Raw genomic sequence first — 288,358 nt, 5'->3', positions numbered from 1 at the left:
ACATGGATCAAATATCAAAATGTATTCATCTGAAGTATTGGCCATTTTTGCAAGTAAAACATTTAACATCTGATTGAACTTACTGTATATCTAAAATATAATTCAATGCATTCAGAGTATATTTCAGCTCTACTTCTCATAAGGATATGAAATCCCATCCAAGTACTGACCAGGTCTAGATTTTGTAGCTTTTAAGATTACAGAAGACAGTAGCATGGTAAGTGACTAGATTGCAAATGTGTTTTTTAATGGGATCATTCTAATTCTAAACATGGCAGTGAGTGGTGCTGCACCATAGGGTGTGAATGGATGCACTGAAACTGCATGGACAAGGACCTGAGGGGTGTATTTCCTCCATGGTCTGCTCTGCATGCCTCTTTGTGTTCACTACATCTGTTCAGGATTTGACATGCTGGAGGGACAATGAGCTCCCAAAGACTAGACTGCATTGGGTACCGCCATTAGAGTGTTCTTAGTCTAGACTATTTTTACTTATACATCACTTCCTGTCTAGTTTTGGTAAATTTGATTACATCTTAGTTATAACTATGATAAATGAAGCCAGTTGGACACATGTTTTGGTTAATGCCTTAAGTGGTGGTATGCCTTTGTTTCTAGAAAGTGGAGTTCTGTGCTACATTTTAATCAGCCAAGTAAAGCCTCAGAATACAGTTATTGCATGTAATTGTTGAACGTGCCTTTCCTTTGTGTAGCAAAACGGCTCTGATGAGTTGCCGCAGTTCTGTTTGTGTGTTAATTCTCAATGTAAAGGCTGACCCTGGCAACTCAGTCATCAATACTCTGTGTGGTATGGGGAATGTTCTTCTGTGCTTTTGGGGACAGCATTTTAACGATCTCATGTGGAGTATCTATGGTCTGGAGTTAAGAGGAGCACACTATAAATAAAAGGATGTCAACGCTGCGTCCACAGAGAGACACCAATCCAGACGTGTCTGTGTGACAGGGCTTGCGCTTGAGTGATCTTTCTTTTGAAGCTGCACATGTGTATTGCAGTCTGGGAGTATTTGCATGATCAGAGATTAGTCCCAAGATGTGAAGTGTTAAGAGCCGTGGGCTGCAGTGCAACAGGGTCAGGGTGAAGCCTGTGCCAGGACATCAGAAACTCAACCCCTCTGCACTTTGGGAACTTTGCCTATATATTGAACATGCTATAAAAACTAATAATTTCCACTGTGCAAATCATATGTTATTATTATTATTAGTATTATTATTATTAGTATTATTATTATTATTATTATTATTATTATTATTATTATTATTATTATTATTATTATTATTAATAATAATAATAATAATAATAATAATGTATTATTACAACATAATATTCAGACTAATCAATAACTTGCATACAAATGTTCACATTATGAACCAGATGTATTTCCTATTTATATACATTTCTATAAAGATAAGATACTAAGAGTTCTTTAATAACCAGGAATGTGAGACAAAGCACTATGAATCACCCTCAAGTCCAGATTAAGGCACAGGCTTTATCCCTGTGGATAGGTCAGGGTGAGGGATCTGTTAACAAAGAGATGATGATCCTGCCCCCTAAGCCTCAACTCCCAAGCAGCTCTGAATCACCTTACTTGAAGAGGCAGCACTGGAGTCTCTCCAGGGAGGGCCGGGCTGCGAGTGCTCAGAGGAGCCGTGCTTGGGTAATGTCAGCATATCCATGGGCAGTGTCCTGAGATTAACAGTGCAACGGGTTTACAACCACACTGACCTCTGACCGATGTGTCCTGTGTGATCAAAACAACAACCAGGGCAGTCTTATCACTGACCACTGACCTACTTAATCTCACATTTTTTGCATTATACAGTTTTTCAGCCATTCTTAACTAACAATGTAACCCTTCATTTTGTGTGGGTGAAGACCTCTGCCCAACCTAAACTCCTCCAATTAAACAAAGGGTTTGGCTTCCCTTATATACCATGTGGCTGGGCCTTGATTGATGATCCATTATTCAATCAAGACCCAGCCACATTCCACACATGGACAAACTTACTTTTAAAATAATACATCTTTATTTACATACAACATACAAACACACTACTGGTATTGACACAGCTTCACTTCTTTTTGCATGAAAAGAGAAAGTGCGCGATTCTACACCATTTTCTGGGGAAATCGGCTTTAACCATAATTTTAAAATGCGGTAGAACTCAGGCTTTACCTGGCTTAACTATAAAAGCAAATCATCCATCTATAACTGTTGAGATCTCCCTGCACTTCCAAAGACTTTTTAACACTAGGGAACGGAGCACACATCCTAAATGTACCAGTGCTGCCTCATCTAGGCTTTCTACCACCAATCTCCAGCTCCGAAATGTTAAGTGAGATAACACGAGTTGCTTACTCACTATTCCCAACCATGCAGCTTCCTGTGACTGTGATCATGTTTTAACCACTTCCTGTTTCCGCAAAGCATTGAAGAGTGAACCATACAGTCTGGAGTCAGAAGAAACTCACTGGAGGAATTCCCTAGTTCAAAGAAAAGAGGGGGTTCCTTATTTAGAATTTACAATCTGTACAGTTGTTGTTTACTAGTGGGCTGCTATGTAGTTCTTAAATGATAACCTGTCCATTCAATATAGATGCAATTATGGGCACTATAAAGAAAAGAAAAACATAAGTACATAAGCATAGATATTCCTAGATTGGTGTTCTAGATTGCTTTTTGTCCTGGTTGCTCAGACTCCTGCCTCATGAGCATTTAAATAATATCTGTAGCTGAGGGCAGCTCTGAGACCCAGGACTGGCTGCCAGGCTTGTGGGAGTTCCTGTCGTCCTTGTGAAACCTGAGGGTGATATATTTGAAAGCCTCTTAAGTGCAGTGAATATCCTTTTTCCCACGTCATGGGTCAATAAATGAAATAGGGGTTCTGATTAAATAAAAAACAGCGTTATTGTTGAAATAATGTTTGCATTATACTACAGTCTTGTACTGCACTTGTACGAACTGTACATGCAGGGTTAGAAACTTGCACTAGTGCTAACACAAAATCTGCTCTGAACTGATAGCACTTACAGTATCCAAGCATGACATCTCGCAAGGGCGGAATTGCTCAAACTCCTGGTCCTGGGTTTCTAACCCTGTCACTTTGTTACATAGCAAAACAACAATGCAAAATACTGTACAGCTAAATACTTTTAAAAGGACATTGTCCGTAGCCCAAAGCAGAGCTCTCCCTATTCACCAATGTTTTTGCTCCATGCACAAATTACACCTGACACCTTGTGCCAGAGGCTGTAAACCAGAAGAAAGTGAAGAATTTAACAAAGCAAAAGGAATTACAAAAGAAAAACAGCTTTAGAGATGAATTGTCATTTTCCCTTTTCCCTCTTGGTCAGGAAATGGCTCTGTGAACATGAGGAATTGGGTTAGGCGTCATGCTGAAAGAGATAAACTCTTCTGTCATTTTGCAGAGGCTTTGGCATTGTTTCAGCCTGATTGACAGAAATCTCCACTGCTTTTGCCATATATCTGCAGTAAACAAGAAAAGATTCAGAAATTGAAGGTGCAATCACCGTTCCTCTAATAATGGACCATGCTTACCATTTACCAGAACAATCTGCCACAAACCATTTTTCAGTCTGATACAAACAGGTTTAGCCCCCCCCCCCCCCTCCCTCCTCCCCCCTCCCCCCTCCCCCCTCCCCCCCTTGAGTAAGACAGGTACCAATCTGCACTTTGAATTATCTTTCTAAGCACTAAACCATGCCAGGCTTAGTTTAGTGTCTGTCAGTGATGGTGTGTTTATCAGCCTGGAAGATCAGCTATGCAGTCCATTTGAAGAGCTTTTCATAACAGCATGCTTTAATAAACATCCTCAATCTGTCACGTCCAACTGACTACAGAGCATTGGAGAGTATAAGCTGGTTTATACAAAAGCAGTTTTAAATACTGAGTACTTAAATACATTTGAATTGGAACACACCAAAATACATACTGTATTTTTAGGAAAAAAAATACAGAATTGTATCCATTATAGAAATTGTAATACTGTATGTAATATTGGGGGGTTAAAAAAAAAACATGTTAAATAAATGTTTTATACAATTGAATAATTGTTGCCATGACTTGTATTATTGAAGTCTACTCTGCCAAAAGGGAAGGTTTTTATTGAGTTCTGAAATAAGTAAAGATGTCTGCACGTTTGATTCACAGCATCACTGTGGAAAAGGAGGGCACTAGGTATAGCAACACAGTGCTTAAAAACATGTAACTAAAGCATTTATAAGGAACCTTAGAAGTATTTTATAACATGGTATGCTGCTTTACAATTGTAATCTGTCTTAGAAATGTTAATAAACTTGTATTCCTTATTCATAATCATTTATACAGTAAATGGATTGCTAACTTAGTGTGACCATTATGTGTGGTCCATTCTGTTGTCAATGGAACCCCCTCTTCCAGGTACAAGGATTGACTGTATATATAAGTCTGGGGGTGGTGCTTACTACACCAAGGCTCTTAAAGGGAGCTTACACTATTTCAGTGTATCTGTTACACACACATAAGCCTGTCCCACACCACAGCGCGCTTAGTGCCTTAGAACAGTTGTTTTTCACTGCAAGTTATTACCTGTGGGCACAGCTTTCCGGCAGCTTCTTCAACTATTTGTGTTCACTGCATTATTAAACCTGAATCAAACAGATGGAAAAAAATGTTTAGTTCTTTGTATGTTGTTGTTTGTTTGTTTTTTAATTATCGTAGTTGAGATTTAATAATAGCAATCCAATAGGAAAATATTTATCTAAACTAACTGGAAAACTAAAAATAAACATAACGCCACAAACTACAAAGGGCTATATTATGTAAATATGTTTTTTAAACGGCTTTTAAAATCAGTATTCAAATTGAAAACAGTTTTTGTTTTGGGTGCCCTTCGGCGACCTTTGGTTTGGCAAGGACATTATGGAGAACTACCGTTTGCATATCACAGCGCAGATATTTTTTAATTACCTTTAAGCTATTGCTTTTTATAGAAATATATACCGTATATGTTTTCTGTGGGATGTCTTGCTGTTAATGAATAGAAATAAAAATACCGTTCACTGCAATGTATCACTTACAGTTTTAAACCCCCACCCGTGTTTTATTATTCCATTTTTATGTAAACAACAAACTTTGCTGAATCACGCATGCCAGCAAGGAAAAGTAAAACGCTGACACACGCAGCACCATTCGCATTACAGCGAGGTGTCCCCCTAACACAGACCTCCGCTGTGTCGAGTGGAATTAGGCTGGGGGCAATTGCTCAGGCTGACAGCTGCGGTTCATTAGAGCAAACAAAAGAGACGCCTTTTAAAACAATCGGTAACATCTGGCAAGATACACACTGATGTTTGAAATGCCAGATGTTTTTACTGCTGGACAGGTATGCAAAAACAAAAAAACATATTGCCACTATTACAAAGTGCATGCACATAAGTATTGACACCCCCAGTTAATTCCAATAGTTAATTCTTGGTCAAGTCTCCAGTTCTGAATATTGCTTGGTCCAGTTAATGTTTTTTTTCAAAAACAAACACGTCATGAGGTTGCCTGTTGAGACGCTGAAACTGGTATAGAGCAGTGTTGAAATATACACCCCAGACTTGTATGCTATGACGAGCAGTACAGAAGAAAACTGGGTAAAGGCGGACAGACCATTGCTTGAAGAGCTGTAAGGCATGTCATATAAGCATTTCTAACCATTTGTATTCATTTTCTATTTGGAATAAATGGTATAAATATGTGTATATTGCCACTGAAAATCATTTAGAAATGAAATGACAGATGTATCAAATGCCTTCTAGCAAATAAGTTTGTCATTGAATTTATCAAGGTTGTTTTAGTATTTGTAAATGTAACACCGATTTCCCGTAGTTACACTATCCACTTGGTGCACAGATGTAATGTGACAATAAAACTCACCCATGTTACCGGCCCTTTCCTTTCCTCCCTGCTGTATTATATTGCTTTTATCCTGCTGTTGATGGCCAGCTAGCTGTGACTGCACGCTTATCACTCACTCGTTGTATGCAGTTTAACTGTTCTGTTGACTCATTTAATCATCAAAATTGTTGTATTTAAGGCACTATCATCATAGCTTTACCCCGTGAGCTATTTAAAGAATGTTTTTGTGAATAAATGTAAAAACTTGACAACAGTTTCATGAATAATAAGGTTTTTTGTGAATATCCCTTTCAGATTCATGAATAATAACGCTTTTGTGAATATCCCTTTCAGTCACCGAGTGCGTACCACATTAAAGTTTCTTGTTTATTTTTTAATGCATATACCGTATGTTTTTTTGTTTTTGTTTTTTTAGTTTTAAAATTTCGTCAGGGCAACTTCTCGAACTCCAAAGAGTTCACACAAACTGTTTTAAAAGTTCTAAAAATGTAAATAAAAAAGGGGTATAACATATAGGCTATCGTTTGAATTGTTTCAATGGCTTGCAGCAAATGTAAGAAATAGATTTGATTTTTTTACAAGCATTCCCTCAATCAAACATAATTTCCAAATGTGTAAAATGTAATCCCCTTTCATAGTGAAATGTGTTTCCACCAAGGAGTTTAAAACGCTGCTTTAGTGAATATATTCAAAATAAAAGACGACTGACAGATACTGTATTTGCTTTGTCAGTGTTATTACCTGTGTAAAGTCCAGGGCGGGTGTTTTTTGTCCTATAAATTCATGTGATATGTGTCTTGACTTGTAGGAGGAGAAGAGTGACTCATGATATATAAAGGGAAGTACACTAGACTAGTGCAGCGCAACTGCAACGTGCTACTTGCCGGTGTACAGTAAGCGAGCGTGTGAATAAAAACACCCCCACTCTTTAAACGGATACCTGCATTAACGCTAAAACAAAGGGGGAATTATAAATGCAATATATTATAAACAAGCTATTCATTCTGTACGCGACATTAAAACAAACAAACAAACTACTGGAACAGTAGTTACAAGACATTTAGGAATTATACGTTTTCAAGTTAACACACTGCGGTGATAGATTTCATATATTAGTAAATAAACAATGCAACGCTTTCCACGCTTTAACGAAGGGCTCCAGAGTGATATTCGGATTTCAAATTTAACAGGCTTGGAACACGACTGGACTGGGGTGAGTTATCTGTTTACTAAGAATGAAATGTACATACAGTCGTTATTATTTACAGCTATATCTGTGTAACTTCCAGAAGGATACGTATAGTTTTATTTTAACATTCTCGAGAATCTAGACGAGGTATATAGCTTGCAGGTTGTTCACCGGGTAGGTTTCAGTTTTGCTGCTACCCTTAAGAACTCGTACATGACAGTTATTATTTGTTTGTTTATTCATCCAGTAATAATAGATTTGAATATTTTGTATTGTTTATTTGATACTGTTTATTGGATGTATAGTACTAACTTTGCAGCAGTGCTGTTGGGGACCCATGTGAAGTATTTAGTTCTTCGAATAATCTCTTGTGGTAGGCTATACAAAACATCTTGTTACTAAGCTGCAGAAAGGGTAATGCTATATATAGCAGTCGAACGAAGCCTTCACACAATATGGTTATGTTGAGGACCATTCTGATATTGCGTTACAATACTTCATATGTTGATATCTGTACGTTTAACGTATTTATTTCTAATAGTTTTTTTTTTGTTCGAAAAAAACAACGCAAAAAAATAGTTTTTTTAATGTTCTAAATAAGAGCATGTTTATTCAAACTTACCGTATTGTTCCGCATTGCTGTTTCAGTATTAATGCATTATCTTGCCTTTTTATTTTATTGTATTATAATAATGCATACATATTGTAAACTTACAGTTCACAGGATCTGTGGTTTTACTGTGCGAGTATGCTGAAACTTCTGCATTACTTGTGTATATTGGAACTGTACAGGAGACGGTGTCTGCTAGTTTTAAAGCGGGATAGGGCTGTTTTTTGTTTGCGCAGTATATTGTGCCTTCATTGTCCTCATTTTTAGTGTTGCTGAGAAGTTGGGGGTTTGAACAGGAAGACTGTTAATGGAATCTGACAAAGTTCCCTAGAAAGCAGAGCTTCTAATTGGGAGCCTACAGTTAGCTTGTTGCTGAACCTGTTTTTTCCCCCCTCTATTTAAGGTCTATGATGCTGTACGATGGATCCAGTTTATCATGGCTATTTTAAGGTAAATGTCCAGTTTAACAGCCAAATAGTGTTCTGTATTTCACAATACAATTCCATTTATTTCTTCTTACAGTGAGGAATGATAAGTAACTGTTTGTTTCTTTAGTATCTTAGGTTCAGGCTCTATCATTACTTATGCGGCATTCCAGAATTTAATCAAGACTCCAGAGGTAAGTTAAAAATAATTTTAAAAACATAGTAGATGAAATGACGAGAGGGGCAGGGATGACAGGGATGGAAACAGCAAAGTTTTAAACAAAGTGAGCCTCTGAGGCGAGCAACACAATAACAGAATACAGCAAGCAGTGTAACAGGACATGGAAAGCATGCTAATCCATTTGTAATTATTGGACCCTGAAGGCTTTATTTACCGCACAAGTAAATGAACATCCAACTGGGCGACTGATGAAGTACATTGACCTCATTACTGTCAGTTGAACGTTGGCTAGTTCCCCCACCCCCCAAATTCAAACAAAGAATGGCCTTGCAGACAAGGTTCAGTCAGGGCATCAGGAGTAACAGATGTGCAGATCAACCTCACTTTCACTACTAGGGGTACCCAGGAGTGCACGTCCAAGTATAAGATTTTAAGTTTTGAAACCCATTACCTTGCACGAAAGCTTTGCAAAGTTGGCAATTTTAAGGGTTAACCCTAAATTTCAGTCACATTTCTACAAACTTTGGATATTTTTGTAAAGTTACGTCGTAACCTGCAGTAGAATTCAATGCAACTATGATGCAAATAACAAAAACGAAGATAACTGTGCAGTCATGATATGCAAACATTGCATAGAGTTATTTGTTTTGTAAAGTAGTCATTTTTTTGAATCCGCTGTAAGGATTGAGTCCAGAAGTCAGATGTGATCCCAGAGTTAGTGCTGAAAGAGTTCATTTTAGTTTTTCCAGTTTGAGCACTTTTCTAACCAGATGTTCATTGTTTTCATTTGTTCATATATATTTAGAAAAATGACTATAAGAACTTACTGTATTTTACCCCTATTGTCCTCAGGTATGGAAGTACAGAAAAGCAGTTAAACACTCACACTCACACACACACACACACACACACACACACACACACACACACACACACCGACCATGCCCATCAGGTGACTTTAGATAGATGGGCTCTAACCAATCAGCTGCGTTTGTCTAATCCAGAGGCAGATAGCTAAGTAGGCAAAGGTTTGCACACCTGACACTGAAAAACAGTTTCAGGCCACAATTCAAAACAGAAGCCTAGATTAAGGACAATAAATACAGGAAGACAGGCCATAACCACTAGCGCAGGACCGTGATTTGACATGATGAGTCTGCAAGGTGTTTACATTGATCTGAGAAGCGTAAGGAAATCTGCAGCAAAGACTGGCCCATAGAATCATCGCGTTGGTGATACATCAGGGATTTGTGCGGTCTTACATAGGGAAGCACCTACCAACTAAGAACTATTATCCCTTAAATCGAATTCTGTCACATCCGTGTCTTGCCCTTGGTGGCTGAAATGCGCTTGTAGCAGGGAGATGCAGCTTTTATATCTCACAGAATGCATGCCATGGATTCTATCAATAAATGGAACAGTCATGTGAGGCACAGCATATTTCAGGAGTTCATAAAAACAAGACGCAGAATTTGAGAAGAGTGATATTTTTATTGATGATTATGGCATATGACACGGATGATTCATTTGGCTTCGAACCCGCTTGGCTGGACAAGGCGAGCCCCCCGTGATTGGGGGAGGTGGAAGGATGAGTGTTTATTAAGAATCTGATTGGTTAGTAGATGGCGTGGGGGCAGGCCTTCTTCCTGAGCTAAAGTTCTACACCCTTTTATAGACAAGTGTGTGTTAAAGATGGCAGCTGTTTTTCAAGTTGGGCTCACATACCTGCCTGGCGCTGCAGTACACTAAGCAGCAATGCTCTGGTCCTCTGCAGATCCGGCCTCTCTTCTACCTCAGCTTCACTGACCTGCTGCTGGGGGTCAGCTGGCTGGTTGGAGCTGTGTTGTACAGAGAACCTCTGGGCAGTCAGAACATCGCCTGCTACAACCTGCAATCCACAGGACAGGTACGTAACCCTTCATCTGTGCTCAAGGCTATTTGGTTGAAGATGCATTTAAATGTTTAGGTGATTGAATTGATCAACATCAGCATTTTGATGTGACTTTACAAAAAGGAAATGCACTCTGTGGGGAAAAATGCTACAAAGACATGCATTAAACTCCAGTTACTGGTTAATAGCTTGTCAATGAACATGGGGAAATTGATCATGAAGGGAAACTAATTGGCCATTTGAGATTTTCATTATGCTCTTTTATGTTTTGCATAGTTCACAGGTGAGCTATTTATCTCAAGTAAGTTACATTTCATGTTTTGAATTGTGCCTAATGTAGGATCTTTAAAATAAATAGTTACAAGCCATACAATGGGGTTCATTCATGATTAACCCATTTTGGCCTCATCGTACGCTGTGGTATAGAACTCTTTCAATTCATGTTCAGCCGCTGTGACCCCTGAAATTACAAAGTCAAAACACATATCTAAACTCTGAACACAGAGATCAACGTTTAGATATGTAAAGCAATCATATGTTAAAAAAAAGACATTCGTTCTGCTAGTTAATGAGTGCATTATTGTGGAGAGAGTCTGCATCGTTTGTCTGCGTTTGGGTTTGTTTGCTCCACTCTAGTTTTTGGGAACATGGCCACAGTAAATCCATGGCAGTGCTACAAATGAAGTCAGGGGACCTTGCATTGTATTACTTTGTTGTTTCGTTCTGTCTTAAATTTAACAGGTTTTTCTACTTTAAAAAAGGGTGCATTGGGCTGAAATAAATACCCCTTTAGATTCTTACAGTTTCACCTCAAATTGTGAAACTGTCATTTTATGAGCAATGTAAGCCATGGGCTAGTTCAGCATTTCTGACCTTTACAATGAGTACTGAAAAATATTCTTGGACTTGGACTTCAGCATTCCATCAACATGCTTACTGTATAATTATTTCTAAACTGTGCAGGGAAACAAAAACAGCTGTCAGGACTTTGACAGTTAAAGAGCCCCAAGTTGAGTTTCACTCTACTTAAGAAGCACCTCGCTCTGAAATATGATACCAGATGAAGTCCTGTACGCTATGAGAATGGATTGCTGGCTGCTCTTGATAATCTGAAGTATGGAAAAGGCAGTTATATCGCTGGGGTTAATGATTGCTTGGAGTAGCCTAGAAGCAATGTTTAATGGCAGTTCAGTTAAAGCTAAAGTATTTTTAGATTGGCCCCAACTTTTATGGTTATGATGGTCTGTGACCATGGAGAGTTTGGAATTGTGAATGCGCTGTGTGTGTCAGTGTCAATAGCTGTGTTAGTTTGTGTGTGTGTGTGTATATACCTGTTGTTAAAAAAATAATGTCCTACAACTAAAGGAGTACTTTGATTAAATAAAACTAAAATACAAAAGGTTTTGATACCCCTTCTACTTTCACTATTAATTATACAATGTGGCTTGGATCTGGAAATTATTATTCCCAGTAAGAAGTAAAGTAAGCATGTGTGTGGGTGTCTGTCAACGTGTACTAGTTTTGTCACAAAAACAAAACAACAACTTTTGATTTATGAATTTCTTTTTACAAAGCCATCCCAAGGCACAACACAAAATGATGAGAAAGACAACTTAAAAAGATTTCATCAAGCACAGGCATAAACCGTTCAGACAGCTGGTCAGCATTGACGTCTTTGACTCAAGAGTAAGATCATTCGGCAGTGAATGTCCCAGGAAATGCTGACCAACCTCAGATTTATAAAAGAGAAACTAAAGGAAACTGTTATTCAAGCAAAGGCTCAGTCTCGCACAAGGCAGCTGTACACAAACGCGTCAGGCCCTCTCCATGAGGCGCTGAGGAGCTGGGATGAGGTCATCACTGGCCCACTGGAGCTGATGGGACTGAGAGGGACACCCTGTTCCCAGGGGAGCTCATGTGTGGGGGGCCAGCGCTGGCAGCACTCTGTGGTACCCACCGAGCATGAGGTGCCAGCTGACAGTGCTGCCTCAACATGCAGAACACGGTGATGGCATGCCAGCAAGCCAGAGGGGCAAGCGGTGAGACGGAAAGATCAGGCTGACAGTATCCTCCATTGAAAAGAGAGAGGAGATGCCCAAACCGCTGCACAGAAAGAGAGGCAGGCGAGTGGAATCAATCGGGAATGAATTGGGAGCAAGTTAGCAATGAGGACCAGAGCAGGGATTGTTCTTTCATTCTTCTAACTGTTCCAGCATTTACTTGGGGAAAGGAAACAGATATCAAAGCAGGCAACACCGCTGATCTTTGATCTTTAAGTTAAAGATTTGTTAAAAGTGCTCAAAGTTAAAGAACCAACCAGAAGAATCGTCTTTCTCGAAACATTTGTTTAGCTTTTTTTTTTTTTTTATGAATATGTATTCGTACCATAAGCATTTTGACTTGGCTACTTCCAATGTTTGTCTTTCATACCCATATATTTTTAAAGCCGTTGTTGTCTTCATTCTAGTCCTGCTCTTTCTTTCCTGCCAGATTAAGAGCAGTGTCTTACATCCACAAAGCAGTCTTGACCTTGGCATGGCATGGTATCTCGGGCCGTTCGCATGCACTCACCCGCTCACACACACACACACACACACTCACAGACACACATCACATCCTGTTTATACTGACAGGGTGGCACAGTAGCTCTTCTGAGGGTTACCCAGGACAGTTTCATAACCTGTGACTTGGTTTATAGTGTTCATGCAGGAAGCATTTTTATGCCCTATTGAACAAAACATTGCAAGTATGTTTTTTTTATTAATATACATTCTTTGTGTTTCAAACTGTATTGATGTGCGTGACAAACCAAGCCTATTCTTCCAGCTCTGTCAGAATTTACATGTAAGGTCATTCTGTCATTGTTAGGCTTGAACATTTTCAAGTCAAATCAGCTGTCCAAGAACCTCACTATTAATCAGTCCCTTAAGCAGTCTTCATGAACAGGTTTAGCTCTATTTGTTATTTCATTTGTTACATTTGCATTTCTCTCTGTCACATTCACAATTACTCATTACTGTTCTGGTGCCTTCTGCCATTCATTACCATCCGCTCCACTAGGAGTTGCTGTGGAAAAGTTCACCTATATTTCATGTGAATGTTGCTGTTAGTGTTTTCTTTATTAATGATGTGCTACACTTTTCTCCTCACTGTGGGTATTTTTTTTACCTCAGTTAATTTGTACCTGTTAGTTTTCCTATTGTATAGAGAGAGATTTGATGGGTGTTCTTCCGTAGGTCTGCAATGCTGTGGTGCTCATTGGTTTTATTGTTGGGATTCAACAGCAGTTAAAAGCTACTTTCTTATTCAGTGAACACAAAAAGCAACAGGAGTCTCCTTATCACCTCTGTGGAGATACCCAGTAGCATTGTGTAAATAAACACAGTGGTGTTACACAAGCCATTGCAGGTGAGGTCACACAATCCTGTTTACTTTAATTCCCATCCACTTAGAGCTAACCCCCACACTGGTCAAATTTACAAAGTCGAGGATACTTGACATGCGGTACAGCTCAGATATATTAAGAGAAAGGGAAAGTGTTCATCAATTGCAGTTTCACCTCCAAATACATTCCAGTTCTTTTGTTGCCCTGCCTTACCCACACTGCCTTCAGGGTTTCACAGACGGTATTTAGTGTTAATGACAGGTGTCGGCAAACAAGACTGTAATTAGGGATGTAGTTCTCTTTGTTTCTCTACTGCGTCCTCTTTGTATTCAATCTGTCTATTTCTGTTGAACCCTTAAGGACCAATCCAATGTACATCTAGCACTTTAGTACCTTTGTGCTTCTATAAAAAAATAGTTTTCGTGCTGGTGGTAGCTGGGGATTGTTATGGTTTTTTTAAAGACAAAATGCTAATGCTAGCCCTTATGTACTATACTGGTATTAAATAATTTCCCAACAGGAGAACCTAAAGCCTGATCCTTAATCTTCAGAACACTGAAGTTACTAAGAGCTGTATTTTGAGTCTGTTTTGTCCGTTTTCTTATCATGTGCTGTGGTTGTCGATCATTGTGACTTGTTCATGTTCTTGACATACCTGTAAGGAATGTGTTGTTCATAAACTTGCCCAGGAATGTAGCTGGAATCTTGGCCTTGTGTCTAGCAAGCCCAGACATACAGATGTCAAGCAGAACTTCAGAAATGTACATGTACGATGTTTACTTTACCACACTTTACTGTGGGTGGATGGATAACATCATGTAAATGTGTGTTCATTACAAAGCATGTTATAATATCAATGAGGCACGTCCACCTGGCAATGTTACAGCCCATTGTTGCAGATCAATATCCATAACAGTCATAAAGTCTGAATTGAACTAATAATGACACCTCCTGTTCCTGCTGTTAGTTTGAAGTCGTGTTCAGGTTGCTATAAGGAACTAAACTGTATAGTATGTTTCAGGATAATGATTGTTTAAACAGTCATGGTTTCACACTATGGCTACACTGCAGTCAATGCATTGTTTGTTTCTTAGTTCTGTTTATACAATGTGTGAGTGTGCCAGCAAAGCCCTGATGCAGTCAAGCAGGTTTTTTCCATTCAGGGCGTGTCAGAAACAAAGACAGAGCCAAAATAGGGGTGAAAACAGAACTAGTTGACCGACCTCAGCACAGGCTACACCATGTGAATAAAACGGTCTGTCTGAGGGGGGGGGGGGGGGGGCTGAAAGGGGACATCAAAGCTCCTGGATGTCCACTGATTAACTGTAGATTGTAAATACAATATGAATATGAAGTTTGTTTGTGTCGAATATGCAACTGTGTTGAAATATTACATCAGAGATCAACAGTTAAAGCAAACGTTTACAAAAGAAAAGGATGTTTGTATAATGAAAAAATATACAATGGGTCCTAATAACAAGTAGAAAATCAATAGTGTTGTGGATTACACCCAAATGTAAGGCTAGGAGTCTGTGATAATAGTTTTCAGACAGGCATGGCCAGTGAATAAGGACCCTAAAGAGTTATACAGGGGTGCTGACCCATATCTACTATACCTGTATTTACGGTTATTCATAGCCAGTGTTTGTGGTAGAATACAGTGTATTTGGCAAATCCCCAGGATTGTGTTCATATAGAACTATATTAAATTGACATACTCCTGAGTAATTCTTCTTTCCTTTCCAGATATTCTACGTATCTTCCTTCTTCTACACTATAAACTACACCTGGGTCCTGTACACAGATTTAAAGGAGAAGTACAACAGGACAGTGAATGGTTTCTCTCAAGTGGTGAGTACTGTACACACCGTCCTGTAATGAGCGGGGAGGGTCCTGGGACTGCATGTGATAAGCAGCTGTTGTTTTGTTTGTTTTTTTGTCCTGATGATTGGTGTCGTTGTGTTTCAGGGTTCAAATCATGCATACCGAGTCAGCAGGATCGTGACAATTTTATCAGGGTAAAATAAACATTTAAATTGTCTTTCTTTCTTTCTTTCTTTCTTTCTTTCTTTCTTTTTTTCTTTCTTTCTTTCTTTCTGATCTCTCTCACTCTCCTTTTCTCTTCACAACTGTCTCTTTTCCCTACATTCTCCATTCCCCTTTCTTCCTTCTCTCCCACTTCTAACTCCTGTTTTCTTCCTCCTATTCTCTCCCTCATCTCCTCACCCCTTCCCCTCCCCCCTCTCCTCTCCATCTCTCTCTCCCCTCCCTGTCCCAGTCCAGTTACAGACCCCCTCTCTGTCCCAGTCCAGTTACAGACCCCCTCTCTCTCTTGTCATTCCTGCAGTGTGATCCCTGTTCTCCTCATGGCTCCTGTGTTCTGGGGTGGAAATGTTGCAAAGTGCTACCAGAACTTCAGCCAGCCCTACAAGTACGTCTTCGTAGGACTTTCCCTCTATAGCCACTGATTTTGATAGTAATGCATGCGTGAGGATTAGGTGTGAGATTCTATTACATCGACTTTGAACCTCTAATTGCCAGCATGCCAAATCCAATGAAGCACAAAGGCTAAACAGTTTGCCTTTACCAATTCAGCAGCAGGCTGGCACCCGATTGTTTTAGCAACACATTCAAGGAAGCTGCAGAGTAACTCCAGCTTGGTAAGGCTAGGGATCAGGTCTCGAATGTTCATGCCCAAATAATGCACTGTGCTCTTCTTCCTGCTTGTGCAGATGTCTTCTGATGCACACTGGGACCCTGGAGCCGGACACAGGCTACAGTGAAGGTGACACCAAGGTCTGCCACGCCATGCATTACTACGGCATCGGTGTCTTCCTGCTGACTTTCTTCTGCACGTTCACAGGCATCGTGGTAAGAAGAGCTTGAGTGCTTTTCAGATCTACTGCTGGTTTCACTTCAGGGGCATCATCTCACTCTACATGCTGAGCACTATGGGAGCTTACCACACAGTGCACCTCAATAACCCAGAGTGACGTCTCCAGAGCAATGTGGCTGTTGTAAATTCAGAGACCCCCCCCCCCCCCCAGATGAATTTCTGTTTTAATATGAAACAGGTAGCAGGTGCATTCCTTTCCTATTTGACTCATAGAGTGACAATTTCAGCGGGACATGCTTGTGTCCCTATATGGGGAATGTTAACAAACTGGGCAGCCTACAAGGCCTTATTTCTGGTGATAGACAGTTAACAGATGGGCAAACAAGACAAACGCTTTAACAAGAAGTCTTCAAGGAGACAGGAGACACTATTATATGTTTTAGTGTGCTTGTGGGATACTGCAGCTTTTATCAGTGTGGGTCATTGAAATGGAGGAAACAACATGTTATAATAATGGTAACACCATTGGCTGAGATGTTGGCTCCATTTTGACCTATCGCCAAGCTGCCAAGCCTTTGACCCACTTCTGCTGGTGTTCAGAATGACAGCATTGTTCCTCCGCTTCACGTTGCAATGTAATGAAATGGTGCCCACAGCACGCACACACTTTGAGGAAACAAGGCTTGGCATCAGCAAGTCCAATAATCAACCCATCATCACTGACCTGAGGATGGAAGAGGGTCCTGTTTCTGTTATAACTTCATTGTTCACGTAACTGTAGTATTATTCCCAGTGCTTCCTTTTCACAGGTTGTAAATTAGTGCCAATAAGCTGGAAACCTCTACAGTCTGTTGTAACCCTAAAGTAATATACTTTATGAGTCACTCCCCTATAAATAAAATGGGATTTGTTTAGAGATGCAACTAAGGGGAATTTTATTTCCTGCTAATGTCCCCCAATCATTTTAAAGTTTCTTTTTATCTGCTCCCCATTGCTTGATAACCGTATAATTACTTTATAACATGACATAAAGCTTGCCGCGTGTGTCACTGAAATATTATTGTAATAAACTGGTTAATAATCGTGAGAAACCATTAATAAGACGTGTATATGTTTTATAAGTCCTTAAACTGAAGTGTGACCAGTTTTCTAAACACGCAACACCGTCTGTGCCAGCAATGTGGAAGCTGAACCATCTGTGCAGATAGCAAAGGCGCGTGAGGTTTCTGTGTATATCCCATCATAACTCTTCCATGGTTTAGATTCTATGCTGTGAGCCTGGTGGAGAGAATCTCTTTATTGTGCAAGTGGGATAGCACACTGTTAGAAAATACTCGTGAGCCACACAATCCTTTGATTTTTACTTCCAAGCTAGTTTATTTTTTCTGAAATATTTTTAACAATGCATTTTCTAATGCAGCAGAGAGTGTTGTATTAATGTAAAGTATGAAGTAGAAATTATAATAGAGGTACCATGATTACTACACAGGATTCATTCTACAGACGCCATGTTATTAACATATCTGTTTATATTGTCGTGGTTTAAGTGTTTGGAATGTTTTGTCATTGAAGTCTGGAGTGCGAGATCTACACTCTCAGTGAAGTTACAAGTTAGGTTTCAATGGTGATGTGACGACTCGCTGTTATTATGATGATGATGGTTATTATTTGAAATGGGAATATGCTTGTTCTCACCCAGGTTTTGCTGGTGAAAGCTCGCTCACTGTACAAGCGCTTTGTGAACTCCAGCGGGTTTCTGGGAGACCAGCAGTGGGGGAACATCAGAGTGATCGAGCGCAGGGTCATCCTCTACCCCACCGCCTTCTTCTGCTGCTGGGGTCCAGGTGAGCTGAGCACCAAGCACAGCCAGGGGCACGAGCTGGAGCAGCTCCAAAACACAACACTGCTGGAGTGCAGAGCCAACGCAACATTTCACATGCTGCTGGATCGCGGTCACACACTTTGTTTTGTGAAAAGATTCCCAAAGCCAGTATTTCAAAATGAATCCTGCGGAATAGCCTCTGATCATTTCAGCTACAGTATGATTCCTAGGTAGTTCAGTTAAAGAAGCTACAAAAAGATTGCTTTTCTCATGCATGTGAGCACTAAAGCGAGCGTCCCATTTTAAAATGTTGTTTCTTGTCTTTATTTAGCGATTGTTCTTGCGACAGTGAAGCTGTTTAACCCAACTGGCCAGGAGAAGTTCTATGTGGTCCTCTACATCCTGCAGGTAAGACCTTTGACTCACTCAGCTCTACCCCTCCCTCCTCTTTTGACTAATTCATGGTTGCAGGTTCTTTCTATGGCAGAACTACAGGATCTTTTTAAAAAGTCTGAAATAGGATAGCTGTTTTTATCTGGGGTAATAGTTTCTCTCCACGGCAGCACTTGTGCATTGTGGTCTGTGCTCATTTTAACAATACTGCAAGCATGTTCCTGTACGTTTCAAGTGTGATCTCTGTTCTGTGCAGGCGTTCACGTCGGCTTCACAGGGCATCCTGAACTGCTTTGTGTATGGCTTCACGCAGCACATGTTCCACTTCATGAAGAAAAAGACGTCCCGGGACGTCGACACCCAGACCCCGTTACTGCGGTCCCAGAAGAAATGCTACGCCTCTCGGCACTCCATCAGCACAGGCACCTCCCTGATGACAGGCTAGACAATGTGGCCCTCGTTTACCCAATGAGGGTCAGCAACGATCAGCGATGATGCGTAGATTCTGGAATCTTCAGCATCATTCCAACTAGATAAGTGCACAAAGGTGGACAGAATGTCCTGTTATAGGGTGGTTCTGTACCCCTGAAAGGTTCCCCTGCATTTTGGGTTAGATTAACTGAGCATTTACCCCAGTGCATAATTTGCACCAGTTTATTGTAAAATACAATGTTAACGTTGCTAAACCCAGAGTGCTATTTTACAAGCTGTCACATACACCTTATTTGTTTTGCTTGTATTATTTCATTACTGTGTTATTTTTTGAACAACGCAGTAAGGATGCGTGTTTTTTTGTTGTTACAAGAATTGTGCAGACTTTAGAGTGAAGTAAATGCTTAGTGGATTTGGTACTTTGTGTTTGATACCAGAAGAACTGAATGGGAAAGCAAGCTATTAAACATGTATGTAACTTGTTTCTGAAAATGATATTAAGACCACACCACCATCCCACCATAAAATGTCTTGAAGGACAGCTTGCTTTGTAAGTTACATCAATGGGATCATTCAGGAAAACACAGCAGTATCACATCCTAGTACTTCCTTTCACAGCCTTCTGCATTAGACAGCACTTCAGCTTCGTACCGCGGTGTCCTCAGTTATTATCAACATCAGTTCATGGGCGGTAAATCATTCTACGTTGGGGCTGTGGTGTCCCCAATACTCTGAACACTACACAGTACAGATGGTTCCGTTGAAGGAATCAGTTTTCTATGTACATTGCTTTGTATGCATTGACATTATTTCTTGTCTTTTTTAATGCAAAATAGTCCTCTTGCTGTTGTTGTTTTATTATTATTGTTAATAATATGTCATTATTATTATAACTGGAAAGGGTAACTGAGTTTGGATACAGAATGCAGGTACACTAACTACATTGCAGCTAGTCTTACTCTGTCTTTGCAATATGCAATTCAAGTACTTACAACAAAATTAAACTATCAAGAAAATAACTTAAATATATGTTAATCATGTGTTACATGCATGTACTAAATATTAATAACTACCGTCAAACTGTATGTAGTTTGTAACATGTATTTTGCAGTGTATCTGTGTTTTTTGAGTATTTCTTCTAAAGTAGGATTAAAAAGATTTGAGAATACTGTTCATGTGCTTGGATTTTATTTATCTATTTTGAGATATATTTGTTCCTCTTTTAATCCAGCACAGTGTTTAGGAGGGAACTATATATTTTTAACCCCCCCTTGTAAAAACAAATGCCTTCCCCATGTCTGTGTATCATTGTCAGTACTAGTTGGGGGAGGGGGGGAGTGAGTTACAGTTTGTGAATCCTTTAAAGGCTGATCTGTGTGGCCAAAACACTAGACAGGAAGTCAAAAGCACTCACACTATGTCTTCAGTTTCTCCTCCAACAAAAGTTTCTTCACAACACAGGATCTAAATGGCCTTGAAGAAAAAAAAATTGGTACTGAAGACAATAACAGGTGGATTTGTTTTTATTTATGTTAAGTTAAAAAAAACACAAAAAATGAAACAATCACTAGAATGATGGCTTGAACTATAACATAAGCATTGCATATCGAACAGAACAAAGGTTCTTATCAGCTCTGCACACAAGCAGATCATTTCTGTGTAAGGTTCCTTTATAATAGTTTACCACAGTAAAAAAAAAAAAAAAAAGTGTAAATATATTTAAAGCTGTTTCTCAATTGTAGATAATATTCCATCTTCATTTTGTGAATTTGGGTCAGTCTGGCTCTGGGAGTGAAGTACATCTGTTAATATTGTAAAACTGGACTCATAATAAACATGTACAAACTGTACAGACCAGAGGAGAGAGTTGTTTGTACTGTTAACTGCTATTCAGATAACATGCAACAATCTAAAATGGTTTAAAGTATGTAACTCTACTGTCAATTTGAACAACACATTCGCTTCAGATAACGTATTATTATATTATTGTGCATTGTGTTCCATGAGTATGTGAATGCTAATTCCCTACTGCACAATCTCTTCCAGAAATGCTTGACACTATTAGCAGAGCACCACATAACCAGCAATACATAAAAAAGAAGCAAGTGGATGATTTGTTATCATTAATTTACCATGACCTCATTGTCTGCCCTCAATGTATAGCCTTCACATTTTATAACCTAGATTCTGACTTCCTCAAGAATCTGTGTTAAGAAATGATCAAGTTTCATAACACTTCAAAACATCAATGTGTCATGCATACACAATGCCTTTGACCTACATTCACAGTGTGCAGTGTGTCTGTTGCTGGGGATCTGCATCCCTGCTTAGAGAAAATGGACAACAATATTTCCATTGCCTTAAAATATTTTCCAATGGCATGTTTTTAGATATACTGGAATACCGACCAGCTGGGAAATAAAACACAATTCTTACAAAATGAGAAACAAGAATCCTCTGTGAGCCCATGCCTTCCTGTTTTGAAACAGATGTATGGCTCTGGGACAGATCTGAATTGTCAGTTATTTTGCCAAGCATTTTATGGGCAGCCAGTAATAGATTAAAAGCAGAACCAGGGCTTTGGTCTTGAAAATGCCAGAAACAATTTCACTGAAGATGTTTCCCTAGTTGTTTTGGTATACTGTAGTGAAGGTACTAGAAGATCATAGTTGATTGAGCTGCCTTCTCACCTGGTGAACCGGTTACAACAGGTCCAAAATGCAGCTGCACGAATATTGACTGGTACAAAAAGGACTGAGTATATTCCACCTGTTTTGGAAAATTTGCACTGGCTGCCCGTCATGTTTCGTATTACATTTAAGTTGTCTCTGGTAAATGCAAAAAAAAACAACAAAAAAACCTTTAGCACAAAATACTGAAGCATTTTCTTAGTGTTTTGAAGCCTGCATGGTCATGCTTTCATGAATGGAGCTGGGTCTACTGGTATGCAATTTCCCTTTGAAAGACTTGAGCCTCAGCTCTAGCTTGAACTCTCCTGCTCTTGAACTTGAGCTGCCATTGTCTTACTCTGTGTATGTTTACCTCACCCCTATGATCACACCCAGCTAACTGCTAACTCTCTCAGTCAACAGCAGCCCTGACACTGAGCTCATACTTCCTGAACCCAGTGAACTCCCCAATGGCTCCAGCAACAGAAACAGACTGGCAGAGACCCTCAGGGGTCATGTGTCATTACAGTCAGCCCTGTTAAAGGTGAAGCAGCATTTACTGTGTTTCTCTTCCCTTAAAGCGGCAGTGACCTGACATCCTTGTTCAATTTTACGAACGCTTGTTATATTCTTCTGTAGTTTAGCCTCCTTGTTTAGTGGACTTTGTTGGCTTAATAGTTTGTTTTGTTGGATCCATAACTTCAAAACACTCAATCAGAAATATAAGGTAGACAAGTGTTTCTGCTTCATCTGTGTAAGATTAGAAATGTTTGGGAACGAGAAGAGGCTGTTCAGCCCATTAAGGCTCAGCCTAGTTGTCCTTCTCTGTATCTCCTCCCTCCTAGATGCTTTCTGCAATGTCTCTTGACACTAACTGCAGCAGCACGGTATGCTTGAGCTCATGGAAGCAAATCAAAAAAGTAACCAAAGAGCTATAACACTACAAACTATACTAGCAACAGTACATAAGATATTGAGAAATTCACTTTCAACCATCTCTGATGTGTAACTGATCTGTAAATCATTAGGCTTATATGAAAGGGGAGTTCCGTTTCTATTCTAGCCATATTCATGCAACAATGGAATTTGGAATTTCTATATGGAATCCACGTGCTTAGAATTCCCCCTGCCTTGATCTATATTGCTAAAGGAGGGACCTTTTTACTTTCACAATCATGCAACACCATTGTTTGAAAACCACAGATTTGTTTGCAGTGTGTTTAGCAGAACCATGGGTGAATCACTCCTATCCGCCCTGAAATGACCTCGCTCCGCTGGCACAGGGAGCCGTTTACTCTGTGGTCTGGATGGATGTGGCTATTGCTATTGAGTTATTCTCATGTTTACATACAGTATATATTGGTCTTTTTCTGTCTTTGAGCGGTTCTGAAGAGACGCTGTCACGAGATTTCAATGCAATGAGGATGACTGTTCAGTGTCATCACTTCAGGTTCTCCAAACAAGCTCAGTACCAGGTCAAGGCAGTTATAGAGAACAAATAACTTAATATGAGAGCATTTGTAGTGCTTGCAAACATCTTGAAATAGTTATGGAAATTTAAAAAGAGCAATTAACATGACTATTTAATACAAGGGTGTCTAGATCTACATTGAATATACCCTACTATGATTTGTTGGATGCAGGTATGATGTTTAGTACCCTTCTCCTCCCTGCTGCAGGAACCATTGTCTGCTACTGAGACTGCGTTGCACTGCTCCTTATTCCACATACTGCTGCCTGAGCTATTGATAGCTAAAACCAAACTGCTTTCCAAAGTCTGAATGATTGCTATGAGATTCTGTCCCATGTGCTGTGGGTGGAAGTCATGGTGACCTGTTTTTTCATGGTGCGGTACTGAAACCTGTCATTTGTTTTAGAGATTTAACTCAGTTGCTTTTAGCATGACTTTGTTGGTTTTATTCTCATACTGCTTATATATAGCACTGGAATAGAATAAGACCCACTGCATAGCAGTTTGATCCATTGCTAGTTTTACTAGGAGTTTAATAGAACAATCATGAGCTTGTTACTTATTCACTGGGGCTGATCAAGCTTGTAGTAAAACCTGGAATGGGTGAAACACTTACTGCAGCACATCAGAATGCGTCACATGAAACGCCCTCTCTTACAAATGAATATTGCACTGTAGTAACCTGTATGAAAGTTGTCACAGGAGGTTCATGCAGAAAGCTATGTAGATCCATGGGGTTTTATTGCTGTACTCTAGTATGGGTTTGACAATTGTTGTGTTTAAATCAGTTGGATAGTAATGGGTTAAGTGCTGTGTTTCTGCTCTCAAATCTGGTTTCGATTGACTTTCTTGTTCTACAGTTTCACAGCCTTGGTGGAGGAGAGACACAAGATGAACCAGCCTCTGCCATACTTATACATGCATACATACATACATACATACATACACATACACACTGAGGTTCTCATAGGCACTGGCCCCCTCACCATAACTAAATCATTATCCACAACATGTGTGAGCTAGATCATGCTACTGAGGATAAATACTGAGACCCACATTAACATTTCAATTGTGGTCCTTGGTAATCTTTACATGATTATACATTGTTTGTTTACCATGTTATTATTATGAGAAGGTTAAAAAAAAAAAGTGTGTCACTTTTTTAGACTTAGGCATTTGATGCCTACATAAAGGATCCCCATCTGGCTCCAATTTCTGAGTGCATTTAATAGTCTGGTTTATATGAAAAACACACTTAAACACCCTGAGGCACACATACCTTGTTATATAAGAGAAAAACAATGCATGACCAAGCCCAATCCCAGATGGGCTGCAGAAAGTCATCATTTTTGACAGCATTACAACACTTTTTTATATGGGCTGGCACTCAAAGCGTATCTGTACATGATTAAGAAATACCACAATAAACCACTGTAGGGTCACATTTACACTTCTGTTATACCAATTTAATGTCTTTATGATGTGTACCTGCTACTTAATAGAACAATATGGAAAATATTGAACAACATTTGAACAATTTAGATATTTTCAGTGGGAAACTGGTAAATTGTATTCAGTTTTGCTAAGAGATTCATACAGCCCTGTTTATCGCACTCAGTTCCTGTGACAATCAAATGGATGTTGGTATTTCTGTTCTGTCAGCACCTGTGGGTGGTTTCCATGGTAAAAATATTTCCCTTACCTGATCACATGAACTGAAATTCAGCAGCCAAATTTAGACCTGCTACAGTTGCAAGCCAACACTGCCATCTGGTGGTCACAGTAAAGTAAAACATCTTCACTGAATAGCCAGACACACAACTGGGGACTCAATTTGTATATTATTATTACTTGTCAGGTGTATATCTATGTATCAATAAAATCAACACACAGTTGAGTTTAAATATTCTAAAATGTTTTTATTAACAGGATTTTATTGCTAAATTTAACGAAGTGGTGCTTACAGATTCCTATTGAATAGAAAGCACAGAACTGCAATCCCTGAAAGAGTATGAATCTGTAAGCATTATCCCCTTAACGACAAACTTGGAACACACTGGGCTGTTCTGAATATGACTATACTCACAAAGGATTTACCATTGTGCCCACCCTAATGACAGCTTCCCCTAGTAAAAGCATAAGTACAATAAAGCATAGTGAAAACAAGACCAGAGAGGTACGGTAAAGTATACTAAAAAAAAAAACACAACAACAACATATTGTAATTGCATAGTATAAGTATGAGGAAAGCCTGTGGAAACTGCAAAAGTACCAGGCGAATTTAGTGTTAGTAAGCTTTTAGAATAGAAGTTTGCAGTATTTGTAGTGCTAATATTATAGAACTAGCATGATACAACCAACGGACATGCAGGAGCTCTTACATTATGAATCTGAAGCTTTTTAAACAGCAACATTTTCCTTGTTATAGAAAAAAAGCCTTGCAGTACCTGTGAGTCAATCTCCCTTATCACATCCTCAAAAACTACCAAAGGAGTAAAAAAAAAACGTTATAATTAGAGCACTGGTCAGAAGTTACAGTTTAAACAAACAGACTGGGTGTATGTACACAAAATAAGGTACGCTAGGTGAATTTATATTTGACTTTTGTATTTATTTCAAATGTTTATTTAATTTCCACATACAGTATTAAAGTACAGTGGTGTGCAATTGCTATACTGTACATTGTCATGACACTGAGAAAATGTAAAAATCAATGCAAGATCTTTAGCATACAGTACATACTTATTTAAATGTTAAATAATAATAATAATAATAATAATAATAATAATAATAATAATAATCCTCTCCTGCTGGGTAGTATTATTTATAAGAAGGTAAGTGGATTAGATCAGTAACATTTCAGCCAGTAACATTTCCCTAACCCTAGGTTTTATCTCTGAATTTAGGATTGAGTGTTTTCAGTGATGGAAGTTTTGTTACTAATATGCTATAGCAGTTCATTCCACACCCTGAAGAGGCACTAAGATACTTGCCAGGTAACAGGCATGAAGTACAGGGGGGGCTGGGTATTATTGTGAGGGGGTAGGGGGCTTTCATCAAAAACCTTTTATTTTTAAAGGATGATGAAAAACACCATGTATGAATAAAACGTTTAGTGTTGGTATTACACTGTGACAGGGGTTTATTCCAGTATATTTCAGTGTACTTGAAATAGTTTTTTTTTTTTGTGAAGGCAGTTGGTTTACAGCTAAAGAGACTTGGCTTGACTGCCCCCCTCTAAGCCAAAATAGATTGTGAACTTGCAATTGGAATTTACATCGTCTGATTCCAACAGGTATTCCCACTGTTGACCCAAAACAAAGGCGTTCACGTCATATCTGAGATTTCTACCCAACACCGGTTTCCCTTACCTGCGTTTTCTGGAGTCCAACATAAACAAGAGGATCATGTTTATTACTGCGATTTTCTTCAGAACAGCCCCCTCTCCCGCAGGAGGGAAGATAAGGGGGTTTCTGAGGCACGGGGAGGTCATGCCCTTCATTCAAACACCTTGCTCAGCTGGAAGCATTAACTGTACTACACTGGCTCAACATCATTAACTGTACTACACTGGCTCAACATCATTAACTGTACTACACTGGCTCAACATCATTAACTGTACTACACTGGCTCAACATCATTAACTGTACTACACTGGCTCAACATCATTAACTGTACTACACTGGCTCAACATCAGTGGGGGCTATCAAGGCTAGTTCAAATGGAGTGGACAGATGTTCCATGCATTTCTTGGTTCAATTTAGTGCAGGCTAACCAAACTACAGTTGAATATCACTTCTGTTAACGTAACCCTCCACTGTAACCAATCTAATGCTTTGCACTGTATACGGGCATATTGTATTGATATTGTGCCAGGTTATCAGAGAACCGATAGTCAACTCTGTTTGCCATACCCTTTCACGTGATATTAAAATGCTTTGACTGGATACATGTTTTGCTATTCTGCAAACTCTCCGTATGAAGTTCAAGAATATATAAAGTAATAGAAATGTTAAACACTATGACACACGCCTATGAACAAAGCTTGAACTACTGACTTTCTTAAAAGACTTTGAGCTATTTACTCAGCTTTTCCCATAGCGCATATTTTTCAATAAGGTGTGTTTTCCTTTCTGAAAATAAGTAGCTAATAAGCTATTTTCTTTTGAAGTTGATATTCACAAAACTGTCCACAGCACCACTGTTCAGAATATTGTTATGAAGCCTGTTGGCTATGTTTTCACTGCATGAAATACAATGTGCCCTTGAAATGAGACGTGACAAACTAAAGCAAACACTTACTTTAGTAATCCTGCATTTGGAAGTACATCAGTATCACTGCTGTGATGTATTTACATAGTACTGGCTGTGTATTAATATATGCATGATTTCTATGTATAATACAAAATCCTAGAAATACTCATTTAATACATTGCAGTTTGTCAGCTAAAGACGGATTTTGTTTTACAACTAGTGCATATGCTAATACACATCGAATGCGATCCGAGTACACAGCATCTGCATTTTAGTACAGTGTAATTACTGCTACTTAAAATAAAGTGCTGTCCACAATTGGAATACTGTAGCTTTTAAACATGACAACTGATGTCCATTGCATAATAAATAAATACAAAATCAAATCGACAGTGGAGTATTGCAATGCATCTGCAAAGCACATCTGCTTGGTTAAAAACGTGGGGATACAAGGCAAGTCCTCACTCTGTTCTGCTTAGGGAGATCCTCCACGCTGTCTAGGAGAGGAATCTACTTGTGCTGCACTCAGTCCTGTTTTATTGCAATGACCGGTATTGCTAAAATACGTTGCGAAGATGGCAGCAATCAAGCCCGTGCTAAATCTGCTTTGAGCAGTTTTTCCCTCCATGGTTGCCTCTTTCAGAAGGTAATTTCTTAAAGTCGTACTGAACGTACCAGACGAAAGTTCAATGCAAACTATAGTCCAACTAGTTTAATATCACCACATTGAAATGTCCAAGCAAGAATATAAAGGGAGTCACTACAGGTAATGAGCCTGATTTTCCAGATTGCTGGCACCAGGTAATTTCAGTAACACGATTGACGGGCAAAAGGGTTCCTCATCTCAGCTGCTATTATGTTTACAGTAAACCACATAATATTAGTAATATTTACACATGGGCAGAAAATCAAAATATTCAGCCAAATGATCCTCCCCTTTAAAGACTAAGTAGCAGGGTTCCAAAGAAATATAGCATTAAGTTCCCCGGTGTTGCTACAACTGTTTAAATAACGTACCTGTATTTTTTCTTTTCATTGTTAACATCCTGACAACTTTTTACACTTAGAACTTTAATGTCTGTTTCAAAGCTCTTTTCAAAATGGCTGCTCTAGTGCACTGTGGTTTGAGATCTGTCCTCTAAATCACTGCAGGAACAGCGATTAAAAAATAAAAAATAAACATAACAAGTGCTCTGGCTTTTCTGTTCCGTACCACATCATGGATCATTATTGCTGTGTTACCTGTTTGACAACGTGGGTAATAATCCTTACACTATCAGTGCACTAGAGCGGCCATTTTGAAAACAGCTTTGAAACTGACTAAAGTTATAAGTGTAAAACGTTGTCAGGATGTTAATGAACAGAATTACAGGTTTGTTATTTAAACAGTTGTAGCAACACGTGGATTTTTCGAAACCCCGCTACTTACTCTTTAAAGCATTTTGAAGAAAAAAAAAAATATATATATATATATATATTTTTTTTTACATTGTGTAGTCCAATCTTAAAGGGAATTGCGTTTCTCTGTTAAAGGGAAAGTGAAATACTTTTTGTTGTGCTCCCCTTACAGGCTTATTGAAAAGACTTTTGCAGCAGTGTGTTTTATTGAACTATTGCAGCAGTGTGTTTTGTTTCCTCTTTGAATTCAGCACCTGACAGTTTTAAAGAGGAAGCAAGATTGGTTCCAATGTTTGAAAAGATACCTGATTAGTGGAGTTCAAGCACCTAGCCCTTAATAAGAGTCCACACTTTCAAGATGAAATGCATTAGAACTGTTCCAGTTTAATGGTGAGAACAGGTCTCTGTTGTGTCTTTTAAACAGGCCGTTTTGACTTCAGGCCAATGTAATAGGCAGGCTCCTGCATCCTCTTTAGAGGAAGAGTGATGCTGACCCTAGCTCTTTTGCCTGGTCAGTTCATTTGATTCTTTACACTCACAATCACTTTGACAACCAGCCCCTACTGTATCAACACGATGTGAGAGGATTCTTAGTGGGGGAAAATGTAATATAACTGGTTACAGGCAGAACCATCATAGTTACCTGTGTTTTTAAAACTGAGCATCTCTGCAGCATAAAAACACATTTTGGCTTGTTTGTTTTTCAGCTCCCAATTCTCTCACAAACAAAACCATGTTTGACAGTCTGGAGGCAATTTAAGAACACCAAATGAATGTTAATGTATCCAGCCTAACATGCAATCTAAATATTAACTTGCTTTAATGACACTGACCATGAGGTGCTCAGAGGTCATTCTCATCACACCAACACTGATGCTAATAACGTGCTTATTAAATCTGTTTGTGCTTCCCAGGATCGTTCACTTCCCTTAAACTGCACGAGATGGACGGCTGTGACCCGTGTCAATATGCCACTGAAACAGGTGAACCCTTGCACAGCTAGGCTAGTTGTTTGTGACGAGATTGAACTGTGTGAGAAAACCATCAACACCAGCACACAGAAGAGAAATGTGCCTTTAGAGTCTGTCTGGAAAGAACAAAAACACATGACTCAAACAGCCCCAGAAGACTGGTATTAACAGCACACTCCTGTTTTGCTGGGTTTCACAGACAAGACTAATTCTACACTGGATGGTTTAAAAGGTGCAAAATGAAAACTTCCTGGAACAAGGAAAAGATATTCTGTCCAGTATTACCACACCTGGACTGAACTTCATTGTGGCTTCATCAGAAGCATTGGAAAGAGCAAATTAAAAAGTTTATTTCGTTGTTAAAGCTGTTCCTCGTATTTGTGTATTGGTTTTCCCCCACGGACACACATGCTTTCTAAAAAGGGTTTGCTTGCACAAAAGCCACCACTTTGAACCCTAACCGTTTTCATTGTTAAGGGTTTGCATGTGATCCTGAATCTAAACTACAGTACCATTGATTCTGGGATGAAATGTTCGGATTCATCTATAAATATTCAGCATTTCAATTTCAAAACTTCACATTGAAGTATGGGTGCCTTGGCATGGGCCCCCTGAAGATAATGCAGCATGTCCATATTTCTTTTAACATACTTTTTTGTATTGTTCTTTTTACACAATGCTTTAAACTTGAAGGAACTTGCAGGAAACGAGATATAATTCCTGTTCCTGTCTCAGCCTGCTGCTTGATGAGAGTTCCATATTCGCTCTCTGCACAGGAAGGGTGTAGTAGAATATAGAAGATCATAAATGTGGCCACAAAATGATGAATAACTAACACCAGCTATATGACATGAGACAACACCAACACGCCAGTATGTCAAACTTGTAGCTCTTAAAGGACCCATTCAAACTTTATAGTTCTTCATTCTTAGATCTGTTGTTTTTCTAGCAGTGTCATAACTACTACCCTGCCTAGTTAAACATGCAAAATAGACACACATGTATTGTCTCCACTGAGAAGAATATACAAAAGGTGCAGGTACACAGATCATAAAATAATCTCATACAAATTACAAATTATGGGAATATATTTAGAACCACTCGCCCAATTCTAATGGAACTTGGTGTGGGCATTCTAAGTCCTGGTGATTGGTTGAGCGCTTTAGTTTTGCTTTAGCACAAACATGTGTGTGAATTACAGGTGTTTTAGAAGTGATAAAAAAGAATACATTGAAGTTACGGTTTTCGCTTAATTCTGCACCCACCTGCTAATGCCCCTGTTACCAAATACAGTAAACCCTTGTGAACAGCTTGATACAAGCAGGATATTCAGGCCCATTGAATTTGGAGAGAAGATGACCTCTAGTAACACCAGATCTCTATTAAGACCATCACTCAGTCCAGTTGGTGGCCCGTGGAGGGGTTTCACTGTTCTGGGTGATTCGTTTTGCTTTGCCACAGAACTTAGAACGAAGGACCCAAAATGTAGAGGTGGGACAAAACCTGACTTCTTTTTATTAGGGGTACGGCTGGAAATGATATTCTCAAAAGTACTGAACCTTTTAAATAATAATCATTTTAAAAAACAGATCTCTTTTTTAACATAAAAAAGCAGCACTAGAGCAAACTGCTTCAACAAGAGTCTATAAGAAGGTACAACATCACTGCCAAAGGGTCTAGAATTGACTTTTCTTTTCTGCAAATGAAATCATATGCTTTCTTTTGCAATGTACTCAGCTGTATTTAAAAAATATTACAGTACCAACAAGTCTTTTTTATATCTACAGCTACACAGCAATTGCGTGCAAATCCATGAAAAATGCATTATTGTTAAGTCCTGTACTTAATTTACATAAAAATGACTCTTTACAGTTATTTAAGAACAGTTATCATAAACCATAAAAAATAAAAAAATAAAATAATATAATAAGTAAAGCACTTGCTACTGAGAGTCCTGCAAGTTCGTTTTTTCTTCTATGACTTGTTTAACTATTTCTGCCAGTTTCAAGCGATCCACTTTGTCTGAGAAGGCACGCCCTGCAACGACAATTCAAATGTTTCAACGGTAAATCTACAATGTGATGCAATTGAGATCTTTAAAGCGCCTTTCAAAACATTGATCCCAAAGTGCTTCACATGCAAAGTCAACTTTTTGCATGTGTGTGTTAAATGTATGTATACATTGTCTTTGCATTACACAATTACATGCACATAATTTGAAAACTTAATATAAAACACAGGGTTAGAAAGTCCCACTGGTCCTACACCCAGTCCTGGGTTTCAGAACCCCCTTGTTCAGGTATATTATTGAAATCAACAGGTGCCAAGAGTTTGAACAATCAGGCCACTCTTCAATAAAGTCTTGCATGCATCTGTGGGTTGACTAGAAGGAACAATATGTTTAACAGGGGTTAAATAATATACTTAATTGATGGTAGTTTGGAAACCCAGGACTGGGTGCAAGGCTAGATAGTTTCTAACCCTGAAAATGTGTGTTATTTAAACCTGTTTAAGGTATTTTTTTGGCTGTAGGGAGGCCCCTGCTTATGTTACAGAGTGATACTGCAGTGGTGTCCATACCATTCCAGCTGAGGCTCTGCAGTGCGTCTCTCAACAGCTTGCAGTCCTTGTTGTACCTCCACGCCTCGTGCACAACCTCGTTCAGCTTCTCATCCTCGTTCTCTCCTGCATCTCAAACAGACCGGAGGTCAGCACAGCATGGATGGGATGAACGTGGCAGGGCACACGTTCAAGCAATCGAGGTTCGATTTCAGTAAGCTTGGCTTGTTGATTTCAGTAAGCACAGTAAGCCTGGCTTGTTGATTTCAGTAAGCACAGTAAGCATGGCTTATTGGCTCACGAGTAGGTTAATGGTTTTATGGCTCAAAAAACATGAACCTACTTATCAAGCCTACTTAAACAAGTCAAATACACTTCTATTCATTTTAAAAACTGTAATAACAAATACACAGGTCTTGGCAATCTTAAACAAATAGACATACAAGGGAATAAGGGGTTCAGGCGCTGAGTGAGTGACCTGCTATATGTTACAAAGGGGGCACGAATGGGGATAAGCAAATGGAAACAATTAGAGCATACACCTTGCGGGCTTATCATGATAAATCAGTGTGGCGCTACCCCCTATTGACAGTGTTACAGCAGGTGTTTTCAGTAGACAATCATTTTGGCTAATGGATCATGACATTCACAAAGACATTCATTTGTTTTACTTTGAAATCTATGCGTGAATGTTTGAATAATGGATGGGTTATCCATTCATTCGTTCCATCATAACGGATTCATTCCTGCCACTATGTTAATGAGCTGCAGTCTTACCAGCCTGGGGCAGGATGCACTGTGCAATCACATCTCGCAGCTTCTCCAAAGCAACGTTCGAGTCTTCCGTCCCGTTCTCTGGATCGTGGAAGAAAAACCCACTCTTGGGTTTTGTGCTGCGATAGAAAACAAATAGAGGTTAACTTCTAAAAACAAGGAGCAACCAAGTAAACCATGTCAACAGCACCTCCCTGTTTATAATACCATCCTGTGCATTGTTGAGTTCTCATTGGTATATAAGCCTGTCTATACCTTGCTTTCAGCTTATCTGTGGCTCGCAGGATGAGGAAGGCTGTTCAGTCCCAGAGGATTCTCCAGACAATCTCAAAGCAGCTCATAGTCAATATAACTCAATATTAGAGAAACAGAATCCCCAACAACTCATAATAATGGCTAATGCCATTAAAAAAAGCAGTTCAAATGATATTTAAAGATACCCAATGTTTAGCAAAGATTTAAGTAACAGTCAGATTGTACAGATATAAATAACCTGTGAGGTATCAGTCCCTTGAAAACATTTATCAGCAAGACTTACAGCTGCAGCATATGGAACAGAATCACATAAGAAATGCTTAGAGACTAGAACTATACAGAAAATTACAGTAAGTTCTTAGAGCTAGGAAGGATACCAGACCACAAGCAGATGAACAGATCAGTAAAAAGGTGTGAACTCTATAGGGATGCTTATACTGCAGTCGCCTATGGTAATAAGATTTGCTAGCAGTCCTTTTTCTTGCTGACCCTTCTATGCTCACCCCAGCAGTTTTCGTTTCCTCAGAATGGGGTTATTGACAGAGTTGAGGGGCTTGAGGCTGACGTTCAGATCCTGGATCCTCATGTTAGCAAGCTGTTCTGCGTGGGCTTGCTGAATACCAGCAACTACTGCCTGCAACAAGAGAACAACTCGCTGATACTGACACAGGGACTTGGTAATTGCCCTTTTAAGATCAAGTCTAGGTAAGCTTTCAGTGATTCAGCTGGCTCAAACTGTGCAATAGAAGTCATAATGCACCCCAAGGACGGAAATAAGACTCCTGTTGCACAGCAGTTTCACCAATTCCAGGTTTTACTACAAGCTCGATTAGCCACAGTGTACAGGTAATAAGCTCAGGTGTCTTATTAAACTCGTAACAAAACCAGGAAGGGATCAATCTGCAGTGCTGGTACTACATGCACAATATTGAGAGCCACTGCACTTTTGGGATGTCTTGCTTATTAAAACTAATTTGCATTAATTTCAAAAGGGAACACAATGTCCCAGCACCCCCCGGGCACCACAATCCAGCAGGGGTGTTTGAATTCTTTTTTGTAAGTCGCTGTAGATTGCCATAAGTAGAGCTGACTCGCCTTGTCCATCATCATCTGTGCAGAAGGCAGCACGTTGTCCAGGGCCTCTGTGCAGTTCAGCCAGGGGTGATCCAGCACCCCCTCAATAGTGAGCCTCTCCTCTGGCTTCACCTTCAGCAGCCTAGGGAGACAATACAGCAACTACTTAGCCTGCGGATTACAGCATGCACTTATTCCAATGCCCCCCACAATCGAAGGTGTCATTATTAGTACATCTTTAAGCACTGGCGCGAGGTGGGCTGGGGGTCACTCACTTTCTCACAATGTCCTTGGCCATCTCAGAGATCTGGCTCCACTCATCCTCTGGGAACTCAAAGCTCCCAGTCATGATCTTCTTGCGCATGTCCTTGGGGATGGTGCGGCTGTGGTGCTTGGAGTAGAAAGGCGGGTACCCGCACAGCATCACGTAGATGATCACACCCAGCGACCACAAGTCACAGCTCTGACGAACAGACAATCAAACCAGGGAAATGAGAACAGGACTGAGCCACAGTGAGCAGCCACTAGATTCACAACCGGGCATATTCCTGTTTCATCACAATGCACTCCGACCATTTTATTAAGAGATCTTTCTACGATACACTGAATAAACAATGCAATTTGCCTTATGATGCACTTTCTAAAACGGAATAATCATCCATAATTTCAAGGAGGAATGCATACAAAGCCAGCAACACAACTTCTTGCTAAATCCTATCGAGTTTGTCGTTTTTGTCTTGTTCTACACTGTGCAGTTTGCTTACCTTGTTGTATGTGTAAGGAGTTGGTGAGGTAGGTATTATTCCAGATTTCTCTTTCTGGTGTCTCCTCTGAGCCTCCAGTACCTGCAGCAATGAGAGAACCAGTCACTCGTGAAGCCTCAATAGGAGTAAAGTCCTTTTTAGATACTACTGTGCAAGAGGCGACTGCAGTTCAAATTCAGCTCATAGTCAACATGTCTGAATGCCTCCCATTGCATTATCACTGGAGTACATAAACATTCTGGGCTAGATCCTCAAAACTCTATACACCATATCGTACTTAGCAATATTTATTCAGAAAGGAAAAACACATTCAATAAAAATAAACAGGCGTTTATCAGTTTAGTGTGTAGTCTTGCGTTGTTTCTTTTTAGTTTTAGAACTGAAAAAAAAACCAATTTGGAATAAATAACTGAGAATTTTGCCTGTGTCAATGTGTGAACAATGATGAAATCTCTCTCTTTGAGTAATTTTATATAGATTTCCTCAAGGGTCTGATCAACCTAAACATAGTTGCTGCTTCCCTCCCACTCAGCAGTGCAGGGACAGGGCTGGGTTCTTAGTGCTGCTGCTGCATTTACCTGAGGTGCTACATAATAAGGAGTGAACTGGGGGGTCATCAAGTCACCTTGGTCAATCTTGGCAAATCCAAAATCGCAGAGTTTAACAGGGGCATCCTGGAAAAGAGAAAAGACAGCTCTCAAACTATCCAGCACAGAGTTACTGGGATGAATTAAGTATATGAATCAAATTCATATAGCCCTGTTAACATCGCTTAAAAGGGTCTGATTTCAATACTGAGCAGCAACTTACTTAAAAATGTGCCATGTGCTTTTCTGTCCTAATGCGATATAAAAAGTGAGGTAGAAATATGAGGGATATTAACCAGTCTGATGATATCCGAAGCAATGTTTGTCCCCATTGACTCACATTACAATCTGGTCGGGATAAAAGTGGAAGGTGCCATTAAATGTTGAGGGTATTTGTGGACCAGGGTTGAAAAACACTGCTTTAAGACAAATACAAAAAGCAAACAGTCATCACAAGATTATTACACAGGGGTTGATTCTGGTGTGTGCGTATTCAAACTTATCCCTGTGCTTCAACGAGCTCTTGTGAAAACTACGGTTTGTCGAATGACAGCACAGAACACTTGGCAATCCCGCTGATGCTGAAAAGGATACTGCGGAAGCGTGTACATGAAGGAGACAGAAATGTTAAGTAGTGAATCAGTTCTAAACTCCACAGCAGGGGAACGATGGTGGACCGCCCTGCTATCTCCTGGTCAACTGGAAACTAGGTAGTTTGCAAACCCTTTAACCAGCCTTACAAAGCTAAAGAATAAGTGACCTACACGAAAGAAGCAGTTTGAGGCAACATTCAGGAACTTTTGTGATACGAATGTGAGAAAAACAGTTTTCTGAATATTGTATTGGCCTGTGGCAGCCAGCTATTTAGCAGTTACTAACATGGCCCTCACATTGATAGTGAGGATCACTGCTCTACACAGTGTGCAGCGTCACATTAACTGCTCCTACAGCGTTAACAGGGAAGGCTCTTGAGAACGGAAGGAAACAGAAGCGTGGCTGCCTGGGACTCACCAGTGAGTTGTCCTTGAAGAGCAGGTTCTCTGGCTTGAGATCTCTGTGAGCGATGTTCAGGGAGTGACAGTGCTGGAGAGCCTGAGCGATCTGCACACACAACACACAGCAGGTCGCAATCAACAACTCTCCGGCTATTTCAATCTGCACAGTCGCACCTTTACACATTATATAAAAAAAAAAGCATCAAATCAGGTGCCCACCTGCAGACAATCACATTAGTGCTCACTGTACGTCACTGTAAGCTGAAGGAGCACACTGGATACAAAGACGCTTTTAATAAACACACCCTCAAGTGTCTGGAATGAGGGACAAGATGTCCTGCTGATGCTCTGCTGTCAACAGTCATTAGGCTGATTGTTTGTAAGACAGTTTGGGACCCAATTTCTGCTGACAAAAGATTGTACTGAGATTGTCCTGATTTTAAACAATATAATGTTTAAATCAAAAGGGTCTAAAACACTCTACTGCACAGGATTTCTCTAATGTCAGCGTCAACATGTGCCATTATTATCCCAAAGTGTACAGATGGTCATTATTTATATTCCTTAGCATGCAGATGTTTGTGCAGACGCTCCCTTTGGGAAGATCTGGTGTGTGTGCGCGTCTGCCCGCAGCTTCCCCCACCTGCTTTGTTACTTGGCTGGCCATTTTCTCAGTGAAGTGCCGGTGCTGGCTGATTCTGTGAAAGAGCTCTCCTCCCTCCATCATCTCCATGACGATCAGCAGCCGGGCCCTGAGAGAGCACAGGAGAGCGGTCAGCAAGGATGGGGCTGGGCTTCGGATGGGGTCTTCAGCAGGACAGCATAACTTTGGTAGCACACAGGCGCCAGGCCAGCCACAGGGGTTGCTGGTGTGCGGTGAGCTAAAGACTCCCCAGCCGACCTAACCCCTACCCCGCCTGGGCAGCGCTTGGCCAATTGTACGCCACTCCCTGGGACTTCCCGTCCCCGGTCGGCAGTGGCATAGCTTGGATTCGAACCGGCGATCTCCAGGCTATAGGGCGCATCCTGCACTCCGGGCGGAGTGCCTCTACCAGAGCCCTGTACACACTGTTTTCTGAGGAAATCTTTGGGTTTTGTATATACTCCCACAACCCTGACTCTGTATAAGGACCTGAAGATAAGTGCACATTTAGGACACGTGAATGGATATGCTTATGCTTACAATAGTAACCTGGATAAATATCAAGTTTTATCCATTTCAGATTTTACTCTGAGCCTAATTACACTGATCAGACTCAAAGTAAAGCCTGGAATGGCTCAAACCGATACACAATTGTGTATATACCCGAAGGGTAGGCAACTATGTACCATTAAATGGTTAAGTGGTCAGGGATTGAACTGGTTCAAGTCAATATTTAAACACATCCTGGACTGGAAGTGCCAAGGTTACCTACCCCGGTATATAGACTGGGCATGTTGTTATCAACCCCCAATTTTGTTAATAGTAAAGTGACTTGTGTTTTACCTGGGACTGGACTCATGAGGGAACTGTACACTGTTAGCATAGACTTCTATAATCTGAACGATGTTGGGGTGACCTACACACATCATATGGAGTCGAACCTGCAGATGAGACAGGGAACAAATAACAACAGGGTTACTATCTTTACTAGATTTGAGTCAAACTCCTGTCTGCTGAGCACATTTGTAAAAGCAGTCGGTACAGGAACAGAGACCTGGCATTATGTTCTTTCAAAGGTTATTCATATGACACTATAGCACCGGGAGCTGTGTAGTACAGAACCTGTTATTATGTACAATGCCAATTTTGCAGTGTCCACCAAACTGTCATGTGAATTAAGTGATCTGTTGCCGACATGTGCAACATATTAGTAAGACATATTAGTCAATACTAAACTGTCAAGATTATGCTCCGATTACTGGAATGGCCCTCCAGAACTGAATATGGCCTCCCCTGACCCTAGCTGTCCCTGAGCGTGGCTGAGTAGCCAATGGTTACGCTTACCACAGAACATTCCTGACAAAACAGCCAACTCTCCTAAAGGGGTCCTACACAAGAGCAACACTATTCCCCGTTCCTTACTTACATTTCCAGACTTCATTAAAAAACCCTGCTTTAATAGTCAAGGATTATCTAAGGATATGTATGGCATCCTTGGTCTGTTCAGTTCAGAAATGTATGAATATATATTTCAATATTAATATCCGTGTAGCATTTTTATAGCGAGCACTAGCTGGTGGATGTTCTATCTGCGGGGCCCAAACCTAAACTCAAAGAAAGTAAGAGATGAGTGAATATTACTGTATAAACAAACACAACATGCTGCATTAAAAGATGCAGTATCCTGTTTTAAAAATGTTTACATAGTTATAAAGGCTGCAGAAAATATCAGCTGTCTGTATAGCAGTATCATGCCTGATTAGTTTGAGAGGCAAGAAGGCTTAGGGAAGCTTATGTGCTGACAATACCTTTAGGAAATGAACACAAACCAGACAGCCAACTAGGTCTGGTTTTGTCAGACACCAGATTTAAACTAAAAACTCAATAAAAAACATCAGATACCGTAAGCGATTCTCTTACAGTGTGACGGTTTACACATTTTAGAGACGTGGTACAGTCTAACCACACATGGCAATGGATTAATAAATCACACCTCATTCCGAGCTTTCGGACGGTCGATAAGGATCTTCAGTGCGAAGCGCTCTTGCGTCGATTTCTTCACACACACTCTGGAAAGAAAAAGCCAGTGTGAGTGCAGTGCAAATTCACGGCTTTGTTCCTTAAATCAGTGAGGTTCAGTGGCAAAGGATGTTCAGAATTCATTATAAAATGCACAGTATAGAAATGGAATACAGCAGATCCTGTCATATTTTATTGGTTCCAGGTGTCCAACGGATATGTAAAAATATTGTATTTCAGAGGGAGTCATTATACTACATTGTAGTTGCTTTATTAACATCAGGCCATTATAAATCAATGTCAGGTACATCAATGTGTCTGAAACACCAAAATGCAGTATTGCACGTAAACTATACAAACAAAATCAGTGAAAATTATTGCAAAACAAAGCACTGTTACAGTATGTGGCAATTTACAAAACAGCATTCCAAACACAGTTCTTACCATGCTTTCTCAGGCCATGCCAAAGTAACCCGACTGTTTTTTTTGCACTGTGCGTGTTAATTAGGAGACAGAAACAGCCACAAGAAAACGCACACACAAACTGGCTTTGGAGAGCGGCAAAAGAGCTCTCTCCAGCTTTTCAACAGTAATTATGTGAGTCCCTCGCTTTTCTTTAATTTCATATGATTAAACCAGGCAGTCATGTGAAGTGACAGCATGTACAAAGTGAAACTGAAGTCCCAAACTCACTCTTTTTAATTTGTATCTCCAGCTGAATCCATACTGTACTGCTGAGAGCTGCTACTGTTTTAGACCCATGATAAAATGTGCATTGATCAGTTTCCATCATTACCGTTCGGTTGGTAGCAGCATGTGTGAATGACACACGGTTAATAGGTCCATTGGTTAACTGAGGATATCGCAGTCAGGTATCTGCCAGTGATTCCTATGATCAGTTGACAGCTCTCAAACAGACAAATAACAAATGACTTAAAAATAATTACTTAACAGACAGTGAGTGAAAGCCGTGGAAGAGTGGTCACTGCAAAACACTTATGAAAAGTACATACCGCTCATCCTTGGGTTTCAATTCAATTTAAATAACTTTCACAAATCATAACACAGCATGTATTTAATCACTACAAAGTGACACAATTACCAGTACTTTACAGAACTAACTTCTCGTTCCAAAGCTCAGCTAGCACAGAACAAAACCCTTCTTGAATGACTATTCAGGCCTGACCAAAGTTCATTCCCAGGATTGCTGAGGGAAGCGATTTCACAGCCAGGGCTATTTTTAGCTAGCCTGTCACCTGAGAACAATATGGCAGATTCAGAGCAACTCAATAGAAAAACGAAAGCCCTACCTGACGGGACCACTGATTCCAGCACCCAGCTTCTGGGTCCAGTTGATATTGTATTCGTCTAAGATGGAAGTATCCTGTCACACGAAAAAAATGTAATAAAACAAGCTGGAAATATCTTTCTGGTTCAGACTGCGCTAGAACACAAACACACAAGACATTGCGTCAATATCTGTCTGTCTGTAAACAGTCCACTTCAGTTTTGGTGGTGATTGACAGGTTAACCAGCCTTACCTTGAAATGGACATGAATGCTTACCAGAACCCCAGCACTCTTCAGAGGAGTCTTTCAGTGTATATCAATGTACACTACAAACTGCACCTTCGCCTGTAGACTTAGCAGTAGTTGGAGTGCCAGCCCTATAGCCCATCTTACCCAATAACTGTGCATGAGTGAGGGGTTGATAGTTAAATCCCCCTGGTTCTCTCCTATCAAGGGCTGTGTGGCCCTCTGTGTATGTGAACTTTCACTGGCTACACATACAGTGCTCAGCAAAACATAGTACAAAATGTCTTAGAAATGCAGCAAACATCTTAACCCTCCTGTAGCTAAAGGTTAAAGGACCACAATACACGCCATTCATTCCAGGACAAGCCTTAGATCTCAAGAGGCTTCCCCGGAAACTGTTCTGTCACCTGGGGTCAACTAGTGCTTGGCATTGCAGTGCTAGAACCCACACTATCCACTATACAATGAGCCCCCAGCACTCCAAAGAGCACAAACCCACTCTTGCCTAAACTCAGTAGGCACTCATAATGTGCTTGTATGTGACAGCGCCCACAGTAAAATACAGTGTAGTGGAGTTAGAATAAGAGCAGCTCTACTTTTACTGTAGGCTACAAAGGCTTTGCTGTGATCTGCCAAATCATAATGACAAGTATCCGTGCAATTGCCCTTAGACATACTGGTATGAGGGGGTTGCTGTATTCATGCTGCATTAAGAAGTGTTATGATTCATACAGAACTGTTCATTAACATGTCTCTATTTTATGTTAGTGTCCACGCGGCAGCATCTGACTGATTCTTGCCCTGTAGGAAAGTGACATAATCCCTCTACTTCTATAACCCTATTACAAAGCAGGCAGCCTTTTTATATGAAACTCTTCAGCAATGGTTGCACTGTTAAGTTGTGTAGTTACAGTAAGTGTAGCCTCAATACAAAGCTCATGTGTGGAAGCTCAGGTAGTTGCAGTATGTGGATTGGTAATAGATAATATACAGCAAGCCCACTGATATAAAATTATAGTACCAATTTAAAAGTGGTGTACATATTGCAGCTTGGGGGATAGCTGTGAAATATCTGAGAGGCTGACAGAGGAAATACATTAACTGACACATATTATTAAAAAGAACAGGCTTTTAATCTTTAAACATAATTATGATGAGCATGTGAATACAACCCTCAAGGAAGGCAACGGATTCAGATCATACCATTCACACTCTAAAGTGTGTCTGTCAGTCATTCCTCATGTACTTTGCTAACTGGAGGCTATACTATCAGACAGTGATTTACTCCAGTTAAACTTCCTCCCAATACGTTTACAGCATAAGAGTATACTAAAACTAATACCACAACATAAAAATGAACACCTGTGTCAACAAACACATGTGGTCACTTTCGAGTTCCTGATCAGCCTGAGATTGATGACAGCAGGACGGCTAACTGGAGACGTCAGTTTTTGTATCAACAACACAGCGGTCATTCGTTAATTCTAGTTCAAAGATGACTCGGTCTACTATCACCTTTCTACTGGCCGGTATGCTCACGATCCTACAGTGTATATGAAAACTCAAACCCTACCTTTACTAACTTCTCCGCATTCTTGTCCTCCGACATTGTGCTGGCTGTGGTCCCGTGTGATGCACTTTCTGTTCGCACTGTCTGCACACATACGAAATGAAGGTTGGAGGAGGGTCAGTCACAAGAAAATGATTGTTTTTGTTAATATTCAACCCAAGGCTAGAGATGACATTCCATGGTCTCTTGTCAGTTGTGGATCCCGTCCTTTGCAGACGAGCTGCTGCTGCTGTTACCGCTGGCTTGACTTAACGCGACAAAGAACTGCAGCCTGTTAAGTAAGTGCTGTATCAACATGGAGAGCGACTAGGGCCCGACTGTGTTGGCCAATACTCAGGAATCGAGATGAGATCCGTCACTGCCAGGGAAAGGGAAGTGGAGAAGGGGAGGCTGGACAAGGAGAAAAGCCGGGGTTCGAGAGTGGATGGGGTGGGTGTGCAGGAGGTAAGCACTCGGGGAAGGGAGAGGCGGCAGACTCGGGGAGACCCTGAGGAAACCGGCAGGCTCACGTCGCCATAGATCAGTGAGGACAAGCAGCGGGCCCCGCTTCGTAAGGGAAAAAAAACGACTGCACTCAAAAGGAAACGCCCGAGCACCCGAGACTCATTTCGGATATGAAGGCCATACGAAGAGGGTAATTATCGGTTCGAAACCCGGCTTGCTGGTTCTTCTCCTGCGGCGCTGATTTCTGGGGATTTCTTTCGCAATAGATACCGGCCGGTGGACGAAACACGCCGAAGAAGCTCTCTTATTCGACGCCTGCCACACCACTGTACTCTATTGTACTGTAAAATACTTGTTTGATTACAGAATGTGACATTTGAATTCATATTGTGTTATAAACATTTACTTAAACTGCTGTGATTTTTTTTATTTATCATTTAGCTATTTTATTTTTTATTTTTCAGGCAGTGCCAAGTCAGCGTCGTAAATATTACTCTTAAGATAGGACCCCTTAGGTCCATTGTGTTCAGCGAACAAAAAAAATTAGGTTATTTTTTATTATTATTATTTTGGTTAAAACAATAAATCCGAAGCGAAAGGTTAGGTTAAACCATTATTATATTTGTAATCTGATAGGTACATAATAAGGAAGCTGGACAGATAGGGGACAAACAAAGCAGCTACACAGAAAACAAATGAGACGAGCATTCAAACTGGAAACAAACGTTCACCAAAAAAATTGATATTTGGTATGGATGTATTTGTACCACCTTAAACAAGTTGCTCTTGGCACTCGTGCCTAAAAATAAAATAAAATAATAATAATAATAATAAAAACATTTACATAAAAAACAGTACTATAACCATCAAGGTACCACAGTGGGCCAGTAGGTGGTTTATGTCCTGTTTGTGTTTATTGTCCATCTCTTCCAGCTGCGACCTTTAGCTACGTTTTTAGGTACAATACAAGCACACTGCTATCACATCAATGCACATGCCTACTGAATATCTTTAGCCTATTTTAAAGAAGCAAAACAAACATCACATCATGCACAATGTTCGTAGCATTTTAGTATGTCTTCATATACTGCCGCACATCAGTCTTAAGAAAGCACGTCTGGAATGTTCTGCTTGGGTCTATCTGAACTCATCCCAGGTGTGCTCAATGTGAAAAATCAAACGAGACTAAGCCTGATCCAATGTAATGACGAATGATGCACTTCTTCACATTGCAGTCGCGGATGCATGATTTGGAAATGTGTGTTTTGGTGGGAGCTTATCCCACCCCATACCACAAAGCTTCCACCAGCCCTGGGTTAGTCTGTCATCTACAGATCTGTTCAGCGATTAACAACTTTGGAACTTTAAGAGTTCTTGACAACATATTCAATTGATCAAATATCAAAACCTAGCCATTAATTAGTAACTTAAGCAAGCATGCATCAGTATAATGCGTGTTAAGAGTAGCACTGGCTTGGTAAATACAAAAGCCTCATCAATCTAGCATACAGTTGGGACTAGTATACAATTACAGACTTGGTACCCTGTACCTTATAAAAACATACAATCAATCTCCAGACAGCAATTTGAACAGATTGTACAAGGACAAAGTCCAAGGTTATGTGTAACCAGGTAGCTATTCTGCAAGATCTGTCAATGTGTTACAGTCTCAAAACTTGCTTGGAAATTGAAAATTTAGGCTGTTTGAGTGGATAATTGCATTAAAAGAACAGGATTGTTTTCACACGTCCCAATTATATATACTGTATATATATATATGTGTGTGTTTTCTACTATTATAACAACCTTGACTTGCATAAAGAAGGAAAAACATTGACTGAAACAGCTCGCATCACTCGAGTTTCAAGGTGTGGTATCCGAAGCATAATCAACAAGTACAGAGAAACATCATCTGTAATTGACAAAACCCAGGACTGGAAGACCCAAAAAACTGTTTAACAAGGATGAGCAATACTTGAAGATACTATCCTTAAGGAATAGAAAGAAGACAAGTGTTGAATTGACAACAGAACTGACAGAAGGCACATTTGTCATTGTCCATCCATCAACAGTCCAAAGCATCTGGCAATTTCTGAGTTCTTGTGCATATTTTAGCCTTTTAGTCTTGTTTCACTTTCTTAACACAGGTATTCTTACTGCAGCACATCCTTAAAGTCCTGATTTTAAGAGTGACCTTCGTACTGTTGATTTGATGGACAACGACACCTGTGCCTTCTGCTAGTTCTGTTGTCAATTCAATGCTTTCATCTTACATTTTGTTTTAAAAACTTTTTAACTATTTATTGATACAAAACAAGATACAAACACAATGTGTTTATACACATAATGTGTCTTCAGGTGTTACAGCGAGTATCAATTAAAAAACAGTTATACATATATAAAGGACATCAATCAATCAAATAGTTAATCATTAATTGGATAATAGCCAAAATGATTTTAGAATCAATTGTTAATCCATACATAGTGTGATTATACAATATGCAATGGCTTGATAGTGTCTCGCCATCGCATAATCCATATTGTGCATTCACTGAATAATTTAGGGCATTGCCAAAAAGAACAAAAATCTGGGGACTGTTTCTTGGGGAAGATTTTTAAAAATGGTTTTGAAAATCTAAATCTTAGTTGGTGCACTCTTTCGTTCACTAAGTAGGTCTCCCAGATGCAATTATGCTATAGCAAACATTCATTTTAATTTTAATAGGAGCCATCTGGTACCAAACTAGGTTAAAGAAAGCTCTGTTTACATGCTGATTACACGTAGTCTTGCAATTCCTTGGTCTTTTCTCCCTTCAAACTCAAGTGTTTGCAAACCCTATTGTGATTCCTGTCACTCATGAACTTCACACCCACACCATGCAGCTTAGTGCGTCCCAAAAACACCCGCTACTTGCCTATTAGGATCTTTTAATGCAATTAATTTTCAAGATACAGAGGCGATAACCCAAGATCAACATTTTCAGTCAGGCTTCAACACAGGGTATAGAAGAGTTGTGTTGTGTTTCTGTGTATAAAAACTCATTAGTCCTGGTCTTTGTTCCAACCCTGTTCTAAATGGTTTAATTTAACCAATTAATCCTGCATACTGAAGTAGATAATAATATAATAATTGTTAAACCTGGAGTGGAATGGCCCTCCAGGACTGTGATTGGACAGCCCTGCCTTAGGCATTCAGGAAGAGCACAAGGCCGTTAGGCTAGTATCTCTGTCACTGCTCAATATGAACATGTATTGATGGGGAGCTCTCAAGCACTTTCTTGGAGGCGCAGTCACAACTATAATGTATTGTGTTTTTCTATTTTTAAAAAAATGTAACGTCCAACATTTACAACAGTCCAATTATTTCACAGACAACTGACCTTCAAAGCTAGTGTGCATTGGTGTGCGTACCTTTTTTTTTGTTCTAAATGCTATTTTTGTCTCGTGTTAACACGCACTTGTGGACCGAGAAAGCATGGTAATAACTCTCAGATACTGTATTACAGTGCTTTGCAATCATTGTCAGATTTTCTTTGTATATTATACGTGCAGTACCGTACTTTAGTGCTTTAGACACACTGATGTACCTGACATTCATTTATAAAGACCTGACGTTAATAAAAACAACTACAATGTAGTAGTCCAACAAGTCCAATTAAATCTGACAGGTTCTACTGTACGTGTAAAGTTTAGTTGCTCTTCAACTTCAGTCTCGGTTCCTGACAGAATCCCTTTTCACCAGAGGAATATGGTGACAGCTGAATTGTGAATGTAATGAGCCTGGGTGTCAAGCAGAATACTCAGTTTCCCTGGCAACCGACTGAACCTGCTGCTGATTACCTCCCTGACAGCCACTTCCACACAAGAATGTCAATAACCACCTGCTTCACACCCTCGGCTGGGATCACTGGTGCCCCTTTAGTTTGCACTGAATACAGATACAGAGCTAGCTTTTCTTTTATTAAAATGTATTGCGATTGAACAGCTTTGCACAATAATGTGAAACACGTATTAGAACAGGAGGATTGTATATCACATCACCAGCCCAAAAGCCAGACTGACTCATTTCACAAAATGGTCAGATATGTAGATAAGGCCACAGGAGAGTTGGTTGAAATCGTTCATCAGTTGAGAAGACACACGTTGCATCAATCAGACTCTGTTCACACTGAATGCACTCGTCACTGATCCCTGTGCTGATCTGAAAATGATGCTGTGGAAAAGCTTCTTCAGTTGATCAGCTCATCTTCGGATTGATCCTTGCTACGTCCATTTGGGTTCTAATGTGTGGATTTTACTGGATTCCATTAGAGTTTCCTCACCTGCGAGTCCAGATATGGAAGTAGGATGAAAACAAAAGACATATTTTTCGATAAAAGACAATGGTAGGTATGTGATCATTGTCAATAGGGTTAGTTAAGCAAATCCCACTGTGTCATTTTAAGTAGATGGACCAAAATTGAATAAGTGTATTTTGTATAGAACAGCGATGGGCAAGCACAAAATGAGCATTGACAACATGGCTCTGTTTTGCTCTAGTCTCTCTTTTTGTATGTATAACAGAGTGTAGAGCCATCAAGGTCAGCCAGGACTCCAGTGATTCAACATTTCTGCAAGGTGTATAAATTCTGGTGGGATCTGTGCCCATTCCTCCAGGATCGCCTTCTCTAATTCCTCCAGGGAAACATGCAGCACAGTCAGTTCTGTGATATAGCGGTTCTGTCTCGCTCTGCCTGATGATCCCCATCAGCGCTCAGCCTTCCTGCTCTGCGATAGCTCTTCCTGGCTGGTGGCCTTCCTCCCTGCCCCTCTCCAGCCTGGGCTCTGACTGGAGGACAGGCAGACAGAGGACAGGCTGCCGTTCCTGTTGCCCCAGCTGCCCTCTGAGAATCGTTGCCTTCGCTCGCAGGGCACCCTGCCCCCCACCTCGCCCGCGTGGCTCAGCGCAGACTGGCAGCGGCCAGCCCTCCTGCGCTCGCTCACCTGCAGCGCCACACTTCGCAGGGCAGGGGGCGCTCTCACACAGCGGGGGGATGGGGGGGTGCCAGTCCGGGTTGTGGTGCTCACTGCTGTACTGGGCTCTATCACTGTAGAAGAAACAGACACACACAGGCTGAGGTCAGACTGCACAGAGCCTTCAGTGAATGCATGTAGAGGACTTAAACTTCCCCTGCCAAAAATCAAACTAAATAACACATTGATAACATTCGTAATATGCAATGTGGAATAATATCACCAGGCCTAGTTATTTCTTCTCTGTGGTTAGTTGAATGCATACATGTATTTATAGGTGACAGAATAGCCCTCGCCTCCACGCTGGTCTGCAGGAGATCCTCTGCATCCAAAAATCACTTACCCGCTTTACAAAACACAACCACTGTTACCCCATTGTGCGGTCGTTAGTGCTCAAACCAATGCAAAACTGTTCTGAAAAACCCTTACCGTTAATCTGGATATTGGGGTTCTGTCTGTGTATTTTCTCTGCGGCGGTGATGGATGACGTACAGCCCATTGGAGGAACGGATGAACTAAAAAAAAGAAGCCTATACTAGATAGACCCGTGAAAAGCACACTAATGAAAATGATGATCCTATCTGACTTTTGTAATGCTATATTCCGTACGTTAAATGCTGTACATATTATTAACCGTGATATTGTTCAGTCCTTTGAAGATCAGTCGAGGGGTTTATTTTTGTATATGAGGTAAGGCACATGCAGCAGCAAAGATCCTTCGCCCGGGGTAATATGTTGCTTTTATGTTGTCCCGTGTTGTGAATGCATTTGTCACGTTTTTCTTTTCCCTTTTTAACATGTATTCCCAACAATACAAGGAATGTAACGTAACATCTTACATTTTAATATATGGTACCCCTTACACAAAAACAATTTGATGCCCAACATTAACTCCACGTCTTTTGTCTCGATATTATTTGTAGTCCTTTGTGTTTGAAACCACTTCTTGCTCTTTTGCAATTATAATCGATCCTTATTTTTGCAGCCGCTGATGTGTAAGTTAAGACGTGCAGGTATACATCTGTTTCGACACGTCTGTCGCATCTTAAAAGAAATACAATCCATTTCAAATGAAATCCAACAGTACCGTGCAGTCCCTTGTCAGTTGAGATCGATTTTAATAACGGTACTTCTTTTTAATGATGATTAACACTCCTGTCGTGTGCGATTCTACACTTCTTGTATTATCTCCAACCAATGCAGATCAAAATAATATTAATAACACAAATCTTAATGCAATTAAATAATCACCGTTCCGTTCGAACCTAACTTAGTCAGTTTTAGCACTTGTTTCTTCTTTTAAACTCGTTTATTGCAGATGTGCAAACCATTTTTATACATTCCACCTTTACCGAGATTTGAAATAAAAATTCTCGATTCCATGGCAACTGAACAACATGTTTATGCTTCCCAGTTGTTTAGTTGTCATTAATTAAGTCGGCGCACAAGTTCCCACAGAACCTACAAAGCTTGACCAACCTTCCCTCATTGCGTCATTTTACCGGGAAAGAACCACGCCTCCTGATCCTCATATTTTTTTTTAAGAGGACTACCTTTCCTGGGAGAATACCGACCTGGGTGAATAGAGAACTTAGATACCGTTATATCGATTACACTTTGTTATACAGTACACGCTGTTACACAGCCATATCTCTGGGTGAAAAATGTAAAAGTCAATAAAACAGCTTAGACAACCCAATGTCAAACATATGAGGTGAAACAATAATTACTATGGATGTAGCATATTGGATTGCAAGACAGACACAAAATCTTATTGGTACACATTGCCCTGATTCATTTCTAGCTAATACGTTTCAGGTCTGCTTTTATCATCAGGGTTGTTTTATCCTGTGCCCAGTTTAGCATTACAAGATACTGAAATTCATTGAGGGAGGTTTAATGGCATTCAAACAGAACTAGACCCAGATGTGTCATGTGTGACCCTGCAGAGCTCTTGTAAAAGAGCAGGCATTAGTCAGCTGTACCAAGCACAGCAAGGACCTGCTCGCTGCTTCAAGTGATTCATTCATATCTACAGGACTAAGTCACACCTCCCTAGGAAAATAACACGAATGCATGAATAGAAACACAAAAAAGTACAAGGATGCTATGCATTCATTGATGTTGTGTCTATGTAGGATTTTTATTTTTAATGGTTTTACCATGCTTTTAGTAAGCACTTACCATGTTTTACTTGTATAGTTAACATGCTAAGGACTTCTCCAGAAATTGATAAGGATCCTTCACCACCAGCACTGGATACAACATATTCAAATGAATACCTTCACAGTAAAAAATATATATGTACACATAGGCATATAACAGAAATTAGTTTTATTTCAACATACACAAATGTCACCAAAATAAAATCTGCATAAAGCCCTCTGAAAGTTAATTCAACTGAAGACAGTATTCAAAATTACATCTTGCCAACATCTGAATGTGAATGATTTCTAAACTATTCAAATAAACAGGGGGCTTTCATATTGTAAGAATTGTGCAGGGAATTTAGAGATCAAGGCTATGCAGAGAATGCTTTTGGCTGCTGGTGCTCAGTACACTGCTATTATCCTTTCCACACTTCTAAGATAGAAATTTAAAATATAATGCATTCATTTTTTTAACAGAAGATCTAATTACTAAAAACACTGTTGTGCATAATAGTTGAACAAAGGCAAAACTATATTCAAATTAGCACACTTCCGATTCTAAAAAAAGAAATACAAAAATAAAAAGTATTGCCTTAATTTTTAAATCAATAAAACAATAAGCCTACTTCAGATGTGGATTGTCCACACAAATGTAGAGGCCTAAAGTGTGTATCCTAGCAACGCGCTAATCTACCGTACTAGCACTAAAAGAAGCGCACTCTCACACACTCAAGGTTTTAATGCAAACAGACAACAGGAGACTTCAAACGGGGTTCTAATTTGATGCATCGATTCACCAATATGTAATCGAAGCTCGGGAAACTTTAGGACAGATGCACCCCTAATATATATATCTATATATCAAAGTGGCCAAAAGCAAGATGTATTTCAGAGCTTTGATATATTTGATATCACTGTTTATATTGAAGAAACAAAATCTAGGAGAAATCCTCCCGAGGCTACAATTTGTTTAGAAATACGTAAAGCATGCAAGTGTTTGGGTTTTTTTTATATTAAAGTATATTCATATTTTGGAATCTGGTTAATATTATTAAAAGTTATTTAAGCAGCACAGAAAAGGTGTAGCGCTTACTAGATTTTTTAATTTTGAAAAAAAAAAAAAAATCTGCAGCGCCAAACATTATGCATTGAACAAAAAGCAACCTACAGTATCTGATGTGAACCACAAAGGTGTTCACGAGAACATTCTTCACGACCCTCCAACATTTGAAAACCCCTGAATAGAAAACTTAAAAGGATAAGGCAAAGCTGAAAGCACAGTTTCTTCACACAGAATCTTTTCTTTTAAGATCCAGCTGGTTAGGAGTTCTTCTGGGGGACTTTAATTGTCACCTGGAAAAAAAAAAAAAAAAATTTACATTTTATTAACTGCAGTATTCTTGTGACCCTGCTCATATTCACACAAAAATATAATCATCTGTTGCTGTCTTCTACAGTTTAGCTCAACTATCACAGCAAATATTGATTACAATCCCCAATTCCTGGGATTCAATGATGCTGTGAACATTTAAAAATGTACCAAACAACAATATCTATGTTTAATTATTTAATGCACACACTACAAAAAAAAAAAGGTCCATCGAATACTCACAGTTTTCACTTCAGTGTAGTTCTCCAGAGAATACTCTCCGAGCTCTCGTCCGTTCCCAGAAGCCTTATAGCCACCGAATGGAGCTTGGGCACCAAACACATCGTAACAATTTATCCTGCGTGAAGTAAAAAAAAAATAATAAAAGATCACATTAGTCACAAAAATGTGAAGGTAATCCACAAACTGATTCTGAAGCATCCTAACAGCGGTCCTCAATCTGTGCTGTGAGCTGTGTGACACTGGATCTCTTACCAGACAGTGCCGGCGCGCAGTGCTGCAGAGATGTAGTGTGCCTTGTCAATGTCTCTTGTGAACACGGCAGCAGCCAGCCCGTACTGTGTGTCGTTGCCTCGTTCAATCACCTCCTCCAGCGTCTTAAACTTCAGGATCTGCATCACCGGTCCGAAGATCTGCAAAGGGCCAAACGAAAACTTCACTTAGATCTTTTGAAAGTGCTGCAAGGAAAATCTTTTTCAATAGTCTATGCCTGGAGGTCAATTAAACAAAAATGCCTTCATCTGTGTAGTAAAGAGGACCATTGCCTAACTGTCTGTTAAATTGTCTTGAGTTGACTGGTAATAAAGCCAAGGCTCTCCTTCGGTCACTGGCAGTGCCAGCTCAGCCCCAGTATAGCTCAGATTGGTGACACTGGTTGCGTTGCCTGTACCTCCTCCCTGGCGATGGTCATGTTGTCTTTGACCTCTCCGAAGATGGTGGGCTGGATGAAGTATCCTCGATCTGCCGCCACTCCACCGCCACACATCAGCTTGGCCCCGTCGCGCTTCCCAGCATTGATGTAGCCCAGGACCTTCTTGAACTGGTCCTCATCCACCTGCATCAGAGAGCCAGGGATCAATCTGACTTCGGCAAATAGCCACATGTTAAAGAACTAGTACAGTGCTATGTATGCATTTGGAGGTTTATCAGAACGTGCAGGTTCTCTGCAGAGGATTTTCAGTTCCACTATCCATTTCAATGAAGGCTGGTATTTCATTACAATATCCTACAGTAGTTATTGTAATTTAAGGAACAAGAAAACGATCTTCGGATGATTCTTTTGGGTTTTGACCGATTGCAACATACGGGTAACTGGACCCTCACTGTCTAGCTGTACCTGCGGCCCCTGCTCTGTCTGCAGGCTGAACGGGTCCCCCACGACCCTCTTCTTGGCTCTCTCCACGCTGCGCTCTACAAACTCGTTGTAGACGTCCTCCTGCACGTAGGTGCGAGAGCCAGCACAGCAGCACTGGCCCTGGTTGAAGAAGAGAGCGAAGTGGGCCTGCTCCACAGCATCTTCCACTGTGGAGATAGGACACAGGGCTCAGCAACTCCTGGGATTATACTGTAAGGATATACGTTGTGTGTGGGGTGTCTCTTATTGTTTAAGAGATGTCATCTCATGCAGTTTGGGTTACAGGACCACAAAGACAAGATGAGCAGTTCTGGCTGTTAAAACTCAGTGGAATGACGTCTCATACAATACACACAACATATTAACTTATAATAAATCACACAAATTAAGATTGTACTCGGGAATAGCTTTAAAAACAAAAAGAAAATGTGTTTTTGTAAAACAAAACTTTTATCCTACCCAGGCCGTGACACGATTCAGTCCAAAATCAACTGCCACAGTCCCTGAATAATGTGTAGGCCTACAGGTGCTGTGTCGTGGTGAGACTATTTACTAAAAACAAGTGCGGCCAGATGAACTTGGGCTTTTAAAAGTTTGTAGAAAGAGTGGTTGATAGGGTGATGTATTTTACAAAGGGTATTAGGCACAGGACCTGCACACAGGATGCTGGAATTTTGGCAAATACTTCACTGTTATTGGTTGATTTCTGATATGAGATTTATAATGTGATGATGAAGGTGTCACTGCTACAATCAATGTGATCTACCACGCTGGGAATTGTGTTAGTGCTGGTTCTGTTCCCCAAATGTAAAGGCACAAGCTGTCACAGAAGGAAACATTCAAACAAGAAAACCCACAGTTTGCATCTGACAGGATGATGTTGGGGCTCTTCCCCCCCAGCTCCAGGGTCACCTTCTTCAGATTCCTGCTCGCTGCCTGCTGGATCAGCTGACCAACCTGCAGGGGATACAACACAATGTTACACTCTGCTGGTGGAGCCATCAGTATCAGAATAATTGCAGCCCCAAGATATTTTGTGGTTATGTGTTCTAGCCAACACAGGTGTTTAATTACTGAGAAGTTTGATTACTTAAATTAAAGACGTTACAGTTTCTGAAACATCAACTCCTCTGATGCAATCGTTAATTCTGCAGCCCGGATCTGCAGTGCGCACTGACCTCTGTGGACCCAGTGAAGGCCACCTTGTCGATGTCCATGTGGGAGGAAATGGCCGCGCCGGCTGTGTGGCCGTACCCCGGAACAATGTTCACAACCCCCTCAGGGAACCCCGCCTGAAGGACCAGGGAGACAGTTAGGAGAAGGTAGTCTAATAAAGTACCAATAAACCCACACACAGACAGCTTCTGACATCTCCAGCTCACTGCTGAATACTTAACACATTACACCCACCTGCTGGCCAGCTAAACCCTTTTTAATTGAATCTAAAACACAGTTGGCATCTATATCCCCACCTGCTGGCTGCGGCACTGTATAACAACCAATCCCATTAGACAACATTGGCCAAAGCGTTTTCCTACTGACAATTTAAAAATCAATATGCTATCTGGAGGAAGATCAGCAGACCTGAATAATGCTCTTTACTCTGGCTTGGGAAGTGCATCAAAATACTGAAAGCTCCATTTGCATGTTCAGAGTTGCACCTCCAAGCCTAACCCTGAGGCTGCACGCTACAGCATCGTCTGTGTCTGGGAAGACCAGGGACTCACCTCTTTGATGAGGCTGGCCACGTACAGAGCGGTCAGCGGCGTCTGTTCAGCCACCTTCATCACCACTGTGTTGCCTGTGGCCAGAGCCGGTCCAAGCTTCCATGCCTGCATCAGCAATGGGAAGTTCCACTGGCAAGGAGAGGCAAGCAGAGCGGCATTAGCAGCTGGATCACACACTCTCATTGGACAGCACTCAAAAGCTATTTCAGGCCTTGCTTTGAGATTCACTGCTTACACCTGAGCTTGTGTCCAATTTAGCCTGAACTGCTCCATTACCCTGACCTACATTCATTTATATACAGTACATGTTATTTCACAATTTGATCATTCATTTGTTTAATGCACGGCTCTACCATGTCCACACAAATGTTTACATTTCTAATACTTTACTGTATAAGGTTCCTTCACTAATTCCGTTTTCTAGATTTCCCTGATGTGAAATAACAAGGCAGGAATGTACATAAAGGGGGATTCATATTTCACACAGCATTGTCGGAGTATCGCAAAAACTGTAAGATGACATGTGACATTCTGTTTGCCAACCTCAGGGTTGCTCAATAAAGTCAACAGTTAAGTAGAACCAAAAACAGTGCAAAACATCAATGTTGCGCAAATTATGCATGACCCTGTATTTGTCTTTATTTGCATATAACCAGTTTATAATTACTAAACAAACGTTCCTGAAGATTTAATGTTGAACAGTTGAATCATATGAGTAATCATATGAGTATGCGAATGCCCCTTGAATATTTTTAAATGCTCAAATCTAAAAATGATGATTTTATTAATGATGGTGCCCGGAGATATTCAGTTATTAAACCATGCTGCTATTTTGTTGGATCACAAACATGCTAACAGGTCCTGGTAAGAGGCAGGGGAAGCTATATTCCTGACCGCACTGTATACACAGAGTCCCCCAGACACCTGGTCCCGCCCCTCTCACTTTACTCACTGGAATGATCTGGCCGCACACACCCACTGGCTCGTGGCGGGTGTAGCAAAAATAGTCTCCGTCGATGGGAATGGTCTTTCCATGATTCTTGTCAGCCCAGCCAGCGTAGTACCTGTGCCAAAGAAAAGAGGAACACATTCAATCACCAGATCTGTGAAAAACAGCCAAATAACATGCATTCAGTATTTCATCCACAACCTGAACTCTATATCAGTAACTAGAGAATCGCCTTAGTTTCACCCAGTTAAACATAACTGGGACCAAGAGATGCACAGAACTTCAAACTGACTAATATAGTTGTTCTAGAGTGGTAAAAAAAATTAAGATTTTTATTGTTATTCTTTTGTAAACTGCATTTCAAATATGTGGGTAAATACTGGGTAAATGTGATGGATTAGCTACTACAGCACCTCATATTAGCTGCTCATGTATAGTTTACTTTGAGTTGTGATCACAAGTTATTGAAGATTCTGATCAATGTGAATTAAAGATTGCTAAATGACAAGCTTGGTTTCTTCTCACCCAAACTAAGCTGTATTAATAACAGTCGAAGTTGTTATAATAGTGGAAAACACTAGTGGAGGTTTTGAGTAAATTGTTGATGCTCATAACATCGATATATTTTGTAACTCCTGAATGTTTTGAAGACTTTTGCACAGCAGTGTACATATATGGTCCTTGGTTCTTTTCAGGTTGCTTGGTTTGAAATTATTTTCCTGTTTACATGTGTTACTGTGCATGCTGGGCTTTTACCATGGTGTACCACCGTAAAATGATCAAGTTAAATCATGTTTTTCTATAGGATGGACTCAAATCTAGAGCTTTACTGTGCAAATTAACTAACCTTTTAGTCAATTAAACTTTTATAAAGAATACAGCAAGAACAATCTGTACCTTAAGCACTTCACAACCAACGGTAGGTCGACGCTGTAGGAAATTGTATACGGTTTGCCATTGTCCAGGGTCTCCAGAGTCTGAAGGAGCAGGAAGAAATAAATTTGGTTTTTTATGGTCTCTTTTTGCTCGTGTAAAAGCTGCTGAGCACGTTCCGGAATCCATCCTCTTATCCTCTCAAATGTTGAGTTCGCATTCCGGAATGAGAGGACAAGAGGATGGATTCCGCTCCCTTTTTTTTTAGAGTCTGGAAAGATTGCAGAAAATACCCAGCGGGCACTGCACGCTAACCAGCAACGTCATCACAGCGCTGCCTTTTCATTTAAGCACTGGAATTGAAAGCGGGAACACAAGCAAATTTAAACTCCAACTCTTAGCATCTAAAAAAGTAAGTGGAATGCATTTCTATATATTTAATATTAAGTATTGATAATATGTTTATGTCATCATTACAGCAGGGCGTCAGCGTTTTTTTTTTCTTTCCCCTTCAAAGTATGCATGCTCAGAGTCTGCTCCTGTGTAAAGGCACCGTTCCTGTACAGAATGTCCCATAATCTTATCGGAAAGATTTGGGAACGCTAGTGTAAATGCACCTACTGTGTCTGGCAATCCTGCTAGGCTTTACTTCAGCCAGTGATAATACAGTACAACCATCTGCTAAACTGAGTCGGTGGCCTTCGCCCTGTATGTACTCTGTGACTCAACAAAGAAAAAGATAAGCAGCGTCCAGGATGAAGTAGAATACCAGGAACTGTTATCTGCCACAAAACATTGTATTGAACTAACAGGGAGCACTAGTGGAACTATCTACCTTACAGTAGGTGTTTTCAATGAACATACTGAAGAGGTCCAGCACTGGGTGCCAGTGTTAAACACAGATGTGGGAATCAACAGGTTTTCAACCCAATGTAAAGGAGACTGGGTCGCAGAACCACTACCTCGTGCTTGTCAGCCCAGCTTCTTAACAACTGTACAGAGGAGCCAGGCTCACTTGAAGTCATTGACCTGCTGATAGGTCAAATATAGAGTGGCATGTCAGGTTTGTGATGGAGTTAATTCTTAGTGTAACCCTCCGAATACAGTACTGTGTGAATAATGAGGGTTTCATCAAAAGTAACGTGTAACTAGGTACTCACAGCCAGATAGGCGGAGTCTCTCTCGATCAGGTCAGCCAATCGGTTCAACAGGAGTCCCCGGTGGGAGGCGTCCATCCGTCTCCATGGCGATCCCAGTCTAAAGGCCTGCTTCGCAGCCTTTACTGCTTTATCCACATCCGCCTTGAGTGAAAGCAATCACAACTTGGATAAGGGTGCATGGAGAGACCTAGGCTCCCAGCTTTTCAAACTGTAATCTGGAAGGGTAAAACCCCTGGATGTTAAAAATGAATTAATAAAAAGATTACTTTTGACAACTGAAAAGTGGGGGCAGAGTCCAGTACATGGCAGTGAATACATGAACAAATACAGCAACTAGATAAGATAAAAACAGACAAGCTGCTCTCACATGAAAAATACACCCTTTTTTAAAATAAAGAAAAACAAGTTACAAAACAAAAAGTAAAGATGTTCTAGTAGATAAAGATGATTAGGTAAATAGGAATAAAGGCATTGGAGTGCAACAAGTCTTGAACCACATACTTTTTGTCCTTAAAAGGAAAAAAGTTGCCTTTTTACCCAGCAACAATACCTTGTGTAAAAAGGCACAGTGTCGCATGATTAGCCTTGGAATGCAATTCTGAACAAAGATCCAATGACTCTGCACTTTGAACAGACTTCCCATCCAGGGAATGAAATCATTTATTGAAAAATAAAAATAATGATTTGCATCACAGCACATGTTAGTTTTGATGTATTGTATAGAGTACATGAAACACTTAATACATTTCCAGCTGGTGTCACTGACCCCGATTTGCAACAATCATTATATACAGTTATAGAGACTGAACAAAACAATGCAAACACTGTGACATGCAACAGTTATGTAATCTGCTTTCCCTCACACGACTAACCAACTTTTTTTAGCAAATAAGATTCCATTCATGTGACATATAAAAAGCTGCTTCTCCATTTCTAGCCCCGTTTCAGTCAGTGCTGATTCATCCAAGAGATACCTTTCACTGATGATTTTATTGAGAACAGCCATGGCTTTACGTGCCATTCTGGGGAACAGAATTCACGTCAGATTTCCACATAGAAATGCCCTGAAGGAAACAGAGGTGGTACCATCGAGGAGTGCTCGTGTATCCCCCTCTAGAACACTATCAAACCCCTTGTTACGTTCAGTCAGTCCTGGCCGCCCCTGGTGACTCTGCGCCCCATTGACAGTGCTGTGGCAGGTGTTTCTATGTTTGTGATCACGTTGAATTCGACGAGTACAATGCCATTCCCTTACCTTGTCTCCCTCTGCCACCTGGCAGATCACCTCTGCCGTGGAGGGGTTGACGGTAGGGAAGGTTTTCTTGCTCACTGCATCGTGCCACTCGTTGTTGATGAAGATCTAAAACACACGAGGGAGTCAGTGTGCATTATTTAGGAAAGAAGGGGGTAGACACACAGCTAGCAGCTAACTGCTAACAGGAGCAAAACCCTTTTAAGACTCGATAAAACTAAGCTGGGATTTGATACCTCATCAGCACTGTAATCTGACATGCCTTAAACTCGGTGAGCTGTTTCGAGGTCTGCTGAGTTTACAGAGTAGTTCTGGTAAAGTAGGAGACAATAAATAAAGAAAAATGATAATGTGCATTATAATATGCAGTGGTATAAGACTAAGGCAGTGGTCCTCAAAGTGGTGCCCACGAAGCCAGGCCATCGTGCCTGCGGCAGCTTTTATTAAATTATGGGTAGTGAACACATTTCTGGCGGGTCGTAGCGTAGGAAAATAAATAAAGCTTTCAACACGTTTTCAACAAAAGCGTCACAGCAGTCTGTTAACAGTGCTCCTCGCTTATGCTGTGCTTGTACGTACTCGACATCGAGGAGGCTAGCTGGTCCAGTGGTTAAAGAAAAGGGCTTGTAACCAGGAGCCCAATCATAAGTTAGCGAGGTAGGACATAAACTGTGTGTATCGGTTGCAGGTACTGACAGTAAGTTTAACCAATAGGAGAGTCAAATATCTGCCAATTTACGGTATTCTGCAGGAAAATTGAAGGCGAGTGAATAGCCAATGGGAAAGTAAAATATCTGACAGCTGTCCAATCATTCGTGAGCAGAGGCGGGGTGTTAATATGCTGGGTAAACACTGAATTTCGACGATTGTTATTGAAGGAAATAACACATTTCAGTATGTAGAATTTAATTTTCTCTATATATTTTTTTTTAATTTCACCAGACAAGGGAAACGCCACTTTCTCTGAATAATTGTACTGGAGATGAGTGATCTTTAAAACAGAGTAGTGTTGATAAATTTGCCAAATTACTACAAAGCGAGACGCTATCTATACTCTTATTTTGGTTTACTCGTGGTTATCTGTGTAAACATGCTATTTAAAAATGTTTGCATTGCATATTTTATATAAATTATTGAAAGACTAAGCGCAGCACGGACAATTACTGCCTGAGACTTGGCCTTAGAGCCAAGAATAACTCCCACTAAAACTCTTAGTATATATATATATATATATATATATATATATATATATATATATATATATATATATTCTGTATATGTCGCGGGAACGCAGTGTTTAAGATAATAATCTATGCAATAGTCAGCGTGCCCGCAAACAGCCAAGTAAGATCAATTTTTGCCCGTGCCCAAATTACTGTGAGGACCACTGATCTATACCAAGGAAATACCACGGAGTTGAATACAAATAAATACAGAGGTAACATCTAGTAGTGACGTGCTGTTGGCTTCATTCACAATTACTATTTTATGTCCATAAGCTTGTGTACACATATTTTTAATATCTTTCTGCACAGTTACCAGTGCTGAAACATTTCCTCCCGTATCCCATAACAATTTAAAGAACTTGCAGATTTTTCATAACAGCGGCCCTGCATCTCAATGACAGTGTTATGGCACTGGCAGATGTTTCTATTTTTGTGTACAAGTTACAAGGCCGTCTGCTAAATTATTATACAACATAATGAATGTGATTCGAGGTTGGGATCATAGACAAAAAATATAAAAGTACCACTGTATAATTTCCATGATATATAAGTCCAGTACAGTATTGTGGGTTGCTTTCGACGTACAGTATGTACGGGTAATGTATTTTTAAAAACTTGTTTACGTCTTCCGAAAGTCAATGTCAGCTCCACGTCACTTGCTGTTTCTACGATGGCCTTCTTTCAACAGAGCTCCGTACATGCATGTGCAGTTGTTGCACAACTCTGGAATCTCATGCCTCTTTACATTATTTTATAACTTTATATTTTTCAAAATGCATTTGTAATATTCGGTGCATTGGTATTTTATTGCAAATTAGTAACATTCACGCTCCTTCGTCATTATGTAGTGTTAATATATTTACCTTGTTGAAGTGAACTTCAGGCTGAGTGTTGGGCGCTGGTATTGACGCTGCAGCCGAGTACTGGCTAGCTCGAAACCGGAGCGAGAGACGAGAGATCTGGGGAAGTTTACTGGAGACCACGGAGCGCAGCATCATTAATTCCCTTTAAAAAAACAATCAGTACACAGAATATTATTTTAAAGTGGGAACAATTCTGCGTCGGCACTCACACACACACAGACACATTCACTCACTCGCAATAGAGTGACGAGTGGGAGGTTGTTTGAACACAACTGTATAATATATCTGAAGAGGCGTACTGGGTCATGCAAAACTCTCGGCGCAGGCGCTAAAACTATAGGAACACGTTACTTGACAGAAGAGGAATTGTGCTATCAGTGTTATGTTAGAAGTGCAGGATAAATAACAAATCTATAGTGTTGCATTTGTAGGAAATAATCATTGTTAAGTTTCAGCATATTATAAACAAGGGCTCAAATACAATTGCCAACATCTTTATTGACACCCTATCTCAATACAGAAGTAGACTTATGGCAACAGGCTTACTATACAATGCCTTTTATCGGGAACGTTTGTTTTATGTCAACAGATATTAGACAGTTCAATTTTAAAATGTGACGGTGGCTCTATTCATAAGAATTTTTTATTAATTGCATTTATTTCCGAAAGATAAAATGGATATGAAAGCACGGCGTAAGATTTTTTTTATTACCAAGTTTATAGCATGTATTTATCGTGCTTCGCCATAGATTTACGATGCATACCTGTGTTTTACCATGATATCACTATGCTATACCACACTTTGCTATGCTTTTACCGCGGTTTTACCACAGTAAACTTATAAGTGCCCCCCCCATAATTGCTGTGTAATACATACCCCCCCCCCCCCCCCCAACTCAACACGACACGACCAACATGACATAATCAACCGTTCTTACCTTTGTATAAGTTAGTGATCAGCAGATGTCTCAGCCGCACGAAGAGCACAGCGTGTGGTTTTCACTAACTCTACTGTGCAGAATATAATATATAAGCTGGCTCTTTGAGCTATATATATATATATATATATATATATATATATATATATATATATATATATATATATATATATATATATATATATATTCTATGGGTAAATATCTGGACTTTCTTCCTCTGCATCCGGATGAGGGACATTTGCTAGGAAATCGGGACTGTCCTGACATAAAGGGACTGTTGGCATGTATGCACAGCTCGCCACACAAAAACTATGTCACAATTATTATTTTTGGATCGGTGTAAAAAGTGTATTGAATGGAAATTAAACTGAGCTATTTCACAGCTCTGTCAAGTCAACATGTTGCACATCATTAGAGGATCCAGAAATGGATGAAGCTCCTTCACCACAAGCACCTGACATATACAATTAAATAACTCCACAGAGCAAAATAGTTCTGAAATAAGTTTTATTTTGCAAGTATACAAATGTCTCTTTAAGAAAATCTGTTGAAGTAAGTTTAGTCAGCAATGCATTTCAAAGTACTATGTTTTTCTCCACCAACAACAAAACAAGCATGTCAAGCCCGATCTAAAAGATTCTAACATTGTACCCCCCTCCTGTTTTATGAAATAAAGCCATAACAGCCATTGTGAAAAAATAGAATGCATTTCACCTTGACGTATGTGAAATATGAGATATACAGACGTGCTCAAATTTGTTGGTACCCTTACAGCTCATTGAAATAATGCTTCATTCCTCCTGAAAAGTGATGAAATTAAAAGCTATTTTATCATGTATACTTGCATGCCTTTGGTATGTCATAGAATAAAGCAAAGAAGCTGTGAAAAGAGATGAATTATTGCTTATTCTACAAAGATATTCTAAAATGGCCTGGACACATTTGTTGGTACCCCTTAGAAAAGATAATAAATAATTGGATTATAGTGATATTTCAAACTAATTAGTTTCAAATAATTAGTTTCATTAGTTTCTCCAATCTTGTAATCAGTCATTCAGCCTATTTAAATGGAGAAAAGTAGTCACTGTGCTGTTTGGTATCATTGTGTGCACCACACTGAACATGGACCAGAGAAAGCAAAGGAGAGAGTTGTCTGAGGAGATCAGAAAGAACATAATAGACAAGCATGGTAAAGGTAAAGGCTACAAGACCATCTCCAAGCAGCTTGATGTTCCTGTGACAACTGTGAAGTTGCAAATATTATTAAGAAGTTTAAGGTCCATGGAACTGTAGACAACCTCCCTGGGCGCGGCCGCAAGAGGAAAATCGACCCCAGATTGAACAGAAGGATAGTGCGAATGGTAGAAAAAGAACCAAGGATAACTGCCAAAGAGATACAAGCTGAACTCCAAGGTGAAGGTACGTCAGTTTCTGATCGCACCATCCGTCGCTTTTTGAGCGAAAGACCCAGGAGGACTCCACTTTTGAAAGAAAAACATAAAAAAGCCAGACTGGAATTTGCTAAAATGCATATTGACAAGCCACAATCCTTCTGGGAGAATGTCCTTTCGACAGATGACTCAAAACTGGAGCTTTTTGGCAAGTCACATCAGCTCTATGTTCACAGACGAAAAAATGAAGCTTTCAAAGAAAAGAACACCATACCTACAGTGAAACATGGAGGAGGCTCGGTTATATTTTGGGGCTGCTTTGCTGCGCCTGGCACAGGGTGCCTTGAATCTGTGCAGGGCACAAAGAAATCTCAAGACTATCAAGGCATTCTGGAGCGAAACGTACTGCCCAGTGTCAGAAAGCTCTGTCTCAGTCGCAGGTCATGGGTCCTCCAACAGGATAATGACCCAAAACACACAGCTAAAAGCACCCAAGAATGGATAAGAACAAAACATTGGACTATTCTGAAGTGGCCTTCTATGAGTCCTGATCTGAATCCTATCGAACATCTATGGAAAGAGCTGAAACTTGCAGTCTGGAGAAGGCACCCATCAAACCTGAGACAGCTGGAGCAGTTTGCTCAGGAAGAGTGGGCCAAACTACCTGTTAACAGGTGGAGAAGTCTCATTGAGAGCTACAGAAAACGTTTGACTGCAGTGATTGCCTCTAAAGGTTGTGCAACAAAATATTAGGTTAGCGGTCCCATCATTTTTGTCCATGCCATTTTCATTTGTTTTATTATTTACAATATTATGTTGAATAAAAAATCAAAAGCAAAGTCTGATTTCTATTAAATATGGAATAAACAATGGTGGATGCCAATTACTTTTGTCAGTTTCAAGTTATTTCAGAGAAAATTATGCATTCTTCGTTTTTTGTGGTGGGGTACCAACAAATTTGAGCACGTCTGTATATATATATAAAATTGGAAATATATGTTCCTTCATGTATGCTGGGCTTTAGACAAACAGTAAAACATAAATGCAAAGCTGGAAGCACAGTTTCTTCTTTTCTTTTAAGATCCAGTCGGTTTAGCGGGGACTTTAATTGTCACCTGAAAAACAAAAAACACATTGATTTTATTAACTGCAGGATCCTTGTCACCCTACTCATATTTACACAGAATAATACATTGCTGCCTGTTAACTACATCTTTCCACATCTGAACTATCAAAAAGCAAACTGATTAAAATCCCCAACAATTCCTAGGATTACATTATAATTATAATGTAAACTAGATATTTTTTTAAAGTTGGCCTCACTCACAGTTTTCACTTCAGTGTAGGCCTCCAGGCCATACTCTCCGAACTCTCGTCCATTCCCAGAAGCCTTATAGCCACCGAATGGAGCTTGGACACCACACACATTGTAACAGTTTACCCTGCAGAACGAGAGGTTAAAAAAACATGTGATTCACTAAAATGTGAAGGTAATCCACCAACTGATTCTGAAGCATCCTAACAGCGGTCCTCAATCTGTGCTGTGAGCTGTGTGACACTGGATCTCTTACCAGACAGTGCCGGCCCGCAGTGCTGCAGAGATGTAGTGTGCCTTGTCAATGTCTCTCGTGAACACGGCAGCAGCCAGCCCGTACTGTGTGTCGTTGCCTCGTTCAATCACCTCCTCCAGCGTCTTAAACTTCAGGATCTGCATCACCGGTCCGAAGATCTGCAAAGGGCCAAACGAAAATCTTTTGCTGCAACCAGTTAAACTGTGTATGGAGATCAAGTACACAAGTGCTTCAACTAATGCTTAAACAGTGTAATGATGAAAGCCATTGCTTAAATGTCAGGTTACTGGGTTCTTACAGTTCTACCACTAAAAGTCAAAGTCTTGACTGGCAATAATGCCAAACATTAGTTATAGGGTTTTTTAGATTGGTAACACTGGTTGTGTTGCCTATACCTCCTCCCTGGCGATGGTCATGTTGTCTTTGACCTCTCCGAAGATGGTGGGCTGGATGAAGTAGCCTCGATCTGCCGCCACTCCACCGCCACACATCAGCTTGGCCCCGTCGCGCTTCCCAGCGCTGATGTAGCCCAGGACCTTCTTGAACTGGGCCTCATCGACCTGCATCAGGGAGCCTGGGGTCAATTGATGGACTAAGGCTTACAGTGAACAATTAGCCACATTTTAAAGTAATTCATTTGGGGATGCATTTAGAGAGCTTTTTGATAGACACCCATGTGTGTCAAGTTATGTATTAACAACCTATATAAATGTCTTCTGTCCAAGTATCAATTTGTAGGTTTGGAGGAATCAATGCTTCAGAACCTATACACTTCAATCTGATTAAACCTCAACCCGATTGCAGCTTGAAAGTGGTTTACATGAAGAATGCATAGGCTAGAGGATTTCTGAATCGATTCCTTGACAAGATCCGTTAAGACATTTTCTGTAAGGCTAAAAGGTACTGGTGCTGTACCTGCGGCCCCTGCTCTGTCTGCAGGCTGAACGGGTCCCCCACGACCCTCTTCTTGGCTCTCTCCACGCTGCGCTCCACAAACTCGTTGTAGATGTCCTCCTGCACGTAGGTGCGAGAGCCAGCACAGCACACCTGGCCCTGGTTGAAGAAAACAGCGGAGTGTGCCTGCTCCACAGCATCTTCCACTGTGCAGATAGGACACAGGGCTCAGCAACTCCAGGGATTATACTGTCATGATGAAGCCATCGCTGCTTTAATCAATGGGATCTACCACACTGGGAGTTGTGTTACAGGTAAATCACTCAGTTTTATAGAGAACTACTTGAATATCTCTCTTGCCTGGCAATCTGTAATGCTTTCAGTGTTTGTTATAACAATCTGCAAATGTGCCAGTTCTGTCCCCAACCATAATGGCACAAGCTGCCACAGAAGCAAACATTCAAACATCCAAACAAGAAAACTCATGAAAACCAAGCTGCTCACAGTTTGCGTCTGACAGGATGATGTTGGGGCTCTTCCCCCCCAGCTCCAGGGTCACCTTCTTCAGATTCCTGCTCGCTGCCTGCTGGATCAGCTGACCAACCTGTAACACAACAAATGTTACACGCTGCTGGTGGAGGGCCATTCAGCGTTTGTTACTCTGAAAAGTCATCAGTATCAGACTAATGGCAAGATTGAGATTTGTTAGGACCTTTAATTCTGTGCAGTCAAAGGGATAGAAACACATTGAATAATACTGCCAACATATAGGCTGAAACATCAACTCCTCTGATGCAATTGTTAATTCTGCAGCCCGGATCTGCAGTGCGCACTGACCTCTGTGGACCCGGTGAAGGCCACCTTGTCGATGTCCATGTGGGAGGAAATGGCCGCGCCGGCTGTGCGGCCGTACCCCGGAACAATGTTCACAACCCCCTCAGGGAACCCCGCCTGAAGGACCAGGGAGAAGGTTAGCCACGGGGTGGGGATAGAGAGGGGTTGTGGGGCCCAAAGACCCAGAAATGAAATCATCCTAAAAAACACCCACGTCATTATTTTTCTTAAAACCTTCTACAGAATTTTCTGAACCAAACTTATTTCAGTGCAATGAATACCAAACATTAAAAAAGCTCCTTACTGTGGCTTGGGAAATGCATCAATGAGATTTCCTATTGGCAATGTAAAAATCACTAGTGCTGTTATCTGGAGGAAGATCAGCAGACCTGAATAAAGCTCTTTACTCTGGCTTGGGATGTGCATCAAAATACTGAAAGCTCCATTTGCATGTTCAGAGTTGCACCTCCAAGCCTAACCCTAAGGCTGCACGCTACAGCATCGTCTATGTCTGGAAGACCAGGGACTCACCTCTTTGATGAGGCTGGCCACGTACAGAGCGGTCAGCGGCGTCTGTTCAGCCACCTTCATCACCACTGTGTTGCCTGTGGCCAGAGCCGGCCCAAGTTTACTGGCCTGCATAAATAACGGGAAGTTCCACTGGCAAGGAGAGGCAAGCAGAGAGGCATTAGCAGCTGGGTCACAAGCTCATCTACCTTCAGCTTCATTAGATACACAAGCTCTGTTGTCCAGTTAAGCTTGAACTGGGGCTACCTGCTATTACCTTGACTGCAATTCAAGGTTTGACCATGTTAATAGCAAAGTACCTATACCATGTACTATATTTTACTGTAGAAGGCCCTTTCACTTATTCACTGGTATTATTTATTTCTTTATTATTATTTATTTCTTAGCAGACGCCCTTATCCAGGGCGACTTACAATCGTAAGCAAATACATTTCAAGTGTTACAATACAAGTAATACAATAAGAGCAAGAAATACAATAACTTTTGTTCAAGTGTGACAAACCACAATTCAATAATACAGCAGATAATAGTGATAGTTACATCAGGATATGATTAAATAGTGATAGTTACATCAGGATGTGATTAAATACAAAGTACTACAGGTTAAACACTTGGCAGATTACAGTATTCTGAAGTACAGGATTAAATGCAGTAAAATAGGGGGCAGATAAGAGCAAAATAAAGCACATTTACATGAGGGGTGATAGTGTCCCAGGATACAAACAGAGGAGTTCTACAGGTGCTGTTTGAAGAGGTGAGTCTTAAGGAGGCGCCGGAAAGTGGTCAGGGACTGGGCGGTCCTGACCGCCCAGTCCCTGAGGCAGGTAAGAGGCAGGGGAAGCTATATTCCTGACCGCACTGTATACACAGAGTCCCCCAGACACCTGGTCCCACCCCTCTCACTTTACTCACTGGAATGATCTGGCCGCACACACCCACTGGCTCGTGGCGGGTGTAGCAAAAATAGTCTCCGTCGATGGGAATGGTCTTTCCATGATTCTTGTCAGCCCAGCCAGCGTAGTACCTGTGCCAAAGAAAAGTGGGAATGTTAGACTCCAATTGATTTCCTAAAAAGTTAATGATTGAACACATTTAAACAATTCAGCAAACACTTATGACAAAGCAAATCTTTATTAATCTGACTATTCTTGTTCTAAAATGTTGGTTGGAAGTGATTTAAAGGAAGTTTTCATGTGGTTATACTATGCTGTTTAAAGGAGCTGGACACCTCGAATTACTGTGCACTTAGCTGTGGTAAGCTTTTCATAATTTCAATTGAAATTCCTAAAAGGAAAAGCAAAGCAATCGAAAGCTGTACCTTAAGCACTTCACCACTACAGACAGGTCGACACTGTAAGACAATGCATATGGCTTGCCATTGTCCAGGGTCTCGAGAGCCTGAAGGAGCAAAAGCATGTTTTACTGGTGTAGTGGAGTGTGGTTGTGAACCCAGCATATTCTTTATACTGCCTTAATATTGTACAGCAATGTACTGCAGTCTCCTGCAGTAAGATACTCAGAACCAATTAAAACACACAGAAGAACTGCTTAACCTTTGACATCTTTCATGTTGTTTACACCCTCGGGAGGACTGTATAATTCAAAGTTGGTTTTCCAATGTGATGTTAAAAAAAGAAATGAATGAGCAAACTTGCAGAACAAATACAACAGGCTGGTCACATAAGCTGCTCTATTAAAATGCCTAGGTACGTTTAAATGTATCTCTGATGGAGCTGTTCACTTGCACAGTTCAATACAGAGCGGCACAGTATGCTGGTGGATACAAAGCATATAGGAGTGAGATCTGTTTCAGCAGGGGGTTCAATAAAGGGGGGTTTGTTTGTTATCTATGGGATAATGATGTTGCTCTGGGACAAGGTAATAATGAAATTATTTACCTTTGTCTGAAATAATTTTTGTAGTCCACTGAAAGAGTTCACTTTTTGAGACACTAACTGTACACTAACAAAAGTACACTAACTGGGTACTCACTGCCAGATAGGCGGAATCTCTCTCGATCAGGTCAGCCAATCGGTTCAACAGGAGTCCCCGATGGGAGGCGTCCATCCGTCTCCATGGCGATCCCAGTCTAAAGGCCTGCTTCGCAGCATTCACTGCTTTATCTACATCTGCCTTGAGTGAAAACAATCACAACTTGGGTAAGGGTACATGGAGACACCTGGGCCCTATTTTGCAAAGCTTTGAAACTTTCTGAAATGAGAAAACCTTTTATAACATCAAAAAAAAAAAAGACGAGAAAAAATCTGGCAATTGAAAAGTGGGTTCAGGAGTGTTAAAACATTTACAAATAGCAACATGACAAAAATCTTGTGTGAAACTCAAATCTAATTTACTTGCTTACCACAGGGAAAGTTCAATCAAGCAGCTAATACACAGAGTACATGATTATTTTAATAAATTGCATATGAAACGCATCTTAATACATCAACGGCTGGTTTCACAGCCCCTATTTGGACTGGGCCAACTACATAATGCTATCTGAAAAAAAGCAGAAAACACGTGACATAGTGTGTACTGTGCCTTTTTATGCAATCAGCTGTCTCTCAAGAAGACTGACCAACATTTTATGCACATAAGATACCAGACCTAATATATAAATATCTGCATTGCCCTGTTCCTAGCTCAGTTTCAGTCATGACTGGCAAGACAGATCTTACACACTGCTTACTTATTCAAGACTGCACAAATGTTTTTATTGAGAACAGCCATGGCTTTACGTGCCATTCTGGGGAACAGACTTCACTTCAGATTGCCACATAAAGATACCCTGAAGGAAACAGAGGTGGTACCATCGAGGAGTGCTCGTGTATCCCCCTCTAGAACGCTTGTCACGTTCAGTCAGTCTTGGCCGCCCCTGGTGACTCTGCGCCCCATTGACAGTGCTGTGGCAGGTGTTTCTATGTTTGTGATCACGTTGAATTCGACGAGTACAATGCCATTCCCTTACCTTGTCTCCCTCTGCCACCTGGCAGATCACCTCTGCCGTGGAGGGGTTGACGGTAGGGAAGGTTTTCTTGCTCACTGCATCGTGCCACTCGTTGTTGATGAAGATCTAAAACACACGAGGGAGTCAGTGTGCATTATTTAGGAAAGAAGGGGGTAGACACACTGCTGCTAATATGAAGTCTCATTTTCCCACAATACTAAACAGAGAAACGCCCCCTCCCTGGCTGGCTGACTTCCCTTGAACCCTGGAAAAGAACTGTCAGACCAGCCCATCCAGAGAACTGTTCTCGCGGACAGGTCGGGTGGGAGGTTTACAACCAAGAATCATTGCATTTCTGTCACAGCGTTTTATCAATAAGGGCGGTAAAGGTTTTTGATGGTATGAGTGAATTAATGAGTCAGCAGTATTCTTGCTCAAAGCAGAGGTTGAGTAGGGTACTGCGGGCTGCAGTGTATGCCTTTTTTGCAGAAGGCTACTTACTTAACAGACCTTTTGCTTCAGGCTATATGTTATGTCATTTTACAACATGCATTTACAGTTGGAAACAACATATTAACTACATTCTCGTTGATATGTAATAATAATAATAAAATGCAATACAGTACTATAAATATAGTCGAGTACGATAACTACCTTGTTGAAGTGAATTTCAGGCTGGGTGTTGGGCGCTGGTATTGCTGAAGCTGTAGCCGAGTACTGGCTCGCTGGAACCCGGAGCGAGAGACGAGAGATCGGCGGAAATTTACTGGCTAGCACGGAGCGTAACATCCTCACCTGTAATAGATTCCGCTTAGAATATGTATGGAAATTATTAGAAATCTGCGCTGTGACACACACACACACACACACACACACACACACGGAACATACAGCGCAGTGAAAAGCTATGCAATAAGAACCATGCAGAAAGTCTCATCTTAAACAATAGGCGACAATGCATCTCGTACTGGCGGCTGATAAATTAATATCTACATCAGCATAAACCCCGTTCTTACCATTAGATTAGAGAGCTTGTTAGTGTCTAGTTCAGTGTTATAAATCGCCTGTCTTTGAACCGTATAGTTTGTGGTTCGCCTCCAGCCCTCGCCTTCTAGTCAGTTCTGTTGGCTGAGCTGCAACACATTACAGTGTGACCTTTATATCCATAGGCTGGTTTTACGAGTAGCAATCCTGAAATCAAACGCGGAAGAAAATGGAATTCATTTCTCACACGGTGTAACAGTCACACCCCTTGTACTGGAATAGATGTGAATGAGTATTTATATCATGTACACGACCTTTTTTATTTGTTAAAAACATACTAAAATCACGTTTTTGTGGACAATAGTTAATGGAATAGCCCTCTGCCGGCCTGTCTTGTTTTAAGTGGTAGGTAATTTGCCTCCTTCGTCATGATTTCCATTACATGAGAGTAGATGTGCTTAAACAGACAGTAAGCAATCCTCACCATTATCCTGCGAACTCGTAATACGAGGGGTGACAGATACATGTCATACAGTATGCAGCATAACCCAATGACTGTTTGGGAGCAAACAGGAACTCACGTAATGACAATAAACTGCATATATTTTGTTTTCTAATTTACTTTCTTGTCAGACATCACATAGGGCTGTAATAATAATAATAATAATAATAATAATAATAATAATAATAACAACAACAAGAAAGAAAAACTACTACAGTGAAAACCCAATATATTCAACTTATATTTGCAATTCAGCATTGTATTTTGAAGATCTTTAGAAACCATTTTATATGTTTACTGTAAATCCAGACATTTGAGCTCTCCAATGAATTTAGCGATGGAATCAAACAAGCAAATGTTTGGTTGTAGCAGAAAAGCTAAATATTTTGGACACTACATTTTCAGCGTGCTCAAAGGAGGCTGTGTGGTCCAGTGGTTAAAGAAAAGGGCTTGTAACCAGAAGGTCCCCGGTTCAAATCCCGGCTCAGCCACTGACTCATTGTGTGACCCTGAGCAAGTCACTTAACCTCCTTGTGCTCCGTCTTTCGGGTGAGACGTAATTGTAAGTGACTCTGCAGCTGATGTATAGTTCACACACCCGAGTCTCTGTAAGTCGCCTTGGATAAATGCGTCTGCTAAATAAACAAATAATAATAAAGGCAAAATTCATTGTACAATAATAAGGGACCATTTCAAATTATTATTTATTTTCACTAAAGTGAACACCTGCTTTATAAAAATACACCTGGTGGAAATTCAATTAAAAAAAAAATGTTTACAATAAAATATGATTTGCTAGTGTTCCACCAACGACACCTGTCATCATCATCTAAACAGTGATTCAATATAAATGCAGACTCATTCACATGAATACAGTCCCGTTCAGCAGGCGTGGGGGCTCTTGTACACACGGTTCTGTTAATCAGTAACTCTCCCTGCTCTCTTCAGGAAGGCAAACCAATAATAATAATATTCTGTACCTGGATCTAATCGGCAGGTGTGTTTGATGGAGGCAAAAGGTTAAGGTCTCAACAGCTTTGAGAAATGAAGCTGAGTCACTGCAAGTGGTACACTGTAACCAGTATAAAAGTGTACCATGTTACACTATGCATATACCCTAGTTTACCTTGCTTTGCTATGTTTTTAATATGCTTTACCATAACTTGCTGGCTTTACACTGTTTCCAGTACCAATGCTTTATCATGATTGCACAAGGTTTTATTACACGCTATGCTTTTACTATGGGGATCTTTTATAGGGGATATGCCTCCAGCACATTCACAAACTGCTCATTCATATCATTATTACATCTTACATTACTTGATCATTATTTCTTGTATTATTTGCTAGTGGGCAGACTCACTTGTGGTCTAATGTTTTGAGACTTTCACACTGATAATAATATAATCTTACCTATATCCAATTAACCCTTTACCTTTCCCAACATTTAAAGTACAGTCTATTATAACAATATAACATTCCATGTAATAAACCTGAGGGAATTAGAGTATTATATACAGGTGTTTCTGTACTATTAGAACATTATAAAAAGGCATAATACATGGCACAAAATTCACCAAAATATGGTGCCTGACAATGGCTCTCACTTACACCGACTTATAAACTGGCTGCTCCAAACAGACCTCATTAGAAGTACTTAGGACACTTTAAAATCAGTAATTCATTAGCCTCTAATGATAAGGGTCCTGCCTCCAGAGTTCAGCAGTTTGGTGCAATTCATTCTCTATGTCTTCTGAGTGAAGAGAGACAGGGATAGAGGTGCCCGTTGATCTTCCTCATCGGGGAGCGGCTTGCAGCGGTGAGTCCACATTCAAATTAGGTAGAAAAACAGGGTTCAAATGATTGGAGATCTAGATGAATAATAGTAAAGATCATTTAAAAGTTCAGCGTCTCAGCTCCATTTTGCCCACAGCAGCCTGGTGGACCTCGTCCGGCCCGTCTGCCAGCCTCAGTGCCCGCGCCCAGCTGTAGAACAGCGCCAGGGGGTAGTCATTGCTAAGCCCAGCCGCCCCGAACGCCTGGAACACAAACAGGGAGGCATTGGGATGTGCAGAGCTGAACCGATCTCAGTCTGGTGTATATACTGTCCAGTGTCACTCGACCAAAAATTATTGGCATAAAAAAATGTATCTTAAAAGTCTGATTAGCTTTGGGCTATTGATTCTGAAGATGGCCACATATCAGCCGATAGAGAACCCCCCTTTCGTGTAATGAATTTACCTGGATGGCACGGTCGACGACCCTTAGAGCCATGCTTGGGGTCACTGCTTTAATCATGGAGATCTCTGGAGCAGCCACCTGCACACAGACACACAAGGACAGTGTTAAACATGTGCTCTATTGAAGACCATCCTCCTCAAATACAGAGCCCCCCTGTGTCAGGTACCTTGTTCCCCACTGTGTCCATGAGGTGAGCTGCCTTGAGCACCAGGAGGTGGGCCTGCTCGATCTCCATGTGGGACTCAGCAATGTCAGCCAGGATCGTTCCCTGCACCGCCAGAAGCTTCCCAAACGCCACTCTCGACTTCACCTGCAGGCAGAAAAACTCCTGTAGTAGCGTCCGTTTACCACTAACCTTCAATAGCAGTGCGGTAGTCACACTACACTGGACTGTACCTCGGGGTTATGGTAGCACAAGAACACCTGCCTGCTGTAATAGTACCCAAACCTGTCCCAGATACTACCCAGGTAAAACATTTTCTTAACCTTGTTCTTGGCTAAATCGATTCAGTTTCTTCTAAACGTTCAGTTCAGCCCCAGGTATGTTAGTATGTTCAGAAAGCCCTCACCCTCTCCTTCATGAGCTCCAGGGATCGCTCCGAGTGTCCGATCAGCCTCATGCAGTGGTGGATCCTGCCGGGCCCCAGCCTGTCCTGTGCAATCTCGAACCCTCGACCGGGCCCCAGCAGCAGGTTCTCTCGGGGGACACGCACCCTGTCAAACACCAGCTCCCCGTGACCGCCTGCCAAAACAAGCCAGGAAAACCAGTGTGGCAGTGAGCTACCAGCCCTGTCGGAGATAAACGCTTCGACTTACAATCCTCATCAAGATCACATTAAAAAGGAGCAGAAAGCTATATTTTTACAGGGAAGGCTTTGGTCAGATCCTTTAAATGTTTTTTTCCCCCCCCACATAGCATTTTAAAAGCTACCCAGTACACCCAGTAAAACAAAACCTTTCCAAGGTTAGAGCAAATACCAGTTTCAGTGTGCCAGCTAAACTGTCCACTGGAAGTGGCTGAATAATCTGCATGGAGTTATAACACATGTGGTGCGTGTGCCAGGGGTTACCCACCTGGAGCATCCTCTATGCCATAGACAGAGAGAGGCCTCAGGACTTTCACCGCTGCCGTTTCCATGGGAACCAGGACCATAGACTGCTGCGGGTGTCTAGGAGCGCTCGGGTCTGTTTTGCCCATAAACACACAGAGCTTACAACGAGGGTCCAGTGCACCTGGGAGACAAAGGGTAAACAAATCCGGATTTAGATAAAACCCAGTAATAAGTTTAAACTAGCCTTAAAAGCCAGGCCATGGCTTCAAACACAGTTATATTTGTGCTACCTGACAAACCTGGTGTCACTTCTTATTTAGTCCCAGCGATACTGTCCAGTTACATGTTACATTTCATTTTGTTCTCTAAGGAGACATAACATTGTGTATTACTACAGGACTGAAAAACAGAACTGGAAGTTCCCAACCTGACGTCCACCATTTATGGCCGTTGAGAATGTAAGAGTCTCCGTCTTCTGTGATTGAGGCTTCAATGTTTGTGGCGTCTGAGGAGGCCACCTGAGATTGAAGAAACACGTACAGTAAAGCTGATTCAGAGACCCTGAACAGCACCACTGGACTACAACGTTACCTTAGCTTAAACATTTCTGAAAGAGGGTTTTTTCATTTAAAATTTAAGTTGGTCTTCAAAAGAAAAAAAAAAAAAAAAAGAGAACCCCATATTGTAGGCGCTTTGGCTCATAACAATAATGCAAAACACTTTCTCTTTTTGAAATCTGTTTTTAAATGGCTTTTTAATAGTTTTGTTTTCCTTACATCTCCCTTGCTATTGTATGAAGTCATTCAGAGTTGTTCTGAGTTCTGTTACTCTAATATTCCGTTATTATCATTCTTCTCTAAAAGTTGCCTTTATCTGACTTTGAGTTTGTTTGGAGAATCAAAACTGGGTTGCCAACTGGCTCCATATTGCCTACACTGTGTTGGGCTGGACTCACCTGTGGCTCAGTCATGGCGAAGCAGGACCGCATTTCCCCCTCTAACAGCGGCCTGAGCCACTGCTCCCTCTGCTGGTTAGTCCCGTAGCGAATTAGCACCTCCATATTTCCAGTGTCAGGGGCAGAGCAGTTAAACACCTGCAAACCCCCATTGCAGCATTAACACAAAGACTCAACAGCTTGTGTTAAATTCATCACAACTGAATACAGGGATGGAAATAAGACTCTTATTGAACAGCAGTTTCACTCATTCCAGGTTTTACTACAAGCTTGATTAGCCACAGTGCATAGGTAAAAATCTCAGGTCTGTCTTATTAAACTCACAGTAAAACCAGGAATGGATCAAACTGCTACGTAATAGGAGTCTTATTTCCATCCCTGGAATAAGTGTTTCTTTAGACACCGGTACAGGAGTGACATACATACGGTTGGACAGATATATGATAGTCTCAATAACTTGTGGTAAGGAAAGTCCTTACCAAGTTTTATCACAATTGGATAAGCAGGTTTCTAAAATATTTCACGATACAGGAGTTGGTCTTTATTTCTGTAGCAGGCACGCAGGTGCAGTGAATCTGACCTCCGGAGCGTACAGCGAGCGGCCCATCGTCTCACACAGGTGTGCGTATTCCAGGTTGGTCAGCCCGGGCCCCAGCCTCCCCTCCGGATCCACCTCCAGAGGGATAAAGAGGTTCCACAGACCTGCAGACTTTGCCTTCTCCTTTAGACACACACACACACAGTACAGAGATGCTGAACACAAGCACAACCTGCACGGTTCTCAACGCAATCAGAGGTTCGGGGTTTTCAGGTTTTATTTCAAAGGGGAAGTGGCTTCAGATTATTATTTGTTTTTAATTTTCTCTTTTCCTTTTAGGATGTTAGGGAAGTCAATTGTTAAATCAGCACAATAAAAAGTCACTGCAGCTGCTCTAAAACAGAGTTTGTCATTTTTCGATCAAATCTAGTGAATTTTATCCAAATATAAGTGATAAGTTTCTTTTGATGCTCAAATATAAGTGATACGTTTCTTTTGCTGCTCAGTATATATATGGGCATCCCCCAGACAGGGGCCTGCTGTGTTGAGTTAATATTCCTAGATCTCTTTAGAGTTACTGGAAGAGCTAATCAGGCTCGATATCTGCACACACAGAGCAGGGTCACTATCTGAGGCAGGGTACCTTCAATTGCTCCATGGCAGGGTGTGGGCTCCACCTGTCCTCAGATACCTGGTGGTCTCGAAGCTGCTGCTCAAGGGGGTAGATGTGCTTCTTCATGAACTCCTGCAGGTGGCGGTATAGCTCCTGGACAGGGGGCCGCAGGCCGTCAGGGGAGATGACCAGGTGAACCTTTGAGGGAGGTTTTGCTGCTGGTGGACAGACCAGCAGCGCAGCGTTCAGGGGTGGCGGTCAATCTCTGCGGCCGCTGCTGCCCAGACCAGGCGCTGTAGCCCCTGGTAGGTCCAGCCCCAGGTTTGCCCACGGGAATGGATTTGAAGACCCGGAATCCCTCCTTGACTGCGAAATCCCAAGCCAGCTCGGCCATCCGCTCTGCCAGCTTCCCAGTAACCTCTGCGCTGGCAGAACTCGCCTGCCCTACAGCAGCAGGAAGGCTTTTATTTTTTTTAAACACAGATTTTTGCCTGCTTCACAGGTCTAGATCAGCACTAAGTGTGTACTACCTTACCTACTGTATATCCAACATTAGTGCTAATCTGGTAAAACCTAGAATTGTGTATTGTCTTTTAAGCAAGTATTAAAAGTACCCTAGAGCATACCTAATTAAATTGTTTCTTATATTGTCAAATAAAAAAATGGTAATAGATATGCATATTAGCATAGGTGTATAGTTGACTGGTTTGCTATTTTGAGTGGAGCTATCTTTCTTACCTCTATACAGTTCTGCAGTGTTGAAAGAGTTATATAATACATACAAAGTAAGCACAACTTTAGTACTTGTAGTTATCGTTTCTTGCAGAAGCCCCACCTCTCAGGGAGCGCTTGTAGACTCCCTGCAGGATGGCTGCGACTCTGAAGAACGAGAAGGCCATGTAATAATTCCAGTTGTCATTGGGCTCCGTCCCCATGCTGCTGCTGTACAGGGTGAAATACTCCTCTGCTGTGGGGATGCCCAGCTCCGGCAGGTCACACCCACTGAGACCTCCAGGAGAGAAGCAGATCTGTTACAATGATGTCAGCACCAGAACCGCTTTGAGCTCGTCACATGCTTTGATCCAGAAGACACTGCGGAGGTGAAAAGGCTTAGCAACTTCATTTCACCTAGTGTAGTATCAACTATCAAGATTTCAAATACAAATACAAACTGCACATTTGAAACCTAAGTAGCAAATGGAAGTTTTCCACAATCCATCAAGGTCACTTGCTTCACCTGCAGCAATGACCTCCATGACTGACTTCGATCACATACTGCGGCTCACTCTGCACGGCTGCAGATAAAATCAGCTGTTACAAAACCACAAATGAACAGCTCAGCATACAAGACTTCTGTGCACATTTCATAACAGGGAAATCATGAACATAATCCGATATTTTATTCCCAGTGGACTTCGCTGGAGCACAAACCTGGTTAATCTGTCACTGTGATTTGTATTCTTTTAAACCAGATGTGAAAATAGAAAGAAACAGAGCGGGTGTGTTTACCTTTGAGAACTGGGAAATCGGGGTGCAAGTAATGGGCGAGGCAGCTGTAAGCCAGGTCGGAAATGGGGTCCCCCAGCGTGGATAACTCCCAGTCCAGCACTGCCAGCACCTCTGGCTTCTCCGGGTGGAAAATCAGGTTATCCAGCCTGAGGGAAACGGGGAGGGATTACATTGAGCTCCTTTAAACTACCTGGAAGCTGCAGGAGATTCGGAGTTGGGTGTTACACCAGGAAATGGTATATAAAGATGATCCAAGCCCATATTGCCTCTACGCCAAGATAGACACACAGGCAGCTATTTAATCCAAGCCAGGACACTGCAAAATAAACTATTGTGCTGTCCATTAAAAAACAGATCTATTCGGGACATTACAGATTATAACTTTATCAACAGTGACTTCTCACTTTTTTTAAATATACAGTACTCCCAAACCTTCATCTGATTAAAGTGGATTTTAGAAACTGAATGTATTTAGAATGTTGTCACTACAGTTCCAAGGTCAAAGGGCAACATTCTGTTCTTATCCTCTATTCTTGACACCTGAAGTACCATTCAGAACAGTTCCACTACATTCGGATGGTGGCTCTGGTAAGAATCGCTGAAGGAATGATGTTAAGAGGAGCATGCCCTGGACAGCTTGTTACCTGAAGTCTCCGTGCACCACAGCAGTCCTCTTGTGCTTGGGGAGGTGCTGTGGGAGCCACTCCAGCACTCTCTCCATTGCTGGGATGCGCTGCGTCTCGCTGGCTCGGTACTGCTTGGTCCAGGTTTGCACCTGCCGCTCAATGTAGTTACCTGGCAGAACAGAGGTGTCAAGCAACAGACTGTACTGTGCTGATGTAAGCCGAGCACAAATACTTTAAGACTCCCATTGTATAGCAGGATGAGCCATTCCAGGTATTAGTAAGAAATAATCAGACACACCATGCATATTTATCAGTTTCCATGCAGCTCAGAATTTGAGTGTTTAAACCCATGTACAGGAATGGACTGCAGCAACTGGTCCATATGAATTGTGGTAATGACCAACACACTGCTTCAGGTCACAACAACCTTACATCTTCACATTACACAGCAGGTTTTGACAGACTTTGTACTTCGATTGACTCCCTGGTTAGAAGGAGACAGCTCTGTTTAATTTCCAGTATGTGTGTTACTAGTGCTCTCGGTGTGTTGTGGCTCTATGCATCACCCTCACCAGATTTCCCATAGTCCTGCAGCCCGACTGCACTGATATCAGCGCTGTGAATCTGACAGAGGACGCGGTTCATGGCCTGGTAAACCTCTCTCCTCTCGTCTGGGCACAGCCCCGGCAGAGACGGGTCCTTGAATATCCTCCCCGGACAGTACTCCATCAGGAAGAAGGGTGTGCCAATGACGCTGGAGGAGAAGCACAAAGGGGCTGGTTTAGCAAGGCCTTCCACAGGGCAGTCTGCACCATTTTCTTGATCAAAAGGAAAAATAACAACAACTACTTTGACCAAAAGCAACGACCGTGAACACAAACAGTACGGTCTTAATAGGGAGCTGGTTCTAATGAAGAGAGTCTCCAAACTGAAAGGGACTGACAGCAATCAGAATGTGTTGGTTTAGAGGGGGGTGGGTTGGTGTATTGTGTGGTTGGGGTTTCAGTAAAGGATGTCTTAGTGAAGGAGCACTGCAGTTCATACCTCCTATATACAGCTGATACGTGCCCCATCGTACACAGTACTGTGTGACATACCTGGGATCTTCACAAAGAGCAAGCACCTTCGGCACAGGAACTCCAGCATCCCCCAGAGCCTTCATCACTCTGCACAGAGCACAAAACACAGCACATATCGACTCCTTCTACTAATAACTGTCAACGGATTACATTTTCAGTTTGAATATTGGTAACTGGAATGGGAAATACATTCTGTTAGCCTACATCTGATATCCTCTGACTGGCAGGAATTTGAGAGCTTCTGCCTCATATAAAAAAATATACATTCTAAAAGTCAGGCTCAAGGTTTTCAGTAAAGGCACTGCAGCATAGGAGTGCAGAGAATACTGTATATGTGTTGCAAAGAAAGAAAGAAAGCAAGCCCACCTGAACTCCCTCTCGACAGCGTGTGCGGAGGGCAGCAGTGCTCCCGGTGGTTTCTTCCTCAGGACGAGATGGCGCTCCCCAGTGTTGAGGAGGTAAGTGGGGTTGGACTGGCCGTGACTAAACTGCCGCAGAGTCAGAGACTCTGAAACACATACATATACGGTTATCCAACTCGCATCCAAATAATGTTCATTGACTTGACCAGCTTGACACAACAACATGTGTCATACAACAATGAAAGAAAGCAGGTAGCCTCAGTAGACCAAGGGAAAGAGGATAGTACTGTACAGGAGGTATGGTTTGCATCACTGGGGGCGTTGCCATATCATGGCTATAGATGACCAAAACAGCACTCAGTGGCACCCATTTGCAGCAGCGTTTCTGTACCCTGTTTCTTGCCAGTGGTCTACTGCTGCTATTTTGCAGCAGGTGTTTAGTTGTCTAACCCCTGTGCAGGTGTAATATCAAGTATTACTTCATCTAACTGAAGGGTAATGGATGTGGAAGTGCAGGGAGTGGTGTGTACCTGCTGAGGAGAGAGGCAGGACACTCTGCAGGTATTGTCTGAGGGGATCCACTGGGATGTCCATCCCTCTCCTGACAGCCCGAGTGCCGGGGACAAACCCTCGCAGAGGGAACCCCAGCAAGCCCTCCAGCGCCTGCACTGCCACTGCGGGGTCTTCAACCTGAAACAGCAGACACCACATCACCTCTTACAGTCACACAGCAACACTGAGGGGTCTCAGCACATGCAGAAATCGGGACGTTTTGTGCCTGCCAGCTACAGGTTTAAATACAGAGTTAGAGATATGAAAAATGTTGCCTTTCGTTATGTTTCAAGATAAAAAAAAATCCAGCACTTTCTTTAAACACCTGAAATCAGTTTAAAAAGTAATAATACAATAACTCAAACAGTTTGTCCTGGCATTTTAAAAAAGAGCATTGATATTTCAGTACAAAAAGTGTGTGCAAAGGGCCTGCAGGTGTGTATTTATTCGGCACTGCTGTGACGGGAGTCACTCACTCGCCTTGATTGTGCGGAGGCCCAGCTGAGCCGCTGCCTTCACATTCTGACCAACATCGTCCAGGAAGACCGTCTCTTCTGGAAGGACCCCGAGGCGGTCGACACACAGCCTGTAAATACGGGGGTCTGGCTTGCAAAGCCCTTCGCGACACGACTCTACAATCTGAACAAGCATAACACGAGTACAGTCAAAACAGCATTGCAAAGAGACTGGGCAACAAAAGGGACAGTAATCCATCAGGAGTTCACCAATAACCTGGCAAAATAAGACTTAAACACAGAGGAAGTGTTGATTCAATAAATACACCTGTGAAAAAGGAAAGCTGGAAACATGCACGTGTGTTCGGTAGTTTACTGGTGAGCCGTTTTGAGTGGCGTTATCTTTCCGATACTACTATCTTTCTGGACCTATGTTAGTTCATATAGTTCAGAGTTTATGGAATACAAAATGAAACATGTTTCTGTGTATGATATAATCACATTGTATATGCGGTATGAACTAACAGCACCAGTCCCGCTTACCACATGGAACTGGGTCCTGTCCAGGGGCAGGTAGCTGTGCCCATGCTGCAGGTACTAGTTGTTGCTCAGCACAGCTGTCTTCAGCCCCTCTGCTCGGATACAGAGGATTGCCTTGGCATGGCTGGGTTCTGCTGAGCCATGGGGCCGGAGGTCAGATCAGACAGGAAGGAGTTCACTGGGACAGGACAGCCTGCCTGGATAGAGAGAGAGAGACAGGACAAGCACTATTATAGAGCACCTGTAACATAAGCCAAATCACTTTTTAAAAGTGAGATGTTAAAAGCACCCCTGTACATGGACTGCTGATGTACCAGCTGCACTCACAGAGGAGACGCCTTTGAGTTTTAAAACGTCACCAGGATGTGATGACTGAAACACCAAAGGACTTACAAAATGATTCGAAGCAACAAGAAGAAAGACAACTTTCAAACCCATACCAAGTTGCTCTTGATGTGTGGTTATGAGGTTTATTACTCGCTTTGCAACCTTGAGGTTAGAAGCTTTGACCCGAGCCCTGCTTTGTCTTAAGGGGTTAACATTAAAACAGCAGACGGCAGCATCTTCTCTTGACTAGGAGTAAATGTAGTGCTAAGATAAGTGTTCTTACTATAGCTGCACATTCCTTTCCGAAGGTGTGTGTGAATTGTGCAGCACTCAGCTCTCCTCTCATGTATCTCATCCAGGCATTGCTGTCTCCACCTGTTCGGATTGCTGCAACTCCCACTCTAGGAACAAAAACACACTCTCACAAACCTTACCAAGCCCTAAACAGCTTCATGGTTCCAAACATGAGGTATAGCTCTCAGTGTGCATGCCTCACTTTCAGGTAGTCTGTTACTCTTGCACTTCCCAGGTCATTTCACCTCCGAAGTGTCTTTGAGGTCAAAGCCTGTCGCTGGCTGCACTCCTTTGAGGAAGCAGCTGGCTGGTTAATGACTGCAAAGAAGGAGTTTAAAGGGTGGGGGCAGTTTAGGATTCGGAAGTGCATGACCCCCTGACGGTGAACATGTAAAGAAAGCTTTCTTTAAAACTAGTATGCTAAAAACAAGTGTTTCTTTCAAAATCTACACTACATACCATGTGCTCAATAGCTAAGATTTATGGAATTACCTGTGGCCTTCTGATAAGGCGATGGAAGAAGAACGCCTCCCATATCAAATACAACAGCTTTGTAAAGTGGAGAGGCGGAGTGCTTCCATCACGCTGCTCCCGAGACCTACTGGCTAGAAGGAAGCCAGGACCAAGGCAAACCCTGGCAGCACACATCATCGAGTGTCCTTCTGTTACAAAAACACATATATTAACGTTAATATCACTTAAAAAACGCTACTTTAGATTTTTTTTTAAGGGCATATAATGTGAAAAACAGTAATGCAACCCGTTGTTGCTGTGTAGTTAGCAACAACACTCTTATGTAAACCGTTTACAGATTCATTATTAATCACAATATGTGTGATGTACAATGGTGTTTGGCACATACATGCATTACTAATTATGGTAGCTGAGTCAATGTTACGAACTGATCCATTTTATTCTGCTGTGTAATAATAAGTGCAATTACGGTAGTTATTCTCAGTAAATCTCGAGCAAGACCAGTAGACAGGCGTGTAACCACATGACAAGTGAACAGGCATACAGCTACTTAATGATGCACGCAGTAAAATAATGCTTACTATGTATTTGACAGAGTTGGGGTCAATTCCACTAATTCAATTCAATTCACTTCCCTCTTCAAATCCAGCAATTCCATTACAATCTTGTTTTCCCAATTCAAATTAAATTCAAATTCTCTTATCGCAACTTCCAATTATTTTAAATCAATGTGGTCAAATTCCAAATAGAGGGCCGTATTAACCAAGCGATTTTAGAACAGGACTGGTTATGGACAGTTTATTTTTAAACTACTCACAAAACTCACAGAAGTGTGATTTACATACAGGTGTGTTGGCCATTGAGCCAGGCTCAATTAATCAACAGGTTTAGCTACCATGTGCTGGCAATGATTGACAGAACCAGTTGAACTAGTCAAAGTGCTTTGCGCTCCACAGTAAAGCACTTTGATTGGTTCAAATCAGTCATTGGTAACATGGTAGCTCCATTTTTGGTTCATGATTCCTCATACACTATGAATGCTATTCCACAATTTAAGCAAAGGTTTTGTGCAAAATACATGTTATTTAAGGATTGGATTTCAAATAGAATTGATAATTAATATGTCAAATCCAATTCAATTCCAATTATATAGCTTTCATTTTTTTTCAAACCCAATTCAATTCCAATTACCCACTTGATCACATTTTAATTTGAATTGATTTATGAATTTCAATTAAATTCTGAATTGACCCCAACTCTGGTATTTGACTAGTTTAAAAAACTTTTCCATGTACTTCTTAAATAACAATCCAAGCATTGTTTTAACTCACGGGATCAGAGCGTGAGACTGTTACCAACAAAGGCTGGTTATACTAATCAGGCTGTCAACACAGAAGACCCGGATTTATCTGCAAATCCACGAGTCCATCTACACCGCTATTGCTGTCAAACTCTCACTATCACCTCCAATTTATTATGTAGCGTTGGAGTATTCCTTGAGGTGATCAGGCGGTCAGGTTAGCATTATGGGATACCGGAGGAATGACTTCTTCTGTACTACAATTTACTGATCAGTTTCAAACTTGCGTGAACAGTGGGATTTTAAAAGATTCACTTGTAAGTTAAATAAATAGCGACCGTGAACGAATACAACAGAATGTAACTCTGACACTGATGGGCGACTTTAAGGGGTGTCAGGTGGGACCCTAATACTTGATGCACAGGAATTTAATATACAGTGTCGTGACTTTGGCACTCTCAATGTAATGTGAATTTAATCTCTGGAAAACTAAATATACAGCAAAATGCTAATTTTGACTTGCAAGGAAGTTTAAATAATGACAATAAACGGTCTTGGATATTACCACAAACACGAAAAGGAGCTATTCTCAAACTCTTTCTGGGAAAATGATGCTCTGCACCTTTAAGAAAGCTGACGCGTTGTCTCTGAAAAGAGGAAGGTGACCCGGACAGAGTTTAGACGCAGCTAGGTGGTTGGTTGTGGTAGAGACGTCGCAGCTGCATAGCATCGTCTTGTTTGGAATGGGAAGACATATTTTACCATTTGTCAAATAAAACTTTTAATATCGTGTAGTTGTATTTTTTTTTAAATTATTTACTTTATTTTTGTCAGACTTTTAGGGTCTTATCTTTTAACATATGAGTGTTTCACTGGTTGTAATCCGGCTGGAGCTTGCGGACGACTCTCGCTTTCCAGAAGGTTTCCAGTATTGTGGTGAGTCACACAAAGGCTTTTGATTCATTTATTATCTATTAAGTGCCATTTAAAAACAACAGACACACAACCACTTCACTTCCCTAAGGTTCGAGTTCCTAAAACATCAATTTCATCTGACAGTGTAATGAAATGGGCGTTAGTTAACGAGCAAGTCTTAGTGCCTCCTTTGTTGTTAACGGGGATTACATTTTCTGACTGACGTCACTGAACAGTTGTTATACTGCAGTTGGCGAAATGCCCTGATCAAGTTCAATGTTTTGAAATAAACCGTGTTCAATAAATGTAAACCGATCGCAATGAATTATTGTTTATTCACACATACAAACGCAGAAGGGAAAATGGTAGTGGTTTGCGAAAACAGTTTATACAATTGCTTTTGTTTGCAAAACCACTTTTTATAATATTAAACGAATAACAAATTATTCTAGGAATGTGAGCTATCGGGTATTGTAGATTCTTGAGTATAGGCATGTTTTGGAAAGTTATGGTATTAATTAAACGCAATAGTGTAGATCCTACATCCGAGGATACATTAGCCATTACAAAGTTTTCCCTATTCCAATAGAAAATAAAGTTGTATTTATCTTTAGTGTTGATCTTGCTGCTTCTCCAACATTACAAATGTATGTTTGCATTTCCAAATAACAGGTTCAAGCTCTTTAGTTTTAAATGACGAGTGAATCTGGTCCACTGTGTTTATCCTCTTCCCTGATAATAGGAATGCTCATATTGTTTTTTCTCTTAAATAGCCCCAAGTCACATGCTTTGAGTGCTTCTGGAGTTTGTGCATTGAAAACGTCCCTGTTCATTCCACACACACGCACGCACACAAAGCATTTGCTGTTAGCACAAAAGAAGTGTGTTTTTCTGTGTTCTACTCTCTTCCCACATTCAGAATGGGAGTGGCTTCGGTCTGTTTAAAACCATTACTGCAGTGCCATCATATTTTATTCATGTTCCCTCCGCACAGCCAGTGACATGTCGGGTGATGAAATCATAGAGAAGTCTCTCCGCTCTGCCAGTGCCAGCCTGGATGGCAAAACCTCCACAGAGAAAACTGTCATTTTACACCAACACATTGGGAGCAGGGCAATGATGGATATGGCCATTGAAACGATAAGCCCTAGCCAAGGTATGGTTGGAAGGAGGGACAGCACTATCTCTGTTTGTTACCACTGCCTGGTTAGTGCTGTTTGTGATGCATCGTTTGTTTCGCTCCTGTTTCAGAGAAAGTGGATTCTGAACATGCTCCTGATGCGGAGGACAGTAAGAGTGGAGTGTGCGAGGCACCGAGCACTTCTGATACAAATAGTAAAAGCACTAAGGAGGCTGTAGGAACAGTGCCGGACTCGCCATCCAAACAACTGCCTGATCAGATTTCCTTCTTCAGCGGGAACCCGTCTGTGGAAATTGTGCATGGAATCCTGCATCTCTACAAAACCAAGTGAGTTCAGTTACTACCAGCAATCTGAGCCACACGACATTTCTTTTATAGGGCTCTCAGTCTTGCACTCGGATTGCTTTAGCTTCAAGGACAAGACTTGCATATACACATTTAGGGAGATACTATGGTAGTAATAAAAACATCAAAACCAGAGCAGCATTTTCTGATCATGAAGTTTTGTGAACTGTAGCTACATTACTTCATAGAGCCACATCCAGTGCTCAGTTCAGATATACTGTTTCAGTTTTAGTGGGTGTGTATTTTAAGACTTTTGAATTGTAATCTCCTGCATTCCAGCATCCCAATGCAAAATTCATTGAGAAATTCCTCAGAATTCAGTGCTTTCCTAAAGTAGATAACAAATTAGAAAAAAACGCTTGCTTACTGAATACTGGTATCTAAAAAATATGTAGATGATTAAACTTGTTTATTTATCGTTCGTAGCAAAATGACGTCGCTGACAGAAGATGTGCGGCGCAGTGCCATGTTGTGCATTCTTACCGTTCCCGCGACCATGACGAGTCATGACCTCATGAAGTTTGTGGCACCCTATAATGATGTCATGGAGCACATGAAAATCATCCGAGACTCGACTCCCAATCAGTACATGGTGCTAGTCAAGTTCCGTTCTCAGGTATGAGGCATTGGGGCAGAGTGTGCTTTTGTTTTAGTTTTTTTGTTTTTTTCAGTAAGCCTTCTTCTAATCCTATTCTAAATCTAATGTTATTTAAAAAGATGGGGACCATTCTTCTCTGTGTACTATTGGCCTGGAAAAAAAAGTAGGTTTACTTGGATTAAGTGAATGCAAAATCTAGCTTTAAAAGCTATACTTTACTGTAAGTGCACTGAGAAGAAATGCTAGTGCAATCTCTTCAGGAAAGTGCTCCTTATTGATTTCTGGACTTCACATTAGCCTTTCATATATGGTGCCTCCGGTTGGCAGGTTACGTCCGCTATTCATTTTTAATTGTGCTTTTTCTTTTTAAAGACTGACGCAGACAGCTTTTACACGTCTTGCAATGGGCGTCAATTCAATTCTATCGAGGACGCTGTCTGCCAGTTGGTTTATGTGGAGAGAGCAGAAGTCATCAAATCTGAACAGGTTGGTATAGAGTAAATGTTACCCTTCACCTGCCCCAATACTTCTAGCAGGGAAGGGTATATCCTCTAGGTTGGTTAGATTCTGTGTTTAAAAAGCAGTAGAGTGAGCTGCTTAAAAATACTTTATCTGCATAGCACCCTAGAACTTTACAATCGTGCCGCATTTATTTGAGAAATGCAGCGTCCCCCCCAAGTAGCAATTAGGTATTCTTGGTAAGAAGCAAAAATTGTGAAACAGCCTGTACCAGTAATTGTATTTCTTTATAGCAAGCATCCCAACATGTATTTATTTTAAGTGAAGAGTTTTCAGGTTGATAAAACTTTGTGCGGTCTGATGTCTTCACCTTGTTTTGCTCTTTAGGGAGCCAGTCTTCCTGTGATGGATCTGACGGAGCTTCCTAAGTGCACTGTGTGTCTGGAGAGGATGGATGAATCGGTGAACGGTGTGTTAACGACCCTCTGTAACCACAGCTTCCACAGTCAGTGTCTGCAGCGCTGGGAAGACGCAACGTGAGTACACCGTGCAGAAGAACGCCCTGTAATATTTGAAATCGCTGTTAATGGTAACAGAAAATCAACCTGTTGCATTACGCAATCACCTCAGTGCCTCCTATCAGCAAAGCATATTTTAAAGTATTAATAGAAGAACTAGTTCACATGTGCAATAATGTAGTCATGTTAAGATATTAAGTTATTTATGGGTGTGGTTTAGAGTTGAAACATTGCAAAGTGTTTTATAGCTGAAGTTTTTATATTGGACACCTATTTCCTCTTTGTGAATTGGAGAAAATTGATATATTTCTTAGTTTTCAAAATTCATCATGTTTTTTTCCCCCTAGATGCCCTGTTTGCAGATACTGCCAGACTCCAGAGCCAGTGGAAGAGAATAAGTGTTTTGAGTGCGGTGTTCAGGAGGTACAGGAACTAAATGAATTGAATTCCCAGCCTGGGGATGCTGAAACCGTTAAGAGCTGTTGTGTGTAAAGGATGTTTTAAGTGCCATTTAAAATATTGGTTTACCCCTCCCATGACTTTTTATGATGATTGCATTCAGTCAGTATAGTTCTTATAGCTATGATGATTTTTTTTTTGTACCTGTTAAGCTGGATCTTGGTTGCTGGCCCAAGTGGAATGTTGTTTTGCTTCCTGGTGTTGTGCAAACATCACATCGTTACTCAACACCAGAAGCAAAAGGAAAGACATCTAAAATCACACAGCCCTGAAAGCAAAGTAGGAACCACTGAGAGCAATCCATACCATTCAGAATGACCGCAAACATAAAAAAAGGAAGGCGTTGAAAGGAAAAAATTGGTTTTTGTGGGGTCCCCAGTGACTCCCCTAGTGAAGGCACTGCCACGTGGCGTTCAGGGGCAGTAATGTGACCGAGACCTTTCTTATTCATATTGGGGGCGTGTTGGTCTTGGCAGAACACCCATAGTGAGCTCTAAATTGGCCTTTGCATTTCCACAGGTTTGCCTCGCCAATCAACAGCGACCCCTTCTGGTTAGCTGGAGTCTAGTCAGGGTGAACTCTCATCTCTAGGCTTTAGTAGTGTGGCCACATGTGCTGCTTCGGGTTCGCTAGCTGAAAAAAGCAGATCGGCCAGACAAGAGAAATGGAGGTCATGGGTCGATCATCACATCTGTTGCAGCAGTTAGGTAGCATTAAAATGTCAGAGAAGAGAGGGGGGAAATGCATAGTAGAGAAGTCTTAAAACATACTGCATTATGAAAAGGCTTGGGTCAACAAACATACTTCAGCAGTGCGCTGGATGAACTGAAAGAAAGTTGATGCAAGGACTTTCACATTCACCTGTTATGGTATGTGTCAGGCACTGCACTCATTAGAAAAACTTAGATATGTCCCTCCTAGAATAATGTACTCAATTATAAACAGGCTCAGTTGGGTTTTGTTGATGGTTAGCAACCCTAAGTGCTGTTTGATAAAAGAACAGGGATATAAATGTTAGTCAGTTGCACTCGAGGCATCGTTACCCTAATATTAGATAGGGAGGGGGCTTCATTAAAACAATAGTGCATGTCTTTTGGGATATGTGAGTGGCTAGAGAAATACATTGACACATTTTGAAGGAACCTATTCTGGTGTTGCCTTGTAAACAGTGCCCATAGCATTCTCCTAGTCTAACCTGACCACTTACAAGTTATGAATTGTGAGTTCTGCAAAGCTTTAGCCGCAAGCAAGTGTTCTCTTCAAATAATTGTAAAAATCTGTCATTGGCACAGGATTTACTGATCTGTGCTCACCTTATGCCACCTCGCCCATTCATCCATACCAAGGACAAAAAAGTAGTCCCAGCTGGTAGTTAACCTTTTACAGTCTCTTCAAACAGGTGCCATTTTGACCCATTTTTGTTACCCAGAGACATTTCTGCGAACCTGATTTACTGGCCCGGATTACTCTTAGAATATTACAGCTCTAGTGACACACAATTCTGTTTAATTTTACACAGAAATTGAATTCCTTTGTGTCTGTTTACTGCCTTCTCCCAGCCTTCCAGGTACTCTGCTACATTAGAAAGCAGACTGTATTCTCAGTTAGTTTCTGTTCCCCACATATAGTTCTAGCTGTAGGGATACAAGCCTCCTCCTCCTCCTTCTCCTCGTCCTCCTCCTCCACTCCTGTTTGAAACCTGCTGTTCACTTGCAGTTCATTGCTGCTGATCTTGCTACTGATATCTTCAATTCTCTTAGCTGAGGAACCAGAACAGTAAAAAGGGGATCGCTTTTTTTTCTTCTTAAAAAGGATTTTTGTGAAACATTTTACAGGAAACGAATGTAGAGCAGAAGGGGGAACTGTACCTTTCTAGAACCAATCTGTGAAACACAAAGAAATTGAACAAAGCAAGTCATTACGATCAGCGTACTGTGGTGTTCATTTAGAATTAGTCTGGGTAACTGCACCTTCATAACCTCATTGATGTACCTCAAAGGTTCAAGCATCAAGGTCAATAGGCACCACTACCACAAAGTAAATGGTTAATCAGCCTTACATCATCAGATATGCAAAGGTCTAAAACTGGAAAGTAAGTTCTTTTTTTTTTATTGTATACTCTGCAGAACTTGTGGATCTGTTTAATATGTGGGCACATTGGATGTGGCCGTTACGTCAGCAGACATGCCTACAAGCATTTTGAGGAAACGCAGCACACCTACGCCATGCAGCTGACCAACCACAGAGTCTGGGACTATGCAGGAGGTAAGGGACACTGGTCGCTTTCCCATAGAACAAGTTTTAGCAATGATTTAGCAATGATTTACAAAATAGCCCCTTAATCAATGGGCCCAAGATTAAGTAACAATCAGTACTTCTTGCTGTATGTAAGTACGTCTGTCCATGTGCAGACCAAACCTTTTAGCACTCATATCTAGTGATATGTATAATGGTGGTGTTGCTGTTGCAAGCCCCCTATACCTGGCTACCTAACTTGCATCTCGCTGAATAATTTGTGAGCTACAGAGCCAGCCAGCTTGATTTGTTAATTGGTGATGTGCTGAATTTCAAAATCTGTTGGTTTGCATTGGATAAGATATTTGGAACAGTGTTATTTGCACAAAACGTACATCAGAGGATTTTAGTAGTAAGATTTCTTTTAAAGTGATACAGAACTACAACAGAGAAATATATATGCTCATTTCTTAGTTACTTCCTTGGAGAGCCTATTTTTATCTAGTTTAGTTTTAAAATAAAATATTTGGTGGATGTTAATCAGTAGTTGCAGAATTTGGTAATGATTTCTTCTGAATGTGGAGAGAATGCCTGGAGAACCACCTAATTTTCTAATGTTGGCAGATTCACATCACGGTACAACCATGGATCAGACATGGATCAGCACATTTTTTAAACTGTAATTTCATATGTACAGTGTATAGAAAAAGTGAACATCCCTGGCTTACTTTCACAAGCCTAAGAAATCCTCCTCAAAGTCTTTATTTGTTCTGGCCACAGTAAAAATCCCCCAAATGCAGTTCTTTTAAAAATAAACTACGAAGATTAAAGGGACCACGCAAGGAAGTAAACAAGTAATGGGGGAAACAAATACTCTGTATCCCTTTTAATGGGGGTCTCACTAAGAAAAGACTTTGCTTCTCTTCCCAGATAACTATGTCCACCGCCTGGTTGCTAGTAAAACTGATGGAAAGATTGTCCAGTATGAATGTGAGGGAGATTCATGCCAGGATGAAAAGATAGATGCACTTCAGCTGGAGGTACACTTGAGATTTCCAGTAACTTTAGATAAACACATGAGCACCTCTGCAACAGGGAGCCACAACTGGAACAGGTTGAGTGCATTGAAGTGAAGATGCTAGTGATGGGAACTGCAAGTTCCAGCTGTCTGCAGAAGCAGATTACTGCAGTGCTTGTTGAATCCTACAGATTATTCTTCTGAGCTGTTCTCCCGTTAGATATAAAGAATATGTAAATTCAGAATTGGGCTCTTGCATGTGGACTTTGCTTTGTTTTAGGTTTAATACAAGCCCAATGGCCCTTCTCATGAATAGTCTGTAAAGCTGGAGAATGTGAGGGTTGGCTTGCACTTCAACCCACTACATGAATTAAAAGCACACTTCAGAAATCTATTTTGCTTTTTGTATATATTAAAGAAGGCTTTTACCCATGAAGATCATGTTGAAAATAATGGCTAAATTTGTTTTGTTTTAAATAAATCTCAGTATAAAAATCACCTTCTGGGGGGGAAAAGACTCAAAAGGATAAATGATGTAAACATAGTTCAACAAGGAATTAAATATTGTAGATTACATGGTTTAAAATGTTATTTAAACATTTTTTAACTAAATAAACAAGTTGGCATTTGGAAATCTTATTGGGCATTTTAGAGTGTGAATTGTTGCCTTGCTGTGGTTTTTTTTTTTTTTTTTTTAATTTTTAAAATGCAACAAAAGAACTTTTTTGTTTCCTAGTATTCCTACCTTCTGACCAGTCAGCTAGACTCACAACGAATCTACTGGGAAAATAAAATTGTTCATCTGGAAAAAGACACTGCAGAGGAAGTAAGTGTATACGTGGTGAGGTGTTTGTTATGCATTTATAAGAGTGCTTGCATTTCATTGGCTGTTATTTAGAGTGTGTGTCTGAAATGACTGAAAATACAGGGTACTGTGCTGCAGCAGGGGCCCCTCAATTGCAATTTTAACAAAATACTTTAAACTGCTTTTGAAAGTTTTCACTTTCATTTGTTTTTATTTTCCTGCAGATCAAAAACATGAAGTCTAAGTTTAAGGAGACCATTGAGAAATGTGACAGCCTGGAACAGAAGCTGAATCAGTTAGTTAAAGAGAAGCAGTCTCTGGAGAAAAAGTAAGTATCATAATAACATGTGCATTTGTATCTATTTTAATCAAAGATATGAGATGTGTGGGTTTGCCTGTTGTAAGAAGGGTGGCGTATTTCATCACCTCTTGTACTGAACAAGGTTTACTGAGTATTGCACTTGTATTGGTTCAAAGTGTAGTGTTATGGTTTGCTCAACAGCGACTCCAGCTGGTGAAGGTGAGGGTTGAAGGCATCCCTGCCAATGGTTAATCTAGTCAATTAGCAGCAGACATTGTTCAGCAGTTTCATACAGAGCCCTTCGCTATGTCAACCGACTGCAATAGGTATTAGATTTTTCACTGATGGACATAACTGAAGCTAATGCAGATTCAGATTACAGTATAGATAGTTTCAGATGGTTGGAGTTTTCCTTATTTTTCATGGGATAGCTGTAAGCATGAGTAGCCTCTGCCTAATTTGGTAGTTAACCCATAACTGTACCTTATGCAGGACTGACCGAGTTAAACCAAGCATATAATTTGACTGTCAGGTTGGATTTAATTAGTTACAATTACAGGCAAGACTGAATCCCTGCATTAGGGTGATATTTAGAGAACCACTATAAAAATAGGGAAATAACTGGTAGCAAAATCCTTCTTTGTGTTTCATAGACCTTTGTGTTTTATACTGAAGTACAAATGTCTTTCTCGAGGTGCACTCAGGTAAACACAAGGCTGGCAAAGCTGAGCGTGGAGCTGCAGGAGGAGCAGGAGATGAACAAGTGCCTGCGGGCGAACCAGTCCCAGCTGCAGGCCCGGCTGAAGGAGGATGAGCGGCGGCTGCGCGAGACTTCGGAGCAGAAGGAGCGGCAGATCACTGAGCTGCAGGAGCAGCTGCGAGACGTAATGTTCTACCTGGAGACGCAGCAGCAGATCAACCAGATGCCAGCCGAGGCGCGCCAGGAGATCCAAGAGGGGCAGATCAACATCGCTGTCGCTGCCTCCTCAAACTCCCCCGCCCTGGGCAGCACCGGCAAGCTTTCCACCAGGAAGGGCCGGGGCAAGAGGGGCAAATAAAGAACGGACTGCCTGCAGAAATTGCTCCACAAAAAATTTTTAAAAATCGGTAACAATATAAAGACTATCTCGGATCACCCACCCCGTTTTTTGATTTTGTGTTATCCGAAACTATTTGGTCCCCTGTAATACAGCACTTTTATTCTGGTTATTGGATTTTCATACCACACTATCAAGACATTTGTATTGAAAATGGTCTCCAGGGCATCTAATGTTGTGTCATCCCTCTATATTGGAAACTACAACACTAGATGCCTTGGGAACCCTCTTTCAGTAGAGATTCCTCTTTACCATCACATCATCTGCTGCAGAGCTCTGTTTGTAAAGAAGCCCTCTCGGAGTCAAAGCATTCAGCATTTCTATCCTTTCTCTAAGGAATATGTACATCTGTCTGTGTATTATATGTGTGGCATATATAATTGTGTAAGGGGAATGGGAAAGTGAGTTAAAATGTCTGCAGACAATTCCCAATCTGAAGCATATTCATTCAAACAGCCACTTAACTAATTTAGCTTCCTCACAACAAGTTGGCACTGCTTTTCATTACATAATGAGGATATTTTAGAGTAAATGTACTAAATTAGGTGGCTTTCAGTTTGCACAACACATAGCAATTATGTAACATACATTTTACTATTCCAGTAAATTTAAACATTTAATTTACTGAAATATTGGGTGAACCCTAAAATGGGATATATCCATAGGTACATGAAGTCTCTAAATAGCTAATGGCTGTGATGTGTCAGTTTGGGTGCGATCGCCCAACTCCTAGCAGAATACAAGTTGGATGATATGTGTTAGACCATTTTGATTATTAATGATAATATATTATAAATATATTTTAAACGCGTTCTCATTAATCAGTGCTTTCAGCTTAGGGGTAAGGTTGCGCACATGTAAGATGAAGTATCAGTAGGGTTAATAACGCATGCACTTTACTTTGCTAGTTACCTTTTTCATCAGTATTTTTTTCAATCGCTATCCTTTAAACAATCTGGATAGATTTTCTTCCAGTTTGGTTTCCTGTAATATATATATATATATAATATATATATAATATATATATATATATATAATATATATATATATATATATATATATATATAATATATATATAATATAATATATATATATATATATAATATAATATATATATATAATATAATATATATATATATATATATATATATATATATAATGTGTGTGTTTGTGTATATATGTAATGTCTGAAAAGCACAACTAATTGTGCAGTTTATTCTGAACTGGGTACATATATATTCTGTATCGCCTTCAAAAACTGTCCGGAATTGATACAGGACACGTAATACAGTCGTTTGTAAGATTATGCTGTGCACTGTATATATTACGTAATGATCCTGAATGTTGTATATTAGACAATCCTCTATTTTTCCAATTATAATTTGTAGTAACAATTCTCAATTGCAAACGACAATTGAGCCAAACAAAAATCTGTATCAATTGTATTACAAATTAAAACATTGTGCGAATTCTTCTGTGCTTTGTGAATAGTGCTCCAAAATGTAAAATGGACTATGTATTTTGTTACCCTGCTGTAAAACAAGCTCTTCAGGTGCAGCAACTGCTAATGTCTCTTACCTGAAGAATGCAAATTGAACAAATGTCAGGGCATGACGTGTTTCAGTGATGATGACTGGATTAGGCAAGTTACAGACCTGTGATAAAGATTACCCAGAACTGTTGCTTTGTAAATGTGAATACCTCCCTGTTTCCTCTTCAGAAGTAAATCGCAAATTCCATTTTCAAACTTTATAATATTTGCAGTCATAATAAGCTGTTTATATTGCAATGCTCAAAGTATAGTCGAACACCTGTAGCCGGTTTCTCATGATTTGTTAAAGTAACTAGCTTCAAAGTATATTTCAAAGATTTAAAGAACATGTATATTATTGCCCACTTACCTTTGTATATGAATAGTTCAGAATACAATTCAAATATTGCATTTCTTTTAGCTTTTTAAACTTGAGACTGCTGTTCTGTTCTAGCTTCCTGCCACAGACATAAGTAAGAGCCAGCGCCATCTAGGGAACAGATACAAAGGACCAAGTTTATTTTTGTATTGCTGTGAACTACATGTCGTTGTTACTTCTATAAAGATACAAGCAAGGGCTTTATATAACAGGAAACGAGAACAGAAGAGCTCCTGAACTCAGCTTAAAGAAACTTAACACAGAAAACATTAAAAAGTAAAAAATATATATAAAAAAAATATATATATTTGATTGTTTAAAAAAAATGTAATTTGTAATTCTGTAACATCTTGGAATGAAATAGAACATTGGCAGCATCTGCATTCTAAAGACATGTTTGGGTTCTCTGTATGAGAGGAGTTGGTCCACTGATCAAAGATTTCTGTTTGATTTCTGCCTTATTGCAAATACATTAGCACTTCCAAGCAGCTTTCTTTAGCAAAACCTGCTGTAGCCTAAAGACATACTAGGCTGGAACACAAACAGCAAAGAGAGCTGTCTATGCTTTGTAGAATAGTCAGACAGCTCTTTACGTTTCAAAAGATGCTCTGGCTGCTACCCACTTGGCAATATCAGAAGATCTTAAAGATTGTGGTGGAAAAAAGTTATGACAGCGTGTTGTTTAACCCTTTCAGTCCCGGGAGGACCTGAAGGCCTTATCGATATGTTAACATATGCTATCGGAAATCACGCTGGAACCTCACGGGGCTCTTGGGTCTGAAAAATATGTTTTTGTCCTGTTCTCATATATACTCAGTGAAGGGGTTCCTTGTTCAGCTTGACAGAAATAATTCAGGACTGAAAGAGTTAAAGCATTATGCAGGATTGGGCTACAGGAACCCCCCCCCCCCCCCCCCCCCCCACCCCCCCCCCCCCCCTCTGCTTAGTGTTAATAGTGAACGTTCCATTCTATGAGGAGGGTAACTAATGGTCTTTTTAATCTCAGTAACGCAGGAACAAACTAGCAATATTGTGTTAAAGCAGAAACCCATTTCTCTTCAAAGCAGTGCCTAGTTCTGTGATTTAAATCACTTTGTATTTTGTGTTTGTGTGCTTATTAAACCTAAGAGAATAACAGAACCAGCTCTTGAATATGTATATATTTTGTTGTAGGTCTAGTTTCTAATAATTTGGCAAATATTGTTCTGCGCTATGCAGGTGTCCATATACTCTGTATTACAATTTACCACTACACTTACAAACAATGTTTTCTACAATGTAGCACAGCTGAATGGGGAGATGTGAAATCAGCTACCTTTCTATAGACCCACTAAATTGTAACATTTTCACACGTGGCTCTTGTGTGTGGTACTTAAGAGACCCATTTTCATTCAGTATAAATGTGCCTGTGGGTGCTGCCATGCTCCTGAAAGCATTACCTCACAATGCATGTTAGATGGTGGCATTCTCGTCTAGAAAGTGTACATGGAGTCATGTGATAGCCCTACAATCGGTACAAGTGCCGTAGTATTGGGTGGACTTGGATTACCTTCCAGAGTAATCAAGGACACAAGGGTATACCAGGAGAATACATAGACACTGCCTTCTCTGTAAATGAGAAGGAATAGTCCCCAGTTCTGACGTCAATAGTATGAAGATGAAGTGAGCATGCTCACATTTTACTTTTATTTAGCTTTATTTTTATTCAGCAGACCCTTTTATCCGAAGCGATTTACAGAGACTAGGGGTGAAGTATGCATCACAACTACTGCTGCAGAGTCACTTACAATAGGACCTCGGTTTGACGTCTCATCCGAAGGACAGAGCACAAGGAAGTTAAGTGACTTGCTCAGGGTCACACACCGTGAGTCAGTGGCTGAGCTCAGATCCAACATGACATATGCATGTAAATAAAATAAAAATGAAAGAAATCAATAAAGCTAGCATTAAGAATGCAGTTTATTCTGAACTGGGTACATATATTCTTTTTTAACAGCATTTCATTTGGGAAATGATACAGTAAAATATTGGTATAACAACACGGCATGGCTACATATATGCTTGTAACCGGGGGAGCTGATATTTTTTACTATAGAATACTATACTATGTTTTCTCTCATACAAAGAAAAATTAAACAAGAAAAATTGCTTTTGTTTTTTTTTTCTGTGACAGTCACTCACTGAACACTTCTACCGGCTCACGTGGTAGACACAGCACAACCAGAGTCCATAATATTCCGACTTCCTGTAAATAGTTCCCCTGGTCAGAACAATGTTCACACGGCAAAAAATAAACTGGCAACCGAAAGTAGCTTTAGGGAGAGTGGTTTTAATTTTAAAAAGTACTCAATTTCTTGTAATCTGTGCTCCCTGAGAACTGTCACTGCGCAGAACGGTGAATTAGTTGTATGTACGCAGCGCTGTGCCCTGATTATATCCATCCGCGGTTTTTTTTTGTCTCCTTTCAGACTGTTTTGGTCTCTTCGCTGATAGCAACCAAGAGAGAAACAGAGAGAGTTCAAAATCCTGTTTATTGCAATTAAATAAATTTAAGACACAATTAAAACAGGAATTAATATTAATATTAAGTAACCCAATGATTATTGGCATACTTTACATTTTAAGAAAACATAAATATAGATTTTTCTTTTAATTTGTATAATAATAAAATATATATATATATATACATTATATTGAACCATTTGTAATATTATTATTTTAAATATTTTTTGCTGTTCTTTTGAACACAAAACAATTAATAGGTTTTTGTTTATGGGATCATCATCATGTCAATGAAGCAGGCCGGCGGTAACCGAAAACCCGGCAACAGCAGCAGCGGCGGCCCGGCTGCGGCCTCTGGCGCCGGGGGAAGCGGGGGGAGCGGCGGACGGCAGAACATGGGCAGGTCGGTGCATTTCTGCTATCCATCTGACAGCTCACGAGGAACCTCCTTTAGCTTAGTTTTTTTTGACAAGTCTTTTTCTACACTGTGGTACAGTTAAGGGCGCGTCTGGGTGGCGATTAAAGATTTTTTTTATTATTGTCAATTGAATGTAAATAATTATAATAACGACATGGCCTACCCTAGCTCTCCAGGCCGCGCTCACTCTTTGGTTTCGCTTCGTGATATCGCTGCAGCAACGCACTTTGTATTTATGTACGATATTTTGTATTGTTTTATTTTTAAAGGGTGCGTGACATTCAGATGGCTTCTAACATTTCACACACACACACAAAAAAAAACTATTTTCAGCCGGTCTCTTTAGGGGCAGCTTGATTGCGACACACTGTCATTTAAAATATATTTTAATTATAAATGTAATTGATAATAAAACGTGCAATAACACCTCACAAAAGTGCTGTCATATTTATAATTTAAGCAATCTCTTAAAACAAATGTGACAGTATTTTGTGGTGATATGCATGTTTGTCTGTAGCAGAATAAGATACATTTCTTTATATAAAATGTATACTTCTGTACTGTATTTAGCTGTATATGTAAGTGTGAAACAAATACATCCATGGCATATAGACTGCACTTGTATTTTTGTCTGCAGAAATGCTGCAAGTTGCATCCTAGATTAATGAAAATACAACCGCACAGTATTTTTATTTATTGCCAATGTTATCATCATGGAAGTTTTCAGAATCCATTTAAAATAATACAACTGCGTGCTGTTTTGTGTTGTGTAATTACCCGCTTGTAATAGGGTGGAAAGGTTGTGTTAGACCTAAGTATTGCATTCCGGTGTCATGAATTGGAATCTCTGCAGAAAGAGGCAGGCCCGGCAGATCACGAGTGACAGGACTCACGTGGGCTGCGTTAGATGCAAGATGTTGGGCTATAAAGAAACGCTAGGGTTTAAATTACAGAATTGGCCATTCATCACGAATCGTACCAGATAATGTTTAAAAATGAATCGGATGCCACAGGTTAATGGCTTGTTGTCTGTCCTTAGTGTTGGGACTTTAAACTACGGAATGCTGAAATTGTAAGGTGCTTTTTTTTATTATTATTTAGATCTATATCGTCTAAAATTTCAAGTAAAATTAGATCAACTGTGTTTTGCAGGACTGCGGAGAGGTAATTTTAGGTTGCTTTCCACACGTGTGTTTTTTTTTTAATTCCATTATTTAATTGTATTAATGAGTATAAAATGTGTCTTCCATGATAGGCTGTGCTGTGGAACTAGTGGTATAGCAGAAAGATTGCACTGGCAATATTTCTATAGAAATATTCAAATGTATTCTATCCAAAACAATTCCCAATTTACTATGACTGCCTGCTGAGAGCAAATTGCTTGGAAAACCAGAGCAAAGTGTAATGTAATGTTATGGTAACAGCAGGGAGCTAATGCCTTGGGTTAGCCATACATAGTGATCTGATTTTAGCAGAATACTTTGTTACTGCCAGCCAGGAGCAATTTACCTGGATTAGTGGACCAAAGTGTTACATTCTTCTACTGCTGCTGGTGTAGGAAACGATGTGACTGGACATTGTACAGTGAAACTTAGATCTTAATGCTTGGAGTTTTAATGCCAAGCGTTGATAATTAATCACAGGGAAGATATTTCCATGCAACTATTGCCATGATTTGGAGTTTTGCACGTGCAACATAATTAAAAATAATCATTAATTTTCTCTTCCTTCTTATGTTAGTACAGAAATGACTGCATAAAATGGGAGCTACATAAATACAGTTGACAAGATTGTGTGCCTTATTGCATTTTATTTGATATTTTAGAGGGCGCAACAGCGGAAAAGGTCCTCCCTCAGCTACGGTAAGTACACATTGTAGTTTTTTTTTTTTTATTAACTTATTAAAATTCATTCTACACCGAACTGAAGAGTTGTAGTCTGATCTGTAAATTTTGGAGATGACAGCAAGGGTCACCAGATGGAAATCCAGTCAATTCTGTATTGGAAATGACCCGTTATTTGAAATTTTTGCTGAGCAAAATTGAATCAGTTGAGCAATTAAAAACTGCCATACAAAAAACAGTGTGTGTATAATATAAAACAAATGTGAGCTTTGTGCGTAATCCTCTGAAGAATCACACTGCTAACATGTGCTTGTTAAATCTTTGTTCAGGTACTGTTCTGCTTTCTGTATTGTCTCGTATTATGGCTGTCAAATTTTGAACCTCCTGTCAATTCTTTTTTTAAATAAATGAAAAATGACAAAGTGTATACATTTTTAATCTTACCTTTTTGGCAGTAAAGGTGATTAAGATGCTTCAGGCTGTGTTTAATATCTAGCCTATTTGACTACTGAAAGGCACAGATTGTTACTAATTCTGTAAGTGAAAAAACATGTCTTGAAACATTTAAACAAGTTTATAATGTACAATGCACTCCATGGCCTTCGCAGAGTTCTATGGTGTGTTTATTTCTGGTATGTATATCGCCATTCAGTATGCGTAGGACTTTGTTCTTCAAGGTCATAAGGTCATAGAGAATTTAACAGGCCATGCCCCCCCTACCATGTGAGTCACTCGGTCTTGATTTATACTGGGCATATGCCAAGAGGCGGCAACTTTTTCTTTTGCAATTAAAGAGAAGTAACATGTGCCTGTTGGCTTCACTGAAGGTAAATGTATTATATTTTTAGTAAAACCTTAACCTAGTAAAAGTTATTTTCAAAAAGTGCTGGGTAGATAAACAACTGAGGCTGTTACTGCGATTTTTGTATTTAGGAAAAGGTACAAATAATTGCCTATGGGATTATAAACAGTATCTTGTTCCTTCAACAAGAGGGTTTAGTACTGCTTGTGATGGTGTAGATTGGTTTACAAGTAAAGGTTGGTCCGTTTCAAATACTTACTTTTATTTATTTATTTATTTATTTATTTATTTATTTATTTTTTACACAAAACATACTATCTGGCTACTGTATTTTGCCAGTCAGCACATGTGCAGTGTATCTGAATTAAGATGCTCAATTCTGAATTTACCCCATTTCAAATGCACAATCTAATCAAATTAAAAATACCTATATGAGGAATAGAATTTATAAAGGAAATAAAGGCAAAAATATATAAACCACAACTACTGCGTAATGATTAACACATTTTTCTGCTTTATTAACCTTGTCAAATTTTCTGCAGAATCAGCATATTAAGTGGAAATCTGAACCTGCCTTGCAAATGGAAATAGTTTAGCTAGGGAAAAACAATTTCCAGTGGTTTTTTGTAGAAGTGTATTATTAAGGGTCGTGAACCTCATTTCTGATTTGATTTAGTAGCAAATCTCTTATTGATGTTTTCTATATATTTTATGTATCACATTTTTGTAATAGATTTTGCCAGCTGCTATAAAGTTGATTTACTGTACATTGTTTTGTCTGTGTTTTACTGTTGGAGATGGCTTAGGAGGTAATTGTGGTCAGTACTTAAAATAATACTGGCGTTTAAAATTCAGAGATGAGTGAATATCTGGAAGAAGCACAGAGTTGTGGAATTCCTGTTACATTTCAGATCTGAATTCCTTTTGTTTGTGTAATACCCTTTGATTACAATCACAGCAGTGTAAAAATTCAGTGTCCCATTATCATTGTAAGCCAGCACTTTAGTCATGTGGTGTACCCTTTAATGTCATTTTCCAGATTCCTTTTGATGGGGTTTATGCAAACATGAGGATGGTACATGTCCTAACATCAGTTGTAGTAAGTACCATATTTGTTAGGGGAGGTTACTTGGTGGTTCTAGAAGGTTAGCCAAATTATATTAAAAAAATATGATGACAGAAATATAATATTGGATGTTTTGTCACAAATGTCTTGCACAAGCAAATTTGAATTGTTAAACTGCTGTAGTAGCACTGTTTTTTGCAAAGTAGGAAACATGATGTTTGCATTACTTTTTTTTCTTTTCTAGGGAACGAAATGTGAATTAAAAGTAAAAAATGGAGTTATTTATGAAGGAGTTTTTAAAACCTACAGTCCCAAGGTAAGGATGGTTGTTGGGCTCTTCACATTTGATCTTGTTTTCTATAGACGGTGGAGTTTCAGCAGATAATTGTGCACTCTTGCATTTCAGTGTGACTTGGTGCTTGACGCTGCTCACCGCAAGAGTCCAGACGGTGGTCTGTGCCCAAAGCGTGAAGATATTCTGGAGAGTATCATTTTTAAGGCATCTGATGTCGTTGTGGTGCAGTTTAAAGATGTAGACTTGAATTATGCAAGAAAAGGTAAGCATATAAAATGAGGGCCAGTCTTACCATGTTCCAATTAGGGGTGTGCTGATGTTTTAAGTAATTGCCTTTAAGAAGTATTTGTCGGCAGGTATTAAATAAATCAAAACACACCTATATATGAATGTGTTGATTTCAAAACAAGACAGCTGCCCTTCTCCCACCTTTTTATAATTGAGTACCAATCAATGGCAGCTAACTTCTGCACTGAGTGTTTAAAAAGCCGTTTGGAAGCTAATTTTCCTCTTGTATCAAAAGGATAAAAGAAAGGTCGCTTATGAAATCTAAATTAGTTTTAGTTTGTTTGATCACGACAGGTTTTATAGAAGTAACGCTGTCAGATTGTTACTGATTGACTGTAAAGCAAATTATTGATTTCTGTCCGCTAACCCTGAATTGGAATGACCCTGGCTTATTTTTTGTATTGTTTAGTTCACTTACAGTGGACTCCCTTTTTTTAAATTATTATTATTACTTTTTTTTTTTTAATGATTTGATTTACGTTCTTAGAAAATAAAATGCATTCACGGCTGCAAAAAGATTATATCAAAATATATATAAATAAAAAGGGAGATAAATGATAAATATACAAAATTAGTAACACGATAATGATCAGAACTCTTGCAACCCTCTCTCTTGTCAGTTGAATTCCTCAGTTCTTGTCCTCATTAAAATGCATACAGAACAAGATAAAATGTTTGGCATAATTGGGTTTGGTAATAACAACATGCTAAAAGTCTTATCTTTGTAACCAGTCCCCCTTGTTGGCTGGTGAAGTAGAGTGGAGTCCACTGTTACATAAATTCATTATATATTTATAATGTGTTCAGTTCCTCCTACTTTAAATTATATTGTATTGCATTTTTATAAGTTTACCTAGTTTTTGATTTTATAATCACTGAGTGGGTTGTTATTGTTGTAAGCAGCAGGACCCCTTACACATCCTTATCATTCTCCACAACATTAGTGAACTGGGACTGAATGAACTAAAGTGCTGACTGTCCTTGTTATACGACAGCATTGAATGTGAAAGAAAAGTTAATTCTTCAACATTATTATCCTTCTTGCAACGGCTAAGTCAGCAAGTGTGAATATGAAGTTTTAACATGCAAGACTGATAAAGAAGTACAGATGCCAAGTTTGTTACAGTTTACACCAATATAGTTAGTGGGTTAATACATTGCTGTTTATTTCAAGTGCTCAATTCTCCACTGAATCTGTTTCTTAATTTCTTTCTCTTTGTAATCAATATAGTTTCTTCAGAAACAGGTAATATATGACTTTGTTTTACACTCTTTCACTTTTCCTTTTTCTAAACACTTTAATTAGAACCACCTAAATGTGCATTTAATACTATTTTGGGTATCGCGTAAATATGCCTTCCTAACTGCCTGACCTTCAATAAAGCACCAAAATATTTTTTTTAACCAAATGTAAATTAGGAAAGGTATACACTATATACATTCCTAATTAAATTAATTACAAGTCTAGTTGGAATTGTTTCCAATATTTAAACTATTGTACCATAGTATGCAGAAATCTAAAAATGTTGATTTAAAAAAAAGAAAAAAAAAAGGCAAAGTTAAATGATAGTACAATCTTTGGAATTCAAAAGGGGTTTAAGTAAACTATGCTTTTGTTTAGATTTGCACATTCACTTAGTGGTTGACTCTAGGCCTCTTTGTATAGATGCTTGAGGAACAAAAGCTCCCATTCACTGTGCTTGGCATGTTAAATAGGTATTCATGTTAGGAGGCTCTATTATTAACCCGTGTTTTGTGTGTCAAAAATCTGACTCTGCACAATTGATTTGCTTTTTTTTGTGGTTGTGCTTTGTGTGCAAATCAACTTTTGCTTCACTGAATGCTCATGAGACATCAAGTCAGTTAGTGATAGTTCTTGAATGAAATGGACATTGCTGTCTTTCTTCTGTGGGATATTTATAAATGTACTGAGACGTGATGATTTGAATATTAGTGAGCATTCGATGTGTAAATGTGGTGTGCTGTGTTGTGATAGCTGGTGTTTCTGTATGAAATTGACTGGAACACAAACTGAGCAGCACTGAGACTTAGAACAGGAGTATAGTGCATTTAAACCATAAAACCTTAGTAATGAGTTTAATAGAACCTACTGATGTGGGCTTTTAAGAAAGTAGCACGTACAAATCCATGATTGAACGGAGTCTACTATAGCGCTGTACTTGTGCTAGTGTAACATTTGAATAGAGCTTCTAGCAAGATTAAAACAACCCTCCACGGTTTTATTTTTTTTCTTATTTTCATAATAAGAATGTGGATCATTTTAAAATATCTAAATAGTGATAATTTTTCAATGGATAATCAGAGAATCCCCCATGTTATTGCCCTATACTTGGTTCATATTACGCAGACCAAGCCAACTACACCACTTCTTTTTTTACATTTTTTTTTTTTTTGTTTTACTAAAGCCTGCATGCTTCCTTTTTTTAATACAGTCGTCATGTTTCAAATATTGCAGATGAGAGAAACACTTGTTATAATCCAGTTATCTCTCGTTATAAGGTGGTCCTTTACACCAATGAAAACAGTTATAAGGTGGTATGGTCATGCCTCCTTTTTGCCCCATAAATGCCATTTCATGTGCACCTGCATTCTCGTTATACTATATGCTTATAGAGAGAGCTGTCAAGAATTAATTATTACCTGGAGTAATGAGCACAAAACAGACACATTACCAACATAGCAAAACACAAAGCAGACAGATTGCAGTTTAAAAGAATAAGAAACATGGATCTTGATTGATAGACATTGGAGTTTTGGCAGCATTGCAAGTGTATTTGAATGTGAAGGTACATTTCATTTCACTGTTTGTTGCTGGAAACTGCAGTTGTGTTTTTGTCTCAAGAACAGTAGTTTGCAAGGCATGATTTTTAAAAGGGGCAAAATAAGAATGCAAAATATTTTTGTGAAATCTGATCTAGGTTCCAAATTTTAACAATGATGGACAAAAAGTGCCACAGTTGCATTGCATACTGTACACTGCTCCACAATTAGCAACCAATTCAGGTAATGAAGCATTAAATATGTATTTGTTTTGACAGTATTTCAACAATTACATTTTGATTTTATTTACTTTGATACTGGGATACTGTACTAAAATGATCACGAATGGAATGCATCAAAGGATGTGCTTGTGGTCCTGTAATGGAAGTGGTTGCATGTTTTTGTCTTTCCAGTTTAATGTCATACAGCTGGTTTGTTAGGCTAACTATATACTGTTAGCCTAACAAATGTATATATTTTATTTTTTACAGATACATTCACAGAACCTACTGTCAATGCTAGAATAAATGGTGAGCACAAAGACAAAGATTTGGAACCATGGGACAGTGGTGAGAATGTCATTGAGGACCTAGAGGCCTTGGAGACTGATGTGGTGCGTGTTCTTGCTATATGCAATATTATATCAAAAAAGCAGGACTTCATGTTCATCTGTAATAATGTATTGGTTACACTATGTAACACAATTTTTGTTCCTGGGTAGTAAGTGTTATTTCCTAATTGCTTATGCCTCAAAAGTATAGAAAATGGCTATTATTCCCCACAAACTTTGCTTTTGTGACCAGGACAGTGATATTTTGAAATGTACCTATTTCCAATGAGAAAACGGGCGAATTTGTGTCTCTTCGTTCACATAAAGTCAGAAAAAAACAACATATGAATCCAAATTAACATGTATTTATACTAAAGTAATACAAAAATGACTACAAAAGATTTAGAAGTGAGTAGTTTTTCGAGATTAACGATTATACTGTAAATCACTTTCACGAATCAGCCCCCAAATGTAGTCTCCCATCATGTTCTCGTTATACTGTCCTTGGTAGCGGCGTTCAAAGTCCAGTATATCCTGGTGGAAGCGCTCGCCTTGCTCCTCCGAGTACACTCCCATGTTCTCCTTGAATTTATCAAGATGAGCATCAAGGATCTGGACTTTGAGGGACATCCTACAGCCCATTGTGCCGTAGTTCTTCACCAGAGTCTCAACCAGCTCCACATAGTTTTCGGACTTGTGATTGCCCAGGAAGCCCCGAATCACTGCGACAAAGCTGTTCCAAGCCGCTTTCTCCTTACTAGTGAGCTTCTTGGGGGAATTCATTGCACTCCAGGATCTTCTTTATCTGTGGTCTGACGAAGACACCGGCTTTGACCTTTGCCTCAGACAGCTTAGGGAAGAAGTCTTGAAGGTACTTGATGGCTGCCGACTCCTTATCTAGAGCTCTGACAAATTGTTTCATAAGGCCCAATTTGATGTGCAGTGGTGGCATCAGCACCTTCCGGGGGTCCACCAGTGGCTCCCACTTGACGTTGTTCCTCCCCACAGAGAACTCGGTCCGCTGTGGCCAGTCCCGCCTGTGGTAGTGCGCCTTGGTGTCCCTGCTGTCCCAAAGGCAAAGATAGCAGGGAAACTTGGTAAAACCGCCTTGGAGACCCATCAGGAATGCCACCATTTTGAAGTCTCCTATGACCTTGATGCCATCTCAGAAAAATGCAGATATGTATCCACTTAGGCAGCTGGAACTAAACTGAACTGGTGGGCTTAAGGCCCCTGTATTTATACTACTATTTATATTACTGGAAAGTTCTAGAAAGTTCTAGAAGTTACTCCAAGTTTACTCAGCACTGAATCTATCTGGAATGTTTGGGAAAATAGGTAAATTTCAAAATATCACTGTCCTGGTCACAAAAGCAAAGTTTGTGGGGAATAATAGCCATTTTCTATACTTTTGAGGCATAAGCAATTAGGAAATAACACTTACTACCCAGGAACCAAAAAAAATAAAAATTTGTTACACAGTGTTATTACCAGATAAGTTCTAACCCTAAGTTCTTAAATATTTTATCAGGAATCAAGAACTCCTTATAAAGTTAAGGTTTAACATCTAAAATATGAATGTGGCAAGCAAAATGCTTTTACTTGTTTGCTAGGTATTTTTTTCCAGACAGATTTAAAAGTATAAAAAAAAATACTTCAATTGAGATACACTAGTGCAAGTCTGTGTCTTTAGTTATTGTACATGTTCAATGCTGAATGCTTATCTGAATATATCTGTTACCTGGAAGGTTTATCGACGGTACGTAATGGCATGAAATAAATGTATATTTATTTCTCCCCTGACAGTCCAATGGCTGGGATCCAAATGACATGTTTAAATTTAATGAAGAAAACTATGGAGTAAAATCAACTTATGACAGCAGTCTCTCCTCATATACGTAAGTTGTGTAACACATTAACAATATTCAGTTTGTCATCATAATTGCATTTCTTGTTTATAATTGAAGGTTTAACCATATATTGCCACAACTGAACAACAGCTATTTAAAGCTACAGTGTCCCACAATAGTGTTTTACAGAAAACACGTAGAGCTCATATTTTCACAAGATAACACACTTTGAAATATTTTAGAAATAGTATGCAACACTGAATTTTTCCCTTACCAAAACTGTGTTCTGTGATTCTTTAGGGGAAGTTTGGCTGGTGGTATTGTGAAAGAAAGGAACCCTTTTGTAACAAATTTTACAAAGATTGTGTTTTTGTTATATTCTTGAAACCTGTTAACAGTGTGTTGAAAATATATTTATATAACTCATGAGTTAAAGGTTTGTGAATGTGGCTCATTGTCTTCCACATTTTGTGTCTTAATTTTTTTTTACCTTATACTAACTACTTCCACTACTGTTTAAACACTCATTAAATAAAAATAAAAAAAAGAAACTACTGTAAAATGCTTATCTGGTGCTGAGGACAAAAGGGCTTGTTAGACTGCCAAGTGACTGTGTTTCTGCTGATGTAGAGTGGCTTTAGAAAGGGACACTTCTGAAGAGTTTCTGAAGCGGGAAGCCAGAGCTGCGCAGCTCGCAGATGAGATCGAGTCAAGTGCCTCGTATAAAGCCAGAGTGGCTGTGGAGAACGATGATCGCACAGAAGAGGACAAATACACAGCTGTGGCAAGAAACTCTGAAAGAGAAGGACACAGCATGAACTCCAGGTGCGCACTGCACTGCACTCTTCCGTACCTCGATTGATAAACGGTGTAAAGTGTGTTTTTAGTTATTTGAAAGTGTAGCATGTACCATGTCTGCCAAATTTGTTGAAAAAAATGTAATAAAGTAATCGTGTGTGAGATAGTGAGTGTTCCAGGAATAAAGGTCCTCCAGTAACAAAAGTCACTTGTCTTTTTATAGTGGGACAGCACTTACACAGAACATGTATAGTATAGAGTACTGGTATGCAATGCAGATTTTACAAGAATTTCTCAACATTATTTTTTCCTGCTCCAGGGAAAATAAGTACATTCCACCAGGGCAGAGGAATAGGGATGGAATGTCCTGGGGCACTGGCAGACAGAATTCTCCAAGAATGGCCCAACCTGGCTCTGGACCCCCTCCTCCCCGCACTGGAGCTCACAACTCAGACTACAGTCCCAGCTCAGGAGCAGACCAAAGAGTGGTTAATGGAGGTAAGACCAGTGTTTAACTGCAGGGGTGAAATGGATTACTTTGATTTGTGGGCTCAACAAAAACGCATCTGAGCACCGCAACAATGAAATCATGGTGGGGTGGCCACCTTACCCAAGCAGCTTTTGTGTACATATCCAAAGCAGATGTGACGAGTGGTTGCGCAGAGACGTTGAAGCAGTTTAAATCTAAAGCGGAACACAGTCTTGCACTACATAATTTTCATGTTGTGCATGGACCATTCTGTGACTTGTTTGTTCAGTTGATGGTTAAAAAAAAAAGAATTTGTCAGCTAACATACAACAACAATCATAGTCATACATTCTAACATTTATGCCTTTGACACTAGCTGGTGGAGGTTCTCTTTCATAAAAAAAATGTAAAGGATTTTCCTAATGCTATATATGTTGATTTTGAAATATTTTAACATTTTAAAAAAGCTCAATAGACAGCCATGTTCTTTGTGATTTGTTCTCGAATGTTGGTTCCTCAGACTGTGTACAGTACAGAAAAAGGTTTACAGTATTTTTGTAAACTATGTGTGTGTTTTATGTAGCAGTCTTTCTTTCGATAATGGACTCCATTACTCCCGGTGCAATACACAGTTGTCGACCTGCAGAGCTCCCGGATATTTAAAATCTAACTTTGTGGAAATGCAATGAAGGTCCTTTGAGTTGTTGTTCAGTCCTGTCCAGTTATTGAATTTCATACTGATTTTAGCATGTTCACTATCTGTTATCATGGGTCGTTTATATCCCAGCAAACATTTAAGCAACTGTTAGCGTCTAACTTTAAAGGATACAACTTTTAAAATACAGTATAATGGGAAATATTGGCTGGTATTAAATTCGGTGGAATTGCTACCTTGGTAGATTTTGACAGTTTTTGAATTGGCGTTTTTCACTTAGCACGTTTACAAAGAAATGCCACAGTTTTTTGTATTTCTACTTTTAATTTCAAAAACATTCCAATACATGTTTACTTAATGAAATCTGTCTTCTAAAACAGTGTCTCATTTACAGTAACTCGTTGTAGCATCTAGAGTGTCACTGCAGCAACTTGGATAAGAACAAAGGCGGCCTTCTAAAAATTAATTACAACATTATCGGTATATAGTCCTTAATTAAGATACCAGTAACTGGAAAGGATTAGTGGCTGCAGTACACTTAAACGATAGGCCTTTGCTAACACTCTGTTTTAAATATTAGCTCTGGTTCACTTAACAACACAGTGGAATGATCACAATATCATTTAGTAATTGTAGGACAGTGTTGCCATGTGTGAAAACTTTAACAATAAAGTCAAAACAAAAATGCTTTAAATTTAGAACTAGTTAACAGACTTGCAAGCACTGGCAAAATCAACTTGGTTTTGTACAGTGCAGAACTAATTTATTTTAATGTATTGTTTAGGGATGTTGCGATACCTGCATGGTGGGTGTCCTAATATTAGTATCTACAATGAATTAACAATAACAATCCAAAGCAAATTTGCTTTTGTTACAGGCTTTCTAACAAGTCTGGAGTAAACTATTGTGGCTGTTACAGTACTTAATTAACCCCTTGTAAATAAATAAATAAATAAAGAAAGAACATAAAGAACATCCGTACAGGTACCACAGTAGCAGGTGCAGTTTACACTGCCTCGGAGTTCCTGAGCGCATCATAAATTCCAGATTTTCTAAATCCATTGATGTAAATGTCCGGTCTGCTTTTAATTTTTTCAAGCAAATTGGCTTCATCACACTGCCATTCTCATATTATCATATTCACTTTGACATCCGACACATTCTTTCCCTTGCCCAGCTCTTCTTTAACCTGTGCTGCATACCAGTCTGTCATAGGCCGGGATCACACACTGTATGCCACACACTGATTGGTGGAAGAATTATTGGCGAGCCAATCAAAACCGCCAATAAAGCCAAAATAAATTCCCCGCCAAAATGTTCCATTATATGGTAACAGGATTGTCATTTAAGTTAAATAAACTAGACATCTGCGAATGTTTCTGATTTCAAATGAGAATCGATAAGATGCCAAAGCACTGATGTCACTTCCTTCTTAAGAGACCTGTTGCCATCCATGTCTGATTCGTATCCGAAGATTATCATCATAGCGCCCTGAATAGATTGGTCCTTTTTTACTTTGCTGTCATTTTAACTTTAGTATAAAATAGCTGCACAGTTATCTCCTGTGGAGTGGATATACTGGATGTGACCGTAATGAGTTTAAAATAAACTGGGCTGGCATAGTTGTTTTTGGATTTATGCACACGTACCGTGGCTTATCTAGACGACATAGTGCTGGGAATTATACAAGATGATTAGAAAGGTGGTACTGTCCACAACGCATGGTGCGTTGATGTGGTAAACTTACTTTCTAATCATCCTGTATATCGTTGACATTTTGTGATTTAACTCTTGGGATGGAACAAAGCTATATCCCTACAATGGCCCTTTTTTTTGTGAAAAGCTCAAGCTGTGATTTTTTCATGTTTTTCTTTAGTAGCATAGCATTATCCCTCAGAGTACTTTTATTATAAAACTATTAATAATAAAAGAAAAAGCTTTTCGGAAAAACAAAACAAGATGAAATTAAAATCATAAAACGTTTATAAAAGTTCTCAAAACCATTTTTTTTTTTGTTTAGTTGTCTTCACGGTTTCATTTTTTAGTTTCCTTTCTGTTTTTACCTGTGTTTCTTCCCTACCCTCCTCACCCACCTACCTTTTATTATTTTCTTTTAGTTTTTATACTTTCCTTCATTTCATTTGTCCTGTCAGGTGTTCCCTGGCCATCGCCTTGCCCATCTCCTTCCTCTCGCCCACCTTCTCGTTACCAGTCAGCCCCCACCTCTCTTCCGCCTCGTGCAGCCACTCCCACCAGGCCGCCCTCCAGGCCCCCCTCCAGGCCCTCGCGGCCCCCGTCTCGCCCCTCTGCTCATGGCGCTCCAGCTCCTTTCTCTACTATGCCTAAACGCATGTCTACAGAAGGTACACTACCATAGTTTCTTCATGTTTTGGTTTGTTTTGTTTTTGTCTTGAAATTCCCCTGTTTTAAATGTTCTCCCTTTTTTTAAATTGTTGCTAATCCCTTCCAAGGAATGGTTTTAACTCTTTCGTTGCCTTACTGATAACTTTCTCTTTTCTAAACTGTTCAACTATTTCCTGCTAAACTTTTTTTTTTTTTTTTTCATGTGTTCTCTCAAATCTTAGACAAAACCCATTAAAACCATTATATACGTAAATGCATTTTCCAGTGCGTCTTCTAGATTATAGTATTTAAATGTTTTGGTTTTTTTTGGGGGGGGGGGTCTAATTTTACATAAAAACAAAATTGCTTTTATTGTCAAGTATACTTGCTCATAGTGGTTCTGTTTTTTTTGTACATTATTGTTAATGCACAGCCATTACAGAATCATTTTTGTATAAAATTAAAAAGACTGAAGGACACTTTTTTTTTTTCCTACCACTTTTAATAGTACATCGAAAAAGTAAGCTTTCGGTATTCATTGAAGGGAAGCTGCTTCATTGCAGTCTGCATAACTTGGGGCAGATTTTGATTTTCGTTTTTTTTTTCTTATTGTAATTTTTTTTTTTTTTTTTTTTTTTTTTTTAACCATCAGGTCCTCCGAGGATGTCTCCAAAGACCCAGCGCACCCCTCGGGGGCACAGAGGTTCCACTGGAAGGGTTGGCATGGGTGTGGAATTCATACCCCACAATGCACCTGCAGAGGTGTCTCCCCCCCCAGCGCCACGAAGCAGCCCCTCAGGTGGGACCTGGTCAGCGGTCGTTAGTGGAGGTGAGCAAACAAGAAACATTGCATAGCGTTACCTATTTCTTCTTACAAACATTGTGGCCATGTAGTAAAAAGGCATATATAAATTAGAAAAACAGCCTAATCAAATACCCGTAGGGGGTAAAATAAAATAAAAATATATTGGCTGAAAAGGAATCGTATGTGAATCCTAGGTTCAAGCTCCCGGTTATCTCCTAAAGTACACAGACCCAGGTCTCCAAGGCAGAACAGTATTGGAAGTGCTTCCAGTGGATCATCTCTTCCCTCTCCTCAAGCCGGTACTGTTCCTGTTGAGTCCGTAGCCATGCCGGTTTCCGCAGTGTCTCCCACGGCAGCCAGTCCTGCATCCAACAGAGCAGTCACCCCATCTGCAGAAGGTAGGTTGTTGCTGTATTTATGCAATTTCATACATTACATTTGGACTTAACTTTTGCGGTTAACAAAATGAAAACGTTTTTATCATAACAATACAGTTAGAGAATGGACAATGGCACTTGCTGGTTTAAAGCTTTTAGAACAGGGACCTCGCTAATTTATGCTGACTTAATTTGTGAAGGAATATGTTGCCACTAAGTCTTGGAGTTTTTTATTTGATTTGATAGCATTGCTTTTGTGTGTGTTCACTAATTGGGTGATTTCTGTGATTTGTAATCATGTTTTATATATAAAGCTAAAGAATCCAGACTTCAGGAACCAAGGCAAAATTCCCCTGCTGCAAGCAAAGAAAATATCAAACCGAGCGAAACCTCTCCAAGCTTCCCAAGACCTGCTAATAAAGGTACATGTCTATCAGAACCTCTTTTCAGACTTGCATGAAAGCAGTAGCAGTGTGTTGCATTACGATATGAGAAGTGAATCCAATCTTTCCCGTCAACCCTTTTTTTAAAGGAGGCTTAATTTTAATGTCATGCTAGGGAATTATTGGGCAACGCCATTTCTCTGTATCGGGTGACATCTCAAGAAATTTGTGTGCTTTGTTCCCTTCTTTAGTTTGCAACCAAATCTATAGCTCTGCTCTGTCTTAAAATTGTATTTAAAATTAGCAGCGATCCCTAGTAATTCCTGTGATGATGTTTATCAATTCTATACCCTCCTCCTTTAATCATGGTATGATGCTTTCATCTTTTACACAACCCTAGCAACTGCTTAGCTCTGCTGGTTGGAGGATCCCACCTGGCTAAATTAATTAAGCCCTTTTGTATGTATATAAATGTAGAAACTGTATGCACAGTATGCTTCTCAAGAATGTAGACTTTACCAAAGTCTGTCAATATACTACCATCCAATACAAATCTTGAAAATTGATTTAAGGGACATTTTTAATGATTTTGTTTTAGTTTTTTCTTTCATATCGCATCATGTGATAAATACAGCATCTGTGTTTAACTGTAATCTGCCTCTTCCTTCACTTCTAGGTGCTTCTTCTGTGGCTCCAGATCATAGACAACAAATAGATAATTTAAAGAAATTCAGTGAAGACTTTAGAGTAAGTATTTGTTTTTGTTGTAGTATTCAAAGAGTTAATTACTTGAAATCATTAAAAGTAGAATGCACTCTGTGCATATCTAGTTCAGTAGTATATTGTACACTTGGCACTCAGTTAAAGCATCTGTCAAATGCCAAGGGGGTGGGGGGGGTAAGGCCTTGACTGACTTTAACTGTGATGACTCATAGTTGCAGCTAATCCTTCTCTTTGGAGAACTTGCTATTTTGGAATTGTGTTTGCTTTGCAGTAAAGTTAAAAGAGAAATTTATAATTTTAGATTTTATGTATAATTTTGAAAGCGGTCCTTTTCCTATTAATGTATATGATCATGATTAGTTATGTATGTATTTTACTGGAACTGTGAGTAATCTGAACACAATGTACACAAACATGTAAAACAAGGTTAAAGAGGGATCTCTCTTTATCGTTGTCATTGCCTGTTTATACAGTGCTCCACCCCGTTATAATGTGGTTGTCGGGGTCCATAATTAGGAGACCGGGTTATTTGTGTTTCATCTTAAAATGAATATTGGCATTTTTGTTCCCGAAATGATTTACAATGCCCATCAGCCAAATTTAATGTAGCTTATGGTGGAAAATGAAGGAAGGAGACACACACACAATTTGCAGGTACTCGAATACACGGTTTATTGGAACTATTATTCCTGGGTCCTGTTAGCCTGGGCCACACCAAAAACAGCAGACAGTCTTGGACTCACAGCAGCACATTCACACAGCCACTTGGCTCTCTTTAGCAAAGTGCTTTTTTTTCTTACAGCAGCCCTCTTTGGAGGCATCTTTTAGCCATCCATGCAATGTAGATTCTGCAACATTTATATCTTTTGAAACAGCTGCTTGAGTTGAGTTCCACACTCTAACAGGTTGTGTTATAACGGGGTAGCAGTGTATTTTGTTCTGCTCTCAATCAATTAAAATAACGTAAAATCAATTTGAAGCCTATAGATAAACTGAGAGAACAATAGTAGTCATTCTAGCTATTTTTGTTTCATATCATGCTCTAATTTCAGTTACAGCCCAGTTCAAATCCTGATCCAATTTTCGACCAGATGATAAGCCAACCTCGAGACCCTGCAGAGAAGTCCAGGGAGTCCCACCTGGATAAGACTGCAGAGACGAGTAGTAAGGAGTCAGCCAGCGAGGACGGCTCTGCCCCCAACACCACCGGCAGCAGCAAGCCCAGCAGCCCCAGCACCTCCCCGTCAACCGAGTGCAGCTCGGAGCAAAAGAGAGGACCAGACGTCACCTCCCAGGGCGTCCAGACCTCCGGGCCAGGCAATAAGCTGGACAAGGACGACAACAAAGACACTACCCTAGAGTAAGTCACATTCAGGATTTCTGTATGTCCTGTTATAACATACGCGTCTGTGTAACTGATGGTAGTGTTAATGATTAACATATTTACTGTGATTTCGTGGAAGCTGCTGTCTTGAGAGCGGTCACTTGCAATAGCAACATTACTGCAGTTAGAGCTGGGCAAGCATGTGTATAATGTGCGTTTGTTTATAAGGCAATATTAATCTTAATAATACATCAAAATATAACATGTGAAGGAAACATGTACAGTGTGAAAGATGTCTACTACACAAAACGAAAGCAGGTACAAGTTCCTTCCTTATGGAAAATTAGACGGACCATGTTTGTCACACAGACTAGTCTGTTTCCACACGGAGGTAATATAGCTAATACAACCCTTCACTGGGCATGCGCCGATACGTTTCAGAGCACATGTGAGGGTACGTGCAGAAGTCCTGTTTTTTGGCTCAGACTGATACTCGAGAATAGCAATTTTGGACATGGCAGTGTGGCATTATGCAGATGTTTGGGCGCATACAGATTATTATACAATGAACAAATACATTCGGAACAGCAAGGTGGGATAGTTCATGTTTTATCTTTCATGCAGTGCTGATGTACCCTTTAAAATGACTTCAAGGAGGGATTCTATTTGTAGTTCAGGGATAGCAAAAAGAAAATCACATTGTGTTCAATTCTGTCTGCAGTGTTCTTAACATTTACTAAGACCATAAGAAGCAACAGATTTATTTTATTTACATAATTATGACTAGCTCTTCAAAAGTTTACAATATATAGTTCTACTGTATTATATTTTTGTTTCAGGCAAGTTAGAAAATCAACACTGAATCCTAATGCCAAGGAGTTCAACCCCAGGTCATTCTCTGCTCAAGTAAGTAATCTTTTGTAATATGTATTTTTTTTTTCTTCTTCTCCTAACTTAGTTCTTTGGAACTGTGGAACTAATTGAGAACAATTGCGCATATTAATATACATGATTTATTTGAAATCTGGGTTTTCAAAAAATGCTGACAGACATGCTTTCATGTGTTACAGCTTTCTTTATAGAAGTGTGGTAGTCTCCCTTAATCTTGCTGTAAAGGGTTTTGTTGCCTTTGTCTAAAACTGTCAAGCAATGCAGGACTTTCCAAAAGATGTCTCTTGAGCCATATGTGGCTCATTCTGTAGTTTTTGGTAGAAGCAAGTCAAAGTGCAAGAACAAGGGTTTAAACATGTAACCTATTTAATGAGCACAAAAATACAGAAGCAGTGTGTAGTCCACTTGTAATTTAAAATAAATATATGTTTTTGGTCTATGATGATGTTTTAAGAGCTATATGGTCATCAATGTGGCTCTTTCAGAAACATAGGTTGAACAGTGCTAAAGTGTGTTATGCTGTTCAGGCACAAATTAAAGCTATAAAAATAACTGAACAGCCGTTGTTTATCTTTGAAAACCTAGGTGCCTTTTTTGTATACTACAATAACAAAGTCTAGTCTTGAATGTAATACCCATCAGTAATATGCTTATTTTTATTTTGTTTATTATTAGCTAGTGTTTAATATATACTACTTCTTGTATGTTTCAGCCCAAACCTGCCACTACACCCACTCCCCCACGCCCTCAAGGCCAGCCTAGCCCTTCAATTGTGGTGCAGCAGCATCCCACGATGTATAGCCCAACAGTGTGCTTCCCACAAATGTACCCCCTTCCTGTTAGCCCAGGAGTGCAGGTAAGCTTTTCTTATTTTGTCAGCATTGTATAGACTACTTGGGGGGGGGGGGGGAATAATATAGTACCTGAGACCTGACAAGTGGTGGTGTTCCTGTAACTTTGCATGCTACAGGATGACAACCTCTTTTCTTCCTCTCATACTAAATCATAGTTAATGCATGTGCATGTGTAGTTTTGCTATATGCAGTTATTTTATCAATATAATACATACAAAAAGGTAAAGTGTATCTATAAAGTCAGTTGTCCACTTTTTGCTGCGGCTGTGGAAAAAACATTCACATGTCTGAAGGACAGTGCATGTCCAGAGGGGTTTAGTAGTGCCTCTTTGGAAATTCTATGCTTTTATTGCTTTTAGTGTGTTCCAAACAGCAAACAAACAAACAGCGTACAGACACGTTGGATAAGGCCCTGAAACGCCTTTCATAAATAATCCAAAGCTTCACGTAAAAACAAACAAAAACAAAATACCCGGCCTCCCTCCAGCCTCCGCATGTCTACGTCTTTTTAAAGATTGAAGAACTGAACTAATATTTTTTTCAGTTACTGTAAATCTGCCAGGTTTCACCGCATTGTGGTAAATAGGTTTTCCTCAGCAGCAATGTGATGGGAACGAGAAACTTTATTGTACTGTAGAAATTCCCACACATATGGTCCAAGTAGAGGTCAATGCTGTATTATGCTTTAACCCTGCAATATAACATGCAGCCAGTGAGCAACGTTAATTATTAATTGGTCTTGTGTAAGTTCAGCTCGTGATTTTTGGTTGCAGTAAGAAATAGTACGTAACCCAACATCAATCACTGTTGCAAGGAAAAAACTAAAATGTGGTTCTTTCTTTTCTTTTTTCTTTTCCTCCTTTCCTCTCTGTCCATTTTAGAAAAGCATTGTCTGGAAGGTATAGTGCAATTCTAACTTTTTTTTTTAATGAGGTTTATTTTATTTTTTTTAGTTTCCGTAGAATATTTTCCATCAGATGTTGGTTTGCCTATTTCATATTGCAATTTTTTTTGTTTTGTTTGTTTGTTTGTTTGTTTTGTTTGTTATAGAAATTATTTGCCCAGGATAGCCCAACTAAGATGCAGCATCTCTTTCCACTGGGGTCCTGCTGCTAGCCCATTTTACAGCTGGGAGGATTGAAGCACGAGGAGGTTAAGTGACCCATCCTAGGTCACAGTTAGTTAGTGGCTGAGGTGGGATTTGAACCCAGGATCTCCTGGCTCTTAGTCCTTTTCTCTCACCACACGACCTTACTACCTCCCTCCTGTCTTTACTTGACATCACTCTTGTTGTCTCCGGAGTATCCGTAGCTAATAGCAATGTGTATATTGTGTTTTATTGTGAAATGAAAGGGATTTAACCTTTGACAAAGCCTATTGGTTTAATGCAGCCTTCAGCCTTCAGCCTTCACTGCATGAACCACTTTTAACGACAGAATTCTATCAATCCTACTGTATGTATTATAAATGTGACAATAATTTTTGCTCATTGTCTGGGTACTACAACATACATGTACACTAGAGAAAATATACTGGTTTTACGGTAAACCGCGGTATAAACTGCCACTGTTTTGAAACCACCACCATTTTTCTGTACCATGATTACCAAGTTCACATGGTTTAAGGTGATGGGCGCGGTTTTTTTTATTCACTGTTTGTCCATCGGTGAGCCACTGTGTTCATTAGAACTAACTAATGAACACAGACATCACAAATTCTGAAAAATGCCATGCATGAGATTATCCAAGTAGGCTATTAACTAAGTAACATCATATTTAATATAAACCACCCTACTAAACAATGATCGCTAGCTAATGTGATTGTCGGTAAATGAAACACAAATACTCAAATATCAGCAAGAACAAGGCACTGGAACTTTTCATCACTGCCTTCCTATTAATTTACCAAACCAAAGAAGCAACAGTAGCTACTATCTATCGTGTCTACCGTATCTATAGATGCCGCTTAACTTTGCAACGGTGTCATACCCACCTTAACTTTTCTTCTTTCCTTTGTGTTCGTTGCTGTTAACATGCAGTCCAAATGAAAAAAAAAAAAAACAATTTGCAGGCACCGTCTTCTCATCATTAAGTTTTGCACTCTGCTGAGAGATCAGTGGGCGGGCACTGCATGTCTTAAAACACACTCGATTGGCTATTGCTAGGTAACACTTTGCTTCTCTTAACTAATAGGATGCCGTCCAAACTGATGAACGTAGTTTTCTTGTTAAATGACTTGAGTGTATTTCTTTAAATAGCCATTTAATAACGGATTACAAAAAAATTACATTATACCGCAGTATGACGATAACCGTGGTATATTTTTTGACTGTTATCATACCGTCAAAATTTGATACTGTGACATCCCTAATGTACACACCCTGTTGTGTGGTCATTGTTACAGTACCGGAGGTGTAGGAAGTGTGCCCATATAGATCCTCTTTACTGATCAATGCAAATTTGGTCACTAGAGAGAAAAAAAAGATTTAATAGGGGAATTTAGAACCAAGACAATCTGTCTTTCCTTTTTCATCACCACAAAACACAATATTACAAATGCATTAGTTTATTTTTTCTGGATTTTTGTCCCATTCAGTCTTTTGAATCCTCTCTGGTTTGCTGGGATAACAATACACATGCTACATAAGCTGTGTGTTAGTCCTCCATAGTAATACTCATGTGATAGCTCAACGTGTATAATATTTGCTGGGCCCCCTTCATGTCCAAGAGTCACAGTAGAGGACTCATGGAGAATGCAGCATTGTTTTGGGACTTTAACACTGGCTTAATCACCTGATGGCTCGAGAACTAAAATTGTGTATTTACATGATTAAGAAATAGTCAAAGTTGTGATTGCTTGAGCTGTTTCTCAAAATCATGCTAAATGCATGTAGACCCTCCTCATTGTGTTATAATGAAACTGTATAGTTTGGGTGTCCTCCAAAGGTTAAACTATTGCACATGGCTCTTCCACAAGCAGGGCTGGGCAGGCAGTGGCTGTGGGGGAGCCTGCAGTTGGACCTGTGCCAATCTCCCAGCTGGTAACAGGCAATAAAAGGGCATGTGATGAGTAATGTACTTGTATGTGTATATAAATATATATTTACTTCTATGTCAACCAAGCCTTTCTTGGTCTGTTTGTCAAAATGCACATACTTTTTGTATTTTGTGATGCATATTCTCTAACAGAAATCTGTGTAAACTTGTGTGTCCTTTTTGTTCTCTGTCCTCAGCCTACTGCTATGTACCATGTCCCAGTGACTCATATGCCAGTAAACCAGACGAAGCCCTATAGAGCAGGTAAAGGTGAGAGAATGCTGGATGCTTTTTGTTTGGTTTGAGGGTGCATGCTGTGCATGGGTTACTTTTATACAGTACATGTTTTTTTTTTTTTAATGAAGTTTTATTTAATAGCTGCAGACCAAAGAAAATGTTTTAAGTGTTAATTGTTGGACTGTTCCTTGTGAAACTTGGCTGTGAATCGGAGGTGTAGGAAGTGTGCCCCTATAGATCCACTTTGGTGACTGAAACGTCCCAGTGTGGTTTACATAGCTGATCAGTTAGGAATGCATGTGGAATGTGGGACACAAAGCAAGTGTTGCAACAGTGAGTTTATGTAGGGGAGATCAATCTTCAAATTATCTGATTTAACATGACATGAAAACCAAATTAATACCTGTTCAGTTTTTAAATTTGTCGCATTGCTACCTCGTTTTAAGTGAAGCATGCAAAAAAAAAAAAGATTTAGCTACTGTGAGTTGTTCATTGGAAACTTGTTTTTATCATACCTCAGTCTTACTTGTTACTTTGGATAGCTTGGATCTATGAGCCTGGTGTGTTTTAGCATAATCCATTAAAACAGTGGAAATCTTTCATTTACTTAAATTGAATGGTGAAACACATATTACAGCCTCAGATATTTTTTCCTTTATTGCAAAATTGAGATGAAATGCAGTGCTTGTGAGATGTTTCAGATTGACTGTGCTGGAGACTGAAGAGTTGCGATTTATCCTGCGTAAGTCAGGTTTTGGCAAGTTCTGTTGCAAAGAGAACCCCTGTTCAAAGATAGTTCAGATTCCATTACCTTCCATACCTTCTGGAAAGCAGGAGGCTAATTTAGTTCCAGTTCTGATGGTGATTCAGAAGATCTGTGTTTGTAATTTAAATCAGCATTATAAAGTTGACTGGATATATGCCCTTCTCTTACCACAGAAAAATGCTTCACATTTCAAAATAAAAAAATAAAAAAAGATTTTAAATTTTAGTATTTTGTGTCTCTGGTGTTCAAGTTTAGTGTTTGTTATTGTGCTGAATCTTCATAGCCTGTCCTTCTCTTTGCTTGTTTCCTAGTACCAAACATGCCCCAGCAGAGGCCAGACCAGCATCACCCTCAGGGCACCCCAACCATGATCCACCCCGCCACTGCAGCAGGGCCGCCTATCGTGGCTCCCAACCCAGCATACTCTGCACAGTATGTGACCTACAGCCCTCAGCAGTTTGCCAACCAACCCCTTGTGCAGCAAGTACCACACTATCAGTCACAGGTAACATGTTTTTATTGATTATTTTGTAGTTGAGTTAGTGTCATTTACTACATTGTTACAACCAGGCGGATCACAAAATCTGTGGGTATTTTTTTAATATGTTGTATGCTAACGTGAAGGATTGATCTTTTTGAGATTTTGGGGTCTTAAGTAAAGAGCAAAGGAGGGATTTTGATTTTAGCCACAGACTACCCATGTGACATCTGTACTGGACAAAAATATCTGGCTCCTCTTTCCTTTTGGATTTCCTCTTACCAAATCTCTTGTATATTGCCATCTAACAAGAGGGGGTACCATTTAAAACATAAGAATAAAGCAGGGTCTGATGGTCTGTTTGTCTTATGTACACATTGTTAGCACACTTGAGTGCAGATTAGATGTGGAGAGAAAACTTCCAAGCAGCAGAATTTTTTTATTACTTACTGCGTGAGAGAGCAGCTAGAAATCGAGCAACTTTATTGGCAGATTAAACAAACACCTATGAATATTTTAAATTATTATATTTATGGCCCATTTTGAAATCAGCGGTGTCAATGATGAGTTGATCAGAACTGCTGCTTAACAAAACTAAACGTCTTTTTCCCTCCAGCCTCCACATGTCTACAGCCCTGTGATGCAGAGCAATGGCAGGATGATGGCTCCTCCAACCCATGGGCAGCCTGGCCTGGTCTCCTCCTCAACAACACAGTACGGTGCTGCAGAACAAACTCACACTATGTATGGTAAGGGTACCTTTTCATTTACATGTAAACCATACCATACTTATTGGGTTAAAGGAATAATAAACTTGAGACTTTTTTATTTTTAATTTTTATATTCTGCCTTTTTGTTTTGCAGTGTCCCAGGGTCCTATCCCCCAGCAGTACACTCACCCCAATGCCACCCTACACCACCATCCCCAGCACCCACAGCCCTCTGCCACCCCGACTGGGCAGCAGCAAGGACAGCATGCAGGCAGCCACCCCGCACCCAGCCCCGTCCAGGTAAGGCTTTACTCCTTTTTAAAGCAGTGGACTCCTTTTTTTAAAAAAGTTTCTACATATTTAAGAAAGCTATTTATTACCTTCGAACAATGGAGGAATGTAGTAAACCCAACCCCATGTAGAATTAAACATGTTTTTGGGATTCAGCAGCTTGGAAATATATATAAATGCATCCCATTGGCCTAATTGCTTTGATACATTCATTGTTTAATGAAGGGTTTTACAGTACATAAAAGGTTTGTGTCTGTTGTATAGAGTTTATGATTTCTTCTATAGGCTTGCTCTCAAGCCCCTTAAACCTGTTCTTAATTTAATGTTGACCATTGTTCATGTCCTGTTTAGTGTATTTAAATGTCATTTTGAATTATTGCCTGTTCTTGGATTACCCAATGGTCATTTTTCTCTGCTGTTTTATTATTTGCAAGTTAAGCATGTGTTTGGACTGAACTTTCTCGTAGAGTTTTGTAACACTGAAGAAGTTTATGTATTTGTTAAAACAGCATGCCCAGCACCAGGCGGCTCAGGCTCTTCATTTGGGGAACCCACAGCAGCAGCCCATCTACTCCACGTTGACCCCCACCCCTCCCTCCATGACGCCTGGCCCCAACCCGCAGTCTCCACAGACCAGCTTCCCCTCGGCTCAGCAGGCAGTCTACATTCACCCCCAGCAAGTACAGCATGGATACAACCCCTCGCACATGGCACATGTACCTCAGGTGAGGAAACAGTACCAGTCCTGCCGGCTTGATGGGTCTCTCATGTCAGAGAGTTCAGCACACCTCTTCCCAGAAAAAGGGTACAATAAGACCCCCCTGGAAAAATGAGAGTTGTGCGTTAACTGCTTTCCAGTTTAGCTGGTGAGAAGGGTGTTCATAGAATCAACATTTTTATTGCATGTATTTATATAATGCCTTTTCCCAGCTAAAAGCTAATTGAAAGAGGTCATATGTAATTTGTAACACCACCATTTTGTAATGTCCCCCATAATGCATGGTAAGGGTCTAATTCTGGTTAACATGCTGTAAATGTATTTGAATGTTTATAACAGGATATCCTGTATTTTTACAAATTAAACAACATTTCTGCGCATGTGTTAAAGCTGGTCCTCCTTGCAGTTGTGGATCACAAAAGATTTATGGTAGACCTAAAAGATGTTTATTTTTTATTCCACATATGTTGCTTCTCTTAAAGCTGTTCTGCCTCCTATATATTTATTTTTTTAGTAAGTAATATTGCTATGTGCTTAAAGCTTTACAGGCCATTAAAATTCTTATTTGCAAGAAAACTATAAAATATTCACTCCAATTTTCTTTCCTGTGTATGCACAATTACCACCAAACGTCATGGTGTGAAACATGCTTGTAAACGCCTAATGTCGTGTATTTTAATGTTTTTAGGCCCATGTGCAGTCTGGAATGGTACCCCCTCACCATGCCACCCCAACACACCCACCTATGATGCTGATGGCAACTCAGCCTCCTGGTGGCCCACAGCCTCCCATTCCTCAGAATGCACTGCCTCCCATTCCAGTCTCCTCAACCACACACTTCTCTTACATGGCACACCCCACAGGTAAGGGCACTGTCTGGCACGCTTCCTTTATAGAGCTTCCCAACTCTGGCCCTTCTGGACATCTGACATCAAAGGTTTTTGTTTCAACCAGGACTTGAATAACTCTTAAATCTGCACTGCTTTTCAGTGCACATAAAACTGCACTCAAGTCTATATTGGTCTGCGATAACTATCCTGTTACCTTGTCAGACAATAATACCAGGTTGGAAGAACTAAAACTGGACTGTTAGCAGTCTGTGAGGGTAGGAATGTGAAACGCTGTAAGAGCAAGTGAACATACGTTCTACATGTTGAGGATCCAATTCAGGTGCTTCCTTATTTTTTTTATGAAATTCGGAAAGGAACTAATGAAGGTTGTGTTATTTATCATATAAGGAGGACTGTCAAGAGATTAAATGTTTTCTTTGTTTCCATCTGATCTGTCTGCACATGTTATTTAAATGTGTTAGATAATATCATACTGTGAACACAGAAGCTTAACCTCCATTAAAATGCTTAAAAGATCAAGCTGAGACTGGTTAAGAGACTGAATTGTAATACCCTTAATTGACTTATGGGAGGGTGTTAGAAGTATATTTCGGGTTGAGATTTGGAAAACAATTTGAGTTTGTTTGCTTATTTATTTTTTTAATCAAATGTCACCATTTTTAACCGCTTGCAACTTTAATGTACTCTACGTGTGTACTGTAGTACTGCATTTCTGTAGCTTATTTAATTTACCACTTTAAAGTAGGGTATTGATTTTCTATAATTATAGCCATACAGAACATTTGTGCCAAATGTAAAGCAACATTTGAGTACCCCTTCCATTTATAAACGTATTAATAAGGTATTTAATTGGTGGGGTGGTTTATGTATTTATAAATTTTATTCTCAATAAAGCTGCCCTTTGCTTATCCTGTTATTGTTGGATTTGAGTGAAGGGTTAAAGGAAATATTAAATATATCCATTTCATAAGACAAGATGTAAGAAAGGGAGTGAGTGAAGTATATAGTAAAGGTCGTATGCTGTTTTGAACAGACACAAAGGAAGATACTGCCCTGATGTTTCAGACTGTACATTTTTATATCTATCCATTATCTATTTCCTAATGCACTGTGTTTAATATGTAGCTGTGATAATTGCAGGCTACCGTCAGTTATGTCAGGTCAGTAGAAGATGAGATGGCCTATTAACCCTATCCTACCTATTGATGACTTGGCCACCCCACCAGGTACAGTAACTGCTGATATTTCTAAAAGGGAAGTGCTGTCTTGTTGCAGCAGGTTCTAAGCGGGAAAAGATTAACTTGTTTGTTACAAAGGCTGTAGATTGTTCACAGATATTAAAGGGTTAAGTGTTTATTTTAGATGCTGCATAGTCTTAAATTCAGAGTAAGAATGGGGGATTTAAAAGTGGGTAAGATAGTGACTCTTTTGAAATTAGTTTATTAAAGATCGTACATTCAAATGATTTCCTTTCTCTCGTTACCCAGTGCAAGCCCACCATCAGCAGCAGTTGTAGGAGAACCTCAAGGCTGGAGAAATCGACTCCCTCCCCTCCCCACCCAACCTGCTTCTACCGATCTGAAGAAAGACGGCTGCATTTTCTCATCATGCTAAACTTTTGCTTTCTTGTAAACTAATTAGGAATGCTAACCGGTCGACTTGCAGTGGACAGATTCTGGACTGACTAAAGAGTTTTAATAACTTAACAAACCCCCTCCCTCCCAGTTAGTGTATTGTATTCAATCAATTCTTGCAAATGCCTCCCACCTAACCCAGTTCAGCTTGCTAATAAGTGGAACTTTATTTCCCCTGACCCTTGCAAGTTATAAAACTCTTCAGCTAGTGAAAGATTTAACAAGATTGTCAAGACTTGGAGACCCTTCTCATTCTAACCAAACTTGAAATAAATTAAAAAAAAAAAAAAAAATCTTGTAACAAAATCTGGTTGGCAAAAACAGTTCGATTTATTTATGAATCATGATTGCTGAGGTGACCCATCGTCACCCGACAGTTATGTAACTTTTAAGTTAAAGAACTTTTTCTTTGTAGATAATATAAATAAATAAAAAAACTTAAAAAAAAACTTAAAAATAAAAAAAAGTTTTAAAACTGACAAAACATCTTCAGTCTCTTGATTTTTCTAAAAAAAAGGTGTCTTGCCTTTGCTTACAAGTTTAGCGACGAGGTAAGTAAATGATGACTGTATACAGTACATTGGGGTGCAATGCATAGTTTTATCACTACAGTTTTTAGTAAGTAATACAATAAATGGGTATTTACTTGGCTTGCTTTTAATAGGTTGAGATTCAGTTGTACTTTCTAGATTAAAACAGATCAAACTGGTTTGCTCTACAGATGGTCTGAACATCTTTGAGTGCAAGAACATAAAACACTCACTTTTTCAGTAAACAATAAGGTCAAACAGTCATACATGTTGACCCACATTAGGATTATTAATATTGATGTGTGTGAAATGCAATCAGACACTTTTAGTTATGAACAGATTATAATACTGACATTAGCATGTATTAATATTTAATTCCACTATAAAACAACATAATGGCAACATTTTGAAATAAGTTACAGTACAATGTTAAATTCAAATGTGAAATGCTTTGAGAAAGATAGGTGAAGTTTTTGTATGATTTTTCCAGCAGAAGCATGTTGCTTGGTCAGCATTGTGAAGTAGTTGGCTATTTTTGACAACTGCTCCTACAGTACATATAAGCAAATGTGGTTACTCTGACAGTAATAGGTCTAGTAGTATTTTGATATCTACCACTATGACATTTTTTGGCAAAGGTTGCTGTTTCATACTGTGGTCCATTGGTAAGTAGAAACGTACATTTCTTGAGTTTATTTTGTTTAGCTGATTGATCAATGGCATTAAGCATCTCTTCAGTTTATGCATTATTCAGTTGAAGGATGTTTGGTACTCAACAACCAGATGATGGCGGTAACGAGTTAGGTTGCATTTGTAAAGGCTTTTCATGATGTCCTATCTGTTTTCAGAAGGATCTTGGCCATTGGATTTTAGTCAGCTTTGCCCAAGATTTAAGGTGTACATATTCATGAAGTAGAAATGAAAGCAGTTGGGGTTCATTTAAATGACAATTGCATTCCTCCTGGTTTTATCCATAACTATTTATCCTGCAATAGTACTGAAATTAAATTAAATGCTGAATTCAATGACAGAATTCTAGTTTTATTTTAGTAGTTCCAGATCCATACAGAGCACCATTACTGTAATTGTGCAATATGAGGTGTTTTAGTTTAGTGTACTACCTGGAGAAGCCAATGGAGCAACAATTACCCAAGTGACATTTTCAAAAGCATTCCTATTTTATCCCTACTTTTTGAATGTTATTTTAATGGAAAGGATTTCAGAATAAAAACATACAAGGCAACTTATAATGCTTGTCATAAACCTGTTTTTATTAGCTATGTAAAAATAAGTAAAAATGTACAGTTTTATATATATATATATATATATATATATATAGTGCCTTGCAAAAGTATTCAGACCCCAGACCAATTCTCTCATATTACTGAATTACAAATGGTACACTGAAATTTCGTTCTGTTTGATATTTTATTTTAAAACACTGAAACTCAAAATCAATTATTGTAAGGTGACATTGGTTTTATGTTGGGAAATATTTTTAAGAAAAATAAAAAACTGAAATATCTTTCTTGGATAAGTAGTCAACCCCTGTGCTGTGGAAGCTCCCAGTTTACACCGATGAAAGAAATTGCCTAACGAGGACACAATTACCTTACCATTGGCCTCCACCTGTGAACCATTAAAGTTGCTGTCACATTTTCTGGAACTGTTGAAGGATCATTGGTCAGGCTGTGAATCTGAAGGAAAATGAAGACCAAAGAGCATTCTACAGAAGTTAGAGATAAAGTAATACAAATGCATAGATTGGGGAAAGGGTACAAAATAATATCCAAGTGTTTGGATATCCCAGTGAGGACAGTTAGATCAATAAATCAGGAAGTGGAAGCTGCATCACACCACCCAGGCACTGCCAAGAAAAGGCTGTCCCTCAAAACTCAGCGCTCAAACAAGAAGGATACTTGTGAGAGAAGCCACAGAGAGGCCAACAATCGCTTTGAAGGAGCTAGAGTTCAGTGGCTGGGAGTGGAGTAATGGTGCACCAGTCAACCATATCAAGAGCTCTGCATAACACTGGCCTGTATGGGAGGGTGGCAAGAAAGAAGCCGTTACTCAAAAAGTACCATCTGAAAGCACGTCTGGAGTTTGCCAGAAAGCATGAGAGTGACCCAGCTGCGATGTGGGAAAAGGTTTTGAGGTCAGATGAGACCAAGATAGAGCTTTTTGGCCAAAACTCAAAGCGCTATGTGTGGCGCAAACCTAACACTGGTGGTGGCAGCATCATGCTGTGGGGATGCTTCTCAACAGCAGGGACTGGGCCTCTTGTTAAAATTGAAGGAAGAATGGATGGAGCAAAATACAGAAATACTGCAAGAGAACCTGCTTCAGTCCGCTAAAAAACTGAAGCTTGGGAGGAAATTCACCTTTCAGCAGGACAATGATCCCAAGCACAAGGCCAAAGCAACATTGGAGTGGCTCAAGAACAAGAAGGTGAATGTCCTACAGTGGCCCAGTCAAAGTCCTGATCTCAATCCCATTGAGAATCTGTGAGGCTCTATTTGAAAATTGCTGTCCACAAGCGTCGTCCAACCAACCTGAACAACCTGGAGCAAATCTGCCAAGAAGAATGGGCCAAAATCACTCCAACACTGTGCAAAGCTGGTACATACTTACCCCAAAAGACTTAAAGCTGTTATTGCAGCGAAAGGTGGCTCTACCAAATATTAATGTGTGGGGGTTAAATACTTATGCAAGCAAGATATTTCAGTTTTTTTATTTTTCTTAAAAATATTTCCCAACATAAAACCAGTGTCTCCTTTCAATAATTGATTTTGAGTTTCAGTGTTTTAAAATAAAATATCAAACAGAACGAAATGTCAATGTACCATTTGTAATTCAGTAATATGAGAGAATTGGTCAGGGGTCTGAATACTTTTGCAAGGCACTGTATGTATAATTAGAACTGTGAAATGCATGGGCAGTGGAAATAGTTGCATTTACTGCTCATCTTTGCAGCAGGGTTTCTATTGCAGAAAGGTGGGCTACTTGGGGATAGGGTAGGAGCTACCTAACCTTAGATGTTCCTGAATAATAAAAATGAGTTTACATTTTACATAATGTACAGTGCTTGTAAATAATACATGTAAAATATTTAATGTCTTGGTTAAAACAAATATACATTCTATAGTATACATTATAGATATAGGCAACATTTAAAATGTTTACATTTTGTGCATTGTTTCTGTTAAATACAGTAGAGTGTAAGAGTTTCAAATGTCTAGTACTACAGGAAAATCAGGACTAGTTTGCCTTTGTCTGATTAGATGTGTCAATATATTATCTGTTGTAGCTGGAATAACTGGGTATAGATAAATACATTTATATATTAGTATAATTAACAAAGGTCTTACTGTAGTAGAACACTGTGTATGAGGCAGTATTTTTTAAATTCTTTTCATATATACCGAGAACGCCCCCCTTTCTTTTTCTTTTTTCTTCGATGTAATATTTCTGTGTTGGGAATTGCACCCACGTCAGGTTTCACTTCTCTTACTGCATCTTGCTGTGCTGAAACTCTATTTATTTAAGGTTATTATTTTGCATCTTACTTAGGTGCTATATAAATAAAAAATATATATTTGTATATTATTAGAATGTTATTTTACAGAGCTAAAATACAGACCAAGAGGCAGTGGGAGAACAGTATTACCTTCAACACAAAGTTCCACTATACTGATGTTGCTGTTGCACAACAGCTGTGCTTGGAAATATTCTCCCCTGGTATGCATACAATGTGGATAAATTACAAAAACATAAATACTGTCTAATTTACAGAAATGCAACCAATACAAAAGAGAAGCTCAAGTTAGACATCGCTTTTGATAAAGTGGTTTTCCTCTGAGATGAGATGAAATAAATATGGTGCTGCAGTTTTTTTGTTTGTTTGTTTTTTAGAAGAAACCCTGCTACAGAGAAGAGGAGGCTTCATTTTATACAGCTTGACATGAAAGTACAAAAAACGGATTGCTTACCATCTGAAAGCCATCTGGAAAAAGGAAGCAAGCTACAGTTACTGCCGTGCAGTAATACTGTCATTTTAAATCAAATCTGAGGTATTAATTGTTATGAAAAAAAGAAAATAAACCACCTGCGTTCTAGCAGACTTGTGTCTGAACTTCTATCTGTAAAAATATTCTTAACCCATTTATTTAAATTTTGGTGCTTTATTTGCACTGGGAAATCACTTGCCAAATCATGTTAGTGTTACTGCATTAATGTACAATATGTAAGGGCTAACAAAGATTACAAAATCAACTTTCAAAAAGCAAAAGTTAAGTAGAAGGTTGTTTTTGTTTTCTGTGCTTTATTTTGCAGAAGTTTGTAATGTACTGTGCAAAACTCCTGGAAAACAAAAGCAAACCTGACAAACATTTTTACAAACGCTAAAGCTTAATTAAAATCATTATTTAATGCTTTTTAGCCTGGGGCCTGCTGTGCTACAGTATGGGAGTGAAAAGATGTATATTACTTGCAGAGAACTGTTGTATCTCAAAGGAGACAGTGCTTTCTGCTGATTCTGGGTGCTTTGTAAATGTTAGTCTTGACAAGTGTTTCCAGCACTGATTTGGTAGGATTGCTGTTATTTGTTGTCTCAAAACATCCTACACCTTACAGGCAGTTTTGTTAGCAGTTACCATTTAGTTCAGACACAAGCCAAAAGCTGTGATTTTTAAGGCAGGCTTGTACACTCTAAATTAGGAACTAACAATATAAGTTTTTGAAAAGAACAGGGCCCTTTAACAGGAGGAAGGAATCTGCATGTGAGACAATGATTTTAACCTGAGAAGGACCAGGTTCTGCCTATAAGGTTTCAAGCAAACTTTACTCCCAAATCCAGTAGCGACACATGCCCAAATTAAAAAAAAAATTAAAAAAATACATTCAGTGAAGCTCTTCTCCCTGAAGAGTTGTAATGGTTGGCGAGACACGCTCTGCCTCCTCCTAGTTCACATGTCCGCTTGTGTCTCGAGATCCATGTCCCGTTAAAGGAACATGTAATTATTGTCAATGGCTCGCTTGCGCCCCCCTGAGGGTGGGTCTAGTTGGTAGTCAGAGCCATGTTGCTGCAGCTGGTGGGGCTGCACCCCAATGGAGTCACTGTGGCGGAGTGCCCCAGGAAGGTCTTCTCGTGGGGTCACTAGGTGGAAGATCTGCTCAGGCTCTGAGTGCTGGTGGAGGCTGTCCAGGGTGTGCACTCGTGGGCAGTTGGCTGCGCTGATATGGGCCAGGTTAGGCTCCGAGCTCCAGCGATGGCGAGAGAAGGGTGCCAGGACTGCGGTGGTGGAAGTGTTTGGACCTGCAAACAAACAACAAACTCCAGTTACAGCAAGTTAGGACGTTGTAAAAAAAAAAAAAAAAAAAAAGATTGTTACAGTAGGCAACAGGATCATCAATGATCAATGCTGTAGTTCTGGAACTGTATTTAAGGAAAAACACGTAGTACTCGCTTTGCTTCATTGCTATGATTTTTAAGAATCTGCACTTCAGAACCAGTAGAAAAAGTGCCTCCAGATGGAACCGGGATCAATAGAACTTTCTCAGACACATGTCTAAAGTGTGGTCTTGGTACTGTTTTTAGATTTTCTTTCCTGTGCTTCCGAACAAGCCCTTATCAGTAATGTACACCCTTAACATTATTAACTGCAACCCAATGTTTTGGATTTACATTTTTAAAAAAAATTTTTTTATTGAAACTAGAAAAGCACTTCTGGTGGGAGGTAAAGGTTATGGACATATTCTGAACTGACAAGTATATGAATGAATATTAAATATTACAGGGGCCAGGGAATGCATAACTGATAATAAGCTTGACAAAAAGCAGCAAATCTCAGAACAAAGTAAGTAATCAGAGCGGGTCATATTTGGGATATTGGAGCCACAACATTGTCAACAAAGGAAATGAAATCTGTCAAGAAGCCAAACTGATGATGTTTCAGTACTGCATATTAAAGGGGGTATATCTATAAGAATGAAAAACCCCACAAACCAGTTGTTGGAAAATGCTAACTAAGAGACCTTTGTTTGGGGAAAAACAAACATACAAAAACAATTACTGGAACATCTGAGTTTTACAGAAACTGTGACAGGTGAATGTTAAGGTTAGTTAAATATTTCCCCTGAAAGCAACACAGGGAGCAATGATGCATGCATGGCTGGTATTTTGTTTGATTCCTTTGTTTATCTTTTCAGAATGAATATTACAGTGTGTAAACAGTATATACGGCACAGTATAGTTAATAAACTTTTTACTTTTTGTTTTGTTTGTTTTTTGGAGGGGGGGGGGTGGTGTTGGCAGTTTTAAAATTTGGAAAGAGAACTAGAAAATGTGATTCAGATCTTGGGTGATTTTCTTTGCGGGCTTTTGTGTTTGTGTATGTATTTGTGGAACATCACTGGGTGGCAGGAAGTGTGTGTGTGTGTGCAGTAGAGAGCAGGTGACTCTGCTTTGGGTTTCTTGCTTCCTCTTTTCAGTTCAGTCAGCATGGTCTTAACAAGAACTTGCTATAACCACCGGCCGCAAGAAATGAGCTGTCCCTCGTTACCTGTCAAAATGAGGCTGGGCCCTTCTCTCACTCAACAGCGAAGTGGCTGCTTCTCAACTTCACAAATAGAACTTTCAAATTACTGTTTGGTATGAAAGAGGGTCTCCCACTATAGGTCTGTGAACGCTGATCAATTGAACATCATTTACTGTACCACAGGAGAAAAGCAGCACTTATATATGGTATTTATGTTCAGTCATCTCTCTCTCGCTCTAAACTGTGCAGTAACACCCACTGCACACCCAGGCTGTGCTAGGTGGCTCTAGTGCCCCTTCCTGGCTCTGACTGGCTGGCCCTGTCCTGGGGAGGTCAGGAGTTCGAATCCCAATGCTTCCTGTTATCCAGGACTGGGGAATTCTGCTGGAATAAGAGACTGGTGGAGTGGGGTAGGCGGAGGTTATGCATATTAACCACCAAGCATGTGCAACCAGGTTGGCAGGGACTGAGAGTATTCCCAATGGTAAGCAGGGCTTTATATCAAGCTGCTCCCTTGGAGGGAGTTTACTGTATAGTACAGTGTGTCTGAAAAACTAAAGGCTTTGTAGCATGGGAGTAATCCATTTTCATTCCTTTCTGTTTAAACAGCTTTGCTACCATGAAAAGCATATGAATATTCTTCTACCAACATGTACCCTTTCCTAGCACATCATAGGACAGTGGAGTATTGTGCCTGAACCCAATTTGGGGAGCAAATATGAGATGTGCAACTGCCCTGAAAGGATCTGAAGTTGTCTTTTGTGGGTCGTTCTGTTAAGTCATGAGGCTGGCAGCTCAGAGCCTAGGTGTTGGTGGTCTGTGAGGATTCGGGTTATCACTGCAGCCGGACTCCATGTGATACATGCACATCGGTACTGCAGAGAGCAGGGCTTTGATAAACAACCACCTTGAGGGTCAGGGGTTTCCCAGCCATTCAAACCACAACGGACTATGTCTGGAAAACGAGCCTTCAAGTCCGAGCTGGGATTCAGCTTTCTTGTAACTGGAAGCCGGGACAGTGTCTCCCACGCGTTGTCAGAACACAACCAAATATAGCAAAGAGGAAGAGAGGAAGAGAGAGAGAGAGAGAGAGAGCAGGGGGAGCAGCTCTGGCAGCAGGGCCTGGGCTGGGGGTTGGGCAGATGGGATCCACATGGGGAGTGGTTCAGGGTAGATTCTTCAAGTTTTCCATTACTGAACGGATCTGATGAACCATGAAACAGACAGAGGAAAATAGTTCTCGTAGAGAGAGATCTTTGCAAACATCTCAAATGAAAACCAAAAAACCACTGAGCTAATACATTTTCCAACTTCAACCCTATACCATGTCAGAAACTATTGTATCAAAAAATGAAACTAGACCGCGAATGATTTTTGGCAGTTTGGAGTTGTGAATTAATATTTGCTTTTATGTCTGCTGTATCTTTTCATCTGCCGTTTCGTATTTACATGTATTTTCTTTTAATATTTTTAAATATAACTGGGAGAATACTTATATATATTTTTTGTACAGTATATGGTCATTATAGAATTATTGAAGCGTAAGTGTTTCTGCTCCCAGATTGAATGTATGATGTGATTGTCTTGAGTGATGTTATTGTTATAGATGTGAAATTATTGCTGCCTGTTTCTGGTCATCTTGCCAGGACACTCTTGTAAAAGAGGCCTCTGTCTTCATGGGTTTTTTCCTGGTTAAAGAATTAATATATAAATAAATATGTACATTCCACAATAAAATGTCAAACTTTACTATCAAGCCTTTTGAAATAACAGTATCTTATACAGACATATAAACATACATGATACCAGCTTAGAATTACACATTACTTTAAAGTGTATCAGGTATTCCTTTCTGCGACATGTGAAGTACTTTTAATTTCTAATTGTTAAAAGATTTTTTTTTGGCAGAATCACAGTAAAAGTTTACTTGTAATTTCAGTTTTCACAGAAAGGCTTTGAAAAGTTGAAATATATATTGGAAGAAAAATACGAGCACAGTTGTATACAGCCTTCTTATCACCCAGATCAACCCAGAATCAAAATGATGTTTGCATTGAATGAGCATCTTTAGGGTTAAAACCACTGGTGTAAAAGGTCACTTATTTGCCAAGAACAGAACCGTACAGCAAAAGAAAAAAAAAAAAACCCCAAAAAAAAAACCCCTTTCTTAGAAATTAACAAAATATTTCCTGTTTAATGACTTCTGTGGCTTTAGCTACCAAACAGATGTGAGACTGTGTGAAGTATTGTCATGTGTAGAGCGTGGAGCCTCATGCAGCAAAAATAGGCAATTAATGCAATGTTGTTGTTTTTTTTTTTCTTAATGCTTACACCCCTCTTATTCTAAGAATTAAGGCGAGTGCTATTTTAAAATATATAGTAGATAGCCATTGTGCAGACGTTCTCCATACAAGAATGCCTTGTCAGTTCAGTGGAAATATGTACACTGTGAAACATCTCTGTGCAAGTGTAGGGCATCAGCCGAGTAGAACAGATGGAGGAGTGTGGTCTAGCAGGCCAGCAGCCCAACAGAGTCCAACACTACAAGGCCAAATAACGTTCCAGTATCTCCATGTGTCACACTGGTACTATATTTAGATAACAGAAATGTCATTTGGAGTAGAGTACTGTACTGTGCACAACAGAACACAGCAAATGTATTTAAGTAACCCTGAACAGTCCAGCAGTGTGAATATTTTGATCATCTATGATCAAACTGGGATGAATGTAGGTGTCTTCAGATGATTCACTATCCTGCCTGTACTTTTCCAAGGTAGACCATTCATTACCCAATCGTTTCTAAATATTGTTTGTCTTAGTTTGTGCATTAAAAACGGGTACTTCTGCAAAATAAAACAAATATTACAAATAAAATAGGCAAATGGCTTCCAATCTGTTTCATTAGCTTAACCAGTAACAAGCCAGAGCAAAAGTAGGTCACCCACCACAAGCTGTTCAGAATTCTGAGAAATGCAAGAATTTGTGGTAAAGAACGTGTCTATAAAGTTTGATTGTTTTGATGATTTACTTTACGTAAAAAAATAAGTACGACGTGAACAGATACACAAGCTTCAATAAACGAGGCGAGTAAAGCGAGATAAAGCCTTCCTTTATCCTGATCTTTTGTGACCTAGATTAGGGTTGCACGGGTGTAACTATACCTTTCTATACTGATCAGATAGCCCTACGGGATGGGAAGTAAGCTGCTGAATAGGACAATAAGCAGTATCGTAAATCTATGCGATGCCAAAAACCCAGAGAATAAAAACACGCCCCATTCTAACATGCAAGCTGAGCTGCCCTCAGCCTTCCCACCTAATAACACAGGCGGGGCAAATCCACTTACTATGTTAGGCCATCCTCACGTGTTCATAGTACCTACTGATGCATGCTTTACCTTTCTTAAACAAAATACAACAAATAATAAACATTCATTTCAGGTTTCGCAGGCCCCAAGATCAGTTCTAACTGTGGTGTATGAAACCGAAGCCCTCTCAATGTGTTTTTCATTTTGTAACATTAACCTGATTTCTATTTCTCCTTTAAAAAAAAAAACAAAACAAAAAAACATGAGTTAATTATAAAGAATGTAGGAAACGTTTTTTTTGTTTTATGTTATCTGGCATGTTAATTGTTATGTTGACAAAACTGTATAAACGTTCTTGTAATGGAGAATGAATGGTCTGGCAGAGGCTTAACGAGATGCAGCAGGACAGACACAGCTGGGGACGGGTACCTTGAGAACAGGCGCTGGCCACCACGTAGCTGGACAGTCTGACGTCGCAGGCTGCTCCGCTCTCCAGCGGGATGGGGGACAGCCGGAAGTGATTGAGCATGTCAATGACACGGGGGAACCGAAGGTGCTGGACTCGACACTGCCCTCTGTCTGTCAGCGAGAGACGCAAGTGCTGCAACAAACAGGAGGAACGTTAGGAAGTGAAAAGTACCACAATGGGTTGTCAGCAGTTACAGAGAGGGTTAAGTATTGGCTTCTCACTGTCCTAAACTGGTTTTTGGTATAACATTTTTTTGCAGAGGTATTAGTACACTACTAATGTAATAAATGTGTCTGAAATGAGTCAGAATTGGTCAGGGGTTACAATGAGAATGGGGACTTTGACATTGAAAGCAGAACTGTGTAGATATCCGAGTTATCTGTCAATAAACAACAATAGGGAACAAAGTCTTCAACACACTGATTCACCTACATGTTGCATTCATTGAGCGGCTGGGTAAGAGAAACCAAAAGTGCCATAATCAGTCACACATTTCCAAAGCATTGTGTTGGACTGGCACCCACAGTGGGAGAGTTTCCCAGCAATGTGACTCATTGGTACGGGAAAACCATTGCTAGATATTGTATTTAATGTTTATTATGCACAGCACAGCGCCAAATCAAATAAAATACAAAACTCAAAAGAATTCCATAAGCATCGGTTGCTAGCTAATAAACGCTACTGAATTTTGTTGTGCTACTGTGGTTTTAAGATAAACAAGCGAGAAAAAAGCAATCCAGCAATCTGCCACGTTCTGTGTGCGCTACACTGAAGAAGGAAGGATTCAGAAAAGTGAATCTGAAGCGCATCGTTACCTTGGCGTTGCCCTGGAAGTTGAAGGTGACAACGTGGTCTCCGCGGCGCGTCTCACTCTGACGCACCAAGAACACTCCGTGGCCCTGGAGACCTGCCATCTGCACCAGCTGGGCTGCCTTCACGCGCGAGATGGGCCCGTGGAACCAGGGGTACGAGGAGAGGAAGTGATCTGTTTTGTTGAAGATCTGCTCTGCTGGGGAAAAGTGAGTGGCTCCTTGGAAAAAGACAAACAAACAATTTGCTTCAATGTATTTTCAGATGGATGCAAGATTTCTTCAAGAAGCTAAAGCTGAAAACATCATCAATGAGAGTTTCCTCGAAAACAAAAACAAACCATTTTTGCTTTTTGCAAACAAATCACTTTTTTTAAATATGTTTCGCTTACCTAACTAAAGCGGTTAGAAAATCTCCTTTTATAATCGATGCTACTGCTATAAAATGTGCTCCGAGTGGCAAGCAGGTTTCAATGGAGCGTGCCCCAGCCTCACCAATAGATTAATTGGTGTATTCAGTCATTCAACTACATGTCACACGCTGCTACATCATGTTATAATGAAAAAAGACTTTTGAGGTTTATTAGAGTTCAGTGCTCCACTTAGAGGTGTAGCTTGCAGTGCATTTTCTCAGAATTCAGAAACATTTTGACAAAACTGATGTGAAAGCAGCAGAAAGATTGAAAGCTGGGTTTCTAAGATAAGTAACTGTTTCCCGTCAACAGCAGTAATCCTTGGTCAAGCCTGAACTTGTACACGCATTTCCACCTGGCAAGGCTGTGCACGGAACGAAAGCAAAAGGTACAAAGACTTGCGAATTCAAACAGGACCGGTATGTGGGTCTGTTTAGGTTTCAGATAACAAGGAGCATGGTAATTCCCTTGTGGAGGGTGTTTAACCCCTTACTGCATAAAGCACTCAAAAAAAAGGACGCTTCACTCTAGCCACCTGCTGTCATTGTTTTACACTTAATACAGTGTTGTGTTTCTGTTTTGATAATGGAATACCAACACCCCTCTAAAAATGAGCCAGTCTGTTTCCAGGACAACTCCCTCCACTTATTTTGCAAATAAATTATGTTCATAAGTTTACAAAGGGAATATTTTGATATTTAGAAAAAGTCATGCAGTAACCCAAGTCCTTACCTATTTGTCATGCATTGCATCGTGTGTGTGTGGGATTGTTTAAGCTCACATGTTACAAAAGTGAGCTGTACCCTTAACATATACACAAACAAAAAGGAAGTGTTCGAACACTCCTTATCACCTCCCCCTAACACCCCAGGTGAAGCTCACACAAATGATTTGTTCACGTAACAATAAGGCGGACTCATTTAAATCTGCTGTCCATCAAGTAAAAGACGTTATTTTTAAAAGAGACTGCTAGCAAATTCAGAGAACTGAAAATAGTGAAATGTTTCACTCTGAAACATCAAACCACACTGATTAACCACTTACAGTTCAGACAGTCTCTCTCTCTCTCTGAAGAGGAACTGGAGGGTGTTACTGGACATTGCAGAGCAACAATAAAGAGAAATGCAAGCAACAGGAAACCGTGCTGGCACATTAACAAAAAGCATGTGTCTTCTTTCTCATTCATTCATTCATTCAATAAACACCACAACCTGATTACATACAGGATTTCTGTATCAGGTGTGCACAGCCGTGGCACTGCAAAAACTGTCATCTCAAACTGTTTTTTTTCCCCCAGAATAAGCCAGGCTTCAGTGCTGTTTGTGTGAAGAAAATGCTAAATTCCTGTACTGAGCTACAGGAATGGAAATAAGACTCCTATTGCATGGCAGTTTCACCCATTCCAGGTTTTACTACAAGCTTGATTAGCCACTGTGTACAGGTAAAAAGCTTATTAAACTCCTAGTAAAACCAGGAATGGATCTGTGCTACGCAATGGCAGTGTTATTTCTTTGGTCCGTGTCCAGGGCTCACCTTGGTTAATGGAGTCCGAGCTGCCTCTCCCGCTACCAGGAGGAAACGAATCTGCCTGAGATGTAGTGAGCAGCTCCACGTCGGCTCCTTCCAGCCTGCTGCAACAACACCAACAAAACCATTTACTACATGCCTTGCATGTAAAACATGTTAAACAACACCTTTTCACTAATGCCTGTGCATAGAGTCATCTAAGTGTGCAAGCTGTTCCAAAGAAAGAAATGATAAAATCACACAATAAATGCACTACTCTGTTCAGAATCACTCATGTGCAGTCATACACTCCCATAGATGTGTGTGTGTGTGTGTGGCACGTGCACTGACACCTATTAAGTGTACAATAGGAGGAGGTAGGCTGTGTGGTCCAGTGCTTAAAGAAACGGGCATGTAACCAGGAGGTCCCCGGTTCAAATCCCACCTCAACCACTGACTCATTGTGTGACCCTGAGCAAGTCACTTAACCTCCTTGTGCTCCGTCTTTTGGGTGAGACGTAATTGTAAGTGACCCTGCAGCTGATGCAGTTCACATACCCTAGTCTCTGTAAGTCGCCTTGAATAAAAGCGTCTGCTAAATAAACAAATAATAATAATAATAACAATAGATTTACTGTCCCAGACTCCACAGGCATGGAAAATGAGATGCCTGCATCTCAGTAGATTAATCCTAAATAAATAACTTTTAATAATAATAATAACCATACTGTAAACTAAATACTGTACTCATTTTATAAAACTTTAAAATCACCACTTAACCTCTAAGCATTATTTATCCAGTTGTTTGCCTTTGTGTCTGCCCAGAACCGAGCAACAAAACTAAAAAAATATGGGGAAGGAGAGACAGCGTCAAAGAGAGAGAGAGGGAGAGAGAAAGCAAGAGAGCCTGCTCAGGAAGCATGTCTGTAATTCATGGAAATGTGAACAGTCATTGCGAGGAAGCTCCTGGCAGAGCCAAGCTGTGTAAATCACGCTGTGATTAATTGCGGACACTGTTCTCAGTGTTCCAATAACAGGAAGAGCTTCTCAGTGAGGCTTTCTCGAGGTCTTGAAATGCAGCTCCCCCTCCTCCCCCATAAACCGACACACTCCCCCGGGCTGCAGACAGCATTGCCACCGGGTAGAGCAGGGATGCACACGACTCCCTCTGCAGCAGCAGTTGTTTAAGCCAGTCCAGGCTTTATTATTGGCTGAAGTAGACGGAGCAAACACATCATCTGCTGTATGTCACAGGTTCTTAACTTAGATCCCAGAGCAAAACCCAGGAGATGCCTGAAATATCTAATGCAACTGCGTCTACCACACTCCCAAACCATTAACACAGCACATCAACCAACACGATCTGTGCTCCGGACACCATGCTAGGTGCTATCTGCCTATGAATTAGTCAATATTTTTCATTGCTAACACATAAGACCGCATCCTGCTATTTGCAATATTACAATGACGTTTGCACAAAAGGAAAAATGTTGTTAACGTTTTAAGAATGCCATATTTTTTTAATGCCTAATATACTTTGTAATGCAATACAGTTTGTAGTGCAAATCCATTTATTTTGGTCTGAACACGGCATACCAACACACCAAATATATGACGTGGGAAAATCTTTTCCGATTCCTGCATTCATGCGCCCTACGTATCAAAAATGAGATCGTGTTTACAGTCCGATCGGTGCACATTCACCAAAGGCAGTCTTCCCCTCCCCTCCTTGTCATTACATCACACTATGAGACAAACAGGCATGGCCTTGCAAATACAGTTACAGCTCTGGAAACAATGGTGTTTCTGTAGCAATGACGACATTTTACATGAAACGCTTGGTGCACAGGACCTGCCCCTACTGTTGAGACAATTCCAGGTGGACTTGTCCTCATGAGGACCTACAAGTGACCGGGGGAGGTTTCTGTCTTCTCGCCCTACTGGCAATGCAAGTCTCAGCTGCAGCGTACTTGGACTGGATGCTGATGACATTCTGCTTCCAGACCACAGTGCGCTGCGATACAGTGACGACTTCCAGCAGAACACTCCTCTGCTGTACGAGAGGGAGCAGGGAGCAGGAAGCAGGAAGCAGATGTTCCAGGGAGCCATGGTGGCTGAACTCAATCACACTGACTACTAATGCAATGAATACAGAAGCCAGTCCACTACTTCAGGTGACTCACGTCACTGAGACAAACGGTGGTGATGGAACTGGTCGCTTTGGTTATTTTAACTCTGGGAAAAGGTTCTGAGACACTGAGATGATAAGTCAGTGTGTGTTACAGTCAACAATGTCTCTGATGTCCGGGACAGCTGTCTTCCCCGCACAGGCGAGCCACAATCCCAGGCCAAGCGGACAGCCGAGGGATTTCACAAAAACCTCTCTGCACAGTACTATCCTGCCACAACTCAAGCCCGGCTACACATCTGCTAAAGTGAAGACGTGAAGGGGGCCCACAGATTACACCTCCATATGTTTCCTTTCCCAATGCAATGCAGTGGTCTGCTGCTAGAGCTCCATTTCCTTTATTATAGTTTTTTTTTTAAATGTATGTTAGACTATTTAGCCGTTGTCAACTGATTCACTCGATTTAAACACATGGTGTCCCTTTGATAACTGTAAAAATAGCTATGCTGTGGTTGTTGTATTAAACAGCCACAGAGGATGACTTCTGTATGCTGTGGGCGGGACTGTCTAGTATTAGAATGGACCGGCTGATTGCTGCTGACTCCATTATGTACAGAACAAAACTGAGGTGCAAGTTCTGTTCCTTTTTGCAGCTTTGAAACCGCTGTGAGTCACTTGCTTTCATACCCTGTTTTAAGGAACCACTGCTTTGGTTCCTGTTGTAAACATTTCAGGGATCTCAAACATTTTGATGACGTCAATCTGCAAGGTTTTGACAGTGGTTTCAAGGGCATTGCAAACATGTATTTCCTGTTTCAAGGGAACACGCTGGAGGTACTGGAAACAGCTCGCTCCAGAGGTACAGGGGTGCACTGATCTGCCGTGTCACTGGAAGGTCTGCAGGCATGTTCAAACTCCAGTGCTGCTCTGGCAGGAACTCCGATACGAGCCTGGTGTCAGCTGGGATCTGCAGCAATGCAGGGCTGTTCAGTCCTTGCTGCCAGGTTGCTATGGGATCTTTTTATATCCCTGTGCTATTTGTTTGGAGTGTCAAGTCACTGCTGTACATTGGTGTGTCTTTAAATATTCTAGGGTTGTTCCCTGACCATCACCAGCAGATGACGTAGGTCTACAGTGCTGCTATTTCTACATGTTTCACACTGATGTGTTCTGGTATGTTTCCAAATAGAAGTGTTTTTAGCTGTGGCAACTTACCCTGCGTTGATGCAATGCTTAATTTCTGTAGTCCAGGAACTCAGCTGCTGGTCGTTACCAGTCTCAAATATAACACTGCCTGGGAAGTGATTAACCTGGAAACCAGAAAGGGGAAAAAACAGAGAGATAGAGAAAAAGTGAGTGAGTGAGTGAACACTTTCATCAGCACTTTACAGAACAGGAACAAGAAATCCAGTCTCCATGGCCCGTTTCACAGCCTAGTTATTTCTGTAATGCATCACTGTGTGGAAATGCTGCCTGTCTTCTGTAAACCCCTTTATATCCGTGGCTTGAGATGCCATAATGTTAGCAATAAGGAACAAGCAGAACAACAGGGTTAGAAATAAGACTCCCATTGCACAGCAGTTTGACAACATGTCACTGTAGGGACAGTCAGAAATAGGCCGTAATATAAAATGTATCCATGTACAAACATTTAAAAAAATTAAATTTAAATTTTAGGGTCACTAAATGCATTTTAAATAGTTTACGGAGAGCAGAAGGTTAGTGAATCTGTACTTGTTTGAAAAATAGAAATAGAACATCAAACTAGCGAGAGAGTTTCTGGCAGAAAGAGGCACTCTTTCATGTGGCAAAGCTTTCTCTGTGCCGCTGCCTTTGATCAAGGCCTCTCCGACGAGGAGTAAAAATCAGTATCGCCGAACAATGATACAAAACTGTTAAAAACACATTTAAAACACGTTTCAGTGCAATATGGAGGATTGTAAAGTAACTTGCAGCATTACGACACTGAGATTCAGTCGCTGTGGCCGATATTAAAGTTATGCATGGGTTTTCAGAACACTGGGCTTCAGTTCACCGTGTGTGGTACTGGAATTAAAGAGCCCCGCTTAGTCTACTGTAGGGCTGTCGACACCGAACTTTAAAAGACTCATGTGGATAGGTCATCTTCACTGTATTGTTGTACCTTAAGAGTGATATTACAAGGCTTGTCTAATCATCCTCTGCTAAAGAACTGTAGGGACCTGCACCAAACAGCAGGTCAAATCCAGAGAAGCATTTACTCCAGTGAACTTTTCTTAGAATCAGAATGGATGAATGAAGGCGCTCTTCGATTAACGTTCTTCAGAGGAGGACATGTGGCAACGTTGACGTGGTCAGCAAATGATAACATCTGTGGGCACCAGGTGGTAGCCAATCTAGTGCAAAAATGAAGCGTGGATTCAGATGAATTTGTGATACATCTTGCAGCTTGATGATAAAGAACATCCAGGTTTAGGGGAAGACCTTGCAGCGGTTTGATACGTCATACATGACATCTGCATTATCAGGCTAACATCAAGACTTATTGACGGCTGTCCTTCGTCAGCTCTCTGCAACACACCAAACCTACTGTATCACTGCATGTGATCCTGCTCGTGGATATTTTTTTTTCTCTTTTTCATCTTAATTTCATAATGTCCAATTATGTTCCTTCACCGCAGCAAATTCTGTACAACAGCTCAAGAGAGCTGAAGGTCAGTGGGCGGCCTTGAACCCATGACCAAGCCAATTGCCTATTTAGAGCCCAGGCCTCCTACAGCAAATGTCCATGAGCGACCAGCCTCTAGAGGACAAAGGCCAGCCCTGCAGGTGTCTGCACCTGGTCACTGTAAAAACAGTCCCTGCTGGTCATGCCTTCCTAACCCGTGGGATCATCACAGCCAATGCAACACTCCCTGTGGAGGAAATCCAATTGTCTTTTATGCATGTGGCACAGCAACTGACTGTTCATTGTAAATTACTGAAGCAGTAAAAGCATTTACCATTTTAATCCCATCTGCTTTGGTTAATGTCTGTACATGGTATTTTTTCTTTTGTTATACATACAGTACCTAAATAAGAACATGAACAGAATGAGGAAATGGGCATGATGACTAATGCAGCACTGCAGACCCCGATGGGAGTGTGGCTTTAATGATTTCCATGGAATGTGTAGAATCATATCCTGGGTGTCCCATGCCTTTACCAGGGGAAGCAGCGAGTTAGGACTGTACATCAAAGACTCCCCGCCATCTGGAAGAGCAGTCTGCTCCAGATGTTACACTCCTGCGAAACCTCCACTCAGCAGAGCACTACCTGCTACATTTAGTAGAAAAGCGCTGTGAAAATCGCCCCTGAAATTTAAACAAATAAGGACGTGAATAATAGACGAGCACTTATTATAAATCGGAAGGAATAACGTGCAAGACAAACAACCATCCTGTCTTCTTCAATGCAGCAGAACAGAGGGAGAGCCACCGAGTTTGTGTTACTTGGCAAACTCAGTTTTATTGATTCAGACATGGGCTGGTGAATGAATCGAAAGTAAAGTGTATTTTGTATAAAGAAAATAGCGTTGTAGCTTGATTTGCCTGCCTTCAGGGTCTGAATGATGTCTTACTAATGAAAGTCTCCATTTGTCACGCATCAGAACGGATAATATTAGGATGAATAACTCCAACATTCGTGTTTCCACACCCCCTGTAGTAGCAGAACAGACGGTGACTTGCGTCCAGTGGCACAATAATAAGCCTTGCATTGTTTGGACAGAGCCTGGCTAGACTGCATTTCAGAAAGGAATTCCTCTTCCCTGCTTCAAGATTGGGGAAGTATCTGATTTCCTGTGTTTACAGACTAGTTTGGCTTGTTTGCTTGTTTTTTGATTGTTACGTTTTATACAACAATAGGATTCTTTGGTGAATGTTCTTACATTCTTCAATCAGTTTTTCCTTTCTCGTGCTTCATAAGAAAACACATTTCATTGGCTGGATCTCAGGTTTGTTAACTGCTCCTCAACACCACCCCCTGCTCCCAATATTACCTGCAGCAGCAGGTGCTTATGAAAGTTGTCTGACAGTTCAGCTGTAGCCCAGGAAAGCAAAACAAAAATGTAAAACTGATACTGATAATTGTATAAAAGCAAGTGCAGAAAAACATGACATAATTTTTGGATACTAACATACATATTATTTCCTACATTCACAAAAAAAAGTTAACCGCTTTGGAAATATAAGATTGCTCAGTTTTTTATAATAGAAATAGCACATGTTTTTTTGTAATAGAAATTAATAGTTTGCTCTCGCTGGAGACACTGCTTGGCTACTTTGACGCATGAAACTCTCAGTTCATATAGGCCACTTAGTTACAAGCCCAGATAGAACTTGCTATTGCAATGCTGCACATGCATGCACGCTGGGGTGACTCTGCTGCTGTGAAGAGACTCACCTTTAAAACAAACGTGTTCATGTTGTCTGGCATCTCCAGCCGGTTACACCTCCGTATCTCAGTTATATCAGAGCAGAGAGCCTTCAGCTGGGGTCTGGTGCACTGTGACAGGAGAGAAACCCATTGGAAGAGATTAGAGGAGCCTTCAATGCAACACATTGCCTGAATACTACAGTAACTGACAACTGGGCTAATCTGAAGAAAATGCTTGAATGCAGACCTGAATACCCAGGAGCAGACTGATTAAAATGACCGGTCTGTAGTTAAAGATGGGCACTAGTGAGCCACAGGCTGACCTACGGTACCTGTACTGAATAAATATAAATGGGCTTAGCAAACAAAAAACAAAAACGAAATAATAATTTAAGCCCAATTTAGATCCAGGATCACAATTTTGGAGGGAAACTGAAATGGTTTATCTACACAAAGTCCCCGTCCCCCGTCCCCCGTCCCCTTCACTCTCCAAACACAACAAGAAGTCCAAATGGCTGTCCAGCCTGCCAGCGAGCCCTGCCTGCTCTGGGAGAGCTGTTTAAACATTCCAACGCTAATCCCAGGAGCTCACACGCACGCATTCTAAACGACAGTCCTGCGAATTCCAAACCGCATGTTCAGAAAACGTTCCACTCACAGGACTCCTTGGGGAGAAGAATCATTTTGAGAACTCGGTCAATAAACTCTCACAGAAAGAAACCCCATTGTTTCTGTCCCTTGAGCGAAAAATAACCACCCCCTCAATGACCAAACTGCTGAAAACAATTAGCCAGCTCACAATTTGCAGTGTTCCACAATGACTAGCATTTCCTGTGCTGGGCGGGTTTGGAAAATCCTGCTGGATGCACACAAATGCGTTTGAATAGACTTTGGTTGTCAACACAGTTGTTACAACAAAATACAATGAAATGTAATTACAATGCAATTGCATTTAATGTCCTGATCTTTGAGAAACATAGTACAGTCACTAAATTGAGAGCCCAGCAATCAAATAAAAAGTAAAAAGGCTACTATTAATCCTCAGATCTTAGAATGCTTGTAGGTATCTCTTGTGTAGATTCCTAGAGCCACCAGTGTCTGTATCATGTTCTGAATCTTGTAGCATGAATCAATGATCACAGTGTTGCAGCATTCTGGGATCCAAGCTGTAAATTAACATGTTGATTAATTTGTTGCAATTATTTGAAATGAAAGGGTAAAAGCCCATTACAATCTATCTCAATGAATCCTCCACATCAGTTTCTATTAATCATTTTATTAATCTGCTTCACCAAGGCAGTAATGTAAATCTGCATCTGGGGTATTCCTTAAACAATGCACATTCTCAAAGACAGCACTGCCGTAGGATTTTACAAAAAGAATAATCAATTAGGGTAGGTTTGATCTGGTGAATACACTACCGTAAACGACTCATTTGAATCCTAAATGCATCCCGAGTCATATATGATCCACAAGCAGAATTTATAACCATATCCCAAAAGGACAAATGATTATATTATCCCAATATTTTAGTACATTATAGTGGAGACAGTAGCCTCTAAATTGCACCAAGCCTGCAACCTCACACCACAGCATTAAAACAAACAGAGGTCGCCAACGTTATTCGAGAGCATCCAGCTGGAGGCTGGGTTCCAAAACACTCAGTGAAGCCCTGCCTGTGCCCGAGCAGAGCTTCGACGTGAGCTCCTTTAACCATGTGCCAGGCTTCATGTGCTGCTGCCTCAGTCTTAATGCTGATTTACTGTCCCTGGCATTGCAATTCCGCTGTTACCCATTCCCTCATGACCTTTAAAAACCCTGACAGATTATGTGTGTTAGACACAAGCCTATTATGCACACACACCAATTTAGTTTATGCAGTCTACAGTCTGGGTGGCCATGGAAACCTATTTAGACCTGTTTAGAAGTGAAGGACTCCCTTGGGTCTCAGAGAACCAGTAAATATGTGGGAGCCACATGAGGGGCACGAGTTTACGGTGGACTGTAAATTCACCAGTCCAGCAGCCAAGCAACCCTGCAAGGAAGCACCATTGTGCACCAGCGATCAGTGGCCAGGACCACAGAAACCTAGCATGCTTATTGCATTGCATGAAAAGTATTAGAATGTATTGTACTGTAACTCTTTCAGACCATGTATCCACACCAAGCACACAGTGCAGAAAAGCTAAGATGAAAAGGATTAAGTGCTTGACGAAATGCCATTGCAGTTTTAATTCAATCCAGGCCTTTTTTGTGCACTATTTTTTTTTGTATTTGTATTTTTGTATTGTAAAACGTTGAGCAGATCGCAGTGAAGATAAAAAGAGCAAAATAATGATTAAACAAAAAGAGCTACTTTGAAGTAGTGGGCTCTCTTTTCCTGGAAAAGCTTTTGCTTTTATTCTTGTTACAGGAAGCGTGACGGTGTGCCTCTCAGCCCGATGATAACCCTGGGAGATGTAAAGTGCTGATACTGCCGTGTCACATGTCAGTGTGGTGGAAGAGCCAGGTTACAGGTTCTGGGTTCCTTGTCCTTTCGAAAATAACACCTTTTTTTCAGAGGCTACGTGAATGGATAAAGCCAGTGGCATCCATGGATATTACTTCATGTCCCCATTCTGATTTAGGCCAGCCTTCTCTGTAATCTCATTCTGTAATCACCTTTTGCATGTGGATATTCTGTTTGTATAGGGCTTTGGTGCTTACTATTCTGAGTGTCATTGAGTGCCACCACCATCACTATACTTGCCAATAGAAGGTATCAAAGGGAAGCAGTGGGAGGCATGTGGCCATGGTGCTCTCATTTGAGAAACTGCCCTAGACAGTCCCAGGGGACAGTTTTAAACAGGTTTCTGTTTCAACAAAATGTCTGACCACAAAAATATGGCTGAACTGGTTTTAGATACCTAATAGGAGGATAACGTGCCAGATTCAGAGACTACCCAAGCCAGTATTGCCCCATTGCCAGGCACGGATCAAAGAAAGCAAAGGGAAGCAAAAACCTAAACTACAGCTGCAGAGTTCTCAAAAGAATTCAAAAGACTGTCCCGGTCTGAGAAGTTTTGTCAATAAAAGTGTTGTTCCTGCTGCTGCTTGATAATGCATTTGGGTTTGGTAAGGTGCCAGCTATCCAAGGGAGGCTGTCTCTGTCTGTCTGAATCTTATGGAAATCTTACTGAATTAAACACTGGGGAGCAAAGGAACATTTGTCTAATTTTATAACCGAGTCTCTTTATGGTATTCCTGGGAGCAGAGTTAGCTGCTATTCGAATATCTCTCCTGCATGAAAAAGGAGAAGCTTGCAGGCTAAAACTGAGAACACATGTTGGCAAGGGAACAAAGTTGTCCCTAGCTGGCAATCAATTTAAAATAATAATCCTGTTTGATGAGAAGAACAGTGCTCTGCAAATAAAGGAAAAGAAAACAAAATCTGTCCAAATATATTTTCTTTATCATTTAAAAATGAGTGCTGGCTAGGGGGCTCCCGAGTGGCGCATCCAGTAAAGGTGCTCCGTGTGGAGTGCAGGATGCGCCCTATAGTCTGGAGATCGCAGGTTCGAATCCAGGCTATGTCACTGCCCGTGACTGGGGGTTCCTAGGGAGCGGCGCACAATTGGCCGAGCGCCGCCCAGGGAGGGAGGGCTTAGGTCGGCAGGGGAATCCATGGTGAACAGCGCACCAGCGACCCCTGTGGCCGATAGGGCGCTTGCGGTTCTGCAGTGGAGCCATCAGATCTGTGTTGTCCTCCGGCACTATAGATCTGGTGGCCTCACTGTGGATCCGCAGTGTGAAAAATGAAGGACTGGTAGGAACACGTTTTCTGAGGACGTGTGTTCCAGCCTCCGTTTCCCGAGTCGCCAGGGGGTTGCAGTGGTGAACCGGGATACAAATAAAAATTGGGCATTCCAAATTGGGGCGAAAAACCTGGGTAAAAAACCGTGATGACTAAAGTAAAAAAAAAAAAAAGAGTACTGGCTGACTGAGATCAAATGGAAGCTCCTGAGGACAGCCTGCTGCTCCATTCACACTAGTCCACATGGTCATGTGACCACAAGGCTTTCCTTAGAAAAACATGAGTCAGTTAATGCAGGAAAGAGGTCTCGTCTCACCAACCCCGGAACTGGGCTCCACTAAAAACCCTGGGGATTGGCACATGTGGTCGTGGGCGAGAGGTTGTTATAACTTCAAATATTTGAGTTGACATCTCCTTTAACAAAAGAGTAGCAAGCCAAGAAACACTTCCCATTTCAGCAGGATCGTCAAGCCTTTGTCAGCTTCTCTTTAAAGTATTAACATCTTGAATGAATTTCCTACGAAACAGCAAGCAACAGTCTGCAAGGCTGTTTATCGGGGCATGCCGGCACTGCAGCAGGATAGGAAGGAATACTTTTACTGTTTTATCATCAGGTGTTTACTCCTTGCGGGTAATGTGTTTGCATAGCGCAGAGCAGCATGTAAATTGTTTACACGCGCCAAGATTAAAAGCCCAGGATTTAAGAGGAGTACTATTTGAATTCCTACACATCGTCCCTCTCAAGAGCCCATTTCAGTGTCAAATCCCTTTCCTTGGGTCGGGGGCCTCTCTGTGCAGAGAAGGACAGCAGGTGTGGGTGGTCTAGCTTGGTCTAGGTCTCTTGACCACAAGAACCCACAATAAATGGCAAAAATCCCCCTAAAGCAGACTTGATTAGAAATGAAACCACAAGGTTTTGGTAAGGGGGTTGTCCATGTTATGCAGGGATGGAAATATGAATCCCATTGCTTAGTAGTTTCACCCTTTCCAGGTTTTAATACAAGCTTGATCAGCCCCAGTGTATAGGTAACAAGTGCATGTGTGTTTTATTAAACCCATAGTAAAACCAGGAATGGATCAAACTGCTATGCAATGGGAGTCTTATTTCCATCCCTGTTATGGAGGCAAGTATGACAAATCAGATGTTGATGCAAGTTGCATATTTCATAATTCAGCCTCAATGCATGCATGGTTCCATTGTGCTGTAAGAGATTGAGATGCCTGGGGTACTGGCAGAATCATCCTATGCCATCATGGCATTGTTAAACTGTGCCATGGTACTCCTGAAGAAGGTAAATTATTTAACACTACATTTTCAGCATATACAGTACAGTATATTATATGCACTTGCATGGGTTCAGCAAAAACCCCTGAAGATAATGCAGTTAGGAAACTGCAAAGTTGGGTAATATAGTCTGATAGCTTGGAAAATGTGCTGATTTTGTATAGAATGACCTTTCAGTGTCCTTGGCTTGCTCTTTATATTAGTTGTTTCGAGTTTACAGTAACACCTGGACTTCTGGAAAAAGTCTGCACAGACAACACTGCAGGTACTGTACTATTTGCCTCAAATTCTCAAGTTTCATCACACATACCCACATAAGCTCTTCATGTTAAAGCTGTAACAGCCTGACAATACCGTGAGAAACCTGGAACAATGCGGAACATGTAAACCATCGTCCCTGATAATTGACCACAGACAATCAGTCTTTTTTAGGGTCAAGACCACTTCAGATCACTGGGGAGTTCTGTTAATAGTGTGGAGAACGAAACAGCGAGGATGTTTCCTGCCTGGGTCACTTACCTCTAGGCTACTCTGCACCATCTCAAATGAAGCTCTGAATATCTCTGTCCCTGGGTCCCCAGCTTGACAAGCCACTCTGGTACCCAATCCATGAGAAAAACCCTGTTATCCCCAATCCATTACAAATCTGGATGTAAAAGATCCCCCGTAAGAAAAGACACTGTCCTAGAACTGTTTGATGCTGCTAGATAAATACATATTAAACCCTAAACGTAATATAATCATGCAAATACCATGTGTTTGCATTGGACAACGTTCGCCTTTGTACCGTTTCCAGTGCTGCTGGAAAGTGTCTGTAATGCAAAGCAATGCCAATTCTTTCTTGGCTAAGGGAGGTGGATCGGAATGATGGGCAATATGTATGTGAGCCCTTCTCTATCTCAATATCACAGATGTGTGTGTGTGTTCATCCCAACATTACTGTAAAGGGGAGACAGACTTTTTTTGCACCAGTGAGAGAATCGTTGGTTGAAATCAACATTGACCGATCAGACCTGAGCGATAATGCTTGATATATTTCTTTGCATAGGGTTTCAGTGTGAATGTATCTGCCTTTGTTTAGTGATGCCATGATAAAACGTCGTGCATTGACCTGTATTCATATATCACATGCAACAGCCACCAGATTAAATACTTGTTTTACTAACTTCAGCTCTGACCTGATTGCTTCCCAACAGCTGGTTTCTCCATCTGAACGCAATGGCAGGGGTGAGAAAAGGGCTAAGGTATCACAAGACACTCCTCAGTAGCAAGCTCGCTGACAAACTCTAGTCAGTCTCTATTCAGTCACCAAGGAATTGTTTCATTTATTTCTAATTTCATAGTTTCCGGAACAATGATGGGCTGCTATATTAAACAGGGGGTAACAAGCAGCTCATTGGTAAGACTGCTTGTATCAGATTTATTCATGCAAGATTTGAACAGCTTACTATTGTAAAATAGCCTACTTTATCCACAAAACAGTGCCCCACCTTAAAGAAATACTGAGTGTTGTAGAATACACTGCTTAAACAACAACCAAGACAATGAATGAGTTTCTTTTAAATGTTTAGTAGCAGAAATAAATTTAAATAAAAGGTGTAGACAGTAGACAGTTCACCTTCTCATTTACAAAGCTTTTCCTGGACTATGAAATAGACACTGAACCCCCTAGTGATAAAACTGTCTTTTAGAAGTTTGTTATCAGCTGTCCAGCTAAAGCGATGGTCAAAAGTTTCACCTAGAATATTATGATTGAGACATCATTTAAAAAAATTGATATATGAACATCATTTATTTATCTTTTATTAACATCATGTAATCAAGAAACTACAAAATTATATTGCAAAAGTCTACCAGAAGCCATAATAGTGGTACAGTATTTCATGTTAAATTTTGAAATGTCAAATCTTTCCATTTTTGTCAGTTTTTTGATACGTATATGGACAACTACAAAGAGGTATGCAATTCAATATGTTAACATTATTCATCAGGTTTCATTAGTTAATTCTACAGGGTGATGCAAAGCTTTTGGCCACAGCTGTAATTAAACAGCGTGATGTATAGCACATTGCTGCCATGTACAGCACACTACGTGTGAACTTGTCACAGATGCACTGCAGCACTTTGTCATGGGTTGACTTGGCAGACAGCCTCAGGTTAGCCTGGCTGGTTGTTCACTTCATAGTGTGAAGCACTAGGAGAGCTTGCTCCAGCACATGCTGTGAGTTTACATTGCCAAGGCTGGCTTTCACTATGACGCTCCCACGTCAGCCGTCGCTCTGTCAGAACCCTTTCGAGAAACACATGATAAAGAGCTGATCTCTCACTTCCACAGTGACTATTAATAACCGCTGCTACAGCAAGCCTCCGACTCTCACACAGGGCAATAAAACAGCCTTCTTGCGCAGCTATTACTTTATAAAACGTGTCAGCAACTGGGACGTAATTATGCACAGTTTTAGGTCATCTAAGTTCTCTACATAACGCTTTAACTTGTGAGTCAAGTCGGCTACCCCAACTAATTTGTTTTCAGTATCTTATATGGAAGCAAGTCATACAATAATTATACAGGGACACACCCAGTTAACAACTACTTACAGCACATTTGCTTATGTTTTCAGCATAATGTATTTCTGTGAATGAGGCCAGCGTCACACCGCTAGACCACCATCATCATTAATAAGTCAAATTAAAGGAAGCTGCAAAGAAACCAAAACTATACAACACACTGCTACAGTACGATACAGCAGCCCGTGCTATACCAATTATTAAAAAGTCATTCTTTTTTTGTTTGTTTGTTTGTTTGTTAAGATTCTGCTGATGGAACATGGAAACAGAGTTAGACTCTGCAACACATGCAAAGAATTAATAGAACCTCGTAATGTTTGCCAAACCAGCTGATGCAGTTGGTTCTAATGAGCTTCAGTTACGGTAAGCACTTCAATTTTAACATCTCAATTAATTTTGTTTCATGGATCCACGGTGACCAAAAAAAAAAAAAAGCATCAGCACACACACGCATACACACACACACACACGTACGCACGCACACACACGCACGCACGCACACACGCACGCACACACGCACACACACACACAACAAATGTAATGAAGTTCATGCTCTGTTGCAAAGGTATTCTGAAAATGGAAGCAGGAGATCTGTAAACTGATAAAGTAACCTAAAAAAAAAAAAAAAAGTGATGCTGAAACTGCAATAAAACCTGTGACCTTAGTATAATATCTATCCAAGGCATTATCCAGGAACACATGTTCACATTTCTGAGATCAAATACGCAGAAAATGAAAGTGGTTGCTTGTCGTTAGTGAGTTTATAAAAACATCATATTTCACTTCACAACTAAGTAAAGGGGAAAAACCTTGAGCACATCTACCAGTCAAGTGCAAACTGGCTGACCTATATAGGAACTAGAATTATTCTTCTGAACTTCCTGTGACTTCAAGGTGATACTAAACAAAATACAGAGTACAGCTCCTCTCTACTTGAAGGCAGGGGAGGGGGGCTGGGCTTCACCATATTGCCTTATGCAGAGTATTCTATTTTTCCTTTTTAATAATGATACTATAGATTAACCTCCATTTCCACAGTCCGTCATCTCTCTAAAGTCTCAAGTCTAAGCAATGAAATATCTGTAACAAAAAAGAAACATCATTATGGTAATAAAAATAGGAGTAATATACGGTGGACTCCTGCAGACACAGCAAACGACAGACTAGGCCACACGGACTGTTTCTGTGAAATTCAAATTTCCTCTACACTGTAATACATACATCAAATGTTCAGTCAAGTTAAGCGTTCCACACAAAAAAATAAGGCTTTCTCTGTCAGCACAGGGAATGCAGATGCTACCACGCCACAGGAACACGGCCTGGCTTCATCACGAGGGCCCGCTCGCTGAGGCCCTGGGGGGCCTGGAGGGCCAGGAAACCCCTTCCTACAGCATGCAGTGTGTGAGCTTGCAGCTGTGTCTGTCCTCGCTGAGTCACAGCTGCAGGCAGGCTCACGCACACACACACACACACACACACACACACAGTGTTGTCTTTGTCATTCCCTCTGCTCAGCATTAATATTCCAGGCCAGTCACACCTCATACAGGACTATCCTTCTCCACTCTCACGCCTCAGCCAGGCCCAGGATCAATAGCCTTTTTATTGCTTGTTTTGCACATGCAGCTCAGCCGACATCCTCTCAAACCACCCCTTGCCACTTAAACAATGAGCAGACTTATTCAAGTGAAAACTGAAAAAGACTCTCTGCGTTTTTAAACCTCGCTCTCCGCTGCCCTATTCTGAAGTGTCCCTAGCTCTGGTACTTCCATTACCTGGAGAACATTAACTGTTTTGCAGCTAGGAATGGGGTGGGAGGGGGGGAATTCAGGAAAACATATTCTTTTTAAATGAATTATTATAAACATCATGGATGGTCTCCATCATTCAGAGTCCACTCATGATGTCTTTAAACAATTTGGTTCTCAAAGGGAAAAAAAACACCAAATACAATTCTAACAACAATAAGAAGCCACATAGGACTACTCACTGTCAAAGGACTGGAAAGCACGTCCAGGTGAAACTGAGAAAACTTAAACACTGTAGTTAATTGTAGAACAGCACAGACAGACTGAAGAAACCTTGGGCAATGTGCTGTAATAAATGACAGTGAGAAATGCAACTGGAAATAGTGGACCCCTTTTACATTGGTTTAAATGACAAATGACAAATGACAGAAGTGTTTCATGATTATCAACATTGTGCTTTATTAATTTACCTTTTAAATAATGAATTAAAAAATCTGTGAACAGTCCTGTTTTTTCAGTTACATACAACAAGCATGTGCTGTACTGTACATTTTCGTGGTCTTGTAAGAAATGCATGCGGCAGATTTTCTTTAATGAGCCTTTTAAGTTTCTCTTTCTTCTTTTCTCAGTCCTCAGACGCTTACATGAGAAAAATGTCTTTCTCTGAACTTTAAAAAAAAGAGCGAGTCGCTGGTGGATTAGCTTGCTGCTATCTGTGACGAGCAAACGGTCTGATGAAGAGATAAGCTGACCTAAGTAGGGATGTGAAACAAGACTGCTTAGCCACAGGTTGCTCCACCGCCATCACCCCACCCAGTCCATTAAACCCTGTACCTGATCTCTCACATCTTCCAAATAAAACTGAAGACATACCAAGAAAGAAAATTCTCAGTACTGAACAAGACAAAAAAAAAAAAAAGTGCAGAGTCAACTGGTACAGAGAATTGTACCCGTACGGTTTTAAATCACCTTTTAAGAAACTTGTTACTTTATTTATGCCCATGATGAAAATATTGTCCCTAAAACGGTTTCACCCCAAAAAATTAAATCATCATCAATACATAACAAAATTAAAATTGCCCAATGTTGCTGCTGATGCCGTATCAAGAAGGACTGACATCTTGACACGGCATTTTTTTTGACTGCACTTTTTTAGGCATTAAATGTCATGTTGTTGTAACCCCTGAGCAACCAGTTCAGTTTAAAACCATTAGCCCATTAACAATGTGGTGCTGATTAAATGTTTTCTTTAGTAAAATTGACCACTTAAACGTGGTGATGATGTGTGTGTGTGTCTATATGTATGTATGTATATATATATATATATATATATATATATATATATATATATATATATATATATATATATATGCCATGGAGTTTGGCTGAACATGAGCCTGTAAAGTAGTTGTCTGCAGTTATGTGCAATACAAGGACAGTGTTTGAGACTCTACTTAAGGGTTGAATTATTAGTGGAAGTGGTTCACTACCATCTGAAGAGTGCTATGACTGTGACCCTTTTGTTAATCCTACATAGTAAGGGTTTTATGTCTTGTCCTGTCCCCCCAGGTTCCCAACACTGCACTCTTTACATGCAAAAAGTCAGTCCCTTGAATGCTGTTAAAACCAGATCAAGAGTCTACTTATTGATTAAAGACCAGGTTATGTTTTAGGTATCACATAGTTCAGTTCTGTTTGAACAGGGCAGGAAAAAACTATTAAAAAAACTAGAATAAACACAATCAAGCTGTTACGACTATAGATTTCTCCTCTGTGTGGTTGTGGCAATGTGCCCCGCCCCTGTGTGCATATTGTGTGTTGCGTGCGTGTGTAAATGTTGGTGTATAGATTGGTACACGGGATATAAACGGGTCTGTGTTTCACGTGTATTTAAAAAGTGTAGATTTGTATTTAGGCACGAGGAGGGCACAAATCACTTCACGTGCTGGTTAAATGTAATATGTGAGCACGGGGTTGCACAGAATTAATTCACGTGCTGGGATTCAAGTGAATAATTAATTAGTAATTGAATCCCAGCACAACAGTATAAATAGGCACATTTTTATTCACTCGTGGTTAGGTGTTCAGAGAGTGGAGAACGGGAGAGAGAGAGGAGAATTAAAATCAGCGTAATTATAAATATAATAAGTGTATTCTCACCGTGTTTGTTCGTCTCCGTTTCACCTGTGTGTTAGTGTCTAGTCGTTTTGTCTGTCTGTTTATTTTGGCGTCAAGTGCCGTGTCCTGTTTTGTGTACCGTTTAAAACCTTTTATTTGTTAATAAACGCTGAGTGCCACCATTGCACTCGGCTCATCACAACCACTGTCTGTGTCTGTGTATTCCTTTCTGGTCTGACGCCACCCACTCTGGCCGTCTTTGTGACACGTGGTGTCATCGTGGGATAGCCGCGCCTCCAAGCGTCAGACCAGGAGGGGTTTTGTTTAAAAAGAATATATATATATATATATAATGGCAGAAGACGCCACAAAATGGCGGGACTGGTTCCTGGAGAATGCTGGGCTGGAGGCCCAGTCTCTGCCCATAGTCGTCCGGGCCCTGTGGATGATGGACAGTGAGAGATGGGAGGCCTATCAGCAGGAACACACCCCAAACACCTTGGAGGAAGGTGTGGAGTTTCTCCTCAGCTACCTGGAGGCAACGATAAACGGAACAGCAGCCCAGGTAGCAGGACCACCAGCAGAGGAGTACCTGCTGTCCCCATCTCCACCAGCAGAGGGTGAATGCCTGCTGGTTTTGCCTCCACAGCCCAAGCAGGAGGCAGAGACAGATAAAGAGGTGAAGGACAGGGAGGAGGAGTGCCGCCTAAGGGCCAGGCATCCACGGCGATGTAACGAGCCATCGCCGGGGTGCCTCCTCTGCGACCAGGATCACCTGTTCGCCCACTGTCCCTTCCGCAGTTATGGGGAGGAGCCTGAGCGTCCACAGCCCAAGCGGGAGGAGCCTGAGCGTCCACAGCCCAAGCGGGAGGAGCCTGAGCGTCCACAGCCTGAGCGGGAGGAACCTGAGCGTCCACAGCCCGAGCGGGAGGAGCCTGAGCGTCCACAGCCCAAATGGGAGGAGCCTGAGCGTCCACAGCCCAAATGGGAGGAGCCTGAGCGTCCACAGCCCAAATGGGAGGAGCCTGAGCATCCACAGCCCAAACGGGAGGAGCCTGAGCGTCCACAGCCCAAGCGGAAGGAGCCTGAACGTCCTACGCCAGAGTGGAAGGAGCCCGAACAGCCTATGCCTGAGTGGGAGGAGCCCGAACGTCCTACGCCTGAGTGGGAGGAGCCCGTACGTCCTACGCCTGAGTGGGAGGAGCCCGAACGTCCTACGCCTGAGTGGGGGGAGCCCGAACGTCCACAGCCCAAGAGGGGGGAGTCGGTGCGTCCACAGCCCAAAAGGGAGGAGTCGGTGCGTCCACAGCCCAAAAGGGAGGAGTCGGTGCGTCCACAGCCCAAAGGGAGGCAAGTCGGGGCTTCCACAGCCCTGGGACCCAAGCCACCAGCAGAGGGAAAATGCCTGCTGGTTCAGCCCCAAGAGCCGGAAGGGAAGGAGTTACAGGCTCAACCCCCTGAAAATTTTTGGGGGGGAGAGGGGCAGGATGCTGGTGTTCCCCAGCAGCCTCTATTCATGCTGCTGAAGGCAGCACGGCGCGCACCAGCCGCGCCGCCAGGAGCAGAGGAGCTGCCTCTGCCTCCGCCACCTCCACCGGCAGGAACAGAGCAGCAGGAGCTGCCTCTGTCTCCGCCACCTCCACCGGAAGGAGCAGAGGAGCAGGAGCTGCCTCTGCCTCCGCCACCTCCACCGCTTCCTCCACTAGGAGCAGAGGAGCTGGAGCTGCCTCTGCTTCCGCCACCGCCCGGAGCAGAGGAGCAGGAGCTGCCTCTGCTGCCCGTACCTCCACAGGGAGTACGGTGGCCGGAGCCCCAGAAAGGGGAGCTGCCGGCCACGAAGAAGGGGGACGAGGTCTGGAGACCACTTTCCCCAGCAGCAGTTTCGCTGCAGGAGTTCTTGTGGCCGGAGCCCCACAGGAGGGAGCTGCCGGCTACGAAGAAGGGGGAGGTCGGGGGACCACCTGCCCCCGCAGCTTTTTCGCTGCAGGACGGGACCAGCATGCTGTCAGCCGTGCCACTACCGGCAGGGGAGCTGACAGCATTTCCAGCCATGGGCCCACTGAAGCCTCCCTTCCCAGCCCGAGACTTTGGCCTGGACTGCTGGGTATTTAAGGGGGGAGGTGGCCGTTGAGGCCATGTGTGCTTTGCACAGGGGGGGGTATATGTGGCAATGTGCCCCGCCCCTGTGTGCATATTGTGTGTTGCGTGCGTGTGTAAATGTTGGTGTATAGATTGGTACACGGGATATAAACGGGTCTGTGTTTCACGTGTATTTAAAAAGTGTAGATTTGTATTCAGGCACGAGGAGGGCACAAATCACTTCACGTGCTGGTTAAATGTAATATGTGAGCACGGGGTTGCACAGAATTAATTCACGTGCTGGGATTCAAGTGAATAATTAATTAGTAATTGAATCCCAGCACAACAGTATAAATAGGCACATTTTTAGTCACTCGTGGTTAGGTGTTCAGAGAGTGGAGAACGGGAGAGAGAGAGGAGAATTAAAATCAGCATAATTATAAATATAATAAGTGTATTCTCACCGTGTTTGTTCGTCTCCGTTTCACCTGTGTGTTAGTGTCTAGTCGTTTTGTCTGTCTGTTTATTTTGGCGTCAAGTGCCGTGTCCTGTTTTGTGTACCGTTTAAAACCTTTTATTTGTTAATAAACGCTGAGTGCCACCATTGCACTCGGCTCATCACAACAACCGTCTGTGTTTGAATTCCTTTCTGGTCTGACGCAACCCACTCTGGCCGTCTTTGTGACAGTGGTACTATAACAGAACCAACATAGACAGCAATCCTGATACACTACTGTATGTAATGCCATCTGCATATTTACAGTGAACACTATACACATCTGGAAAGAATACAGCCTAAAGGACCAACCACACACATGTAGCACATACTTTTGTACAAATGTGCTGCCCCTCACAGGACCGATTCACTTTTTTACCCAAGAGCTCACAAATTGCTGTGCTTCAAAACAACGCAGTGTGGCAGTTTAGCATCTCGCAATTACATACAGAACAAACCCTATAGTGCTGTTCCCAAGAACGGGTGGGCTTGTACTCATAATATGACCTGGGTCACAGGTTCAGTCAGGGGTCACTGTTTTAATTTCTAAGACATTTTTGTGACTCTTACACCACATCGTTCTTATTAGTATGTTCAGGGGAGCCTATCTGCTTTTGTATTTTAAAAGCATACAATTTCTACAGTAATACAATGCTTTTTATTCTGATACATAAAATGAACAACATTTGAACATTAAAAGTGTTCATCTCAATACTAGTATAAAAATAAGCTACTATGATTACACAGGAGCTCTAAAACAATCAGCCATGTTGTGGAAAGTGAATGATCGAAGCGCAGCCTTGTCTAAACTTCATTAAAGTGCTCTATTCATCCGGCTTCCAACCACCAAGCAGGTCAACTTTAACCTCTTCACCTCATGGGCAAACTAACTGCAGCCCCACAACTCAGCCATAAGCTGAGCCTGCGGGTGCCAGAACAGACTGCCCATACTAAAGAATAATGAGATCACTGGAAATGCAACACCAGTTACACCGTCTGCTAAGAAATAAATAATAATAATGAATACTCATTTAACGTGGGCGATGTCTTCCAGCAGTACGTTTCAGAGTTAATAAACTAGCGGAACTTCGTCCAGAAGACAGACATTGAACAAGACATTGTTTTAAATGTTTAACATACATTTGAAACCCTTTGTTTGTTTGGTTTCATTCAGAAGCACACAGTGCTGGACATTATGTGCACGAGAATCTACCACCTGGGACAGCACTGTTTGCAATGCAAAAAACAAATAAGAAAAATCATTAAATAAACACTGTTAATAGGGCATTAAATATTAATAACTGCTTACGCAACCCTGCTTTCATATATGATACTTTGACAGTTAATAATTGGAACAGGCTTTGCATGTGAATATGACATCAAATCTGATGCAAATGACCCCCTCTTAACTCCAAAGCAGTTACTCCTATGCGGTCCTAAAGGGGGCTGCTGGAACTCTACAATACTATCCGTTAACATGCAATCTGACAGTACAATTCTAGCCACAGGTACTGAAACGCTTATCTTATCAGCTCATATCCTGACATGGAAAACATTGCCGGAAATGGCACCTACTGTACGAGTTTACCGAGTAGCGACTCTTAAAGAAAAAGCAGCATCCCATTCTTTAGAAAATAAAAAGAAACAACAGTAACGATGTCCATTTACTGTATTAGCTACGTGATCCAGAAACATGTGTGCTGTGTGTTTGCCTGGTTTTGCAGTTTCAACACAAAAAAGGGTTAAAGTCATTCATTCGTGCTACTGAACAAAAGAACAAGGAACTTTTCTAAACGTGTGCTTTTTAACTGGTTCAAATGTATCCAAATTCTAAACAAATCCCCAACCTCACCCCTTTTACTGAAGGATATTTCTATTTAACTTCTATGTAATTCCCTCTAGCTCTGTGCAGAACAGTGCCGGCAGAGAGTGCCCATGACATCACAATGTAAGACCAGTGTCCTAATCCACAGATCATACAATAACCGAGCTTCTGTGTGCCAGCACTGTCTTTGACAGATACCTGCTGAGACAGTTCAAACCAGACAGTGCCTTCTGCTGGAAACATAACATCTGCATGGTAGTGTACTGTACTCAACTACAGGGACGAGAATAAGACTCCCATTGCATAGCACTTTCACCCATTCCAGGTTTTACTACGAGTTTGATTAGCCACAGTGTATAGGTTATAAAACTCACAGTAAAACCAGGAATGGATCAAACAGCTATGCACTAGGAGACTTATCTCCATCCTTGAAGTATTAATACAAAATTGAAGCTAGTATATCTGTGAAAGATTGACAGACAGCCTCCATAAAACCCCTGATTTTAATATAAGGTAAAACATATTATTTGCTAAAATACAATTAGAGAACTCAATGCACATTGCTTACCAAGTATAATGCAGCCACTCCCCTCATAATTCTTAAATAGACGAGTATTTACTTATTTATACATGTGTGTGTGTAATATATATATATATATATATATACACACACACACATACACTAACATACATACACACACACACACACTCTCTCACACAAAACATTTAACCACAGGATGTACAAACTGAAAGGCACACATAAGAGAGAAGGCTAGGTAAGAATGCAGTCACGCATTCTTATACTTATCAGTTTAAAAAAAAAAGCTGTATACTAGAAATCTAAGATTACTCCGCCCTTCTTAAAATAAAAGCACTGTTGTATATTTCCTAATCGATTCAAACTAGCCATCTCCTGGTCATTAATGTTTTGAATACTTTCACCCACTCGTTTTTCAAAGTTGACTGGTTATGTGAACCCTTGATACAATTCTGAACTCCCTATTAATTTGGAATGACAGCCTCTGAAATATCATCTCACTCAACATCACTTACATGTCAGAGCACACAATGGGGCTGCATTCCAGTACTGAATCAAGCTTAAAAACATGTTGTAGACTGTTTTTTGTTTTGGTTTTTTTACTCAGTTAAATTCATCTGCCTGCAGATAAAATACCTTAGTTGTCGATAAAAACAAAAAAGTAAAGCTTGTGTTATACGGGCTTGGCTAAGCAAGTTTTGTTAACAACTACAAAGACTGTAGCTGACAACACAAGCTAGCTATTAACATACTGTTAACTTACAGAATTCCAAAGTGAGCATTCCCTTAAAGCTGTAGTGCCCCTCAATCATTTTCAGTGTTACACTAAACATACACACATTGAAATCTTTATAATGAAGGAACACGAATGTTAGCAACATGCATCCTGCAAAACATTACAGGAGCGATCAGTATGATTTTTTCAAAGCAACACAGACGCATCGACATGTTGTCACTCCACAACGATATCGGCACAAATCTTATTGTTGCATTGAAGCGCCAAAGGCACCCAGTGTTTAGACACTTTCAGATTTAATTTTGCTAAACAAACAAATCAAACATGCAACTGGGGATTCCCCAGCATTGTGTAACACTTCCAGGATTTAGACAAAGTTTTGTTTTTAGTCATAAAAGGTTAATTGCATTGATTTGTAAGTGAGAAACAGACTCCCAATTTTTAAGCAACCCTTAGATTGTGACGGGAACCAACACCCTTGGTTTGAAGGAGCTACATGTAGAACCACACTGCACAGTACGCACAAGGGCAGTACTGCTGTCACTGGGAGATTAGGAAACCAAATAAATCACATTTCCTTGGGAATGTCTGTGACCTCCCTCCCTGCATTTCATCTAAAATAAAACTCTACTTTACATTTCAAAAGGGTAAAGTGCAAGAAGTTTGTCCAAGCAACATCGAACGAGTCTTGGAAAGCACCGCCCTTGCTTACAATATTTGATTCTAATACTAGCAATCCAAGTGCACACCTATAAGAATATACTGGGATTCGAATGAAGCCTGTTGTCAGTAGAGCCCTTACATGTTATTCATGTATTGTTCATATTTTTACTGCTGTACTGTTTATTATACAGGGTGATTCATAAGTGTGCAACATTGTTTTCAATTCCACTCTTTACTGAACAACCCAAATGGTGGACCACTGAGCCTCTCTCTGCCACATACATTCCTTCCCATGATCCTCCATGCACCCTGACATATAAAACAAAGTGTGCTGTAGCCCTTGAGGAATCTTCCCTACTTTTGTACACCGGCATTTACATTAATATGGATATTATTATTCACTCATCTTTTTCTTATTTTTTTTTTATTTAACAGAAGGAGAAGCGATAGCTTCCATGCCATCCAAACATAGCTGTCAACCTAATTTTAAAAGTTGGCCACCCGAGTTTCATTGTGCAGCTCTTCTTTCGTCTTTAATAGCTTGTGACTTCCCTAAATCACAGAGAGAGGCTCGGCCCTTCTTAAAACAACAGGGGCAGGTCAGGCCAGCTCTAAGCATTCGTCATGTCTCATAATCCGGGGGTTCAAAGGAAAGACGCACTGGTGACATTTGAACCAAGAGTCTCTGCGAAAGCAAAGCCAAACACTGGGCTCTGTGTGAGTGCTCCCTGCAGCGCTGAGATCTGCCCATCGTTTTGATGTCCCTCATGAGGTCACTCTTAAAAGCACAGAGCAATCCCAGAGCTGGGAGTCATTGGAATGATAGCGGGAAGTACCGGCGACCCGGTTCCCATCAGAAGGCGTAGTGTAAAGGGAATTCAGCTATGACAAAATGTGTACTAGCAATGGACGGAATCTAGTCAGCTTGAATAATGTCAGTGGGGCTTCCATGTCTACAAATATGTGTGCTGATTGCAGTGAACTCAATTCTACTCTTTAGACCTATTGATTGTGTCAGACTCCCAAAGAATCACAATCTAGGGACCAGCTCAATGCAACAGTACAACCAACACATTTCTAAACAGTGCAACACAAGAGGCAATGCAGAAGGTAATGACACTAGTAGGGTGTTTGCCCAACACTGCAAATCACGGCTTAATTCACTTTATTATAGCAACAACAAAGCACATGAATAATGTACTGAATGACTTCAGTATCTGAGCTCTCTAAGTTTAGATTAAATGTTGAGCATTTTTACCATCATCTGCTTCACAGTTCGTCGTTTTCAGTAGGTCAAGATCAGAAGCCACATCTCATGTTCCTTTGAAGCTTTTTTTTCTTTTTTTTTTTTTGCTGAATTTGAAACCGGCGATGGGTCTTGGGGTTAAAGGTGTTTTGAAAAGATGAAGAGGGTTATTCAGAGAAAGTGAAGTGTAAGGGTTGATCGGCAGATTCTGACTGTGCCGAGTTGGGTTGGCTAGTATTATCAAAGACTGTCAACCACAACAAAGTCTCAAACGGCAGCTGTTCTGTGCCACCGAACACACGTCCGTACGCACAAAACTATGCAGGGATGGTTTGACAAATCGTGGAAATTGGAAGGTTAGCCTATTGGTTTTTGGCAAGTGTATTGATTTCAGATTTACTTAAGATGACGTATTCTTTATCTATGACATTTTTGCCACTTTACAGCCCAAAAAATAATTACATTATGTATTATGTAAATATTATTAAAAATTACAGCATTGTTAATCGAAAATGATTCTAAAGTTGAATACACTCTTTTTTACTAGGCCAAGTTATTGCATCGCCATAACTTTACAATGGAGTACCAAAGAAATAAAAGTTTTATTTTTGTGTTTATATTTGTCTTGATGTCAAAACTGAATAAAATTGTATTGGCATGTTACACAACATTCATGATGAAATTGTCCCAAAAATGTCTTACTTCATTAAACATCACAGAGCTACTTAAATCCATATGTCATAACAAATAAGAATGGCTTTCATATCCAAGTCAATCCTATCAGTGGAAATAAACAACACTTAAAAGTGGACTCATAAAAGATCAGAGATCATGGGAAAAATGGGAAAAATTATCAGCTCTATAATTATATATATATATATATATATATATATATATATATATATATATATATATATTGCAAAAAATAAAATTCCATTTGTTGTCTATCTGGAGGCTTTATCAGTGGCTAGGGATGCAAGACGTTCATCTGAAAATGTGTGATTTCTAAGAAATCACTTTGGCTTGTCATAGTAACACGCTGTCCCGTGATAACATCAAGACCTCACATACACAATTGTGATAAAGCCTACGTAGGCACTCGTAATGCAGTCTCTTTACATCATTGACAGTGTTATATTACTGGAGCCCAGCCCCACTGTCTTCACAATGCCTATAATTCAAGACTGTGTGTACCTTCAACTGAATGAACAATAGTATTCATTAAAATAAATAAATGTAATGTTAAAAGATACGTATTTGAAAGACGTAGGCTTGACTGGTGGTTTTGTGATGTGGACTACTGCTCACCGGGGTTCGTTTTCAATTCAGTCCCGAGGTGAATTCAAACACAGGCCTCCAGGGACAAAATGCAAAAGTCCTCTTTAATACATGTGCTGCCTCCACAGGTAAAACAAGACTGTTTGGGGGTAACACATCCCGAATGCTGAAAGCACCCCAAAGGAAACCTGCAGCATGTATCTATGTACAGAAGAAACCTTCTATCGGTTAATATGAAAGCCACTCTTCCACAGAATTAGGCGACTCAAAGGCTGCAAGGCAGGCGTTTTAATCAGTGTGTGTCAGCAACCTTCAGAAACTGGGGCAGGGTGCAGGGCTGAGAAAGACACCTTATCTCTCCGCATCAAATACCGACACATTTGATTCAGCCATGAGAAGAGACAGCCCAGGTTTCAAAACATAGCAGAGTGATTAATACTGAAGAATTTACAAACACACACAACGGCAGACAAAGCACTGAGCCATGAGTGCATCGAGGCCAAGGACCTTCATTTGGCTGCGATTAAAACTGGTGTTTGTTAAGTGCATACACAGTATGATATTAGACTACGACTGTATGAGGTCCATTAAAGAAACAAAGCACAATTCCAGGGCTGCTCTCATTTCTTCAGATGTAAGTGGTGGTGGTGCTGGTGGTGTTTCGATTGGGCAGCGTTTAGATAATTTCAGTAGACCCTTGTATCTCTTGATCTTAAATTCCATCACTTTAGGGGATCAGAAACTAGTCTAGTTGTTTTTGTACATAAACAGGTCACTGAACTATCTTTCATGACTGCCTGCTGCATGTAACCTCATGGTTATACTTATGTGTTTTAAGCACCCATTCATTCCCAAACTGGGCATTCTCTTCAATAACAGCTCCAGTTTAAAACTTCATGTGATTTTTGTTCAAATTGTTCTGAATGAACACAGGCCATGAAGTAGAACACTGGCTGAAGATTTCCTATAGAATTGACTACAGTATGTGCTAGAGCAGTAAAACGTGTCTGAATGACAGTCAGATGCATGGAATGCAAACCCCCCGTGACAAGGGGATAAGAATTATGGGCTGCATTTCAAACTAATAATTTCAGTGAATGCCCATGGAATTAATTTGGTTTGTATCAGTATTTTTAACCTAAAGGTGCACACCTACATAATGGTTTACAGCCATTTACAATTCAATGGCATGAACGTATATATATATATATATATATATATATATATATATATATATATATATATATATATATATATATATATGTGTGTGTGTGTGTGTTACTGTTCATGTGTAAAATTGGTAAATCTATAGATTAACTAATAAATGTGTAGATTTACCAGCTCAGCGGTCAATGTATAAAATAACTAAGGAGATGGTGTAAACGTTCTCTTTTACTTACATCCATGATCACTGTCTGGCAACAATTCACAAAACAAAATAATGTTTTGGCTGCAAAATGACTGAAGAGATGTCATCATTATTACCATGCCTAATGGTTGCTCTATGGTAAATTGTGATTTAAAATAAATTCGGGAAAGTGCTTTTTTTTTTTTTTTTTTTTTACATAAAGTGAAAGACAAGGGGGATAAAATCATTAGAAATAAAACCAGAACTCTGTCTCTAATCATGTCTGTATACAGGACAAAACATTAATACAGGGTCTCTGCTAAATACATACCTACATTATTATTATTATTATTATTATTATTATTATTATTATTATTATTATTATTATTATTATTATTATTATTATTAATAATAATAATAATAATAATAATAATAATAATAATAATATTGCAAGAAGGGATGCAGTGACGTTTACAAACATTAATAAAATAATACAAAAAATCCTACGGCTGGAGTTTAAGAAAAATAAATAATAAATTAGTTGATGTACCCAAGTAAGAGCTTACAGAAACCTTTTTTTTTGGTAATTAAGCTCCTTGATTACTTTATTTCCGAATACACCTCAAATAGCATTAACTACCATCTCCTTAGATATTTTATACATTAACCGCTGAGCTGGTAAATCTACACATATACCGGTTAATCTATAGACTTACCGATTTTACACATTTCTGTACAATACTACACAGGTTTGACATTTTAAGGATTCTGTTCAATTTGCAAGTTAAATGGATGTAACACTGAAATGAAATAAAAAACAACACATTTTATATCTCCGTCTGTTCTAAAGCATTTTGTACAAAACGGAAATGCAAAGATGATTGGCCCTATCCTATACAGTCTGTGACTAGTACATAACATTCAGGGTTTACAATAAATAAATACCATTATATTTTAGTCACAAATACAGTAGTTTTAAAGTATTTCTATCTTGCATCCTGTACATCTGCCACAACCAACCTTGCCTTAAAAATAATCTTTTTACAAATAAATCAATCAATCAATAAATAAATAAATACATTCATCTTTACATCAAAAAGTGTGAGAGAACGGAAGTAGCCACACAACATGTTTTTTTTGCTTTTGTCACAACACAGGCTAGAGATCAAGTCAGCGTTTACCAATCAGAGTGAGGCTTTTCCTCTGACATTTCCATACAACCCAATCAAAAGACAGCTCGCTCCATCCCAGCAACAGAGTTTCCAAAATAAGAAACTCTTTTCAGCCCTGTAGCACCGGGGCTGTGGTAAAGTCACCGCTTCTACTTAATAGCTGCTTTTTTTTCTCTCTCTCATCTGACCCAGGACGGAAAAAGTTGTGGTTGCTAAATAACAAATACATAAACTTCCTTGCCTGATCACTCTTCTTTGTCACTGACTGAAATCGTAATAAAAAAAGCAGAGACCTGTGTCATATCAGCACCTTCGAAGAACAATGAATCAAACACAGTGCTGAAAATAACAGCAGGGAATGCACCCTAACCTCTCCCCTCCCTGGCGATGAAGTTTCAGAAAGACAGTGAAAGTACTGTATGAAATTACAAATATCTACCAAGCGGTCCGCATTGCTTCTGAAAGCACAGTGCGACTGATGGTTTTGCAGAACAGCAAACTTAAAAAGAAAAAAAAAACACCCACATGTTTCTGTGGTCTGCTGGTAATTCTGGATATGAGCAGCAAAGAAAGAAAAGAAACTGGAGGTGCTAAACATTTAAAATCTGCATTGTTTTCTAATGCACATTAAACGCAGTGCCAGGGTAACAGAGAGAGCTTCTGTTGCACAGCACCAATGTCAGAATAAGACTCCCTGTTTAAATCAGCCTGTGCCATTCCATACATTAACGATCAATTCCACCTGAGCCTTTCAACTCGTGGGTTTCTCTAAGTTAGCTCCTAGTAAAATCAGGAAATGCTCAAACTGCTATGCAATCCTATAGCGACCCTATACAACCAATTACCTGGACCATTAAATAACGAGAGCCTTATTGTATAGCTCATTCAAGCCCATATCACTCAGGAGCAATTTGTCAACAACTCTGTTAAGTTAATCAGCAGTGTGGTCAAATGTGCAAAAAAATAAAAAAAAGTATAACCCATATGAATTTGTGTGGGATATGAGTGGGCAGTATTAACGCCTGATAAAATGTGTAAATAAATATACAAAATAATCTCCTGCTGTGGTTTCAAGTGCGAGGGTGTTACAAATGTGTAAAAATAAGCTGAACCAAAATGTGTGTATCCAGAACCGCACGGTCCCACTTGGTGGCGCTTACAGTGGGGTGAGCTGTGGCTCACTTCACAAGGGCTGAAAAAGATTTAAAAAAGAAAACAACAAAAATCACGCGCAAAGATGAACCTCCGTTTCTGACATTTTAATTCTGCAGATGGGATTGTGAAATCCAGTTCTTTAGGTTCTCCTTACAGCAAATCAGTCGGATTCAGTACCTCTCCTGCAGCTCCTCAGTTCATTCACAGCAGCAGCAGGACTGGAGTTTGCGAAATAGGGACTTTCCAAACTGCTAAACAAGGTCAGGTAGACAAGTCTGTGGTTATGGCTTCTCGATGCAGATAACAGCAGTAACCCACCGAAACACTGTCCCCTCTTCATGTATTTTACATTCAGAGGAAAAAAGAAACAGCTTTACTTTTTTCAATTCCTGTCCCCTCCCCCGTCCAACCCAGTATTTTTTTTTTTTACAGAAGTAGGTACATTGGAATATTTCCAAGCAACTCATTCTATAATCTTTTCCTGGTTTAAGTATGAGTTTAAGAAGACAGAACTGAGCTAGTTATACACTCTAATCAAACTTGTAATAAACCCTGGAATGTAATGAAACTGTTATGCAATAGAAGTCTTATTTCCATCCCTGATATCAAATCAACCCCTATGGCTTTAAAATAGCCACCCATCTTAAAGGGTTACAGAACCCCCTGCAGTGTTCACAGGAAACACAATGCATTCCCTTTGCTGTACCCTGTATTGTCCGTCCATTAAGTGGCTTTGTGTTCCTTCAGCTTTACACTGCTCTTGGATCCTAGTCAGTTTTTGCTGCAAGTGGCACTTGAGCCCAATTTGGCAAACCACGGGGAGGAAAACTCTTATGAAGCTCACAGTAAAATCTGGAACGGCTCAAACAGCTATGCTATGTGCGTCCATCCCTGCCGCATGACAGCCATCCCAGCATCATGCAATCCCGGGAGGCTGAAGCAGTCTTCTCGTTTTGGTTTGAAATGCCCAGATTGTTTAAAAACAAAAACAAAACTAAAAATCAAATCAGGCAAGCAAACCGTATATATATATATATCACACTTCAGAATGTTCTCTCTAATCCACCACCTCCAGCTGCTGCTAAAGCAGCACAATGGAGTTTCATTGAATAGATGCCAACACACATTGCAAAACCTTTCCTTCCTTTTACAAGAAGCCCAATATATCTGGAGTTAGTGTGTGTACCCATTCAAAGCTGTAGACTCCCGACCCTCGAGTCGAATCGTGAACGACGTGCAGAAACCCAGAGACGTTCCAAGAATTCTGGGCAGCGCTAGTGGAAGGTTACGGAAGTCTAGAGATAAAAGCGACCTCTCTATATAAGACACTTTATGAGCAATTGAATTTTTTTTTATCTAAAACTAACATATGTCATTTTAATTTAAAAAAAAAAAAAGTCTATTTTCTGCTTGCGTGTATACTTCCTGGGTGATAGAATAGTTTGTAAAAGTAAGATAGAAACTGCATGTGGAAGAGAAACGGTTATCTTGTACTTTATAATAATAATAATAATAATACTAGTAATGAAGCTTAAAGAATAGTAGAAAATAGCTGTGGATAAACTGTAATGATAGTTTCTCATAGTGTGTGCCCCTCATCATTGTGGAACCAGAGTCCTTTTTCATTTTGGTGTTAATTATTTTGCTTTTTGCAGCTGTGATGCTTAATGACGGAATTAGGAGACAGGGTGACTAACCCACAGAGACATGTGGGTAAATGATGCAACAGTGGATTCAATTTTTTTTTCTATGAAACTTAAATCAGGACTGTGGCACACTGTTGCTTTAACAGAAGCAGCCTAGCTCTCAGGTTCACTGCTGGAACAGGATTTCAGGAAATTTATGACTGCCGGTCTAATTGCTCTGGGCAACTGCCCAGCCGGTTATTGTACCTCCGTAGGTGTCCCAATCTGGGCTTCCCAGAAAGTGCAAACGCCAGGCGCAACTGACTAAACATGAACCAGACTGGCACAATTGATGTGGTAAGCCCTCAGTAAAAGCAGGAAATTAGACTTTTCACCAAATCATCAAAAAACACATCAGCTTCACTCATGGGTATGGTTTACTAAAGAAATTGAGAGGAAATACTGTTGGGAACGGTAGGGTAACAGTTTGTACAACACTTTCATTTGCAACTTGCTGTTGTTTGCTCTTGCCGTTTTGCACATTACCATGTTTACACAGCCTGTTGCGTTTTGATTAGTCATACCTGCACATAATAACCATCCACAACTGGCCAGGACTGTCTGAGACATCCTTGGATATTAAGGGGTTATATACTGTACATTTTGTGCCCCCCAAAAGGATGTATTTAAAGTCATTTTGTAATTAGCTTTTGTGTTTTTTACTGACAAGTAGATATTCTGGTGTTTTGTTAATGAATGACGTATTTGCTCATTGTAGGAAATGGAGATCAAGCAATGCTATGGTCATGATTACACCTAAATCTCCTAGGGCTGGTTTCACAAACCGTAGTCGGAGTCTGTGAAACCAGTCGCTGGGGTTCTACATCGACCACAGGTATTCTTCACAGTGATCACTGCAGTGTGGAGTAGTGGTTAGGGCTCTAGACTCTTGACCGGAGGGTTGTGGGTTCAATCCCCGGTGGGGACACTGCTGCTGTACCCTTGAGCAAGGTACTTTACCTAGATTGCTCCAGTAAAAACCCAACTGTATAAATGGGTAATTGTATGTAAAAATAATGTGATATCTTGTAACAATTGTAAGTCGCCCTGGATAAGGGCGTCTGCTAAGAAATCAATAATAATAATAATAATATCAATGGTCTTTAACACAGCCTTGAATTATGATCTGCTACTTTTTTTTATTTAAAATGGACCCCAACACAAGTTTGATAGTAAGTCACTAAACCGACTAAACCAAACCAACACGAAAACTGAGGTCTTGCACAAATATTTTGTTATTCGTCAATGGAAATGCTGGTTATTCTACTAAAGGAAATTATTCTAACCACAGCTTTCTAAAAATGTACGCGGTGAACATGTTATTCACACACAAGACAAGACCAATAATTTCCTAGAAGGAGCACAACAATATGAATCTCCCAAACGGCCACCTAGCCCGTACCCAGCATCTTTTTCCACTCAAGACACAGAACAGCTAGAACTGTCATAAACAGGAAACTGATAAAAACAGAAGAAATAGACATTTCTGCAAACAGCATCTCATAGTCAGATCCACTCATTGCAGGCTTGCAAGCTGTTGCTTTGCAAGCAATAAATGTTGCATTGTAAATCCTACTTTCATAGTAGCTCAGCAAAGAGTAACAGTGCAATTTTGATTCATTGATGATATTAAAAGAGCTGTATAAAATCATTGTGTACCTGAATACTTCCCCGGGGCATGGACTCAGTTTCCATGCACCTGGCCAATAGTGTTTTTCGGTTTCAAACAAATCAATGAGTATGAGATACAATCCAACAACCAATTAGTGTGAGGAGCTGTACTGCCAGTCTAGCTTACACACATATGGCTACATTTTTAAATGAGAATATTTTAATATCGATACAGAACTCCCTCATAAGAATGGTGTCGAATCATTTTTTTAACGTTTGAAATCTGGAGGTCATTTTGATATTCTGGTTTTGCTTGCTGGATTGTTTCAGTGGTTCTGTGTTTACGAACAGGAGGCCCATGGAGCTTGATTTATGACGGTGGCCTCCATTTCCCCCTTTAATGCCATTTCATTCGCACTTGTATTCTCAATTGAAGGTGTAACCCACACAATACAGTGTGGACTCCAAACCAGAACTCCCATCTGCAGTGTAATAACAAGGAGGCACTTCATCATATAAGAACATAGAAACGTATTCAAATCCACGAGCGAGACAGCTAAGTGTGGAGACAAAAAACGGAGTGTCACGCCAGCATGTTACACATGTTTTCCTGTATTTCAATCAAACTGTGGTTTTATCTGGTTCCTCGATGCTGGCATGGCAGCTCCTCTGCATCCATCTGCCTTTAATATCAAACATGCCGAACATTTTTTCCCCCACATGCAGACATGCAATAAACCTTCATTCTTTACTCTGAGGAGGTACATTTCAACACACCCGCTGTTTAGCTGACAGCATCAAAAAAAGGCTCTCGCTGATGTAAGATAAGCTGTAGAGACAAGTTCTCATGTATCGCACAACCTCTATTTGCAAAAAGAGAGACACCCATGTTGCTGGGGGGGGGGGGGGGAATTGACATTGCAAAATTGCAGTAGAAGTAATAAGAAGGTTCATTTAATGCTACTCAACTGCAGATGATTTGTTTATTAGTTTTTCAATACAAACATTCCTCCCAAAGTTAAGCCAAATCTGTTAGCATTCGTTCTTAAAAAAAAAAATAGAAAATGTATCCATCTTTCATGATAGAGCCCTCCTCCAAGCTTCCGTTGCATGATAAAGGTTTGGGGCAGAACCAAGTTACTGTGTTTATCATGTAGAGTGTGATCATCAGACGGACGGACGTGATCAGTTCAGGAGGAACCCCCTTTTTTCATTTTTTTTTTTTTTAATGAGGACTCATTTCACCGTTTTCTTTTTTATCGTATGTAATAATGTTAATGCATGGGTCAATGAAGCCTCACTGTGAGGGATGCAGATTGATTGATTACCCAGCCCTCCCAACCTGCCAGGTGCATTATACTGTCTGTCCTTCATGAAAAAGCACAGAACAGGTGGTGCTCACCACAGGAGTAAAACAAATAATACAGAGGAAAAAAGAAATTCTGTAATAAAAATCGCAAACACTTTTCAGAACTACTGTATGCCTTTATCTAAGACTAGTTAAGAAAAGGACACAGGGGTTAATTGCAAATCTATTCCCAGATTTTAAACATGATCTGAACCTAACCTTGATCCTTCCTTATCTTTGATTTCTGCTTTTCCTGAAAGTGGAACAGACACCAGCCCAGTTCCCTTATCAACAGTTTTGTCTGCAGAAGTTCATGATTAAAGCATCATGCAGCACGAGACCAGTCTAATGTATTCACCAGTGAAATCTCAGAGGACATTATGTTGATGTTTCTTCCATTGGTCGATATCTGGATGAAAAGAGTCAAATATCAAATCAAACCTACTGCGTTATAAACAAGGCCCTGTTTATAAACTCCCTGCAAGGTTAACATTGGTATTTCCCCTTGTGCACCATAGAAAATAAACAACACCAAGAATTGAGACAACACAGGAAATAAGGAACAAATTAATTACACCGTGTAACAAATTATTATTTTTTTTTTGTTCCTGGGTAGTAAGTGTTATTTCCTAATTGCTTATGCCTCAAAAGTATAGAAAATGGCTATTATTCCCCACAAACTTTGCTTTTGTGACCAGGACAGTGATATTTTGAAATTTACCTATTTTCCAGAATATTCCAGATAGATTCAGTGCTGAGTAAACTTGGAGTAACTTCTAGAACTTTCTAGAACTTTCCAGTAATATAAATAGTAGTATAAATACAGGGGCCTTAAGCCCACCAGTTCAGTTTAGTTCCAGCTGCCTAAGTGGATACATATCTGCATTTTTCTGAGATGGCATCAAGGTCATAGGAGACTTCAAAATGGTGGCATTCCTGATGGGTCTCCAAGGCGGTTTTACCAAGTTTCCCTGCTATCTTTGCCTTTGGGACAGCAGGGACACCAAGGCGCACTACCACAGGCGGGACTGGCCACAGCAGACCGAGTTCTCTGTGGGGAGGAACAACGTCAAGTGGTAGCCACTGGTGGACCCCCGGAAGGTGCTGATGCCACCACTGCACATCAAATTGGGCCTTATGAAACAATTTGTCAGAGCTCTAGATAAGGAGTCGGCAGCCTTCAAGTACCTTCAAGACTTCTTCCCTAAGCTGTCTGAGGCAAAGGTCAAAGCAGGTGTCTTCGTCGGACCACAGATAAAGAAGATCCTGGAGTGCAATGAATTCCCCAAGAAGCTCACTAGTAAGGAGAAAGCGGCTTGGAACAGCTTTGTCGCAGTGGTTCGGGGCTTCCTGGGCAATCACAAGGTCGAAAACTATGTGGAGCTGGTTGAGACTCTGGTGAAGAACTACGGCACAATGGGCTGTAGGATGTCCCTCAAAGTCCATATCCTTGATGCTCATCTTGATAAATTCAAGGAGAACATGGGAGCATACTCGGAGGAGCAAGGCGAGCGCTTCCACCAGGATATACTGGACTTTGAACGCCGCTACCAAGGACAGTATAACGAGAACATGATGGGAGACTACATTTGGGGGCTGATTCGTGAAAGTGATTTACAGTATAATCGTAAATCTCGAAAAACTACTCACTTCTAAATCTTTTGTAGTCATTTTTGTATTACTTTAGTATAAATACATGTTAATTTGGATTCATATGTTGTTTTTTTCTGACTTTATGTGAACGAAAAGACACAAATTTGCCCGTTTTCTCATTGGAAATAGGTATATTTCAAAATATCACTGTCCTGGTCACAAAAGCAAAGTTTGTGGGGAATAATAGCCATTTTCTATACTTTTGAGGCATAAGCAATTAGGAAATAACACTTACTACCCAGGAACAAAAATTGTGTTACATAGTGTTATCAGCATATTATGATATATTATGTTTATCTGTGGTAAACAAGCAAGGGCTCAAGGAAAACACCCTGGTTTTGAAGGACCAGGGGATCAAAGCTCACAATCCAAAAGGTCAGGGTCTACAGTCTCTAGTCCCACAAGAACGGACTGACAAAATCGACAGCCAAGCCCGTCCACAATAAAAGCAGCAGGTCCTAATAATCTTGCTATTAGAAATGGAAATCAAACAGATTTTTATGATCCACCGTATATTACACCCAATCACAATGAAGATTCAAGACAGATGTCCTGTCACCATGACAGGACATCTTTCCTCTGTGACACGAACACTGTGGATAACTATGTTACAGCACCTTCTTCTTTCCTCTTTGCTCAGTTAGAAATGCTTTAGAGCTGTAGAAGTGGGAGTTTGGTTTCCGGCTTTGAGGTTCACATGCTGGACAATGAAAAGTAGAACACAATTAAAGCAAGATCTTGCTGTCTGTCCAAGCCGGGGGCGGGTATATCCTATCTGCCAAAAAGCAACGGCAGGGCTGAACCACGTGGCTGCGTCCTGTGCAATTACCCCCTTTACCTCCAACTAGCATTACTGAAAATGCTCTGTTCTGGCTAGCATTTAAGACTCAAAATGCACAGTATTGTAGTTTAGTAGTGTTTGCCCAACATGCACGTTACACATCACCTCCAGATTTGACAAACATGATATTTTCTGCAATCTGCAAGCCACTACACAGTACTTTATATTACCTTTTTTCAGACAATTATTATATATATATATATATATATATTGGTGGAGGTTTGTGAGGGAGCCAATCACAAAAACCTCCACTCATAGTTTCAAGTTAAGCAAAGGATCCACAGCTGTCAAAAACCACTGCCACAGAACTAAAGACGCAGCTCCACTAACTGAGCCTACAAGTTTGCAAGCAGAGTCGTTACACTGTTGGGGCACACATGATTGGTTAAAATACCAGCAGCATGTGAGTACAGTAAGTATAGTTTTGTGCTATAGGGTTGCTCTGCTACATGGAGTAGCTGATGAAGTGACAGCTGCTCCTCTTCAGAGAACAGAAAAAGCAAAAAAAAGAAATGAAAATGGTATTGAAACCTGACCGCAGTCAAAGAAACACATTTATCTGGTTCCTACAAGCCATCTTTGGGAGCAAGGACTTCCCTGCTATTAAGCCTTTCTCACGCATCACTTATCAGTACTCATACAGCTTCCTCATTCTGGGAACTCGGACCCAGCTGATGTCTCTATTATAGACCAGGACATTGTTCAGTGACAGATTTCAGAACATCTGATTTCGGAAGATGAAGGGCAGGCAAGGGTCTTGGTTAAAGAAAGAAGGAAACATTTTTTAAACGTGTGTCAGCAATTCAGGAATACTTCCTACGTGATGAACCGTTATTTTTTCTCGAGACACTGCAGGGTTTAGTTCTGCGTGGAAGCCGCTACTGAACAACAATGACAGTATTATTAGCTTTGCTACTTTTACATGTTGTCTCTATTCTTTTTATTCTTCACCACAGAGTAAATGCATGTATTGCGCACTGCAAATCTGGAATTCCAAGCTCTGCTCTTGTGGTTCATCATGTCCCCAGGACCCCTCAATAGATATCACATCTTTATCATGTACAGTGTACATTGCTTCTTATGTAATTCAGGAGCAGTACCAACTACTGCAACAGGTCACTTGCTACTGGTCTCACTGACATCTAATAACTTTACAGAAACACTACCCTGGATAAATCCAATGCTGGATAAGTTAGCTGGTATGGAGTTATTCTGTATAAAGGTCTGCAGCGTTGAAGAGTTTATTAAACATTGAATTTCCGTCATAAGCATTATTTGTAGGCACTATTTTAAAGTGTGACCATTAATCTCTCCAAAAGGGGGTCACTGCACTAGCCTGTTGCCTCTTGAAGCATGTGATCGAATCAGGCCTGCTGTTCTTTGTGGAAAATATTATCAAATAACACATATCTTATTTGATTACTTACTCTAAGATTACATTTTATTCATGGCTCCGCTTTCCTTTTTACAGCTTTTAAAAAGTACCAAACAACACAAACTCTCACAACTGTGCAATTATTTAAACGTTATCTGGAAGGTTATGGGGAAATCCTTGAATGAGGATGAGGTGTCCAAGGCTATCACTGAGCTCTGCTGCTTGTTCTGTTCTGAATTACCTTTCCTTTTAAGGCACCCTCCTGCTTTCAGTGCCAAAGGGCCGCGACTCACCACTGCCAAGATTCCAATCTTACAACAGGGGATGACAGCAGTAATTTGTGCACTTCTCTGTAATAACCGAGCCCAAAAAAATGGCAAAGAAATACTTATTACCTGTTGCTCTCACAACCTGTGCAGACGCAGTTTGTATTAAACTTTCAGCTGCAGCGCATAGTCTAAATTAAGATAACTGCTGATTTGAATGAATTATACATCACAGGACTAATGCTCAGAACTTCACTCAAAACTGCAGACTCCCTCAGTTGTCTAGGAAAGAGAACTCCTCTCCAAACACCAAGCCAGGAAGCTAATATAATATATGTTGATTTTTAGTTATTGCTCATATAGTATAAGAAACAGAAATGATTTAATTACTTCTCCAAGGGTTACTTAAAGTACTTAGTGCTGAAAGAGAATCAGATTAAAAACCCACACTTTACAAAAAAGGTTTTATGTGTAATTTCACGGGGTGTGAGCTGGGGTGCAGGAACTCAGCGAGGATTGTGTTTCAGAAAGAGAGAGCGAGATCGTGTGTGCGTGCAGGAACTCAGCGAGGATTGTGTTTCAGAAAGAGAGAGCGAGATCGAGTGTTCGCAGGAACTCAGCGAGGATTGTGTTTCAGAAAGAGAGAGCGAGATCAAGTGTGCGTGCAGAAACTCAGCGAGGATTGTGTTTCAGAAAGAGAGAGCGAGATCGAGTGTGCGTGCAGGAACTCAGCGAGGATTGTGTTTCAGAAAGAGAGAGCGAGATCAAGTGTGCGTGCAGGAACTCAGCGAGGATTGTGTTTCAGAAAGAGAGAGCGAGATCGAGTGTGCGCGCAGAAACTCAGCGAGGATTGTGTTTCAGAGAAAGAGAGAGCGAGATCGAGTGTGCATGCAGGAACTCAGCGAGGATTGTGTTTCAGAGAAAGAGAGAGCGAGATCGAATGTGCGTGCAGGAACTCAGCGAGGATTGTGTTTCAGAGAAAGAGAGAGCGAGATCGAGTGTGCGTGCAGGAACTCAGCGAGGATTGTGTTTCACAGAAAGAGAGAGCGAGATCGAGTGTGCATGCAGGAACTCAGCGAGGATTGTGTTTCAGAGAAAGAGAGAGCGAGATCGAGTGTGCGTGCAGGAACTCAGCGAGGATTGTGTTTCACAGAAAGAGAGAGCGAGATCGAGTGTGCATGCAGGAACTCAGCGAGGATTGTGTTTCAGAGAAAGAGAGAGCGAGATCGAGTGTGCGTGCAGGAACTCAGCGAGGATTGTGTTTCAGAGAAAGAGAGAGCAAGATCGAGTGTGCGTGCAGGAACTCAGCGAGGATTGTGTTTCAGAAAGAGAGAGCGAGATCGAGTGTGCGCGCAGAAACTCAACGAGGATTGTGTTTCAAAGAAAGAGAGAGCGAGATCGAGTGTTCACAGGAACTCAGCGAGGATTGTGTTTCAGAGAAAGAGAGAGCGCGATCGAGTGTTCGCAGGAACTCAGCGAGGATTGTGTTTCAGAGAAAGAGAGAGCGCGATCGAGTGTGCGTGCAGGAACTCAGCGAGGATTGTGTTTCAAAGAAAGAGAGAGCGCGATCGAGTGTTCGCAGGAACTCAGCGAGGATTGTGTTTCACAGAAAGAGAGCGCGAGATCGAGTGTGCGTGCAGGAACTCAGCGAGGATTGTGTTTCAGAAAGAGAGAGCGAGATCGAGTGTGCGTGCAGGAACTCAGCGAGGATTGTGTTTCAAAGAAAGAGAGAGCAAGATCGAGTGTGCGTGCAGGAACTCAGCGAGGATTGTGTTTCACAGAAAGAGAGAGCGAGATCGAGTGTGCGTGCAGAAACTCAGCGAGGATTGTGTTTCAGAGAAAGAGAGAGCGAGAGCGAGTGTGCGTGCAGGAACTCAGCAAGGATTGTGTTTCAAAGAAAGAGAGAGCGAGATCGAGTGTGCGTGCAGGAACTCAGCGAGGATTGTGTTTCACAGAAAGAGAGAGCGAGATCGAGTGTGCGTGCAGGAACTCAGCGAGGATTGTGTTTCACAGAAAGAGAGAGCAAGATCGAGTGTGTGTGCAGGAACTCAGCGAGGATTTTGTTTCTCGACCAGTCGAAAGAACAGGCAGGAAGCTGAGGGTTCTCGCGTCCAGCAGAGGACAGATAAGAGCCGTCGATGACAATGACTCGTCAGAGCAGAGTGAACAGCTTTCTGGAGCAGAACCTGGAGTAGTGGATTTAAGTTGGGTGGTTTTCTAAATGTCCATTTGCTTGGTGCCAGAGATTATGATAATGGTATTTAAACCTAAGAACCTAATAAAATGGATACCTACATAAATGGGAAGAACATGGGTTTTTGATGTCTGAATATTCAACTTTTAAAAAAAAAAATATATATACTGTATTTGAATATTCATCATTTTAATTAGCTGGAAAACTAAAAGTAAAATTAAAAAAATAAAATTACAACCTAAAAAAAAATAAATAAAAAAGATTTCCCCGGGGGTACTGTACAATACATCTGGTCCTTCCATAGACAGCCAGCCATCCTGCATGCTAGCATTCTCCCCTGGAAACAACTTCCTGGCAAAAAAGCCTACTCCAGTGCTCTGTTTAATTTCAAACATGAACATGCCTTCCACTCACACAGTCCTTTCTTTCAGCTCCCTGCTTGACGACCCACCTGCATGTCTTGGGTCTTGAGCAAAGTTCAAGTCAGTTCCTTGTGTGCAGTTCTCTGCATCGCTGCTCTCTGACATGAATACATCTGCTAGCTCGGCCACCAAAGCTGCTCCTCCAGTCTAAACAAGCAGCACTAAATTAAATGCATTTCTTGCACTGGGCAGCCTCACTCTATACCATATATGGCACTGTACAGCTATGGCCAAAAGTTTGGCATCACCTTATAGAATTAACAAATTTTGCTTCATAAAGTCGAATGAAACCAGCACCACAGCTGTACAAGAAGAAACTTTACTGGTCGTTGTTTCTCAGCACAGCAAAACAATTTTACTTAGAGGATACCATGCTTTTTAGGTTTAGTTATTTTTTTATTTGCTGCGCAGGTTGAGCTCAGTGTGTAATTTTCACACCTGGCTCAAATGGTAAAAGGGTATTTAAAGCCACACGTGTATATCAGGGTTCTTTTATTCTCTGCCCCACTGCTTGTCAAAAGTTCAACTTCCCCTGCGTGTCGGTGGTAAAGTCGGAGCTGAGTAAAGGAAGCCTGTTTCCCTGCATTGTGTAAGAGCACGCTGGCTTCTATTGGCTCCCTTTCCTCTGCCTCCTCTCCGCACTGCGCACATGCACACTGTTACAGCATGCTGATCAAGGGAGGCACGGGGGGGGGGGGGGGGGGCGTCCGAGAGGGTTTTATCTCCTTCGGAAAACACAGCGCTCCGCATCCCTCTGATAACAGTCTGCAGCACATGCCCAAATATAGGCCTGGGAAAGCTCTTACGATACAGAAATAAAAGCGAATCAGCCAACACTCGTCTGGTCAGCTCTGCATGCTACCCGTAAGCCAGGCTGTAATCGCCAGCTTTGTTTAAAAAGGGAGAGATGAAAGATACTTGCATCAGCCAACACCTTTTACTGATTCAGTGCAACCAGAGAGCTGCAAGTTCTAGGCTATCCGGCAACTGGGTCTGGTAATGGCTCCAAACAGGAGCAGAAACAAGAGCTTCGGGCAGGAGAAGATCCTGTGTAGTGTACAGTACGGTGCTGTACAGCAATCAATGACAACAATGAAATAGAATATCTGTGAAATGTTACACCACGATGCATGGGAGGAAGAATCAACACAGTACAGCAGCTGACCAGCTTCAAAGACAACATTTGGTCACAACCCAGGGAAATTTCCATGCATACAAAACTCCACGACGAATTGTTCTTTCCGTCATTATTATACAATAGCTTATTATCTTTGTGTTTGTATATTTTTGTATCTATTCACAAACGTCCATTGTTTCAATCACTCAATATTTGTTAGTTTTAGTTTCAAAACCACAATTGAATTGTACCTGCAGGGCGATGGAAGCTTTCCACAACATGTGATGTTTGGTCTTGTCAAATGAATGCTACTGAACAAAATGATACAAATTGTCCTGAAGCTTCCCACATAAAACACAGAAAGTTATCACTAGCGAGCAGTTTGGAGCTCTCTTGGCTTGCTGTTGTAAAGCGCCCTGGGATGTTTACACATGAAAGTCTCTATGTAAGTGAAATTGGTATGGTATGGTATAGTATTGATGCCAAAGTAAAGCCCCAACAAATCGCAAAAGACTTCCTGGGGGTGTAACCAGTTTGCTAAACATTGGCAACTACAGTACTGTGTGGTTTATGCATGTCTAAGTGAATAAGTCTGTGTTTGTGACAGTGTGATTGTGTGTGTGTGTGTGTGTATGTGTGCATGTTTCAATGAATCTAGCAGAGTCTACATTTAGCCTACATCTTTTCTTTCATGGTTATAAGAAATAGCTCGCAGGGTGAATAGGCTTTGTTGGTCATTAGCTTATCTCCAGAAAATCAGACAAAACGTACTGAAAAGATTAGAGAAAAGAAAGCAGCTTGACATACTTCAATTCACATTCATACTCCCCCATGAACCAGAAATATGGAAACCGTGGAAAACCTGGTTACAAATAATCCTGTAGCAGACATGCTAAAACGGAGCAGAGATATGACTATGGAGGAGACACATTGATATTTTACATAGGCACGTACCGTATGTGTCAGATTGCTTTCTAATTTGGGGGGGGGGGGGGGGGGTGTTGTGGCAGGCCCTGCACATGCATAAATGACCAAAAAAAAACTACTGTACAGAAGAATGTTTCTTTCCTTTCTTATTCAAGATGAGAGAATATCCAAATATTCATTTCAATTTGGAAAGAGTATCTGAACATAAATACCCATGTATGTTATACTGTACAGAGAAGAGAGCAAATGATTAAAATCCAAGATCCAAGAGCACTGCTCTACTTGATCCTCTATACCTAGATCATAGCCTTGTACTGTATTCCACACCCGGACCAGGGGAGAGTAAACAAGCTTCCACTGAGTCCAGGCATCTTTCTGAGGCCTGGTATGAACACTAGAACGGAATTTTGGAATTTTAAATTGGGGCATGTGTGTTTAAGATACAGAGCAGTGCTTTCCTGACTTTTCCTAAATATATGTACCAATTATCCTGACAAAGAAAGAATCGTGCAGCTGCAAAAATTAGGGAGATAAAATACTGTCCTACCTATTCAGACCAGGAGCTGTCAAAGTGACCGCTACATATAAAACATATTATAACAATGAAATGCTGCGGTATTATTTGTATTTATCAGTTGGGACTTGATTGAAGTTTGATTATATCAGTCTGCATTTCTCAAGTGAGAGGTCTTCTGACATGTCTATTGTTTTAATGAGCCTCCTGATAGCCTATCAAACAGCCTTGACAGCTCACGGTGCCCGGCTGTCTATATCAGTCTGCATTCCTCAAGTGTCGTGGAAGATGCATGACAGCAAAGCAGTGTTTTGAATTACTGCAAAGTTTACCAAAAAAACATTCTGATGCAGCAGCTGTGACAGTGTGGAGGATGCTAGCCAAGTGTCAGGACCAAATGCGCGAAGAGGGCGCAGGAGATCCCGTGGGATGCCAGCCACTTCACCTGCATCAGCCCCTGCATCTGATCCAGCTGCTACTTCACCTGAGGCAGCCACTTCTCCAGCGGAAGCGCCAGCACCACATGGCACTCAAGAGGCTGGTAATGATGGCACTGTTTGGAACACTATAAATCCTGGTGTTGAAGCTGCAGGTAGAAGGGGTGAACATAATATTTTGAGGGAAATTCCAGGGCCCACGGCATATGCAAAAAGTAACACTGATGAGAGCGCATTGAGTGCTTTTCACCTATTGATTGACATGCATACACTTCACCACATACAACGCTGCACTGAAGCAGATCCCACCGACAACTACAAGATGATCCCTGGTCAACGTCCTTGGAGGAATTAGAAGCTTTCATTGCACTTGTATATGCCCGTGGAGCATTTGGTGCCAGAAGCCTGGGTTACTGTTGATAGCTGTGACAAATGCACAAAGACAGTCTGTGGTAAGTGCACTGCGCATTTTGAAAAGCGCAGGATCTGTGTGATTTGTGTCACCACTTAGACTTTGTAAACGATTGTAAATGACGCCCATCTGTTTAAATGTTTATTTATTCATGTCATTTCGATTATAGTAGGTTTGTGTATAAACGCATAGATCGGTTGAATATAAGCGCTTTGTTATGTAGGCAATATAAACCCATTTATTTTATAAAACATTTTAAATCATTTCAGTTGTGCAGTTTTGTATGTACATGATATACCTGTATATACACAAACTGATTTTCAAATATTTGTTTATTTCACTTTTTTAGATTTTTTGGAGGTTGCACTTTATGTAATATGTCTGTATATAAACACATTTCTGTTCAAAGGTCCGTTTATTTACAATGTTTCGGTTGTGTAGATGCTTTATATGACGTTTCTGAATAAAACTACGACTTACATTCAATTGTTTGTCCTTTCATTGCAATATTTCTGTTGTTTTTAATACGCCGGTCAAATTGACTGGTCATGGTTGTTGTAGGTAGGCCTATAAACACGGTCGTTCTAGTGTTAAAGCAAAGCTAAAAAAGACCCTTTGTTTGCATAGCAACCATGATTATTATCAAAAACATCCTCAAAGAAATATACAAACAAAGGATCTTAATACCTCCAGATTATTTTACAAACACATTTCACAGCATCCCTTTAGACCAAACAAGCGAAGGGCTGTGTTTGAAATTGCGTAGAGATCCAGATAAAGCAATATCAGAGCAAAATGAACAGATCTGATTGCTTTGAGCGTTCACAGGACAGAGCTATCAGCCTCAATAGGAAGAACTAATTGGCATGCCACTGACTGCTAATGCTGGCTGGTATCCCAGTAAAAACATTCCATGGAACACCAGCACTCTGGACAGCTCTATGATAATGATCCTTTCAACACATTGCTTCAAGCTACAAATATATCAAGACGAGATCCATCAATTACGACTGCGGCCCAGTTCTACTGGATTCCCCACTTGGATAAACGTTTAAGATAAAAAAAAGACATCTGATCAAACTTTTCTTTTTCTTCCGTTAACCACTATCTGCCAAGCCAATGTCCCAACACAATGAGAATGCAGTAAGAATACAAGACCTCTGCTAGCTTACCTTTGGAGGGTCAAAGATCTCTAGCTGGTACCCCTCACTTTCCGTCCCGCCAGCCTTTCGCACAAGCAGCCTGCAGCACTTCCAGCGGGGCTGGGTATCCGAGCTGGCATCGTCCACCATGAGGTACTTTAGCTGGGCCTCCTTCACGCTCTCGCGGCTCTCCTCCCCTCTAGAAACAGTCTGTGGACGCCACTTATTGGCCCATCTGTCAAACCAGCGCTGCCCGACGGCAGTCGTGGCTGTAACCTGTTCCGTTGTGCCCGAGGCCCCCCTGTCTTTCACGTCGCTCGACCCAGTGGCTATAAGAGACTCGGTCGTTTTCCTTCGGAAGATTCCCCGCATGCTCCGTCGCAAACTGGTAATGGAAAAGTGTGTGGTGTTTGCGTCTGCGGAGGCAGAACTCGGGGCCCGGTCAGGCCCGGAAAAAGCAGCGTCAGAAACCTCCTCGGAGCTTTTAGTCAGCAGGAGGGAAGGGTGATTAGTGTCAGTAGAGGAGGAGGCCCTACTCTCCCGTTTATCCTGGTCCCGGGGAACAGCTGGCTGGTCCGGTTTGGGTGTCACCACCGCCATCAACAACTGCGGGCCATCGGAGAAGCGCCTGCCTGCTTCTCGGTAGTCCTGCGCCCCCGTGAAAGGCACGATTCTATAGCGCCCCGTCATGGCCAGGCCACCCTCTCCCATCTCATTGCGGAAATACTGCTGGAAGAGGTCAATGAACTGCAGCGAGAAGTTTTCAGCCGCCAGGGCATCTTGTTGCGGGTACTCGTTGACGAAGAGACGGTACTGCTTGGCCAGTTCCCGGGCCGTGGCGATGGCATGTAGCTCACAGAACTCCTTCCAGCCCCTGGGCTGACTGGCGGAAGTGGAAGTAGTCCCTTGGTGGCTAGTGTTGCCATTCATTGCAGTAACCAGCACAGCTGTGGAATACTAGATAGGAGGGGAGGGAAAAAAAGGGATCAGCTGTATTGGGTAGTCACATTGAGAGATGCTACTGATATCTTTCATTAGAACAATACTGAAGTCGGACACACTTTCAACACTGCACTGATCCTCTCATCGAGTGATAATGGAAACTATAATATTAATAACCTCTGTCTATGGGTTCCTGAACCACTGGACTGAACTACGCTGCAAATAACAATTCACAAGAGGCTTGCACTTGCCGGTAATGAACCTAAGTCTTCCTAAATGAAGTTGTGGCTTTACATTTAGAACTAAGAAGCTAACTCTAGCCCACATTTGTCAACATTTACCTATCACTGCTCTAAATAGCCATGATCCAAGCCACCAGTTTACTACCACCTATAAGATATGAGTCTTTGCTGAAGGTTTGCTGAATTTGCTTGAAATCTGAATGACACGATTGAAGGTACTGCACGATTTATCGAATAATTGCGACTTTAATACATTATTTTAATCAATGTTTTATAATGGCTTGATTGAAAAAAGTCCACCCCTGTAGTAAAATAAAAACGGACTGTAAATGACAACGAATTGTGTTCGTCTGCTGGTTCGATGTAACGGTGATGTTTATCTGGTTAAAGTAAGAAGCATGCATGTGGGGCTTGCAAACCAGCGATTGGGACAATATTGGTTTAAAAAAAAGAAAAGTTATGCTGAAATATGTTGAAATCACATGTGTCTTTGTTACTGGTACCAGTTCCACATTAGAGCAAAACAAAAAATGACTAAACTGACCTGACTTACAAAATAGCATGTCAATAATTCCACTCCAAAATTCACACTTCCTGAATTCTCAGACATGTTTAGAGAAGAAAGAGGCGCTTTCTATATTATTATAGAAATGAAATTAGCAAAATAAGCAAAATGGGTCTGAAGAAAAGGAAACAAATAAAATTGAGTAATACACCCCTCTCAGAAACAGCCTGTGACGGGAACCGAGCTAAAACACTTTAAAGGGCCATCAGCACCAATGTGTTGCAATGGTTTCATTTTCTTGTTTAAATGCACACTCATACCTTTGCTATATGGGTTTTGGGCACTTTGTTCCCATTTCTGCTTCTTTCACTGTTGCTACTGGAATTTCCCTGTGGTGAAAAAGAGTGGTTTGAGATCTCGAGAGCCATTGTAGGGATCCTTTGACTGACCAGACTGTATAGTTAGATGTTTGAAAGAACAATGTGGGACAGATTTTTTAACACAATACATTACCTAATCTAATGCACACAGAGGGTCTAACACTTAATCACCAAATGAAATAAAACCACAGTCAAACGGAGATCCAACCCACAAGTGGGTGGGTGTGTTCAAGCGTATTTCAGTCTCTTTGGTTCCATTTTGCTCCCTTTACTGCAGCACCCCATCAAAACTTCCAGTACTTCTTCTCAGACTCCCTTCTTTGTGCTCTGTTAGTGCTCTGGGGATTCATACCTAGAATACTGCGCTCCAACCCCTATTCATAAGCTGTCACTCTGCAACTGCTAATGAAAAAGCAGGAGCCTGACAGCCACTTATTTCATTATTATTGTTTAGACTTGCTGTCGCCACATTCGCAATGCTGTTCTTTGTGCTTCTTTTGCCTCTAACACTCCCAGTCCTGGAACCCTGAACAGATGGTTAAAGATGAAACTAAAAGAAATCAGAAAGCCACTGTGTGCAGTGTCGGGCTAAGGGCCATTTCATGCACTTAGCTCAGGATCCGTCTTTATACTATTCCTTCCTTACTGTCCACACAGAAGAGCAGCTGAATCGCTGGAATTATTTGTGTACAGTATACACAGTGTTATCCGCAATCTCTCCAAAGCTTTCGAAATCCAATTTGGGGGAGTGCTGGGGGTGGAAAAAAGAATCCACCGTACCCTATGTTAAGATTCTAGGATAAGTGGGGTTCAGCAGTTACAAAACTGAAAACCTCAAGAAAAATCAGAATTCCACAAAGCAGCAGTAATAGCCGGCAATGATTTTGTATCTGTGATGCAACAAACTAAAACACCTGTACATCTCCAGTTGGATTCAGCTAATAGAGAAAGTGGAGAAAAAACAGGCAGAAGCTATTTTTACATTTGAATAACTCCAAGTATTGCTTATTACAGTTGTACTCTTAGTATGTTACTTAAATTTACGAGCAAATGTGTTCCAAACTGCACTGAAAGGAGCATTTCCTTAAAGTATGTTATACATTTGTTGAGGTGAGGTGGGGTCACAAGGAACCTTTTGTGTATCTTGAAGAATTTAGTGAACCAGTCAAGCTACAAGGCCAGAGCCGCCCCTGTTAATCACTAATTGATTGATTGTGTTCACTGTTAAATAAAACCAAAATCCTACATGTTATATTCCACTTTTTTGTGTGTGTTTTGCTCAACAGGCAGGGGACAAGTAGATTTTTAAGAAGGACAAGTAGATGTTTCTAGAATTTTGTCCCTTGGACATCAAGTTTATTTCAAAAACTGCACACCCCTGACGGTACAAGCACCCTGTAATGACTTGAGCGGTGATGCAACAAAGTGCTGTTATTTAACAACACACAGCAGCAGCACCCATTTATCTCATAGGAGTTCAGTCACTAAAAGACAAGAATACTGCAGTCATCTCCGGCTAAGAGAACACCCCTCGAGATGCAAGCAAAGTGTTCTCTTAGCTAAAGTGTTCTCGAAGACGGAGTTCACCTCCAGACACAATAAATAAATAAATATGTATTACTTGTTATGATAAACTATAATAATAAAGTAACAGACAAACTAACGTTAATAAACTAACTGTCAAACTAAATTAACACAGCACCCCTACACATGTTAAAAAAATACAGCAGCAGCTCTAGATGAATTATGAATACATGTACAGGAGCAATATTCAAGACACGCACAAAATTATTTAACAGTGAAGTAATTCACCAGAACGGGAAATGCCAAATTGCTCAGCGACTTGGGTCTGATTCAGGATTTTTTCAAGAGCTCGAACAATTTCCAATTTTTTGTAGCAAGAGAAACAGCGGCACGTTTCACCGTTTGTTTACATGCCATTCTCTAGCGACGAGGTGCACTCGAGGAAATCAGAATACAAAACAAGACAATGATAAATAACGGAGGTTCAGGAAAGACTGAATAAACCAATCAGTGCTCCTCAAGACAGTCTCGCAATGACGTGTCCGTTTTGAAAAGTTTGGTTAAGGGCGTCTGCTAAGAAATAAATAATAATAATAAAAAGATTGAATAAACCATTTGAATTTAAGTTTGATAATCATGAGTTATCAGGTTACAAAACAGTCCTGTATCAGTTGTGAATAAATCGTTAGCAGTGCCGGTGTTCTTTAAAGTGAAGTTCCTGTTCCTTTAGGCGGAGCATTTACAATGGGAAAAATCAGTCTCACCACAAGGGTGTTCTCTTAGGTGCAGTGTGAACGTGCTCCTCCCACCCCCTCTCAGCTGCAGTGTGAACGTGCTCCTCCCACCCCCCTCTCAGCTGCAGTGTGAACGTGCTCCTCCCACTCCCCTCTCAGCTGCAGTGTGAACGGGCTCCTCCCACCCCCCTCTCAGCTGCAGTGTGAACGTGCTCCCCCCACTCCCCTCTAAGCTGCAGTGTGAACGGGCTCCTCCCACCCCCCTCTCAGCTGCAGTGTGAACGTGCTCCCCCCACTCCCCTCTCAGCTACAGTGTGAACGTGCTCCTCCCACTCCCCTCAGCTGCAGTGTGAACGTGCTCCTCCCACCCCCCTCTCAGCTGCAGTGTGAACGTGCTCCCCCCACTCCCCTCTCAGCTACAGTGTGAACGTGCTCCTCCCACTCCCCTCAGCTGCAGTGTGAACGTGCTCCTCCCACCCCTCTCAGCTGCAGTGTGAACGTGCTCCTCCCACTCCCCTCTCAGCTGCAGTGTGAACGGGCTCCTCCCACCCCCCTCTCAGCTGCAGTGTGAACGGGCTCCTCCCACCCCCCTCTCAGCTGCAGTGTGAACGTGCTCCCCCCACTCCCCTCTCAGCTACAGTGTGAACGTGCTCCTCCCACTCCCCTCAGCTGCAGTGTGAACGTGCTCCTCCCACTCCCCTCTCAGCTGCAGTGTGAACGTGCTCCTCCCACCCCCCTCTCAGGCCCCTGGGTTCATGCTTCTATCAGTGTTGCCAGCCTGTGGATGACTCAGCATCCTTGCGCACAGAGTTCACTTCCTGCCTCAGACAGCAGAGCCCTTGGGCTCAGGGAATCTCTCTCCGCATGGCGACGGCGTGGGATTACAGTGTCACATCAAGGCTGCCGGTGCACAGCACACTACTTACAGGTCCGTCCTTATCTCTACTTACAGGGCTGCCCTTATCTCTACTTACAGGGCTGCCCTTATCACTACTTGGCAGCGTGTGGGAAGGGAATGCTTTTTTTATTATTATTTTTTTAACATAGAAGTCAAAATCTCAAACTGGAAATCATTTCAATAAATACGACACAGAATGCACAGTATGTTTTACCATACATGCACACAGTCATGCCCGCAGTGGAAGTGAAATGTGTATATGTAGCACACACTTTTGCATAAATGGTCCCTCCCGTGCTTGCCCTGCATATCCCAGACCTATATTCTGTAATATATAAAAGCTGCACCTCCCTGTGGAAGTCAGTTCCTGACAGGATTCATAGCCAGATCTTTACTGACAGGCCCCATCCAAGACTAAGTTTTTGATGTTTCACAGGAAACAAAAATGGATGTCAGCTATTCTGGGGAACAGACATCCCTGCAGAATTCCTCCCCAACTTCCCCGACGCAGGACAGGAATCCCTGAGGAATGGCCATGTGTCATTCAAGAAAATGTTTAACATCTTGGCTTCTCACATCAAGCCAGCACCTTCCCAGCTACCCATGGTTGTGTTCGAAAAGTTTTTATATGTAGCACAGCCCATGTAAATATTGTAGTGGAGATACTGGGGCCTACACTATCTCTGTTGTAAAATGAGATGTTTGTCATTGAAGACGCTAATGTGTAGAGTCTAATATTACATCACCTGATGGGGTTGTATATTCTCCCCAGAGGATACAGTGCAGGCCTATACAATATTTCCTAAATTGTTAGCCACTTCAAAGTCATTGCAGTCATCATGTCTTCCTTAAATACAACGTGTTCGGCAGAGATCACTACAGGGACTGTGCAATGCAGAGCAGAGACGCGAATGAACTAGCTTCTACAGGATCACATCCATCCCTCCTCATCTGGTATCACAAATATTTATATATTGCTGCTATGCGGTCTCTGCCTGCGTTCTGAGCAATATAATGGCTTTCATTACTTTTTGAAAACGAACGAATATCCGAATGAATATTTAAATTATGAGTGAATATCTGAACATGAAAATCCTGTGTTCGTCCCAGCACTATCTATCTATCTATATATATATATATACACTGCTGAGCTGTTCATAATGAAGCAGCAACCCATTTTACACAATAAAATCTGAAAAATGAAAAATGAAAAACAAAACTTGGTGTGAAGCGTTGTAGGTAGCACTTACCCAAAAATAATTCAAAAATTAAAATAAACCATTAAAACAATGCACACCTAATTAACTGTCCTAATTAGATGAATCTCCTAATCTTCACTGAAACTGAATTAGAGCAGAATAATTACACCTTTGTGTAAAAAGTAAGAGCCCTGACAGATTTCTCATTAGAAGGACATCGTTTCAGTAGCGATGCAACTTCCAGTCAGCATGTATCAAAATCAAAAGCTGCCTATTGCTCCAGACTGAACCACAGTGTAACCACTGCAGCCAGGGGTAACTGGCATAGTATCTAGCAGTCACTTTAATCAAGTGGCCACGGCACAAAACAAAAGTCACTGCCTATAATCCCGAAAGCAAGACTTGTCTGTGGAGAGAAGGGAAATGATCTTTGTCCAATAAACTGTGCGTCATTCATTGTTGTCTGTACTGGATCCCAGTAGAGTTCCTTAAACACATTTCAACCACTCTGTATGACCTCCTCCCAATTCAGGTCGCTTTTTGTATACAGTCAGCGGTTTACTGCTATGGATGGCAATGCAATGTCACCCTCAATATTAAGGCCACTCCAGTGGTCAGTGTTAAAGCTACAATCTGAAGTCTGTTTTAAGACCAACTTTCTGTAAAACAGGTTTTTTTTTCTATTTTTTTTGGCAAACCATTTGAAAACTTGGATGGAACTTTTGATTTAGATACAAAAAGAGTTTTAGAAACTAAAACAGTTCGCTTACGAGAGAACTGCAATAAAGAGCATATAGAAATAGTTAAACTGTTCAATAAAGGGTTAAACAGGATGGATATCCTAAGGCATTCACTTGTTACATCAAGGCTTATTCATATTAACATGATATACATGTAAGCAACATAATACTAGGCATATTATGCTACCTCAGTCATTGTTGCTTTCATCTTACCCTACCATTAAATCTCATGCTTCCTGTTTCAGGTCAGCCAATACTTTGTGCAAAAAAAAAAAAAAAAAAAAGCCTTGTATTTTCCATGCAATTTGAAAGATAACTTCCATTTCGTATTTTACCTTAATAGTCTCAAGTGGAAATTAAAATTACAATCACCCAATCACGTTTTATTCCAAATTAAAATCGCCATTTTGAAAGGCAGGGTGCGCACCCAGTCATCTAAATTCATCATGCTTAGAAAAGGTGGCAGTTTTCAGAAACAATCACCTATAAATGAAAACGTGCTGCTTATAATTACAATAATTATTGTCCCAACCATATACAGTATACTTACACACGCAAAAAAATGCATAAGCCGCAAATGTCATGTTTATTTAAAAAAGTCATTCAAAATTGAACAAGAAAATACTGCGTGCTTTTGGAAATTACAGCAACTGCCATTAGTTTACAGATTGACCCAAAAATAAAACCCAAGTCAAACAGGCTATAACGAACTAGTCTAAATGTATAGTTATCTAACACACTAAATAACTGTCAATGAACCATGTTTCATTATCAAAATAAAAGGATTTCAAAAGTGCATGCTTTTGAAACACAGTGAATTAAAAAAAGCAGGCTCATGCTATTTCAGGACATGTGCACACCCTCAATACACTGAAATAGCATGGCATGATGCAATCATTTATTTCACACGCTAAACCATCTAGCAGGAGTCTCACTGTACTGGGTCTACTGTCCTTCCTCAAGTCGAAAGCCTCAACATCTATACTGCATTGTATATGACTCAATTGAAAACAGCTTGAAGATGTTATACATAAATATTAATTATTAGCATGTGGCACCTTCAATTAGAAAGCAAACAGGCATCGTAATTTTACAACTTTTTAATTAAGGGTTGTACAATGGTCACAAGTCGCAGGGTACATAACAGCAGTTTATTTGTACATCGATCAAAGTAACCAGAGATGAATTAATAACATTGAAGGAGACCACAGCAAGCAGGCTGATGATAAATGTACACGCACACCTATTTCTAATTCTAAGAAGTGTGCGCGGTTATATGTGACATTATTATGAAGTCATGTTTTGAAAACAAAACAGATGGAAACGCAGGAATATAAAATAGACGGTTCAGATCTATACCACTCACGTGTTTCTACAAAATGGATATTGATTCAGAATCAAACCAAGACACCTCGTCCTTACTTCCTGACTACCTTTGTCATTTCTTGTTTACTTTTTGTGCTCAGCACATTTCAGACAGACAGTAGACAACATAAACGTGTTTACAAGTTTATCCATTTAATAATGCAATGAATTTAAATTTTACAACATAAAAAAATATTGCGAATGCAGTGATTCATATATGTTATAAAACACGAAAGTTACTTAAGAAACAGATTTACCATGTGCATTAAATCTTTGCTAAATAAATATCGATAAAATGCGGCGCAAGGAATAGGACTTCAATGTATTATAGAGAACAGATATATAGCAGAGGCTTGATTTAATTTTATAATACAAAGAAGCTGTACACTGTAGTACTGCATACAGTAGCCTACATTAGTAAGGCCTTGCAACTGTAAGTGTAGGCAATGCAAAACATCAAGTATTACAACTAAAACAAAACTAAGAAACTTTAACACCCAAATCTATAAGGTCAACTTCGACTTTCCAATTCCACGCACAACACGAAACTTCAGAATAAAATGCTGTAAATCGCTCTAAACCTGTGTCGTTTATACATTTTAACACCATGACAGTGCCTTAAACCTGCGAAACTTACGAAATGTAGGTTTTTAAAAATCAGTGGTAATGGAAAATTCAAATCATTTCCCGTACAGTATGTAGCCCCCAACTTCATTAAAGGTGCTTTAAGTTCTGTGAATCACGCGGCAACAAATCGGGAACAAGTTAGTCAAATATAAACCCAAAGCTAAGCTGTGTCAAAATAAAATGCTGTAAACACGATCACTATAAAACATGATCCTAATAAAACAAATAATAATACAGCCGGTGAAATCTGTGTATGCTATTATTATTGATTATATATATATATATATATATATATATATATATATACACACACACACTCGCATCGTAAGGTAGTTTCATTACTCGTTTTTATTACCTAACAGTTATCAAAACGAACCTACCTGAACACAACATCTGTGAAGACAATTATCATATTTGAAGAGCCAGTTTAAAAAATAAACAGAGAAACGGATATAATGATAATTGTCACGAACTAACAATCAGTCCTTTCCATACAAGTACTGAAAGAGTACAGGATACCCCTCCCTCCCTACGCAGCGATTCAATTCTGACTGCAGGAGACGCAACTTTTACTTTCTAATTCGCTGCCCGGCTCCAAATCCTTGGACAGACCGGCTATGGTCTGGTGTCACATAATCGTCGGGGAACTGGAAGAACGCTCAGCCTACATGGAAAAATCTAGTTTTTAAACTTCATGTCATGTCAATAGTGTGTACAAAACATACATAATGCAGAGACAAACACCTCAAAAAGGAGGACCAAAGGAAAAGTCAAAAGCGGGCCGGGGAGGCTACGGTTAATTTAGTTTTATTCAGTGTCTTCAAACACGTCATACGTGAAAAATAACGGGTATGCTACTAACGTGCTGTATATATGTGCGCATCTAACATAACGTATTGACACACTAGACATACAACACAGCGTAAGGTTCACATATAATATGCGTCTGCTTAACATTTATGTTTTCAAATCCACATGATCAAGCCGTATGTTGTCTTATTTGATGAAAAGTGTACTTACTGTATAAAAAGCGGCATGTCGTGTAACAATACGTTATGCAACCAACACATGTTTAACGCTGCGCGCAGCACTGACACAGTGACAGCGAAGTGTGCTTGATGCGGCACTGTTTCCTTGATTACAAACACTTTTTTTTATTTTTTAGCAAATAGGAGTTGCTATGAGCATGCCACTGCACACCAGAACGTCGCTATTTTCCAAGTAACAGCTAATTAAGTCATGACGAAACCAAGTTACATTGCAAATACATCAATAATAATGACATTTACCTGCAAGAAAAGTCGCCTGTCTGTTTCAGTCCCATATTGGAGGCGTTTAAAAAAAAGTTTGCAAAAGTTCCAGGAAGGAAACTAAGGCGCGGAAAAAACGCTAATCTCGCATCATTTCCGCCTACAAAAAAAAGTTTGACAGCTCAAGGTAAACTGAGCCGTAAAAAATAAATAAAAATAAAGTACAAGAAGTATCCTCTTTTGTTTTGTTTTTCCAGGTGTACATATGGTGCTAACGAAGCCCTGCCTCTTTCTCAAAACGTCTAGAATTCTGCATTACTGAGACGTTTTTTCGACTTTAGGTACTTAACCCTCTGCACGCACACAGAAGACACGCTCTCTCACACGCACACAGCATGTTATGTAAATGTGGAAAACAAATGTTTGGAGAGTGTTAACGGAGGGAGGGTATTTATTTAATAAGAAAATAAACTGTCTCAAAGCGACCCCTGTCTGCAAGATGCTGAAGCAACAACAAGAAAACTGAAATAGTGCTCAATTTAATAGGTTTGTTGCTGAATACAATTGAAAAGACCAATTTTGTAATAAAGTATGTGCGTTCTTCATTACAGTAAGTTAGTCATTCATAAAGGAGACAAAGTCATTGACAACGTGTCAACTACCGTTGAATTCACTATGAGGCACTGTGAAAGTTTCTTACGTGATTTTCTTGTATTTCTTAGTCATTACAAGCTTTTTAAGTTTCACAGTGATGCTGATATATATGCAGATGATAAGTTACAGCTCATTTATATTACAGTACATTATTCAAGTGTATGATAAAATCCACGCATTTGAAAAATGTATTGTATTCAGATGCTTTGTAATAAAACTACTATAGCGATTAATAAAAAGCGGCGTTCTTAAAAAACCCCCAAAAAGTAAGCATACAGGACAGACAAAACCTGCCATCTATAGCACATACTTTTGTGCAAATGACCTGTCCCTCAAACGATAATTGATTTGTTATGCAAAGTGGCGCCTCTCTATGACAAATCTGATTCAATAACTATGGGTAAGACAGTACCTCTGCTAGACTTTGAAGCAGGGCTGATAGCAGGTGCTCAGTTGGCAGGTGCTTCCTTACCCAATACTTTATGCTTTTCAGGAACAGTCTGAAAATAGATGATTTTATTTCCATCTAGCTGCAGATTTCCATCTCAATTTCCACTGAAGGAACTAGAGGTGGTGATAATTGAAGAAAGCTCCCACATTACCTGGCTGTATTGGCGGGAACCCTATTGACAGTGTTATGACAGTAGTTTCTAGTATATACACCAGGGGTGTCCAATCACAGTCCTGGAGGGCCTTTCTACTTCAGGTTTAGCTAGTAAAATGATATAATTACCTTAATTCAGGGTCTGGATGGAGGTTTAGTTTAGTCCAAGAGTGGAAAGGCCACATTTGGCCACCGCTGTTATACACCTAACACCCTTTAGAAATACATCTTTAAGGAGTCTTTTCAGAAGCAGGTTGAAAAAGGACATTATTAGTAAGCCTGGTAAAGAATGTTCTCTGCAGAAACAGCAACAGAGAATTATTCAAATCCCACTCAGTATTTTATTAAACAGGTGCTTGTGCTTGCAGTATTATTATGCTTGTGTGTGGGGTGTGTGCACGTGCCTAACTGTGGTCATTGATTCATTCCGAGACATCAGAGAGAGGAGGAAGAGATAATTCAGCTTTCAAACTGTCTAAGTTCTCTACAGAGCTTACATCAGCAACATGTTTAACCACATCTGATACAGGCCTATGATACAATACAATTACTTGTGTACGTTTTCCTTTTGAATGCTGCGTCACACTGTATTCTGAACCCCTAACTGAGGAGGGGTTGAAATAGAAAGCATCCAGTTCTACTGTCGAACCCCTAATGGCTCTTAATTAGAATACTTTGATTTATAGAATGAACCCTCTGTTTTTATAACAAAATAAGGGTTCCATATAAAACACACAGGACGCCTGATCTACTGGATCAGGGGGTGTGGAAACAGTGTAAACTCTCCCTTGTGACCAGCTCATTTTATTTTTTTTAATAAAGTGGACACAATTATTTTACCCCTGAGTAAAGACCAAATCACCATTAAGTTGTTGCAGCTAAGAAAAGACTCAATATAGCTGCCATATGTGCAGTTTCAAAAGAAACATGATAGCCCAGACATGTATTATATTCATTTTAAAACATGACTAGTACTACACTACAGCAAAGGAAGTTCTCAGTTTGCTTGCCTCTCCTTCCTGGAAATCTGTCACACTTCCACTTCCTGGGTTATTTCACCTCAGCAGTGTCTTCTGGGTCAAAGATTGTTACTGGCTCCAGCTAATATCAAACACATTTCTCAGTCACACAACTGCATTCCCCCTGCACTAAAACCCCTTTGGTATGATTAGAAAGTGTATATATAAGTAAGTTGCTGTGCAGTATGGAAACGGTCTGGCATTTAAAGTAGCACATTGTGTATGTTCCTTATCATTTGCATGTATGTGGTGATTGAACTACATTTTAATAATGGACACTATTGTTAACAATGGCTATTACCACGGGCCTGTTTGCTGTATCAACACTTGTTCTGTATTTTGCTAGGTTACAAGGTTGCCAGGTTGACATATCTCATGCAATAGTGAAACAACGTAATCAGCAAACTGAAACTGTCTAACACCTACAAGTTAAACTTCAATAACCCGACACGCGCACAACATTGTAAGACTGACTGACTTGGAATAGGAGCTGCAGTTTGAGTCATCGTTTCTAAAACGTTGACTGAGTAACCGCAATTATCATGCGTGCTGTAATTACCTTTGAATTCAAACCGTGCATAGCATTTCTACTTCCTGTTGCTTTTCAAGGATTTAGTTAATACAAACATTTTTACAGGGATGCCATCTACGTTATATTCCCCTTGGTATTATTTACCAGGCTTGCTAACTAATGTTAGCGACCTTTGAAAAAGCTGAATTTCTGAAGCGAGGTGGTGTTAGAAATGACCACTAGGGGCGTGCAACTGTAATTGACGTCTCCTCTGCACCTGTGGCAACTGGGAGTAAATATCGCTGCACAAAGTCATGGTTTCAGTGGGGGCAGTAAGTGTCACAGTGCCCCTATTGGATATTTTTCAAACCAACTGACTTCAGGAATTTAACTTTTTGCTGCTGCAGGTTTATGAGGAAGGTGGCTGTTTAGTTCAGACTGACTGGTCCATAGTAGGGTACGATTCCTCTCAGTGCTAAGTTGCCGATCTTGTCTCTGGCCCACAGGGAACACTGTGTTCGTTTTCTGTTCCTGGAGATGAGGGAGGGAAATCACCTGCCCACTTATCGTGCTTCAGCGAACCTTATTGGTCAAATGCCTGACAGGGCCAGGAGGAGAGCATGATCATGGGACTGTATCTTAAGTGTATATATATATATATATATATATATATATATATATATATATATATATATATATATATATATATATATATATATATATATATATATATATATATATATATATATATATATATATATATATATATATATATAACTTGGCATTAAAGTACTGTAGCTTCTACCTCTGGAATCGGTATAATATTTTCCATTGTTGTTGCCTGTTCACTATAAGGAATTCTTTCAAATCAGTACTTTGGTTCCATCTGCTGGTAGCGGACTGCAACGCAGATAATAAAACAAACAGTATGAATCATATGCAGAATATACAATTGCAATATAATTCAATGAGAATTAAACTTCATTTCCCAGCATCATGATCTACAAGTACTGTAATCTACAGCATTTTCAGTCACTTAAATTTGTGTCAGATTATTTCAGTCTGGGTGCTGGTGTTGAGATAGAATGGGAAGTGTGTAATTTGAAGCTACAGTATTTAGTTATTTGATTTCACTGAGCAGTGTGAATCCACACAGCACTGTAAATGGGATATGTAAATGTTCGACTCATACAGTGAGTACTGTCCTGCATCAGCCTAGCCGGACTTCCCTTTATTAAGCTTTACAATTATGTGTGTGTGTGAAGAAATGTTTTGTAAGAAATGAGTTCTAGCTTTAATAAGATTTCAAAGAATTCATCTTATTTCATTCTTTGTGTAAGAAAAACTGTGTATTTAATCAAATGATTTTTTTTATTTTGCATATAAAATTCACATATTTAATTAAGCAAAGATTACTGTATATGAATTCCCTCCATGAATACAAATACAAAAATAATTCGATTATTGCTGCGGAACACAGTACATCAGGCCTCACTCCCAGGGATATTTCACCCAAGACGGTTAGCTACAGTATTGCCATAGCTTCAAGCATAACAGTAAAAGATAGGACTAGTGTTAAAGGATTAGGGAATGGGGGCTATTTTTAGGATCTCAACCAGAGGGTGAAAGGTAATACGACAGCCAGGTCTTTACTTTCATTCAAAGTGACTCTTGTTTGCATATTTAAATGCTACACATAAAGCCTTCAAAAATATATTTCATAAGGAGTTTTTAAAATATATATATATAAATTTCAGCTGAGACGCGTCACGTGGTTCTACGTTGTTAAAAAAAGAAAGGAAAAAAGGAGACGGGAGAGGAGAGAGGCTGTTTCCTGTGCGTGTGAAGAAAGTGTAGGAATTATGTTTGGTTTTTGTGGAATTGTCTTATTTGAAAACCATTCGGCTTCATCGCGCAAAAATACACAATCTTAGAAAATACTTTTGTTTTTATCTCTAGATCTCTGGATTCGTTCCCCGGCCTTCTTGTGTGTTGTGCAGGCAACGACACGCTCCGACCGGAAAGGAAATACCAACACTGGTTGATGTGTAGACCAGGTTGTATATTTGATCCAGTCGTCGTCATTGTGTGTTTAAAATGGAAAATGTTTTATCAAAGTTATATTTGTTCTTGTTTAAAAAGCTAATTTACAATCAATATCTGTTTTACTAGTTTTGTGACAGAAAACAAACACACTGCGCATGTGTGGCTTTTCCCCAAAAAACATAACGTTAACCTCTGAAGAGCCGATCCGTAGCCTAGATCGACCACTCTTAGTCATACATTGCATTCGTGTACATTGTTACGTTATTGTTGTTTAAAACGTTGTAAGTGTGGTTGGTTAAACTGCGACAAAAAATACATCTGATTGTATCAGCTTTGACAGTTTAAAACGTTCGATACTCTACTTAAAGGTCGCGTGTCATGTTGAAGAAGTTTAATTCCCGATTGATTGTGGCTGAAATTAAGCTGTCCAGATACATTGAATGACATAGCCAGCAAGTACCGATCACAGCACCATAATCCTGACTTGAAATGTACTGTACACGGCCTGCTGAGACTGAATGGTGTCTGATGTGGTGGTTATAATGTGGCTATTGTCATGATGTCCGCTGGGTGATAAATTGCGGCCAGCAGAATTATTTCAGTCAGACAATTCTGGGCGAGTTACGGGAACCACATATAAAATGGAATATTTTTTTCCTGGCAGTCAGACATGCATTTATTCAGACGGATGACCCTGTGCACGTGTGCAGATCAGGAATCGGACCTTGCTGACAGTCGTTTTTTCTTGTTAAAATGTCCCATTCATGTCAGGCTAAAGTTCTGCACTGTAAGCTTAAGTTTTGTAAATCGATTCATAGCTACATGTTTGTTTTAATGTTTTCTAGCCAATTGGGTTTTACCATTAATACTGACAGCACAATGCACGTGTTTCTGTTTATCAGTTACTAATGGTTTCCTTTTACATTTCAGGAACTGCAGAATAGTTTATAAACAGAAGCGTGCAAAGATGGGCTTATTGCAGTCCAAAGACCTTCTGCATGGAACTTCCCTTTACTGCCCCTAGCTACTCATGGTAAGTGGATCAGCCTTATTATTTACCTGCCGCATGCATGCATGCAGTGCAGTCAACTATTGCTGCTTTTAAAATGATTCATATTCTTGTAGCTCGTATGTATTAAAATAACGCATTCTCAAATGCTTCTTGATTAGATGATAGTTAAGTCCTTTGCGAGAGGGTAATTAGGGAGGTATCAAGTGAGGTGACTGTGAACTTAAGGAAGCCAGTGGATACAGTTTGAAGCACACTACAGAGGAGGAGTAACACATGATCCAAATGTAAAAAAGCTGTATAACTTATTTATCTTTCAACCCAGGTTTTGTATGAAGGGGTAGGTGTTTGGTAAAAGTGTAGCTTGTTGGGATCATCTACAACAGAAAGAGAGGCTCTTCCAAATAGGTTTGGACACCACACAGTAAAGTCCTTTGGCATGAGTACAGACTGAGTACAAAATAAATACAGTCAGTGTTTCCGGTAAAAAAAGCCACTGAAGTCCACAGCGTGTGTTGTGTGATGCAGCTTCCTGTTGCGATGGTCCCGGATCTCAGTCGAGATTAAACAGGGATATTGTAACGGGCAGTGTTGTGTGATACACTGCTGTTATGGATTCTGTAATTATAACTGTAATTATAGCATACAATTGACAATTACAGTTCAATTAGGCATTCATTTGTCATGTAATCATTATTTCTTGTATTTTCAACCTCTTTTAGAGACCCCATTTGTTTGAAAAAAAAAAAAAAAAAGTTGTATGGTATGTTTCTGTATTTATACCTGAGATTATTGCTTGCTTGGTTATTTAGAATACATAGAGTAAACTCTATGTATTCTAAATAACTAATTAATCACAATTACACTATAATTACTTACTACATCATCATTGTAGCTGTAATTGTAACTGTAATTGTAATTTCAGTAAGCAATGCTGCTGTAATTGTAATTATAACTGACCTCAAGTCTGGCTATAATTCCTTGAATGCGTTGTGTTTCCTGCTTCAGAAACCCAAAAGCGACAAGATGAAGCTGAACGAGCGCAGCGTGGTGCACTACGCCACCTGCGACTCCCCGGCAGACAAGACGGGGCACCTGTACAAGAAGGGGGAGCGCAACACGGCCTACCACCGCCGCTGGTTCGTGCTGAAGGGCAACATGCTGTTCTACTTCGAGGACAAGGAGAGCAAGGAGCCCATCGGGGTGATCGTCCTGGAGGGCTGCACGGTGGAGCTGTGCGAGTCCATGGAGGAGTACGCCTTCGCCGTCAAGTTCAGCTGCGCCAAGTCACGTACGTACAAGATGGCGGCCGAGAGCCAGGCGGGCATGGAGTCCTGGGTGAAGGCCCTGTCTCGGGCCAGCTTTGACTACATGCGGCTGGTGGTCCGCGAGCTTGAGAAACAGCTGGAAGAAATGCAGACCCTGCACGGCCTCCCGGGCACCACGCGCTCCCACAGGAAGTCATCAGGGCGCGCCAAGTCCAAATCAATCTCGGCTGCTGCTCCCACTGTGGCGGCTCTCGCCAAAGGACCACAGGCAACATACAACCGCTCGCGGGAGGAGACGGTCCATTTCGCACCTGCTGCGAAGGAAAACGGCGTGGCCTGGAACAAGCCAAACGTTGTGCTCAATGGATTGTGTCCAACTTACCAAGGGTCTAAAACCCTACCAGGGGAGAGTAGCAATGATGGGACTAAACCCCCTCCTGTACCCCCCCGAAGGAAAACTGCCACTGGCGGGGTGACCTCCACCTTGGAAAGCCCTGTTTCACCTGGGACGGTCTGCTTTTCAAAGCTGCACGATTGGTACGGTAAAGAAATCACTGCCCTGAGGACACAGTGGCAGCAAGACCAATAGAAACAGGCTTCCTTAAGAAGTGACCAAGAATCACATGTGTGGATGCTGGATCATGGAAACTCTTCATTAGACCTAAAATGTATTTTTGCTTTTGGAAAGCTAACGTCAGGGGGTTGGGAGAGGGTGAGCAAATTTTTTTTTTTGTTCCTTTCACACGCTGGAGGCTTATTTTGGGGGGGGGGGGGGGGGAGGCAGTGATGGTATTCGGGTCCTGTTTTAAAGCATATGCAAAGGCACATTTTCAGAGAGGAACTAAACCATTGTTAAGGTAGAAACTTCAGAAGAAAGAACTTTGTTGCAGGAAGGAACAGTTGATCTAAGTAGTTTCTTGTTTGTTACACAATTTAAATAATTTAATTTCTTTATGAAAACTCGTGTAGATTTCTCAGTTCCTTGATATTGCAAATACGAAAGAGATTTTCTGATGGGTATACGTCAATCAGTTATTAAGCAAACCTGAGAAAAAAAATTGTTTTGCTGTAGCAGAACAGTACCTAATAGGTGCCCTCTTCAAAGAGAGTGTTCCACTGCTAATTATAGCAACAACAACATGCAACAGACATCAAAAAGGCAATACAACCCACCAAAACAACATTGCTGGACATTCGTTTTTAAAGCTTTTAAGTAAAACGTTCTAGTGGTTTGGTTATTAAAACATATCCCTGTGTTTTATCAAGGAATTAGGTATTTCAATGCTATCATTAAATATATATATATATATATATATATATATATATATATATATTTATATATATATATATATATATATATATATATATATATATATATATATATAGCCTACGGAGGTGTCTTTTTAAACATCTAACCAGTGCTTGATCTTAGTATCACATTACGATGTCATGCTGTACAGTATAAAATGGTGCCAAAGCCTTATTAGTTTGCTTCTCATTTTGTGTCAGACAGGGGCTGAATTAGAAAAACATTTGTCCAGCCAGTGAGCACTTTATATTTGTATTCTACCTGTGGTCTTCTCTTTAGCGATGCATTTTGTCTAGACTTTGTCTAGCAGTTAAAAAGGAGTGACAGCTGCAGATATATTTAACAGTGGAGCCAAATCGTCTAGTGGTGTTACACCTCTAGTTTATTGTATTGTAATCTGTTGAATTGCAATCTGGCTACCGAAACATTAGGCTAAGAGTCTGACTTCTGCCTGTTTTCATTTCTAATTATAACCCCCAGTGAATACCATAATGTAATGTGTTTACAAGTAGTTGTCTTGACAGATGACAAACAGTATTAGTCTCCCATTCTCTAAATGAAATAAAATCCAGTTTGAAATGTACGTGGAAGGTTGCATTTTAGTTGCCAAGTCATAAAGCAGTTTCTTTTTTTTTGGGTACAAATCTGGAAGATTTTCCCAGTGACCAGAAACAAGCAGGTTACTGTCAGGTTTACAAAACGAGGAAGACAACTGCTTCCTGGGTCAAGATAAGAGGAGGTGCTCCTGTTTTCTTGAAAACATGCACCTGTATAGTTTCAGCAGGAACATAATTCATTATTCAGAGGGGGAAAAGCCTATTAAAAGACTATGAACATCAAAGCAAGCTAATCAGTTCAACTGGTCTAAACGGTGATCTAACTATCACTTGTGAAAGGCTAGCGTTGTGGCCAGGGCTGATTAACAGCAGGAAGCAGACCCAGAGTCAGAAAGCTGCAGTTTGAGCTCTGATGCACACTTTTATTAACAAAACAGGAACAAAAAACAAACAAGAGATTTAAACACAAATCAGGACCACACCCAAGCTGTGCTGTCACTGCCTAAGCTGAGAGCACAACCTTGCTTCTCTTTTATACCATCCTTGCCAAACTTAGTCAACATTTTCAAACTGTATTTGTACAACAAACAAACACTACATGATTGCCACATCGCTATTGTTAAAATCAGTAAAAGACAGGGACTTTGTGAAAGCCAACATCTTCAATGGCGTGTGGGTCACTTTATTGTAATTTAAGTAATTTAAGTTGATTAGAGCAAACATTTCTTCATCCCCGCTGAAGTCTGGTTCATGGTGTGTCTCAATCAACAAAAATATGGCTAAACAGAAATGTTCCTTGCAGAAGTGAAATCTTCACGCAGGTGTGGCTGTTTGTTATTTTGTCGTCTTACGAACGGCTGTCATGCATTTTGTCTCTCTCAACGCTGGGACCCGGGTACGACCCAGGTACGCCGGATTGTGACCCAGGTAGCCAGAACCCGGGTCAGGACCGGGTAGGAGTGCCGGTGTGAAAGGGGCTCTAGAAAGCTGCTTTGCCTCTGCATGTTTATAGACTCATTCCAGCTCAAGTGGACCAGATTTTGGGGAAGTGTTCCTTTCCTTTGTGGTTGATGATACATAAACCAAATGTGGTGGAAAAAAGGTTCCCATGATATTGTGTGCATGTAAAAGAAGAGATTCTTAAGTCATGGCCATTGTGGTGAGATTGACAGCGTGTTTGAAGGTGACTTTTGACCACATTTTCACATGTAGGAAATGACCTAGTAGGATCATTTTAAAGCTTGTTTCAGGGGCTTTGCAATAAAACAATGAATCATCAGCCTTTAACCCCCTTTGGTCAGCATGAGCTGGGATGACTAACCCTTTTGCAGTTGTGCTGCTAGATTAGACATCTGCTTTGGAAATGAGTGTGTGTAGCGAAATGAACCACCAGTGCGCTTCTCATAGTGATAATAAAGGAAATATTGTTGCTGGTAAACAATGGTCTTTTTGAAATGCAAGCTGGAATTATTGCCACTTGCTTATAACTATATGACTGAAAATGATCTATGGCAGACCACAGCAGTGTGGTTATAACGGTTGCCTTTGACATGAGTTCCAAAGTGTTTAATCTCTAAAAAAAAAAAAAAAAATCTCGAAAGATCTTTTAAAATTAGTATTAATGTAAAACATTTTTTTTATTTTTATATTGCACTTTTTAAAATTTAATTTGAATAGTGTTATTTTAATTTTTGAAGGGTTTTTCAAAAACATTTGTAAGGGTATTTAAAAACATTCTCACAGCCATGCCTAGGACTTGATCTGCACTGAACACAAATTAGAAAATATATTAAATGCAGCATTCAGGTTACAGGTGTGTGGAATTGATTGTCAGAAGCAGTGCCTTCTGTACTTACTTTGAACATGTGTTATCAGAATACAGTACTTACTCGGAGGCTGTGTGGTCCAGTGGTTAAAGAAAAGGGCTTGTAACAAGGAGGTCTCTGGTTCAAATCCCACCTCAGCCACTGACTCATTGTGTGACCCTGAGAAAGTCACTTAACCTCCTTGTGCTCCGTCTTTCGGGTGGGACGTAATTGTAAGTGACTTTGCAGCTGATGCATAGATCACACACCCTAGTCTCTGTAAGTCGCCTTGGATAAAGGCGTCTGCTAAATAAACAAATAATAATAATAATAATACTACAGTATTCAAAGAGGTGTTGCAGGTAGACAATCTTCAAGGCAGCGTATAACAGCCTCTGATGCAGCTATATCATTATTGCCTTAGAGAGTACTGTATGAATGACCAGTGCTTCCTGACCAGTCCATACACTGCTGTGAGTGTCAAACACACATTTTCTAAAGGGGCTTTAACACTATGGGGGCATATTTTCCAAGCAATTCAAGTCTGTAATTATGTTTTTTAAAGGAGAACAAATCTGAATGGTAATAAAATACAAAACAACTTCAGAGTGCTTCAGAGACCTTAGGTAAATTGTATTACAGTGGAATCTCTACTGGGCTGAGTAAATGGTCTTAATAGAGGTGATCTTCTCCTTATTTAAAGGGACTGACTGTGGTCAGAGTGGTGTTCTTTATAAGGAGCTGGTCACAAGGAGGGAGCCTACTGTGCTTTGCTGTTCTAGTTATGTAAACGCCTTTCAAAAAAGTAAATCAAGAGGAGAAGGATATTCCCCTTTGAATCTGAATGCCTTTACAATTCCAATTTACCTCTTGGACGTTCTCTATTTTTGAAAAAGTTGTAATATATTCATATTTTCAATGTATTCTGTGTTTTTTATTTTAATGTTTTTTTACTTTTTCATATTTGAATGTGTAAGCTGCAGTTTGTCTCATCTGTTGGTTGGTGGTTTCACACACACTCCAGTATTTTATCTGCATGCATGCATGCTTCGCTTTTAATCTTTGAATTTAGTATGAATGGTACGGACTCCAAACTACACTAATCTCTTGTGAACAATTTAGCGCTGTATTTGAATTGTGTGTAGATGAATAAAGACAGTGCTGCTGTACAAACGTTGTTGTGGTTTTTATTGCCTCCACAGAAAAAAATCCCATGAACTAGAGTATTACAATCTGGAGATCAAAGCTAATGTAATAAGGGCCCTGGGAGCAACACATTACAAAGAGAACAGCCCAAACCACAGTGTCTGTTGCTTTATATTTATCTATTATTCCACTTCCAGGGGCGGTGAGCAGGGAGGCATTCACAAACTGCTTCACCTCCACCTTCAATTTCCACGTCAAATAGAGGAAAACTCTTGCCTGCTATGCACTGCACAGTATATGTTCCATAACAGCTATCAGGCTCAGGGGAATCAGAAGAAGAACAGTTGATTCAACTTAGAATTGATTCTTAAGACAATTAATTTAAAGGCCTGGGAATGCAACTTTTTTTGCAAAATGGGAAAAATACCTATTTAGTAGCGGTAAAGGTACATCGGTTGTGGCCAGAATAAAAGAACACTTGTTGCATGCTCTGCCCTTTCCCTTTTCAGTGCCCACAAGCCTCGATGCTGCCTAACATATTGTATTGCTATAATAGTTCAATACCTTATTGGAACACTATTCCAGCATTGCAAGCATGTATAGTGTGAGGTCATGTGATCTTAGCAAGTAAAACAGAAAATGTTGCTTATTCACCATAATAAAACCTGATCATAACAAGTTCTTTAAAGACTAATATACTGCAGTAAATACCTCTTGACCAAATAAACAGCATTATCTGTGCTTTATTTGTATTTGTTTTTAGACTCTTATTTATTTCTTTTTTTTAAATGAACTCTGCATGTATGATCTCAGAGCACTTGAAATGAAATTCCAATGTAATTTCTTCCAAATTAAAATATGACTTCCCTTGGGCATTAGTCATCAATTGTAATACATTTCACGCTTGTTACTATCGCATCTGTGGAGCCAGACAGCCATATACTGTATACTGTATCCCCAGAGTCCGTGTATATCTCAGCACATGGAGATATCTTGTATGAATGCATCAGACTGGCTTTGTGAGTGCCACATAAATGTGTCGGTCTTGCTCTGGAAGTGCAGTATTAATAACCTTATTCCAATGAACCGCCATGTATTTTAAAGTGTGGAGAAATCTCCTATGGGAATGAACCTGCCGGTTCATATTTAATTTGTGATAAAATGTGTAGTCACATCTAGTCCTTTCTCATGTTTCCCCTGGGAGGCTAAATCAGTATCATGTGGAGAGATTCTGAACAGGCAGAGCAGAACGAGGGATCAGAGTAATCCGAAGAGGTTCCGAGATTGCAGCCGTAATTTACATGGTAACAAACGCTCTGCTTATCAAATTCACCAGCGCCATTTCCAAAGCGTTAGGCGTCACATTTCCGTTTAGTTTAAACTGAGAAATGTTCTTGTGTGGGCATTTTTTATTTGCATGGCTTCTCTAACTGATCTTCAGAAACTGTCAGGTGGTCCCAGGATTCAGTGGCAGACAGGTTAAACGAATGAAATATCTTAACCCTAGAAAAAGAAATGAGAGCAGGGATTTAACTGAAGTTTATAAAACCCAGCCTCTACTTCAAAATACCACCTTGAACAGGAAAATGGAAGCTGAGTAAATATGTTAAATAGCTTTCTTTATAATTTATTTAGACAAAAGGTGTTTCATAAAATGCCTCTGTCCTTGTGACCCTCTGTTTAAACTACCAAATAAATACAGTTTAGCCGGCTTTAACAGGGAAACTTACCATTGCTCACATATGAGCTGTATAAATAGAACCACAGCTCCTTGAGGTGTATGGGACACATCCTGACTCAATTTCACCAGTTAGAAGATCCCACATTATTCACTGGCTCCGTTCCCTCAGGTGGCTCTGAGTCTGCCCCGAGCAGCACTCTGTTGTGTTTTTTTTTTTGTTGTTGCTATTTTAATATTCAAGTCATCTGTGAAGATGAAGCATTTGGTCTGGTTTCTGTCGATGGAGCTGTTCATGAAACTGCAAAGGCATCACACAGCACTGCAGCTGTTCCGGTGACAGGCCTTGTGGTGGCTCAGAAATGGAAATCTGAAGCCAGTCAGAGGGAGCTTTTTAATTGCCTGTTCAAATGGTGTAAATCAAATTGTACGAACAATTCTTGTCCTCCTCTTGGCTATTTTGTCCTTGGCAGGGTGGAGATTCCAATGAGACACCCCTTCAGTTCCATAGGGCATTCCATTGTCCTTGTGATGTCATTGCATTCCATAATCTTTCTCTACTACGGTATGGTATGGTATGGTATGGTATGGTATGGTATGGTATGGTATGGTATGGTTTCATCCCAGATGTTTCTGAATTCCACATACTTTATAATTAAATTAGCCATTGCAGGGAGATATAGTTTCAGGCACAGCCGTCCAGTGGGGTGGCTCTTGAGCTACAAATGGGTCACTGACCTCCACAATATGGCTCTTTTGAATGAGAAGCATCCTATTGTTTGAGTTTTTCATTACATACAGTACAGTGTGGTTTGTATACTATAAAGAAACTATTTGAGCAACACAAAGTTCATACACATATATTTTTTTGCACCAATGAAAGACATCAGAAGCTCTTCCTTGCACTAACCAGAGTCGTTACAACACATTATTACACTAGCTAAAAAATATTTCTGGGACAGTTTTATTCTGTTTATTTATGATTGAGTGTTTAAGTCATTTCTTCTAAGACAGAAATCAACTGTAGACGGTATTTCATTATTTTCTGATCTTGCGCTGTATGGTTTCTCTGTCTCTGGTGTAAGGTTTTTGGAATCAGTGTCATTCCATTGTTTGGGTAAATTATTTCCGTTGAGTCAGCTTCCAGTATGACTCCAGTATGACTCTTCTGCAGAATGCACACATTCATATTTATTTCTAAATATTTTCCCACATGTTTTGTTCCATTTGCACACCCACCCAAAAAAAACCTGGAGCAGACCACTGTTCATAGCAATAAACTGCACTGAGAACACAAAAAAAGCTGAGAAAATAACAAAGTAAAAACGAACCAGCAAGCAATCATTTGAATTGTTTGGTTCCAAAAGCCCACTAGGGGTCCCTGTGCCCCAGAGAATGAAAACAGGCCTTCTTGGTATAGTATTTCAAATGGAAAAGCAGTCACTTTTTGTCAGCGTGAAAAAGAACTGAAAATATCAAAGAAAGGCTCCAAGAAAGGTAGGCAAAATACATGACTGGAAATGTGTATCTATTTGTAGCAAGACTGTACCGTTAAAGGCTATTGTGCATGATTGGCACCGTGTTTACCAGGACAGAATAACTATGCTACTGTAGAGCGCAAACAGTTAAAAATCAAACCAAAGGTCCCTGGCTAGACGGCCATGTAGGCGAAAGGCTAAATCTTCAAATACATTCTGAAACCAACTGGCAACCAATAAAGTTGACTGCTGTGAGACTTGTCAAAGTATCCCAAGATTAAAAAAGATATTAAGTCAACAAAAACATTTCCTTAGAGCCTTTCTCATGCGGAGCCTCCCAGAACGTTCAGCTGTGAAATCTTTAAATAAACCGGCAGTTGATCCCCAGTCTTTGCAGAGAGCCTTGGTGTCTCATTCCTGCCTGCTGTTTGGTGTTGAAGCATTAGTGGGAGGTCACAAAGGTCCATATAAATACACTGAATCAACAGCTGCTGTAGCACCAAGGCCAGGAGTGACACTGGTGTTGCTCACATGTCAGGAGACCACCTGTGCTATACTGAAAGGACAAGGTTCCTGTCTGTAACAAAGGGAGCTGGAGCTCAGGGCTTTCTGGTATATTTACACTGTGATATAACTCTATTGACACTCGTGAAGGACAGAAAGTTTGGAAAAACACCACTGGGCTACCTCAGTATATTCCTCTGAAGTAACCCTAGCAGAACCAATCACAAACCACAGCTATACCAGCAATGGCAACATAATGGATTGGAACCCATTGCACAGTGTTTGTGATAATCACGCTGTCAATGATATGGCACCATGGTTTCATGGGTTACCAGCAGCTATGTCTATTGGTTCATATCATTGTGATAAAAGTGTGGTGTTTGAAATGAATACAACATGTTTCTGCTGTGATCCCACTTTGGCTTATACCATTGTAGCTGCCCTTGATCGTATGACAAATTTGAAGTCAATGACAAAGTTTTGACTTGGTCTTTTTCAGTGTCTTCAAACATTTTCTGTTAGTTTTTCTAAATTCAGCACTATTGAGTGTTTTAATATCAGGATGTTGTTGTTTTCTTGTTGCAGTTCTTCCCTTCAGCTTGCCAGACTTGTTTACAGTCCTGTGCTGTATGAAGTAATACAATGTGGGGCTCGGGAGACAGGAAGTATCTAAAGGCCACAAGCAATCCACTCATATGTATGCAGAGAGTTAGTGATAAGGGGATGTAAGTTATGTGTGATTTGTTTAAATCTAGGAATCATATAAAGACCATTTGGGGTTTTTTGTCACTAATACCTAAACATGCTACTCTGCCCAGACCCTGTTCAAATGACACTGTAAAGGATAGATAAATGAATAGTGCACAGCTATGGCCAAAAGTTTTGCATCACCCCATAGAATTAACTAATTTTGCTTCATAAAGTTGAATGAAACCTGCTGAATAATGTTACGTTAACCTATTGAATTACGTACCGCTTTGTAGTTTTCCATATACTTCACGAAAAACTGCCAAAAATGTGTACATTAAATACTGTACTACTATTATGGCTTCTGGTAGACTTTTGAGGTATCATTTTGTAGTTTCTTTGATTACATGATGTGAAATAAAAGATCTAAATTATGATCAGATAGTTTTGTTTTTAAAATGATGTCTCAATCTTAAAATGGTAGCGATGCAAAACCTTTTGGCCAGAACTGTAAGTATTGGAAAAGCATGTTAAATACACAATTACAATGAACTTAAGTGGAGATTCTGCTGATTGTCTTTAATTGTTCATTTGGCCTTTCAGGCTGATTGCTTTTTTGTGTTTTGCTTTGCAGTGTTGTTGTTGCTGTAGATTTGGCTCAAATGCCAGATAAACAATTAAATCACTTTTGTTTGAAACCAGAGAGGGTGATTTCAATGACTGAGTGTTTTTTAAAATGTCAATCTGAATTTGAAAGGAAGATGCTTCCTGAATGATGTTCTTTATTGACTTTCAGTCTCGGTTGTATCATGAAGACCAGGAAACCATTGGGTAACATCTGTAACTGTCTCAGACTGCAGATAAGTCTGCTCCGGCACGTCTATCGATCGTGTCATGGGTTACTCCAGAGTCTTTGGACTGGGCTGGTGTAGTACCTGTTAGTTTGGATAGCGGTCAGCATTGGCTGATGAAAGAACATTGCAAACCTGTTGCATCACAGTGACAGTAAAATGTACACCCTCACCCAGAGTAACCAGAATACCCCAGGACAGCTCCTAGTTGACATTTTAAAAAGTGAATACTAACCAATAAGAGCAGAGCACACCGTTGGGAATTAAGTGACACACTTAGGACAGAAGGTGGGAGACACGTCTTTACACAGAGAGTGGTGAGAGTGTGGTATAGATTACCTAGCCATGTTGCTGATGCTTAATTTTTGGGAATCCTTTAAGACCAGATTGTACAAAGTTCAGCGATTATCCAGCAACTAGAAACTGGATGAGCACTAATGGGCTGAACGGCCTTCTCTCGCTCGTAGATTTCCTTCAGTTCTAACAGTGCTGTATGTTATGTTCTAGAAGTCACTTATTTTACTGTAGTTTTCACTTCTCAATTGAAGTTGAAGGATATAAACAAGTTCACGCCCTGTGTAGCAGATGAACCCTGCATGAAGTCCAATGCTCATTGCGCAGATAAGAGAGAAAGTGGACTTGTATGGGAACCAGGGTTTAGCTAGAGTTAATGAACTTATAGAGGAAAACTATCGAGAATCTACCATGGCGCTTTATACAGGACCTAACTTTATGGGACAACTTTATGGGAGTATCATTAATGAATAAATACTGTTTAGATGCCATTCTATTTAAGATTCTATAAAGATCTAAGCACTCTTAACATCATACGTCAAAGCAGCAAAACATGTAACAAATTAATACGGTCTAGCCATAAAAAGATGTGAGATCTATGAAAGGGGCCATGTCGAAAAATTGGGGCTAATCTTTCTTTAATTCGTGTTGCTAGTTGTTCCAAGCCATGAAATGTTTTTGGCTGTTACAATTTACTTAAAAATGATAGAAAGTTGTCAATGGGAGGTAATTATTGTTTTTTTTAAAGCCTCAGTTATTTTCCCTTGTATTGGTTTAGACTCCTGTTTACTACATGTTTACCAGAGCTGTGATCACAGTACTGTGCAGCAGATGCAGTGCATTTAACAGCAACAGATGCAACATGAGGTCTGGCAGATGGGATCCTGCTACAAATGAGCTTCTCGCTCGGCAGCCAAGTTTCTGTGAGAAATGCGGAAGAAGCAAGCGTTTAATTCATTTAAATGTACCCTATAGAAAAACAAGTCCGTTGGGGCAAGTCTGAAATTACCACCAGATAACTTGCTTAACTTTTACCAATAATTTAGAGGGATGATACCTTTTATAGGTCATAAATATTTCAAACTGTTCCACAGATCTTTATTCTCGCAGCCAAATAACAGTAAAAAAAAAACTAATCAAGACAATGCAGGGTCCCAGGCAGGTATACTTGTCGTTGCTACTACACTTTAGTGATGCAGCCAGCCTACTGATATGATGATATTTGAAAAACGGGACTGGATTTCAACATTTTCATTGTTGAATATAGATAGAAACAACACTTTAAAGCATACTGGTGAATTAAGCCACAAAATTACGACAGAATGTGCAGACGAACCAAAAATGTGGAGCCAAACTATGTGCCAATACTATATACCGAACAAACAAACATACTCTTATAAGAGCTGTTCACAATTAAAATGTCATGCATGAAAAAACAATTTTTTATACATCTAATATATTAAATGTTTAAACCTTTCATTTAAATGAGTGCTTAACTTTTAAACTTGTCAGAAATATTTTCTATAAAAGAAGTAGACTTATTATTTATGGTCTTACATGTGTAATTTAAAATATATATTTCAAATTCGAAATGTCGCCTACATTATTCAGTTCAAGTACCAAGATATTATAATAAAATAATGAAAAAAAAACAGTGTAAACGTTTAGTTAAATACAATGTAGTTTATGATTTTTATTTCCGATTACCATTTTTACAGCTTTATGTTTTTCCTATGGTGCGTTGTTTATATTGTTAGAGATTTGGACTGGGAGCCAGGAGGTCTGAAGATGATTCCCAGTTCCACCACTGACTATGATACTGGGTTGAGTCCAGAGCTCACTGGGACACAGCAGTAGCAGCGCGGTAAGGCTACCCAAGGTAACGCACTTCTTCAATACTGTCTTCATTTAAACACAGTTTAAAAACAGCAGGATTATTGATTCTCTAGAAAAAACAAAATGCCTTGGGTAAAGGCGACATTGCATTCTCAGCATGTCTGTTACGCTTGACAAAGGAGAAGACAGCAATAATTACAGTCTTTAAAGGCCAGCTTAGTTTATGCAACAGTTTCAACAATAACCAGAAACACAATACAGTGATGTATTCAATGCAAGGTGTCTGTGTGAGTGGACAATTCAGGGTCCTAGCCCAGCAGGATTTAATATCTGAACAGATGATAAAATCATGAGATACCGCCTTTTACACTTGACAGATTCAAGACTGTTTTTTTCCCTGCAGCTTATAACTTCAGCTGTATTACAGAGGCAGAATAAAAAATAAAAAATAATCAAAAAATAGACCAATTTAGACAAATTTGGAAGGCAAAAGCATATATATAATGACACACACACATTTCTTTGTATCAGATGGCTCGTATCAGGCAGAAATGGTGTCAGATAAGATTAGCAGTATTGATTAATTATTCTTATTTAATATATTATATCCATTTTTGGATCGCTTTGTTTTCATACACTAATCCACTGATTTCAATATTTTAAAATACCAGAAAGCTTACTCCTCCACTGGCGTGATACTCGGTGCTGCCATCTAGCAAGAGCCATAGGAAGCACATATGGCACCTCTGAGGGCACCATGTATCACTTGTTCTACATGGTAAAGTTAATTAATAGAAACAAATAATAATACTAAATGTACACAACTGTGTAACAGAATTGTGTAACTAAACAGGGCTGGTCATTGCTCTTTTGTCTAACAGTGTTTTATTGAGGCACCAGCGGCAAGTCATAAAAACCAAGGGTCAAAACCTTCATTAATTCACCAAGCTGCAGCCGTCAAGTGCAAACGGGGTACAAGTGCTGGGGTAAATCCTGCTGAATGCACCTCTGTAATAGACTTCTCAGTGACTTGCATGCAGATACAAATGGTAAATTAAGACCAAAGGACAATGCAAGTGTTAAGAGGCCAGTCAGAAAGAAGCAGGTGACCAAAATAACCACAGGTGTTCACATTTCCAAGAATTTACAATTGCAAAATATTTCTATATTAATTTTCTTTTTCTATTTTTTGCATGTGAATCTGCAGTGCAGCCAGACTGAGCGTGGGGAGATGGGGGTGCGTTAGGGGCACTGTAACAGTAGCCTCCTCTTGGATTAATAACTAATAGCTAATAACTTGCCCGAACCCCCACCTCCAGATGGATATGCCACAGGTTTTGATCATTTACTGTACACAGCCACATCCAGACTTTAATACACAGCAGGCACTCAATAATTACAACTCCTCTTGCAGCGCCCATTTTGTTTGGTTAAATAACAGTGCTTTATCCATAGCTTCAAAACACAAGGTAAAGCCTTCAAGTAGAGTAAAGTTTCGACTAGTGTACACTGCTTCAGGGTTTTGGATTTCTGGTTTTAGATAATGCAAAAGCTAAGTCACACACTATGGGAGAATGTTCTAGTCAATGCAAGAGGTTTTTCTAATTGAGTGCCATTCTGTTGTAGGCGAATGTGGATCTGCTTACACCATTGCTGAAGCTAATCTGATTACTGATTCACCGTTACACTGTGTGTTCAAGCACAATGCCATTTTAATATACAGTGTCCCTTTCTTATAGAATCTATTCATATTGAGTTGAGGTTACCCTGAGAAAACTGCTACTAATACATGGCAAGAACTGTGAGAATGTTTGCATCCAGAATCCATTTCACTGTTGCCAATGCATTCAAAAAAAAAAAATCAAAACGAATATTTTATATATATGTACTGTTTATATATAATCAAATGTAGTTTTTTCAGATAAGTGGAGCAACGTGGGCACTTTAAATTGTCGGTCATTTAGAATACAGAGTGGCTTGTATATTATTTGATCAGGGAGTAAAGCACCTTTAAAAATTCCTAAATAATGTATCTAAACCCAGCACAGCCTCAGATTGCAGAAGTAATGCATCAAGAGTTGTGTTACAGTGGATTCCGTTAACTATTCCTAGTTTCCAAATTATTAGCCATGGATTTTCTTCTGAAAAACTTGTTATACAAGGTATGGCCAGTCCATTGAGGGAAATCCATCCTGCTTAACTCATTGGATCACTGTGTGTGCTGACTGATGCCTTCAGGATATCCCTTGCACCCATCAACCAATAAGTCCCTATTCTCTTTACACCAAATCAGTAGTTATTTAGCCAGTTCCTAAAGGATGTATAGCACTGTGGCCCCAGCGGAGATGCAGCCTGGGATACAGACGGCTCCCGTTCAAGCTGGGATAAAATGTTTGCTTCAACCCATTTTGACAACTAACCGCTCTAGCGCTTATATACTGCACAGTGGTCCACAAATTTATTCACCAATACAGTGACCACAGCCTCTTTTTTTGGTATTTTTTCAAAATACAACTTGGGCTGTCAATATAGATGCATGTTAAATGCAACCCCTAGTTTGCAAATCGAAAAGGGGGAAATGACCATGATGGTGACAATGACCATGATGGTGACAATGACCATGATGGTGCATAGAAAAGTGAGTGTTCCATTAGAGAGTTCTAGAACCAATGCGATTTCACTTCAAGGTGCTTTAGTGTGTTGAGTGTTCAGCTCCAGTCACTGCAGATTGCCTGCTCCTCATCTCTGAACTGGGCAGTGCTAGGGCAGCTATGAGAACCATAATATATTCCCTAAAAGGAAATGAAAGCAAGTTTACTAAGGTTCTACTCTTTAGATTACTGCCTTTCCTTTTTTTTCTCACTTTTTGTTTATCACAGGTTACTAACTATTGGGGATAACAGGGGTATTAAGGTACCATGCTACATCTTGTTTTGGAAAAAAAAATGCTATTGCAGACATTTCTACAACATGTACAACCACATGACACTTCTTTGTGTTACAAATGTTTCAAAACATATCACCAATAAACTAAATACATACGTGATGTTGTCTATTTAGAGTCTTCAGGACTAGCACACAGTCTATTAATGTTATTATCATCATTATTATTCATATCATTTATTTTTTATTTCAAACATTAACTGACGTTGTAACTGTGATGTCTTAAAGACAAAATATGAAAAATTGCTATTCAAAAATTAGCAAATTTGGTCAGTCTTATTTTTTATAATCATAGTGCTTTTTGTTCGATGGCTTAAGACAAAAGTCTTTTTTTTCCTTCTTCGTCTTTTTTTTTTTTTAATCTCATCCAGTGGCAAACTACAGGACTTACAGTGCGCATTTAATGACACTTTGCTGCAAAAGTCTTGATGTGACAGCTTTTGATTTTTTTTTTTCTTTTTTTTAAAACAAACCACAGCTAGGGCTGTATTATATATCTAAAAGTAGTATCCTTTATTAAAATACCTAAGACATGTTTATAAATAATTTCTTCTAAAAGTATTCTTGAGTAGTAGTGATCCTTTTAGATACTGTATTCCAAAAGGGAGAGTATTTAAGAGTTGAAGTTGAGGGGCAAGGAAATCAAAAAATCCTCTTCAAGAGCTTTCCATCAAGATCCAATAAACTCTTTGAGAGTTCAAGTTTACAAAACTTAAAAAAAAAAAAAAAAAATCTTCAAAACTCCCACTCCAGGGTCTCCTCTCGGTTGGCTGCTCTCTCTAGCCGGTGGATGATGTTGTTCAGGTTTGCCATCTTCTCGTTTCGCCGCTGTGTGTTCTTATTGGATTTGGGGTTCTCAGGCGGCGAGGGGTCTGAGCTCGTGGCAGCGTTGGACGGGGAGGGTGAAATGGGAGCGGAGGACGATGGGACGGGTGAGACTGACATCACGAGGCCGGGTGAGGAGGCTGCCGAGGGGGAGTTGAGAGAAACCTCCAGGCTGCCGCGAGAAGGTTCAGAGGCAGCCTTGAAGCTGACTGGGTCTGACACCAACTTCTCCTCACTCTCCTGCCTGGAAACGGACCGGCCCGGCTCGGGCAGGGAGCCCGGAGTTCCCAAAGGAGTTTTGCACAGCGCCCCATCCTCCCGGAGGCTCTTGTGGCAGTCACCGGCCTCTTCCTCATTTTTCAGCAGGCAGGGGAACTTGACGGCTGTGGATACCTGCTCCTCCTCTTCCTCCTCTCCCTCACAGTTATCCGGCGCCTCCTGCTTCACCTTGACCAGGGTCTCCCCGTGCAGGCCGCAGCCCTCGCTGAGGGAGTGGAACACGACGGGTTTCCTGTCCTCCGTGTCTGAGTCGGGGCTGTGTGGGGTGGGGGTGCTGTGGGGGTAGCCCCCACCGTAGCTACTGGACTCTGGATCCGTGTCATTGTCTTGGTAACCCTCCAGCAGAACCTCCCTCCGCATGCGAGACCTGCCGGGCACATCAAACAGCAGCATACATATTAAGACAAGTTTGTTCAAGTTAGGAACACCAGATACTCCAGGTCGTTATCTTCTAGTGCTGGCCTGCTGACAGTTTCAGCTGTCTGCCTTAAATCAATGTGTGGCAGAGCCCTCTGTACAGTAACTGTGCCCCCAGATTGTGGAATTCACACCCAGATTCTATCCATCTAGCTGATTGACTTCACGGATGGAAATAAGACTTCCATTGCATAACATTTTGATCCATTCCTGGTTTTACTATAAGTTTAAAAAGAGACACCTGAGCTTGTTACCTATACACTGTGGCTAATCACTGTAGTAAAACCTGGAATGGGTGAAACTGCTATGCAATAGGAGTCTTTTTCCATTCCTGCCCTGTACAAAACATACCTTTTTAATAAAGCGCTTTGTGAAGACTCAGTCGTAAAAGGTGCTATATAATTTAATTTTTTTTTCTGCACCTGATTGACCCCAGTTCCTAGATGATGCTTTCAGATTACCTACTGTAAAGCTATAAAACAGCTGACCAGTTCTTGACCAGCTGACCAGTTCTACTGCTGTGCCCACCTGTAGTTGTGGAACCAGTTGATGACGGTGTTGGTCTTGAGGCTGAGCTGAGAGCCCAGCAGCTCAATGGTGTGCTGGGAGGGGTAGGGCTCCAGCAGGTAGGCCTTCTTCAGGGCTTCCTTCTCCTCGGCTGCCAGCACCACGCGCGCTTTCTTGGACTGGCTGAAGTGTCCGAAGTCGCTTGGCGCCAGGCAGGGGCTCACACAGTCCGAGCGAGCGCTGGGAGAGTCGCTGTCGGAGCCTGTGCTCAGCAGGCCGTACCGCCGCTTCAGGTAGGCTGGAGAGCACGAGAGGACAAGCGCATGTCAGGGTGGTCAATGAACAGCAAGATAATATAGCCTGCCTCAAGTCTTTCTAATAAACCCACTGCAATAAAGACGTCCTGTGACTACTAAAACCAAACAGAATGAGCAATCAAGTGCCTAGTAAATCTGCCATGAAGCGTTCAGACACAGGAGTATGACAACCAGTAATACATCTCCAATAAATAAACTAAAAGACTGCTAGAAACTGTTGGATATCTGCCCTGTATTCAGATCTGCCACTATTCAGATCAACTGAATAGACCCAATGAGCTTTAGCTGACAGACAGACAGGCAGGCAGGCAGGCAGGCAGGCAGACAGACAGACAGACAGACAGACAGACAGACAGACAGACGGCGTACCTTTCTTCTCCATCTTCTTCATGTCGTGCAGTTTCTCCACGTTGTGTGGGTCGTTGAGCCAGAGCTGCATGCGGACAAAGGGCTCACGCCCCTTGAGGCTCAGCTTGTGCCAGGGCTTGGGTCTGGACAGCAGGTCAGAGACTGATCCCTGGGTCAGACCCAGAATGCTCTCTCCAAAGAGCCGCTGCCCTGTAACGACACAGCACAAACCTGCCATTAATGCCTGTGTAACGGGGCTTCGATCCGAGTCCCTACCTTTATATCATGTTCAGGATCCAATTAGTTGTAATAACATTTCATGCTCCTGCACCGTGCACTGTATTAACTGCATGGTTGGAGATGGATAAATGAGTGGTTGCGCTCTGGGCCAGCTTTGTTTAAGTGTTATGACTAATATAAAGATGTCTCCTTAGTAAATGTCTCTTTTTGAACACAGCAGGCATGGTTTCTAAACTTGGAGACCAGGATTCTGACCTTTATTGTGTTAAGGATGCTGATGTGCAATCCTGACGTTCCTTACACCATGTAAAAAAAAGTGAGAAATGCTCATTTGCAGCACTGCTTTTTCTAACCTTGGTGCACAAAAGACCTTTTAAAATGGTATTCAGATCGTTAAACAAAGACCAATATATACATGACAGACTTTCACTCCGTTAATATCTTCCCTGGAACTTAATCAGATAGAATGTGTTAGGAAAGAGAACAGGTTTCTGCATGGCATTACAAAGCAGATTCTGTTTAAGTAGCAAATACTACTTAACTGTGTACTGTATTCTTGTTTAAAAAGACCACCCCGTTCTAGCAATAGTAATCCCAACAGAACATGTGTTTGCCCTGATGAAAATCCTAGCAGTGCCCATCACAGGTCTATCCTGGTCAGAGCTGGTAGGTAGGCGGTTCGAGTCACTTGGCTGAAGAGCTGTTTGTACTGGTGTAAAAACAAAACAAGTCCATTTAAGTGTCAATCCATGTGTCCTACATGAATCTAATTGCTGTTAACTTGTGCTAGGGCTCAATCCCCATCTCTTTCCAGGTTCCAGCTGTAATTTTCACCAGGGTTCAAGCTGTCTTGCTAATAATCTTTGCTTGTATAAATGCAGCGCTGTGAGAAGCAGTACCCAGGTTGTTGTCTGTCAACACTTCTTTGACCCTCTTGGTAATGGAGTAGGTGTCGAGCTCTGGGGACATGGCCACCAGCTCCTGGATGCCCAGCGGGGTGTGGTGCTGGTGGGGGAGGTGGCTGGGCAGAGTGGGTGAGGAGGCCTGGGTCTCTGGCTGCTGGTTCTCCTTGCTGCTCTCCAGTGCCAGGCTCATCGGCTCCCCCTGGGGGCTGGGCTGGTCCTCCACAGGGCTGGGAGGGGGTGAGGGAGATGACCGGGCCTGCAGTGGGCTTTTATCTGTGTGACAGAATTCAGACTTCAGTGAAGAATAAATAGACAGGTGGTGTTTATATGCAGCTGATTTAACATGGGGAATATCATATATTTAGGTGATATCTGCCTTCCCAGTGGATATAATTCAATACAGAATATATATATATATATATATATATATATATATATATATATATATATATATATATATATATATATATATACATACTGAACAGCACATTTTATTATGGGTCTAAAACAGTAAATTCAGCCGATCTTCAAAAGCAGTTTGTGTTTGAGAGACATAGTATATTTTTGTCTAGTTCCAATTTTACAAACTTAGAACCAAAAAGTAATATAATCCAAGGCCTCTAAAGCACTCTCAAGTTATTTTTCTAATCAACATTGGGCACTAAGAAATCCTATAGTATGTAAGGCTGCGGATTGGGACGATACAGCTTTAAGATTTTGACGTTGTATCTTAATGGATGAGTACTTTAGTAAAGAGCCTGGTACCAAGGGTGTAGTTCACAGACTGGACGAGTCCCTGGCCCAGCTGATCCACGAGCCAGAGCTGCATGCGAATGAAGGGCTCACGGCCTTTCTGGGTCAGCTTGCTCCAGGGTTTGGGTCGGGAGAGCATGTCACTCACACTGCCCTGGGACAGTCCCAGCACCTGGGGAGCAGGGGGACAAACACAGGCTGTTAACACAACCGAACACCCTTCACAGACCCTGGTATACTTCTGTGTCAAAATAAAAAACCCTACCTTCTCGCCGAAGATCCTCTGGCAGATGCCGTTCTTAGCCAGCTTCTCTTTGACCTGCCGCGTGAGCTCCAGGGTGTCCACCTCCCGGTACATGTAGAGTTCGTACTGCTCGGGGGTGAGCGGGGGCACGGTGGGCTTGAGTGTGCGAGGCACGTAGGATGGGTAGTAGGACAGGCGGCCCAGGCTCTCCGACTCCCCGTTGCCGGAAGCCTCCACCTCGGACTTCACCTCCACCAGCTTGCCCTGGTCCTCCTCGGCTGCTGAGGCCTCCTCGCTGTTGGGCAGGCTCTCTCCATTCTCGGCGCGGGGCCAGGGCCTGGGCATGGCTGAGTAGCCGGAAGAGGAGGAGGACGAGAGGGAAGGGGAGACGGAAGTGAAGGGACGGGGCATGCTGCTAACAGGGCCCCTCTCAGCTGACCAGTGCTGGTCGAAGTAAGTCCCTGCGTCCCCAATCTCTGACTTCACCTTGCGGATGATATTCTGGACAAACGCGGCTGGGGACAGCACGCTGAGGGGGGTCTGGCTGCTGCCTGAGATGGTGCCGCTACAGACAGAGGCAGGCAGCTCGCCCCCCTCCTCCTGTTTGACGTAGGCGGGCAGCGGGAGCACCTTGCCCGCCACCCCCTGCCCCTCCGGCGCTGGAACTGCTCCCCGGCCGCAGGACTCGATTTCCAGCAGGGCATGGTGCTGCGCCTGCATCTCCCGCCGCGCCTGCTGCAGGATGCTCTTGATGGTGTCGTCTGAGCTGTTGCTGCTGCTGCTGCTACCGTTGCTGCTGCTCGCAGAGGTGGCTACGGAGCAGGGCTTGCCATCGCCTGCAGGTACAAACACAGGGAACTGGCTGTATGATTGGAGAGTACAGTTGCACACCTCTAGTGGTAACACGCCCTCCCTTCAGAAATCATGCTTTTTCAGTGACTGTTGGACATTAGCTTGAGAGTCTAGTAAGTACTCCTTTAAGATGCATTAAGAATTTTTATTTTTGAGTCTGTATTTAGTATGTTTACACACACTATTTGTTTTAAGCATGCAGGCTCAATGGGGTTAGATATTTTAGGTACTCACTCCCTTTCTGTGACTGAATTTCCTTTTTGGCTTGCTCCAGGATGTTTTTAATGGCATCATCTGATCCTGTTTCCGGGGTCCTGATCCTTGGAGTTATGCTTCCTGGGAAAGGGAAAGAGCGCACATGATCAGATTATCAGCCCTTCAAACAGCTGGAATACATTTGAGGGTGTTCTGCTCTCTTCTGCTGCACAGCTCAATGGCTCCTCCTCACAGCTAGGAGTCAGTGTCATGGTACATTACAGAGGGAACAGCGCAACACAGCAAAATGGAACGGTCATGAAATTCAGTGATCCAGAAACATGGCAAACTCACATTGAGCGCTAGACTACAGAGATGTTGCCATCTAGTGTGGGCAGAGGGTAGTGCTTTTGTGTGCGATATACAATTAGGATACATAACAGAAAAAAAATATATATAGATTTTCACACAGTATTGTCTTGAAACGCCAGTTTGTGGCTGTGATTCTCACAGCTTCCGCAGCGAGTCACTCCAGCGGAGCAGGCTCCTCACCTCTCTGCCGGACCTGGATGGTCCTCAGTGCCAGGATGTTCTGCTCGTCGGACAGGAACTGCTTCATTTTGATGAAGGGCTCCTTCCCCTTGACGGTGAGCTTCCTCCAGGGTTTGGGCCGGGCGAGGATCTCGCTGACAGAGCCCTGCGACAGACCTAGTACGTAGTGTCCGAAAACACGCTGCCCGATGTTGTGCTTCAGCAGCTGCTCCTTCACCTGATAGGCTATCTCTGTCGTCTCCACGTGCTCTTCGTCCCCAGCGCTGGAGCTCCCGCTTTCCGATTGGTCGCTGGGAGGCCCCGCCTCGCCACTGGCTATCGCCTGGCTCTGATTGGCTGACACGAGGGCCGCCTTGGCCGCATACAGAGCGGTGGGGAAGGCCATGAGGCTAACGCTGTCTTTCTTGTAGAGCGGGGGCAGCAGCTTCTTCTGGAGGAGAGGGTCCACAGGGAGCTTGTCTCCGGAGAAGGGGGAGACGGAGAAGGGGCGAGGGAGATCAGGGGTCAGCAAAGGTGGTCCGGAGCTGGGGGAGGGAGGGCCGTCTAGCAGGGGTTGTGGGGGTCTCAGGGGGGACGGGAAGGACAGCGAAGTGCCCAGAGAATCCTTCAGGGACTCCTCTTCAGAATGGTCTTCCTCTGGAAGAAAAAGGGACAGTAACTGAGAAAGACAGTAAAAAAGTAGAATCAGGATCCTGGTGGGAGATCAGTACAAAATGGGACAGATTGTTTTTGGGGAAAGGTTAAATCAGTTCATGTTACAAAGCATTTTTAAGTGAATTAACAAGCTGAGATGCATGTTGATTTTGTAACTGTAACCATTCCTGTTCTATTGTCCTGTTCCAAAAGAATACGTAATGAGCTTGATTAATCTGTTCCAATGCTGTATCTCCAATATCCTTCAATGGAAGTAGAGCATTACAATAACAAGCTACAGAAAGCCACATTACCATTGCTGTGTAAGAGACTGGTTTTCTCAAGCAGGTACTTCTGAGATGGAAGAAAGGCCTCTTTGTCGAGCTGCAAACCCTCTGCTGCTTTTGATGTGTCCTGCAATCAGAGTCGGTAGATGCAGAGACTCGGATCAGACAAACAGAGAGTGATATGGGCAGAGGAATTACAGCTCACAGTACTGAGATTATAGATTACAACATGCCTTTAATTTGCTCAGTAATGCACAATAAAGGTTTTGATTGAACAATTGCATGAGCTCCGTGAATGGTAAGATTAACATCCACTTGGAGACCCACAATTAGATATGTACTTACTTGTGACGAGCTGCTGTTTGCTGAAGCGAATTTCATTGCTTTGAGTATGCTGTTAAAAAAAGAGAATCTATCATGCACTGACTTACATTTCCAATAATTCTTCATATATTTATTTTTAAAGAAAATATTGATGTGCTTTTATTTGTCATCTTAAACAGGACTGAACTATTCCAAAGATATCCATTAAAAAGACATTAATGAACTGGGGAAGGAGACTTAGATGGATAAAGCAGTGCCAGTCTTGTGCTGTAGAGTATTTAAGGCGAATGCAATGAATAGAGCCACATCTAAAACATGTCTGAATGCATTTTTAAAATGGACAGTTCTCTGTTGTTAATTCAATTAGTTTGAGAACATGTATATATACCACTTACCTGAGCTCTGTTTTAATTTCTTCATAATCCGCCTGTGTTTGTAACTTTGCTTCAAGTCTCTGAACAGGACAGAGAATAAACAGGAGTTAGTACACCTGCACGGACAGGCAGGCAGGTCTAAACCAGGGCTGGGGTTACAACTGTGGATCCATAAAGTGTGAGCTACCCAAAAACGAGAACACAACTGGTGATATTATTTATTTCTGTGTTCCATTTTCCAGCAAAAATTTCATTGCTAAAAATTTCATTCAGTCATTGCTACCCTATCACATACTGGATTCTCTTCACAATTGAGGTTACATACTTCTATAGCTGCAGTCTTGTACGCAAGCTGACGTTCCATCCCTGCAATCTGATTGGCCGAGCTCTCCTTGAGTTCCTGCAGTGTGATTTGCAGACGCTGGACGTCCTTCAGTAATTGGATGATCTCTCTGTCTTTAGCTACCAGTGCGGCTTCCAAACGGGATCCTGAGCACCGAGACTCACGCTTATCCTGCTGAAGAGGAGAAGCAACAAAAAATGCAGGGCCAGCGTTAATGATGTACAGTGCGTCACTGTCTTCTGAGAGATAGACATGCATCTGTCTGGTGGACCCCTTCCACTGCTTCTAAAGGTCTAATGGCCTTGTCTTTTACGGTGTATGATTGTGTTCTCTCTAATACTAACACACCTGTCCGGCTGACCATCCTTTGTTGTCTCCTATAATACAATTTTCTCTTCTTCTCACTAGGTAAGTGAATCAGTTCAGTTGACCCACTTAATATAACTGTAGTCTCTCTAATGGAGATGTCTAGTTGACCTTGTGTCTCTTAGAGTACACAACAGCTGTACTTCAGGTGGGAAAGAGTACAGATGAGGGGTTCTGAAAGCCAAGGCTTGTTGATGTTCTCACACATTTTATATGTACAATATTAGACTGAACAGGGATGGGAATAGGACTACCATTGCATAGCAGTTTGATCCATTCCTGGTTTTATGATGAGTTTAATAAGACACCTGAGCTTGTTACCTATACACTGTGGTAAATCAAGCTGGTAGTAAGACCTGGAATGGGTGAAACTGCTATGCAGAGGAGTCTTATTTCCATCCCTGTTGAATGTGCCTTAGATGGACTCAATGAATTACAAACCACGTCATTGCTTACCCCCCTGGCCTCCTCCGCAGTGTGACAGCCCAGGTGGACGGTGCTGTTTGCAGTCGCAAGCTGTTCTCGTAAACTCTCTACCTCCCTCTGTGCCGTCTCTGTTCTCTGCAACGACAAGCATTCACCATGTTGTTCAGGAGTGACTTCTCACCCTCACTACAGCGCGGGACCTTAAAGCTTAATGTTTTATTGCGAGCATGTTGTTTTCTGACATGTTCTGTTTGTTTGTATTCAGATAGGTGCTAGCACTGCCTGGACATTTTATAAGGACCTGTACTTAATATCTGACTGGGCCAGCCACGGTTAGCCCTGATCATAGCCTTGACATGATGTCACACAGACTCCAGCAATGCGCTGGAGAGTGTCTCAAGGGTCCTTAATCCAATAATTTGGTGTAGAGAGATAGGCAGAGGATCATGATGACTAGTTGTTCAAGTTCATCCCAAACGTGCTCAGTTGGATTGAGGTCCAGGATTGTGGTGGCCATGGCCACCACAATCCATTGCAATTGGTACAAACGCAGCATTGTTGGGTGGATCATCAACGCTGCTTAAGTGAACTACAGCATTTGTTCAGCCTTCCTGGTGATCAAGGAACCCGGGGTAAACATGCCCCATACCAGGGCAGTGCCAAACCCAATCCAGTAAACAGGACCTAATAAGCAGTGTATACTTTCAATAGGAAGGGCTGTTTTTGGTTTAGTCTTCAAGTCACTGCTGGGTTTATAAAATAAAAACATATTAATAATAACATAAAAAAATTGGTCAGATAAATATGTGACTTTGTTTTCAGAACCTGCCCTGTCACAATCTTCTAGGTAATTGATTATTATTTTAAAGAAAATGTATCTCAGTGCTTCTTGGAAAAATGACAGGAAAGAAGCAAACAGTGTGATTCGGTAACTAACTACTTTGCCATTGCTTTGGGAAACATGTCCATGAATCCACCTTACAAAGGCTTCTCGTATTAAACCTGCCCAGCCCTTGAAAAAATAAAGTATAATTACAACAGCATCCTGATTACAGGAATCGTTATGCAAATAATCAATTAGCCGCTTTCCTCACCTGATTTGCTTCCTCCAGATTTGTCATGATCAATCCCACTTCTTCTGCTCTACAACACATAAGATACAAAGCAGGTTTATTTTCCAGGCAGTTGCTGAAATATAATATTTTTGCCAGACCTTGCTATGGGGTCTCCACAGTGCCCCCTGCTGGCCGTGGCGGGTATGGAAATCCTTTCGACACTGCTGTTTGAGACAGTAGTTGTCCCGGCTGTAATTACAAAATAAGTAGCATGAAAAAGTAGACACCTGTACAGATGCCTTCATGTGTTGCTCTAGGAGCCAGACAGACATTCATCTACTCATACTTGCAGTAGTATGAGGTTAATAAATACCAGACTGATATTTCTCAGAAATGTTATCTCTGTTGTACTGACAGCATTTTACAGGAAAAGCTTCCTGATATTTCCAGAATGTGCTTTTAAGGTACTGTAACCTTGCTAAATCCTGTATGAAGACAATATATTTTTAAAAGCATAAGGGATTGTTCAAGCTACAGTATCCCTTAAGTACTCGATGAGACAACATCAGTCACAGGTCATGTTATAAAGCATTTTATTTTCTACTTCTCCCTCTCTCTCTCCCCCCTCCCTCTCCTTCTCCCCCCTTTCTCCTACCCCTCCCCGCTCTCTCTCCCCCTCCCTCTCTTTCTCTCCCTCCACACCTCTCCCCCTCTCTCTCCTTCTCCCCCCTCTCTCCTGCCCCTTCCCTCTCTGCTCGAAGCAGATGAAATGTCTGGCATGCTGTGCGATAGTCAAGGTGCCAAGGGTGAGAAGGAACGTATTAATACACGAGAACAGATGGCATCGGACCAATGGGGGGAAAAATAACAAGTGTCACATTCACATTTAATGAACTTGTGTAGTTTGGAAATGTATTGTATTGATTAACTGCTCCGATCCTCCAGTCCAAGCAGACAAATGGCTCTTATTATCAGGCCTTTAGAATCAGATAGGAAAAATGGAAGGCGCTGATTCACTTTGAAATGGACTTCTAAAGCCAGGAATGCTGAGATCTGCTGTTCCTCAGGCGGATCGGAGACAGGCGGCTAAAGGAACAACATTCATCATTTCCATTCAGCCCCAGTGCCTGCTTCACCTCCTCCACACAGCCACAGGTGCCAGTAAAACCAAAGAAACTTCTTATTCTAGTAGACAGTTTGCCTCCTGTGTGTTACTACACCATTCTCCCCTGTGTGTTACAATATATAGTAAGCTGCTGAACCACACAGTGTTTGCTACATCTGCCTGCATTAGGACCGGTGCCCGTCAGCTTGCATCCAGGACCTTATTGCAGAAGTACAGTGCTCATTCCGTATTTCACGATTTCATCATTCACAATACAGATGTCATGCTTGATGTGCAATCACTATGCTGCACTGCATAAGAGCTCTCCGCTAATTCACTGTTCTTAATAGCGAAACAAACAGTAAGCGCTGTATCATGCATTGTTAGGAAACTGTCACCTGAAGCAGTGTTGTGATGTGATATACAGTAAACCCGGTGACACAAAGAACTGTTTTATAACACTGATACCATCATGCACATTCCACCTGGAGGTGATAGCAAGAGAACTTCATCTCCCAGCATGCTGTTGCTGTGCCACATATGTCATGTGATTTTATCCTCTTGCCACCCTGTGAACCCTGTGCTGTACGCTTATTTCCAAAGGGAATGAAATTCAATGACCAGCAATTCTTTGCATCCCAGCAACCAGGGAATCCAAGGTACATCATATGGGATAAGTTGATTATTATAAATTACAAAAAAATTCATAGTAAAACAAGCATAGCTTACCGCACTAGCGCAAGAATTTGTCACCATTCTTTAAATGTGGATTACTGCTTTCACTTTGAGTCCCGACAATGGCAACAGGCTATTGCTACACCTAATATGACTGTTGAGTCGGAAGGAAAGTAAATACAGAAACAATTCCTCCTGGCCCATGAGTAATAAGCTGTCTGTCTGACATGAGTAATAAGCTATTCAGACTGGGAGAATGAGTGGGGATGCCCTGCAAGGATTCTGGGAGGTGAGGATCTCTGAGAAGCCCAGAGCAGGCACTTACTTTGAAGCTGCTTCTTTCTCATATTTACGCCTCAGGTCCAGGAGCTCTGTTTGGGTTGTTGTCAGGGCTGAAGAGGAGGCAAAAGGAGGAGTGTCAGTGGCCTTATTTTTCTTGGTTCATTATTTTGTTATTTCAGGTTGTTTTGAGAATATAAGTACTACTGTACACTGACATTGTTCACCAGGCTGTTTTGGGTAGTGCCTGTGTTTTTATTTCTGCTTGAGATATTGCTTCTTAAACATTGACCATTGACATTATTTTGCCAAGAGGTGGTGACGTTGTTTTAAAAAATGATCTCGAGGTTAAAAATGCTTAACAACCCTATAAGCATTTTTTATTTTTATTTTTATTTTTTAAATCTGTATTTCAGCAAAATCTGGCTTCTTCTAGTAGGTCTGCCTGGCTGTAAATATAACATTCTCAAACACTCCAATTATTATAAACAATTTTTTGGTGAAAAGAAAAAGCACCATTCACAATTCTAATACTAATACAACTTTAGACAGTTCACAAGCCCTTAAATACATTTCTCAGTTGCTTATGTCCGGTTTGGTGTTACATTATTTGATGTGTATTTTTTTTTCCTTCCAGAAAATAACAAAACATAAAAAAAAGCAACTGAGGAACTTCAAGGGCTGTTTCCTGTATGGTTTTAATTTCTAGCTATGCAAAATGAATACTTTCTTTTTTTTTATTGTGTAAATGGCACTGGGAATTTCGTCTCTATCCCTATCACTGGAGCAGTGGGCTCCACCTGCCTTACACGATACTCATTCTGTTCAGCAGGTTCTAAGAGTGACCCCAGAAAACTCACCTGAGTGAAGGACCTTGATTTTCTCTTCTGCTTCCCCCAGCCTGGCTGCCAAGCTGATCTGTGCTTCTTCGATCCCTCTGCGAACACGCACACAAACACACACGGTGAATATATCTTCGTGGCCCTGGCTGTGTGTGTCTTGGAGAGATCTGGAGGACGGCTATGGAAATGAGGGGCTGTGAAGCCGTTTTGATCTGAGTCCTGTCCTCTGCACATCAAAGAGTGCGGAACAGTCTGGTAAATCAGCGGAGGAGGCATCCTCCTCATCATTGTGAACGCTAACTCTCTGTTTTGTAGGTTGTAGGCTCAGGATCCTCTTGCGATAGATTCCTAAGCTCTATACTGCAGACTGCATGGTTTGAGCACAGGCACAGGTACCAGTATTTACAATACTCTGAGCCCTTAGTAATGTAACATCGGCCAGACTGATGGGTATAAAACAGAAGTGCCATTTGGACCAGATTTAGCTATCTTTACCAAATGACCTTCAACGGCCGTGCAGTCGCAATGCAATGGTTTTGTGCTATGGTGCTGTTATTGATAAAATTATACTGTAGCCGTTATATTTTCATAGTGGTGTCCGCTTGCTATGTACTCTGTACCAGGCAGTGTGCTACCGTACCAGGGCCGCATTGTAACTGCAGTGGTATATTTCTTAATATACAGCCTAATTAAACCTTAAACTCAATTAAAAAAAGCAGTTTCTGTGTTACTCAGCCCAGCAGGCACTAACCGTTAAGCTGTAAAAAATAAAATCTCAGTGAGCAATTCTGTCTAACAGCATGGAAACCCCAAGTGCGAAGCCGTGGCATTTCTTTGTTTGGCTCACGTTTTTCTGCTACTCACGTACTTTTCTTTCTTGCTCTCATTGTTCAGCAGCTGGGTCTCTCCTGCTCTAAGTGCCTTTCTGTTGGGGTGGGGCTTCGAGGGCTCAGCCACCAGCCCTTCCTCCGTCTCCACTGCAGGGGGCGACATCGAGCAGAGAAAACAAGACGCTGAGTTCAGGAGTGAATCCCATCAGGGCAGAGATCAATGTCAGAGTGCAGAGAATCGATCTGCAGGTGCCACGCTGTTGATTAAACACCTGCCATGGGGCCCCGGCTCCACTGAGAAACCCAGCAGGGCAGGGAAGGGATCTACAACCGGACTGGTGCCTGCAGAGCCCAGACTGTGTATGTGTGGCAGCAGAAAAGGAGCCCTTGCGTTATAAACGTTTAACATGTTAATGCGCCCAATCGCTTCCTATGTTGTTGGTCAAACTGGAGTCAACCAAGAAGCGACAGAGATGTGTTATAATTAAACAAGTAAAATAAACACGCAAAGAACATCTGCAGCACAAGGGAAGGAGGACCAGCGCTAATGTTTCAAGTGCAAATACAGTAAGAGCATGGATTTCCAAGCCGTGGTTATCACTCGTGTAACAGTAATGCAGGGGCTCACCCTGGCTGCTGTGGTGCTCCAGGTGTCTCCTCCAGTGCCGGCTGATCTCTTTGAGGGCACGGCTCTCGGGGTCGCTGCTCTGCAGCTGCTGCAGCCTCTCCTCCAGACTGTGGGCGGCTTCTAGCACCGGAGATGGGTCTGTGAGTAAACACACAGGGGGTGAGGTCAGGGGGCCAGGGGACAGACACTGCTAGAGCCCTGGTTCAGGAGGCAGAGCCCTGTCGAAATCAATGACCTCCCCTGATATTACCTTGCTGGGACGGGCATTACCTTCTGCCTGTGTTTGCCTGCCCCTCCACCTGCCTTCCACAATCTCAACAAACAAGGGTCACCCTGGCGGGAGGACGGCTGTTTTCCTTAGGAAAGTTCATCAACATATTTGCAAAGGAATTTTGCAGCTAGCAATGCTTTTCGCATTACTATGCTTTTACTGCTCTGTACCACGATTAACCATGTTACTGACCACGCTTCACCATATTTCCCAGTCTTGGCAGTGCATTACCATGCAAACCATAGACCCCACAGTTTAATTTAAAACAGTGAGGATAACATACTGCACTTTTCTATGCTTAACCACGGTTTTCTGAACCTTCTGGCTGAGATGAAGACATAGAACTGGGAGGTGACACACACTTATTTCACTAAGAGATTCAATTATTATTATTCATTTTGCTAAGCCACAGGCCTTAAAGTTTGTTTGAACCAATACCGCCCCCCCTCAACTTCATCTCAAATGCCCCACTCTCGACCCCACCGCACTCTTTCCCAAACATTGTTAGACTGCGAACCTCTTTTGAAAAGAAAAAGCAGATTGTGTAAAACAACAGAGGAGCTGTTTTGCAATGCATCTGCCTCCCCTCCGAGCCCCTGGGGCCAACTAAGAGTCCGTTTCTTTCCTAACAAGTCTCTGCTGGATCATTTGATCATTTAAATGATTATGCTGTGGACTCTCGAGGGGCTCTTCGCTCTCAACATCACAAGGATGTTTTGTGAAAGTTCAGCAGCGCTGCGAGCGCGCGCACACACACACACACACACACACACACACACTCACACACACACACACACGCACACTCACACACACACACTCACACACACACACTCACACACACACACACACACTCACACACACACACACACACACACTCACACTCACACACACACACACACACTCACACACACACACACACTCACACACACACTCACACACACACACACACTCACACTCACGCACACACTCACATACACACACACACGCACACTCACACACACACACACTCACAGTGCTGCGCCTGCCTGGGGATAGCAGGGGAGCGAGGGAGCAAGGGAGCGAGGGAGAGGACTGGAAGCTGCATTGATTGTCCCCACCGCGGCTTGGCTTCTCTCAGAGATCAGCTCACAGTGCACTGTACTTCATCACCACGCATGCTTTGCTAACTAGCTTGTGTGAAAGCCACCTCCACATGTATTTGTAGCAACAGTGATGCAAGCTTACTCCCCCTTGACACTTTCTTTCCCCTCTGTTACTATGCAACGTGATGAAAAGGCTCTAACTACTAGGCATCCTAACTAAACACAGGCTATTAAACATACAAAAAAGCCATCCAACCCACTATGCCTACAGTATTTGAGCAGCAGTTCACTGTGTAAAGAAATCTTAAAGCATTGTTCCTTGTGAAATGAATAACTGATTACCTGAAATCAAATTACAATATATAAATGTTCATTTCACTTTTAAGAGTAACTTCAAATGTCAATTGAATTGCTTATTAGATGTCCCTTACTAATTTGAATGGTGTTTGGAATCACTATGTTGCTCCAGTCTTGAGTTCTTCTCATTTTCCTCTGAATCCGCCTTTATGTGGCTTTGCACTTGCTTGCAGCTGACATGCATTCAAATCATGTGACAAAGTGACCTTTAAACTCTGCCAGCCTCACTTGCTCTCTTACTACTGTATATAAATGTAGAGTAGGAAGAGCTGGCAGGGTTGAAAGTTTGCATTGTCACATGTTCAGTCGTGCCACTGAGGATACTTCAGCAATGCAGTGCAAAGCATTGTAGATTTAAAGCAACATAACGCAGAACCACTCAGAGTGATGGCAAACACCATAAAATCGTAAGGGGAATGTAAACAAAGAAAATAAAAAGACTGGTGAAAACGACTATTGATGCAGAGACAGTCCCGGAGAAGCGAGAGAGGGCCGAGGGTGGATGTGATGCCTGTGTGTGTGTGTCGAGTGTTCCTGGCTGCACTGCGCAGAGGTAAGCAGTTGTGAGTGGGGCGGGCTGTCTTCTCCCTGTCAGAGATACACCATCATTAGTTGGTCTCTGCTCAGCAGGACACGCCATTATGTCTCCCTGGGCCTCTGTAATTATGCTCTGACATAATTAACCCAGCAAGCCCATTAGGCAAGTGCAGGCTAAAAATTCAGCTATAATTATTTGTTGTGTGCATGTTAATGAGGCCAGCTGTGCTACCATCGCGCAACATGAACAAATTAATTTACAAGACTGTGCTCCCTTTCGCTTTCTTTCAATCTCCGGGAGACATATTCCTCTTCCTGTTTGGGACCCAGTTTTGAGTTTCACCTAGAAATGGTATTAATAATAACTGCATTTTAAAAGAGCAGTGCTCCAAATTAGTGAAATTCCTCTTCCTCTGCAACCTGGCATTGTTAACACATACTTCTAGTTCCTGGTTTCAAGTCTAATAAAAAATAAGTCTGACTTTTTAGCTGGTGCTGTGGAAAGCTGCTTCACAGAATCATCTTACTTGCACTACACTTCACAACACCAACATGGTTTGTCTGGGGCTCAGACACTTACTATGGTGGCAGGACAGTCTTGTTCCATTCATGGCAGTCTGCCAACGTCATTGATCTTTGCCATTGGGCCAGGCACTTGCCTTGAAAGAGTGAGAAGATCGATCCACCACAATATATTCTTCCAACACATTTAAATGAAATAAAAAGGAAAGCATTCTTAAGCAACACTTTGGTCATTTCCAAGTTAGAAGCCTGTGTTGAAAACTGTGTAACAAACTTCCCCAGTATCCTGAGCTCCAGTATTTAAAAGCGCAGCTTTTCAGTTCTAAACACAGCCCCTATCCCCAGCACCATTCTTATCTGAACAAATCTTTTATGAACACTCTGCATTATTAAATAGCCAACCATCCCTTGGGTCTTAGTTTATTGCTACTGGTATTAATCACTTATGCACAGAGCGTTTTCCTTCTGCACCATCAAACCATTCGTATATAACACACAACACTCGACTTTCATAGAGGGCACAATGATACAGTACAGTAGGTGCTTGGTTTGCAGGTAATGCCCTACACAAGACCTACATAAATGACTGATGTCTCAGTTCTGACAACTTTACTGAGGACTTCCAGGAATCAGTGAGGAATGGTCAGGTATCGCTCCAGAACACTTATAATTCCTTACAGACTCGTCAAGTCTGTGCTGCGCTGTGCTGGCTACCCATGGTGACTCTATTCACAGTGCTATAAGAAATATATCAGTAAAAGTACCAATTACCCCCGAAGCTCTATTTCATTCATCCTCAAGGGCTGCTGCAGGGGCACAGGTTAATGGTTACACGTCGCTGTACCAAATGTACTTTGAGATTAGACATGTTTCTCACAGCTCTTTTGAGGCCACAAATATATATAATCCAATTTTCTTAAATCTGTGTATTTTTATGTTCTACATTAATAACTACTGTATTTATTAGACTCTGAGTCTAGATAGTCCTTGTTGTGGTTCTTGCTCTACTATGGCAGAGTGGCTGTCAGCAGTGCTAATGATGACCACTAGCTGGTGCTGTTGCTCAAAATATTGCTCACCTCTGAATACGCAATGCTTCCATCAGGAATTGTTATAACAAAGCAAAAAACAAACAAACATGTTATTCAAAATGTGTGTCTGTCTGTCTGTCATAATTTGCACCAAATCTTTTCCAAACTTTTACCATAGACTCCTTGTCACCTATAGACTTTTGGTATTATATTTTAGGTTTATTTTTTATTGATAAACTCTAGATTTAATTCAAGCATTTTTGTTAGTAAGATCCTGAGGCCAACATTCCGACTTAAAATCATTTTTTTGAACAGTTCTTCTTTCAGGACAGACTTTCCCTCTGGAGTGCCCTTCTTGTCACATGACTTCTTTATCACCCAGCGTTCTGGGGATTTAGAAGCGATGCAGTACACAGATAGCATTGGCCGTGTGCTTCTCAAGATTTGTTCCCCTCCCCTTGGAAAGGACAACTGTTTGTGTGACCTGTGCACCCGCCCTTGTCCTCTTTATCTGCCAGGAGAATTTTAACACAGGATCATTTGTTTGTAGCAGGCTAGTTATTTGAGCTGTGAATTACAAACAGGAGTAGTAAACGATTTCTTGTTTGTATTCTGGACAATGGGAACCATGTGATGCTCAATGGAGCATGCTGCCTTAAACAGAGCAGAATACCTACACTAACATGTTAATGGTGCTAACAGTGTGCTTCGAAACAGGCTGTCCTCACATGAGGTCTTTTCCTTAAAATCAGTTTTCCTCCCCTTTATCACAGCTTAGCAATTTCCCCAGCATCCCTTTTTTTTATTATTTTTTTTTTATTATTTATTTATTTTTATTATTTATTTATTTTTTTAAATTTAGTCGTCGCCAATTATTTTTACCCCAGTTTTCACCCCAATTTAGCATGCCCAATTATTATCTGTATCCCCAGCTCACCGCTCGCAACCCCCCCGCCGACTCGGGAAACGGAGGCTGGAACACGCGTCCTCCGAAACGTGCTCCTTCCAAGCTGTCATTTTTCGCACTGCAGATCTACAGCAATGCCACCAGACCTATAGTGCCGGAGGACAACACAGATCTGCCTGCTCCGCTGCAGAGCCACAAGCGCCCTATCGGCCACAGGGGTCGCTGATGCGCGGTGAGCCGGGCAGCGCTCAGCCAATTTTGCGCCGCCCCCTAGGAACTCTCGGTCACGGTCAGCTGTGACATAGCCTGGACTCGAACCTGCGATCTCCAGGCTATAGGGCACATCCTGCGAGGAGCGCCTTTACTGGATGCGCCACTCGGGAGCCCTCCCCAGCATCCCTTATCATTGTACAGCTATGGCCAAAAGTTTTGCAACACCCTATAGAATGAACTATACCTGCTGAATAATGTTATGTTCACATATTGAATTACATACTGCTTTGTTGTTTTTCCATACACTAAAATTGAAAAACGTGAGATTGATTACATGATGTTAAATAAAATATCTCATACATATATATATATATATATATATATATATATATATATATATATATATATATATATATATATATATATATATATATATATTGTATTATCATGTCTCAATCCTAAAATTCGAGGTGATGCAAATGGTAAAGTCACCTTGTGCTAGCCCTAACTGTGTGCACTAGGCAGTAAATGGTTTAACACAAATTGCAATAGATAGGAGCTGTCTGGACATCTGCTTGTTAGTTATAGTCTCAATATCAGAGCTACACCACAAGCCCAAGTAAGCCAGCTCCACAATGTAGTCATGAATTCAGCAATCACAAACTGCAAGGAGCCCTAAATTAAACCACCTTCCTACAGCAATGACATTCATTAAGCTTTTAACATGTTTTTTTTTCTCACTTCGCGCACATCTGTGCAAACAGTTTTTAAAAGGATTTATGGCTTCATTTGGTAATTACATACACCCATGCAAACAGGGCTTAACAACACAAACTGCATTCGAGTCTGAAGATTTGTGTTGACACCAGCCATTCAAAATTAGATTAGTAATAATAAAAAAATGTTTATTCAGGCTTTGTGCCACCTACAAATTTTTCAAAGGCTTCTGTTGACTTTTTCATTGACAAAAGCACCTCAGTACATTGGCATATGGTATTCATGCTTTTGCTCTTTGAAACATTACCCGCGTAATGGAATGCCTCAATATTTATTCAGTTCCCTATGCCAATATGCCTCTATTGTTTATTCTTTGTTTGCCATTTTTAGTAACAAGGGTTTTCCTACCTTAACAGGAAATAACCAAGGCTTCAAAAAAAGCCTTCCAGTCTTTATTTTTTTAATTTAACTCTCCTGAAGTCCATACCCTGCCACCTCACGTCTCCTTTATCATTAGGCAGTTCAAACTTTCCATTTTCATCTCTGAAGGCGCAACACTACAATTTCCTGATGGGTACAAGTGCACTCTATGTGTCGTAAACTTTAAACCCTGACCCAACCAGTAAGCTTTGCAAACTGGATAGTGTGGGGTATAGTCAGGGATTCTGAAGGAGCAGGTGCAACTGAATGCTTTCTCTCTCCTGTTGTTTTCCTCTCCAAAGCACACAAACACACACTGCTGTCTGGAGAGTAGCGCTTAGGGCTTCTCTTGAAAGCATTCCCACCCACAGCGTGTTGTTTGTTTGTCCTCCCACGTAACACCTCGGTTCCCTGCGTTTTCAATTGAAGTGTGAGCGCTGGATTACTGGAGACCACTGCGGTGTGCCATTGTCTTACTCCCTCCCCTTCATATATACAAGACCAGGACTGACAAAAGTGGTTCAGTTGCACTTGAAAAACACGTCTTTAAGCCAGGGCCCTCTTGAGGAAGGGTAAAACCCCTCCATTCCACTCAGATTGTCACATGCTGTGTGGGGACGGGAATTAATTGCTCTGGGCCTCTGAGACTGCACCCCAAGGCTTCCTCTAAGATAGGGGTGCTACCCTCCTGAGAAGAGGCCTAAATGAGGAATCAGAACAGACTTAGTATGAAGCCGAGTCAAGACATTCAGTGTATCACACCCTCAGTTACATAAAGTTGCAGAGACCCACATTCACGTTGAGACAAGATGAGGCGAATTGGCTTCAACTGACATTCCTCTCTAACCCTAGTGCAAAGGTCAAAGCAGAGCTCCCTGTAGAGTACAGCTATGGCCAAAAGTTTAGCATCACCCTATAGAATTAACCAATTTTGCTTCACAAGGAAGGAAACCTGCTGAAAAATGTTACGTTAACATATTGAATTACATACCGCTTTGCAGTTTTCCATCTGCTTAAGGAAAAACTGATAAAAATTGAAAAATGTGACATTTAATCTAATATGAAATACTGCACTACTATTATGGCAGACTTTTGCGATATCATTTTGTAGTTTCTTTGATTATATGATGTTAAATAAAAAATTTAAAATATGTTCATACCGTTCTTTCTTTTTAAATTATATCTTAATCCTAAAATTGTAGGTGATGCAAAACTTGGCCATAGCTGTAGTTTCTATTCCCCATATGTTGTTTTAGCAGTATGGACACCCTTTCATTCAAAACACATGCAACTAAATATATATATGATTTTTTTTCTTTACATAATACGCTGGTACGTGACGGAGCTCATAATGTTAGATTATTGATAAGCAATGTGTTAAGTGCCTGCCAGCTGCTCTACCCCGTTTCTTCCCTACACTTACAGTTTAGCCATATTGACCACACATTGTTTTTTCTCCTGGCCTTTGCATTGGCCTTTGTTTAGCTGCCTCTAAGGTGGCAGAATAATCTTTAGTAATAAAAAAGCCCCCCCCCCCCCCCTTCAATGAATAGTAATGGCAGCATTAAGATTAATGAGCTCAGAATTTTAAGATGAATTGAGTCTGTCACCAGATTACAAATACATGAGATGGCCACTCATTCAATAAATATTGCAAAACTTCAGGACACTGCTGATACCAGTCAGGAAATGATGTTTTTCAGATTTTTAGGTTTCACACTCTCTGAAGAGAAGCATGGAAACATTAGTATCGCCTTGGTTTTTATAGGCAAAACTGATTTTTTCCAGCGCATTATTAAGCATTAATGTCCTGAGCAGTGGTCATTACCGGCTAGATAACTGACAGACCGCGATGACGGTTAGGTTGAGCCGAAGGTTCATTTTCAGCTAAATTAACCTCATCTGTTGAATGCTAAATGCCCTGCTATCTAAATTTCCTCACTACAGAAACAGCATTATGACCTTTTTCTTTGTACTATTGCAAAAATCATAAAGGTATGGTAAAAAAAAGGAAGAGCATCCTTACCTGGTGCTTCAATGAACTGCTTGTAAACACCCAGAAAGGCGGCTTCAGCCTCTTTGCTTCGTTTACTAAGTGCTACCACCTAGAAGAGAAGCAGCATTGTAATCAAACTTGTATTAGATTTTCATTGCAGTGCTAATAGAACCCGTGGACTTCCTTACACCTGTAACGGAGAGGCTGGAGAAGGTGTCATTATCACCATGCTTGGCAGTATCACTGGCCTTCCTTTTACCAGGCTCCCAGTTTTCAGTTTTTTTTGCGCTTGCTTTTGTTGCATTTGATTCACCTTTTCGCTGCCTCTGTCATAAACAACATACCTGTCAGTTTTTTTTTTTTTAAACTGACTGAAGTGACTTGAATGAAGGCTTACTACTGACAGGTGATCGCGTTACAAAAGTTTATGCTGAAGCTTGGAATCAATTTGTTTTGCTGTATCGCCTTGTACCTGTTTTTCAAGGCTCATATGCTGCCATTCAAGCCTGTCTGGGTGGAAGCTGACTGTCCTACAGAAAGCCTGTCTTCCACAGCTGTTTGTCCCGGGCACTTCAAAAGCTCTTTCAGACAGGCTCTCGGACCGACACACCGAGGACAGCCTGGCCGACCTGCTGAGCCAACCTTAGATTTCATTATGAGACCGGGCAATAAACAAAGCTTGCACATCCATTCGGCTCAGCAAAAAACATGCGATTGGCTGGAGTATTCTGCAGGTGTTAGAACCAATTAAAAATGAATTAGGAGACCCAAAAGAACCCAACCTATTGTTGGGGCACCTGTATGAATACATTTGGCTGGTCCTGTAATTACACACCACCCTGTCTCCATGTTTGGATATTTATGTTCCCAAGCCTCATTAAAAGGCTCTGTTTCAGTGCTCACAGTGAACCTTATTGATTGTTGTAGCAATGAGTAAAGCAGTCACTGCTGCAACAGCAGTTTTCACAAAGCATTTCAACACTGTGACCCAGGGCTGTATGAATACGTTTGCATGGCACAGTGAGTACAGTATGTGTTAGTATGCACAACGGCCAGGTTGGGTTTATTCCATGCTTCAAATGGAATAGCGTGTATAGAGAAATGTACATAGTGCTGTGATGACTCTGCAACCCATTGTGGAAGTGGTAATCATTGAGGAATTGTCACGGATATCTCATACCTGTCATGCTGAATCAGTCCTGGCTGTCCACGGTGGCCCCTCACCCTGTTGACTGGGTTATGACAGACTTTCAGGGCATATTTTCAATGAACACAACCAGAACCGAACACTTAAGGAATAATATTCCTATACAGTAATATACAGGAAGTCTTAAGCACTCTCAAGTTGCTTGTTTCTTATTTCATATTTCATTCTTATTTGTTACCATGGACTCTTCACCTTTCCAAAAAATAGGAGTACACTTAAGATTTTGTAAATCATTTCTGTTCAATTGCTGTAGGTTGCAAAAAGGAATAATTCAGACACCACATATTACCTTTTTTTTAACTGTTATGCTGTGATATTTGATGTTAAATAAAATATCTAAATTATGTTCATATAGTTTTGTTTTTTTAATGATGTATCAATCCTAAAATTCTTGGTGATGCTAAACTTTTGGCCACAGCTGTAGATGTACAGTAATGGAGACTGCTGACAAAAACCCAACTCCAGTACTGTACACATGACTTACTTGAAGCTACTGAAATGCCCACAAGGGGACTAACAGAAAGCATCAAGTTAAAAGAAATATCATAAAGATCAGCTAAATCCTGTCCATCACCCAGCTGCTAAGCTGCTACAGTGAGTTCATGTAAACTGGAAAGGCAATAGACAGGACTGATGCGGGTGCAACAAATTGCAGAGTTCTGCCATTGCTCAATGATAGCAATATTATGTGTGTGTGTGTGTGTGTGTGTGTGTGTGTGTGTGTGTGTGTGTGTGTGTGTGTGTGCGCGCGCGCGTGTGTGTGTGTTTCTTTCTTTCTTTCTGTATAGGGAATCAATTCGATTTTATTACAATTGATAAAATGTGTTCTTTGTTCCACATTTAAACACAGTTCCATTAGAGGGATAGTTGGGTAATGATTTCTAACAAGTGTTATATACATTTATAAGGGTTATACTTACTGTTTCAGATATTTACTAAGAAATATCACATGATTTCAACATCCCAATGAGAAAACAGGGGGACCCCAAGTGGCCAGTTTGAGGCACTGTGTCTCTTTTTTTTTAAAGAGATCTCACTTATTGTTTTAAAGGTTGCACACTGTTACAGACTTTCTGTTAAACATGTTCACACGTGCTATGTTCGCCTCTCATCAAAGACACTGAAATAGTTAAGCCTCTTTTGGCCCCCTTGGGCATGTACATAGTGATACATTTTGGTGTGTCAATAATCCACAAATTGCCCTTTAATGGGGTGATATTCAAGGTTTCTCTCTCATCAGCATTGGAGAGTTCTCACTGCTCCCCTTGTCATGTTGCTTTAGCTTTGCATACTTTTCCTTTAGATTTGAATGAAGCCCATTCAAAGACCCATGGCTGTGTATCCTTATTTCCTATAATTCTCCAAACAGCGCAGAAATATTATCTCTGCAGTCAAACCATTAACCCATCTGAGATCGACTGCAGAGATATCAATCACACCCTGTTACCTTCACATGTAATGCTTGGCATGCATATCATCTACCTTGTGCAAGATCCTCAAAGCACTTGTAGATGCATAGTGTGAATTGGATGGGGATTTTGTTTTATCTCTTGTACCATGCAAATTGGCTGAAACACCTACTATTATATAAGAGCCTGCTATGAAGATTATGTAAATATTGTGAAAGCAGCACTGGGGACAGCCTTGACTCTTATGAGTTTCCAGAATTCTAACTACTCCGACAGTTTTAAAAACATTCATTGTGGATTCAAAAATATTTTAGAAGATTATGGGTTTGTACAATCCACAGTTTAGATATGCGCTACTTCCCATTTTACAGCCAACTACTGTAAACAAAACATCTAACTGCTCTAGGCCTGATACACTGCATAGGCGCTCTCGTGAGAAGTCCAGATTCAGATGCTCTGTTTAGGGGAGCTTTTCAATCCAGGACGTAGGTTGTTTCCTTTAAAGTTACAAAATTAAAAACACATTTAAAAGGCCTGAATTAAAAACTCAATGGTTTTTCTTTTTTCTCTCTTTGTGTACACTAAATATCTAAACAATATAAAGTCATGTAAACTTTCAATTACGGTGAATTAAAACAGAAAAAAAACAGTAAGAAGACTAAAATATGTGCCGTGAGGATTTCTGCCCTGGTTTACTTTAATCTTCAAACAGTGTAGAAGGGTAGTCTTTTTTTGGAAATTGTATTACAGATAAACAATACAGGTGAAGCATTACAACAAGCAGTTATTCACACACATGCGTGAGTGTGGAAGGTATCCCAGTCACTTCACTGGAACACAACAGGGAATACAATTTCAGTGAATATGTACTCCCCTTTAAAGTCCATCCTCTTGTTTTAAAGTGTGATAGTACTGTTCCTTTAAGAGGAGCACGCTCCTCATCCCTCATCCCTCTTACCTCAGATATAAATAACAAAGAAACACGCCTGCCAGTTCTGTGCCATCCGTGCGCAAAACCAAAGGCTTATTTTAGTAAAAACTCAAGCTGCTCAGATTGGCAAGCCTGCAATTATCAATTATGTAATCATCAATTACAATTATCACAACTGGTGCTTATGCAATTATCACTTGAAATCCTCATTTTTAACCTTGCCAGCTTGGCAGCATGCTGCAGGCTGTGTGTGCTGTGATGGAAGGCTCTTGTGGAATTTAAATTGCTTGGCACCAATAGGAGCGAGGGAAAGGTCACCCCCACAATCCCCGGTACCCCTGAACAACAGACTGAGCCCCGACTCCACTCCAGCTCCTATCAGACCCTCACGAGGAGCCAGTGCGGAAAAACAATATACACTGATTAAGGCATCACCCCAAATGTTGACTGAGGGCTATGTTCACAAATCTTGAGTCAATTAAAGAGTCATGCACATCTGTCTGTCTGTCTGTCCGTTTGTCTCTCTATAACACTCTACTGTCTGTCCATCTCTGTGACATGGTGGAGGTTTAATCTCATAAACTATTTTATTCGTATTTTATAATTTTTTTATTAAGGGCAGCAGTGTGGAGTAGTAGCTCAGGGCTCGGGACTCTTGACCGGAGGGTTGTGGGTTCAATCCCTGGGGGGGGACAGTGCTGCTGTACCCTTGAGCAAGGTACTTTACCTAGATTGCCCCAGTAAAAAGCCAACTATATAAATGGGTAATTGTATGTAAAAATAATGTGTAAAAAAATAATGTAATTGTATGTAAAAAAATAATGTGATATCTTGTAACAATTGTAAATCGCCCTAGATAAGGGCGTCTGCTAAGAAATAAATAATAATAATATATACAGCTTTAGGTTTGTATTCATCAGTTTAGGGTTAAAATGAAGCAGTACTGTACTTTCTAGTTTGTGGTGTTGGGCCCTATTCCCAAACATTGGATGACTGTCCTAAAAGAGACCTCTTTTTTTTATTTTATTTAAACAGTCCTTTAAGTTTGGTGAATGAGGTCCATTACTTTTAGCTTCTTGTCTCTTACATGTTACTAAGAATTATAAACTACAGTAGTTGTTAGCCAATCATTTCCAAATCATTCAGGCCAGTGAAACGATGTATAATTTGACAGTGATTGCGGTGTGGCGCTTAACTGACCTGTATTTCTTACTGGATTTATTTTTTTTAAATAGAACAGAAATGTCCCAATCAAATCAGAATCTTTGTCACCACCACCACCACCAAACACTGCAAACAGCACCAAATGTGCCCTCTAATCTTTATTGTATCTTTTCCTCAGTTTCTGATGGAGAGCTCCGCTTTACAAAGTGAGCATTCAGCATCACACAACACAAATCAAGTTGTCCTGTCGCTTCAAATCAGTTCGACATGTCAATCATGAAATAAAAACAGCCTGCATCATACCAGTGACTGATTTCAGAAGAATCTTCAGCTAGCCCCCTTCCTCCCCACTGAATTAGATTGTTGTACTGTGATGTCACAAACCCCCACAATTCCATGAGCCCCCCCACACACACACATATTTATAAATACTATATTAACACTTGATAGATGCTTAATATATTGTGTAAAATGTATAATTTCAGTAACAACATTTACAGATATGTTATAAATACTTAAATAGATAAAAAACATTTTTACTGTGGTGTCCTTGTTCCTCTTGACCTTACCACACAAGATTATAGACCCTAAACGAATCACTGATCCTCTCTGGCATTTTACACATTTTTAAAGAAAGAAAAGTTCACCTGACCCGACGCACTGCTACACAGGTTTTCATTACCCTGGCATTATGCAGAGATTTTTAAATGGGCTTCTATTTAAAATATTCAAATATAAAACTGACAGTAAACCAAGGGGCATTTGTGATCATACCCTGCTGGCAGTGGCCTACTGACTTAAATCAATTCAAAATATATGTTGTCCTTTTTGTCAAGCTGTTGTTTTGTTAGTACTCCAAGCACAAACCATCAATAAACAGTAAAACAGCCTGTCAGTTTGACTGTCGTACCGTAAACGGGAGTGACACACCGACATACCTCAGAATGGGATTTTTATAGACAGACACCCTGCAAAAAAAAAGCCATAAATTGCATTTGCGTGGTGCACACCGATCTCCAGCAGCAGCTTGAAGCATGCCAAGTACCAGGATCACGGCTTATCTATTGATGTATCATTAGTTTATGATTTTCCTTCCCATTGTAAAGCGAGTGAAGGTGAGAAAGCACAGCTGCACAGGAAATGCTCACATTGATGGATGGCGTGTATACCAAGGAGTCTTTTTTCATGGCTGGTGACTTTCCAGTAAAGCAATTATCATTGCAGAATGCATAATGGCCTAATTAATTACACGTGTCAGCGTGGCCTTTGTTTCATTATAACAGGACATCATGCCAGCTTCTTACCAATTTTTAAAAGAAAACTATTGATAAATGAGTGATAAAATTTTAATTCAAGCTGCTGACTGACAGGAGCGTTCCTGCTCTGTACTTCCCATGCTAAATGCACAGGGAGGCAATAGGATTCCTTTGCATACCAGCAACATAGCAAAGCGCTAGACAGTGATATAGCACTGAGAGGTGTGCTGATATTTGTATTTTCCAAGAAACTGCCTTTAAGAAGTAATTGTCAGCAGGTATTAAATAAATCAAAACACACCTTTTTTTGAATGCGTTGATTTCAAAACAATAAAGGCTGTGTGTGTTCTGTGTGTGTCTGTGGGTGTGAGTTTCTGTGTGTGTGGGTGTGTGTTTGTTTGTGTGTGGGTGTGGGTGGGTGTGTGTTTCTGTGTGTGTGTGTGTGTTTCTGTGTGTTTCTGTGTGTGTGTGTGTGTGTGTTTGTGTGTGTGTGTGTCTGTCTGTCTGTGTTCTGTGTGTATTGAGCTCTTCTGATTTGATAGGAGTTATCTCTCATCCAGGAGACAGTGTTTGGCCTTGGAATGAGAACTCGTCTTCATTATTCATTGAAGTTGATGTTTCCCAGCAGCAACCCAGCTGAGAGACTACAAATCGAACCACAACTGCCGAATTTTAACGCCTCGAAAAAAAGCAGCCCATAAAAAAACAAGTAAGGTACAGTATTTATTACTATCTATATCCAAACATTGCCCTGCTGCTGTTTAGTCTATATTAATATTATTTAATCAAAATAACCAACTTAATAAAACATATTTAAATAACTCCAGAGTTAAAGCATGGATTTATATTCCTGCCTGTGCATTTAGCATTCCCACTTATTTATAGAGCGAGCGAGTTCAAATTCTCTATAAGGTCTATAGTCACCGTGAGCGAAGCTCCGCGGCTGCCCTGTATTATAGCTGGATGATTCGATTAAACATTTAAACCCGTCTGCTGCAGGCAGTCTATTTTTACATACCTTCCATCAACCCAACTCCCTGCAGTGTCTTATTAATGAGTAATAGCCTGTAAGATTCCCATTCATAGCTACATTATTGTATTACACCCTTTCAAGCAGCCTTCCTGGTCAGGTCAATGCATCCATCACTGATGCAGTCCAGACTGGGTAGCTAATGCGCTGCTCCACCAGACAGTACTCCTGGTCTTAGCATTAGGCACGTACATAAATACAAATACAAACAACATTGTCACCACTGTGTTGAAATGCTCTGGACACATGATAATAGGAGTTAATGGGGACAAGCTCTTGATAATATCACTTTGGTTATAATCAACCTCTGGTTAATATCAATCTAGTTTATCTGTCTTGCATCTGATGTCCATGTAGCTAACTAAATAAATGCACTTCTGTTTGTTCTTTAGGTCTCAAATGTGTAGTTTTGAAAGAAACACATGTATTAATAATATATATTTTTATTTAAAAACTTGATACCTGGTACTATACTTGGTTAAAGAAATCTCTGCAAAACCACGCTTTCAGATTTCACTTGCTGGAGGGCGAAATTGTACCCATCCTTTCAACAGCTCCCTTCCTGTCATTAACCAACCAACCCACTGAGTGACATGCTTTCAGCCAGTAACAATCTTATCAACAGCAATTGATAATTAAAGGCACAGCAGTCTGTCACAAATTTGCATCGCTGGCGACGTTGGCACTGAGTGTTAACGGGCAATGCGTGTCTGGGTTTCAGTGCACCGGACTGTTGGCAACCCTAGTGCACTCTTAACATTCAGTTTTATACCGGCCTCATTAGATAGTCCACCTTGCTCAGGCTTGCTCAGAGATAGTCCCAAAGATAAAGCCCATGAAGGCAGAACCTGTTAATGGTGACCAATAACAGGTACGTCATGGGATGACTGGCAGATACAATATTATTCAGAGGGTATAGAATATTTATTATACATCACGTCAGGAAATAAAAGCATAATACTGAGCTGTTTAAATGCAAGTAAGTTGCTGTTATAGTATTGAAATGTTCTGACATATACAGCTGCACAATCCTTAACTTTTGCACATATAGCTTTTTAACATTTTAAAAGTACAATGTGTTGTGCATGTTCTGTACGGCAGACTGTTCTGAATGATGAAATATTATAATGAAAAGTAATCAATGCAGTATTGGGTGCATGGTACTGCGCAGTGCACTTTCACACAGGCAAAGAGGAATCCGCATCAACACCTTGTTTGTGCTTCAGGGCCAATTTTGTTATTTGATGAATCCGCTTCTCGTCACCTTTCCAGCTCAGTCTTTTGGAATTGACATTAAAAGGCTGGACTCTGTATCTATACTTTTTTAGCTAAAGTTCTTAGAGACAGAGACCTGGAAAGGCCAATAAGAGACTCAGAAACATCAAAGAGCAAGCAGGCTTAAGAAATGATCATCCTCGTGTTGAGGAATTTAATCCCCTTGGATTTAGTCAGAACACCTTCTCCGGCGCTTGCTTCGGGAAGGGGGGAGTCGGGCAGTAACCTCTTCTGGAAAGCGAGATCAAGCTCCCATTAAGCCTCCACCTATCCCTGGCGCAACGTAAGGAAGGAGCCTCTAGCGATGCATCCTGCATTGATTTTTCTCCTTGTTGTACTGCAGAGCTGTTTAAATGTTTTAAGTAGCAAATATCAGGTGGGTGGAATGACAGCGCTGACAGAAGTCTTTGAGCGGTGTGATCTGACCTTGTTAACATTTGCACGTGTGGTAAGGCTGCCTGTAGTGCCTTAACACTGCATGTGCAATCTATTGATTTCACATATCTGCACGAGGGCTTAAAACACTGTTAAGAACCGGATGGGGGGAGTGGCCAGCAGAAGACATTTTATACTGTGGGAGGGCTGGCTGCAGTTAATACAGACTATGGAGCAGTCACTGGGATTTTTTTAAGCAAGTAGAGTCACATTTCATGGGGTGTCTATAACATGTTTGGTATATAGGGATTTTAGTAGAACAAATCCTAATTTCCTCAATGTCTAAAACTTTTAGGTGTTTTTTGAGTACAGGGATAGAAATAAGACTCCCAATGCATATCATTCTCACTCATTCCAGGTTTTACTAGGAGCTTCATTAGCCACACTGTACAGGTAACAAGCTCAGGTTAAACTCGTATCAGGAATGGATCAGGAATCAGGAATGGTTCAGCTATGCACTGTATAGTTATCAGCACACATGGTAATGTAGTTAGCTGGCCTGTAGGGGGTGACAAATGCCAAAAGCCATCATAAACAGTGCAAACCAGCTGAAACCCGTCAGCGCTGCCCGCATTTAATATTTTCAAATACTGTATTACAGGACAAGCGGCGCTATTGAAAAGAACTGCATTGTCCATTCAGTGTCCGTAGATCTCTGACAGTCATGGTACAGTACCTGGCTATAGTTTATCCGAGCTGGGGGCCTCTTTGCAGTGATCCAGAGCCGGCCTAATACTGCGTTTGGGACCTCTCTGTTAGAACTGCAAATGTACAAATTGTTCATTCAAATCATTTGCATCCGGTCTATTAAAATGTTAAAACCAAACGCTCAAGGAGAAGAACGAGTTGACATTGCCTGTATGAATCAGCGTATAAGTCAGTTATTCATTAATGTTTGCTAATGTTGTCCAAATAATATCCATAGCCAGCGCATACAGACAGTGTCCTTGGTAATCAAGTCACACATACCTCAAGGGTGGCGATTCCCGTGTCTACCACTCAAAACACTGAGGGCCCGGTTGAAAAGAGCTGCCGGTGAACTGGAGGCACTCCCAAGTAGGCTTCCATTAGCATGCAGCTTTCTACATAAATTACACAGGCAGGCAGCTGGCATGTGTGCTCAGTTTCACTCAAACAAGGGCGAGTAAGGGAACAAGAAGTCCAGTACTATACTACTGAATCAAAAAGGGAATAAGATGACGATCCTTTCTCTCTCTTCTCTTAGGAGGAATAGTTCACAGCACAATCCCTTTGGGGGCCTGAATGGAGGGGCTCTGCACAGGGTCTGGGCAGCGCAATCAGAAGCACCTGAGATATGCAGCACACACTTTCGTATTACACAGGTGTATGATGACTTTGCCTGGACCCAGCGGTGCTGCACCTTTAAGAGACCCTGAACACAGAAATGAAACGCTACTCCCCATCCCATTGGTCAGCACCTGCTCTCATGCCATCTCTTCAGCGCTTCAATAAACTGTGAGGCGACATTACTCTCTGTAAACAGCGCAAGCATCCGCACTGATACCTGGGGATCCAATTCAAGGGATGGTGAAGTAAAACAAGGAAGATGCATGGCTACTGCTATTACTTCGAAACAGTATATATGGGAAATTGTGCAGTAAACCAGAACTGGGAATGTGTGTCTATTTCATAACAGCCCTACCTACGAAAGGGCAATTAAAAGAGCCCTGGATTGATTTGGAATTACTGTTTAGTGAACTGATAACCTACAGTAATACTGGATTCTACATTTACCCTGAAGAACTTCCTACAGAACAAACCATCATAATTACATGAGCAGTTATTTGAGATACAATGAAAAAACATCAACCTGCCATAACAGTGTCAACAGAGTGCAGGGACACTGTGGGCAGTTGGGACTGCACCCACTCTGAAGGGTGTTTCAGTTGTTCTGGCAGGTCACTTGATCACATACTGCAATAAAGCCTGGTTGCCTATTCCAAATGCAATTCCTAAATCATCCCAAAATAACATACTACTGTATGTAGGGCTCACCCTGTTGATTAGTTTAATATCACCAGATGGTAATTAGTATTCTGGATGATCCACCATTGCAAGCCCCAAACTGTCAAGTCACATTATAAAGAAATAGACCCAAGCAGTTCTAGGTCTGGCATTTAGGCTGACATCCCTGGGAAGAAAGTGTGTTCCTTAGGTACTAATTGGCCTACTTTAAGCTTTTACAAAGAATCGTTAGCACTGTATATTTTGAGTTTTAAGCACAACAAGCTTAATAACTACACTACTGTATGGAGCACATACCCTTTGTATAGCTACGTGTAGTTTTTAAAGACAAAGGCAAAGATGTATTTTAAAAAAGTCATCTGGTACTACAGTAAGATCTCAGTTTGCTTACCTTGCTTTCAAGGAAGTCTGTTACTGCTTTACTTCCTTGGTAACTATTTTCTCAGCTATGATTACTTTAAGGAGTTGAATACCTGACAATCTCCTTTATTACTTATTCTTCATCTGTGAGGGAGCGTATACTCAGTGGTTCATTAGCTTATATATAAATACAAAAGAAGTAACTACTTTAAAGAAAACAGCAAATAACCAGGTATAAGCCCATATTCTTATTTGCGTGATATTTAAGTGATATACGGTATTCTATTCCAGCAAAACACCAAAATTAAGAATTAGAAACTAAAATTAAAAGCTTAAAATACTTAGTTCATCAAAAATGAAAGTTTTCTGCTTTATTATTTAAAGCTCCATCATTTTGTATCGATTCTTCGATCTTTTAACGCAGATGAAAATTGAAAAACGATGTCTACGAACACAATGCAAACATCACTGTGAAAAATTATAATAAAAAGCATGTTTTTTTTCCTCTGCATATTTTAATTAACAGATCAATCATAACTACTTATTACATTATTTTCCAAGACAAAAGACAATTAGAGTTTAAATTAAAACAATAGATTTACTTTAAAATCTGAACTTACTAGTTTTTGATTTTTAAATTAAATTAAAATGTCAGCTACCTTTAGGTATTTTTTTTGTATTGACTTGATATATAATTAATACAACTAGATTACACAGAAATGACTGTACTATACAATGCAGATTCCTTCATCCCATGGGGTATACCACTTCTAGTGTCCCTAGTAGAATTTGTTAAATAATAGTTTTACACTTCAATGCCAACATAACAATATGAAATAACAAAGTTGTTTCTTACTAATATTAATGTACGTCTCCATTTGTTTTATTCCACAGAAAATTGGCTCATCTTTGCACTAGAGCTGTACACTGCCTGGCTACCTAATAAGGAACTCCCTATCTGATTGGATTTGGCATTGCCCTGGTGTAGGGTGTGTTCTCCTAGTATACCCTGGGTCCCTGGATTACTCTGGAAGGATGAATAATGCTGTATTTGTGCCCTGATGGTGACTTTCAAGACAATAACGCACAGATACACCGTGCAAGAATTGTGTGCGAGTGGTTTGAGGAGCATGACAGAGACTTCAGGCTTCTTCCACAGCCACCCATCCCTATTGAGCAAGTCTGGGATGAACTTGAACAACCTGTTCACTAATCCTCTGTATCAATTGTGTGAAATATTACTGACTGATTAACATCCCTCAAGACACCTTCTAGCACCTTGTGGAGTCTATGCCATGTCGTCTCAAAGCTATGACCAAGTGAAACGGTGGGCCACCCCTATATTAGGTACACGAATGGGGCCAGTCAGTGTACATATGGTGCCAGTGTGCCAATCTGTCTCTGTGGGCGCAATACATTTAGAGAAAATAATCGAATCTGAAATCCAAGCATCATTTATTTCCTAAAAAATAAAATGAAGCAAATCTGTGACAAGCCCAGAGCATGTTTTTTTTGTGTTTTTTCTTACAGCGCTGATGAATATTTCTGCTGGCATTAGCTTGCCGAGCAGCCACCACTGATTTCACACATGTTTATTGGCTAATTTGAGTGTGCACTTGCCAGCAGCCTTCCCAGGGCCAAGTAAGCCACAGAGCTCTCTCTCGCATTCTGCTGTCTGCATCTTGATGAGTCGCACGCATACAGCACCAGTCATAGCATTCACAGCTTATCACAAGGTGGTTTTTTTTTTTCCATTTTGTATGTCGCTGAAAACAAAAAACAGCCTTCATATCCGTGCGTTATTCTTCCCAGGATCCTCCACGCTGCTACTTGCAATGTTTTTTTGCACTTTCTATTTAGACAGCTAGCTTTGGATGGGAAGCAGCCACATTATTTTATATTGCCGTGTATAAGGCTGTTTCTTATTAATTATAAGGGGCACAATAATGCAAGACTATTACGAGATTCTATATCTCACACTGCAACTGCAACCACTGTCTATTAGTAATGGCAAAAGTAATCAAAAAAAAAATTTCAAAGACAAGTCATTTCTAATGTTCATCCAGCTATACCACAGAGAGGAAATAAACAAGCTCACAGTAAACCCTGGAATGGCTCACATCGCACTGCAATGGAAGTCTTACTGCCACGCCTGTATGAATCCCAAAGCAGCCACCCTGCTACTCTCTCCAGGCTTCTTCTTTTTTAAAAGGAAAAGAAGAGGCGCACCTTAGCAGTCATGAAGACAACTGGGAGACACTGGTGGTCAGAACAGAGCTGATTAAAGCATTTCAAAAGATCAGTACGATCAACACATCGGCTTAGAGAGTTGTGGGCAGCTAATACACTGCTAACATTTGCACAGCAGGTCAGCCAAGTGTGACATCTTGAGGCAATGGGGTTTGCACTGTCAGGATGTTAATGAAACTCCACAGCAAAACGTGCTGAAACACATCAGTTCCAAGTGGCTGGACATGCAGGGTTATATATATACAGTATATATACATTCCTCTGCAGACTCTGGGAGATATTATAATGATCTAAACTATGGCATATCTAAAGACCATCACTGTTTAACTCCATATTGAATAAAAATGGAGTTCCCCCTAGGGTGAGGTATCGACCCACTTATTACATTAATACATAAAATAAAATTGAAATGCGATTCATGGAAAATCAGGTTTTAAAGGGGTGGTATTAGGATCCGCCACTATTTAGATCATTAAAATAGACCCCATGGTCTAAATAAGGCTTGTCCCTGTAAATACATCAGTGTTTGTCCATCTGTTTATATCGTAGCAATGCTGGTGCAGCCAGTCCTGCCTCTGCATTAAAGTGGTTTATAAAGTTCAAATTTGCGAGCTCTCCAGTTCACACATGTTTGCAACCTACTTTTCGATGCCATGTCAGCTTCAGGCTTGCATGTATTTTACATATTTAATGAGACTGGTAAATTTAGACTTGACATCATATTAAATGAGTTGGAAACATAGCATTTGCTTTTTTTTTTTTTTTTTTTTTTTCTAATTTAGTCGTCGCCAATGGTTTTTACCCCGGTTTTCTCCCCAATTTGGAATGCCCAATTATTATTTTTATCCCGGTTCACCGCTGCAACCCCACCGGCTGAAACACGTGTCCTCCGAAACGTGTTCCTGCCAAGCCGTCATTTTTCGCACAGCGGATCCACAGCGAAGCCATCAGACCTATAGTGCCGGAGGACAACCCAGATCTGAATGGCTCCACTGCAGACCCTTTGGCGCCCTATCAGCCACAGGGGTCGCTGGTGCGCAGTGAACCGTGGATTCCCCTGTTGGCCTAAGCCCTCTCTACCCCGGGCGGCGCTCGGCCAATTGTGCGCCACCCCCTAGGAACCCCCGGTCACTGTCTGCAATGACATAGCCTGGATTAGAACCTGCGATCTCCAGGCTATAGGGCGCATCCTGCACTCCATTCGGAGCGCCTTTTATAACCCTCTTTTGCTTTCCCAAGCACACCAGGTATGAGTACACCAGGAATGTTCTAAGCACAACACGATTGTATTTTTAGTTTACAGCAGCTTCCTCATTAGCAGCTTGTCGACTGGCCTGGTGAAACAGGCTCTGGGACCCTCCCCCAGTCCGGGAGTATCTGCCCACCTGGCTCACACCTTTAAGATTGCTGTTGCTATAAAACCAACTTACTGAAAAAGAATCAGTTTTCAATTTTGTATGTTGCAGAAGAAACAACCAGTCAAACAAAACACCCATTAGGAGGAAAGCGATGACACAATTACAGAAACGAAAACCTTTAATTCAGATGTTTTCAAGCGTGCATCCAAACAAAACCAAATTTGCGGACAATCACTTTAATAAATGTGGGTAATTAATAGCAGCTTGCTGGTTTGCTGTCTAGTCAGCTCAGTTGTACTTTTACAGTTAATAATGAGGAGATCATTTCCCAGCTCTGGGGGTTAATGATATGAAACCGCCAAAGCTGCTAATTACATGTTACAAACTATTTATCAGAATTGCCATCTGTGCTGCTTGATGACTTTCATTGTGCACGCTAAATTACTTTCTGGATTATCTTTGTAAAGCAAGTTTCGGTAATTAGAAGGATGATCCCGTGTTTTCTTTTTTTTTGGCATCGCCAAACAGAACCCGAAAAACCGGATGTCTTGTTAATTTTTGGCTGGCATGGAGCTCAGAATCTACTTTTTTGGGGGGAGGAAAAACATCTGAATGATTCAGATTATTGGAAGAAATTCTCTCAGCGCTGATCACTGACTCCAATCTTCATGTGTTACAGAAACCCCTGCAGTGCTTACAAGAAACACATTACTTTTTACAGTAGGTCATAAATCACCTGGGGAACACATCTCTCAACTTTTACTCAAGATCGTTTGCCTGGAGAAACGGTATTTCTCTGATAAGCAACACAGTGTATCCAGATCATGCTCCCTCCTGCAACAAGCAAGTAAAAGTGTTCGCAGAGATATTGCTACAGCCTGCCTACTTGTGTTGTTTACTTAAAAGTACTTAAAAAAAAAACGATAGAGAAATCATTGGCAAAAACTTCTCATATAGGTGGACACGTGATGATGTGTTGTGTTTGGGTGACACTTTTGAGAATGTAAAGGGTGTCAGGAGAGGTTTACTGTAAAAGCGTTCATTTGTCTTCAAATCTCATGATTGTTAAGGCGATATTCAAATTGGGAATTTCAGGTAGGGTTGACAAGAGAGTCAAATCAATACAAAATGTATCAAAAAACGATAACAGATTGTTTTGATCACGAGAGGATAGGGAAGGGGGCTAACATCATTTTAGACAAGGAGGAAAGTCTTTGTCGTCTGTGAAACTCTTTGGGTGGGTAGTTAATGATAAGGCTTTCAGTAGTCTTTTGAAAGGCCTCTCTCTCTCTCTCTCTCTCTCTCTCTCTCTCTCTCTCTCTCTCTCTCTCTCTCTCTCTCTCTCTGCAGCAAAGCTACCTTTGAGATGAGGCAGGGAGCGCGTCGCCCCTCTCCACAGGAAATCCTATTAAAATTACCTTCATTATAGCACTCACTTCATTATAAAACCCAAAACGTTTGGCTCCCAGGGACAGTGGATTAATAAGGATGGGATGTATTTTAAGCCATAAACTCTGCTTTCTGTCCTTAATCTCCTCTGCATTTCTAAAGCTAAATTAGCACCTCTTGTCAGGTCTGACGGGACCTCATTAACAAAGTTACAGAAAAGAAAGCCGTCCAGCGACAGCCGTCGACTTCATTAACCCTTCAACATCTTGCCCAATGCACCGCACATGTTCCTGGAAGTAGGTCACTGACAGCTTTTAATCACGCTCTTGGTTAGTTGTAATTAGTGAAAGACTACAGAAAAGAAACTAGTTTTTTTTCAGAAAGTTCTAAGATGACACAGGCTGCTCTATGCTTGGCTATACCGTAGCGTGTGCGTGTGTGCCAGCTAAAGCCATCGTCAGTGTGGAAGTAACATGCTTCTCACTCCTGTTACCTTATTCACCACTGGAGACCCACATGTGGGTTTGGGAACACAGGCTTGCCAGTTTACCATGTAAAGAAATCCTTTAAGATTCCTATAGTATACCTATAAACTGTGCTTGCATTTCCCAGGTCACTCCCCCTCAGCAATGAGAAAATCTCCTCAATCCTTCATCGTCTTCTTTTTTTGTCATAACCAATCAGCTGCTTCCCTTGTGTAAGACCTACATAACCATGATTTATGGAATTATTTCATTAGCCAGAACCCCTTTAATGCAATGTGGATGTAGTCCAATATGAGGTCATGACACTGTGCCATTACACTTTGCAAAGCAGGTTAGTCAAACTCACATAAGCACACATTTTTACAGGTGGGGGTTGTGTGCAATAGATGGAGACACAGCTCCAGTGAATCTGTGCCCCCTCCCTCAGACAGGTGTGCCCCCCCTCCGCCTTACCCAGAGAGGAACCTGGGACACTCACCTGGGACTGGAAGCTCTTAAGGATGGGTGCCACCATCTCCCGAACTTCCTAAAATGAAATTCAAAGACACGTACATTAAAACATTACAGGTATCGCAACCCTGCTTCCTGTTATGTCTTGCCTAATGTTCAAAATCGTTTTGTTTTTTTTTGTTTTGTAACACTACCACAATTGTTTTGGTATTTTTTATCCAACTGGGGCACTACTATCAAAGTAGTATATATATACACTTATATATATATATATATGTGTGAACGTCTAGTTGATTTAAGAAGTACGATGTTCAGATTTTAGCACTGTCCAAAAATGTTTGGGAAACTAAAGATCAAACCATTCTGGAGAACTATAATGCAACCCGGAATAATGTAATCCAGTATCTGAAGCAGGACTTGTTTTAATATTCCCAGAGCTTCTGCTGCACAAGGTTGTGTTATCTTGAAGCATGTGGATCACAGGTGGGGGCCTAAGAGGCACAGTTAATTCTGACATGTCTACCTGTATTAAACTGACAAGATTATAAGGAATACACTGAAGAGCTCTCATCCGGTCCCCAGTGAGAAGCGGAGGCTTAAACAATCAAGGTTTGAATTCCTTGTGCATTAATGGAAAGGAAGGCACAGCTCGATGGTTGGAGGGACAACTGCAGTTTTATCTAGGCATTAATCCTAGTACCCCAAAGTGCTTTACCATGCATGCTTCTTTTTACAATTACTGCCTATGCTTTTCATGCTGTCACTATACATTAACATGCTTTGCTGTGCAGGTGTATAGGACAATGCTATAGTAATTTACCCAGCCAGATTCCTATTTTAACCTTAATTATGCACCATACTGCAGCTGAGCATAACAGAACAAAAATGTAAGTTGGAAACAAACCCTAATAATTTGTTTAGAAAATGATATTAGTGAATAGATATGCTAAAGGTTATCCTTGCTAAAAAGGCAGCTTTTGGAAATTAGTTATTTCACAAGGATATATTCAACACTGTGGACTCCACCTGCCTTGTGGTACAGTGTAGTACAGAAACCAGTTCAAAGGTCACAATATCACATGATTCCTCAAGAACCAGAAACATGGTCAAGCACCACAAGAAAGATGGGAGCCAGACAGAGATAGAGAACAATGATACAGATACAAATACAGCAGACATAAAAAATAGCATTTGTTGCGATATGTCCTTTAAACTAAAACTGCAGCTTAACATCAGTTGGCTGTAGTAATACAGTATAGCGTACTCTGATTGCAGACTCATGACTGCAGTTCATTTTCCTATGGGTTGCAGTAACAGCAGGAAGGTAGTGTGCTCTACAGATGTCCAGCAGGGGTGGCTGTGGGGTTAGGTCATGAGACAGTGAATGAAGCCTCAGTAACAGGAACTAGACCCATGACAGCATGGAAAAGACCCTCCTGCTTTACATACATAGACAAGCAAAAGTCAGGTTGCTTTCTAGGTTGCTGCAGACCATTTAGGGGTTTTATGCCTTAATCTGTGGAAATGCCTTTTTCCAATACCTCCATACTGTATAGCATATACAGTACAGCAGGGTACGGCATTTTCACCTGCCAAATAAAAAGTCAACGATGGCCACCTTTGACCATCTCCAGAATTTGAAAGAAATGGATTCTGCCGTTTTGGAGGAATTGTGGTGTCTAGTTTAAAAAAAGATGGTTTCCAGATAGACATTTGGGAGAGGAGGTCAAAGTCAATCCAACAAATAGTCCCAGAGACACTCAACACTGTACACCAAGCATCAGTCACATAGACTGCTCTTGGGATTGCTCCCCTGGAACCTTATTTCTGCCTCATTGCTACTTTTGCTCCCAAGCGTCCATTTGGCAACTGATTACCCTTTGAACGGCTGCAAGTGGGTTCATCATTTTTGACAAATTGGTCCATTTCATTGTTACTCTGTCCTAGGAATTCAATGATGTCAGAAATAGTTAGTATTGTTAAAGGGGGTATCTGAGGGCTGCAGGTGCCTTAAGCACATCAGCCAAGGCCATGCACATTGGGTTAATCACATAAAAGAGTATACTTACCTCTGGTACATTTCTCTTGAATTCCCGGCTGAGTTCAATCAAATGCTTGTGAGAGTGCTCGCTTTCTTCTTGCCTTGCTGCCAGCTCCGAGGCCACCGAGTTGAGCTCTTTCTGCAGAAAGGAAAGAGAAACAGGCTAGAGGGCTTGCCATATGAACTGTACAGTATTCAAAAAAGCCAGATCTAATATATGAAGCCTTGAAAGAGAGAAGCGATACACTGCAAGCAGCAGCTATAAATAATTAAACGACAATAAATCCAATGCCTAAAGAAGCAAGAGGCCTTTTAGATAATCAGTATTTAAAATAATCAATAAACCTGCTTCAGCAAAGGGGTTTCCGCACAGGGTGAAAAAAAAACAACGTCAGGGTCATAAATCAACATCTCACACGCTCAACATAGTTAAAAATACAAATAAATAAAAGTGGCAGAGAATATTGAAGTAGCATGGCCCAGGTGCTTTTCTGAAGTCCATCACGGCAGGTTGACATCTATCAAACAGTGCCGAGGGGGATCTTCTAAGCATGATTTACAAAATACACTTAGCACTCATAAATCAGCTTTTTTCAGAGGAAAACGGCACTTTAATTTCAAGTTAACAGAGTTTAGAAGCAGGAAGATGCCAATAATATATACCCCAAACTGTTCCTTTGAGTACAAGGCTGTAAATCTCTTTAAGGGAGTAGGACGTTCTTTTAAATTCAGCTGTTTTGTTTTTTTACATATATATTTTGTGATACAATCTAGGTTTGAAGCTCTCCCAAGATGAAGAAGCGCTGGGCACGCGCACACACACACTCATACCCACACACGCGCACACACTGCTCCCCCTGTGTTCAAGGCCATGTGACATCTAGAAAGCCGATGCAATCGATCCACATTCCAATATCTCTCAGACAAACATGTTTTACTGTGCTTGGAAACTAGAAACAAACATCTAGAACTCATTTCAGCTGCCGAATAATCTTTTTAAAAACTTTTGGAAAATAGAAGTGGAGGTAGTATCCAATACGAAACAAGATGCTACCCACAACCGAAGTACATCAGTATCATGAAAAACAACACCTGCATATGGAAGGAGGGATAGACCATTGGTTATGTAAAGACAAAAGGACAGGAAGTGTGACATACAGTACATTCATAGTCTGTCCCAACAGTGGAGTGCTACCCAAATTCTAATACACTTACTACCAAAGCAGAATGACAAGGTGAAACCATTGCTTTTCACTTCACCCCCCGAGCATGCTGCAATGATAACTTCCAGGTTAGTGGTGTATAGTTTAGTGTATCTGGTATCGAGAGTAGTGCAGTCATGTGGGTTACAGGTAAAGGGGTGAATTATATCTTTTTAGGAGATTCGAATTCTGATTCGAATTAGTTTAAATATACAGAAACTGCATTTCACTACATGTCTAGATATAGAGCATTTTGAAATATGTGTTTTTGAGAAATATAAAGGTGTGTGTGTGTGTGTGTGTGTGCGCGTGCGAGTGTGTGTACGCGTGTGTTCCAGAGTCACGTTGTCGACAGCTAACTCCTGTGATTAAAAGCCTGCCACTCAGCCATCAGCCTGTAATTGATGACTTTCCCCTCAAGAGGCTTCACAGACATGAGGCCAAGTTGAGGTCCACACCCAGAGCACGGCAGACCACTCTGGGGGGAGAAGAAGCTGTGCTGAGGGCAGCAGCAGCAGTGGATTGATAGGCAGCTCCACACAGAAACTCATTAAGACAGGTAGGGTTTTCATACCCTCCTGAGGAGGCCCAAGACACTCACCTACCCCAGACGAGAAGAACAAATACCGTGGATCCTACTCAAAGCTTTAACTCGTGAGAATGGTTTATTTAATTATGTGTTTTTATGAATAGAATACAGTTTATTCACATAACGGCTTAGAATGCTGGCTTCTTTAACGAGAGTCTAGAATAATTGACAGCTAAAATTATAACTGAATACAAAATAACAGGGACATAAAGGATGCTTCACTGTGGCTGTACAGCATCCATAATCACGTATCCAGTATGTGTTGCTATGTATAGGAAGGTATATGTAGACAGACAGTGTAGATATGCATGTAAAGATACATTGAGAGGTTTAGATAAAAGGAAAACATAAACTTAGCTGCCAGGAATGAGAAAACACTATACAATATAATGTGTACCATTGATCCTGCAGGTTTAGCTCTGTATGAACACAGGGTAATAAAACAAAGAAAATAAAATGATTATTATTTTGTTTTGTATTGCATCTAATTGCAATCAACTGCAGACGTCTGACACTGTGACAGCATCAGCAGAATTGCTGCTGAGAGCATAGAATCTTTGTCTAAAAATAATCAGACATTCTGTGCACTGCTGTTTGTTATAATGGTAATCGATACTGGAGGCTTTGAATTCCATCAATTTATAGATCCACTCTGTTCTGCCTGGTGACTGTGGACTGCACTGCCCCCCCCCCCCCCCCGCCCCCTCCTCCCTATACCCTCTAACCACCTCCCTCACACTGACAACGCAATACCGGGACACTGTGTGATTAAGATAAGCTCAGATTCCTTTCATACATTCCTTATCAGGTCTAATTCTCTGCTTGGCAAGAGATTGTTCATAGCAGTTCAAGACTAGCCCGGCTTCTGAGACGCCAAATTTGAGAGGGGATTGATCGTAAATCAAATCACCAGAATCAATCGGGTCAATCACAGGGAGTCTAGTCTAGCCGGTGCGTTATTACTGGCACCCGAGTCGAAAACCCAGAAGCTTTCAGGCTTTCTGGCAGGGAGGCTGCTGGGTTTAAACAGAGCCAAACAGCGTCTGGCATGTGGCCAGGTAATGCTGCTACTCCCTGCTGCTGCTGCTGTTGTTGGTCAGGTTAATAGACTTCCACTGCAACCCCCACCCCCACGCAGGAGAAGAGCAATATCTTTCCCATCAAACTGCTGAGACACAAACAAGAGGAACATCTGCTTTGCTGCAGTGAAGCGCTCCCTTTCTTCCACGTTCTGTCCAAATAAACCCAGGCACAGCAAACCAGCGCTGACAAGACGGGCCCTCGAGGCGGCTCTCACCTCGCCACGGCAACGGGGGAGCACATCCTTCTGCGGTTATTTCTATCAGCTAATTCAAGACGACTTAGCAGCATTCCTCATTCCTTCTACTTCTGTCTTCATCCCACCCCAACCCCCCCCCCCCAACCCCCCTTTACCCAAGCTGTTTCACTGTTTCCTGAACTTTCTTTCTCTTTGAATCAATAACAAAAGATGCTCTGGGACCCTCCTACACAGTGTTTTGTGATGCCCTTAGTACACACACACATGAAACTGCAGATGTAGTTCTTTCCCTTGTCAGTGTGCAGGATGGTTTTCTGTTCATCGAAACTTTATCATAGTAAGAATAAAGCATAGTGTAGACATGGTAAAGCATAGGTAAGCATTGTAAAGCCCAGAGAGGCATGGTGAAGCATATTTAAAACATGGTAAACCCTGGTAAGTTATTGGTATAATCATGGGAAAGGCATGAGAAAACTGCAAAACTACCATGCAAATTTTGACCAGAGTCAACCAGAACCCTTTAATTGCACTGCCATTATATGGCACAAATGATTCCACTAAAGACTTAAGAAATCCAACACAGTAAAGCCAGCTTTAATAAAATAAAAAAAAAACATAGTTTACCACTGTGTGAAAAAAAAGACTTCAATAAAATATAGATCAACACTGCTTTGTGGTAATTACCCACAGTTTCATTTTATTTTACCCCTGGCGTAAAAACGTAATAACAAAACCAAGCCCTGGGTTTAACCTGCCTTTGCAGAGATGTGGTAAGGGGCTGGGGGGAGTGTAGCACGCCGCTGTCTGTGCAATCAATGACAAACGAGCACCACCGCTTCTGACCCCTGACCCCTGACCCAATGAAGTCTGGAACAGCGAGCCAGCAGAAAAGCCTCGGGCAGCAGCTTTGGTTTGATCAGCGATTTCATGAGGCAGGATCCCACTATGTATTCCCAGCCAGGGCAACAAACAGCAAGAGCAACATCACAGATTGCAAACAGCAGTACAAGAGTGAATACTCTTCTAATCTTGGTAATTGGGGAAACAGTATGTGGGGGTTCAAAAAAATGTCAGATTTTTTGCTGCAGTCTTATATTCAGTATTGTTCTGTGTTGTCTGCTGATTACATTCCTCTATCGTTTGGCCTCCCGTGAACTCTGTCAGAAAGAAATCAGATACAGGGGTGGAAATAAAGTTGGAAACCAATTCTAGGTTTTATTGTGAGCTTGATTAGCCACAGTGCACAGGGTAACAAGCTCAGGTGCGTCTTATTGAAACCAGCAGTGGCTCAAACTGCTATGCAATGGGAGTCATGACAGCTCTATAGAGACCACTGGGCCTCTGAGCTTTAAAAAGACACCTGAAACAGGACATGATATACAAAGTGATTCTTAAAAATAACTGTAATAGATAACTGTAATAATTCAGACCTGTGCCAAGCTGCCCTTGGCCTTGATCACTGTCTGTCTGCCTGTCTGTCTGTCTATCTTGGCATGGAGGCCATAATGTTAATGGAAATTCTCAAGAGCACTCTGTGATACCTAAATAAGTAACCTAGATTTTAATCTTTAAAAATCACATTTTGAAGCATAAAGAGAAATGCAATTCACCTCAAGTGTATAAACAGTACATCATTTGCATTGTTACAGACCGTATTGCTAAATGCTATGTGACAAAGTATTAATCACCTCAATTAAAAATAATAAAAGTTTATTACTTTCTAATTTGAATTTTGTCTAATTGATTGTGTGAATAAATGAATCATTCTCTTGTGAGTTTTCATTAATGCTGGAGGGTCGTATTTGTTACTTGCACCGTGATTGAATGCGTCTCGTTCCAATCACAGCACAGAATTGGTTCCAGACTGTTGTTATTGTCTTGCCGTTGCTGGTAGTCCATGCAGAACCAGAAACACTCAATTATCAAGATCTATAGCAGTACTAAAGAGAGACTTAGTAATACAATTTGACAAATGATTCAATGAGAAGTCTGTCAGTGTCTGTTTGTTTTTTAATGTTACTGGTAATGCCATGGTCTGCTAATGGTTCTTGTTAAGGGATTTGCAGTTTTAATACAGGGTTATTAGAAAGACACCCTAATGGGAGGTTGGAAACTTTCCGCAAGGATACTTAATGTATCCATTAATTCTGAAGCACAACTTGCAGAGACTTGCACGAGTCGGAAACTAATTCAAAGTGCTTAGTCTTTATTATAAACCTCACCATCCAAGCCTGCCAAGCCAAAACATAACTTTAAAAAAATGTCTTCACATAGAAAAACACGAGTCCCATTGAGTACAGTGTTAATTCATCCCCCCGCAGCGGTCATTACTTGTCAATAACTGACCTTGTCTTTTGCCCTCACCTTCGGCTCTGAGCACCTAACTGTCGCGGATGGTTCTCGAACATTAACCTAAATGAACTTCTTCCTTCTTGAAATAAAAGAGAAGATTTCTCGTTAATGTCTACAAAATGAGAAACAAACAACTTGAGAGTGTTTTGAGAGATCTTGGGCCAAATTAGCAAAGCTTTTATTGCCCCTGTTCTGTAAAAGAAAACTGCTAATGTAAAAGAAATAGCAAGGTGTGTGCAGGAGCTCTTCAATCAATCTCTTACAGTACAGTAGATTCTTTATTTGATGCTTTTTAACATCCAAGTGTTATCATATCTTAGCACAATTGATTTGTGAATATTGCCCCATGATTTATTTAAAATAGGAGGAAAGATATTCTCAAGTAGATAAACAAAGTTTGACCTTAACTACATATTTCTGAAACAATCTTCTAAACTGGATGTTGTATGTCAAGGGTTAAACAATATAGCCCAGTGCTTTCTTTCTGAAATCTTTACACTGGCATCGGATTGTCACAATACTATTATTTCATGCACTTCCCTGCTGATTTGACTGACTGCGATGGAGCTTGTTATAACGTCACGAAGCATGCAAAGTGGTGTTAACCTCAAAACTTAAAATAAAAATAGCTTTTTCTGAAGCACTATGAGTGAACAGCACCACAAAGTTAATTACCTCTGCAGAAGTCTAATGCGTAGTGAAATACATAACAGCAATGCACGCCCCTTCCTGTCAGCTCTCCTTAGCGTTATATGGTAACACTTAGTAACTAGCATAAAGCTTAGAAATGTACTGTACACATTAGCATTAGCTTGGGAGGTGAAACTCAGCATGTCAGAATGGGGTAGTCATGGCTGGCTTTGCAAGCATCCTTATTGACGACTAATAAAAACACATTCAAATAAGCTCTCTCTCTCTCTCTCCCTCTTTCTCTCTCTCCCCCTCTCTCTCTCTCTCCCTCTCTCTCCCTCTCTCTCTTTCTCCCTCTCCCTCTCCCTCTTCCCTCTCCCTCTCTCTCCCTCTCCCTCTTTCTCCCTCTTCCTCTCCTTCTCCCTCTCTCTCCCTCTCCCTCTCTCTCTCCCTCTCTCCTTCTCCCTCTCTCTCCCTCTTTCTCCCTCTCTTCCTCTCCCTCTCCCTCTTTCTCTCCCTCTCCCTCTCTCTCTCTCCCTCTCCCTCTCTCCCTCTCCCTCTCTCTCCCTCTCCCTCTCCCTCTCCCTCTCCCTCTCCCTCTCTCTCTCTCCCTCTCTCTCTCTCTCTCTCTCCCTCTCTCTCCCTCTTTCTCCCTCTCTCTCTCTCTCCCTCTTTCTCCCTCTCCCTCTCTCCCTCTTCCTCTCTCCTCTCTCTCTCTCTCTCTCTCTCTCTCTCTCTCTCTCTCTCTCTCTCTCTCTCTCACACTCCATATCACAAATTAGCATAATAAATATACCATTATAATTTATATAAATACATGAAGCTTTTGCTTCCCCCCATACTCAACGTAAATGGATTTTATTGAAGAATTTGGTGGATTTTCTACAGTGTGCACTATGTGAATGCATTTTTAGCTGCGCCGAGGTCCCAGCTGAATAGAATCAGCAATGTGATTGTGATAACACACGGCTGCCCCATGTACGACTTTAAACCAATGCTGCTGTTACACAAGGGAAGGAGTGCATTGATTATGTTATAGAGAGATCCTTAAGATGCAAAACCTTCCTCGCCTCTAAAAACAAGCCTTCAAAGACAGACTGGGAAGGCTGGGGAAATCAACCACTGTACGACTGATAGCATCCATTAGCTGCGCTCCAGTGAAAGGTGTGCTAGCCAAGATTCCACTGCCTTACACAACCATCAGTGAAGTCCCCTTATCTGCCTCCACACAACAGATTCAATTCCTGTGCAGCAGTTACTAGAACCGCCACCCTCATTAAAGGAGTATGAAACACAGTAGCTATTCTAAACCCAGCCAGGCCAAATTAGCCTATAATCCAAAACCATGGGATCATAATGAAATGCAGGCTGACAGCAGCTGCAGAAACACACTTTCATATAAATAAGTACAAAGGAAGTGCATCTACAGTACAGTACAGTGTGGTAGCAGGATAAACAGCCTTTACCAAAGTGACAGTAAAGCCTTCAGTTGCAAGCAGTAATAATATAATGCATAGTGTCAAGCAGGCTTCAAGGGAAGGGAGCTTGTGTCCTGAATACCAGCCTGGCATGAAGTCAGCCTGCCATGTGAATCTTGAATGGTACATGCTCCGTATCTCCAGTGTTATTGTCAGCATATTATTCAGCTTAGATAAAGAGAAAACCAATAGCATCCACCCCAGACTATTTTGTTAAAAGGCAGAAAGTTTAAACAAATCGGATTAAAATATTGACAAGTACTGGCCTCCTGATTACAAGACGTAATTTAATTAATAATTAAGCACATTTTCAATTTAGCAGGAAATGCATGTCAACTGATAATTCAAAAGCCAATTAAATTAATCATGTAAATAATGTTTTTAATTAAATAGTTTACTTATCCAGATACCGTTCTGATCAAACTATATTTAAACAGAAGATACATTTTTTGCATGGTTGTGTTTTCACAGGTCCTTGAGACATACTGCTGATAAGTAGGGCTACATTTCCCCAATGCACAAATTTGCTTCCTGGTAAAAGTGGTCGGAACAATAATAATAAAACAATTATCGTGATGTTAATTTGTTTAGTCTTGATTTATTACAGTACTGAAAAATGAATAATGATGATCGCATTATCAGTGTTAATCGTGTTTCTGACAGTCATCTAAAGAGAGAAACATTTAAATGGAAAATAACTTTAATTCAGTCCACTTACTCTATTGTGGAGAGAAAACGGTGGTATGGTTTCATTTTAGCGAGCGAAAAGCAGAACGAGAAAAAAAAGGTGTGAAAGAAAGAAAGACTAGGAGAAACTCGCAATAAGTTAAAATAAACTAACCGGGTATATTGAAACTCTAGGAGTGATTAATAACCACAAGTAAAATTAATTATTTTTGGCCTGGTATTAAAATGAATGTGTGGCGTCTAACCTAAAACTGTTCATTCTCTGTAATGATGTGTCAGTCTGTTAAATCCCTTTTTCTGTGTTATTTTGGGAGATATATGCGCTGATCCAAGCTGCATCTTTCAGGTGAGAACTCAAGGCTGAGTTTGACACCACCTGTGTTTAATATGAAACAGCTCAGCCCATCTCACTCTCAGCTTCAATTATCATACACACCTGGGACTTGCTAATGTTGTGTAGCCACCTGTCAGGCAGGAAGATAAATACATTTATACTCTTTCAACATCTTAGAAAAACAACTCCCTGTACTGCAGTACTAGAAACCCTTTGATAGCCAACCTGTCTTGTGTGATACCGTTACGGATTCTGTCCTGTCCTGTCGGTGACATGAGATTAAAGCACAGCTCTTTTGCATATTGGTTTAGACGCTCGCCGGTTCTTGCCCAGCCTCTGCCCTGTTACATTGGTGCCATGGCCTGGATCTTCCAGACTGGCTGCAGCCGATAGCCGAGGTTAAAGTTGCCATAGCAGATTCTGTCCCCTGTCGGTGAGATGAAGCGAGGTTAAAAGCTCTAAAACCACAAATGCAGAGAAGCCTGGCTCTTTTGCAGCGTGATTAAGACTCACGCTGCAAAAGAGATAAAGCTCTCTTGTGGTGCACAGAGACAGTTCTGCAAGATTGACAAACTGTCAAAGCTGGGAGTCAGTGGTGTTTGTTGGGTGACAGGAGATTTTGATGTCAAGGCTCCTCGACATCGAGCCGTGATACTGACGGTATTGGAGCCGACGTGTCCATGGCAAGGTGCGGCCTTCACACCACTTCCAATGTCAGGCCGCTTTTGTGCTGTGCCATCAAGCCAAAAAGAAACATCCAGCTTAGACCTGAGAACAGCACATTTTTGAGGAGTTTGTTTTTTATAAACAGCTACAAATCAAAGGTATGGATTGAGAAAAGATTCAAGAAAAATCATTTGGGACACTGTGACTTTCCAACTGCTCCCCCCCCCCCCCCCCCCCCCCTGCTTTATTGATATAAGAACATAAGAACATTTACGAACGAGCGGCGGTGCATGTAAGCTCATCCTAGTAGCTCATTGATCTCAGAACTTTGTCAAGTGATTCTGCCTCAACAACATGGCTAGGTAGCCCATTCCATACACTCCGCGCTCTCTGCGTGAAGAAGTGTCTCCTTCCCTCTGTCCTAAGTCTCTACTTAATTTCCAACTATATCTAATAGCTTACTTGTCTAGACAAAAGCCTAAGCCTGTTCTTTGCATTCTGCAAGTAGGACACACACAAAAAAGCACTGTTAACATTGTGAGTGCCACTCATTGATCCCAAGTTTAATACTTAAAATACAAAAACACATTCTGTAATACAATAAAGCTGGCCTTAAAAAATATTGTTTTTTTTTATTAGATCGACTCATGAATCAGTTTACACCCCCCACACCCAAGTGTTTTATTACATTCTTGCCCATTAAATAATAAGATTGTATTTCACGTCGCTCCAGTGAGATGATTGCAAAGTAATCATGTGTACAAAGCTGAGGCATGTTGTGTTACATCTGCATGCGATGGAAGTGTCATTAATCACACCCTGCCGTCTGCACAGGAGGGCGCGGAATAAGATGCACAGTGTTCTTGATGAAGGCTCAATGTTGACAATGCCCGGCCACTGTCCAAAATGAAGAAAAAGCAACAAAATAAATCGATAGAATCAATAAAACCACATTTCAGACACTGCCTGGTCAAGCTGAAGAGTGTCCCACACACTTCGGGCACTTCCTACAGAACAGCAGGTCACTGTGTCGATTCACCCTTTTATTTGCTTACTTCAGTTTCTCGGTTTCGCACGTTTGAAGTAATTTTCGTCTTGCGGTGGGTGGGGGATTATTTTGTATTTGTCCCACGATGCTCTGCAGTCGCTCCTGGCAAACATATGAGTGATTTCTCCCCCCTCTCTCTGTCACCATATGGCAGTTTATTTCTGTAGTTTTAAGACAAACCCTCAAGCGGCTTCAGGAAAGGAAAAGAGGAGCCCCGTATCTATCCTCTGACTGCAATTTGCTTTCTTGATCATGTATATTGCATGACATCCTTGTAAAAGCAATGGCTAATCTCCAGGTACCTTTTTTGACAGTAACATACATGCCCTCCCGCCGAGGATAGAAATAGCACAGTAATGTATTAAAAGGGTGTTAGTGGAAACTAAAATGCAATGGTAAAAGTTTACACTAGAAGTCTTTTTCAATGTCAAAACTGAGTAGAAGCAAAGGATAATACTGAGATGAAACTCAGAAACTAAGACATTGATTTGATCAACCTGTGTTTTTTAAGCATTTTGCAGAAGCAGGGAGTCCACCTGAATTGCATCATGAGGGTTGATGCAATGGAGGGGCACTGCCAGGGTAAGCACAGATAGAGGGTTGATGCAATGCAGGGGCACTGACAGGATAACGACAGATAGAGGGTTGATGCAATGCAGGGGCACTGCCAGGATAACAACAGATAGAGGGTTGATGCAATGCAGGGGCACTGCCAGGATAACCACAGATAGAGGGTTGATGCAATGCAGGGGCACTGCCAGGATAACCACAGATAGAGGGTTGATGCAATGCAGGGGCACTGCCAGGATAACGACAGATAGAGGGTTGATGCAATGCAGGGGCACTGCCAGGATAAACACAGATAGAGGGTTGATGCAATGCAGGGGCACTACCAGGATAACAACAGATAGAGGGTTGATGCAATGCAGGGGCACTGCCAGGATAACCACAGATAGAGGGTTGATGCAATGCAGGGGCACTGCCAGGATAACCACAGATAGAGGGTTGATGCAATGCAGGGGCACTGCCAGGATAACGACAGATAGAGGGTTGATGCAATGCAGGGGCACTGCCAGGATAACCACAGATAGAGGGTTGATGCAATGCAGGGGCACTGCCAGGATAACCACAGATAGAGGGTTGATGCAATGCAGGGGCACTGCCAGGATAACCACAGATAGAGGGTTGATGCAATGCAGGGGCACTGCCAGGATAACCACAGATAGCGGGTTGATGCAACGCAGAGGCACTGCCAGGGTAAGCACAGATAGAGGGTTGATGCAATGCAGGGGCACTGCCAGGATAACCACAGATAGAGGGTTGATGCAATGCAGGGGCACTGCCAGAATAACCACAGATAGCGGGTTGATGCAACGCAGAGGCACTGCCAGGGTAAGCACAGATAGAGGGTTGATGCAACGCAGGGGCACTGCCAGGGTAACCACAGATAGAGGGTTGATGCATAGATGCATAGAAAATCAAGAGGGACTTTGCTGGTTCACAGCCATGTGTCTAAGAGCCTGCAATAAGATACTCTACTGTTTGCAAAAACAGCCCAGGTGTCCATTCTCTTGTATTATCTGAGTGAATGCTGTGTCACCACTGTTGGTTTTAAACCCAGCAGTTTGATTCTCCTCGCGGCTCCTCCTGTCTCTCAGGACCCTCTTGAAAAACAAGCCAGTCTCACGCGTTTCTCCTCAGTGTTTAATCCAAATCACCCCTGCACTGATTAAGTGTTTTGTGGATGGATTACTGAAGAATGCCTGCTTCATGCTTCATGCTTTGTGATGTACCACCGTGTGGATTATCCAGCAGTTCTGGGAATAAATCAAAGGGATTTGGGCTGCAAAGACACTCCTGAGCAGTTAGTCGGGGAATCTTCCAGATGCAGCGGCCCTGGGAAGTCATCTGTACAATTAGTGCAATTAGCCTTCACAGCTGAGAGGAAACTGGTCTTCCCTTCTTGGTTGAAATCCGACCAGAGACTAACAGCTTTGAGCAGCTCTGTGGGGTATCTTTCCTGGAAGTGGTTTGAAGATTGTTAAGTAAATAGGACTCAGACCTGGGGTAGGGGGGAGGGTGGGGGTGGGGTGGGGAGGCATTCTGAAATGACAGCTCCAAGAGTGCTTCTTATTGTAATTGAACTCATATATTGTGTTTTTCTTATTGAAGCCTCTTTGACTATTTGTATCTCTTTATTAATCTATCTGGGCCGGTCCCCTATTACTAGTGATACAAATACAGAGAAATTAGGTTTGTAAAGTAATATGATGGATTATAAATGTCAGCATGCTGGTATTAAAGTCCAGCATTGTTTAGCTCATTACAATATACCCAATTCATCAATGGCAAGAGGGGTCCAACAATTATCTTCTTTTAATTGACAACGTAAGCAAAGCTTAACTTAAAAGCCTGTTTGAGAACAAAAACTGTACACTAGTACTGATGCGCTAGTTAGTATAATATTATAATTCTGTATTAGTATTATTGCACAGATATGACTGCTACTACAATAATACTATTTTAACACCAATATTAAAACTGAGATTGAGACTGACTAACAATCTAGAATGAGTTTAGATTCATGCATACCAGTTTAGGAGCATTAACCACATTGAGCAGAACAATCCAGTATTCTCATTTCCAGCAGCCAACAATGTCCCATTTAAACTAGGTGTCAATATCATTATCATATTCTGATATGTGGCTCAGCACCATCACACAAGGCAAGCAAGGGCTCAATTCTCCATGCTGATTTCCTGATATAGAACAAACAGTGCAGGAGATTACACACCAGTGCATTTAATATCCTGCTGCATATCGTGATGCCTTTTTATATCTCTAATGTTCACACGCTTTTATTAAGGATCCATATCTGATAAGCAAGAATTGATTAATGGGTGATCTCAATTAAATTAGATTTCGGGCCAAATGTATGTTAGGGATTTTTTTGCCAACCGTTTAAATGTTGAGATATTTGTCACCAATCACTACTGGAGAAACACTAAGGATAACACTAAGGATAACATTGCACTGTAACACTAATGGCTGGTTTCGCAGACCCCGATCAGCACTAATCTTGGACTAACTAATGGTAAGTCTACAATTATGCTTAGTTCTTGAAGCTTCATTTGCATTGTAAGTTGGTCATGCATATTTTCAATAAATGAAAAAACAATCAGGCAAGATTCTAAGGCTGCAAAGCATGTCTTTAGGGGAAGCAACAGCTGATTGATTAACGACAGGAAAGAAGGCGTTGAAGGTGGCCCAGGAAGTGCAAGCATAAAATAAAAGTAAAGCATGCAAACAGAGAGCTTTCTTTAACAAAACATGGTACCAGAGAGCATTTGCTATAACCACTTTAAATGGACGTCCGAGGTAGACATGACAGACTAAGAAATACCATTTAGAATTGAAGTCCCCACACAAGTGAAAGTAGAACTTGTCTTTTTGGTTCACAGCATGGTCCTGCAGTAATTCACATATCTGAGTGTCGCATGGAACAGTGGTTCCCAAACCGGTCCTGGAGACCCCCTGTGTCTGCTGGTTTTCATTTCAACTGAGCTCTCAATTACTTAACTAGACACTTAATTGAAATTATAATTTGCTTAATTAGGCCTTTTTAATTGTTTTCAGCTGTTAACAGTTGCATATTTCAAGTTAGCTATAACATTTTACAAGTAACTTGACCTCTGCAACTGTTTCAGAGCTGAAAACAATTAAAAAGGTTTAATTAAGCAAATTATCAGTTCAATTAAGGGTCTTGTTAAGTAACTGAGAGCTCAGTTGGAATGAAAACCAGCAGACACAGGGGTTCCCCAGGACCGGGGTTTGAAGCACTGGCATAGAGGAATGGTGGTGAATGAAAGATTGGTTAAGCTTTGGGTGTCTGTGATTCAGGTGCTTTTTCATACTCTTAGCTCCCCTGCTGGCTGCTGTCCTGAAGCAAGACATTGGATTAACTCTACAGTCAACAAACCCATTCCACTCAACAAGACTGATGCCTTCATATACACCTTCAAGTCTGATACCCTCATCAAACACTCAATAGTGCTGCATTTAGAAACACAAAGAGAAGCTTAAAAAATGAAATGACAAACGTTCTCAATGCTAATGCTCAATATGTATCTGCATGAAACCAAAAACGTTACACATTTCTCCAGCATTTTACAGCATGTTATTCACCTTACTGTATGTAACATCAGGCATGCTGTAAATAACACACACAGTCTTCTACATTTTTTATTGTGCTCCAGATATTACGCTACTGCATGGACACTGTGATCTACATTTGATATGGGTATTTCTGACAATGGTTTAATGTTCAAGCAATGATCATCACTAGCAGAGCCACAGAGAAGAATACCCAGTATCACAAGAACCTGACAAACACTGCACAGTGCATAGCACTACTACCCTGCCATGAATATCGACTGATTACTGCATTGCATCTTACTATGTTTCATTTATGGATATACATTTTCAAAGAGCTCAGCTGTGCACACCTCAAGGCTTCCTCATTTGGTTCCTATTTAGTTCAGGTTCAGGTGCAATATCATTTTTTTTTTTTAAGGAATGCAATGAGCTGTTCAACTAAGAGCTAAATGAATATAAAGGTCTTTATAGCATACCAAAGTGGAATAAAAAAGGCTTTTTATGTTTATGATGGTTTTTTTTAAACTTCTGTTAAGGTGCTTTCACCAGTTCTACCTCTGGCTGGCATTCTCTTTCAGAACTGACACATGTAACACAGGCTAGATCACACAGAAGTAAGAGTCAAGGCTTAGTTCACAGCTACTGGGAATCAAGTTTCCTTTTGTATTGCTGATAATACACATCACTACTATACTGATACTTTGGAAGATCTATCCTATGTGAGATGAAAGAAACTGCCAACTAGAACTGCAATGCAGGTGAACTCAGGTGAAAGTACTTTAACACAGACTGCATACATGAAGGATAATCATTATTGCTGGGTTACCCGTGCAGAAGCAGCACTATAATCCTGCTTGGGAACATCCTTTATGGAAGCAGGAAGTGAGATCAGCATTAACACTGCATGGATCTGGGGAGACAAGTTCAGGCCTTGGAGAATGATTGACCCAAGTCCATGGGTCCCCGAAATGAATTAAAATCAAGAGGTGCTTTGAAGATGACATTCTCCAGGTCATCTACTGCAAAGCGTAACAGAGAAGCACTCTTTCAGTGGGTCAGCAACTGAAACATTGCACAACCCGAGGCAACATTAAAAAGCAAAGCCCTTTTCAGCATAATGGTAAATATGTAATCGAGACGGGCCCCAATGTTCTCACTGCAGTATTTTTGTTCGTTTTTTTTATGGAAATAATTTCGAATAACTGCAAGCTTTTTGAATATCTTGAATTATTTATTAGTTCCAGCTACACAAGTTTTAATATTAAATAAAATACAACTACTTTTAGCTAAGCATAAATGGAGCATAAGTAATAACTGATTCCTTACTGATGTAAACGGGTCAAAGTTCTGTTCAGAGGTCCACAGTGTGAACCCCACATGAGGTTACAATTCTTGTGGATTGCTTATCCAAAAATATTCAGATACTGCAGAAGATTTATAGGACAGCAAAAAGCAAAAAAGTGATCAGTAATGATATTTTTAGGATTGCCATGGTATATTTGCTCAGTAATTTTGCAGTTCTACTATACTTGTCCTGTGGTTATGTTGTGTATTTATCCTAGTTTACACTGTTTTTTAATTACAATACTTTACCACACCTGTACTTTTCAGTGCGTGCTACACTTTACCATGCTTTCTATCACTATGCTTTACTAATACATGTAGTGTAGCTGTGCTTTTGTCATGGTATACCTTTATAAGGGTATCCTCTGAGCTGGAATGAAACACACTGTTTCTCAAACCTGTGGTAAACAGTGTTTGATGGTGCACAGCTTACTGAGAGCTTATACAGTCAATGTGTACAGCTCACCCTGTCTCTGCTACAGGCCTGCTGTCTCGAAAGAATTTGGCTGCTGACTGAAACAGATACAAGTTTAACGAATGACAGAATACACGTTAGGACATTTGCATAACAAATTAATCAGTAAGGGATAGTCCATTTACAAAAAGGGCCCAGTTCAATGGACTTTTAACTAGAATAAATAAATAAATTCTAGGAAAATACAAATTCTTGAAATGAAAAGAACACATCTTATTTTGAATCAGCATTAGTGATGTGTGAAATGAATCCTCAAAATAAAAATGGCTCTATATTTACATTATCCCCCCCCCCCATCTAAAAGTGAATTGAAGTGTGTGCTACATGTGGCTGTTTTATGTATTAGAGTTTTTGGTGATGTTATTTCCTCATAGTGAGTCTGAATTGTTCAAACACAAAGCACAAGCTGAGAACTCTTTGCCACAGCACACGCGATTCGCAGCATTACAAAGCTATGGCAAAGCTTCAAGCTCAGACTCAGAAGCGCTCTGGCGTGCGCTGTGAGAAAGGCAGAGATTTACAACTTCATGCCATTTTGACACCAAATTAAACTGTTGAGTCAATCCTACCCTGTGCCAGCTAGTTATCTTTCCAGGATCATTTAACACTAGAATTTACATTCCATATAAAAACGCGTTCTGATTCGGCTCTGTCGAGGGCCGTACATCATTGCAGGGGAGACTGGGAGTTTCAGTGAAAAGGACAGAATTAGATCATATTCATGATGCAATTAAACACTTCAGGGAATCAATGTAAAACTGATGAGCCCTGAAAACAATGCATATGGTTTAGAACATTATAACATATTACCTTCCCTCAAATCCTTTCCAGACACGATTTAAATCTTCCCACAGTTACTCCACCAATTCATAACGGTGGAAGATAAGAAATGAATTTTTCACAAAATTATTCAACTGCTAAATTGCCCACGGTAACTGGCTATATGATGAAAGTTATCTGAATTATTAACTGGAGCAACTGTTTATTCTTATCGTGAGTCTAATCCCTGCAAAACAATGACTTGAGATAACAAATACTTCACTGTACTGTACATATCGGGAGGACAAAAAAACCTACCATGTGTAGCACATACTTCCTGTTCTTCACATGGCTGATTCATTGGTTTTGCAAAATGAATCGCTGTGATATATTTTTTTCAAAGCTGTTTCAGTCATGATGTGCAAGACAGCAGATCTGACAGGTGCTTCTGTATCCAACTCCATGGGCCATTGTGGAGAACATGGTGGTCTGACATGGTGTTTTAGGTGCCGTTTCTAGCTTTTTGTCCAATTGTCGTGAAACTGAGTGGTATCCTCTGCTATTCACAAGGACTCAAGTTAAAGTGGGGGCTTTCCTTACTTTCTATGGTGCATTTTAAACCAGAGTAATAAAGGCAAAAAAGGGGTTTTAAAAGTTTCAGGAATTCTACTGAAAAAAATGTCATTCAAGCAGATAACAAGGTTCATGAAGTCGACACTAACGAAAAAAAAGGTCACAAAGCTGACATTATATCTACATTTAAGCACTGAAAGTACAGGGCATCCATGATAAGCATAGAAAAGCATGAAAAGTGCCTTTGCTCACAGGCACTGATGGATGGATGCACTATCCAAGAACCATTTCCTGTCTGGAATACGAATAGGGTGGCTGGTTTTAACAGATAAAACACCCCCAAAGCAAATAGATGTGAGATGACCCTTAATTGGGTCTGTATACTGTAATGTGCACGTGTAGTTACCTTATACAGTAACAACATAAGAAAATATGAAAATGTACTAACGAGAGGAGGCCATTCGGCCTATCTATGCTCTTCTAGTCCTTAGTAGCTGATTGATCTCTAGCTAGGTTTTAAAGGATCACAGACTCAACGCCAACAACATGACTTGGCAGTCCATTCCAAACCCTCCCCTCTCTCTGTGTTAAGAAGTGTCCTAAGTCTAGCTCCAGTAGTAATGGTGATCCTTTTTTGTAACTTGATCCTTTTTAAAGACATCACATCTCTTAGGGCTGATCCTTTTCTGCAGCACATGTTTTTGTACATGCCTAATGTTTGGATTTAAAGAAGAAGTGAGTTTATAATACAGCCCCTCTTATTTACTGTCTCGAAGCACATTACAAGAGGCACACGTAACTGTAGTTTTGACACCACTTCACTCTTAACAGGAGATCACTTCACAGTAGGCCAAACACAACTTACTGGTGCATAGGGCAGCAGTGTGGAGTAGTGGTTAGGGCTCTGGACTCTTGACCGGAAGGTCGTGGGTTCAATCCCAGGTGGGGGACACTGCTGCTGTACCCTTGAGCAAGGTACTTTACCTAGATTGCTCCAGTAAAAATGGGTAATTGTATGTAAAAATAATAATGTGATATCTTGTAACAATTGTAAGCCGCCCTGGATAAGGGCGTCTGCTAAGAAATAAATAATAGTAATAATAATTACCATAAAAACAGCTGTTTCTTCAGAACAGTCGTTACAAACTGCACTGCTGCAATCTGATTCTCCTGCTCTCCCTTTGCACATACCATACTGTAATGAACTATAAAGTCTCCATACACTGTGCTGCCCCAGTCACAGGGGAGGTGTAGGAGTAACACCAGGCCATCAGGACGAATGGGATACCTAGATCCTTGAGTGCATTGCTGATCAAGTTTTTCTTTTTTCCCCCGATAATGTTTTTGACCCGCTTCACTCTCAAATCCGAAATAGCACAATTTAATATCCCCTCCCTGCTGCAGCCCACGTAACGACTCAGAAGGACTAAAGATCAACATGCTACCTCTTCTCCTTTTGTCCAGACCCTTGTTTCACTTCTTTACTGAAGGGGCAATGTTATTATTAAAAGGCAAGAAGCAAAAAAAAAACTTTAATTTAAACTGAAACTCATGAAAACCTTGAAATTCAGCTAAAATTGAACTGTGTAACGGGCAGTGTTGTGTGATGCACTGCTGTGACAGATTCTGCCCCGTCGGTGAGGTGAGATGAGGTTAAAAGCTCTAAAACCACGAATGCAAGCCCGGCTCTTTTGCATTGTGGTTAAGATGCTTGTTCGTGGTGTGTGGGGTCACTGGTTCGCGCCCAGCCTCCGTCACATGACACATGTGCTAGTATAATAATATATACAGTACATGAGGCACAAAGGATCTACATTGGGAATCAGGACGATTAGTTAATGAATGTTAAATTGAGGCTCTCAAAATTAAAGCCATGGCGATTCATTGTTGCACACAAGAGACCTACAGTAAGCAGCAGATGTTGCCAAGCGATTAAACCCTGAAGACAAAGGCCCAACTTGGCTGGTCCACAACCTTGCATTGTCTGGTAAAATGACACCCCAGATAATTTACTGTACTGTAGGGATGGAACACACTTGTCAAGTGAATATATCTTCTCATTACTTTCAATTAATAATAACACATCATTACAATCAAATAAAGACAGCATGCTTTGTACTACAACACCTAATGCTGAACCCTGGAACCTTCCTTTCGGAATGACTTGCTTTTGTTACAAATCCTGCAGTGCTGCGGTTTTCGGTTAGCCGCCTCAAACTATTTAACAGAAGATGAAGGATCTTGTGGATTCGCTGCTGTCCAAAAGTGTATGAATGCCTTTTCTCACCAGCCAGCCCGTATCAATACACAAGAGCGACCGCAGTTTGCTTTATTATACTTTTTTTTTTAAATCAGGCCAGCTGGCCCCAACAAAAGATACATTGTCTCTTTAACTGAATGTAGTACTGTATCATTCTTTCTTATCCCATTTTCAGTTTTATTAGCAGAGCTGCAGCCTACTGTTTATACTAGTGGGTATTCCACGTTTGCCAGAACAATTGCAGTATGACAAATGGCACATCAATGTAATCTATCAGCCAAGCCTTGACAGGAATCCTATACGCAGGGCTGCCATTAATTCCTGCTCCTGATCTCTGGGGTCCCATGCTTTAGTATCCATGACAACGTGCAAGCCACTTGGCGTGCATGCCACCTCCGTTTGAAAGATGGGCATCTTACCGCGGTTCTGGAATTTAGCCTTTGACACCTTGCATTCCATTCCACTGTGAGTGCCAGTCTTTAGTTCTCGTTCTTCCTTTGGTGGTGTCGTACCTTGCATATCCCGACCTACCCTCTCTCTCTGCTCTGTAAAGGGAAGTTAAAATCCCTTCTTGACGACTTAAAAATAAATACGTTTATGCCTGTTAATCTTTCTCAGTTCCACAAAGATTTTGTTTAAATGCGTAGCAAGAAGAAATTATAGCCAACGTTGATCTTTTTTCATTGTTCTTGAATTAGAAAGGCACGTTTCTAAACCGATGACAAAGTTTCATTTTCAGTGATAGAACAAACAGAGATATTCTGAGGAGGGCTTTTGACAGATAGCAAAGTCCTTTCGTAAAACAGACTTTCTACGGAAGAATGTAGTGCCAACAGTTAATTAAATATCCTAATTGTCCTTTATGATTTTCTATTGATGTTTCTGCTTAGGTCATTATTTGCCATGCTTATTAACTATTCCAGCAATAACTGTCTCTGTGGAGCAGTACAGGTATCAGTGTTACGCAGGCTTCAGTGCACAGTGCTATACATGTGGACTGCAGAGCACAGTACCATGCTAATATGATCCCCTAACTCACTTCCTCCAAAATGAACCTTGAGAAGGTTTTTCAGAATCCATTTTTTGCAGGAATACTGAGCAGAAACAACAAAAGAGAATCAAACAGAACACACATAACAGAATATTAAACAGGAGAGACATTTAAAAAAGCAGATGATACGAATCAGCCCTTTAATTGTTTATTAAAATGCACATTATTGAGAGAGTCTGTTCCCTGTACTATGCAGCTGGGGTAGGAAGACAACATGATTGTATGTGTGCAACTTTACCAGCATTACAAGGTGCTGACTGCAAATGCAATGAAGCCTTTCCCTGTTCTCTCAGGACTCACACCACTGAACAGGGTATTGGATTTCACACAGAAAGCTGTATGAATCAGGGAAGCAGTGGTTAGAAACGCAGAAACACTCAAAAGAGTCTAAAATAACTCTTTAGGGGAAACAGAAAGACAATATTATGGAGCACTATAGCAGAACAGTGGAATTCTCCCTCTCTGGGACAGCTGTAATGATGCTGATGGTTATAATTCTGAGAGCACTTCATATCTGGAATGACTGTGCTTCCACCCTTTCAAAAACGTGAGCAATGCTACGTTACTGCTTCGTTAATACAGGTGTACCACCTGAACAATATTCCCTGTGCTACCTGGATAAGTGCTCAAAACTACTGCTAATAATTACATGGTTTCAAACTGCCACTGCACCTAATTAATGTGTAGAACATGGCTACTGACTAACTGGTCTTAGTCCATGATTACTGATGTAGTACAGCAGTGATATAGTAATATCTTAGCAGCACCAATGCAATTCCCTTCAAGCCTCACTTAAAACAGAGGACAAACCAAACAAAAATATTACTTAAAATCTATTTTTGATGTCTGTCATGCCTACAGAACAGATCTCTGTATTTGGAAGTCTAATAACCAGGGTGTAACCAGACAAAACTGGTCCTAATAAAACATGTATTTGTTTATCGTTAATTTGGGTTTTGCAGGCTACAAAGGTTTATGCTCTGCAAAACTGATCCTGTAATCTAGTAGCTGCTAATAAACGATGCTAAGATCGCACAACTGGCTGAGCGCCGTCTGGGTGGGGAGGGCTTAGGTCAGCCAGGGTCTCCTCGGCTCACCGCGCACCAGCGACCCCTGTAGACTGGCCGGGCGCATGCGGGCCTGCCTGTAAGTTGCCCTGAGCTGTGTGGTCCTCCAACGCTGTAGCTCTGAGGCGGCTGCATGGCGGGCCTGCAGAGTGAAAAGAAGCTGACGGCTGACGGCACACATTTCGGCGGATGCATGTGTCCGCCTTCGTCTCTCCTGAGGCAGCGGTGAGCTGGGTTGAAATAAAAATAATTGGGCTTTCCAAATTGGGGAGTAAATGAGAAAAAAAAACAATTGGCGATTCTATATTAAAAAAAAAAAAAAGAAAAGGATGCTAAGATACCGACCAGAGTTTTTAAAGTAACTTTGCCACTTTGTCAGGGTCGCTCAATTGAATTGACCTCAACATGTGTTATTGCATCAACTGGTCAATATCCTTCCTGGTCAATAGATGTTTTTTAAAGGATTTTTGGAAGACATTTGAAAACTACTGGAAATGATTTTAAAAAAAAAGTTGCTTTTGAAGCTGTCAGTGCCAGTAAACACAAGTGAAGACTCTGATAAGAGAAGGTTCTTGTTCTGACTGTAAATGCTGATAGGAGGGGGTGATGATTTGACACAAGAAACTTCAGAAATGCATAACTCGAGCTGACATGTACTAGCACACTGACGGCTTTATCTGGTATGAAAAAGAAACATCTATTTTCAGATGTGGGGTTTGAATGCCATGCTGTAGGGGTAGGAGCTATGAGTTTCCAGTTCTGTTCTTTGCTATTTTCCAAATTGGATTCAATTATTTATTCCTGCTTATACACCCAGCATAGGGTTCTATTTAATCATACATCAGAAGCATTGCAGTTTAAAAAAAAAATAATAACTTTATGTCTATTGCTTAGGTAAATATTGGATCTATAAAAGCAAAAAAAAAAAAATAATGAATTGATCGGTCCGGTTAAGAATGAGGGCGCTAGCGTTGAATAACTTTATTGTATTTAATGCAGTGAATACTTTTCTTGCTTTGTTTAAATCGACTTTCTTTTTCATACATTGTTCTTGCTATATAAATAGAGGCTACTGAATGATCGCTGGTGGTATACGGTTTTTATTCACCACAGGAGGATATCCCAGTTTATTTAAGACAAATAAAAAACGTATACCACGAACCACATTCAATAATCTGTTTCTACCACAAGTATATTTTTAAATAAATCGCAATAACATTTGTACATTTTTTAATATTGAATCAGTTGATTCAGGGATTATTTTACCTGGCGGATTATTACTTTCATTTAAACAGACTATCCTTTGACGCAGATTATTTCAAACCCTGTTTATGGCCTCTTCACAACTTTCTTTTTAGACAGAACCTTGAGCTCAGTCTGTCAATTGCAGCAATGTGGTACACCACTGGATTGGAATGGAAGCATATTCAAAACTAGTCCCGGTGAGCATGGTATTCCACTTGAGTGGAAAAACTCAAATGTCTCTCACGCTAGTGCTATAAAACAGAATACTACATGAAGATTCAAGGTGAGCTGTCTTTATTTTACTCATGAGGATGACCCTGACTACTCGCCTATATTTGGCAGTGCTCTGTCAACATTCACAGAGTACACAATTTTCAAGGGAAAGTGAGCATTATTAGGTTTACCCGTAAAATCAGACGTTCTATGTATGGGCTCACATAAATGAATGCACACAAATTTCCCAGGGGACAAAATAAGTGGGTTGCATGAACAGCGTGTGAGCAGGATGGCAGGGTACAGCGGAGCAGGGTTAGTATGCCAGTGCAGTCTGGGCACCATTGCCTGGGATCCTGTTCATGTTAAACATGGGTTCAGAAGGTATCTTTTAGCCCGACATGTCCCTTTTGTGTGGATGCCAGATGCAGGGCTAGTCTTGGAGACGCCAGAGCGCAGTCTTTCTCTCCGCAGCCACTGTTATCTCTAAAACTAAAAGACACTCACTCACTCACTCTCACACACCCACACACCCACACACACAGACTCCCAGCCCTTCATCTTCTCACAGGAACTGTTCTAGAACAAGATTGGAATTCTTTTTCTTTTTTTTTTTTTTTCAATGGATCCACAGCCGCTTATGAAATTCAAGCTTGTTTAGACGTTTTTTTCAGTTTTTTTTTTAGGTCAATTAACTGCTATCTTTTTGCATTCATTTTCTTTTTTCCCAAAATGATCCTAATGGGTTTAAAACACTCTATGCTGTTTGGCAACCACGAAATGGGAATGGGCTTTCTTTCTTAAAAAAAAAAGATTTAAAAGAGATTTATTTTAATTTTAAATAGTATTTAGGAATTGATTTTGGCAAAGGAGTCACATGTCCAAAGCAAATCTACTTGTAAAGATTTCAAGTTGATACAGTTTACCAATTCGTGGGCCATTTTCAAAGAGATTTCACTTAGTGAATTTAAAGAATGTTTTTATGAATGCAGCTTGATAATGCGCTGTATGTTAACATATGCCATCGGAAACAACGATGGAACCTCACGGGACTCCTAAGCCCCAGTCTGAGGCAGTGCGTAAATAAATGTAAAAAAAAAATTGTCCTGTTCTCATGTACACTCAATAAAAGAGTTTATTCTTCAGCTCGACAAAAATAATTAATGACTGAGAGGGTTAAAGAACTTCCCACAAAAAAATGTGTTATTTGACAGGGTCAGTGGCTTCTTTTTCCACATTTTTAAACAAGATTCCAGTAAGTAAGACAAGAGACTCTTGTCTGTTGCAATATCAATCCTGCAGCTTTGACAAGCAATAAATTCAACATCAAAGAACATACAAAAAAAAATGAAAAAGAAAAGAAAAGTGCGCCGGGCTCTGAGAACTAGTTTGGCAAGAGTTCTAACTCCGCACTGTCACTGCCCATCGCTCGAGCAGCGTTTTATTTTCAGCATTTTGAAAGCAGACAGTTCTGCCGAGCCCAGTAGTGTTTAATGATCTCATTTAATCAACAAGATTTAACCGCAGATTGCATCCAGTTTTCTCTTGCTGCTGGAGCCAAAGCTGACGGGATGTGCGTGCAGCCTTCGATAGGTGAGACGAACAGCCAGCCTTCCTTCCACCGCCCTCCGTCTGGTACATGCTACCTGCTGTGTTTGGTTGGGGGTAAAAGCAGCTGCTGATTGGACAGCTGTGGATCCCTAACCAGCAGGTGGGCGTGTCCCAGCGGAGTGTCTCGCAATAAAAGGAAACGGCTTAGATACTTCCAGGCTGTTGGAAAGCCAAGGATAAGACCGTCCACGGTCAAGAGGCGAACAATGTTACAGCATGACAAAAAGTGTACAAAACATGAAAGAAAACAGACAAATAATTAAACAAATGCACGTACATGACAGATAAAATCAAATTTGGCAGGTACAGGAGTCAGTCAACAGTGAGTCAAGCTGGCCATTAAAAACACCCTCAGAAACAAAGCCAGGCAGTTTTAGCTTGAGTTGTAATTCATTCTAGTCATGAGCTGTAGCATACTGAGATGAATTACGCTCAGCAGCAAGTGGACACTCTGGGAACATCCAAATTAACAAAAGTATTAGCTCGCAAGTTATAAAAAGAGACCGAGATCTCTCTTGGATAAACCACAGCCCCTTCTACAGGCACTATAACATTTATTCACTGATTCAGCTCATACAGCTTGACAGGAAGATGTCTGAAATCTGCAGGTTTACAATGCACCACTCTGTTGAACAACTGCTGAGATAGTCCAACTGATCAACGACCACAGCGAAAAACTTGGAGAGAACTGCACTGCCCGTAATCAAAACGAACAGCCACATTAAGCCAGTGTCATGGTCACCAAAACATAAACCTACAAATACGAAGTGACCACCTTAAATGGTTTCCGAGCTATCAGGCTGGCACTGTGGCGACAGCTTTGTAAAACTACAGGCACAAAAGCATGATACCCGCGGTTAAACTTGACCTAGAGAGTGACTGAATACATTAGTGTATCAAATATGAAGCCAATATATCAAAGAGATTAACCGGAAACCCGAAGACGCAGGTCAAAGTGAAGGCCACTGGGCGATTTCCAAACTCACTTAAGCTCCCCCTCCAGCCACTGCTATGTCATTTTCAAGCGTCATTCATAAATGTACAAGTTGTAAGTACATAGTAGCCAGTATAAACAGACGATAACCTGTCCAAGTAGTTTAAGTACTACTTAAACTACTTGGACATAGAACGGTCTACTATTTAACTACAGCATAGATATTTTACTACTTAGTTTGACAACCACAAGTTGTAAACACAGTAGTACTTCTCAGAAGCACCGTAGTACTCAGTAAGTGTAGTATTCCTAATTCCTTGACCGTTATGGGTAGTAAAACTCACAGGGTGCCAAGGGGTGTTCGCTAACGATTTCATGGTGCTTTGCACATATGTTTAGCACTAGGACACCATTATAATACCAGTGAAGAAACCCTGGGGCACCTATGGTAGGCCACTGCATAACCTGCAATGGGTAGGAACTTTGCACAGCGATCCCGATAGGATACCAAACTGTTATGTTTCAATGTTAGAGAAATGGATTTATTGGTTCATGACATTGTTATGTCAAAGCATGAAAATGTTACAATTCTCATTGTGCTAACATTGTCCCTTAGACAATACAAAACCAGTTTTTTCTTTCATAGTGCCACTGAAGATCGTTTAGTAAGCGCACACAACACCATATTATAAATTAGGCTTGCTCCTTCTCATGGGCTCTGTAACATAGGCATTTTCATTTTGTACTGGGAACTACAGCAGAAATGCAGCCAAGGGTTAAAAAAATATTCGAGATCCAGAAAGTCATTTTTCAGAGTCCCTGTCCATTCACCTTTTATCTCAGTGAAGAGGCTTCTCATTATTAGATTCAATAGCTGAAATGGCAGCGATGACCAGTCGTCATTAGAAACCTTTACTTTCTTCCTGACTGCCAAATCTGTTTTGCACTTGCTACAGTCTGC

General features: G+C 40.7%; 9 protein-coding genes and 1 pseudogene across 35 annotated transcripts in view; 4 read left to right on the top strand and 6 right to left on the bottom strand.

The window, feature by feature from the left end:
- The first annotated feature begins 6,662 nt into the window (after nt 1–6,662).
- On the top strand, nt 6,663–20,259 carry LOC117427851 (transmembrane protein 116-like). Of its 2 annotated transcripts, none has more exons than XM_058994701.1 (11): nt 6,663–7,140; nt 8,130–8,176; nt 8,282–8,345; nt 10,107–10,238; nt 15,355–15,459; nt 15,577–15,626; nt 15,956–16,039; nt 16,341–16,479; nt 18,144–18,288; nt 18,598–18,674; nt 18,916–20,259. In XM_058994701.1, the coding sequence occupies exons 1-11, from the start codon at nt 7,054–7,056 to the stop codon at nt 19,102–19,104; spliced, it is 1,119 nt and encodes a 372-aa protein (XP_058850684.1). In that variant the 5' UTR covers nt 6,663–7,053; the 3' UTR covers nt 19,105–20,259. The 2 variants fall into 2 exon arrangements, with proteins under 2 accessions (XP_058850684.1, XP_058850685.1); XM_058994702.1 differs by lacking the exon at nt 6,663–7,140 and adding an exon at nt 7,581–7,629.
- A 6,138-nt stretch (nt 20,260–26,397) lies between these two features.
- On the bottom strand, nt 26,398–43,393 carry LOC117428474 (MAP kinase-activated protein kinase 5). Its single transcript, XM_058994700.1, has 14 exons — nt 42,633–43,393; nt 40,835–40,908; nt 39,499–39,574; nt 38,349–38,446; nt 37,506–37,614; nt 36,879–36,968; nt 35,859–35,954; nt 35,281–35,361; nt 34,792–34,979; nt 34,534–34,658; nt 33,946–34,072; nt 33,191–33,306; nt 32,435–32,539; nt 26,398–31,891 (listed from the first exon to the last, which is right to left on the bottom strand). Exons 1-14 carry the CDS (start codon nt 42,666–42,668, stop codon nt 31,797–31,799), a joined length of 1,416 nt encoding a protein of 471 aa, XP_058850683.1. The 5' UTR covers nt 42,669–43,393; the 3' UTR covers nt 26,398–31,796.
- A 7,010-nt stretch (nt 43,394–50,403) lies between these two features.
- LOC117428090 (aldehyde dehydrogenase, mitochondrial-like) lies at nt 50,404–61,320 on the bottom strand. The gene is made up of 13 exons (XM_058994699.1): nt 61,031–61,320; nt 58,945–59,049; nt 57,690–57,830; nt 56,554–56,633; nt 55,660–55,771; nt 54,708–54,836; nt 54,159–54,272; nt 53,838–53,937; nt 52,963–53,147; nt 52,516–52,680; nt 52,101–52,258; nt 51,849–51,963; nt 50,404–51,589 (listed from the first exon to the last, which is right to left on the bottom strand). The coding sequence occupies exons 1-13, from the start codon at nt 61,163–61,165 to the stop codon at nt 51,557–51,559; spliced, it is 1,572 nt and encodes a 523-aa protein (XP_058850682.1). The 5' UTR covers nt 61,166–61,320; the 3' UTR covers nt 50,404–51,556.
- A 1,146-nt stretch (nt 61,321–62,466) lies between these two features.
- LOC117973363 (aldehyde dehydrogenase, mitochondrial-like) lies at nt 62,467–71,301 on the bottom strand. Of its 2 annotated transcripts, none has more exons than XM_058994697.1 (14): nt 71,150–71,301; nt 70,788–70,943; nt 70,155–70,259; nt 69,179–69,319; nt 68,505–68,584; nt 68,099–68,210; nt 67,190–67,318; nt 66,662–66,775; nt 66,329–66,428; nt 65,846–66,030; nt 65,326–65,490; nt 64,931–65,088; nt 64,687–64,801; nt 62,467–64,474 (listed from the first exon to the last, which is right to left on the bottom strand). In XM_058994697.1, the coding sequence occupies exons 1-14, from the start codon at nt 71,150–71,152 to the stop codon at nt 64,436–64,438; spliced, it is 1,602 nt and encodes a 533-aa protein (XP_058850680.1). In that variant the 5' UTR covers nt 71,153–71,301; the 3' UTR covers nt 62,467–64,435. The 2 variants fall into 2 exon arrangements, with proteins under 2 accessions (XP_058850680.1, XP_058850681.1); XM_058994698.1 differs by having other exon boundaries at nt 70,788–70,928.
- A 1,003-nt stretch (nt 71,302–72,304) lies between these two features.
- On the bottom strand, nt 72,305–83,297 carry LOC117428281 (acyl-CoA dehydrogenase family member 10-like; annotated as a pseudogene).
- Nucleotides 83,298–84,690: 1,393 nt separating this feature from the next.
- On the top strand, nt 84,691–95,427 carry LOC117427734 (BRCA1-associated protein-like). The gene is made up of 12 exons (XM_058994696.1): nt 84,691–85,472; nt 86,446–86,607; nt 86,703–86,919; nt 87,364–87,553; nt 87,908–88,021; nt 88,382–88,530; nt 88,860–88,935; nt 91,098–91,236; nt 92,137–92,246; nt 92,961–93,050; nt 93,254–93,357; nt 94,025–95,427. Exons 1-12 carry the CDS (start codon nt 85,397–85,399, stop codon nt 94,386–94,388), a joined length of 1,791 nt encoding a protein of 596 aa, XP_058850679.1. The 5' UTR covers nt 84,691–85,396; the 3' UTR covers nt 94,389–95,427.
- A 3,378-nt stretch (nt 95,428–98,805) lies between these two features.
- On the top strand, nt 98,806–127,550 carry LOC117428205 (ataxin-2-like). 18 transcript variants are annotated; one of them, XR_004660643.2, is made up of 27 exons: nt 98,806–99,242; nt 101,083–101,119; nt 102,943–103,002; nt 103,214–103,285; nt 103,376–103,526; nt 104,784–104,798; nt 106,825–106,946; nt 108,690–108,781; nt 109,364–109,558; nt 109,851–110,029; nt 112,809–113,018; nt 113,651–113,827; nt 114,025–114,201; nt 114,495–114,602; nt 115,240–115,310; nt 116,339–116,646; nt 117,450–117,516; nt 118,214–118,357; nt 119,237–119,254; nt 121,588–121,660; nt 122,705–122,898; nt 123,488–123,620; nt 123,736–123,881; nt 124,382–124,597; nt 125,279–125,453; nt 126,567–126,667; nt 126,929–127,550. XR_004660643.2 is itself a non-coding variant. In XM_034901908.2 (26 exons), exons 1-26 carry the CDS (start codon nt 99,124–99,126, stop codon nt 126,955–126,957), a joined length of 3,288 nt encoding a protein of 1,095 aa, XP_034757799.1. In that variant the 5' UTR covers nt 98,806–99,123; the 3' UTR covers nt 126,958–127,550. The 18 variants fall into 18 exon arrangements, 6 of the variants coding, with proteins under 6 accessions (XP_034757799.1, XP_034757797.1, XP_034757796.1 ...); XR_004660642.2 differs by having other exon boundaries at nt 124,361–124,597; XR_004660636.2 differs by having other exon boundaries at nt 113,998–114,201; nt 121,588–121,654; nt 124,361–124,597.
- Nucleotides 127,551–131,766: 4,216 nt separating this feature from the next.
- On the bottom strand, nt 131,767–197,953 carry LOC117428246 (SH2B adapter protein 3-like). Of its 4 annotated transcripts, XM_034047118.3 has the most exons (9): nt 197,606–197,953; nt 189,170–189,238; nt 187,191–188,117; nt 147,196–147,297; nt 143,989–144,083; nt 140,673–140,770; nt 138,733–138,947; nt 137,878–138,049; nt 131,767–132,919 (listed from the first exon to the last, which is right to left on the bottom strand). In XM_034047118.3, the coding sequence occupies exons 3-9, from the start codon at nt 188,088–188,090 to the stop codon at nt 132,606–132,608; spliced, it is 1,896 nt and encodes a 631-aa protein (XP_033903009.3). In that variant the 5' UTR covers nt 188,091–188,117; nt 189,170–189,238; nt 197,606–197,953; the 3' UTR covers nt 131,767–132,605. The 4 variants fall into 4 exon arrangements, with proteins under 4 accessions (XP_033903009.3, XP_033903007.3, XP_033903012.3 ...); XM_034047116.3 differs by lacking the exon at nt 189,170–189,238; XM_034047121.3 differs by lacking the exon at nt 189,170–189,238 and having other exon boundaries at nt 140,673–140,767.
- A 3,932-nt stretch (nt 197,954–201,885) lies between these two features.
- Nucleotides 201,886–205,452, top strand: LOC117428247 (sesquipedalian-1-like). 4 transcript variants are annotated; one of them, XM_058994694.1, is made up of 4 exons: nt 201,886–201,983; nt 202,314–202,411; nt 203,331–203,433; nt 204,418–205,452. In XM_058994694.1, the coding sequence occupies exons 3-4, from the start codon at nt 203,431–203,433 to the stop codon at nt 205,264–205,266; spliced, it is 852 nt and encodes a 283-aa protein (XP_058850677.1). In that variant the 5' UTR covers nt 201,886–201,983; nt 202,314–202,411; nt 203,331–203,430; the 3' UTR covers nt 205,267–205,452. The 4 variants fall into 4 exon arrangements, with proteins under 4 accessions (XP_058850677.1, XP_033903014.3, XP_058850676.1 ...); XM_034047123.3 differs by lacking the exon at nt 201,886–201,983 and adding an exon at nt 202,025–202,190; XM_034047122.3 differs by lacking the exon at nt 201,886–201,983 and adding an exon at nt 202,026–202,207.
- A 15,009-nt stretch (nt 205,453–220,461) lies between these two features.
- The window catches only part of LOC117426381 (homeobox protein cut-like 2), a 102,030-nt gene continuing 34,133 nt past the window's right edge, over nt 220,462–288,358 (bottom strand). The window contains exons 2-22 of one of the 2 annotated variants that reach the window (XM_058994690.1): nt 261,474–261,584; nt 259,433–259,480; nt 242,450–242,528; nt 234,367–234,504; nt 233,777–233,885; nt 232,927–233,003; nt 232,113–232,179; nt 230,047–230,095; nt 228,983–229,087; nt 228,143–228,334; nt 227,839–227,897; nt 227,465–227,513; nt 227,147–227,246; nt 226,200–226,835; nt 225,687–225,788; nt 224,622–225,436; nt 224,369–224,528; nt 223,598–223,876; nt 222,480–222,668; nt 221,815–222,091; nt 220,462–221,236 (exon numbers count right to left, since the gene is read on the bottom strand). In XM_058994690.1, coding sequence (XP_058850673.1) covers nt 220,501–221,236; nt 221,815–222,091; nt 222,480–222,668; nt 223,598–223,876; nt 224,369–224,528; nt 224,622–225,436; nt 225,687–225,788; nt 226,200–226,835; nt 227,147–227,246; nt 227,465–227,513; nt 227,839–227,897; nt 228,143–228,334; nt 228,983–229,087; nt 230,047–230,095; nt 232,113–232,179; nt 232,927–233,003; nt 233,777–233,885; nt 234,367–234,504; nt 242,450–242,528; nt 259,433–259,480; nt 261,474–261,584 — 4,377 coding nt within the window. In that variant the 3' untranslated portion in view covers nt 220,462–220,500. The remainder of the gene's footprint in view (nt 221,237–221,814; nt 222,092–222,479; nt 222,669–223,597; nt 223,877–224,368; nt 224,529–224,621; nt 225,437–225,686; nt 225,789–226,199; nt 226,836–227,146; nt 227,247–227,464; nt 227,514–227,838; nt 227,898–228,142; nt 228,335–228,982; nt 229,088–230,046; nt 230,096–232,112; nt 232,180–232,926; nt 233,004–233,776; nt 233,886–234,366; nt 234,505–242,449; nt 242,529–259,432; nt 259,481–261,473; nt 261,585–288,358) is intronic. The other variant, XM_058994692.1, reaches the window with a different exon arrangement.

The sequence above is a fragment of the Acipenser ruthenus genome, chromosome 21 (genome assembly GCF_902713425.1).
Source record: "Acipenser ruthenus chromosome 21, fAciRut3.2 maternal haplotype, whole genome shotgun sequence".
Classification (NCBI taxonomy): domain Eukaryota; kingdom Metazoa; phylum Chordata; class Actinopteri; order Acipenseriformes; family Acipenseridae; genus Acipenser; species Acipenser ruthenus.
Note: the sequence above shows the minus strand (reverse complement) of the source record. Positions and strands in the feature narration are given on the sequence as shown.

Coding starts and splice junctions, on each gene's coding strand:
- LOC117427851 (XM_058994701.1), top strand. CDS start 7,054: ATGCAACGCTTTCCACGCTTTAACGAAGGGCTCCAGAGTGATATTCGG. Junction 8,346..10,106: donor ATTTAATCAAGACTCCAGAG/GTAAGTTAAAAA, acceptor GGTCCTCTGCAG/ATCCGGCCTCTCTTCTACCT. Junction 15,460..15,576: donor TGAATGGTTTCTCTCAAGTG/GTGAGTACTGTA, acceptor GTTGTGTTTCAG/GGTTCAAATCATGCATACCG.
- LOC117428474 (XM_058994700.1), bottom strand. CDS start 42,668: ATGTCGGAGGACAAGAATGCGGAGAAGTTAGTAAAG. Junction 37,615..38,348: donor CCTCATGAGTCCAGTCCCAG/GTAAAACACAAG, acceptor GTGCTCTCTCAG/GGCCCGGCTGCTGATCGTCA. Junction 35,955..36,878: donor TCTTCAAGGACAACTCACTG/GTGAGTCCCAGG, acceptor TCTCTTTTCCAG/GATGCCCCTGTTAAACTCTG.
- LOC117428090 (XM_058994699.1), bottom strand. CDS start 61,165: ATGATGCTGCGCTCCGTGGTCTCCAGTAAACTTCCCCAGATCTCTCGT. Junction 55,772..56,553: donor TTGGTTGTGAAGTGCTTAAG/GTACAGATTGTT, acceptor TCTTTGGCACAG/GTACTACGCTGGCTGGGCTG. Junction 53,938..54,158: donor CCTTCACTGGGTCCACAGAG/GTCAGTGCGCAC, acceptor TATCCCCTGCAG/GTTGGTCAGCTGATCCAGCA.
- LOC117973363 (XM_058994697.1), bottom strand. Junction 66,429..66,661: donor CCTTCACCGGGTCCACAGAG/GTCAGTGCGCAC, acceptor GTTGTGTTACAG/GTTGGTCAGCTGATCCAGCA. Junction 65,491..65,845: donor AGACAGAGCAGGGGCCGCAG/GTACAGCACCAG, acceptor TCCCTGATGCAG/GTCGATGAGGCCCAGTTCAA.
- LOC117427734 (XM_058994696.1), top strand. CDS start 85,397: ATGAGTGTTTCACTGGTTGTAATCCGGCTGGAGCTTGCGGACGACTCT. Junction 86,608..86,702: donor AACGATAAGCCCTAGCCAAG/GTATGGTTGGAA, acceptor CTCCTGTTTCAG/AGAAAGTGGATTCTGAACAT. Junction 88,936..91,097: donor TTGAGTGCGGTGTTCAGGAG/GTACAGGAACTA, acceptor TATACTCTGCAG/AACTTGTGGATCTGTTTAAT.
- LOC117428205 (XM_034901905.2), top strand. CDS start 99,124: ATGTCAATGAAGCAGGCCGGCGGTAACCGAAAACCCGGCAACAGCAGC. Junction 114,603..115,239: donor CCCAAGACCTGCTAATAAAG/GTACATGTCTAT, acceptor CTTCACTTCTAG/GTGCTTCTTCTGTGGCTCCA. Junction 116,647..117,449: donor AACAAAGACACTACCCTAGA/GTAAGTCACATT, acceptor TTTTTGTTTCAG/GCAAGTTAGAAAATCAACAC.
- LOC117428246 (XM_034047118.3), bottom strand. CDS start 188,090: ATGAATGGCAACACTAGCCACCAAGGGACTACTTCCACTTCCGCCAGT. Junction 138,948..140,672: donor CTCGGACTCCATTAACCAAG/GTGAGCCCTGGA, acceptor TCTTTTTCCAAG/GAGCCACTCACTTTTCCCCA. Junction 132,920..137,877: donor GGCCAGCGCCTGTTCTCAAG/GTACCCGTCCCC, acceptor GTTTGTTTGCAG/GTCCAAACACTTCCACCACC.